Source organism: Salmo trutta, chromosome 24 (assembly GCF_901001165.1).
Source record: "Salmo trutta chromosome 24, fSalTru1.1, whole genome shotgun sequence".
Taxonomy (NCBI): Eukaryota; Metazoa; Chordata; class Actinopteri; order Salmoniformes; family Salmonidae; genus Salmo; species Salmo trutta.
Genome location: NC_042980.1, coordinates 13712011 through 13953518, shown reverse-complemented (window position 1 = coordinate 13953518; position 241508 = coordinate 13712011). Strand labels below are relative to the sequence as shown.

The 241508-nt window shown below is 41.7% G+C and overlaps 4 protein-coding genes and 1 long non-coding RNA gene across 9 annotated transcripts; 1 reads left to right on the top strand and 4 right to left on the bottom strand.

The window, feature by feature from the left end:
* Positions 1-6407: 6407 nt before the first annotated feature.
* LOC115160734 (uncharacterized) lies at positions 6408-12000 on the bottom strand. Its single transcript, XR_003869109.1, has 8 exons — positions 11935-12000; positions 11660-11742; positions 11277-11360; positions 11095-11157; positions 10919-10997; positions 9206-9262; positions 6743-7089; positions 6408-6667 (listed from the first exon to the last, which is right to left on the bottom strand). It is a non-coding gene; the product is annotated as an uncharacterized LOC115160734 (long non-coding RNA).
* A 3100-nt stretch (positions 12001-15100) lies between these two features.
* LOC115160733 (ceramide synthase 6-like) lies at positions 15101-37045 on the bottom strand. Its single transcript, XM_029711080.1, has 11 exons — positions 36707-37045; positions 32099-32204; positions 31469-31599; positions 26789-26846; positions 23887-23937; positions 23658-23750; positions 18964-19092; positions 18497-18603; positions 16264-16420; positions 15709-15732; positions 15101-15478 (listed from the first exon to the last, which is right to left on the bottom strand). Exons 1-11 carry the CDS (start codon positions 36874-36876, stop codon positions 15311-15313), a joined length of 1194 nt encoding a protein of 397 aa, XP_029566940.1. The 5' UTR covers positions 36877-37045; the 3' UTR covers positions 15101-15310.
* Positions 37046-38856: 1811 nt separating this feature from the next.
* LOC115160731 (STE20/SPS1-related proline-alanine-rich protein kinase-like) lies at positions 38857-72109 on the top strand. 3 transcript variants are annotated; one of them, XM_029711079.1, is made up of 19 exons: positions 38857-39349; positions 41095-41207; positions 41585-41693; positions 43656-43797; positions 45886-45941; positions 46452-46561; positions 46654-46755; positions 47358-47491; positions 47791-47839; positions 47936-48001; positions 50989-51060; positions 51481-51603; positions 52444-52485; positions 53039-53095; positions 54544-54611; positions 65618-65670; positions 67371-67435; positions 67917-67981; positions 70111-70194. In XM_029711079.1, the coding sequence occupies exons 1-18, from the start codon at positions 39244-39246 to the stop codon at positions 67968-67970; spliced, it is 1521 nt and encodes a 506-aa protein (XP_029566939.1). In that variant the 5' UTR covers positions 38857-39243; the 3' UTR covers positions 67971-67981; positions 70111-70194. The 3 variants fall into 3 exon arrangements, with proteins under 3 accessions (XP_029566939.1, XP_029566937.1, XP_029566938.1); XM_029711077.1 differs by having other exon boundaries at positions 38858-39349; positions 67371-67439; positions 70111-72109; XM_029711078.1 differs by lacking the exon at positions 50989-51060 and having other exon boundaries at positions 38859-39349; positions 67371-67439; positions 70111-72109.
* A 3198-nt stretch (positions 72110-75307) lies between these two features.
* On the bottom strand, positions 75308-187048 carry LOC115160730 (beta-1,3-galactosyltransferase 1-like). The gene is made up of 3 exons (XM_029711076.1): positions 186885-187048; positions 153661-153768; positions 75308-77750 (listed from the first exon to the last, which is right to left on the bottom strand). The coding sequence occupies exon 3, from the start codon at positions 77508-77510 to the stop codon at positions 76521-76523; it is 990 nt and encodes a 329-aa protein (XP_029566936.1). The 5' UTR covers positions 77511-77750; positions 153661-153768; positions 186885-187048; the 3' UTR covers positions 75308-76520.
* A 4879-nt stretch (positions 187049-191927) lies between these two features.
* xirp2b (xin actin binding repeat containing 2b) lies at positions 191928-214146 on the bottom strand. Of its 3 annotated transcripts, none has more exons than XM_029711072.1 (9): positions 213992-214146; positions 209801-210768; positions 208684-208812; positions 207735-207827; positions 207372-207429; positions 205556-205644; positions 195210-205149; positions 193437-193567; positions 191928-193217 (listed from the first exon to the last, which is right to left on the bottom strand). In XM_029711072.1, the coding sequence occupies exons 2-8, from the start codon at positions 209858-209860 to the stop codon at positions 193476-193478; spliced, it is 10461 nt and encodes a 3486-aa protein (XP_029566932.1). In that variant the 5' UTR covers positions 209861-210768; positions 213992-214146; the 3' UTR covers positions 191928-193217; positions 193437-193475. The 3 variants fall into 3 exon arrangements, with proteins under 3 accessions (XP_029566932.1, XP_029566933.1, XP_029566935.1); XM_029711073.1 differs by having other exon boundaries at positions 214085-214100; XM_029711075.1 differs by lacking the exon at positions 209801-210768 and having other exon boundaries at positions 213992-214131.
* Positions 214147-241508: the final 27362 nt, after the last annotated feature.

Genomic DNA, 241508 nt, shown 5'->3' with positions numbered 1-241508 from the left:
AACTCTTTGGCCTGAATACCAAGCATCACGTCTGGAGGAAACCAGGCACCATCACTACGGTGAAGCATGGTGGTGGTAGCATCATGCTGTGGGGATGTTTTTCAGTGGCAGGGATTGGGAGACTAGTTAGGATCGAGGGAAAGGTGAACAGAGCAAAGTACAGAGAGATCGTTGATGAAAACCTGCTCCAGAGCATTCAGGACCTCCGACGGGTGAAGGTTCACCTTCCAACAGGACAACAACCCTAAGCACACAGCCAAGACAATGCAGGAGTGGCTTCGGGACAAGTCTCTCATTGTCCTTTAGTGGCCTAGCCAGAGCCCGGACTTGAACCCGATCGAACATTTCTAGAGATCCAAAAATAGCTATGCAGCAAAGCGGCCGCAGGTAGCCTAGTGGTTAATAATCGAGTGGCTACTGTTAGCTAACGCCTCTGTCCCGAAGCAAGCACCAGTTAGCCTTGAGCTAGGCCCATATACCAGCTAACTTCTTGGGCTACAATACCTCTTTTGCCAATTGACCTGGACCCTTTTGTCGACATGGAGCCCCGCCGATCCATCACGACTGGTCTGCCGACGTAATCGTCCGATGTGGTTTCAACAGGCTTTTCCGTTGCGATGTTGCTGAAAACCCACCCGCCATCCCCGGCCCGCTAGCTTGCTGAACGCCGTTGTCTCCCGCTCGCCTAGCGTAGTAGCGACTATCGAATGGCTCCCTGACTCTACCTATTGCTGCTCTTTGGACCCTATGATCACTCGGCTACACAGTTGATGCCTGCTGGACTGTTCACTAACGCAGTACCTCTTTTTGTTTATCTGTCGGCCCCAGTCTCGAACTCAGGTCATGTGCGTACCTCTGCCCATTCATCGCCATTTACCCATTGTCTTAGCTCTCCCGATCAACACCCGTGATTGCTTTATGCCTCTCTTTAATGTCAATATGCCTTGTCTACTGCTGTCTCGGTAAGTACTTATTGTTTTATTTCACTGTAGAGCCCCCAGTCCCGCTCAACATGCCTTAGATAGGTCTTTTGTCCCACCCCCACACGTGGAGACCTCACCTAGTTTAACTGGTGCCTCCAGAGATACAATCTCTCTCGTCAATCAACGCCTAGATTTACCTCCACTGTACTCACATCCTACCATACCCTTGGCTGTACATTATGCCCTGAATCTTTTCTACCAAGCCCAGAAATCTTATTCTCTGATCCCAGCGCACTAGACGACCAGTTCTTATAGCTTTTAGCCATACCCTTATCCTGTTCCTATGGTGATGTAGAGGTTAACCCAGGCCCTGTAGCCCCCAGTACCACACCTGTTCCCCAGGTGCTCTCATTTGTTGACTTCTGTAACCGTCAAAGCCTTGGTTTCATGCATGTTAACTTCAGAAGCCTCCTCCCTAAGTTTGTTTTATTCACTGCTTTAGCACACTCCGCCAACCCCGATGTCCTAGCCATGTCTGAATCCTGGCTTAGGAAGGCTACCAGAAATTCTGATATTTCCATCCCCAACTACAACATATTCCGTCAAGATAGAACTACCAAAGGGGGCGGAGTTAGCCTGCAGAGTTCTGTCATGTTATCCAGGTCTGTGCCCAAACAGTTCATGCTTCTACTTTTAAAAATCCACCTTTCCAGAAATGTCTCCCACTGTTGCTGCCTGTTATAGACCCCCCTCAGCCCCCAGCTGTGCCCTGGACACCATACGTGAATTGATTGTCCCCCATTCATCTTCAGAGTTCGTACTGTTAGGTGACCTAAACTGGGATATGCTTAACACCCCGGCCGTCCTACAATCTAAGCTAGATGCCCTCAACCTCACACAAATTATCAAGAAACCTACCAGGTACAATCCTAAATCCGTAAACACGGGCGCCCTCATAGATATCATCCTGACCAACTTGCCCTCTAAATACACCTCTGCTGTCTTCAACCAAGATCTCAGCGATTACTGCCTCATTGCCTGCGTCCGTAATGGGTCCACGGTCAAACGCTCCCTAAAACACTTCAGCGAGCAGGCCTTTCTAATCGACCTGGCCCGGGTATCCTGGAAGGATATTGACCTCATACCGTCAGAGTATGCCTGGTTATTCTTTAAAAGTGCTTTCCTCACCATCTTAAATAAGCATGCCCCATCCAAAAAATGTAGAACAAAGAAATGATATAGCCCTTGATTCACTCCAGATTTGACTGCCCTTGACCAGCACAAAAACATCCTGTGGCGTACTGCATTAGCATCGAATAGCTCCCGCGATATGCAACTTTTCAGGGAAGTTAGGAACCAATATACAATCAGTTAAGAAAGCAAAGGCTAGCTTTTTCAAACAGAAATTTGCATCCTGTAGCACAAATTCCCAAAAGTTCTGGGACACTGTAAAGTCCATGGAGAATAAAAGCACCTCCTCCCAGCTGCCCACTGCACTGAGGCTAGGAAACACTGTCACCACCAATAAATCTACAATAATCGAGAATTTCAATAAGCATTTTTCTATGGCTGGCCATGCTTTCCACCTGGCTACTCCGGCCAACAGCTCTGCACCCCCTGCAGCAACTTGCCCAAATCCCCCCGCTTCTCCTTCACCTAAATCCAGATAGCTGATGTTTTGAAAGAGCTACAAAATCTGGACCCCTACAAATCATCTGGGCTAGACAATCTGGACCCTCTCTTTCTAAAATTATCCGCCGCAATTGTTCAACCTCTCTTTCGTATCGTCTGAGATCCCTAAAGATTGGAAAGCTGCCGCGGTCATCCCCCTCTTCAAAGGGAGAGACATTCTAGACCCAAACTGTTACAGACATATATCTATCCGACCCTGCCTTTCTAAAGTCTTCGAAAGCCAAGTTAACAAACAGATCACCGACCATTCCGAATCCCACCGTACCTTGTCCGCTATGCAATCTAGTTTCCGAGCTGGTCATTGGTGCACCTCAGCCACGCTCAAGGTCCTAAACGATATCATAACCGCCATCGATAAAAGACAATACTGTGCAGCCGTCTTCATCGACCTGGCCAAGGCTTTCGACTCTGTCAATCACCGCATTCTTATCGGCAGACTCAACAGCCTTGGTTTCTCAAATGACTGCCTCGCCTGGTTCACCAACTACTTCTCAGAATTCAGCATGTCAAATCGGAGGGCCTGTTGTCTGGACCTCTGGCAGTCTCTATGGGGGTGCCACAGGGTTCAATTCTCGGGCCGACTCTTTTTCTCTGTATATATATCAATGATGTCACTGCTGGTGATTCTCTGATTCACCTCTATGCAGGCGACACCATACTGTATACTTCTGGCACTTCTTTGGACACTGTGTTAATAACAAACCTCCAAACAAGCTTCAATGCCATACAACTCTCCTTCTCTGGCATCCAACTGCTCTTAAATGCTAGTAAAACTAAATGCATGCTCTTCAACCCATCGCCGCCCGCCTGCCTAGCATCACTACTCTGGACGGTTCTGACTTAGAATATGTGGACAACTTCAAATACCTAGGTGTCTGGCTAGACTGAACTCTACTTCCAGCCTCGCATTAAGCATCTCTAATCCAAAATTAAATCTAGAATCGGCTTCCTATTTCGCAACAAAGACACCTTCACTCATGCTGCTAAACATACCCTCGTAAAACTGACTATCCTACCGATCCTCGACTTCGGCGATGTCATTTACAAAATAGTCTCCAACACTCAGACTGCATCCAATTTGCTGAGTAATCACAGTGCCATCCGTTTTGTCATCAAAGCCCCATATACTACCCACCACTGCGACCTGGTATGCTGTCGTTGGCTGGCCCTCGCTTCATATTCGTCACCAAACCCACTGGCTCCAGGTCATCTATAAATCTTTGCTAGGTAAAGCCCCGCCTTATCTCAGCTCACTGGTCACCATAGCAACACCCGCACGTAGCACATGCTCCAGCAGGTATATTTCACTGGTCATCCCCAAAGCCAACTCCTAATTGGCTGCCTTTCATTCCAGTTCTCTGCTGCCAATGACTGGAACGAATTGCAAAAATCACTGAAGCTGGAGACTCATATCTCCCTCACTAACTTTAAGCATCAGCTGTCAGAGCAGCTTACCGATCACTGCACCTGTACACAGCCCATTTGTAAATAGCCCACCAATATTGTTATTTATTTTTTTGTTCATTTGCACCCCTGTATCTCTACTTGCACAATCACCTTCTGCACATCTATCACTCCAGTGTTTATTTGCTAATTTGTAATTATTTCGCCACTATGGCCTATTTATTGCCTTACCTCCTTAATCTTACTACATTTGCACACACTGTATATAGATTTTTCGATTGTGTTATTGACTGTACATTTATTTTATCCAATGTGAAAGTGTTGTTTTTGTCGAGCTGCTTTGCTTTATCTTGGCCAGGTCGCAGTTGTAAATAAGAACTTGTTCACAACTGGCCTACCTGGATAAATATAAAGAAGCACAAGCATTTCGCTACACTCACATTATCTGCTAACCATGTGTATGTGACCAATAAAATTTGATTTGAAGTGGATTATTAGATTTTGTCGTTCATACACTTTTTTTTTTGTAGATGAGTATTCAGAAAAAACAGGACGTGTTTACTTTTTCCTTTCTTTAAAGTGATTGTGTCCCAAAACAAAGCCAACAAAGACATACTATATCAACAAAGCCAAACAGGGGTTTTGGGATTGGAAATTAGAGCAATTTATGGTAAATTGGGAATAAATCTGTTGGCAATGTTGTACCGTTTGAATGTTTTAGTGTTGACCATGTGTTAAACCACAAAAGTCAAATGATTTGTTTTTCTTTTATTCAAGGTGAGATATTGCATTTCATTTTCTGAGACATCAACCAAAGTGACTGACTGTGCATACAGTTGAAGTCGGAAGTTTATATACACTTAAGTTGGAGTCATTAAAACTCGTTTTTCAACCATTCCACAAATTTCTTGTTCACAAACTATAGTTTTTGCAAGTCGGTTAGGACATCTACTTTGTGCATGACACAAGTAATTTTTTCAACAATTGTTTACAGACAGATTATTTCACTGTATCACAATTCCAGTGGGTCAGAAGTTTACATACATTAAGTTGACTGTGCCTTTAAACAGCTTGGAAAATTCCAGAAAATGATGTCATGGCTTTAGAAGCTTCTGATAGGCTAATTGACATCATTTGAGTCAATTGGAGGTGTGCCTGTGGATTTATTTCAAGGCCTACCTTCAAACTCAGTGCCTCTGCTTGACATCATGGGAAAATCAAAAGAAATCAGCCAAAAGATTGTAGACCTCCACAAGTCTGGTTCACCCTTGGGAGCAATTTCCAAATGCCTGAAGGTACCACGTTCATCTGTACAAACAATAGTACACAAGTATAAACACCATGGGACCACGCAGCCATCATACCGATCAGGAAGGAGACGCGTTCTGTCTCCTAGAGATGAACGTACTTTGGTGCGAAAAGTGCAAATCAATCCCAGAACAACAGCAAAGGACCTTGTGAAGATGCTGGAGGAAACAGGTACAAAAGTATCTATAGCCACAGTAAAACGAGTCCTATATCGTTTTAGGAAGAAGCCACTGCTCCAAAACAGCCAGAAAACGGTTTGCCACTGCACATGGGGACAAAAATCGTACATTTTGGAGAAAAATCCTCTGGTCTGATGAAACAAAAATAGAACTGTTTGGCCATAATGACCATCGTTATGTTTGGAGGAAAAAGGGGAATGCTTGCAAGCCGAACAACACCATCCCACCCGCGAAGCATGGGGGTGGCAGCATCATGTTGTTGGGGTGCTTTTCTGCAGGTGAAATAAATGCCGAAATTAAAGAATATTCTCTCTACTATTATTCTGACATTTCACATTCTTAAAATAAAGGGGTGATCTTAACTGACCTAAGACAGGGAATTTTTACTAGGATTCAATTTCAAGAATTGTGAAAAACTGAGTTAATGTATTTGGCTAAGGTGTATGTAAACTTCCGACTTCAACTGTAAATACACCTTCATGCTGAGGATCAACGAAGGAGGATCTTACCAGAGTGAGTACAGTAAATGGTAGAGTACAGTAACAAGTGGTTTGGGCAACTTGTAGTGTTATCATGAAGGGCTGGGAACTGTGATAATAGAAAACATTTTTGTCCACAGTTGTGTCGAGTGACCCACCGCTCTAGTGCGTGACCCACTCGGAGCAGGGACTTCAGGAGATTTACAACTTCTATGCCTTCCTTGCTAATGTTCGGAGAGAATTTGTCACTATCTAAAACCTGAAAAGTAAAGACACTTAATCTGTTCAATATCTTCTAACATATTTTAGAAATATCCTGTGTATTTGTCTCAAATATACACTGTCACTTAAAATGTGTATGTAATACATGATAATGTGTGTTTATGATGTAAATGTTAAATAGATGCAAGTTGGTGCGGTTCTTCAGAGGCTCCCACATTTCATCGGTCATTTGGGAATTAGTTTATTTATACAATCTGTACACCTGCCACATTGAAGGTTTTTCTTTGATATTTTACCATGTATGACATTCTGTATTGGAGCAAATGTACATCTGCGGTTCCTACAACACTTAACATGGGCAGCTCCTCCACGTAGGCTATTTCCCATCAACCTATCTGTCCATTCAGTATCCCATACCACCAACCACTGTCTTCCTTTTGATAGATGTCAAGAAGGTCTCCTGTAACAAATGATTTTGTTAGTATATAATGAGGTTTTTCGTCCATCTCTACAGTCTATTTTTAACATTCCTTACCTTCTTTCATTATCAACTCATCTCTGTCTGATGTGAAATTGTGAAGTGATTTGCATTTCCCAATGCTACACCACTCTGCACCTGAAGGAGACATTATTGTGTATGTGTTTCTTGTTTATTCAGAGGCAAGATCAGAATGATAAATCTTTGTGATCGTACATGTGTATGGGTGTTACTTTCCTCGTCATCAGTCTTGGCTGTGGCTCTTATCTTGAACGAAAGCTGTGAAGACAGTTTGCTTTCACTGGGGCCTCTGTTGATCTCACACTCTGAGAGGGTTCTTGGTAAACGATGGAGCTCCTGATTTTGACTGGATGAGCCAATTTAATAATACTGTGCTCACAATCCTTTTGAAAACAGAACATAACCTATTTAGGATGTATATTAACATACTTGTTGAATTGCATATAGTGTTGTGTCATCAAAGGTTATGTATGCTATGGTGTTTGTGCTGTCTAAATCTGAATGAACATGCACAATATGGAATGAACTGTATAAATTGTAAATTATATAATCTAGGCTAGAACGAATTTGTTCAATGCCCTGACAAATGCACTTTGGTTATGAACCTACACTATGTAATCAAAAGTATGTGGACACCCCTTCAAATTAGTTGATTCGGCTATTTCAGCCACAATTGTTGCTGACAGGTGTATAAAATCAAGCACACAGCCATGCAATCTCCATAAATTAACATTTAAAGTCACTGAGGCCATTCTACCAATGTGGCACTGTCATAGGATGCCACCTTTCCAACAAGTCAGTTTGTCAAATTTCTGCCCTCCTAGAGCTGCCCTGGTCAACTGTTCAGTAAGTACTGTTATTGTGAAGTGGAAATGTCTAGGAGCAACAACGGCTAAGCCGTGAAGTGGGAGGCCACACAAGTTCACAGAACGGGACAGCCGAGTGCTGAAGCTTGTAGTGCGTAAAAATCATCTGTCCTCTGTTTCAACACTCACGAGTTCCAAACTGCCACTGGAAGCAACGTCAACATAAGAACTGTTCGTCAGGAGCTTCTTGAAATGTGTTTACATGGCCGAACAGCTGCACACAAGACAAAGATTACCATGCACATCTGGCAGTCCAACGGACGAATCTGGGTTTGGCAGATGCCAGGAGAACGCTACCTGCCCGAATACATAGTGCCAACTAAAGTCTGGTGGAGGAGGAATAAGGGTCTGGGACTGTTTTTCCATGGTTCAGGCTAGGCCCCATAGTTCCAGTGAAGGGAAAACTTAACGCTACAGCATACAATGACATTCTAGACAATTCTGTGCTTCCAACTTTGTGGCAACAAAGGCCCTTTCCTGTTTCAGCATGACAATGCCCCCGTGCAAAAAGTGAGGCCCACCCCAGCGGCCAAACTAACCCTGATTCAGATTATCTTGATTCCTACCCATGCTAGATTACGGAGACATAATTTATAGATCGACAGGTAAGGGTGCTCTCGAGCGGCAAGATGTTCTTTACCATTCGGCCATCAGATTTGCCACCAATGCTCCTTATAGGTGTAATGACGTATGCTGAGAGTCAGGAAGCAAGTTCAGGGAGTGAATACGTTTAATAAATAAACAACACAAGAAACGCACAGCGCACCGACATGAAACAGAAACAATGACGACTGGGGAAGAAACTAAAGGGAGTGACATATATAGGGCAGGTAATCAAGGAGGTGATGGAGTCAAGGTGAGTGTCATTATGCACAAATGCGCGAAACGCTGGTGACAGGTGTGCGCCATAAACGAGCAGCCTGGTGACCTAGAGGCCAGAGAGGGAGCACACGTGACACTAGGACATCACTGTACTCTATACTCCTCTGTAAACTGTTCATCTCCGTATACCCATTGCGATTATTTATAAAACCTTCTTAGGCCTCACTCCGCCCTATCTGAGATAACTACTGCAGCCCTCATCCTCCACATACAACACCCGTTCTGCCAGTCACATTCTCTTAAAGGTCCCCAAAGCACACACATCCCTGGGTCGCTCTTTTAAGTTCGCTGCAGCTAGCAACTGGAACAAGCTGCAAAAACCACTCAAACACTCTTCATTCAAAGACTCAATCATGGACACTCTTACTGACAGTTGTGGCTGCTTCGCGTGATGTATTGTTGTCTCTACCTTCTTGCCTTTGCTGTTGTCTGTGCCCAATAATGTTTGTACCATGTTGTGCTTCTGCCATGTGTTGCCACTATACCATGCTGTGTTGTCATGTGTTGCTGCCATGCTATGTTGTTGTCTTGGGTCTCTCTTTATGTAGTGTTGTGGTGTCAATATTTGTCATGAATTGTGTTTTGTCCAATATTTCAATTTTTAATCCCAGCCCCTGTCCCCACAGGAGGCCTTCTGCCTTTTTGTAGGCCAGCATTGCAAATAAGAATTTGTTCTTAACTGACTTGCCTAGTTTAAATAAAGGTTAAATCAATTCTTTGCAAACATTTTATTTTTTTAAGGAAGGCTTACCTTGATTTGTTCACTCCAGTTAGTCACAAGTTTTCCGGTTTCCTCAACATTATCAAGCTATTCAAGAAAGGGATACGAATAATATACTGCTCAAAAAAATAAAGGGAACACTTAAACAACACAATGTAACTCCAAGTCAATCACACTTCTGTGAAATCAAACTGTCCACTTAGGAAGCAACACTGATTGACAATACATTTCACATGCTGTTGTGCAAATGGAATAGACAACAGGTGGAAATTATAGGCAATAAGCAAGACACCCCCAATAAAGGAGTGGTTCTGCAGGTGGTGACCACAGACCACTTCTCAGTTCCTATGCTTCCTGGCTGATGTTTTGGTCACTTTTGAATGCTGGCGGTGCTTTCACTCTTGTGGTAGCATGAGACGGAGTCTACAACCCACACAAGTGGCTCAGGTAGTGTAGCTCATCCAGGATGGCACATCAATGCGAGCTGTGGCAAGAAGGTTTGCTGTGTCTGTCAGCGTAGTGTCCAGAGCATGGAGGTGCTACCAGGAGACAGGCCAGTACATCAGGAGACGTGGAGGAGGCCGTAGGAGGGCAACAACCCAGCAGCAGGACCGCTACCTCCGCCTTTGTGCAAGGAGGAGCAGGAGGAGCACTGCCAGAGCCCTGCAAAATGACCTCCAGCAGGCCACAAATGTGCATGTGTCTGCTCAAACGGTCAGAAACCGACTCCATGAGGGTGGTATGAGGGCCCGACGTCCACAGGTGGGGGTTGTGCTTACAGCCCAACACCGTGCAGGACGTTTGGCATTTGCCAGAGAACACCAAGATTGGCAAATTCGCCACTGGCGCCCTGTGCTCTTCACAGATGAAAGCAGGTTCACACTGAGCACATGTGACAGACGTGACAGAGTCTGGAGACGCCGTGGAGAATGTTCTGCTGCCTGCAACATCCTCCAGCATGACCGGTTTGGTGGTGGGTCAGTCATGGTGTGGGGTGGCATTTCTTTGGGGGGCCGCACAGCCCTCCATGTGCTTGCCAGAGGTAGCCTGACTGCCATTAGGTACCGAGATGAGATCCTCAGACCCCTTGTGAGACCATATGCTGGTGCGGTTGGCCCTGGGTTCCTCCTAATGCAAGACAATGCTAGACCTCATGTGGCTGGAGTGTGTCAGCAGTTCCTGCAAGAGGAAGGCATTGATGCTATGGACTGGCCCGCCCGTTCCCCAGACCTGAATCCAATTGAGCACATCTGGGACATCATGTCTCGCTCCATCCACCAACGCCACGTTGCACCACAGACTGTCCAGGAGTTGGCGGATGCTTTAGTCCAGGTCTGGGAGGAGATCCCTCAGGAGACCATCCGCCACCTCATCAGGAACATGCCCAGGCGTTGTAGGGAGGTCATACAGGCACGTGGAGGCCACACACACTACTGAGCCTCATTTTGACTTGTTTTAAGGACATTACATCAAAGTTGGATCATCCTGTAGTGTGTTTTTCAACTTTAATTCTGAGTGTGACTCCAAATCCAGACCTCCATGGGTTGATAAATTGAATTTCCATTGATTATTTTTGTGTGATTTTGTTGTCAGCACATTCAACTATGTAAAGAAAAAAGTATTTAATAAGATTATTTCATTCATTCAGATCTAGGATGTGTTATAGTAGTGTATAGTAGTGTATGTCTCAATGTAGAATGACGTAGAGTGATGTGTTGGAGGAGGAATAAGGTCTCTACTTACAGGTCTCTTCCTCTTGTGCTCCTCTATGACTTGTCAAATTTCTAAAATGGCTTCTGCCTGAAAAGCACTTCCTAGTGCTCTAAAACCAAAACATAATCTCAGAATACAACATATCCAACAACATCTTTACTACAGGAAAGGCTCATCATAAGGTCATAAGGTCATGCGTATAATACCTGTGTGTGTCCGCTGTATAGTACATTTCAATAGATACATGGCACCATGCTCGGTAGGTGGAACTTAATGGAAATGAAAACAACATGCAGAGTGTTTTTACAGCACTATTATACATTTTATAAACATTTGCACATGACTTACACTTACAGTAGATATTTTATAGAAAAGGTACCCTACTCACTTGTCATTCATCAACTTGGATGCCTTGATGAGTTTCCCAGCAAACTTCTGCAGTCCCTTGGCATAACTGATCTCCAGCTCAGCCCTAGTCACAGAGAAATGTCATCAAGGCACGTTACTTTTGTCACACTCAGGTGAAACAGTAACTACAGGTAATGCAAATCCAATCCGGAAGTTAGGACTTCAGCATGCAATTCTGAATGGATGTTGGTACGTAACAAAAAAAGAATGGAAATGTCATGAAATATGTGCAGTCCAGCTTCAAAAGTGTTTAACTTTTCCAATCTGAGATAGCATACTATGCTCAAATAAATTACTTCGCTAAAGGATATTCTCAAGGAGTTGTGTATGCAAATAGGGTACATAACATCACATTGACCATACCTTTGCTGAAATACTGTCATGACCTTGCAGAAATGCTCCCCATTGTTGGAAAACCTCTTCAGATCTTGGTACAACAGGTTGCACTATAACACATTCACCAAGTCATGGTGTTGTCAAGCTGTGGCTATCTTGAGTAACCACTAATACAAACAGCTATGAAGAAAATCCATTACATTTTGAATTATGGTACACACATCTAAAGGAGAAATAAGCTACATTTCTCTTTGCCATTTGACTAAAAGTTGTCTTTGAAAAGAGGTAGAGTGAGTCCTCACCGTACAGTTGCTCACAGGGTCCGGCGTTTTCAGTCTAAGGTGGTTTATTGACTTTGCACTTTGAACACACTCCTCCTAAAGCCATTTATGTGGAAATCACCTGAGCATATACACTGAGCATACAAAGCATTAAGAACATGTTTTGTGTCCTCAGTGTATATGTTCAGGTGTTTTCCGCATGATTTACTTTAGGAAAGGTGAATCCAGGTGAAAGCTACGATCCCTTATTGATGTCACTTGTTAAATCCACTTCAATCAGTGTAGATGAAGGGGAGGAGACGTTAAAAAAATACTTTTAAGCCTTAAGACAATTGAGACATGGATTGCGTATGTGTGCCATTCAGAGGTTGAATGGGGCAGACAAACGATTTAAGTGCTTTTGAATGGGGAATGGTAGTAGGTGCCAGACGCACCCGTTTGAGTGTGTCAAGAACTGCAACGCTGCTGGGTTTTTCACACGCAACAGTTTCCTGTGTATCAAGAATGGTCCACCACCCAAAGGAGATCCAGCCAACTTGACAACTGTGGGAAGCATTGGAGTCAACATGGACCAGCATCCCTGTGGAATGCTTGACACCTTGGTGTTCCTAATGTTTTGTACACTCAGTATATAGCCAGTGCACAAAGGAAAATTCCATTGGAAGATTCAACCATTTATGTCCTCACCCATCCACTGTCACTTTGTGCACATGAAAATTAATGTCAATAATTACTTAATTCATGAAAACCCTTTTCACAACAACAGGGATGATCGATACTGCATTAGAGACCTACACAATACACATACTATTCAATCCATGTGTTCTTGGATGATTCATATATGCCAATACAAGTTAAAAGAGAAATTACATGGGTTCCTGGAGAGCTATTATTTTTCTCTGAAACACAAACGCTACTTGAAGTTGAATATGCAATACATCTAGTTATATTTCAATGAGAATGGATTAGCGAGATGAATGTCCCGAAAGCATTGTTGAATGAATATGAATGACAAGAATTCATAGTCATAATTATGCAATCACATTAATTATTCACTTAGCCTTGGAACCAAAAAAATAACAATCCTTCATAGTCAACTTGCCATGCCACAAAAATTCTAATTCTGTAATCTACCAATATTACTTTGTTGCTTGTCACAAGAACAAGTATGTACAGTACCTGCCAATTTCAATTAATCAGATCGACAAACATACTTTCTTACTTGCAATCTTTAATATTGTCAAGGGTTTTAAATGCATCATTGCTTAATAATACCTTCCTCTGTTTTCCAAGAGGGCCATGAACAATTAACGAAATACTTACCAGAAATGTTGTAGAATACTTATAACAAAATGTTATTGGAAATATAGCATGGCCCTATTTTTACACACACACACACACATACATACTGCTGTTACTGATATCTCTTTTACAGCTTATGGATGGATAATGTGTGTTTGTATTTCCCATAATAATGCATTGTTGTAAGACCACATTACTATTCATTGTGAGCAAAACAAATGCAATCAGTTTTAGCAAGTGAAGGGGGGGGGGGAAATCACTGAAAACAAATCCATTTGTTTGGCATTTTGCCAATGACAAGACTCATGCTATAATGTGTGCACCTGTTGATGGAATAGTGAAATGATATGCATTATGGATTGGTTCACAATTAGCCAATCTTAACACTGACAAAGTCATTGAGACATGTTGACAATAATTTGCAAATTTACAGTACCAGTCAAAAGTTTGGACACATCTACTCATTCCAGGGTTTTTCTTAATTGTTTTACATTGTAGAATAATAGTGAAGACATCAAAACTATTAAATAACACATATGAAATCATGAGATTCTTCAAAGTAGCCACTCTGCCTTGAGAGCTTTGCACTCTTGGCTTTCTCTCAACCAGTTTCATGACCTGGAATGCAATTCAATTAACATGTGTGCCTTGTTAAAAGTTAATTTGTGGAAATTCTTTCCTTCTTAATGTGTTTGAGCCAATCAGTTGTGTTTTAACAAGGTAGGGGTGGTATACAGAAGACAGCCCTATTTGGTAATAGATGAAGTCCATATTATGCCAAGAACTGCTCAAATAAGCAAAGAGAAACAACAGTCCATCATTACTTTAAGGTCAGTCAATGCAGAACATTTCGGGAACTTTGAGTTACCAGCCTCAGAAATTGCAGCCCAAAACAATGCTTCACAGAGTTCAAGTAACAGACATTTCAACATCAACTGTTCAGAGCAGACTGCATGAATCAGTCCTTCATGGTCAAAATTGCTGCAAAGAAACCACTACTAAAGGACACCAATGAGAAGAAGAGACTTGCTTGGGCCAAGAAACACGAGCAATGGACATTAGACCAGTGGAAATCTGTCCTTTGATCTGATGAGGCCAAATTTGACATTTTTGGTTCCAACCGCCGTATCTTTATGAGACGCAGAGTAGGTGAATGGATGATTTGCGCATGTGTGGTTCCCACCGCGAAGCATGGAGGAGGAGGTGCGATGGTGCTTTGCTGGTGACACTGTCAGTGATTTATTTAGAATTCAAGGGACACTTAACCAGCATGCCTACCACCTGGTTTGCGCTTAGTGGGACTATCATTTGTTTTTCAACCAGACAATGACCCAACAAACCTCCCGGCTGTGTAAGGGCTATTTGACCAAGAAGGAGAATGATGGAGTGCTGCATCAGATTACCTTGCCTCGACAAATCACCCGACCTCAACCCAATTGAGATGGTTTGGGATGAATTACACCGCAGAGTGAAGGAAAAGCAGCCAACAAATGCTCAGCATATGTGGGAACTCCTTCAAAACTGTTGGAAATGTGCTCCAGGTGAAGCTGGTTGAGAGTGCCAACAGTGTGCAAAGCTATCATCAAGGCAAAAGGTGGCTACTTTGAAGAATCTAAAATATATTTAATGTGTTATTTCATAGTTTTGATGTCTTCACTGCTATTCTACAATGTAGAAAATAGTGGAAATTAAAAAAAAATCCTGGAATGAGTAGGTGTGTCCAAACTTTTGACTGGTACTGTATATCTATCCAAAATAAATAACATAAAGACACATAACATAATTAACTACCCCCAGTATGCCAGTCAGACTATGTTTAAACAGCATGCTTTCGCCATAATAGTGGAATGCGTTCATTCGTTGGCTAAACAGAGAGACTGGTCTGTACCGACAGGAGTGCTTTGATATTTCATTGAATGCAGTTTGATGCAAATATAGAGAAAGATAATAAAATGGAGGGGAAACATGGAAATAATCAAACTGAAACTAAGAACTTCCAGTACCAGACAGGCAATGTTGTTCATGTCCGCACACGCACACATGTAGTATCTATGAATGGTGTCTGCAGCTTTGCTCCAGTGCTCATCTGCAGTGGTCAGTGTTCATCTGGACAAGGGGCCCCTGCTGACTGGTACCCATTCGTCCCGTGGACTTTATTGGTCCCGTTGGTGGTGCTGTTGTGGTGCTTCTGAACAGGAGTGGGCGGAGGACCGTTGTCCTCGTCCGAGCTGGACTCAATGTCACTGCGGTCGTCTTTCGACACCTGTGGAGAGGTGCAGATGCTGTCAGAACAGCTCATATACCATCTGATGTCATGACAGAGGAAGTAAAAGCAGTTGGCCATCGCTATTGGTTTCCTCATTTTACAAATAAGATAATGTAAAAAAAAGAAAGGGATGTCGTGTCAGAACATTCTGTGATTGTGACTTGATAGTGAGATGACATGTGACAATACACAAAGAAGTTTCTTTTCCTTCTGTTCCAACTACTTACATGTAAAGGATTCCACTTCCCTGCCTTGAAGGTTGAAAGGTTAGCGTGAGGGATAGAAAAAGTAAAATCAATGAAGGTTATTGACAACAAAATAGGCCCTTTAGTGAATAGTTTCTGTAGTACAGTACATGTACAGTGAGCTTGACTGCTAAGATTCCCCAATGCTTTGCAATTACAAAAAGTAACATGGTAGTACTAAATTCTAACTACATACATAATGAGAATGGCTTTCTAACTACATAAAGATGGTCCTCTTGAGTGCACTGTATGAAATGATGACAATGTCTGCTTCCCAAATGGCACCCTATTCCCTATGGGCCCTGGTCAAAAGTAGTGCACTACATAGGGTGCCATTTAGGACCCTGAAATGCGAACTGGGGGAGAATCTCAATAACGTTTCCTTGACTACTCGCATTCTCTTCTCACCTCCTTTTCAAAACCCATTGGAGGAGAAGCTCAGAGAGGGACCTCTGACTTTCTCAACCAATGAGTTCTGAGAAGCGGGCGAGAGGACGCGAGGAGTCAAGGAAACGTAATTGAGACTTTGTCTCCCACCTTTCCTCTGGAGATGGCTCGACAGGCTATCTTCACTATGAGGTAGGACCAGAAGGAGTGCAGGAACTGCAGCAGGATCAGCAGCAGGTTGAACACCCACCAGGAGGGGTACGGCCCCACGATCTCCCAGCTCTCAAACAAGGTAGTGTTTAAAATCCTACGAGAGAGCGAGAGAGCGAGAGAGAAATAATTAGTCAACTCATTTGATAAGTAAACCACACTACACACACATTCAGTGCAGCTCATAACGACAGGATGTAGTAATGAGACAACAACAACATCTCGATTGGGAATTGGGTAACAGACTGGAAATACTTATTGGTTTTAATACGCGTGTCTCTCTGAAATTAACAAAAAACCTGTGAACTAAAGTACACGCCAGAAAACCCAATCTGAGGCAGCTGTCACCAAATAAGCTACTTGTTATTGTCCCTGTGTAAAGAGACACGCCTTAGAATTCTAGGTGAACAGAAGAGAAGACAGTAAATATTCCTGGTGCTCTAAGGTAGAGTGGAGGAATACACATGGCCAGGTGGTTGAGAGAGACCCTCAGGGACAACATAAGAGGCTAACGTCCAGAGCCTTCAGCCCCTAGCGAACGGTTTCCCAAACTCGGTCCTCAGGACCCCAAGGGGTGCACGTTTTGGTTTTTGCCTTAGCACTACACAGCTGATTCAAATAAATCAACAAGCTTTGATAATTTCAATCAGCTGTGTAGTGTTAGGGCAAAAACCAAAACGTGGGGTCTTCTAAAACCCTTGGGGTCCTGAGGACCGAGTTTGGGAAACGCTGCCCTAGCTTGCTCTCCATCCTCCACGACAGACAGACAGAGACAGACTCACTCTTAACAGCCAAGAATAATTATCACCCAGGAGACAGACAAATAACTTTATCCCTTCGCCCCGCTGTAACGTGCTGTGTGGGAAAGCTCATGCAGCACTTTACTGTATGAAGTCAATCTGTTATATAATGTACACACTACTAGAACCACTTTAAAAGAACATGTTAAATCCTTCATTCACTTCTCTGATGAATGGCTTGATAGCTATTTCAGTGAAGGTAGAGATATAGTTGGATAATTGTACATGATATGGAACCCTGCTGATACCGAAGCCATGGCAATAGTTGTACAGTCTGTGGTGCACTCTGCCTGCACTGTGATATACTGTATAACTCACGACGGTACACTAACAAGAGGAAATCTCTGAATGAGACTTTTCTAAAGCATTTGTATTTCTTTAGAGACAGTGCACTGTACTGTCGTGGTTCATGGTTCAATATCTTTCGAATAAAGAGTCGTTTGTCATTTTGATCTGGTAATTAACAGCGCTGTCCTCGAGTGTGGGCTCAAAATTGGGGTGACGTCTCAGAGCGGGATAGTAAATCACGTCGCTTTTTCTCTTCGTACAGTGACGGTACTGCTGAGTGTGCCAAGGACATGACACAGTAAGATGGTGCGCACATATTCCCGGACTATCACTGATTTGCTACGGCTTCTCTCTCTCATATCAAAAAGGTAGGATGCCTCGCTGATGACACATCAAAAACATTCCGGTGCAATCCAAATTCTTCATCTAATTGGAAGTCCAATATGTAAAAAAGACAACATTCTGGCATTGATACCAACTGACACAGGCACTGTGATAACATAAAGAATTAGTTAATTGAGGTTTTCAAAGTGTAAATTGAATGTGTCATTTTAGATTCCAGTCTCAAATTGACCCTGGTTTATATAATTAAATGATCTCAAAATAAAGGTCCGTCTTTCATTTTATTTCCCCCTCCCTCTTTACTGGAGAAGATGCGTATGTCCATATTGTTGCTGTAGTATCCATAGTAACTATTACTAAGCAACAAAACTCACCAAGACCTGTATAAAATGAAAACCTTCCTGGAAAAATTGCTAAGCCCATTTGGAAAGTGTCAATATTCTGAGATCTACAGTACATTCATGTCTCCTGTATTCGGAGACAGATTATACACAGGAACAAACATTCTCCGAAATACAGAATCATCATGATCTGTCTCAACTGGCAGCATACAAGTGCATCTAAAAGACACTCGAGCCCATTGTTTCAATTGAGCTGTAGTCTTTCACAGAGAAGACATTGGCTGCGGCCCAAATGCCGATCTATTCCCAACATAGTGCACTACTTTTGACCAGTGGCCGTGGGGAATAGGGTGCCATTTGGGACGCCGTCATTCTATCTAGAGACAAAGAGAGCCTCCTTACCAGACAGGATAGACACCCAGCCTGGAGCTGATGAAGACCATTGCAAACATGACAAAGAGGAGGTTGCAAAGTCTCTGAAACTTGGCATAGTTGGCCATTTTGGCAACCTGCAACAGATGACACAGACACACAAAATGGTTACAAGAACAAAACGTGGATGTTGTATCTATCTTTTTCATACACTGAAATTGGTTTTGGCAGTACATAATTGAAATCTACAGATGGCCGATTTTCCCTCTGATAGCTACTGTGCTTGCTTGTGATTCTAAAAACAACCACAAAAGAACACAGGACCCTCCCACATGTCCGTGGGGTGTGAAGAACACACATCAGGGCCACGATCAGCAGGCAAACGTTGTGGAACATTGCAGAGAGAAATGTAATTCGTAGAAATAACAAAAATCTTTTTTCTACATGCCAGACACCTGAACATGCCTCGCTGAACGTGTCCCCGTGTCTCTACTCACCTCCACCAGAACGTCGGCGGAGTCGTGGAGACACATGACCAGCGTGCCCACTCTAGCCATGTTGTTGACGTAGGCGAAGGTGATGAGGGAGATTGTCGCCAGGTGGTGCAGGAACATGACCAGGAAGCCCTGGGGGGGGACGACACAGGCGTCATGTCACACAATGGCAGAGGGAGACAGCATTCACAGCTCTCTATCACGTGACTCACATCAAGGGGACATGTACAGCATGTGGGTTTTATGAAAGCTTCGGCGTCATGCAGAGAACATGACCGCTGCTGTATTCTTTGTGCTCACAGTAGATAAGTGGACTCCTCTGCACCTTGTACACTTGCTGGCTGCGCACTATGCAGGACATCTACGGTGACAAGATGCGGGTGACATTCTGACAAGGACATTGCCTCTTTGTAAACATTACACTCCGTAAATGACGGGATAAGCTGTGCAATTCAACTTCCCTCCTCATCTGCTTTTGCTTTGTGCTGACAATTCTATTGTTTCCCTGAATGCAGGACTCAAGTGCAGCTAACGCCTTCATTTCGCATCTACTTTGGTGGCTAGACAGTTATTATTTTCGCAAATGAATGAATGAATGAATGAATGAATGTGTAAACTAAGTTAAAAATGTACTAAAAGAGAGGCGAGTCTACATGTACTACAGCTAAAGTGGTCTCTAGTCAGGCTAGAAGGTTAATATCCCCTGATGAGTGAGGCTGTGGCTGAATAAGGATGACCAGCGAGAGCCCTCCTGTGCCCCACAGGGTTGAGAAGGCTCAGTACAGCAGGACAGCAGCAGAGCAGCCAGCCCAGAGCTGGAGGAGAAGGAAGAGCACTGGTGCAAATACAGAAGGGAAGCATGGCAATAGAGTGCAGGAAACATACTGGGATTGACAGAGGGTGCAGAGGACCTCCTCAATGCGTGGCTTTGTGCATGGAAAAAAACAAAGAAGAAACAACAAAAAAACTGAAAACATGCCAACAGTCAACACGGAGATGAGAGGTGAGGGCATAAACACCACGGCATCATGGGACAGCTGTGAGTGATTGAGTGAGTGTTAGGTGTTCAGTGGTGTGGACAGTGTGGGGCAGAAAGAGAAGGAAGAGATGGGAGGCATGTCAATTGACATTCTCTGAACTCAACTAGGGAGCTGGTATAAAAGAAAAGAAAATGCCATGTCCAAGGAGGGCCCTCTATAGACATTACACCCCCCCCCCCCCTATATTCTACCCTTTGTTCTTGATGCCGCTTAACAGTGCTAAAGAAGATTGAAAAGCACAGAAGCAAAAGAGCTATGCTGAGGCAATATTTACAGCTCAAACATGGAGATGCCCTGCCCTGGAAAAGCTATCTGGCAACCCGACTATGGGATGTATTAGAAAGAGTGTACGCGCGTGTGTATCAAATGTGTGAACAGACATCTGTCTGCAGATGAGCAGTTCTGCAGAGGTCTTTTCCATAGCGGCTGTGCGTGTAACGTTCCATTGATTATTTATCTTTCGTCTAGGGATTAAGTGTGAGTGGGTCACAAAACCGGGCCTGATGTCATCACAGCTGTTTGTTTGACCCTCAGTTGCTGTGTTTAAACATCATTCAGGATGAAGTGGAGTGAGAGGCTCGGTTAGGAAATATATAAAAACATGTGCTACTGACAAAATCACCTCAGATAAACCAGGTCTAAAACACACTCACAGATATCAAAACTAACTTGAAACCATTTACTCTCAATTCATTTTCAATATGAGATATTTCAATTCATCTTTTTAATTCTTAAATAATAGTTTTCATCAGCGGGGACAAGGAATGACATGACGCTGAAATGTATGAAAAATGATGGAGAAATGTAATAATCTTCAGACTCTAGGAACTGAATAATGATATGAGACTCAATTGAAAACAAATATGAGGGGAAAACGGTTTACAATGTCTGCCAGAAAATTCCACTAATCCATCTCCTCCTCTCAGAGGCCTGTGATTTCACAGAGCAGAGATTAGACTAAAACACCACACCAAGGCAAAGACCAAAAAATAAAACTAAATCATGGAACAGACAATAGGAGGCCTGAATGCAGACAAACAATAATTAAGGCTTTCTTGAGATTACCACTGCAAAATGGAACTGACTACAAAGAAAAAAAAGGAAAGTAAAAAAGAACACATTTGGTTTCAGAATGTATTAAAACCAGTTATGAGGCATTTCCCTTTGATTTAAAAGGGATAATCCACCCCAGAAATAAAAATCATGACACTCCTGTCAATTTGGTGAAATCTTCTGTTCTATCAGTGGTGAAATGAAACATTTTCCCCATGTTTTAACTTCTACGTTATCTGTGAAATCATGTAGGAACATGTCATAGTTACATGGTTCTCGTCACTGGTGATATGGTATAGTGTGTTATCCCCTTTCAAAACAATTACCTGCACTCCAGATTGCCAAAATCAGCTAATAGATGGTATGGGCATACTCGTCTAGAACACATCCGTTGATATTGTTGTGACAATGTTGATTTTTCGCTTTTTTGCTCAAGCTTAACAGTGTACCAAATTATTCAACTCCGTTTTTCCTTCAAGTACCATCTCGCAATGCGCCCTGTGTGTCTGTGGGAAACGTCTGTTGTTGCCATAGCAACGTACTCTGCACTTGCTCTGGTCAGAGAATTGCTAATTGAACTCGGTGAGAGAGACTCCTAAATTGATAGTGCAGTTTGTTTAGCTACTTCACATGCTAATATTGACATTGGTATTATTGGTTGCAGCCGGCCAGCCCAGAGAGCTTTGCATTGTGGGTTTAATAGTTGACTTGAGCTGCAACAGATCTCCACAACGATTTTTACATGTTGCTACCAACCTTGTTATAAACACAAAATGAAACATTTGTTTATCCAAAAAGTATTGTTCACATACAGTTGAAGTCGGAAGTTTACATACACCTTAGCCAAATACATTTCAACTCAGTTTTTCCACAATTCCTGACATTTAATCCTAGTAACAATTCCCTGTCTTAGGTCAGTTAGGATCACGACTTTATTTTAAGATGTGAAATGTCAGAATAATAGTAGAGAAAATGATTTATTTCAGCTTTTATTTCTTTCATCACATTCCCAGTGGGTCAGAAGTTTACATACACTCAATTAGTATTTGGTAGCATTGCCTTTAAATTGTTTAACTTGGGTCAAACGTTTTGGGTAGCCTTCCACAATAAGTTGGGTGAATTTTAGCCCATTCCTCCTGACAGAGCTGGTGTTACTGAGTCAGGTTTGTAGGCCTCCTTGCTTGCACACGCTTTTTCAGTTCTGCCCACAAATTGGATTGAGGTCAGGGCTTTGTGATGGCCACTCCAATACATGGACTTTGTTGTCCTTAAGCCAATTTGCCACAACTTTGGAAGTATGCTTGGGGTTATTGTCCATTTGAAAGACCCATTTGCGACCAAGCTTTAACTTCCTGACTGATGTCTTGAGATGTTGCTTCAATATATCCACATCATTTTCTTTCCTCATGATGCCATCTATTTTGTGAAGTGCACCAGTCCCTCCTGCAGCAAAGCACCCCAAACACAAGATGCTGCCACCCCCGTGCTTCACGGTTGGGATGGTGTTCTTCGGCTTGCAAGCCTCCCCCTTTTTCCTCCAAACATAACAATGGTCATTATGGCCAAACAGTTCTATTTTTGTTTCATCAGACCAGAGGACATTTCTCCAAAAAGTACCATCTTTGTCCCCATGTGCAGTTGCAAACCGTTGTCTGGCTTTTTTATGGCGGTTTTGGAGCAGTAGCTTCTTCCTTACTGAGTGGCCTTTCAGGTTGTGTTGATATAGGACTCGTTTTGCTGTGGATATAGATAATTTTGTACCTGTTTCCTCCAGCATCTTCACAAGGTCCTTTGCTGTTGTTCTGGGATTGAGTTGCACTTTTCGCACCAAAGTACGTTCATCTCTAGGAGACAGAATGCATCTGTGTTTATACGTGCGTACTATTGTTTGTACAGATGAACGTGGTACCTTCAGGCGTTTGGAAATTGCTCCCAAGGATGAACCAGACTTCTGGAGGTCTACAATTTGGGGTCTTGGCTGATTTTATTTGATTTTCCCATGATGTCAAGCAAAGAGGCACTGAGTTTGAAGGTAGGCCTTGAAATACATCCACAGGTACACCTCCAATTGACTCAAATGATGTCAATTAGCCTATCAGAAGCTTCTAAAGTCATGACATCATTTTCTGGAATTGTCCAAGCTGTTTGAAGGCACAGTCAACTTAGTGTATGTAAACTACTGACCCACTGGAATTGTGATACAGTGAATTATAAGTGAAATAATCTGTCTGTAAACAATTGGTGGAAAAATTACTTGTGTCATGCACAAAGTAGATGTCCTAACCGACTTGCCAAAACTATAGTTAGTTAACAAGAAATTTGTGGAGTGATTGAAAAACTAGTTTTAATGACTCCATCCTAAGTGTATGTAAACTTCCGACTTCAACTGTATGTGTTATTTAACACTGTTAATTATAGGAATTAGTGATTTGGAGTGAATTATCCCTTTAATAATGGCTTTATTATTTTGTATTATTATTAACAGAATTACCTTGAAATGGGTGTTTAATCATATGCAAACAAATATCTATGGAGCAAGCAAGGTGATAAACAAACATTGATTAACTATATTATATTAATTAATTGACTAAATTGGTATCCTACCTTCCTTCTGATATCTGTGAACTGGGAGAAGAGTAGGGACAGGTAGAACGACAACTCCAGTATATAGTAATAGTGGATGTCCACCGTCAGTGGCTGTGAAAACACACACACAAATCAATAAAGTTGGATCAAAACTATGTCCTTTCAAATACAATAACTGTTGTCGCTAGGTGAAAAGAATTAATAACAGAGAAAACATTGGAGGCTTTTCTCATGATCAAAACATTACCTGATAAGGATAGTCGTACCAGCACTCTCTTGTGTTCCATAACCATGGTGTCTGCAGGCACAAAAAAAAATGAACAGAATATTAATGTATTGTTATGCTGTTTCCAAAAATGTATTACATTCATAAAGTGCATTGATCGCCACACCTGTACGCTATGCTGCCTCTGGCTCAATACTAAATGTTTGCTTAACATCCAGCACATCAATAACCTTGCAACCGTAACCATGTCAGATTGTATTTCCATTAAGGGAAACTTAATTTAATCAAAGCAAACTTTTGCTGTACGCTAGTAGTGCAAATTAAGAACGAACGTGTCAGCCTGGGGAGAAAACTGCGAATACTCATTCTGGTCGAAGGCTACATGATGAATGCTGTAGTGAACTGGGGGATGTGGTTAAGACTGTCTTATGTCTTGACACAAGAGGGATTTAGACTACAAAGGCATGGTAATGAATTGCTTATCATCATCATCATCTCTCACAGGGTGTTTGCCTTCAATGACAGATGATTCTGGACCAAACCAAATATAACCTACTTAAAACGGCAAACTCTGCTTAAATTGACATGGAAACACAGACTCTTACATTAGGGAGTTGAATGTATTTTGTAGGTCTATAGTGTATAGATTTGTAATAGATACAGGGCCCTTTTTCTACCAGCAAGCATGTTGGGCCTAGTGAGTCTCAACACACCCGGGAGACTCACTAGGCCCAACTGTAGGAAATGAACTCATTCCACAAAGTGCATCGTCATGCAAGTTGTTGCAATGAGAAATGATCCTCACCGCAATGTCTCCTATTCACCCCCTAATCATGATTCCTGATCAACGGCATCATCAGCAGCATTCAATTACTACAGGCACAAAAAGCTTTTGGCCTCAGTACATTACACAATATCAGTGAGCAGAGTCAAACACATAAAAAACTAAAGATAACTGAAAATACTTTGAGGGTATTTCCTCACACGTGTGTGTGTGTGTGTGTGTGTATATATATATATATATATCCTGTAAGTAAGCATTTCACTGTAAGGTCTACACCTGTTGTATTCGGCGCACGTGACAAATAAACGTTGAGATATATATATACACACACACACACACACACACACACAGTGCCTTCGGAAAGTATTCAGATCCCTTGACTTTTTACACATTTTGTTACGGTACAGCCTTATTATAAAATAGTCCCCCCCCCCCATCAATCTACACACAATACACCATAATGACGAAGCAATTTTCTGGGGCTAATTTGTTTGAGGTCAGGGGATTTTGGAGGCCAGGTCATCTGATGCAGCACTCCATCACTCTCCTTCTTGGTAAAATAGCCCTTACACAGCCTGGAGGTGCGTTGGGTCATTGTCCTGTTGCAAAACAAATGATATCCCATCTGGTTTGCGCTTAGTGGGACTGGTGTATCGCTGCAAAATGCTGTGGTAGCCATGCTGGTTAAGTGTGCCTTGATTTCCAAATAAATCACTGACAGTGTCCACAGCAAAGCACCCCCACACCATAACACCTCCATGCTTTACGGTGCAAAATACACACGCAGAGATCATCTGTTCACCCACACCGCGTCTCACAAAGACATGGCGGTTGGAACCAAAAATCTCATATTGGGACTCATCAGACCAAAGGACAGATTTCCACCGGTCTAATGTCCATTGTTCGTGTTTCTTGGCCCAAGCAAGTCTCTTCTTCTTATTGGTGTCCTTTAGTAGTGGTTTCTTTGCAGCAAATCGACCATGAAGGCCTGATTCACACAGTCTCCTCTGAACAGTTGATGTTGAGATGTGTCTGTTACTTGAACTCTGTGAAGCATTTATTTGGGCTGCAATTTCTGAGGCTGGTAACTCAAACTTATCCTCTGCAGCAGAAGTAACTCTGGGTCTTCCATTCCTGTGGCGGTCCTCATGAGAGCCAGTTTCATCATAGCGCTTGATGGTTTTTGCGACGGCACTTGAAGAAACTTTGACTGACCTTCATGTCTTACAGTAATGATGGACTGTCATTTCTCTTTGCTTTTTTGAGCTGTTCTTGACATAAAATGGACTTGGTCTTTAACCAAATATGTCACGCCTGCTCCCACTCCCCGGCGCTCGAAGGCGCCAGGCTCACCAGCATTACGCACTCCTGCCACCATCATTACACACATCTGCCTTCCACTGTCTGTTCCTGAATAAATGTTGACTCCCCGTACCTGCTTCTCATCTCCAGCGTTGGTCATTACAAAATAGGTTTATCTCCTGTATACCCCCCCCTACCTTGTCACAACAACTGATTGGCTCAAACGCATTAAGAAGAAAATAATTGAAATACATTCCAGGTGACTACCTCATGAAGCTGGCTGAGAGAATGCCAAGTGTGCAAAGCTGTCATCAAGGCAAAGGGTGGCTACTTTGAAGAATCTTAAATATAAAATCTATTTTGATTTGTTTAATACTTTTTTTGGTTACTACATGAATCTATATGTGTTATTTCATAGTTGATGTCTTCACTATTATTCTACAATGTAAAAAATTAAGAAAAACCCTGGAATGAGTAGGTGTGTCCAAACTTTTGACTGGTACTGTATAGAGTGACAATAGTGTTAGACTGAAGGTGATAGTTGACAGGGAACTAGTTTCTCAACTGTGCATGTGCTCGAAGACAGTAATATCTGCATAATGGATGCTGTGCTGAGAGCAAATTTATCCATTATTTATCAGTGAGCACTGGTTGGCGTGTTTGAGAAGTGCATTATTTGTCACTTGGTCCCCCTTTCATAGCAAGATCCACCTCCTCCGGATATCCTCGAGTGCAAGCCTCTGTTACAGCTCCTCCTTGAATAACGTGTCTTCAATACAAAAAAGTGCTCTAATAACTTTTCATCAACAAAAAGATTTTGGAAAGTAGCACACTCACCTTTTTAAGGAAACGCACTCCGTAGGTAAATATATAGAGGTAAAATGTAAATCTCCACCTGTGAAAAAAACCCCAAAGAGAACAGAACATCAGTCAGTAACACAGTATTGGGGTTTGGATGCATCCTCTGCGGAATGTCAAAAGAGAGGCCATGTCTAAGCTGCTGTAAGGGAGGCCAATCCAAGGACAGCCAAGTAAGCCACGGGCTAGTTCCGATTACCCATACTTGCGTTCTAAATAGTAGGCTTTTTGGGTATGCGAAAATAGAACAGACATTTTGGATTATGCTTTAAATGCCAGGATGTCATACTAATTTTGGCTGTTCATCAGGTAGAATTTGCTGCACAGTATTGAGGAAGTGTGTTTGACAACAGCTGATAATCAGAATAGGGCACGCACTCTACAAGCATTAACAAAATGGCCACCTCCGTATTGCTTAGGAACCTTCTCTTTGTTTTGTTTTTTTTCCTATTTTTCTCTAACAACACTTATTTTTATTTTAAGCACTGAATCCCTGGTGGTAATAACATACAGAGCTTTTACTTCTTAGGCCAATTAGTGGTGAACACAACAGAAGTATCATATTCCAAATGATTTTCAAAAGTCACAGAATCAAATGAAAATAGCTCATGAAAAAGTCATTAGTCACGTTGATCAGCTACTAAGTTTTCAACCTAAGAGAACAGTGCCAATGTTATATTTCCAGACAGGATTTACCCCAGCGTTTTATCCAAAAGGCTCAGACTTTTGTTTCCACCTACACTGGCTCCGGCGGACCTGCTCCCACTTCGGGCCAAAGCCAGGCCACTGGTGCTTTTCAGCTTACATAACAACGGCTAACCGTGAACTTTAAATAGATTTTCTGATCGTAACCAGTGTCCAGGTAAAACCTCCTTCTGTATTGTGATCACTGACATTTGATACCCCTAGGACTTTACATGGATTTACTGTAGTGTATTCATCATTGCATATTGTGGTGTGTTTTCTGTCTACGGCTGTCAAAAATACTTCATTCTTGTAAGCCCAGCTAAAGCTACCCACACTAAAACCACCTGAGATGTATGCAAAACTCCCAATGTCACACAGCATGATCACCATTTGTCAAGTTCCCCCTCGGAGGCCAGTCAGTAACTATTAGGTTCATACAACATCCCTGTCACATTGTGCTATTCAGAGTTGGAACTTCTTGTCTGTGATTTGTAGCCTGATACATGATGGGTATGCCTGTGTGCTGCTGTGACTGTGTGAAACAGAGTACACCTGCAGTTGACAGGCAGCTCCACCTATAAGAGGCCATATTAACGGAAAGACTTCTGGCTCGTAGTGATGCATTTTGGCATCACTACAAGCCAGAAGAAGGAATCTGTCTGTCAAGTGTTTCCATTAAATAATGTATTTAAGTAAAAAAAATTAAAATAACTACTAAACAAAAATATAAATGCAACATGTAAAGTGTTGGTCCCATGTTTCATGAGCTGAAATAAAAGATCCCAGAAATGTTCCATAAGCACAAAAAGCAGATTTTTCAAACATATCCCTGTTAGTGAGCATTTCTCCTTTGCCAAAATAATCCATCCACCTGACAGGTGTGGCATATCAAGAAGCTGATTAAAACAGCATGATCATTACACAGGTGCACCTTGTGCTTGGGACAATAAAAGGCCACTCTAAAATGTGCAATTCTGTCACAACACAATGCCACAGATGCCTCAAGTTGAGGGAGCATCCAACTGGCATGACTGCTGGAATATCCACCAGAGCTGTTGCCAGATAATTTCATGTTAATTTCTCTACCATAAGTTGCCTTGAACGTCGTTTTACAGAATTTGGTAGTACGTCCAACCGGCCTCAGTCGCAGACCACGTGTAACCACGCCAGCCCAGGACCTCAACACACAGCTTCTTTACTGTGGGATCGTCTGAGACCAGCCACCCAGACAGCTGATGAAACTGTGGGTTTGCACAACCGAAGAATTTCTGTACAAACTGTCAGAAACTGTCTCAGGGAAGCGCATCTGTGTGCTCGTCGTCCTCACAAGGGTCTTGACTTGACTGCAGGTTGGCGTTGTAACCCACTTCAGTGGGAAAATGCTCACCTTGGCCACTGGCACGCTGGAGAAGTGTGCACTTCACACATTAATCCCAGTTTCAACTGTACTGGGTAGATGGCAGACAGCATGTATAGTGTTGTGTGGGTGACCGGTTTGCTGAAGTCAACGTTGTGAAAAGAGTGCCCCAAGTTGGTGGTGGGGTAATGGTATGGGCAGGCATAAGCTGCGGACAACGAACTCAATGTATTTTTTTGAAATGGCAATTTGAATGCACAGAGATACCGTGACGAGATCTTGAGGCCCATTGTTGTGCCATTCATCTGCCGCCATCACATGTTTCAGCATGATAATGCACTGCCCCATGTCGCATGGATCAGTACACAATTCCTGGAAGCTGAAAATGTCCCAGTTCTTCCATAACCTGCATACTCACCAGACATGTCACCCATTGAGCATGTTTGGGATGCTCTGGATCGACATCTACGACAGCGTGCTCCAGTTCCCGCCAATAACCAGCAACTTCACACAGCCATTGAAGATGAGTGGGACAACATTCCACAGGCCACAATCAACAGCCTGATCAACTCTATGTGAAGGAGATGTGTCATGTCGCATGAGGCAAATGGTGGTCACACCACATACTGACTGTTTTTTGTTGTTGTTGCATGTTGCGTTTATATTTTTGTCCAGTGTAATTTCATTATGTAACCCCCCTTGTAATGTCTGAGAAGGACGTGTGTTAGTTATTGTCTCTCATTCCTTCTCTCAGTGCGGTCGTTTGTTGATTGTTATGGCCTGTGCAGCAGCATCTCCCTGCTCAGTGTGGCTTTGATCTCTGAACTATCAACTGGAACAGCTCTGCCTGAGAGCTAGAAAAGTCCATGATCACAGGAGAAACTTTCCCATCCAATCAATGTGCAGTAGTTATGGGTATGTGCTGGGTTATGTAAGCCCAGAGCAGAGCAGAGATTGGGACTGGGCGTGCCTGCCTCCCTCCCTCTCTGCCACGAGGTAGTGCAGTGCAATGGCGTCCAGGCTCCAGTAGCAGTGACACACCCTGGAATGCAGACGCTGTGATGTGAGAGCCCTGGCACTCCGGCCACATCTCTGACAGGCTAGCAGGCCTCAGGGCAGACTAGCGTACCGTAGCATTGGTCTAGTATACCCAGGTCTCTGCCACTGGTTGAATTCACACTTGTGCTGCTTTTCGACTGGAATAGCAGCGTATACACCCTTATGTTATTTTAGGGAAATTGGGTTGAGGGAAATTGTGATCATGCAGAATGTGCATAATCAAAAACAGTTGCATTGTGAGGTGTTAAACATCTGAATGAAAAGAAAGGCCATCGTTCATGGAATTCAAATAATCAAGCCACAAGTAATAGCGCTCTGTGCTTGATTCATTTAAAAAACAAATGAGCTGCATGCATTGACCTAACGATAGGTCAAGGAGACGGTTACTTGGCAACTGGTTAGTCAAACACTATCAAACATTGTGCTTCAAGTGCTGCTGAATCAGTGCTATTTATGTACAATTACTATGACTCACAATTACTTTCACTGAAAATACTTTTGCTGGTGACTGTGTACCAAATACATGGTCCTGTTAAATACCATGTTGTTGCATTCAAAAGCCATGAAAGCATGATACTGAAGTAATTACTCTTCATACAGTTCTGTGGTGTTCTATGGTCATCATTGAGCAGAAAGCAGCAGAAACAGAGTTGAAATAATGTTCAGACAACCAGCACTGTGGTAGAAAACAAAGCATGTGCCCCACTGGGGACTGGGGACCAGACTGTCCCGTTAAAACTAGCTGCAAAATAAATAACTGCGTGAAGCTTCTTCGGGATCTGCTGTCTCCAGTCTAAATGTGTCTCTCTTTCTCAGAATGATGAAAAAGGGAACAGTGGCCCTCAGCTTCGCCATCCTGAAGTGTCGGAGACAACAGCGTCCTCTCAAACCCAAACACTAATTACGGCAGGATTACTGCTGAGACGAGAGTGCCTGGCTCGGTTTACAAAATGACATTTTAAGCAAATGATACAACAAAGAAACCAAATCAGGCATCCAATCCATTCGGAGTCTGTCAACTCCATTCTGCCTACGGACGCGACACTGCGTATATTTCGAATGTAGGGACGTCCTCTATTAAATGTGAGCTCAGAATATTGAGAAAACAGCCAGAGATTTGCTCTAGTTACACGGAGGCTATGCTTTTGTGAGACGTTTTTATTTTATTATTCCACTATAGTAACTGAATCCAGTTCCTGAACCATGGCACATTTCACACCGACAAACTCAATCTGGCATTTCTCTTTGAAGATCAAATAATGACCACGACAGTCATCTAAGCAGCGAATCCCTTCAACAGTGAGCCCCGGCGTGAGCAGCCCCAGGGCATCAGAGACCCGCTCTGTGCCTCACTGCATCTCCCACTGCCAGCCTGGCTCCAATGGAGTCAGACATGAGCCCACTCTTGACAGGCCCGCTCCAGTAAAGGCAATGACTGGAAAGCCTATGTATCCACACCTAAAAAAAAACTAATCGGTTTCCACCGAACAAATGCGCACATACATGTTAATATTAGTAATAATATGTAGCATTTTCAAGCTGTCGAGACCTCTTACATGCTCTCACAAAAGCGAGCCAACGTGCTGGGCTTCTCCTGGTTCCTGCGCTGTCGGAACCAGCGCTGGATGGTCCGCACATCCCAGTCCAGCTGTTTGGACAGGCCCTCCAACCTCTTCTCATCTGGATGCTAGGAAACACACGAGCCAGACACCTGACTGTTAACAAGGCTGCCATTATTGAGGGGGAAGGTGTGACGTGTCAGAAGTGAAAACAGTCTTGATATTCGCAGAGGTCAAAGGCAATCAACGTCTGAACGTTTCATCGGCGTCATGTACTAAGGGGGTAGTAAAACTGTTGCAATTGTCCATCAATTGAACCAGTTTACGGCCCCCTGAAAAGAAGAAGCCCTAAAGTGCCTTTGTTTCCACCTCAGAATGTCTACCCAGTGTGGAGGTAGTTTGCTAAATTGCTCAGTAGGTGAATCTGAGCATTTGTTGAAGAATCTCACTTCCTTTCTGAGTGAATAATAACAATGGTGCAAATATTTTCAAAACATGAAGTCTTGCTTTCTGGACTCAAACTGAATCCAATGCCTTTTTGCAAAGAAATTGCTTTTAATCTCAGTTATCAATAGTAAAATGCAAAACAAAGACACGACATAGTGGAAACACAGGCACTACTTTTACCTTGGTGATAGCAGTGAACACCTTCTCCAAAATGGCATTGGGCTGGGCTTTCTGTGGTCCATTGGCTTGTATCTTGAGACCCAAGGCACATGGTCTGGCAATAAACCTACAAAAGAATAACACAACAATGTCAGAATATTCTCACAGTGGGTACTGTATAATCACCATCTAATTGTTGTTCATCAGAAAAAAGTGTTTTTGTTTGTGGTAAATGGGAACAATCGTGGCAGAAACATTGACAAAACTGACAACCAGTTGTTAAAAATACATCTCAAAGCGTCAAAATCTTATCCAACTAGAAGTACAATGTGTGAATGTCTGAATCAGTATTTCTGTATACATCGTCAGCAATTCGCAATGTCAGAATCTGGCGAAATTTCACAACCGTATAAACGAAAGATGGTATCATGACGTTATATGATTGAGTAACAGTCACATTCATGGACAAAGGGTTATGGGAGATTCAACTGCTGGAAGTGTACGCCAAGCTCAAGATGAAATGTCCATGTGCAGACAGCTGTGAGAGAGAGACAGCTGTGAGAGAGAGAGAGAGACAGCTGAGAGAGACAGCTGAGAGAGACAGCTGAGAGAGAGAGAGAGAGAGAGAGAGAGAGAGAGAGAGAGAGAGAGAGAGAGAGAGAGAGAGACAGCTGAGAGAGAGAGACAGCTGAGAGAGACAGCTGAGAGAGAGAGAGACAGCTGAGAGAGAGAGACAGCTGAGAGAGAGAGAGATTAGCGGTCTAGTAGTCTATTCACAAAAAAGTCCTTACTCTGCAAATGAAGTGTGTCGTCAGCAATCAGAAAATCTAATCTGGAGGGACCAGCCTAAACAGACCTTTCAGTTGTATCTATAAAAACCTAATGTGTTAAAACGCTGCCTTAGAAGTGAATTGTGAACACTTACTCAGTATTTCGAATTCTTGCTGTCTAGCTGCCATTGACAGAGTTACTGTGCTCAGTGAGAGGCAACATAAGGGCAACAGCAGTTGTTGGCAGGTTCAATGGATACTAATCCAGTACTACGATATGTCATAGTAAATAGTATCATAGATGCCCTTGAACAATAAAAGTACATGTGAGGCTTGTGTATGCATAAGCAAGCTGTGTGTATGATCTACATTTAAAAAGCAAACATCTTGGTCTTGGCACACTTCACAGCAGGAACCACAGTCTTCACTCCTTTGTTTGGCCTACATAGTTTATACAGTACCAGTCAAAAGTTTGGACACACCTACTCATTCCAGGGTTTTTCTTTATTTGTACTATTTTCTACATTGTAGAATAATAGTGAAGACATAAAAAAATATGAAATAACACATATAGAATCATGTAGTAACCAAAAAAAAAGTGTTCAACAAATCAAAATATATTTTAGATTTTAGATTCTTCAAAGTAGCCACCCTTTGCCTTGACAGCTTTGCAGACTGTTGGCACTCTCAACCAGCTTCACCTGGAACACTTTTCCAACAGTCTTGAAGGAGTTCTCACATATGCTGAGCACTTGTTGGCTGCTTTTCCTTCACTCTGCGGTCCAACTCATCCCAAACTGGGTCAAGAGTTTCAAGTTCCTTGCTGTCCACATCACCAAAGAACTATCATGGTCCAAACATACCAAGACAGTCGTGAAGAGTGCACGACAAAACCTTTTCCCCCTCAGGAGACTGAAAAGATTTGGCATGAGCCTCCAGATCCTCAAAAGGTTCTACAGCTGCACCATCGAGAGCATCCTGACCGGTTGCATCAACGCCTGGTATGGCAACTGCTCGGCATCTGACCTTAAGGTGCCACAGAGGGTAGTGCGAACGGCCCAGTACAACACTGGGACCAAGCTTGCTGCCATCCAGGACCTATATAATAGGCGTGTCAGAAGAAAGCCCATAAAATTGTCAGAGACTCCAGTCACACAAGTTAGACTGTTTTCTCTGCTACCACACGGCAAGCGGTACCCGAGCGCCAAGTCTATGACCAAAAGGCTCCTCAACAGCCCCCAAGCCATTAGACTGCTGAACAATTCATAAAAATTGCCACCGGACAATTTACATTAACACCCCCCCCGTACACTGCTACTACTCGATGTGTGTTTGTTACCTATGCAGTCACTTCGCCCCCACCTACAAGTACAGATTACCTCAACTAGCCTGTACCCCTGCACATTGACTCGGTACCGGTGCCTCCTGTATATAGCCTCATTATTGTTATTCTTATTGTGCTACTTTTTATTATTACTTTTTATTTTAGCCTACTTGGTAAATATTTTCTTCTTCTTGAACTGCACTGTTGGTTAAGGGCTTGTAAGTAAGCATTTCACATTAAAGTCTACACTTGTTGTATTCGGCACATGTGGCAAATAAAGTTTCATTTTTTTCCCGATTTGGAACTTGTCAATTGGGTTGAGGTCGGGTGATTGTGGAGGCCAGGTCATCTGAGGCAGCACTCCATCACTTTCCTTCTAGGTCAAATAGCCCTTACACAGCCTGGATGTGTGTTGGGTCATTGTCCTCTTGTAAAACAAATGATAGTCCCACTAAGCCCAAACCAGGTGTTAGCCACGCTGGTTAAGTCTGCCTTGAATTCTAAATAAATCACTGACAGTGTCACCAGCAAAGCACCCCCACACCATCACACCTCCTCCTCCATGCTTCACAGTGGGAACCACACATGCGGAGATCATCCGTTCACCTACTCTGCGTCTCACAAAGACACGGCGGTTGGAAACAAAAACCTCAAATTTGGACTGAGACAGATTTCCACCGGTCTAATGTCCATTGTTCGTGTTTCTTGGGCCAAGCAAGACTCTTCTTCTTATTGGTGTCCTTTAGTAGTAGTTTCTTTGCAGCAATTCGACCATGAAGGCCTGATTCACACAGTCTCCTCTGAACAGTTGCTGTTGAGATGTGTCTGTTACTTGAACTCTGAAGCATTTATTTGGGCTGCAATTTCTGAGGCTGGTAACTAATAAACTCTGGGTCTTCCTTTCCTGTGGTGGTCCTCATGAGATCCAGTTTGATCATAGCGCTTGATGTTTTTTGTGACTGCACTTGAATAAACTTTCAAAGTTCTTGAAATGTTCCGGATTGACTGAGATTCATGTCTAAAAGTAATGATGGACTGTCGCTTCTCTTTGCTTATTTGAGCTGCTCTTGCCATAATATGGACTTGGTCTTTTACCAAATAGGGCTATCTTCTTTATACCACCCCTACCTTGTTTTCACAACACAACTGATTGGCTCAAACGCATTAACAAGGAAAGACATTTCACAAATGTACGTTTAACAAGGCACACCTGTTAATTGAAATGCATTCCAGTTGACTACCTCATGAAGCTGGTTGTGAGAATACCAAGAGTGTGCAAAGCTGTCATCAAGGCAAAGGGTGGCTACTTTGGAGAATCTTAAATATAAAATATATTTTGATTTCTTTAACACTTTTTTGGTTACTACATGATTCCATAGGTGTTGTTTCATAGTTTTGATGTCTTCACTATTATTCTACAATGTAGAAAATAGTACAAATAAAGAAAAACCCTGGATTTTTTTTGTATTTAACTAGGCAAGTCAGTTAAGAACAAATTCTTATTTAAAATGACAGCCAACGAACAGTGGGTTAACTTCCTTGTTCAGGGGCAGAATGACAGATTATACCTTGTCAGCTCAGGGAATCGATCTAGCAACCTTTCGGTTACTGGCCCAACGCTCTAACCACTAGGCTACCTGCCGCCCCAATGGAATGTGTAGGTGTGTCCAAACATTTGACTGGTATTACAGGTCATATCATCAGTAATCAAGAAAATGTACATTGAACAACAAGCCTCTCAGCTGTCCAATGAAGACTGACACAGCACACATACTTCAATGAAAAGTCCAATTCCCATTGTGACTGTTTTCAGTATTAGAGGTGGGTTGGCCTCAGCAGAATGACCTTATGACAGGCATCCAATCAGTGACATCATGTACAGTATGTAGCCTACAGTAAGACATATTTCAACTGTAGCCTACTGATGCATGAACACCTATATGCCACATCATGAGCCTTTATAAAAAAAAGTGTGGTATTAGGAAATATTGAGAAACTGCTGTGGGTTCCTGGTTCCTGTGTTTCCCGATTGATGTACCAGGCAAGCGTCAACACTTAGCTTGGTAGGCTATGTACAATTGGGATAGGCAGGCTTACAACAAATAGGCTACATGAAGCTAAACACAATGATCACCATTAAGACATAGGCAGCACAGACCCTTGCGAGGTCAACAGAAGCCTAGGCTAAATGAGACGAGCATGACTCGAATAATGCTCTCGACTACTGACAGCTGCAACTTGGATGCGAAGTCAGCATGTATCTCATTATGGAAAATAATTCAGGTCTATTGATCCGACACATATCTCGAAAAAAGCTTTGTGACAATACAGACAGGCATATAGAGAAACGTTAACTTCACTATTGGATAAATCGCATCACCATGTGGATGTCATTGTCTAGAAATTCGGTGTGAGCTAAACATGCTTCAATACCCGACATACTATTCTTTAAAATAGGCTTTCTTTAGGCTACATGTAAATGAAACGAACCCAACATGATCTTCAGTTATACCAATCACTCATACATGCACCCACCTTTCGAAAACCAGTCGAATCATAAATATGCAGAAGGCTAAAGGACAAGCCAGATACAAATCCTCAACTTGCGGGAAGGTTGCCTCATCTGTGTTTTTTAGGTCAGCCCAGGTTACATTGTGAGGGAGCCAAAATCTCTCGTTCCAAAACCATGCCAAAATACCTGCCATTTCCTTGTATTATGGACACTTTGTCCCCCTTACCAATTGACCAGAAATGAACGCGATATCAATGGCCTATAGCGTAGTTGCAGCAGTCTCACAGGCGATCTTTGCAGGTTTTTAGTGTGATGGATCAGTGTACGGCGCGCACCGCCAGTCTATTTACCCCCTCGCTTTTTCCAGTGTAGGGAAGTAGGCATCTGCTCCTCAGCAAGTGATTGGTGCATTGAAATGTCAAACATGCAGTCGCAATCCAGAAGTATCATGTTTAAAGGTCTATGGTTTAATGTGTTGTAGGTTATGGCACTAGCAAGGTATTTTGTTTCGTTTATGGAGTAGGCTGGCTGTCCATTGATTGTGGATTAGGTCATTATTTCCTCAATGCCATGCAGAATAATACGGTTAGGTTGTTGTTGATAGGCTAGCCAACTCATAATATAATCGTGTCCTGACTGTTCCTACCACGTTTTGGTTAGGCAAATGTCCCATTTATGAAATATCAGGCAAACGAACAGTGTCATCATGAATACTTGGTAAATCATGCCACCTACCGACCAGCACACTCATAGCAAAAGACACGTTATATTTTATTTATTTTATTTTTTATTTCACCTTTATTTAACCAGGTAGGCCAGTTGAGAACAAGTTCTCATTTACAACTGCGACCTGACCAAGATAAAGCAAAGCAGTGCGACACATACAACAACGAGTTACACATAAACAAACGTACAGTCAATAACACAATAGAAAAGTCTATATACAGTGTGTGCAAATTAAGTAAGATTAGGGAGGAAGGCAATAAATAGGACATAATGGCGAAATAATTACAATTTACCAAAAACACTGGAGTGATAGATGTGCAGAAGATGAATGTGCAAGTAGAGATACTGGGGTGCAAAGGAGCAAAAAACAAAACAATATGGGGATGAGGTAGTTGGGTGGGCTATTTACAGATGGGCTGTGTATAGGTGCAATGATCTATCTGTAAGCTGTTCTGACATCTGATGCTTAAAGCTAGTGAGGGAGATATGAGTCTCCAGCTTCAGTGATTTTTGCAATTCGTTCCAGTCATTGGCAGCAGAGGACTGAAAGGAAAGGCGGCCAAAGGGGGAGTTGGCTTTGGGGGTGACCAGTGAAATATACCTGCTGGAGCGCGTGCTATGGGTGGGTGCTGCTATGGTGACCAGTGAGATAAGGCGGGGATTTACCTAGCAAAGATTTATAGATGACCTGGAGCCAGTGGGTTTGGCTACAGATATGAAGTGAGGGCCAGACAACGAGAGCATACAGGTCACAGTGGTGGGTAGTATATGTGGCTTTGGTGACTAAACGGATGGCACTGTAATAGACTGCATCCAATTTGCTGAGTAGAGTGTTGGAGGCTATTTTGTAAATGACATCGCCGAAGTCGAGGATTGGTAGGATGGTCAGTTTTACTAGGGTATGTTTGGCAGCATGAGTGAAGGATGCTTTGTTGCGAAATGGAAGACAATTCTAGATTTAACTTTGGATTGGAGATGCTTAATGTGAGTCTGGAAGGAGAGTTTACAGTCTAACCAGACACCTAGGTATTTGTAGTTGTCCACATATTCTAAGTCAGAACCGTCCAGAGTAGTGATGCTAGACGGGCTACGCCGGCCAAACCCTAACCCGGACAACGCTGGGCCAATTGTCAATGTCGATGTTATTATAGGATACATGAATAGATAAGTGTAAATACATAGGCTAATTCACATTTAATAATTATGTTCATTTCATTTATATTCATTAAAAGGCAAACATTATTTTATTAGTGTAAGCAGCTTTCTCAAGAGTACATAAGTCTATATGGCCATGGTATGTGATTGAAGGTATAATATTGCCATCTAGTGGACATATTTGATTAGTGGTCACTGATCCTTTGTAGCAACTTTCATGATCCAGGATAGAATGTCACATCTTCATCACTGCGTGATCCAAAATAGATCTGCAACAAATCTAACATCCAGGCTAAACTGTAACCAAAGCTGAAATGCCGTAGGCTTAAAACAACTGAATTGGTTCAAATTAAGTTATTATCAAGTTATTAACAAATATTAGGCCATTTATTTTATTGATTAATTATTTTATTTGGCGACTACAAAAACAAAACGTTCTAAATTGTTCTAAAACGACCACATTTTATAGGCCTATCACAAATTCAAGTGCACGTTTCTGGACATGATTTTGCGTTCTAATTTAATTCCGCCTTTTTTGTGGTGAAAGTTGCACGGTTATTTCCGGACATTTTCATCGCAGGCCGTAGTAATTCACCGCAGCAGCTGACACTTCTGTAGTCGGAGGTGAAGGTCTGAGGTCGCTAAGCAGCTCAGTAGCAGCAGCAGCAGCAGCAGCATCATGGCGGAGCAAGGCGGATCTCCTGCTCCTGCCCAGAATCCGCAACCAGTGCTGACCATGAGCTGGCCAATTACCAGGGAGTCTTACGAGTTACAGGAAGTCATAGGTTAGTAGGCTACCTCTTGATATGATTATATTGTTTATATGTCATGTTTTGTCATGGATATGGCTTGGGCGGTTATCAGTGGTGAATGACGACGAGGGCCTACCGGCTTTTCCATATTCAATAGCGTCTCTGTAATGCTTTGCAATGCGGATGTTAACAACCGCAATTTGCTTGTTCTTGTAAGAGGAAACCACTTTTTTCATCACAGAGAGATATTTATAGTCACGGTAAATGTGTATGTATATGGGTAGAAATGCCATTTCACGTAAATGCGTTTTTAATGCAGTCGATTTCTTCTATGCCGAACGATGCTCAATTATGGCACGTGTCCACTAGGCTATATTGTAATAGATGTATATATGTATACATATGGATCATCTGAACGAAAATCTCATGTCATGTCTTGATCATGCACCTGCAGTCCTCACGGGAATGGCATGGTGTCGTTGAGTAGAGCTGGGATATTCAATTGCATGCCAACTCTGAAGTTAGACAGAGGGTCTACTCTTACATCAAAAGTCACATTTTATTATTAATAATATTATTATTATTATAGGCCTTTTGTGATGATTTATGATGAGTATTGTTATTTGGTTATGCCATATTTCTGCCTACTTATAAGAAAAAATAGTTGTCACAGATTAGTGACTGCTCTGGACAATAAATCACAAACAGCCCATTTGACCTATAGCCTCTCATGTCCATTTTATTATGATAGTTGTACAAATAATTCAATACATTTTAATATATTGCCTTGCCTCACCAAGCACCGTTATAAATGTTAGTGAGCCTATAGGAGAAGGAAGCACTATGATCATTTCTTATTCTATAATCCATAGCTAAATCATTACAGTGGAAAGGAATGTTTCGTTTATTGTTTCAGCACATCAGTCAAGTTTCGTAGGTCATCGAGGTTTATGTGCACTTCTATTAGGTTACATCAAGGAGTTATAGAACCGCTTACATTGTTACAGTACTGAGCTCACTCGCTGCTGGTCAGCATTACTCCCCACACCCTCTCTCTACTGGCGTTAACATCACACTTCATTTGGTAGGCCTATAATGCACTTATTCACGGTCATTTCCCAAATGCTTAAGGTTTTTTTTTGCTCGTTTAAGAATTCGGTCACGTGCAAACTGTGGGAGACATTTGGATCTGTCTAATTAGCTTTCGTCCAGAGGGATGAATATGAATTTTGCATATAGATGAGCTGACACCGACAGCTAAAGAAAACCAAATCAGTGCTGATAAGGGATAGCATTACTACAGCTAAGAGCTGCTGTGGCTAGTTAGTCATCTGTCCTGTGCATATAATCAACTGTTGAGCAGTCCGATCTCCCCTCATCCTTACCTGTCACCAGCAGTTGGCATGGTATGTACTGTGTTACACTCTTAGTACAACATAACTATAGCTTAGCATTGCCTGGTTCTTCACTAAACCCCTCTTCTCAAAGTTGTCTTGGATACACTGACTGTTATGCATAGGAATTGAACATAGGATTGGAAAATAGGTTTGCACATACTGTATTGGTGCAATGGTGCTCAGAATTGTTCTTTCAGTCACATTATTTATCATTTAAATGTCACAAAAAAGGCTAAATATCCCAAACAGACCAACAATGATCCTGCATGTGTCAATGATCCCTTACGCTTTTCACCTTGGTCACTTTTGATGTTACTCTATTGTCCTGTACTGTCTCCTGCCCTGGTTCTTAATTGCACCTCTATTTGTCTGTGATTCCAGGCAGTGGGGCCACAGCCGTGGTGCAGGCTGCCCTCTGCACCCCCAGACAGGAACGCGTGGCCATAAAGAGAATAAACCTGGAGAAATGCCAGACCAGCATGGACGAGCTATTGGTGAGCGTAACAATAAATAAAGGCTATATTTTCATTGTGTCCACAGTGCCTCTGGCCTTCTCTGGCCCACACTTTCCTGATTTGAGCAGTAATTTGACTTTGGTATTCTCTCTTGTGCGCGTGCGTGCGTGCGTGTGTGTGTGTAGGATCTGTGAGGGCTGTGCTACACTAAAGTGTCCATTTGAATAAGAAATTAGTATTTGTTGACATTATTTGGTAAACTATTACTTTGTATATTTGGAAAATCATTCGCAGTCATTTATTTGACATCTTTAGTGAAGTAAATGGCAAATGAACAATCCTCGTTATAAGAAAGGTTGTCAAAAGTTGTTGACTTTATTTTGTCTCATGTGTGCCTCTTTCCTCTTAAACAATAGAAAGAAATTCAAGCCATGAGCCAATGCAACCATCCAAATGTTGTCACCTACTACACCTCGTTTGTGGTAAAGGATGAACTTTGGTTAGTCATGAAACTTCTGAGTGGAGGTAAGCTTTTACCTTCAAAATATAGCTGCCATCTCTTTTTTTACTTCCACACTAAACATTGAAAGTGACCATAATAACATAACACATTAACACGGTTATGGACTACATTGTGAGTCCTTTCATATGTTGTGACATTGATCTCATCAAATGTCAACAAGCAATTGCCCATCCTTTGGACCAGTTTACTGTAGACCTATGTGCAGTGGCATCCCACCATGTAAATGGCTGGGATGAATATCGAAGATGGTACAGTTGAAGTCGGAAGTTTACATACACTTAGGTTGGAGTCATTAAAAGTCGTTTTTCAACCACTCCACAAATTTCTTGTTAACAAACTATAGTTTTGGCAAGTTGGTTAGGACATCTACTTTGTGCATGACACGTAATCTTTCCAACAATTGTTTACAGACAGATTATTTCACTTATAATTCACTGTATCACAATTCCAGTGGGTAAGACGTTTACATACACTAAGTTTACTGTGCACTAAGTTGACTGTGCCATAGCTTTAGAAGCTTCTGATAGGCTAATTGACATCATTTGAGTCAATTGGAGGGGTACCTGTGGATGTATTTCAAGGTCTACCTTCAAAGTGCCTCTTTGCTTGACATCATGGGAAAATCAAAAGAAATCAGCCAAGACCTCAGAAAAAAATTTGTAGACCTCCACAAGTCTGGTTCATCCTTGGGAGCCTGAAGGTACCACGTTCATCTGTACAAACAATAGTACGCAAGTATAAACAATATGGGACCATGCAGCCGTCATACCGCTCAGGAAGGAGACCCGTTCTGTCTCCTAGAGATGAACGTACTTTGGTGCGAGAAATGCAAATCAATCCCAGAACAACAGCAAAGGACCTTGTGAAGATGCTGGAGGAAGCAGGTACAAAAGTATCTATATCCACAGTATAACGAGTCCTGTATCGACATAACCTGAAAGGCTGCTCAGCGAGGAAGAAGCCGCTGCTCCAAAACCGCCATAAAAAAGACAGACTACGGTTTGCAACTGCACATGGGGACAAAGATTGTACTTTTTGGAGAAATGTCCTCTGGTCTGATGATACAAAAATAGAACTGTTTGGCCATAGTGACCATTGTTATGTTTGGAGGAAAAAGGGGGAGGCTTGCAAGCCGAAGAACACCATCCCAACCGTGAAGCACGGGTGGCAGCATCATGTTGGGGGGGGGGGGGGGGGGGGGGGGGGGGGGGTGCTTTGCTGCAGGAGGGACTGGTGCACTTCACAAAATAGATGGCATCATGAGGAGGGAAATTATGGGGATATATTGAAGCAACATCTCAAGACATCAGTCAGGATGTTAAAGCTTGGTCGCAAATGGGTCTTCCAAATGGACAATAACCCCAAGCATACTTCCAAAATTGTGGCAAAATGGCTTAAGGACAACAAAGTCAAGGTATTGGAGTGACCATCACAAAGCCCTGACCTCAATCCCATAGAAAATGTGTGGGCAGAACTGGAAAAGCGTGTGAGAGCAAGGAGGCCTACCAACCTGACTCAGTTACACCAGCTCTGTTAGGAGGAATGGGCCAAAATTTGGCCAACTTATTGTGGGAAGCTTATGGAAAGCTACCCAAAACGTTGACCCAAGTTAAACAATTTAAAGGCAATGCTACTAAATACTAATTGAGTGTATGTAAACTTCTGACACACTGGGAATGTGATGAAAGAAATAAAAGCTGAAATAAATAATTTTCTCTACTATTATTCTGACATTTCACATTGTTAAAATAAAGTGGTGATCCTAAGTGAACTAAGACAGGGACTTTCTACTAGGATTAAATGTCAGGAATTGTGAAAACTGAGTTGAAATGTATGTAAACTTCCAACTTCAACTGTAACAATCTTGCTTAAGGCAGAATGATTAAATGGAATAGTTGACATGTAATGACATATCAGCCTTGGGAATTGTGGGCACTCTGTTTTTCTGTCTGCTTCCTCTTTAGGATCCATGTTGGATATAATAAAGCATACATTTAGCAAAGGAGAGCACAAAAATGGAGTCCTTGATGAGCTCATCATTGCAACCATACTGAAAGAGGTCCTTGAGGGACTGGACTACCTGCACAGAAATGGACAGATTCACAGGTAAGATACCCTGGAGTTTGAAACATTAATATATATATACAGTGAGGGAAAGAAGTATTTGATCCCCTGCTGATTTTGTACGTTTGCCCACTGACAAAGAAATGATCAGTCTATAATTTTAATGGTAGGTTTATTTGAACAGAGACAGAATAACAAAAAAAAAATCAAGAAAAACGCATGTCAAAAATGTTATAAAATGATTTGCATTTTAATGAGGGAATAAGTATTTGACCCCTCTGCAAAACATGACTTAGTACTTGGTGGCAAAACCCTTGTTGGCAATCAGAGGTCAGACGTTGCTTGTCGTTGGCCACCAGGTTTGCACACATCTCAGGAGGGATTTTGTCCCACTCCTCTTTGCAGATCTTCTCCAAGTAATTAAGGTTTCGAGGCTGACGTTTGGCAACTCGAACCTTCAGCTCCCTCCACAGATTTTCTATGGGATTAAGGTCTGGAGACTGGCTAGGCCACTCCAGGACCTTAATGTGCTTCTTCTTGAGCCACTCCTTTGTTGCCTTGGCCGTGTGTTTTGGGTCATTGTCATGCTGGAATACCCATCCACGACCCATTTTCAATGCCCTGGCTGAGGGAAGGAGGTTCTCACCCAAGATTTTATGGTACATGGCCCTGTCCATCGTCCATTTGATGCGGTGAAGTTGTCCTGTCCCCTTAGCAGAAAAACACCCCCAAAGCATAATGTTTCCACCTCCATGTTTGACGGTGGGGATGGTATTCTTGGGGTCATAGGCAGCATTCCTCCTCCTCCAAACACGGTGAGTTGAGTTGATGCCAAGTGCTCCATTTTGGTCTCATCTGACCACAACACTTTCACCCAGTTGTCCTCTGAATCATTCAGATGTTCATTGGCAAACTTCAGACGGGCATGTATATGTGCATTCTTGAGCAGGGGGACCTTGCGGGCGCTGCAGGATTTCAGTCCTTCACCGCGTAGTGTGTTACCAATTGTTTTCTTAGTGACTATGGTCCCAGCTGCCTTGAGATCATTGACAAGATCCTCCCGTGTAGTTCTGGGCTGATTCCTCACCGTTCTCATGATCATTGCAACTCCACGAGGTGAGATCTTGCATGGAGCCCCAGGCCGAGGGAGATTGACAGTTCTTTTGTGTTTCTTCCATTTGCGAATAGTCGCACCAAATGTTGTCACCTTCTCACCAAGCTGCTTGGCGATGGTCTTGTAGCCCATTCCAGCCTTGTGTAGGTCTACAATCTTGTCCCTGACATCCTTGGAGAGCTCTTTGGTCTTGGCCATGGTGGAGAGTTTGGAAACTGATTGATTGATTGCTTCTGTGGACAGGTGTCTTTTATACAGGTAACAAATTGAGATTAGGAGCACTCCCTTTAAGAGTGTGCTCCTAATCTCAGCTCGTTACCTGTATAAAAGACACCTGGGAGCCAGTAATCTTTCTGATTGAGAGGGGGTCAAATACTTATTTCCCTCATTAAAATGCAAATCAATTTATAACATTTTTAACATGTGTTTTTCAGGATTTTTTTGTTGTTATTCTGTCTCTCACTGTTCAAATAAACCTACCATTAAAATTATAGACTGATCATTTCTTTGTCAGTGGGCAAACGTACAAAATCAGCAGGGGATCGAATACTTTTTTCCCTCACTGTATATATATGTATGTGTGTGTGTGTGTGTGTGTGTGTGTGTGTGTGTGTGTGTGTGTGTGTGTGTGTATATTTTTTAAAGTAAGATCGAATACAAAAGTTCCAAAATATGAATCTATAAAATGTAATCTAGGATTTACATAGTGTTAGATAAATTGTGTTGACTATTCTGTTTCAATGTAATTTTTTGACATAAATTGTTTGAACTTGTGTTGTTTGAACTTCCCTTTGATCACACATAGGTTGTGTTTTTTTTTTTTTTTACTTGCCTGGATGTCAAGGTCATAAAAAACGAAACCACTATTACCCCCTTGGTCTGTGTTCCAAAGGACAGCAGGCTGCAAAACAAATGTACACACATGGATGCAATCGATGCTGCCCCACTTACATAGGTAGATACTGTTTGGGCATGACCGGGGTGTTTTTGCTGTGTGTGTTTGTGTGTGACTTCAGGGATGTGAAGGCTGGGAACATCCTGTTGGGAGAGGACGGCTCTGTTCAGATTGCAGGTGTGTGAGTAATGTCACTATTTCACCCCTTCTTCACCTGTCACATTCTGTTCTCACAGCTCGCTCACTGCCACAATTATATATATATATATATATATAACAGCATAATAGACAAAACACCAGACTTCACCAATTAAAAGTAGGCGTAGACTTGTAAAATGGCAAAGATGAATATAGTTTTTTAAGCTAGCGAAATCACGGTCGTTTAGAATATTTACTGAATAACATTAACATAAAAGGAGTCAAACAGGATCCCCCATCATAAATCACAAGAGGCCACGGTCTCTGTCATATAGCTGGATGACCTTTAGCCAACAAACACTCGAAAGAAAATCTTTCTAACATGAATGCAACGGAAGATCTTGAGTGTGCACAGTTTGTGTAAGGTGGAGAACATGAAATAGCTGTGAAAATACTGCATAGCATTAATATATTCCTTTCTATAAGATCTTAATTAGGTATAACATTACATCAATGCATTTCATCTGAATTAGAAATTTTTCCCAATAGATTTTGGAGTTAGTGCCTTTTTGGCCACTGGAGGAGATATGACCAGAAACAAAGTACGGAAGACCTTTGTGGGCACACCATGTTGGATGGCTCCTGAAGTAATGGAACAGGTGAGACTGTCTTGTGGCCAGTTTTAGTAACATCTACTAGCTGTTTTCACATAGACTGTACAATACTAACAGTAGTGCTGCTATGCCCACAGGTACGAGGCTATGATTTCAAAGCAGACATTTGGAGTTTTGGAATCACTGCCATAGAGTTGGCCACAGGGTCTGCACCTTACCACCGATACCCACCCATGAAGGTGAGCCTGCTCACTGTATATCACTGTCAGAGCAGCTCACAGATTACTGCACCTGTACACAGCCCATCTATAATTTAGCCCAAACAACTACCTCTTCCCCTACTGTATTTATTTATTTATTTATTTATTTTGCTCCTTTGCACCCCATTATTTCTATTTCTGCTTTGCACTTTCTTCCACTGCAAATCTACCATTCCAGTGTTTTACTTGCTATATTGTATTTACTTTGCCACCATGGCCTTTTTTGCCTTCACCTCCCTTATCTCACCTCTTTTGCTCACATTGTATATGGACTTATTTTCTACTGTGTTATTGACTGTAGGTTTGTTTTACTCCATGTGTAACTCTGTGTTGTTGTATGTGTCAAACTGCTTTGCTTTATCTTGGCCAGGTCGCAATTGTAAATGAGAACTTGTTCTCAACTAGCCTACCTGGTTAAATAAAGGTGAAATAAAATAAATAAATAAAATAAAATATCACTATTGCCAGTGGAATATGCCTACATCTTAACTAATGAGCCACGAAAGGCAGATTTCAACCCTGTGTCTATGTAACTACTGAGACCACATGCATGCTTTTGACCCATCCCCTTCTCTTCCCAGGTCTTAATGCTGACCTTACAGAACGATCCCCCCACCCTAGACACGGGTGTGGAGGATAAAGAGATGCTGAAAAAATATGGGAAATCGTTTAGGAAGCTAATAACCCTGTGCCTTCAGAAGGAGCCCGCCAAGAGGTTTGTACCTGTCTGCCATTTTGTGAACTGCATTAGACCTACACTGTATATCTGTAGATTCTGTTGCTGGTTGATGATACAGTAACTCTGATGGCCTTGGGTGGTGATCGAGTCTCTGTAGAGCTTCATCCACTTCTACAAGAGAGTCCTGAAATACAGTTGTCATGTTTAGTGGTCTCACCCATACCCACACAATAAGATATATTCTCACACAGACAGATTGTAGGAATGGTACATTCAGTTCCCGGCCAATGATTTGAATGTGTTCTTATATCTCCGTATATTTTGCTTCTCTTTAGGCCTACAGCAACAGAACTTTTGAAATGTAAATTTTTCCAGAAGGCCAAGGTATGCTTTTACCACCAGAATTGTACCTGTTCTATTGGTGGCATAAAGAATTGGTAGGTTGATGTTTTTAACGCGGGTTGTGATTTTCATTTTCAGAACAGAGAGTATCTGATTGAAAAGCTGCTATGCAGAGCACCGAACATAACCCAGAGAGCCAAAAGGGTAATGTCTAAACAAACATAATTCCCATTAAAGCAATCCCAATATTGACTAAACATTATGAACAAAGTATGCTAACATTTTATGGTTTGGCAGGACACTCTCCTCTCCCCCAGTCAACACACATCGAGTGTCCTCTCTCTCTCTCTCTCTCTCTTTGTCTCTCTCTCTCTCTCTCTCTCTCTCTCTCTCTCTCTCTCTCTCTCTCTCTCTCTCTCTGTTCAACACTTCATTCACTTTGTGCTCAAACTGTTCTGTGGGGGTGGCTGCAAATATGGGCCACTGCTGGAACAATATCAGTCATGCAGAATGGATGTGCTGACAACTCATGCATTAGTGGTTTGTAATGTCGCTCAGACGCTCACTGCAAGTGGCAGACAAAGACAAATGGGATTTAACGTGAGTGGTTAGGTAACGGAGAGGTGCACTTAAACACATCATTTGCATGCTCAGTTGCCTTGCGGTCACAGCTAACTGGGATGCGGCAGTGTGGCCGGCAAGGCTGATATTGGGTACGCCATCATCCTCCTATTCCCAGAAGGCAAAAAGATCAGGGTGAACGGATTGGATGGAAATTCACTGACGGGGCATGGGGTGGCTGGGGGACATGGAGGACTGTGGAGGTGTCGCGCGAAACAATAATTTAGCAGAGCATAACGTCAGTCGAGAGGGAAGTGACTCGTGGCGGAGTTGTCAGATGGAGGGGTTGGACAGTTGCTGGTCAGAACAACGGTCCCAATCATTCAGATCGTGTGGGTTGATTTCATTTGGGAACACAGTTTAATGTGAGATTATGGTTGATCGTAGCGTGACAGTACAATGATTAGTATTCTATTCTGAGGCTGTAATGTAATCATGATGCCCTCTTCAGCCAATCCTGATCCTGCGAACACATCACAGTTTTGTCTTCTGGCGTAAATGCGCAGCTCGTACGTTCCAGTAATGGAGCTGTGTTGAGTCTGTCTCACTTGATTGCAGATGAGGAGTGCGAGTCATAGAGTGGTGTCCTCTGTGTTGCCTCTGTGATAATAGAATGGTTTGTTTGTGTGCTGTTCTGACCTATGGAGAGTCACCCACATTGTCCGCTCAGCAGACACAGGCCAGCCTGCACAGAGAAGAAACCTAGCGGAAACATTGTCATCTCAGGACACTGTGACCTGTTGTCCACGTCATGGTCCAGATCAGACTCGCTCCCTGTTTGCCCCCCTCCTTCTGTCTTGTCTCTCACTGAGGTATAATAAGAACTGGAGACTGCGTCCAAGATGTCCGACCATTGTTTTCAAGATAATCTACTCACGTTTGCATATGCCGATACATGGACCGCCTATATCCGAGTTGCATCCAGTTTATACGGACCACCATCACATGCGCACTAGCACTCAGTGAGCACAGGGTGCAGAGCGAGCAGCGATCACGTCATCCAAAAACATGGCAGACGTTGGATGTATATATAATGTTAATATCTTCGGCTGTGAGTTATGGAAAAAAATTGGCCTCAGCGACAATTATTTCAGTAATTCAATGGATGTTTTGTGCACAAAGGTGATAACTAAAGTGTTATTTTCAAATCTGACTTCTCTATGTGGCCGTGCATGGAAATTGTCCGTCTGGGCCGGGAGACAGTTATGCTGCGGTACCGAAGCAAAACTGTAGAAGTCAAAACTGTAGGAGGAGTCAAAACTGTAGGAGTAGTCACAACTGTAGGAGTAGTCAAAACTGTAGGAGTAGTCACAACTGTAGGAGTAGTCAAAACTGTAGGAGTAGTCACTACTGTAGGAGTAGTCAAAACTGTAGGAGTAGTCACAACTGTGCTACTAGACCAAGGGTTCCAGTCTATCTCCTGCCCCCTTCTGCAGACTCCCTTCCTCCCCTTCCCCCTCCCTTAGCCTCCCTCCTCCCCTGCCCCCTCTCTTACCGTACCTCTGATTCAGAGGGGTTGGGTTAAATGCGGAAGACACATTTCGGTTGAATGCATTCAGTTGTGCAACTGACTAGGTATCCCCCTCTCCCTTCTCACTGCCTCTCCCTGAGTCTCCCTCCATTCTTTCCCTCCTGCCTCAGCCTCTCCCCCTGCCCCTCCCTCAGTATTTCTCCACTGCGCCTCCTTGAGTATCTCTTCCCCTTGCCCGTCCCTCATTCTCTCTCCTCTCCTGCCCTCTCTCTCTCTCTCTCCCCCTGCCCCTTCACTGAGCCTCCCCTCTCTCCTGTCTTCCTTTTTCTGCTCTAAGAATCTGCTCCCACGAGCTATAGGCTTGTTAAACATTGGAGTCGCTCCCCAGGGGAGCAAGGAAAGGTAGATTTGCAATAGAAATGCAAGGAGTTTATTGTGTAGGGTACCTATTTTTACATCAGTAGGGAAGTTCTAAACATGGGTAGACTGTGATATAGCAATCATAGAGAAGTACATATTGGACCATGGGTAGTGCAGGCGTATTAATTAAACCAGAGTTCAATACAAAATAGTAATATTCAAGACATGCATCTCTAGGCAAAGGACAGGATTTCAGCAGTTGTTCATTGGCCAGCAGAGGGCACCCCTGCTCCTTAGTTGATCTCCTAATAGGGAGATCTGCAGGAGGTATTGATCAAAGATTATTTCTAGAGGCTGACACCAAGGGTGGTCGGCTGCAGCAGTCACTGATGTGTTACGCAATTGAAAGTTGGAAAATAATACTGATCTAATACTGAGTGATTTTCCACAATAGTACACAGATGATACAGTTTAGAGTCATTGCATCTGTAGATGGCTCTTGTCATTTGCCTGTATGTACACCTTAATCCCATATATTCTGTTTGTGTGTTTCTCTAAATGTGCATGCTCATAAATATTGAAATTCCTGTTCCTATAGAACTAAATGTAGTTGTACACATGCTTTGGCATAGACAGCTTGATGGTACCGTATATGTGTGTGTGTAGAGAGACATACAGGCCACTGAACTGTCACATGCATCCACACACAGTGGACTGATGCTTTTTTGTTTTGCTCAAGGAGCCAGAGCAGAATTCCAGGAGCATGGGCTCTGTGTCAGGTTCGGAGAAAGAACTTGATGCCGTCAGAAGGGTACATGTTCTTTGACTTAGCCCTAGAATGCTGGGTGCTTCCGCTTAGATTAATCCAGACTTAGCTTCTTATTAAGGAGTTTATGTGTTTTGTTTTCTCTGTGTTTCGTTTTGGTGTTCTCTGTTCTTTTGTTTTCTGCTAGCTCATAGCAGCCGTTTTGTAGACCTTAAAAACTCTCAGAGAGGAATCCAAGCCCAAGCTAGTGTTTGTGCAATGTTTGATCAATTCAAACGCACTCTCATATAATACGAGTGTATATTTCTAAAATACTACAAACTCATATAAGACAGATTAATAACATTTGATGTTGTGTTGACTTAGTGAGAGAACCTCAGAAGGGGGTATGCTACTAAATGTGTTTTGTCTCTCCGCCCTACAGTTTGATGGTGTGTGTTAACAGTTGTGCTGTGTTTGGCCCAGGTGAGGAGAGTTCCAGGGTCCAGCGGCCATCTGCACAAGACGGAAGACGGAGACTGGGAGTGGAGCGATGATGAGCTGGACGAGGGGAGCGAGGAGGGCAAGGCTGCTGTCAATCAAGGCAGGGTAGGTGAGACCATGACAAGAGATGTGCATCCAAACTAAAGCCACAGGCTGGAGAAAAATGGGACAACTACACTCGTAGGGGAAAAAAAGGTGCTATCTAGAACCTTAAAGGGTTCTTCAGCTGTCCCCGTAGGAGAATCCTTTGAAGAACCCTTTTTGTTTGCAGGTAGAACCCTTTTTGTTTGCAGGTAGAACCCTTTTGGTTCCAGATAGAACCCTTTTGGGTTCCATGTAGTGTAGAACCCTTTTGGGTTCCGTGTAGAACCCTTTTCGGTTCCGCGTAGAACCCTTTGTATAAAGGGTTCTACATGGAACCCAAAAGGGTTCTCCTATGGGGACAGCCGAAGAACCCTTTTGGAACCATTTTTTCAAAGAGTGTAATGTTGAGGACATGAAATTCTCCTGTTTTAGCCTTTGTACAGTCCTAGATCCTGCATGGATCTCTGTGAGAGCAGTGAGCTAGCTGTCACTGGAGTCACATGTCACTAGCGTCACAAGTCACTATAGGTAGTTGGTAAGGGTTTGAAGATGGCTGTAGGGGGCTGGGGAGGGAGAGGGGAAGACAGCCATGATCAAAGATCAAACGTTTATTTGATATAGATGCATAACCTGAATGGCTCTTACAGGGAATAATTACACAAGCAATTATGTGACAAATGAAATGCTGATAATGATGTTCTGTCTGCTTCAGCTTTGAATGTTCAGTTGCCTCTCCTACATTATGCTAATTATTCGGCAGGGATTGAGTTCTAAGGTGATTGCGCTCTACACCTGGCAGTCATATTTAGATTTGTCAAGACTGAGAAGATCATTTTGTTTGTGTTTGATATTGCCTTCCAGTCGCGAAGGGTCAGAGAGGAGAACGAAGATGAAAACGAAGACGTAAGTTAGCTCTTGTCTGTTCTATAAACAAATATGCAGTACATGGTTTATCATCGTTAGTGCCTTTTTGATATCATTGAGACAGATCCTCAGGTGAAACGTGGGGGAAGATTGATTTCTATAAGTATCTAAACCTGCACATTGACAAGGTTAATAGACTTACTTTGTCCCTGTTTCTTCCTGTATAATTTGATTACCTTACAAAGGGCATCATTGGAAAATCCAATTGCCGGCCTTAACAGGGAGCAGGTTGTGTATAAATGATTAAATCTGAAATTAACCTAGTACGTCTCACCCGCCACAATCTCTCGGACCCATTGATTTTAGCAAGGGTGAAGGTGTGTGCATGCTTGCTCTATTTGATTGATTGTTCAAAAACAACAAAATGTTTTACATATTGATTGTTTTGTATTGACTTCTCTGTTTGCTGACTGAGATGAGCGATGTCTAATCCTGTGCAAAGATTTGTCATTGCTAACGATGCTCCTCTATAGCACAGAAAAGGACTAATATATGTTATATCTTACTATATGCCTTTCGTTTTGTGCCACAGGATGAGCAGAATGCCAACATTGTTCCCATTGAAGGGCTATCCATTCAGCATCCACAGGTGAGGCTTTCAGGAGCAGCAGCAGAGGCAGATGTTATTTGTCATGATTCAGTGACCTTGATGCACCACTGAGTGTGTGTGTGTGTGTGTGTGTGTGTGTGTGTGTGTGTGTGTGTGTGTGTGTGTGTGTGTGTGTGTTTTGAGTGAGTATGTGCCAGTATCCCTGAGGCTCATGGAGAGGCCCTTTCAGCAGTAATAAGTCAGAGTAAATGGCCGTCCTGCTGACACTGCCAGCTCAGGGCTTAGCTGTTAAGGTTACTACAAGCTCCACTGCGTGCGCGTGGGTGGAGTGGGATTTTTGGAGTAGCGGACACCTTTTGGTAATGTGATATCCTCGCCGGTCCCACTCCCGTTCACAAGGGGGGATAGCAAAATATTTTATTTTTGTCTTTTCGTTTTGTGAAAACGAAAAGACAGCTGGCAGCCTGGCGGGTTTAGCCTGGCTAAAAACATAGCAAGCTAGCTAGACTTTTAACGTCCCACATCTCCATGTGAAATAATCAGATTTATAATTTTAAAAAATAACCTCAAACATAACCTAAAACATTATCTCAGTTTGATATGCTGCTTTTGTAATCTTTCCCATATCAACTAAAAATAAAACGTAATGTTTTGGTCATTGAGAAAAAAGCACATGGTTAGCTAGTTGGCAAGTTCTATATTTTCACAACAGCCTGTAAAAATGTGTTATTAATTCTTAACAAAATACCTTTTTGGGTGAATTCTTGTGTTGTTGTGAAAGCAAAAAAGAGTCTTGTCTTGCTGTCTTCTCTTTTTAGCAAGTTCGCTAAACACTGCAAGCTAGATAACCTTTTAGCTTCCCACATCTTCATGTAAAATAATCCGATTTATAATGAAATAATATGCCCTGGCAAATATTCCTATACTTGCCGGTGTAACCTACAACGTTATCCTAATTTGATATGCTGCTTGAATGTATTCACACAAATTTTGGTCCACTAGCCTGGAATCAATAATTAGTAATTCTAAACAAAATACATTTTTTGGGGGGGATTGATAAGGCTACATTGTTGTTTGAACAGTCACTGAGATTTTATGTGCTTATCAATACAAAATAGACTACTTTGATGCATAGCCTGTAGATCAGATCAAGGAACCAAGCAAGCTTCATTGCCTACACAACACTGCCCCCCATGGCTACAGAAAGTGTGATACGGCTCGAGGCCATAAGTGCTACTGTGGTTCTTACTTTGTTGAGTCAGGGCCTAGTCAAAGGATTGTGCCTCCTCAAAAACAGAACTCAATGATCTTGTCAGAATACATCAATACAATACACTGTATATATTGAATGTATTTTGTGTGATATAACTGATTTATTCTTCTGTTGCTTTTGTAGTTTAATCAGTGTATATTCAGTTATCTTTTTTTTTATGCTCCAGGAGATATTGAGTACTTTCTGGCTTTATTGACTCACTCTTTACTTACAGGTTCAACCATTTGAAAAGAACACAGGGCCCTATATTCAAGGTGCTCTAAATATGGTCCTAAGGCTAAGGTAAGCAGAGTCTCAATTTGGCCTCATCCTCCTTACATCCGTTACACCCAAACAGAGGTCTGAGAATCACTCAACATGTACCCTGCTGCTAATAGACCTAATGATGACATAATGATGTCTTGGCTCTCTAAAGAGATGATCTGACTTAACCAAGGATCTGGTCTCTCTAATCTGGCTGCGAGGTTGGGTTGGAAGAGGGAGAGCGTTACACTCGATTGACTTTCCATTGGCCCCGTTCCACATTACTGTGTTCTCAGGGACTGAATGAGAGGGCTGTTAATGACCTGCGCTGCCACCAGACTTAACAACACTGACCTGATCTGACTTCACCTTCATTTCAGCTAGTCCAGACACTTTCAGCCACTGGGACGTATCTGCCAGGTTAAAGACCTATTGCTAAAAGACAATTCAAGGCTGTAGCAAGACTTGTGACCAGTATGGAATAGGTTTAGGATTAGATTTAGGCTTAGATTTATCACTCTTTATATATTTTGTCCTTTTATCATACATGTATGAAAACTAGTGTCATTTAGGCTTCAGACTTCTCTAAGCAGTCAAATCCTTTCCCAAGAGGATGGCAGTTTATATTTATTACAATGAATTTAAATCCGTTTTACTTCCCCCACAGCAAAATGGAAGCAGGTTTGAACACCATGTCTGGAGGCAGGTTATGCAAGGCAAATGTGCAAAACTGTGACGCACGTACACACACACACACACACACACACACACACACACACACACACACACACACACACACACACACACACACACACACATACACACACACACACACACAGATGTCTGCCACAGACATAGACAATGGAGTATTTCTGGACAGTTTGAAGTCTGCCTGCTGCCCCTTGAAGAGCAAAATGCAGTACTGGGTGCAGTGTAGCATAGTAGGCTCTGGGTCGATGAGATAGCAGGCAGCATCTGAAGGGCCCTCCCCAGGCCCACTGCGCAACACACAAAACCATCCCCTCCACTGGCTACTGGAGAAGTGTAATTATTCTAACCTTTACATGTAAATAAATGGACTGTTCTGTGAGCAGTGGGGCTGTAGTTATTTGTCAGTGGCCGTGGTTCTATTCATTGCAGCCATTTCAGGCTGTTTTCCTTGGCAGTGTATGGGGGGGCGATGTATCATTTGCTAATAAGTGGCTTGCTGTATGTGCTATGTATTAAACCAATCCTGCTCTGCTCTGAGGGCAGTCTCGCCACAGCAAAAGGATTGCAGTGACGTGTGTCTTGGTAGATTAAGTCAAAAGTAAACTGACAAGATCCACACCTCTGATCTGTGCTGAAACAGTCAGTCCCTGTCATGCAGCAGCCAAAGGAGAGCAACACATTTATCAGGACTCTCAGTTTACAAGCCCTCCTTTGGCTGAAGGACTTGTTCAGATAAACTCAAATGGCTTTAGCTTAGCCTCTTCAACTCCCAATCTCCCATAGAGCAATAATGGGGCTTTGTTGCAAACGGTTTTGACACATTATGTAGAATTATGATGTAGATATATTTGCAGAGAGATTTCTATATAACCCCATTTAGCCCATGAACTGTAAAAGCAGTTCTGGGAGCACTTGAAATAGCATTACATTACATTTGATTCGCTGGGCTGAATTACATTGGTGACATTGCACAGCTTTTGAATATGTCGTAAACTGGTTTAATGCCATACTGTCTTTTCTCCACAGTCCTGAGTCCGTATACTAAAACAAGTGTTCCATTATAACACCATCATCTACACTCACCATCGCTTTTCGCATGACAGAAAATATGTTTGCCACCACAGTTTGTAATGCATCAGCCTAAAGACGTCTAGTGTACCCAGTCCCCAGAGGATCAGGAGATGACATGGTCACTGGTCAGACTATGAGTGACAAACAGGTCCTTAAGCAGATACAGTAAAAAGGGGGAATACTTTTGAAGCGTGCCTTTTGGATGCAGCCATACTTTCAAGGACAGATGCAGAGAACGACAGACCTCTTTGTCTGAGAGGACGGGTGGAACAGATGTTAGAAATTCAGCAACGTGACTTTAAATCTGGATTGTCAACCAATGGGGTGACATGTCTTTAGTGAGAGTTTGACAACAGGATTAAGGCTTAATAAAAGTCAGAGTTGGAGAGAGGGAAAAAATACAGAGGGCTAGGAGGTCCCCGTAGAAAAATGTACTGAGGGTACCGAGGATGCATGTTAGGTGAAAGGAATCACAGAAAGGAATGTTATTTTGAATAATTCATAGGGCATCCCCGGGGAGCTTAGGAAATGTTTTCATACAATTCTTACATTGTTTCTTGGCTGACTATCTAGTTAACATAATAGTAGGACAAGTGAGATAACTGTCGTTTATTTCCATTCAAAGTGAATTGATGTTGTGGAAAAGAGATGGGGATATTGTTGGAGCTATCTAACCTGATTCAACCTGAAACCTATAGCATTATTAAAGCCCATGTGGAATAGTGCCAGCTTTGTCTCTTTCCAGTCACAATGGCATTACAGTAATCACTCTCTTCTAGACACATCTTTATATTTTAATCGGCGACTGATCGGCAGTCAGATGGGACACACCACATCCCACCAAACATAATATTACGTTATACTCTTCCATACAATAGTAGCTAGATGTATCTAGTTGTTTTTACAAAAGATTTGCGTTGACACGTTTCTTAGGTTTCAGTTTTGTAATCATAATAATCAATGCAGATTCAAATGTAATTATAGTTTTAATCCAACAATTGCTTCGCTAAGAGTAAACCATGAACAGAGCTCTGGTGATATAAGTGCTGCATCGTGTGGTGGTGGGGTTCTCTTGGGTAAAAATACAAAACTAATTTGAAAAACTTAATTGCATCTGAAAGAACAAACACAAGACTATATAAATTCTCCTCCCAAAACTGATAAGGATGTTAAGGCTGATTAGAAAGGGATTTATGCTAGCGTGAACCCATAAATGAAGGTTCTTTCGAGAATTGTATTCAGATGGGATGCTTTGGTTAGTTGACCATGGTTAGGGTTGCAAAGGCAGGGTATGTTACTGGAAACGTTCTAAATTTACATGGAAACTATCAGAATTTTGATATCTTTCGAGGATTTCATGTAATCTATCACAAGATCTAGTGGCCGTTATGGGTACTTCAGATTATCTAAGGCGTCTGTAATTATGTCTGGCTCTCTGTGTGGCCTTATCACATGTAAAATATATGACATCATAAAATAAGATGATTTAAAAATAAAGCAGAATGACAAAGCTGTAAAACATCCTAAATATAAACCATCAATTTAGTGAATACCATTGGTGCTTAATATGAGGGTTTCAGCATAATATCCTTTAAAACAATTTTTACACTTGTATTTATTTGACTAAGTCTAGGTATTTGTTGTCAATATTTTGGCGGCAAACTGGTGGGCACTTGTGAAGTCAATAGTTTAGTTGGGGGACTTGGAACCGGCAGGAAACTTCAATTAAAAGACAATAAGAACGACAGGAAAAGTTTGAATGACCTGGGAGTTTAAATGTTTTATTTTGTACAGAAGAAATTGAACATTTGATCTGCTCCATGAAAGAAAGACTACTTTGGCACAGATGTTGACGTTTCATCCTCACTGGCAATTGATTGCTGATTTAATAGGGGATGTAATCATGGGAGGAAAGAAGTCAGACAACCAATAGAGCTCACGGCAGATGTGGCATATTTATTCCGTCTGTCCCATGGGCTGGTGTTATCATGCCCATGCAGCCCACCCTGCCTTGTGTAGACAAAAAGTTTTGATTATTGTGTACTGCCGTGTGTAAACTCATTCATTAAAACCCATGAGGAAGTCAAATTACTCTCCTTTATTTTGACAGCCCGTTCATGTAGTGGGGCCGTTCATGTAGGCTTTTCCAAGGCCGGAGCGCTGAAGTACTTTCCCTCTGACTCCAAACACTCCCCAGTTTACCTTCAGATGTGTGTATTGATTGTTTGTTGGTGTTTTAAGAAATTACCTCCCTGTCAATGCCACACGGGATTTAGAGTTCTCCTGTGTAGTCAGGGGCGGACTGACCATCTGACATTTCGGGCAAATGCCAGATAGGCTAGTCCATTTTTAGCCTGGTGGGCCTGTCTAACTTTATTTGTTTTTGGGGGGGGGGGATTATAATTAACTGGCTAATAATGAGGGCCTCAACAAATAAAATGGGCAGGTGTGTGGTCATCGAGGGGGGAAAAAATTTCAGTTGTGGGGGCCCAAGGAAAAAAATGGGCCGGTGTGTTAGAAATGTCAAAGCCGATTTCTGGTCACTGTCAGTCCCTGTGTGTAGTCTATACACAACAGACCATCTATTTACCTGGCCTCGGTCTTGAACTGCAGTGAACGCTCTCAGTGCTAGAGAGCTTAACAGCTAACTTTCCCCAACATACCAATCATATGTCTGGACAGGACACATTGCAAACAGCTTAGGTGGCAGAGTGCAGTTCAGAAGTATTAAATTGTTCTATAGACAAACATTACTTGAGTTACTCAGGGGACCTGGGAGTGATGACATTCTGTCATGTTCTACAGTGGAGATTCTCCCCTCCATGAATGGCACTCTCTCTGTGTTTGCCAGTCAAGTGTTTGCCTGAGTCCCCATTGCCTACCAGGGGAAATCTATTTTAGTAGATAGAAGACCTCTCTATACTAATTATTTCAGCTCATACTTTACCTGGTAAACACTCCAATCGCCCCAATGCTTGTTAGTGCCCACTGACGTCTCTGGTGATTCATTTGGAAGGTGTGGGATGCTGGGATTTGAAGCTGACTGAGCAAAATCATGGTTTATTCTGTCTGTTTATTCATGGCTTATTCTGTCCCTGTGCTGATGGGTTGATAATAACAGTTATTTAAGAAAATCTTAACACTCCTAGTAAGACTCTGGAAGATTAACTTTTTTAAAAGAAGCAGATAAAATCCCTCAAACTTCTAAACGGTTTCTCAATCTGTGTGTGCGGCTTAGCTCCGACTGTCCTCTGCGATCTATCTACCTCCCACAATGTAATCTGACAGGGACTTTCCAGGAATCTGCTGCCGATCTCTCTGGAGGAGGACTTAGTTGGTAGTTGGAGACGCAGGGCTCAGGCCCTCTGCCACAGATGTGGCCGCAGAAACACTTTCAGCACGCTCTCCCACTGTCCGTGGATGAACTGGAGAGATCTTACTCATTCTAAACTCAAGTTTCACCCCTGACTTCTCTCTAGCTGTGAATCTGCAGAATTGGACCAGTAAAGTTGACTCACAGGCAGCTGATGGAAATCCACTCCTACTTCTCTTCCTACTGCCTCTCTCTCTCTATCTCGCAGAACTAAGTTAGCCCTCACAGATGTGTCGGAGCATGTTCCTTACATGCAAAATCTCCTGTAAAATGTAGGTCTAGGGCTAGCAGGCGGGCTTAGATGGATGTGATTTATGCATCTTAATTACAGCCCAATTTAATCCCACTCCTACAACGCTGTGTACAGTAGCCTGCCCAGCCACTCCCCTCCTTTTGAAGCTATCAGTCATTGTGCTGTTGTTATAATGACACCATGTACTGTATTAATGCCAATGTTAGAGAGCATTTAGATGGGGTAGTACAGTGTAAAATTGACATAGGATAGACATGCAGATGGACTTTTATGCATCATGTCGGTTTTAGGAGGGGCATCCTCTTGTCTTGCTGGTTTTAAGTTGCTGTATAAGAAAGCTGTATGAATTAGTAGGCTGCTTTAGTTCTTAGCCAGATGGGAGCTCGGAGCCAAGAGAACTCACAGACAGATGTTACCTTCACACGGTATGGAACTACTAAAACTACAAGTCCCTTTTTACATCATTATCCTTAGCCAACCTTCTGCTACTGTAATACTTCTATCACCCTCTGAAAGATTCAAATATTCTACCTGTTTTACATTAAATCAATGATACAACGCATTTGAGCTGCTATATTCCGTGTTTCAGCTGCATTTCAACACTTCATTTGACCTTAGGAAAGGATCGGGCATGTGACAAATATGGAAATTCACTGGATGGCCTTCATGGAGTAATTTATCTCTTTTATTCTCCTAAACCAAATTTAAAAAATATATATTTAACCTTTATTTAACTAGGCAAGTCAGTTAAGAACAAATTCTTATTTACAATGATGGCCTACCAAAAGGCAAAAGGCCTCCTGCAGGGACGGGGGCCTGGGATTAAAATAAATAAATACAATATAAATATAGGACACAACACACATCACAACAAGAGAGACAACACAACACTACATAAAGAGAGACCTAAGACGACGACATAGCAAGGCAGAAACACATGACAACACGGCATGGTAGCTGCTAATGCTCATGCTAATGTCTGAGCAGAGATGAAATGATGACTTTAATAAGGAAGTCATCAAAACTAAGTAATATACACAACTAAAATATTTTATTATTTCTTAGTCATGTTCTTTTTTTTCCATTGATGTCTATCCAATGTGGACCTGACACAGACAATGGAATATTTTCAATGTTTTGGCAATTGAATGTTCACTATTTTGGGATTTGGAATTTCCGTGTATAAAGCTGTAAAATCATTGTAATGTCATTACTTCATAATGCATTAAATGTTGAAAAAAAATATCGACATTGAAAACCGTGATTTTTTTTAAATAATTGAACTGAAACCTAACCAACCTCAAAAAGCATTAATCAGCACTAACGAACAACGACAATTACACTGTTTGAGTGATTTTAAACATTGTACATTATTCTGGTCATTCCACTGCAAGGACACTTCAAATCCAAATCAAACCTCCAAATATGTCAGACTTACACAGCCACAAGTACAAGATTGCATTAGCACAGTTTCCATATCAACTTCTTGGAACCCATTGAGATTTGTCTTTAATGGACTCTATTCCTGCTGACACATGGTGTCAACAGTTTCTTAACATAGTCATGATAGCCTACTTCTAGAATAATTTCCTGAAAGTGTTATTTTCCCATTTACATTTCTGGCATTCGTGATATTCCAAGGAGTAGGACAATCCAATCACGATCAGTTCTCTGTTGTTGATTTGGTTCAGTAATTTTACCTGCTGTCTTGATCACGTCACGATCACGTCATAATAAATTCAGGTATGTTTATCCCTGTTTCGTTACGTTTGCTTACATTTAAGAAATGTTTTTCAACAGAATCGGCGGAATGAATACATCCCTGGTCACACACCAACACAGTTCACTTTTATAGCAGGCACATACTGTCACGTCCTGACCAGTATAGGGGTTATTTGTTATTGTAGTTTGGTCAGGGCGTGGCAGAGGGTATTTGTTTTATGTGGTTCGGGGTGGTGGTTTGTTTAGAAGGGTGTTTGATTTATTATTTCCGGGTTTTGGGTTATGTTCTATGTTTTTGTATTTTCTACGTTCTGTCTAGTTTAGTTTTTCTATGTTTAGGATTGGGTGTTGGACTCTCAATTGGAGGCAGGTGTTTCTAGTTGCCTCTGATTGAGAGTCCTATATATAGGTGTGTGTTTGGTTTGGTATTTTGTGGGTAGTTGTCTTTAGCACTGCTGTTATGTGTATAGCCTGCTAAACTGTCGGTCTGTCGTTCACTTTATTTAAAATAAATATTCAAGATGAGCATCCACATTCCTGTTGCGTTTTGGTCCTCTCTACCCGAAGACAGCCGTTACACATACAAACAGCATGATAATTCTGCCCATTGTAGAATTTATTCTCAAATCTCCGCGCTCTCCTCTTCATCTTTTTCCTTAGCTTGTGGACTTCAGTGCACAACACATCAGCTATCTGTGACCAGGTGAAAAAACCTTTCCAAGCCAAACATTCATATCATAACTGCTACACACAGCCTACATCGTTGTCACCATATTAGCTACTGTCATAGCTAGTCAAACATAGCTACTAGAACTAACTTGTTAGTAAACCCGCTTCAATCATGCAGTACAGTGGTCAGCAAGCAGTTTAGCAGTTACACAAGTGGGCCCCAGTGGCAATAAATTCATAAAACCAAAAGCTTACCTTGACTTGGAGGAGTTCCAGTGTTGGATAGCATTAGCCAGCTAGATGGCATAGCATCCCTCTCTGTTTGAGCCAGGTGTTTGAGTAGGCTAAACTTGCTAGCTGCAGTCGCTAGCTAAGTGAAAGTGGAAAAAATACAATGAAATATAGCTAGCACTCTCTCTCTTTCTCTCTCTCGTGTCTCCTTCATTTTGAAAGAAATTAATTTGTTCAAAACTGTTCAAATGTTGTCTTCCTCTCTTTTGTAGTCAACAACTCACCACATTTTATGCACTGCAGTGCTAGCTAGCTGTAGCTTATGCTTTCAGTATTAGATAAATTATTTTGATAGGGTGGACAACATGTCAGTCCATGCTGCAAGAGCTCTGATAGGTTGGAGGACATCCTCTGGAAGTTTTGTATTGAAGTCAATGTACCCAGAGGAGGACGGAAACTAGCCATAGTGCTACCTTACAGAGTGTTGTTGAGGCTACTGTGAACCATTATTGCAAATCAGTGTGTTTTAATCAATTATTTGGTGACATTAGTATAGTTTTATCTAAAAAGGATGACTTTTTTAATGTTTCAATGTTGTTGTTTTTTAATTCACTGAGGATGGTCCTCCCCTTCCTCCTCTGATGAGCCTCCACTGCTATACATATACAGTATCAGTCAAAGGTTTGGACACACCTACTCATTCCAGGGTTTTTCTTTATTTTTATTATTTTCTACATTTTAGAATAATATTGAAGACATCAAAACTATGAAATAACACATATGGAATCATGTAGTAACCAAAAAAGTGTTAAACAAATCAAAATATATTTTATATTTAACATTCTTCAAAGTAGCCACCCTTTGCCTTGATGACAGCTTTTGGCATTCAACCAGCTTCATGAGGTAATCACCTGGAATGCATTTCAATTAACAGGTGTGCCTTGTTAATTTGTGGAATTTCTTTCCTTCTTAATGTGTTTGAGCCAATCAGTTGTGTTGTGACAAAGTAGGGGTGGTATATAGCAGATAGAACTATTTGGTAAAAGACCAAGTCCATATTATGGCAAGAACAGCTAAGAGAAACAACAATCCATCATTACTTTAAGACATGAAGGTCAGTGAATACGGAACATTTCAAGAAAGTTTCTTCAAGTGCAGTCGCAAAAACCATCAAGCGCTGATGGTTGAAACTGGCTGTCATGAGTACCACCACAATAAAGGAAGACCCAAAGTCACCTCTGCTGCAAAGGATAAGTTCATTAGAGTTACCAGCCTCAGAAATTGCAGCCCAAATAAATTATTCACAGAGTTCAAGTAGCAGACACATATCAACATCAACTGTTCAGAGGATAATTACTGCAAAGAAACCACTACTAAAGAACACTAATAAGAAGAGACTTGCTTTGGCCAAGAAACACGAGCAATCGACATTGGACTGGTGGAAATCTGTCCTTAGGTCTGATGAGTCCAGATTTGCGATTTCTGGTTCCAACCGTTGTCTCTTTGTGAGACGCAGAGTAGGTGAACGGATGATCTCCGCATGTGTGGTTCCCACCGTGAAGCATAGAGGAGGAGGTGTGATGGTGTGGGGGGGCTTTGCTGGTGACACTGTCTGTGATTTATTTAGAATTCAAGGCACACTTAACCAGCATGGCTACCACAGTATTCTGCAGCGATACGCCACCATCCCATCTGGTTTGCGCTTAGTGGGACTATAATTTGTTTTTCAACTGGACAATGACCCAACACACCTCCCGGCTGTGTAAGGGCTATTTGACCCAGAAGGAGAGTGATGGAGTGCTGCATCAGATGACCTGGCCTCCACAATCACCCGACCTCAACCCAATTGAGATGGTTTGGGACGAGTTGGACCGCAGTGTGAAGGAAAAGCAGCCAACAAATGCTCAGCATATGTGGGAACTCCTTCAAAGCATTCCAGGTGAAGCTGGTTAAGAGAATGCAAAGAGTGCAAAGCTGTCATCAAGGCAAAGGGTGGCTACTTAAGAATCTTAAACAAATCCAAATATATTTTACATTTAACACTTTTTGGGTTACTATATGATTCAATATGTGTTATTTCATAGTTTTGATGTCTTCAGTATTATTATACTATGTAGAAAATAGTACAAATAAAGAAAAACCCTTGAATGAGTAGGTGTCCAAACTTTTCACTGGGACTTTATATTTATATTCCTGACTCGGAAATTGCTCGTTTTGTGTGTATTGTTTTGTATTGTTAGTTATTGCTGCACTGTTGGAGCTAGAAACATAATTTTGCTGCATCTGCGATAACATCTGCAAAATATGTGTATGCAACCAATAACATTTGATTTGATGACGTTGTAGTCACCACAATAGACTAGATACAGTACGTAGAGGAGTTTTGCCCAACCTGTACAGTATGCATGTTCACCACTGGTACACAGACCACAGTCAGGGTTTGGTCAATGCACAGAGAGGCTGCTGTTTACTATAAACATCAGTCAGCTGTTCTTTGGCACTCTTCATGAGGCTTACCCCCATCATGGCAACTCAAAATAATCACATTTATTGGGCTATTTAGTATACATGAGTCACATGCGAGGATAAACATTTTAGCACTAATGCTACACCAACTGTGTCGTCCTTAAATAAATACAGGTGGATATTACAGTAGCTAGAAGTAACACTGACTTAAGCAGTTGGTTAGGAAAACGATGTGCTTAACATGGCCCAGTGTGTGAAGCCTAGAGACACGTAGAGTTAAAGTGTCGATGTGGCAGACGGGCTGTCTCTTTCCACTCCTCCATTCCTGGGGGTCTGCTTGCAAGGATCCTTTTCAGACAGTCTGAATCAAATAGAACACACAGGGACTCTTGGCCTGGTCCCAGATCTGTATTGTAGCCAACTCCTCTGACTATTGTTGTCATGCCATGGAGTTGTAAACCACAAACAGGCTAACCAGGTCCTGGACCCACTGTCTGTTCACATGTGACACATCTTAAATACTTATCACCTTCCCATCTTTCTCGCCAGGAACTCCAGGAAGGAGCTGAATGACATCCGGTTTGAGTTCACCCCTGGACGAGGTAAGAGGTGCACACAATGAAGAAGCTAATGTTAGAATGTGGTTGTTAGCACCATTTGATACTGTATTGAAGTGTACACTCGTGGCCAAAAGTTTTGAGAATGACACAAATATTTATTTCCACAAATTTTGCTGCTTCAGTGTCTTTAGATATTTTTGTCAGATGTTACTATGGAATAATACTGAAGTATAATTGCAAGCATTTCATAAGTGTCAAAGGCTATTATTGACAATTACATGAAGTTTATGCAAAGAGTCAATATTTGCAGTGTTGACCCTTCTTTTTCAAGACCTCTGCAATCCGCCCTGGCATGCTGTCAATTAACTTCTGGGCCACATCCTGACTGATGGTAGCCCATTCTTGCATAATCAATGCTTGGAGTTTGTCAGAATTTGTGGGTTTCTGTTTGTCCACCCGCCTCTTGAGGATTGACCAGAAGTTCTCAATGGGATTAAGGTCTGGGGAGTTTCCTGGCCATGGACCCAAAATATCGATGGTTTGTTCCCCGAGCCACTTAGTTATCACTTTTGCCTTATGGCGAGGTGCTCCATCATGCTGGAAATGGCATTGTTCACCACCAAACTGTTCCTGGATGGTTGGGAGAAGTTGCTCTCGGAGGATGTGTTGGTACCATTCTTTATTCATGGCTGTGTTCTTAGGCAAAATTGTAAGTGAGCCCACTCCCTTGGCTGAGAAGCAACCCCACACATGAATGGTCTCAGGATGCTTTACTGTTGGCATGACACAGGACTGATGGTAGCGCTCACCTTGTCTTCTCCGGACAAGCTTTTTTCTGGATGCCCCAAACAATCGGAAAGGGTATTCATCAGAGAAAATGACTTTAGCCCAGTCCTCAGCAGTCCAATCCCTGTACCTTTTGCAGAATATCAGTCTGTCCCTGATGTTTTTCCTGGAGAGAAGTGGCTTCTTTGCTGCCCTTCTTGACACCAGGCCATCCTCCAAAAGTCTTCACCTCACTGTGCTTGCAGATGCACTCACACCTGCCTGCTGCCATTCCTGAGCAAGCTCTATACTGGTGGTGCCCCGATCCCGCAGCTGAATCAACTTTAGGAGACGGTCCTGGTGCTTGCTGGACTTTCTTGGACGCCCTGAAGCCTTCTTCACAAGAATAGAACCGCTCTCCTTGAAGTTCTTGATGATCCGATAAATGGTTGATTTAGGTGCAATCTTACTGGCAGCAATATCCTTGCCTGTGAAGCCCTCAATGATGACGGCACGTGTTTCCTTGCAGGTAACCATGGTTGACAGAGGAAGAACAATGATTCCAAGTACCACCCTCCTTTTGAAGCTTCCAGTCTGTCATTCGAACTCAATCAGCATGACAGCGTGATCTCCAGCTTTGTCCTCATCAACACTCACACCTGTGTTAACGAGAGAATCACTGACATGATGTCAGCTGGTCCTTTTGTGGCAGGGCTGAAATGCAGTGGAAATGTTTTTTGGGGGATTCAGTTCATTTGCATGGCAAAGAGGGACTTTGCAATTAATTGCAATTCATCTGATCACTCTTCATAACATTCTGTAGTATATGCAAATTGCCATCATACAAACTGAGGCAGCAGACTTAGTGAAAATTAATATTTGTGTCATTCTAAAAACCTTTGGCCACGACTGTAGTACTGTATGTCACATGTTAACTTTTCACCTGGTTCTAATGTTGTATGTTATTCTCTCCATAGACACTGCCGATGGGGTTTCCCAGGAACTATTCTCAGCTGGCCTTGTCAATGGACACGATGTTGTTGTCGGTAAACGTTTCATCCTTGTTTTCTGATGTAATGCAGGGCTTATTTAAACCCACATGCTTAGCATGTATCCTCCATACATAGGTCAAACACGTGTAAAACATTTACATTTACATTTAAGTCATTTAGCAGACGCTCTTATCCAGAGCAACTTACAAATTGGTGCATTCACCTTATGATATCAAATACTTGAAAGTATTTGAGGTGAGCTTGATTTAACTCAGAGTTGGTACATTTGGGACTATTTTACCGGGCAAACTAAATCAAGTGCGGTTCAAGTATTTAAACGTATTTGACAAATGTATTTGACCTAGGACTGGTGTTTTCAAAAGAATCATATCCCTCTCAAAGTCAATGAGAGGTATAAGAGCAGCGATGTACAGTGTTGATTTATTCATCTTATGATCTATGGTAGATAATCTGATGTGACTGTGCAATAACATTAGTAACACATACTCTATATATGACATTACCTTTCAGTTGCTGCTAACCTTCAGAAAATTGTGGATGACCCGACTACCTACAAAGTGTTGACCTTTAAACTGGTGAGTGCCCAGATGATAAATGTCACACCACCTCATGTCTCAAGCTAGCTACGGTACATGAAGTAAAAGGGACGCTTCCAAAAAACCAGAACGTCACATCACACAGATTGATTGACTTCCGTAACTCTCAACATACAAAGAAAATATGTCTCACTAACACCAATTAAGTCACAATGCTTTAGGGTGGTGGTGTCTGGAAATACTGACACATTCAAATCCCAAATGAGCAGTGGCGCTAGAGAATGGGAGAAATCTGTGATGACAGTGTCGCGGCACTGACTTTGTCCTCTAAGTGAAATAACTGATGGTTGACATTCCTAATCTGCACATATGCTTCCCTCTGTGCACACCACTATGTGATTGATCGACACCGAGCGGAACAATGCAAATTCTCTACAGAGAGGAATTAAGGGAGCAATTAATGCCACTCCCGGTGGGTTTGCTGTAATATTAGGGCTATTCTTTAGCACCCTTTTGGAAGGTGTGGATGAGGTAAACAACATCTGTGCGGTTGGTCACAGTGCATCACTCTTTGACCTTTCTGCCATGTACGTCTTATCAGCAGCTGGTGAATGCCGCTGGAGATACTCCCTGGTGTGCAGAACTGCATCAGAGGGGTTAGTGCGGCAGCATCCAGACTGTGCTGCTGGCTGGGGCATGGCTGGTTAAATATATTGGCCAGAGCACTTTCCCATTTCAATTTGTTAACACAGTGTTCCAGTTCCAGACGGCACGAAATCACACACAGCCGCTCAACTCCAAATATCGACTAAAAACACTGAACTATGTTTGTGGTTTCACTACACATGCCGACAGTGAGAATAATTATCTTCGCTCAGAGAACAATTCCCGAACGTTTTACCAAGAGGGTTTATACCACAGGATAGACCCACCAGTCTATCCGGGGAGTGACAGAACCTCTCTCCATTCTCCGCTCTAAATTGCTGGTGGCGGGCAGACATCAGGCCACTGACTCATGCTGTACCACTTCCAGGGGGATAGCGATGTGAAAAATATACATCAATTGCCTCTCAGAGACTGCACTCAAACCAATCTGAATGCGTCTGGCCAGTAATAAGGCATCCGTGTGGGTCAGCATAGGAGCATAACTAGTTTAGAATTTAGCCATATTTAGCCGCACTCACTCGCTAATGAACTATCAATAAAATACCACTTATATTTCAGCAAAAGCTCCTCTAGTTCTGAAAGGGCTTTTGTGGAGTTAGCCATGCCAATAATTGAAGTGCAGACAAAATAGTTCTCTGTTTGTTGTATTCTCTTTTTTCAAACGGCGCTTCTTATTTACAAAAAGCCTTGAACGTGATAGGGAGCTTTGTGAGACTTCTGGATCACTTTTAGCTTTTCCTGCCAGTGAAACCCCCCAGGTCTCAGGATGCCTATATCATCCTGATTAAATGCAACACAGACCTGTGCAACATAGTCATAGAGCTTTCAACAAGGAACATATCCAATCTTTCTCAGTGCAAAGCAGAGCACGGTAGATTGCACTGCAACCCTCCACAGTAGAAGCTGTTGCATCAGAATATTATTAGTTATTAGATGAAATGAATACCTGAAGGGAAATTACAGTTGTCTTTGTGCATGTTGCATTGCTTTGTGTCACATGATTTCTAGTAACAACAGTAATGAACGATACCTTGATGTAGTAATTAATAGAGCTGTTAAAGACGTCGTCACGGGTGAAACGAAGCATTTTCTATTATCAAATGGAGGAATTACATTGTTCTACCACCTTGACTGTAGGTGAAATGGTGTAGATACTTTTCAAAGCTCTTGCCGTAAATGTTTCATTTGGCAAATTATCTTTTGAAGGACTGTAATTCCTCCACTCTGCTCTCATGTCTTCGTGGCCCTGTAACAAGGAGACAAATCTCCTGTACTTCAAGTTGTCTTGGTTTATAGGATTTTAAGAGCAAAAGAGGTCAAAATAATATTAATCCGTTAAATAGTGGCTTACTACTTAAAGTAGCTTCAGTGCCAAAACCAATCCTTAGTGTTGGGGTACAGCTGTTCATTGGGTGTTGGATTATGTCTGGTAATGTTGTTGTGCACGCAAGTGTTAGGATTTCATGGCCCCCACCAACCCTGTTGATCTGTTCCTCCACCAGGTCTCTGGCTGTGATGACACTGAGATCCCAGACAACGTGAAGTTGATTGGCTTCGCCCAGCTGAGTGTTAGCTGATGCTCTCCTCATCGTGGCCATAGCAGGTGAGATGGAGGAGTCAGGTCAGAGCAGACAGTCAGACAGACGCCCCTTCCTTTCTTCCATTCCCCCCTTGCCCCGATGCCCAGCTCTGTCACAGATCCACTCCGCTAGCTCCTCCCGCCCCGCCCTGCCACTGGCTCACTGCCCCCTCCGCCCCCCAGGCTAGGTCATGTGCACGGAACAGGATTCAGCCAAGAAAACTAAAGATGTTCTCAGGTGGTAATAGCTGGGGATAAAACAAAGTGGCTTAGAGGTTGTGTTTTTTTTATTATGTTACCTCTGCTTTCAGCGAAGCTCTTACTATTATTTATTGAAATTATAAACTTTTATTTGTTTCTCACCGTTATGTTGTCACGGTGACAAATACTTGCTTCTTCAACTTCCATTTCACAGACTACTCATTTGAGATCAAGAAATGTTTCCCTTAGCTCTGTGTTGTGGTCCCTCTTCAGAATGTAAGATTTCATTTGATGGAAGAAGCACATTTTCATGATAACATTATGAACGTTGTAAAAGGAATGAACTGTACTGTGTATAGATGAACGTAAACCAATACATTGAAGGGACCCGTTTTCGTTGAAAGTGAAGGATAGGTGAAACTTGAATGCTGCTGTGTGTAATGTGCTGCTTATTCATATGACAGTGTTGATGCCTAAAAATGATAGAGGTGCCTTGTTCATTGATCTGTGCCTAACAACGTAGGTAATGTGTGAGGCCGCGAAAAGAAGAACTTGTTTATGTTGGTTGATTTAAGACCATTTCACAAACATACATCTGTATATTCCAGCAGTGATACAACTCAATGGTAGTATTTTCTCAAGTCAATAGTTATCCTCTTAAGGACAAGCTACAATGCACTTTTGGGGCAGAGTATATGCACCTGACAAAACAATGCTTAGCCCTGGGAGACTCACGTTATGAATTGTAATGAGAATTTAACCTGTATGCTTTGTCGTCAGACAACAATGGTCATTTGAAACATGACACAAACCATAATCCTGTAATATGCTTCAGCTGATGTGTTTTCGGAAGCCAAATGAATTGATAAAGGGCTCTATTCGATCAGATCCGCTTTAGCCAGCATCCGCATAGCCGTTGCTTTGTTGGTGTCGGAGGTGGAACTGCGGTAGAGCTGTCACATCCACAAGTGGCTCCTGGCATTAAACCTAAAGCCGACATTGCCATTGGTGGCACCAAGTCACATTAAGAGAAATGCCATGCAGCCTCGTTTACAATTTCGAACACTGGAATGTGAGATGTCATCTACACCTCGATTAGACTGGTAGAAATTAATCGTTTAATGATTTTCTATTTGAGCGTCGTCATATCTATATAGCCTACACTTTCTCATTCTGAACTTCTAATGCGAGTGGGACGGGTGTGGCTTCGTGACAATGATCAAGAGCAGCTGCTCACCGATTTGACAGCACCAACTTAGTTACACTTACGACACCTCCAGATACATCAGCTATGCGGGTGTGGGCTACCGACGGTTAAGGCTTGATCTGATTAAATCTAGGCCAAAATCTTGGAAAATGTAGTTTCTTGCTCTCTTACTACACTACAAGATGTTTTTTCCTAAATATATTAGTCTGAAATGTACTGTATAACAATGCATCTGCAAACGAAACCCAAAGGCAACTATTGAAAGGTTGATGAGCCATTTGTTTGTCCAAACAAGTACAGTAGCTCTAAATTAGAATTATTTTCTAAATTGAAGTGGAAAATAAATATTAACTTGTACTAAATACGTTATTTGAATAGGTAAATGATTGTGTTTTTTATGTACAGTATGTGTACCATTTCTGCATATTATCTTTGTTCCCTTTCTGTAACCGGCCGATTAAACATTTCTGCAGAGGAGCAACAAATAAAAATGAATTGCAATTATTAAAACTAATGTTGTGTTGAGTTGGTTTTCATTTTCACTGCAATAGATGTTGATTTTCTTAAAAGTTAACTGACTGAAGAAATCCTGTCCAGATTGGAAAACATTACAATGTTCTAATGCAGTTCCCAAACTTTTTATAGTACTGTACCCCTTCAAACATTCAACCTCCAGCTGCGTACCCCCTCTAGCACCATGGTCAGCGCACTCTCAAATGTTTTTTTGACATCATTGTAAGCCTGCCACACACACACTATACGAAACATTTATTAAACATAAGAATGAGTGTGAGTTTTTGTAATAAATAATAATAATCAATAATTTTGCTCTTTATTTAACCATCTTACATATAAAACCTTATTTGTTCATCGAAAATTGTGAATAACTCACCACAGGTTAATGAGAAGGGTGTGAAGGAAGCACATAACTCTGCAATGTTGGGTTGTATTGGAGAGAGTCTCAGTCTTAAATCATTTTCCACACACAGTCTGTGCCTGATTTTAGTTTTCATGTTAGTGAGGGCCGAGAATCCACTCACATAGGTACGTGGTTGCAAATGGCATCAGTGTCTTAACAGTGCAATTTACCAAGGCAGGATACTCTGAGCGCAATCCAGAAATCTGTCAGTGGCTTCTGATTAAATTCAATTTTCACAGAACCACTTGTTGCAACTTTGAGGCTCTCTTGTTCAGATATCGGTAAGTGGACTGGAGGCAGGGCATGAAAGGGATAACGAATCCAGTTGTTTGTGTAATTGCTCACCCAGCTCACTCAGGTGCTTCGCTATATCACATTTGACATTGTCTGTAAGCTTGAGTTCATTTGCACACAACAAAATCATACAATGATGGAAAGACCTGTATGTTGTCCTTGTTAATGCAGACAGAGAAGAGCTCCAACTTCTTATTCATAGCCTCAATTCTGTCCCACACATTGAATATAGTTGTGGAGAGTCCCTGTAATCCTAGATTCAGATCATTCAGGTGAGAAAAAACATCACCCAGATAGGCCAGTCGTGTGAGAAACTCGTCATCATGCAAGCGGTCAGACAAGTGAAAATGATGGTCAGTAAAGAAAACTTTAAGCTCGTCTCTCAATTAAAATAAACGTGTCAATACTTTACCCCTTGATAACCAGCACACTTCTGTATGTTGTAAAAGTGTTACATGGTCGCTGCCCATATCATTGCATAGTGCAGAAAATACACAAGAGTTCAGCAGTCTTGCTTTAACAAAGTTAACCATTTTCACTGTGGTGCCCAAAACGTATTTCAAGCTGTCAGGCAATCCCTTGGCAGCAAGAGCCTCTCGGTGGATGCTGCACTGTACCCAAGTGTCGCAGGGAAACAACAGCTTGCACGTGCGTTACCACTCCACTATGTCTCCCTGTCATGGCTTTTGCGCCATCAGTACAGATACCAACATGAGCAGCAGCTACGTTTGGCTACATACGGACCGAGAGAGTAACGATTAATGTGTCTGGATGTTAATTATTTGACTAGGCTACCTGTATTTGACATTGTGTTGTTATTTCGCTGAACACTAGATTGTTTTAATTTTTAATACAAAAAAAAAATGTGAATCACATTTTTATTTGGCGTACCCCCGACGGCATTGCGGGTACCCCTGGGATACCTGTCCTAATGGGAATACCTGTCCTAATCGAAATGAATTAGAACAGTTTGGACAACTTTGTGAAGGACACTCCTCCCACATCCCAAGTACATACGGAAGAGGCAATGAAACAGTGAGGAATCCTTTCAGCCAAATAGTGCCTCCATTTATTATAAACAAGTTACAGAATTTGGCAATGTCACCATCTGGCAGATACACTGCTGTCGGGAACAGTCTGCCAAGTGACACTATGTGGCATGTGGATGTTTGGCAGATCCCCAAGGGGAGTTAAACTGGCTAGAGCCACAGAAAATTTAAAATGTTACAAATGCACACATTTACATGGAAATATAAAAACTAATATTTGTTGCTGGGAGTAATTTGTGGATGGTACTCGAGTATGTTGACAAATACAAAACATTTGATGAACATGAAAATCCATACAAGTAGCTGTAATTCAACAAATCTAAACACCAAAAACAAATGTCATCGACATGAATGCATGATTAGGGTCAACAAGTATACAAGGCATTGAATAGGTTTTATTATTTATAAGTATCTATATTTTTTTATGTAAATAAAACATACTGTATATCACAACAACCTCTTCAGGATGGATCTTTAAACTTTCACAGTCAAATGTCACAATAACTTATACACTGAACAAAAATATAAACGCGAAAGGTGTTGGTCCCATGGTTCCATACGCACAAAAAGCGTATTTCTCTAAATTATTTTGCACAAATTGGTTTTACATCCCTGTTAGTGAGCATTTCTCCTTTGCCAGGATAAACCATCCACCTGACAGGTGTGGGACATCAAGAAACTGATTAAACAGCATGATCATTACACAGGTGCACCTTCTGCTGGGGACAATAAAAAATAGAATTTAATGTTTATTTCTCTACCATAAGTCGCCTCAAACGTTGTTTTAGAGAATTTGGCAGGATGTCCAAATGGCCTCACAACCGCAGACCACGTGTATGGCGTCGTGTGGGCAAGCGTGTGCCAATGTCAGCTTTGTGAACAGAGTACCCTATGGTGGCGTGGGGTTATGATATGGGCAGGCATAAGCTACGGACAACGAACACAATCACATTTTATCGATGGCAATTTGAATACACAGAATTCCCTTGACGAGATCCTGAGGCCTATTGTTGTACCATTCATCCACTGCCATCCCCTCATGTTTCAGTATGATAATGCATAGCCCCATGTCGCAAGGACCTGTACACAATTCCTGGAAGCTGAAAATGTCCAGTTCTTCCACATGGCCGGCATACTGTATTCACCAGACGTGTCAGTCATTGAGCATGTTTGGGATGCTCTGAATCGACTTGTATGACCGCGTGTTCTAGTTCCCACCAATATCCAGCAACTTCACACAGCCATTGAAGAGTGGGACAACATTACACAGGCCACAGTCAACAGCCTGATCATATCTATGCAAAGGAGATGTGTCGCGCTGCATGAGGCAAATGGTGGTCACACCAGATACTGACTGGTTTTCTGATCTACGCCCCTACCTTTTTTTTTAAAGTCTCTGTGATCAACAGATGCATATCTGTATTCCCAGTCGTGAAATCCGTAGATTAGGGCCTAATTTATTTATTTAAATTGACTGACTTCCTTATATGAACTGTAACTCAGAATAATCTTCTAAATTGTTGCATCTTGCGTTTATATTTTTGTTCAGTATAATACTAGACTTTAAAAAAATACTTGAATTACATTTGGACCATAACAGCCATCCAAGTTGTAGAAAACATAATTATTTCCCATTGCTTCAATAGCAGTGCTTCAGTAAAGATATTCCAAATACACATGATAATACATTCATTTGTGAATGTAGATAGTTGTTACTATGTAAATTGTCACTTGCACAAGATGATATTTATGCCTGTTGAGACTTGGTAGCGGTAATGAATTGTTAATGAATCAGCTCTCTACGTACAGTATAAAGTAATAGAAGCCAGTTTTATCAGAAGCCTGTAGCATGACACCATTGATTACTTAAAGTACACCGTAAGAAAAATAATAGAGTAAAAAAATATATAAATTACATCGAAATGTTTCTTTCCCGAAGAAGTGGCAGTTAGCCTACATTTACACCAATATTTAAACAAAAAATAACCAGGCAAATTAAAATGTATAGCATCTGTTTACCCACACATGTAGTTTAGAACACTGCAGTAGTGAACATCACTTCCAATAGTGTTGAAGTACATCCAGCAGAGATGTCTTCATTTCTTAATAAATGGCAACAATATGAAAACAACCAACAACATCCACACTTGGTCTACGTTTGTTGTCATTGTTGCAGCGTTCTTTGCCATCTCAAATTGTATGTATTGTTGTGTGTACAGTAGCTGACCAGCAATAAGATTGGTAGGAGGGATGAGACATGATGTGGGTGAGGCTTTGTCCCGCTGTAAGGAAATACCGGCATCCCCTAAAACAGCACGAGGACTTGGCATAAAGTAGATAGATTTACACTGACAAATAAATCGTTTTTTCTTTCAATAATAACTCTCTGGTTTCACTTGTAAATGTTACTTTAAAAAATGTACATTAGAGAGTAAATGTTCATCAAAATGAGTTTGTGAAGTCTATAGTTGGAATTCTAGACAGATTACAAAATGACTAGCAACAAGACTATTTTAGTGTGTGTTTGAATGAGAACATGCGCTTTACAAGCTTCATGCACCCAACAGCTACAGAGTGGATTCAGTAGTATGCTAGTAGCCTACAGAGAACTAATGCTGTCAGAAAATGAAGAAGAGTCCAAGTTGAGTTGTCCTCAGGTGCCACTAGCATCTGAGGTGTTTCTTGCTAGACATGTCGTTCCAGATTCGGTGCATTTCCTCCGGTGAGATCTGATGGACAGTGATAACACGACGGTACCTGCACAGGCTGTAGGCCATTTTCCAGTGATTGAAGCCACTGTTCTGATAGGGGTGGATGCCCAGCTTCCTCAGACACAGTCCCACGTACACATCCTCCAGGTGGAGCAGTCTGGTGTGCAGAGAGGTCTTATAGATCAGCTCAGCCACGTCCACTGAGAACACGTACCCAGTGCCCGAGCAGAACGGGGGGTACTTAGCCTCGGGGTACAGGTCTCTGGGCATGTACCACTTACTGCGCATGTCTCTGATGGGACCGCCGTTAATGACGTAGCCCGTGAAGTACCTCCTCTTGGGCTTGGTGGTGGGCTTCAGAAGCTTGTAGACCAAATTGTCCATGTTGACGAAGATGTCACTGTCTGTCTTCATGACGTACTGGGCCTGGGAGCAGAAGGTGGCCACCCAGCGCATGCCCATCAGGGTCTTAAGAGTGAGGTTGTGGTACGAGTCTATGAAGTCCTCCACCACAATGTCGTGGAAGATCTGGCTCTCCTGCTCCACCATCTGGTTGAGGACGGCGTCCGTGTTGCGGCCCAGCAGGAAGAGGGTGATAATGCGGATGTCGCTGTAGGTGCTCTCATCGCCCCAGGTCTCCCGGATGGCCTGACGAGCATCAAAGTCTTTGTGTGTGGTGCTGATCAGGATGACCAGGAAGGGTGTGTTGGTCTCACATTTCTTAGGCTCGTTGATGACAAAGTCGAAGGCGTGTGGGTTCAGCGTTCGCGTCCGGATGTTGCTGAACGTAGTGTTCTTAAGGGTTTTCACAGTCTTCCGGATCGGCAAAGACATCTGCCCACTGACATAGGAGGATGTCGGCCGGGATATACCCAAGTACCAAAGAGCACTTGCCCAGCAAACGACTGTCAACACGTACAAGCATGAGACTTTTGAAGGCATTCTGCTGCATTTATATGTATTTAATGCATTGAATCTTATAAGGTTCTCTTTCCATTAGCAGTGTTTCTTCCAGCAAGGCAGCATAATGCTGCACCGATGTGCTGCTTGACATTAATTGTCAGTTATGGATTGCATTAGAGGAAAGTGATGGGATGTTGTTTGCCTTTTAACGCAAATCCGGTTTGCAACCGTGCAGATGTCCTGTTTTTCTTCTTGACACTTCTGCTTCTCCATTTACATCTGAAAAATAGAGAAAGAACATGTCAACGCCAGAACAAACAGATAGGTCTTAATAGAATCAGAAAGTACACCCTTCTGCTAAAGAAAATAATACAACGTTTTAGCAAAAGGCAGTGTTAGAGTTTCTCTAAAACCAGTACTCAGCAGTTATAACCAACAGCATTTGATAAGAGTTATGTCTTTGTACTGGATCTAGACTACATTTTGCTTTAACACAGGAGTGTGCACTTTATAAGAAAATGCTTATACAGAATTCTAGGAGTTCTAAGCTGCTCAAAAAACAACTCGGTGACATTGAACAAGTCTATTGATCATTTGGATGGCTAATTGAATTGAAGTCTATACATTTCAGTTTCTAGAATGAAGTTCCTGTATCAGAAGTCCTGAGAGAGAATCTACTCTGAGGTTAAAAGAATGAAGTCTGATTGAATCACTATCTCTCACACAAGGCCTTACACTAACGCAGTAAGGAAATGGTTAAATGCTGCCAACTGCAAAGTGTCATAATCCTCCCGAGGTCCTGGAAAGAGTGCATCCCCATTCAGTGTATTTCAATAACTCTGACACCAAACCTATAATATCTTCACTAAACACAGATCAACTGACACTGCATATTGATTTGGTGCAGTCATATAGCTTACATTCTTATTAATAAGTGGTTGTGATGGAGCAAGTTTAGAAATATCTGCAGTTGGCATAATTGGGCAATTACTGTCTTAGCCACAACAGACTAAAACAAAGTGCATGTTGCTAGTGCTTTGGCTACACTCGGGATACTTGGCATAGAACTACCCACTTTATAGGCATGCCCTTATGCTTTACAAAACACTTTAATGATGGGTCAGAGGTAGTAAATGGTTATAAGACTCTACTGCACACATTTCCAATTTCAACCTTGCCCTTACAAAAAAAGATTGCCGTTTTGAAACTGCAGTAAAAGTGCATTAACTGCAGTCGACTGTGGTAATTTGGACGCAGTTAATTACAGAAGAACTGCAGTGTACTGCAGTTGAACTGCAGTTTCACTGCATAATTACTGCAGTAAAAATAACAGTGTTATTATGGACGCAGTATTTGTAGCATACTGCAATTATACTGCTCTCTAACTGTAGTTATACTGCAGTGCACTGCAGTTATACTGCACTCTGGCTGCAATCTTCTTTCGTAAGGGTATTAACAGAATGGACCTAATTTATTAAACAAGACCACATAAAAATACTGCATGTTCAATATTTAACTGAGATGCTCATTTTGACACGAAATCTGTAGTACAAAAACGTATTAAAGTAGTGACATTGAAAGTGGCCCATGAAAGGACTTTCAGATTTCCACCTTATGAAACCCATATCATTATTAGAACACTGCACTATACTGAGAGCGCGCAGGCAACAAGCGAGAACACAAAATCAACATGATTGATCTGACTTGATCTTTTTGTCCATCTGTCACTAAAAAGCATTTTACAAGCAACATTTTTCCAATCCAGTAGGCATATATTTTAAATGATTGACTTTTAATCCATCAAAAAGAGAGGGAGAGAGAGAGAGAGAAAAGAACCAGGACAAATATCTTCTGACCTACACTGAGGCAGTATAATTTATTTTCTATTTAACTAGGCAAGTCAGTTAAGAACAAATTCTTATTTTCAATGACAGCCTAGGAACAGTGGGTTAACTGCCTTGTTCAGGGGCAGAATGACAAACTTGTACCTTATCAGCTCAGGGATTTGAACTTGCAACCTTACAGTTACTAGCCCAATGCTTTAACCACTAGGCTACTCTGCCGCCCATAAGGAAGGTGTTCATTTCAAAATGCTTGTCTGTTTAATTCTTGCTTTAAATCTTTGCCTCAGACAGAGACATTACAGGCACTTTGTTATGCTCCTGCATATGACAAGCGACCTTGGCAAGCACCTGTTTAATGACACTACAGTGAGCTGAGGACACATCCCTGCATGCTATTTATGAGAGCAAATGCTCCAGAATGAGCCCCTGGTGATTTGCATCTTGGGCTATTCTCCATGGAAACAAATCATGTGGTTAAAGAGCCCCCTTGGTATCAAACTGATTAAATGACTACAGTGTAAGTCAACAGTATTGTATGTGTGCGTCTCAAATGGCACCATATTCTCTATATAGCACACTGATTTTAAACAGGGCCCATAAGGACTCCGGTCAAAAGTAGTGCACTATATAGGGTGCCTCTGATTAAAAGTAGTGCACTATATAGGGAATAGGGTGCCATTTGGTGTCTACAGCTGTATGCAAATAAGAATCAATTTAGATGTCTAGCCTATATTTTAGGTTTAAGAACAGATTTCTCTCAGTCGACTCATGTGTTTGCAGTTATGTATTATCCTCGGCATTAAACTTGCATGGACAAATGTCCCTTTAAAGCTAAAACAGGAAGAAATAATATTACTAGTAGAATAGAGGTAGTGATGGTGTGAGCTCTCTGTCTCCCTGGCCCAGGGCAGCTCTGGCTTTGGCAATGCTCTGTCCGCCTGCTCTCTATGACAGAGTGATATGCTGGTGAAGGGAACATAGCTCCCTGGAGTGAAAATGGTAGCATCTATGGGGAAAATAATGAACTGCTGTCATGGTGCTATTACTGAGTCAACTGAAATCTCACACTCATATACTGTATAACGTCCTCATATTTTCAGACATTCAAAGATGTCAGACAGTATGGAGGTAATAGACTGTGGTGTGCTTTTGCATCTATGCATTAGAAAAGGTGGTTGGTACTGAAGTGTACAGTGGCTTGCGAAAGTATTCACCCCCTTGGCATTTTTCCTATTTTGTTGCCTTACAACCTGGAATTAAAATTGTTTTTTGGGGGGTTTGTATCATTTGATTTACACAACATGCCTACCACTTTGAAGATGCTAAATATTTTTTATTGTGAAACAAACAAGAAATAAGACAAAAAAACTGAAAACTTGAGCGTGAATAACTATTCACCCCCCACAAAGTCAATACTTTGTAGAGCCACCTTTTGCAGCAATTACAGCTGCAAGTCTCTTGGGGTATGTCTCTATAAGCTTTGCACATCTAGCCACTGGGATTTTTGCCCATTCTTCAATGCAAAACTGCTCCAGCTCCTTCAAGTTGGATGGGTTCCGCTGGTGTACAGCAATCTTTAAGTCATATGACAGATTTTCAATTGGATTGAGGTCTGGGCTTTGACTAGGCCATTCCAAGACATTTAAATGTTTCCCCTTAAACCACTCAAGTGTAGCTTTAGCAGAATGCTCAGGGTCATTGTCCTGCAGGAAGGTGAACCTCCGTCCCAGTCTCACATCTCTGGAAGACAGAAACAGGTTTCCCTCAAGAATTTCCCTGTATTTAGCGCCATCCATCATTCCTTCAATTCTGACCAATTTCCCAGTCCCTGCCGATTAAAAACATCCCCACAGCATGATGCTGCCACCACCATGCTTCACTGTGGGGATGGTGTTCTCGGGGTGATGAGAGGTGTTGAGTTTGCGCCAGATGGCCAAAAGCTCAGTTTTAGTCTCATCTGACCAGAGTACCTTCTTCCATATGTTTGGGAGTCTCCCATTTTTTTCTTTAAGCAATGGCTTTTTTTCTGGCCACTCTTCTGTAAAGCCCAGCTCTGTGGCTCCTTCAGGGTTATCTTTGGTCTCTTTGTTGCTTCTCTGATTAATGCCCTCCTTGCCTGGTCCTTGAGTTTTGGTGGGCGGCCCTCTCTTGGCAAGTTTGTTGTGGTGCCATATTCTTAACATTTTTTAATTATGGATTTAATGGTGCTCCGTGGGATGATCAAAGTATCAGATATTTTTTTATAACTCAACCCTGATCTGTACTTCTCCACAACTTTGTCCCTGACCTGTTTGGAAAGCTCCTTGGTCTTCGTAGTGCACCTTGCTTAGGGGTGTTGCAGACTCTGGGGCCTTTCAGAACAGGTGTATATATACTGAGATCATGTGACACTTAGATTGCACACAGGTGGACTTTATTTAACTAATTATGTGACTTCTGAAGGTAATTGGTTGCACCAGATCTTATTTAGGGGCTTCATAGCAAAGGGGGTGAATACATATGCATGCACCACTTTAACGTTTTTAATTCATTTATTTTTTATTTTTTACATGAAATCCAAATAAAAATCAATTTCAATTACAGGTTGTAATGCAACAAAATAGGGAAAATGGCAAGGGTGATGAATACTTTTGCAAGGCACTGTATAATGGATTTTTTTAGGTTATCATTGCTCTTACATTTGTGATATATTTACCCACCCACACAGGACGTGATAGCATACAGTATCAAGGCATAATCAATGCTTTACAAATCCGGGTTGGTCACAGGTTGGTTTCATTCTGGCAAGTACGGGTGATGGGTGAAAACCTGTTCTCAACATATATATCCGCCTTTAAACAGACTGACAGAGTCCCGCCACCAGACAGACACATTAACCTGACTAAATTAAGGTCTCAGATACTACCTGGATAAAATCAGTCTGTAGGCCTCATGATATATAGCTAAAACCAGTAGTGGAAGATGGTGAGATTGTGGTGTGTTCCCTTACAATAGTTGGTGTGCTGCACAGCAGCGCAGTATTCTAGCATAGGCACTGGAATCGACAGCTTATCACACATTGAAAAACATGTTTTCTATTAAAGCTGGTCTGGGATTCGAAAACTGGTTTAAACTGGCGTCAACTGTAAGAGAACCGATTCCATGTAGAAAGTACAAAAGTTTTAGAACAACTAGTACTATAGAAACTTATTTTAGAATTAGCATCAAAATGATGGTAAACTTCTGCGCCTTGTAAAAATAAAACTGATTCATATCAGTAGATAGAGTGTTCACATATAGTGTCCTGTTCATGCTGAACTCTTCAATATCCTACAGTACCTGTCCCCCATGTCTGTTTAAAAGACAAATTGTTTTTAATCTGCTAGAATCTCAGACAATTTATATTGTTCCTTTTTGGCATCGATTACCATCAGAACCCCCTCTCAATCTTTCTATTCTATACCTGCCTTATCCTCACTTTCCCTTCATCAAACAGTCATTACTGTACTTCCATTCTCTCCCTAAATCCTTCCCTTATTCTCTCCTTTCGCTGTGAATAATGCAGTCTGCTCTCCCTCTGGCCCCCTGTTTTCCTATTGTCTAGTTGTCTTTTGTCACGATTTTCTTGACATTGAGAACGCTAGCAGTAGCAAAGCATCAATCTAAGACGCTCTCAGTGTGTTGTACAGTTGAAGTCGGAAGTTTACATACACCTTTGCCAAATACATATCAACTCAGGTTTTCACAATTCCTGACATTTAATCCTAGTAAATATTCACAGTTTTAGGTCAGTTAGGATCACCACTTTATTTTAACAATGTGAAATATCAGAATAATAGTAGAGAGAATGATTTCTTTCAGCTTTTATTTCTTTCATCACATTCCCAGTGGGTCAAAAATGTACATACACTCAATTAGTATTTAGTAGCATTGCCTTTAAATTGTTTAACTTGGGTCAAACATTTCAGGTAGCCTTCCACAAGCTTCCCACAATAAGTTGGGGGAATTTTGCCCCATTCCTCCTGACAGAGCTGGTGTAACTGAGTCAGGTTCCTCCTTGCTCGTACATACTTGTTCAGTTCTGCCCACAAATGTTCTATAGTATTGAGGTCAGGACTTCGTGATGGCCACTCCAATACCTTGACTTTGTTGTCCTTAAGCCATTTTGCCACAACATTGGAAGTATGCTTGGGGTCATTGTCCATTTGGAAGACCTATTTGCGACCAAGCTTTAACTTCCTGACTGATGTCTTGAGATGTTGCTTCAATATATCCGCATAATTTTCTTTCCTCCTGATGCCATCTATTTTGTGAAGTGCACCAGTCCCTCCTGCAGCAAAGCACCCCCACAACATGATGCTGCCACCCCAGTGCTTCACAGTTGGGATGTTGTTCTTCGGCTTGCAAGCTTCCCCCTTTTTCCTCCAAACATAATAATGGCCATTATGGCCAAACAGTTCTATTTTTGTTTCATCAGACCAGATGACATTTCTCCAAAAAGTACGATCTTTGTCCCCATGTGCAATTGCAAACCGTTGTCTGGCTTTATTATAGCGGTTTTGGAGCAGTGGCATCTTCCTTGCTGAGCAGCCTTTCAGGCTATGTCGATACAGGACTTGTTTTACTGTGGATATAGATACTTTTGTACCTGTTTCCTCCAGCATCTTCACAAGGTCCTTTGCTGTTGTTTTGGGACTGATTTGCACTTTTTGCACCAAAGTACGTTAATCTCTAGGAGACAGAACGCGTCTCCTTCCTGAGCGGTATGACGGCTGCGTGGTCCCATGGTGTTTATTTATACTTGCGTACTATTGTTTGTACAGATGAACGTGGTAACTTCAGATGTTTTGAAATTGCTCCCAAGGATGAACCAGACTTGTGGAGGTCTACAATTTGTTTCTGAGGTCTTGGCTGATTTCTTTTGATTTTCCCATGATGTCAAGCAAAGAGGCACTGAGTTTGAAGGTAGGCCTTGAAATACATCCACAGGTTCACCTCCAATTGACTCAAATGATGTCAATTAACCTATCAGAAGCTTCTAAAGCCATGACATCATTTTCTGGAATTTTCCAAGCTGTTTAAAGGCACAGTCAACTTAGTGTATGTAAACTTCTGACCCACTGGAATTGTGATACAGTGAATTATAAGTGAAATCATCTGTCTGTTAACAATTGTTGGAAATATTACTTGTGTCATGCTCAAAGTAGATGTCCTAACCGACTTGCCAAAACTATAGTTTGTTAACAAGAAATTTGTGGAGTGGTTGAAAAACGAGATTTAATGACTCCAACCTAAGTGTATGTAAACTTCCAACTTCAACTGTAAATGTCTTATTTCTCTGTGGAGCCACACTATATTCCATTCACTGAGTTATTCAGCCTGTTTGCATTCCATATACAGCATCTCCTCTATTGAATAAACTGACCTAAGAATGTATTTGAGACGAAAGGTTATTATTGCTCTCTGTTGTAACTTTCCACTCAAAACCCCACAAGTTAACCTGGAAAGCCCATTCTTTCTTGTATAAAACATAGCGCAAGTACACCTCATCTCTCGTCAACTTGAAAAGTTAACACTAAAGAGGGGCTTTCTTTCAGCAGTGGAGGACAAATACATCACAGTAGCACAAGGTCTGCCAGCAATGCTGCCACACACACACACACACACACACACATACAGACACTGATTGGTGAAAAAAACCATGCGGTTGGTCACTTTCCAATCCATTTCTTTCCTGACTTCAGCACTAATTTTACTTGGGAGGACTTCATTATGTGACATCACATTCAGCTGGCAATTTGTAAAACAATAAAGTCCTCTAGTGGCTATTTAGACTGAACCATTTCTAAGCTTATGTCTCATGAATTCCCAGCTACATTATGCCCCAGTGCATTAAAATCTTACATTACATTTGTCCCTGATTCTGCAGTCAGTGACAGAAAATGTGCCTTATTTTTTTCTACAATGTGCAGTGCTAGACCTAATTCAATGAGAATAATATCCAATGCATCTAAGCCTTAACTGTACAGAGTAGCATTAGTAGTCCAGCCATGAAAGAGTTAATTGCCAGCAGATGTAGTGAGCCTGAGTGACTACAACCAAAACTCAGGCCAAAATCCAAGCAACATGCAGGTGACTCAACAGCCAAATTACATTGTGTTAATAATATTTCTCATTATAGTGTTTTTTGAATACAAACGTAATTGCTGCAATTGAAGGCATCTAAAATGTCCAAAATGAAATTCAACTTGATTGAGAGACAGGGGCTTTTAGTTGCCATGGAAGCGGGCTGAAGTCAACAGCAAAAAGTGGGGTGAGCTAGGGAGCATGAAGCTGAGAGAGAGAGAGAGAGAGAGAAAAACAGAGAGGGAGAGAGTGAGAGAGCGAGAGAAACAGATAGAGAGAGAGAGAAACAGAGAGAGAGAGAGTACACAGCAGCAGTCAGGAAGTATGGTCTGAACTGCTCTTACAGACTCACTTTAACAGTCCTACAGTGTAATTATGTGTCCCAATGCCACTGAATTTCACTAAGCAATGCCTACAGGTGACACATTGCAATTTTAAGTTGATTAAGTAAAATGGCAATAAAAGGTTACTCTTTTAAATTCATAGCTAAGTGATTGACTCGTCTAAGTGTTTGGAGACTGGGGGCCATAATGGAACAAAGAACAGAATGTGCCTTAATTCTTAAAAGTCTAAGCCGTTGGAATTAGAATTGTTTTAAGTTGGTTAATACTATGGATCATTTAGCTATTTGATTTAGAATTTTAGGATCCCTTTAGGTATAAAAAAAAGATATAATATTTAGTTTTGGATAAAATATTGAATTTGACTTGTGCTACTATAGCCCAGAGAAACACATTGAATAACACATTCATAATGGCAAAAAATACAGTCAAAAAATAAATAATTTCGAAAAACAAGATTTTGAAGTATTTGTCCTATATCTATGAGATATAAAAAAGCTCAGGAAATATTTGTGTTTTTTTTACACATATTTACCCTCTTTTTTGGGTAGGCACAAAACTACCTTCATACTGTACTTCATTTTCTAAAACCGGTGACACTTGTCAGGGTTGTAGAGCAAAACAGAGAAAACCAGCATGTTTGTGAGAATCTCCCCTTTCCACAGTTGGGTCACATTAGTTTGTAGCCTAAACGGTTTGGATGCTACAAACAGAAATTGGCACATTGACAGTTTCGACTTCAGACGAGTCCCCTGACACTTGTGGGGTCAAATCAAATCAAATCAAAGTGTATTTGTCACGTGCGCCGAATACAACATGTGTAGACCTTACAGTGAAATGCTTACTTATAGGCTCCAACCAATAGTGCAAAAAAGGTGTTAGGTGAACAATAGGTAAGAAAATAAATAAAACAATAGTAAAAAGACAGGCTATATACAGTAGCGAGGCTATAAACGTAGCAAGGCTACATACAGACACCGGTTAGTCAGGCTGATTGAGGTAGTATGTACATGTAGATATGGTTAAAGTGACTATGCATATATGATGAACAGAGAGTAGCAGTAGCATAAAAGAGGGGTTGGCGGATTGTGGTAGGCGGGACCCAATGCAGATAGCCCGGTTAGCCAATGTACGGAAGCACTGGTTGGTCAGCCCAATTGAGGTAGTATGTACATGAATGTATAGTTAAAGTGACTATGCATATATGATAAACAGAGAGTAGCAGCAGCATAAAAAGAGGGTTTGGGTGGGGCACACAATGCAAATAGTCTGGGTAGCCATTTGATTACCTGTTCAGGAGTCTTATGGCTTGGGGGTATAAACTGTTGAGAAGCCTTTTTGTCCTAGACTTGGCACTCCGGTACCGCTTGCCATGCGGTAGTAGAGAGAACAGTCTATGACTGGGGTGGCTGGGGTCTTTGACAATTTTTAGGGCCTTCCTCTGACACCGCCTGGTGTAGAGGTCCTGGATGGCAGGCAGCTTAGCCCCAGTGATGTACTGGGCCGTATGCACTACCCTCTGTAGAGGCCAAGCAATTGCTGTACCAGGCAGTGATGCAACCAGTCAGGATGCTCTCGATGTTGCAGCTATAGAACGTTTTGAGGATCTCAGGAGCCATGCCAAATCTTTTTAGTTTCCTGAGGGGGAATTGGCATTGTCGTGCCCTCTTCACGACTGTCATGGTGCGTTTGGATCATGTTAGTTTGTTGGTGATGTGGACACCAAGGAACTTGAAGCTCTCAACCTGCTCCACTACAGCCTCGTCGATGAGAATTGGGGCATGCTCTGTTCTCCTTTTCCTGTAGTCCACAATCATCTCCTTTGTCTTGGATCACATTGAGGGAGAGGGTGTTATGCTTGCACCACACTGCCAGGTCTCTGACCTCCTCCCTATAGGCCTACAACTGTTGTGTCTTCTGCAAACTTAATGATGGTATTGAAGTTGTGCTTGGCCATGCTGTCATGGGTGAACAGGGAGTACAGGAGGGGACTGAGCACGCACCGCTGAGGGCCCCCCGTGTTGAGGATCAGCATGGCATATGTGTTGTTACCTACCCTTCCACCTAGGGGTGGCCCGTCAACACACCTCCAGGCTGTGTAAGGGCTATCTGACCCAGAAGGAGAGTGATGGAGTGCTGCATCAGATGACCTGGCCTCCACAATCACCCGACCTCAACCAAATTAGGATGGTTTGGAAGGAGTTGGACCGCAGAGTGAAGGAAAAGCAGCAACAATTGCTCATCATATGTGGGAACTCCTTCAAGAGTGTTGGAAAAGCATTCCAAATGAAGCTGATTGAGAGAATGCCAAGAGTGTGCAAAGCTGTCATCAAGGCAAAGGGTGGCTACTTTGAAGAATATAAAATATATTTTGATTTGTTTAACACTTTTTTGGATCCTACATGATTCCATATGCGTTATTTCACTATTATTCTACAATGTAGAAAATAGTTTAAAAAAAATAAAAATTTAAAACCTTCAATGAGTAGGTGGGTTCAAACTTTTGACTGGTAGTGTGTATTTAGAAAAAAATATATGGGGGATTGGAAATTATGTGGACATTTACATTGATGGAAGCCACAATATATATGAAATATTAAAGCTGACCCAAAAAAGACCATACAACATTGAACATCAGGGGGAATGTATAATGTTTTGAAAATGTAAGGCAACAACCAGGCTCACAGAGAATTATTAAACACAATATTAGAATAGGGAATAGTTGAATAGCTGAAAAATACACTCATGAAAACAGGTCCTTTATATAATTGACAGTCTTGTTCAATCGACTAAGTACTTGGACTGGTCTTTCAGGTTAAGGAAAAATTGTTTCTGTAGGTCCATTGAAAAAAGTGATTGTGAAAAGAAAGGTATGATGGGTGTAACCTTTCCCTGTAATGTGTGGATCTGTTAATAGAATCTGGCACCTATTAGACATGGTTATTGGAAACACATTTGAAAGTTGTGTCCATAGATCAGCATGGGGCTATAAATCAAGTCATTTCTTGTTGTGTAGAGGACTGTATAATAGCCCTTTTTACAAACCAGTGTTCAAAACGCTCCACTTTCAGCCAGGGAGAAAGGCATGTCACTTTGTGATGAATGTTTGTCTTTGTATTGCGCTCCTAACACAGGTTTGCCCCTTGCCATACAATCCATCATGACAAATTGGGTCTCTTTTCGTTGCTTTGAATAATTATTTGACCATTTCTCGACAGTCCCCAAGGTTTGTTGGGTTGCTTTCCCTCAGTTTTTATACGAGGCTGTGAGATGACGCCTACCATGTGCATTTCAAACCAAAGTTCAGTTCAATATATTAAAGCACCTGCAGCAATGTGTGTGTCTGAGTCTAAACAGGAGAGAGATAAGGTCAGTGGTCTTTTTGTTATAGTGTCCTCTCTGACAGACAGTCAGCAGCCTGGTCCAGTCATATAGCAGACATTATGATTGGCTCTCTGCATGACATCCAACAATAGCCCTGCAAAGGTCTGGCTAGCTGCCCAGGGGCTGCAACACGCTACAGTAATCTAAACAGAGGCTTATACACCGACACAGACCTGACCTACAGCAGCAGAAACATACAAATGCATACAAACAGGAAAATATACCATGCCAGAGAATCTACTATACAATCTACTATACTCCCTGCACAGTCGTATTGATACCTTAAATGGTGATGGAAGTCAAATTGTCCAGGCTTTATTCGATGACTTGAAACGCTATGATGAAAAAACCCTGTTAAGAAATCTAGAATGAGATGACACAGACTCCGATCCACCAGTAGATCTGTCTGGTCCAGGTTTGGTTGAAAAACTACTATTGCCACTGGAATTGGCACAAGTCTTGCTATGTTTTCCCAGTACAGTAAGTTCTTCCATGGTCAATTCCAAAAATACTGTTAATCTAAGTAACATAATACAAAAATCCTCATCACAATCCGTACATTTAAGCTAGAGATATCTGTTTTGCATTGGACTGCGTCTCAATCCACAGTATCCGCCGTTGTCGCACTTCCACATTTGCGGTGGCAGAGCTAGCACGGTGTTTGTTAGACCGTGAGACATCCCGAGAATGTGTCTTCTCACAAAAACATCTGTAGCGTCCAAATGTTTTGACCTAGAAACTATTATGACCACTCTATGGAAAGGGGAGACTCTCACGTTTTGCCCATCATTAAGTTTGCAGACGACTCAAAAGTGGTAGGTCTGTTCACAGACAATGACGAGACAGCCTATAGGTAGGAGGTCAGAGACCTGGCCGTGTGGTGCCAGAATAACAACCTATCTCTCAACGTAACCAAGACTAAGGAGATGATTGTGGACTACAGGAAAAGGAGGACCGAGTATGCCCCCATTCTCATCGACGGGGCTGTAGTGGAGCAGGTTGAGAGCTTCAAGTTCCTCAGTGTCCACATCAACAACAAACTAGAATGGTCCTAACACACCAAGACAGTCGTGAAGAGGGCACGACAAAGCCTAATCGCCCTCAGGAGACTGAAAATATTTGGCATGGGTCCTCAGATCCTCAAAAGTTTATACAGCTGTACCATCGAGAGCATCCTGACTGGTTACATCACCACCTGGTATGGCAACTGCTCGGCATCTGACAGCAAGGCACTACAGAGGGTAGTGTGTACGCCCCAGTGATGTACTGGGCCGTACACACTACCCTCTGTAATGCCTTGCGGTCGGACAGTACCAAAACAATCTGATGATGATCTAATGATCTAATGATTCTGTCACCAGCAAACCACCCACACACAATCACACCTCCTCCTCCATGCTTCGCACTGGGAACTACACATGCAGAGATCATCCGTTCACCTACTCTGCATCTCACAAAGACACAGCGGTTGGAACCAAAAATGTCACATTTGGACCAAATCAGACCAAATGACAGATTTCCACCGGTCTAATGTCCATTGCTTGTGTTTCTTGGCCCAAGCAAGTCTCTTATTTTATTGGTGTCCTTTAGTAGTGGTTTCTTTGCAGCAATTTGACCATGAAGGCCTGATTCACAAAGTCTCCTGAACAGTTGATGTTGAGATGTGTCTGCAACTTGAACTCTGCGAAGCATTTATTTGGGCTGCAATTTCTGAGGCTGGTAACTCTAATGAACTTATCCTCTGCAGCAGAGGTAACTCTGAGTCTTCCTTTCCTGTGACTGTTCTCATGAGACTACACTTGAAACTTTCAAAGTTCTTGAAATGTTCCGTTATTGACTGACCTTCATGTCTTAAAATAATGATGGACTGTTGTTTGTCTTTGCTTATTTGAGCAGTTCTTGCCATAATATGGACTTGGTCTTTTACCAAATAGGGCTATTCTCTGTATACCACCCTACCTTGTCACAACACAACTGATTGGCTCAAATGCATTAAGAAGGTAAGAAATTCCACAAATTAACTTTTAACAAGGTACACTTGTTAATTGAAATGCTGGTTGAAAGAATGCCAAGAGTGTGCAAAGCTGTCATCAAGGAAAGGGTGGCTACTTTGAAGAATCTCAAATATAAAATATATTTTCATTTTAATTACTACATGATTCCATGTGTGCTTTAATAGTTTGTATGTCTTCAACTATTATTCTACAATGTAGAATAATAGAAAAAACAAAACTTTTTACAAGTACTGTATATATATAAAATATATATTAAAAAAATATATACAGCGCCTTGCGAAAGTATTCACCCCCTTGGCATTTTTCCTAATTTGTTGCCTTACAACCTGGAATTAAAATTGGGTTTGTATAATTTGATTTACACAACATGCCTACCACTTTGAAGATTCAAAATATTTTTTATTGTGAAACAAACAAGAAATAAGACAAAAAAACGGAAAACTTGAGCGTGTATAACTATTCACCCCCCCCCAAAGTCAATACTTTGTAGAGCCACCTTTTGTAGCAATTACAGCTGCAAGTCTCTATAAGCTTGGCACATCTAGCCACTAGGATTTTGCCTATTCTTCAAGGCAAAACTGCTCCAGCTCCTTCAAGTTGGATGGGTTCCGCTGGTGTACAGCAATCTTTAAGTCATAGGACAGATTCTCATTTGGATTGATGTCTGGGCTTTGACTAGGCCATTCCAAGACATTTAAATGTTTCCCCTTAAACCACTCGAGTGTTGCTTTAGCAGTATGCTTAGGGTCATTGTCCTGCTGGAATGTGTACCCCCGTCCCAGTCTCAAATCTCTGGAAGACAGAAACAGGTTTCCCTCAAGAATTTCCCTGTATTTAGCGCCATCCATCATTCCTTCAATTCTGACCCGTTTATCAGTCCCTGCCGATGAAAAACATCCCCACATCATGATGCTGCCCCCACAATGCTTCACTGTGGGGATGAGATTCTCGGGGTGATGAGAGGTGTTGGGTTTGTGCCAGACATAGCGTTTCCTTGATGGCCAAAAAGCTCATTTGTAGTCTCATCTGACCAGAGTACCTTCTTCCATATGTTTGGGGATTCTCCCACATGCCTTTTGGTGAACACCAAACATGTTTGCTTATTTTTTCCTGGACACTCTTCTGTAAAGCCCAGCTCTGTGGAGTGTACAGCCTAAAGTGGTCCTATGGACAGATACTCCAATCTCCGCTGTGGAGCTTTGCAGCTCCTTCAGGGTTACCTTTGGTCTCTTTGTTGCCTCTCTTGGCAGGTTTGTTATGGTGCCATATTCTTTCCATTTTTTAATAATGGATTTAATGGTGCTCTGTGGGATGTTCAAAGTTTCAGATATTTTTTTATAACCCAACCCTGATCTGTACTCCACAACTTTGTCCCTGACCTGTTTGGAGAGCTCCTTGGTATTCATAGTGCCGCTTGCTTGGTGGAGCCCCTTGTTTACTGGTATTGCAGGCTCTGGGGCCTTTCAGAACAGGTGTATATATACTGAGATCATGTGACAGATAGCGTGACACTTAGATTGCACACAGGTAGACTTTATTTAACTAATTATGTGACTTTTGAAGGTAATTGGTTACACCAGATCTTATTTAGGGGCTTCATAGCAAAGGGGGTGAAAACTTTTCCATTGTTTTGTTGTTGAATTCTTTGAAACAAGTTCTTTTTTTCATTTCACTTCACGAATTTGGAATATTTTGTGTATGTCCATTACCTTTGCCTTCCCTGTAGCTCAGCTGGTAGAGCATGGTGTTTGCAACACCAGGGTTGTGGGTTCGATTCCCACGGGGGGCCAGCACAGAAAAATAATGTATTAAATGAAATGAAATGTATGCATTCACTACTGTAAGTCGCTCTGGATAAGGGTGTCTGCTAAATGACTAAAATGTAAATGTAAAATGTAAATCCAAATAAAAATCAATTTAAATTGCAGGTTGTAATGCAACAAAATAGGAAAAATGCCAAGGAGGGTGAATACTTTTGCAAGGCACTGTATATTTTCCTTTCTTATTTTCCCCTAACCCTACCATCCCTTCCCTAATTGGAGTAAACTAATGAACACTTATGCTTCTACTTCCAGCTTATACATACTATATTTGTTTTATGGACACAGTATATTTTACAATAATTATATTTTGTTTGTTTTTAGTCCCATCCTTCAGCTCCACACAAACCCTCTCATCCATCTTTGAACATCATCCAGTTTTGATTTCTATTTGTCATATATTTTTCAACTGTGCTGTGATGTTTCACAAAAGTTCTGAACCTTTCTATTCTCATAGATTCTACATATTGTAAATTAAAGATTTTTGCTAAGAGTATTATTATATTATTAATCGATTGACTATGACTTTTTGAATAAACCAGCAGAGTTAGCTCCAGGTAAATGTTGCAATTCTTCAGCCATTCCTGAACCTGCGACCAAAAACAAGCTACATATGGACATTACCCAAACAAATTATCTAATGATTCTGTCTCTTCACAGCAAAATCTGCAGAGCTGGGAAGGTTGTATCCCTCATATATACAGTTGAAGTTGGAAGTTTACATACACCTTAGCCAAATACATTTAAACTCAGTTTTTCACAATTCCTGACATTTAATCCTAGTAAAAAGTCCCTGTCTTAGTTCACTTAGGATCACCACTTTATTTTAACAATGTGAAATGTCAGAATAATAGTAGAGAGAATTATTTCTTTCAGCTTTTATTTCTTTCATCACATTCCCAGTGGGTCAGAAGTTTACATACACTCAATTAGTATTTAGTAGCATTGCCTTTAAATTGTTTAACTTGGGTCAAACATTTCGGGTAGCCTTCCACAAGCTTTCCACAATAAGTTGGGTGAATCTTGGCCCATTCTTCCTGACAGAGCTGGTGTAACTTAGCCAGGTATGAAGGCCTCCTTGCTCACACACACTTTTTCAGTTCTGCCCACAAATTTTCTATAGGATTGAGGTCAGGGCTTTGTGATGGCCACTCCAATACCTTGAATTTGTTGTCCTTAAGCCATTTTTCCACAACTTTGGAAGTATGCTTGGGGTCATTGTCCATTTGGAAGACCCATTTGCGACCAAGCTTTAACTTCCAGACTGATGTCTTGAGATGTTGCTTCAGTGTATCCACATAATTTCCCTCCTCCTGATGCCATCTATTTTGTGAAGTGCACCAGTCCCTCCTGCAGCAAAGCACCCCCACAAGATGATGCTGCCACCCCCGTGCTTCATGGTTTGGATGGTGTTCTTCGGCTTGCAAGCATCACCGTTTTTCCTCCAAACATAACGATGGTCATTTTGGCAAAACAGTTCTATTTTTGTTTCATCAGACCAGAGGACATTTCTACAAAAAGTACGATCTTTGTCACCATGTGCAGTTGCAAATCGTAGTCTGGCTTTTTTACGGCGGTTTTGGAGCAGTGGCTTCTTCCTTACTGAGCGGCCTTTCAGGTTATGTCGATATAGGACTCGTTTTACTGTGGATATAGATACTTTTGTACCTGTTTCCTCCAGCATCTTCACAAGGTCCTTTGCTGTTGTTCTGGGATTGATTTGCACTTTTCGTACCAAAGTACATTCATCTCTAGGAGACAGAACGCGTCTCCTTCCTGAGCGGTATGACGGCCGCGTGGTCCCATCGTGGTTATACTTGCATACTATTGTTTGTACAGATGAACGCGGTACCTTCAGGCATTTGGAAATTACTCCCAAGGATGAACCAGACTTGTGGAGGCCTACAATTTTTTTCCTGAGGTCTTGGCTGATTTCTTTTGATTTTCCCATGATGTCAAGCAAAGAGGCACTGAGTTTGAAGGTAGGCATTGAAATACATCCACAGGTACACCTTCAATTGACTCAAATGATGTCAATTAGCCTAAGAGAAGCTTCTAAAGCCATTACATCATTTTCTGGAATTTTCCAAGCTGTTTAAAGGCACAGTCAACTTAGTGTATGTAAACTTCTGACCCACTGGAATTGTGATACAGTGAATTACAAGTGAAATAATCTGTCTGTAAACAATTGTTGGAAAAATTACTTGTGTCATGCACAAAGTAGATGTTCTAACCGACTTGCCAAAACTATAGTTTGTTCACAAGAAATTTGTGGAGTGGTTGAAAAATGAGTTTTAATGACTCCAACCTTAGTATATGTAAACTTCCGACTTCAACTGTATATATATATATAAAGTTACATTGGTTGCAAGAATTTTGTATAATAATTTAAATGGAAAAACTCTGTTTTGAATCCAGCATTGTTTTGTGTATCAGTTCATAAACCATGTGCCAGGAACTTTATTTATCACAATTTTCTTTCGTCAATTTTGGTCTTTAATGCAGGGCCAAAAGACAAGTTCCTTACTTTCTCCCCCTTCCACTTGCCTCTTCCATTTTTGCGGTAATGCTGCAATTAGTTGGTTGTAAATTTGAGTAGAGCAGACATTTCCATTTATATTTGTTAGCTGCATGTGTGAAATAACTCTTCTGGCCCTATTTATGATATAATTTACAAAGATTATACCTTAAAAAATTACAAAATATTTTAAAAAGTATTTTTTTTATCAATTAGTATATGTGAACGACCGCCTTGATTTGGTGTTATGTAGCAAAATTGGAAATTGTGTTTTTTACATTGATTAAAAGCAGAGACACAGAGCAACAAAATAGTATATCATACATTGCATTTGAGGAACAATGGGAAAGTAATTCCGCTCTGAAAGTTGATAAACTTGTAAACTCACTTTTGAGAAAATGGCACTTGAATATTTTGGTACACCTACTGGAGCGCTCTTCTTTGTCTACACCATTCAGCATCGTTCACACCCTCTTAAGACTTAGCCCTACCCATCTCTTTAAGGATTCACATGTGAGGCTATGTGCTAAACTGTGAGTAGTCTAGTAAAGATTAAGACTAAAATTGGTAAAAGTAGTAGCCTACAACAAGGAGAAATTCCAGGTAAACAGAAAGTGTCCAGTTAAAAATATTTTATAAATATTAGATGACGCTTACCCAGACACACTTGTCTAAATTGATGGTCATGTGAAAGAAACGCTATAACCCCCAGCCACATCTTGCTAAGTGGATGGGTATCTACAGAAAGTGTAAACGGTACAGGGAAATGGTTACTTGCATAGTAGCAATATCAAAAATATATAGTGTCATATAAAGAAAACAATATACAGTGTGTACAAGAACAATATCAATAAAGATTTCAGTGGTGGATGAGGTAGTTATATGCATACAATCAGGGGTAAAAGTGGCTGAGCAGCAGGATAAAAAATAATAATAGTGGCAGCAACGTATGGCGTATGTGTTAGGAGAGAGAAGTTTGAATAGAGGAACTGCAGATAGTGCTGATGACTGGGAACTCGCCCCCAGTGATGAACTGGTCCGTCCGAACCACATGAAGAAGGGAATCTATATTTGGAGAGCTTGTTTCTGTCCTGCCCTTGACTTTGGTGCAGGGTTTAACCATAATATTTGCTGTAATATTTGTCCTGTCTTTTCTGGTGGATTAAACTGAAATTGCAACCAACTTTCTATGGCTTGTTTAAAAAATAGCTATATTTTGGATATGATTTCATTTTCAAATAACCACAACTGAGAGGTTGTAATCTGCATAAAGGGAAAAGGGACATTCTTGAACATGGGGTGAGACAATGGTGCATGGTCTTTCTCAAGGTTAGATTCCTACTCTGTGTTTTCTCATGATATCACATAATTGAATGATTACTGCTATGAAATACTGATGGCAAGACAGCCTGGCAGAGAAGAGATGTGTGAAAAATAATATGGAAGTTGACAGGATGCAGCGCAGAATGTGGTGTGTTTTAACTTAGATTTAAAGTCCCCCGTTTAGGTGACCTGCGTGGTTCTGGTACTGGTTCAGACTGACATTTTTCCTTATAAATCGATCCGTGGACACCATAGATTGAAATGGCTTGCATTGAGGATAGCATGGGTTCCCACAGACACATCAGTATATTTTCTGAGCCTGTGTGACATAGGATGTGAAATGGGAGCATGCAATTGGCATGCTGACTGCAGGAATGTCCATTAGAGATGCTGCCAGAGAATTGAATGTTCATTTTTCTACCATGAGCCACCTCCAAATTCGTATTAGAGAATGTGGCAGTACATCCAACCGGGCTCACAACCACAGAACATGTGTAACCACACCAGCCCAGAATCTCCACAGCCAGCTTTTTACCTGCGGGATCGTCTGAGCCCAGCCACCCGGACAGCTGATGAAACTGTGGGTTTGCACAACCAAAGAATTTCTGCACAAACTTTCAGAAACCATCTCAGGGAAGCTCATCTGCATAATCCTCTTCCTCACCAGGGTCTTGACCTGCCTACAGTTTGGCGTCGTAACTGACTTCAGTGTACAATTGCTCCCTTTCGATGGCCACTGGCATGCTCTTCACGGATGAATACCAATTTCAACTGTACCGGGCAGATGGCTGACAGAGTGTATGGCGTGGTATGGGCGAGCAGTTTGCTGATGTCAACGTTGTGAACAGAGTGCCCCATGGTGGAGTTGGAGTTATGGTATGGGCAGGCATAAGCTACGGACAACGAACACAATAGCATTTTATTGATGGCAATTTGAATGCACAGAGATACCATGACGAGATCCTGAGGCCCATTGTCGGGCCATTCATTCACCGTCATCACCTCATGTTCTCATGTGTCAGCATGATAATGCACGGCCCCAGGTCACAAAGATCTGTACACAATTCCTGGAAGCTGAAAATGTCCAAGTTCTTCCATTGCCTGCATACTCACCAGACATGTCATCCGTTGAGTATGTTTGGGATGCTCTGGATCAACGTGTACGACAGCGTGTTCCAGTTCCCGCCAATATCCAGCAAGTTCACAGAGCCATTGAAGATGAGTGGGACAACATTCCTGCAGGGAGTCAACACTCATCTCAAGTGAACAATTTCCAACAGATGAGAACTGTTTTCTACGAGAGGACTGCACATCCTTCATCTCAACGTTAGAAGCCTTCTTCCCAAGAAATGTGTCTACTTTCCAGTAACTGTAAGGTGGCAGTGCTTTGCTTTACCGAGATTAAAGTGGAAAGTTATGCAGTAATTTAGAAGAGACCACAATCGCAAAGGCGTGGGAGTTTGTATTTATGTAAGATCAGATATTGGGTTCAACTGTAGAACAAATTTAAGCCATGATTAGATTGAAGCTGTGTGGTTGGACATTCTATTACCAAAATGCAAACCCATGATAGTCGGAACCTGTTACAGACCATCAGACAGTACAAGTGTTATGAATTGTTAGAGGAGACTTGCTCCAACTGTACAGATTTTGGTAAATCGTTCTCAAAAAGGATAATGCTACTTTTAAAGCTCTTAAGAATTTTTGTAATCTGTTTTCCTTACACCTGCTGATTAATGAGCCCACCAGGGTCTGTCCTTCTACCCAAACCGTCATTGACTTTGTGTTGGTATCAGATAGATCAAGGATGTCAAACAATGGGGTTGTAAACTATGGATTTTTAAAAATGTTAAATGTATTTATTTCACCTTTATTTAACCAGGTAGGCTAGTTGAGAACAAGTTCTCATTTACAACTGCGACCTGGCCAAGATAAAGCAAAGCAGTGTGACACAAACAACAACACAGAGTTACACATGGAATAAACAAACATACAGTCAATAATACAATAGAGAAAGTCTATATACAGTGTGTGCAAATGAGGTAGGATAAGGGGAGTGAGGCAATAAATAGGCCATAGTGGCGAAATAATTACAGTATGGCAAATTAAACACTGGGGTGATAGATTTGCAGAAGATGAGTGTGCAAGTAGCGATACTGGGGTGCAAAGGAGCAAAATAAATAACAATATGGTGATGAGGTAGTTGGATGGTCTATTTACAGATTGGCTATGTACAGGTGCAGTGATCTGTGAGCTGCTCTGACAGCTGGTGCTTAAAGCAGAGAACTGGAAGGAAAGGCGGCCAAAGGAGGAATTGGCTTTGGGGGTGACCAGTGAAATATACCTGCTGGAGTGCGTGCTGTGGGTGGGTGCTGCTATGGTGACCAGTGAGCTGAGATAAGGCAGGGATTTACCTAGCAACGACTTGGGTTTGGCAACGGATATGAAGCGAGGGCCAGCCAACGAGAGCATACAGGTCGCAGTGGTGGGTAGTATATGGGGTTTTGGTGACAAAACGGATGGCACTGTGATAGACTGCATCCAATTTGCTGAGTAGAGTGTTGGAGGCTATTTTGAAAATGACATCACCGAAGTCAAGGATCGGTAGGATAGTCAGTTTTACTAGGGTATGTTTAGCAGCATGAGTGAAGGATGCTTTGTTGTGAAATAGGAAGCCGATTCTAGATTTAATTTTGGATTGGAGATGCTTAATGTGAGTCTGGAAGGAGAGTTTACAGTCTAACCAGACACGTAGGTATTTGTAGTTGTCCACATATTCTAAGTCAGAACTGTCCAGAGTAGTGATGCTGGACGGGTGGGTAGGTAGGTGTGGGCAGCAATCGGTTGAAGACCATGCATTTAGTTTTACTTGCATTTAAGAGCAGTTGGAGGCCACGGAAGGAGAGGTGTATGGCATTGAAGCTCGTCTGGAGGTTAGTTAACACAGTGTCCAAAGAAGGGCCAGAAGTATACAGAATGGTGTCATCTGCGTAGAGGTGGATCAGAGAAACACCAGCAGCAAGAGCGACATCATTGATGTATACAGAGAAAAGAGTCGGCTCTAGGATTGAACCCTGTGGCACCCCCATAGAGACTGCCAGAGATCCGGACATCAGGCCCTCCGATTTGACACACTGAACTCTGTCTGAGAAGTAGTTGGTGAACCAGGCGAGGCAGTCATTTGAGAAACCAAGGCTGTTGAGTCTGCTGATTAGAATGTGGTAATTGGCAGGCTTTCGAAGACCTTAGAAAGGCAGGGTAGGATAGATATAGGTCTGTAGCGGTTTGAGTCTAGAGTGTCTCCCCCTTTGAAGAGGCGGATGACAGTGGCAGCGTTCCAATCTTTGGGGATCTCAGACAATATGAAAGAGAGGTTGAACAAGCTAGTAATAGGGATTGCAACAATTTCGGCAGATCATTTTAGAAAGAGAGGGTCCAGATTGTCTAGCCCTGCTGATTTGTAGAGGTCCAGATTTTACATCTCTTTCAGAACATCAGCTATCTGGATTTGGGTGAAGGAGAAATGGGGGAGGCTTGGGCAAGTTGCAGTGAGGTGTGCAGGGCTGTTGACCGGGGTAGGGGTTGCCAGGTGGAAAGCATGGCCAGCCGTAGAAAAATGCTTATTGAAATTCTCAATTATCGAGGATTTATCGGTGGAGACAGTGTTTCCTAGCCTCAGTGCAGTGGGCAGCTGGGAGGAGGTGCTCTTTTTCTCCATGGACTTTACAGTGTCCCAGAACTTTTTGGACTTTGTGCTACAGGACGCAAATTTCTGTTTGAAAAAGCTAGCCTTTGCTTACCTAACTGCCTTTCCTAACTGCCTGTGTATATTGGTTCCTAACTTCTCTGAAAAGTTTTATATCGCGGGGGCTATTCGATGCTAATGCAGTACGCCACAGAATGTTTTTGTTCTGGTCAAGGGCAGTCAGGTCTGGAGTGAACCAAGGGCTATATCTGTTCCTGTTTCTACATTTTTTGAATGGGGCATGCTTATTTAAGATGGTGAGATAAGAACTTTTAACAAATAACCAGGCATCCTCTACTGATGGAATGAGGCCAATATCCTTCCAGGACACCTGGGCCAGGTCGATTAGAAAGGCCTGCTCACAGAAGTGTTTTAGGGAGCGTTTGACAGTGATGGGGGTGGTCGCTTGACCGCAGACCAATTACGGACACAGGCAATGAGGCAGTGATCGCTGAGATCCTGGTTGAAGACAGCAGAGGTGTCTTCTATCATTCTATCATTGTCTGTAGTAGGAAGGTTTAATTGTCATAACTAATTACAAATGAGGTCTATGAAGAACTCTAGTGCAGATATTTTTGTTAATTGTTTGAGCAAATTGGACTGGTCTGCTGTATTTAAATGCAATGAGGTGGAAAATGCCTGGGGCCATTTCAAAACACTGTTTTTAGATGCTGTAGACAAGGTTAGAATTAAGCAAAGAACAGAACCATGGAAATTAACACTTTCTGGAGTTCAGGAAATGCAGGGCAGATGATGTTTTTATAGACTATAAGAAATTAAGAAATTAGGTTAACAGGATGATAGAGAAGGCCAAAACATATACTTTTTTTATGACAAAATAGTTGAAAATAGGAACAATCCGAGTAAAAATTCTGGAAGTTTCTGAAGACCAAAGCTAGAAATTTTAGCTTGGACATTAGAGGAATGGTTGCATCAGACAAGACCATGGTTGCAGACAGTCTGAATATCTATTTTACAACTATAGCTAATACATTAGTTAGTAAGTTACCTTGTCAATCAGGTTGCTATGGGGAGAGTCAAATCCAGCAGTTTTACTCACAGGAGGGGATTCAAGTAGATGCTTTATCATTTGAAGAAGTGTCTGAGTCAAATGTGCTAAAGAAGCTGAAAGAACTTAAGCCTTCCAAGCAACTGGCCTTGTCAACATTCCTGCCAGATTTGTAAGGGACGCTCCGGTAATTATCACCTTCTGTGAAACTCACATTGTAAATCTGTCTATTGAGATAGGTTTTTTCCCCCAGTGAACTAAAACTTGCAAGGGCCATTCCTCTATATAAAAAAGGGAATAAATTAGATCATGGAAACTATCGGCCTGTCTCAATCCTGTGTATTTTATCGAAGGTCATGGAATAATTATGTTAGAGCAGATTGACAGTTATATTTCCTTACATAACCTACTATATGAGCTCCAATCTGGCTTTAGGAAATCCCATTCCACCGGCACTTGCCTACTATATCTAACTGACCACATCAGGAAGGAAGTAGATGGAGGTAAATGTTGCGGTATGGTTAGATCTCCAAAAGGCATTTGATACAGTGGATCATGAGATTCTCTTAATCAAACTAAGAGCAACTTAGCCGTAAAATGGGTTCGCTCTTATCTGCAAGGAAGAAAACAGATGGTGGATATGGATAGGACCCTGTCTAAACCCCAAATCTTGAACTGCGTGGTACCCCAAGGGAGTGTGCTGGGTCCACTTTTCTTTCTGTTGTATGTAAATGATCTGAAATCTGCCTGTACATGTGACCTTTTCCTCTATGCAGATGATTCTGCACTGTTGGTTTCCCACAAAGACAAAAATGTGGTTGAGAAAGCCCTCAGTCCTGAACGTCTGAATGTCAGTAAATGACTATTTGACAATAAACTGTCACTTCACCTTGGAAAAACAGAATCCATCTTGTTCGGGTCCAAAGTGGAACTGATGAGTAGGTGACAGTAGTAGGCTGTTAATTATCTTGGATGTGTGCTAGATAGCCATCTGACAGGGGAGAGCATGGCACAAAAAGTTATCTCCAAAGTGAACTATAAAATTAGATTTCTGGCAAGAACCTCCAAATATTTGGATAAGAATGCAATGGTGTCATTGGCAGGGGCTCTTGTTCAGTGCCACTTTGACTATGCATGATCTTGCTGGTACAATAGTGCCCCCAAGATAATAAAAACTAAATTGCAGATATCGCAGAACAAATTAGTCAGGATTATTCTTAAACTTCCAGCACTTACACATCTTGACCATTCCCATTTTGAAAGCCTCAGATGGTTCAAAGTGGAGGAGAGAGTCTCTCAGATTAAATTGTGTCTTGTACATAAGATTGTCCACAGTATGGTCCCAAGGTACCTATGTAACTACTTTAACTTGGTAAGGGATAACCATAACTATTCCACTAGAATGAGTGAAACTGACGTTGTTCCTCTTAGATTTAAAAGTGGTATGGGGAAAGAAACTTTTTTGTACTTCCAAAGAATTTTAAGTTCTCATTGAAAAAATTGCTAAATAGTAGCATGTCTCAAAAGTGAGTCGTTAGATTGTAGTACGTGGCTGAGGAGAAAATTCCTGGGATAACATAGCCTTTTGGTGTCTATTGCGTATCACATTGTGATTGTCTTGTATTTATTAGGAATTTATTATTTTATATAGTAAGGGTATGTGAGACAAGGAAGATGTGCCTGTCCATAGTTGTTTATCAGGAAATGGAACTGTACTAATTAGCTCATTTTATGAATCAAACAACAATTTTGTCTGTCATTGTTTGTTGGCACTACAATTGTTGCCTAACCTTGCGGCATCCCCCCTTCCCCCTAAAAAAGGATCACAATAGAAATAAGCTTTTAAGCTTTATTGTGTTGTCCTTGATGATTTTCTTAAATTGTATGTGGAGGGATCACCGGCTGGAGCAACCTTATGTACGTATTTAAAAAATGGTCTAATAAATTCAATCAAATTCAATCATGTGTCACGCTGGATGAGGCAAATGGTGGTCACACCAGATACTGACTGGTTTTCTGATCCACGCCCCTACCTTTTTTTAAAGGCATCTGTGACCAACAGATGCATATCTGTATTCTCAGGCATGTGAAAACCATAGATTAGGGCCTAATTCATTTATTTCAAATCGGCTGATTTGAACTGTATCTTTGAAAATGCTGCATGTTGCGTTTATATGTTTGTTCAGTGTATAGTTAGAAAGCATATCAGTCCTTTCAAGCCTTATTCATACAGTTTTGTTGAATAGGATATACATCATATCAAATATGTCATATTTGTACTGCGTACTTCAGCTTGTGTCCTCAAAAGTGACTACACCTCAGCAATTTATTTAAAAAATTTGCCAGAAAGGTGAGATTTTAACCTTTATTGAAGTATGCAGCATTACAAGTTATTGTTTTTGGCCTTTGCATGATAAATAATTACTTTGGGGGATTACGTAGATTAGACTTTCGATCACATTGAGTTACATTTAACTGGTTTTAAGTGTGCTTTCCCCCACAATGGTGCCGTCATTTGTTATCTTAGTCAAGATTCTACCATTGAAGACTATCCCAGATTACAGGCAATAACAAAGTTTTCATGCAACTGTCATTAAAAACTAATTCCACTGCCTATTTCATCAATATAGACAGACCTTGTAAAATCTATTGTTCCTGGTGAGATAAATGGCTTTGTAGTTTTGGCAATGTCAGTGAGGAGGAAAGTGACATAGCTGACAGTGCTGGTAAGCTATTTGTGGTGCTTTGAGCTGCAATTTGAATTTGAGCCGAGCCTTGAAACGACGACAGTATTGTAGCTTTATCTTTGTCTATCTGGCAGTTTACTGTACGTTCTGACAATGGACTGGTGCGTTATAATTCTGTCATCATAACACTTCTGAAACATGAAGATTATTAAGGGGATCAATAGAGCATGTAGTGGTTAATGTTTTCTTGAGTGTAGATGGAGAAAAAAAAACATGCATAATAAATTACATCTAGCTCCATATTCCACTGATTCATATTCCACTACACCTCTGGGTAACATTCTCTCTCTGTTTACCACCTGCATGCACTCAGAGGAAGAGAGTAATGACATGCAGATATTGTGTGAATCAAGTAATCAATATCACTGCCTTCCAAAAATGAAGCCTCCTATCTTATTTGTTGCTCGATCACTGAAACATTAGGGAAATGTTGTCATTTACATATTTTACGCTTAGGAGTTGATTTACATTTTGTTCCTCTACCAAAGCAAGGGAAACAAGATAGAACATCTATTAGATAATTAAATGAGCGAAGCCACATTAAGCTGAATGAAAACTTAAGAAAAGACAGAAAAAGACAAACAAGCTCATAAAATTGGCATCACTGTTACATTATTCCATACATAGAGAGTTCAAGTCTCAGAGGCAATATTATATTATATGCACAGTGCCTTCAGAAAGTATTCATACTTCTTGACTTATTCCACATTTTGTTGTGTTACAGCCTGAATTCAAAATGCATTAAATATGTGTTTTGTCTCACCTATCTACAGTACACACAATACCCCATAATGACAAAGTAAAAACATGTTTTTAGAATTTTTTGCACATTTAATGAAAATGAAATACAGAAATATCTTATTTATATCAGTATTCACACCCTTGAGTCAATACATTTTAGAATCACCATTGGCAGTGCTTACAGCAGTGAGTCTTTATGGGTAAGTCTCTAAGAGCTTTGCACAACTGGATTGTTCAATATTCGCCCATTATTCTTTTAAATATTCTTCAAGCTCTGTCAAATTGGTTGTTGATAATTGTTAGACAACCATTTTCAAGTATTGTCATAGATTCTCAAGCAGATTTAAGTCAAAACTGTAACTCTGTCTTCACTGTATTCTTTGTAAGCAACTCCAGTGTAGATTTGGCCTTGTGTTTTAGGTTATTGTCCTGCTGAAAGGTGAATAGATGTCCCAGTGTCTGGTGGAAAGCAGACTGAACCAGGTTTTCCTCTAGGATTTTGTCTGTGCTTAGCTCCATTCCATTTCTTTTTATCAAGAGTAACCCCCCACCCCTTAACGACTACAAGCATACCTGTAGCATGATGCAGCCACTACCATGCTTGAAAATATGGAGAGTGGTATTCAGTAATGTATTGTATTGGATTTGCCCCAAACATAACACTTTGTATTCAGGACAAAAAGTTAATTGCTTTGCTACATTTTTTGCAATATTACCAAAGTGCCTTGTTGCAAACAGAGTGCATGTTTTGGAATAGTTTTATTCTGTATAGGCTTCCTTCTTTTCACTATATGTTGTTGATCCATCCTCAGTTTTCTCCCATCACATCCATTACACAGTTTTAAAGTCACCATTGGGCTCATGGTGAAATCCCTGAGCGGTTTCGTTCCTCTCCAGCAACTGAGGTAGGAAGGACACCTGAATCTTTGTAGTGACTGGGTGTATTGATACACCATCCAAAGTGTGATTAATATCTTCACCATACTCAAAGGGATATTCAATTTCATATGTGTTTGTATATTTACCCAACTACCAATAGGTGCCCCTCTATTTACCCAACTACCAATAGGTGCCCCTCAATAGGTGCCCCTCTGTGTTCGAAATTCACTGCTCGACTGAGGGACCTTACAGATAATTGTTTGTGTGGTGTACATAGATGAGGTAGTCATTCAAAAATCATGTTAAACACTATTATTGCACACAGAGTGAGTCCATACAACTTATTATTGTAACGGCTGTCGGAAGAAGTAGACCTAGGCGCAGCGTGTTGAGTGCTCATATTTAATCGAGACAGCCAAACAGTTTTGTCAGGTATAACAAAACACTAAACAGAAATGAACTACCCACAAACCCCAAAAGAAAACAGGCTGCCTAAGTATGACTCCCAATCAGCGACAACGATGTACTGCTGTCCCTGATTGAGAGCCGTACCAGGCCAAAAAAAAGAAATACAAAGCATAGAAAAAAGGACATAGAATGCCCACCCAAATCACACCCTGACCAAACCTAAATAGAGACATAAAAAAGGCTCTCTCAGGTCAGGGCGTGACAATTATGTGACACATTAAGCAAATGTTTATTCCTGAACTTATTTAGGCTTGCCATAAAAAAGGGGTTGAATACTTATTGACTCAAGAAAACGTCAGCTTTTCATTTTTTATTAATTTGTAAACATTTCTAAAAACATAATTCCACTTTGACATAATGGGGTATTGTAATTCTAAATGTAATCCATTTGAAATTCATGCTATAACTCAAAATATGGAAAAGTCAAGGGATGAGAATGCATCTCTATCACACCTAAAGCCCTGAGGTAAATTAGTCAGCAGTGTTTCAGTTGAGGCTGCTAGACTTTCTGTTTCTAGTTTGAACCTAAATTATTTCCATATTTTTTTCTGTTCCGTTCCACTGTTCTTACCAGCAAAATAAAGTAACAGTTTATATAACTCCTTTCTACTCCTTTTTAAACCTCTAAAATAAATTACTTTTTACATTTAGCGCGATATTAAATTACTTCACCAATCAGTGTGGATAGAGCAGCTTGCTATGGAGCAGGCAAGCGATAGTTGTTTACACATGCATTGGACCGACGTCAGAAAAGTGTAGGACATGTCACGACTGAAGTTTTGTGGGTGGGGAGAGAGCGAGAGAGGGTGGAAGCGGGGAGGCTTGGCTTTAAGGCTGGGCATCTTGTTATGACATGCATTATCTGAATTAGGCCCACACAAATATAACTAAGGAGGAGCAGCTTCTATGAAGGAACTTTGAAGGTCTTTGACCTTAACATTGGACCAAAGCTAGCTAGATAGCTAGCTAACAAGCTTGAAATAAAAACACGTGTTACCTTTTTGTAGTTAATAAATTCAATGTGAAACATGACAACTATAGTATCCTGAACTAGCACTGAAAAAGTTAATCCATTCTTCTCAAATGTTTCCCTAATTTCTGAATCACGCTTGTAATGTCAGCAGCCGGTGCTTTGGAGTGGGAGGGGCAGGTAGCTTACACACACTGACAAAAAAAACAAGATTTTCTTAGTGACAGAGTGAAAGCTTTGCATTGGCGCTTTGTTGCGTTTCTTTTGTGGGACTGGACATGCCCGGAACGTAAAACAATGTTATTAACTGGTTCCCATGCTTTGAAAATAACAGTTCACTTGCGTTCCTGGTTCTGATTCTGTTCCTAAAATGTTTTCGAGATTTTCCGATTTTAGATTATTTACCCTGAACCGGTTCCAACCCTTGCCAGAATCTTTATGGTGCAATATTCATGCTAAAAGGCCTGTCATAACAAGGGATATTAGTCTGAACTAATAGGAAACATATCAACATGCTTGTAATTTTTCAAATTTCAAGTTTTATTATTCGTATGTACGTACGGGATACACATGGTATACTCTGCCCAAAGAAATGCTTACTGGGACTTGTAAGCAGTGATTGAAGTATTCTATAAAAAGTGAAAATATTAGAGCCACTATAGTAAGTTTCTGTATAACGTAAGTACAAAAAGTGGAAGGTTAACCTTGCTAGAATCTCTGAATTGAAAAGGAAACTATGTGTGGAAATGTCCTGGTTTCAAATATCTCCACAACACTTCCACTCCTGTCAGTGACCTTCTCCCCCTGCAGATACCCCAGCTGCTGATACACACCAACCTAACAGTCTGCAATGACTCAAGACCAGGTTATCCCACTGAGCTAAAGCCTATGTCACAGGCAAGGTTACTGATCTTCAGGTCTCAGAATACTCAAACAGAACCACCTCCTCTACACAAGCTGCCAAGCAGCTGGAGGCTGAACCCACCCACACAAAGGAATACCATATGTCCACTTGAGAGCCCTGTACAGCAGCCAATTCACAGCCTAACCAATGCAATAGTTGGACGTAACATCTGGAGAGGATTTAATTAGCTGACCATGCCCACAAACACACTTATCAGAAGGGCTTTTCTTTAGAAGCACCTTGTGAGGTCAGTACAGGTGCAGGCGAGGTCAGTACAGGTGCATCAAAGCTGGGATCGAGAGACTGAAGAACAGCCTCCATCTCAAGGACATCAAACTGCTAAACAGCAATCACTAACTCAGAGAGGCTGCTGCCTACATGGAGATCCAATCACTGGCCACTTTAACAAATGGATCACTAGTCACTTTAAACAACGCCACTTGAAATAATGCCACTTTAATAATGTTTAAATATCTTACGTTACTCATATCATATGTACAGTTGAAGTCAGAAGTTTACATACACCTTAGCCAAATACATTTAAACTCAGTTTTTCACAATTCCTGACATTTAATCCTAGTCAAATTTCCCTGTCTTAGGTCAGTTAGGATCACCACTTTATTTTAAGAATGTGAAATGTCAGAATAATAGTAGAGAGAATGATAATGATTTATTTCAGCTTTTATTTCTTTCATCACGTTCACAGTGGGTCAGAAATGTACATACACTCAACTAGTATTTGGTAGCATTGCCTTTAAATTGTTTAACTTGGATAAAACGTTTCGGGTATCCTTCCACAAGCTTCCCACAATAAGTTAGGTGAATTTTGGCCCATTCCTCCTGACAGAGCTGGTGTAGCTGAGTCAGGTTTGTAGGCCTCCTTGCTCGCACACACCTTTTCAGTTCTGCCCACAAATTTTCTAAAGTATTGAGGTCAGGGCTTTGTGATGGCCACTCCAATACCTTGACTTTGTTGTCCTTAAGCCATTTTGCCACAACTTTGGAAGTATGCTTGGGGTCATTGTCCATTTGGAAGACCCATTTGCGACCAAGCTTTAACTTCCAGACTGATGTCTTGAGATGTTGCTTCAATATATCCACATAAGTTTCCTGCCTCATGATGCCATCTATTTTGTGAAGTGCACCAGTCCCTCCTGCAGCAAAGCACCCCCACAAAATGATGCTGCCACCCCTGTGCTTCACGGTTGGGTTGGTGTTCTTCGGCTTGCAAGCCTCCTCCTTTTTCCTCCAAACATAACGATGGTCATTATGGCCAAACAGTTCTATTTTTGTTTCAAAAGTACGATCTTTGTCCCCATGTGCAGTTGCAAACCGTAGAATGGCTTTTTTATGGCGGTTTTGGTGCAGTGGCTTCTTCATTGCCGAGCGGCCTTTCAGGTTATGTCGATATAGGACTCGTTTTACTGTGGATATAGATACTTTTGTACCTGTTTCCTCCAGCATCTTAACAAGGTCCTTTGCTGTTGTTCTGGGATTGATTTGCACTTTTCGTACCAAAGTACGTTCATCTCTAGGAGACAGAACGCGTCTCCTACCTGAGCGGTATGACGGCTGCGTGGTCCCATGGTGTTTATACTTGCGTACTATTGTTTGTACAGATGAACGCAGTACCTTCAGGCGTTTGTAAATTGCTCCCAAGGATGAACCAGACTTGTGGAGGTCTACAATTTTTTTTCTGAGGTCTTGGCTGATTTCTTTTGATTTTCCAATGATGTCAAGCAAAGAGGCACAAATAATGTCAATTAGCCTATCAGAAGCTTCTAAAGCCATGACATCATTTTCTGGAATTTTCCAAGCTGTTTAAAGGCACAGTCAACTTAGTGTATTTTAACTTCTGACCCACTGGAATTGTGATACAGTGAATTATAAGTGAAATGATATATCTGTAAATAATTGTTGAAAAAATTATTTGTGTCATGCACATAGTAGATGTCCTAACCGAGTTGCCAAAAATATAATTTGTTAACAAGAAATTTGTGGAGTGGTTGAAAAACGAGTTTTAATGACTCCAACCTAAGTGTATGTAAACTTCCGACTTCAACTGTCCTTATTCGTACTTGCCATATTTATTAATGTATACCAAAGTACACACAGAGCAGGGGCATGGCTTGGCTTAATTCACAAAGTTAGTCAGTTCGTTCTTTGATGCCACACTGGGAATAAATCTTAATCCTCTTAAATAAGCCTCTACAAACAACTACAAAGGACCGAGATATAGAATCCTCTTTAAGTTGAATGAGTAGGGCAATTACATTCCCTCCCCAGTAGAATCACTGATTTATCCCAGATGCCAGGCAGAAAATGCAGCTTTCTATGAGATCCTATATAGACCCACTTGGTGGGAAAGCTGTTGTTGCTAATTTTAAGCATGACACAGCAGAGGCTGTAAATAAATCATTAGGCATGTCTGAAACAATAAGGCTCATCTCTCAGGCTGCACTGTTAGACGGCAGGTGGTGTCGAGCTGTGGGCTGGGGGAGTAATGATGAGGACAGGAGAGAGGCGGGAGAGGGGGGGGATCTATCTGTCTGGAGAGATGAGTCAAAGATCCTAGCTCCCAGTCCTGCGGGGAACCTATCAACCCCTTATAAACCCCCTAAACCCTCTGGTAACAGATGCCTGAGACGTACTGTATCTCCACCAGTATTGAGCTACTCTGTGCAGAGCTGCTCTCAAACACAGAGCTGGATCCCTGCTGGGTTGAGGCCAACAGCACTCTGCACAGATGATGCTGCCCACTGATCTTTGCTCTCTTCCCCAGGGCCTGCCATACAGTGTCCAAAAATGCACCAATCCAAAGGACATGTCATGGACTTCCTATTTATCAAAAGTAGAGCACACCTTGACAGTCCAGTGTGCCGTTGTCTTACAAAAAACATCTCCACTCCATCCCTCTCTCTTCTGAATGGTCACAACAAGGGAAGATTTTTGTGGCAAAAATATTACTGTATTTTGACTTTACTTTCTAACTACAGGGTTCAAGTGAAGGCTGTGTGTAGCTGTGTAGGCCAATATACAGTAATGTGTCAGTGTTATTCACCGCTGGTCTGAAAAGAGGGAGCCCAGACCACTGCAGGGAGCTAAGACATTACTGCAGAGGAAATTAAGAGCTAACTTTTACATCATTACTAGTGCCCTGTGCAATTACCCACCATGCACTGCTCAACCTAATGAAGAGACAAGTATAATAACTATGGACACCGTAATACCTACATTTTTATCATCACAACAGGACGATGGCAGATGGTTATGCACTACATGGCCAAAAGTATGTGAACAACCCTTCAAATTAGTGAATTCGGCTATTTCAGCCACACCCGTTGCTGACAGGTGTATAAAATCGAGCCCACCACAGTGGTCTAAGGCACTGCATCGCAGTGCTAGCTGTGCTACCAGAGACTCTGGGTTCGAGCCCAGGCTCTGCCGCAGCCGGCCGCGACCGGGAGGCTCATGGGGCGACGCATAATTGGCCCAGCGTCGTCCGGGTTAGGGAGGGTTTGGCCGGCAGGGATATGTTTGTCTCATCGCGCACTAGCGACTTCTGTGGTGTGCCGGGCGCAGTGCACGCTGACCAGGTCGCTAGGTGTACGGTGTTTCCTCCGACACATTGGTGCGGCTGGCTTCTGGGTTGGATGTGCATTGTGTCAAGAAGCAGTGCGGCTTGGCTGGGTTGTGTTTCGGAGGACGCATGACTCTCGACCTTCGCCTCTCCCGAATCCGTACGGGAGTTGCAGCGATGAGACAAGACAGTAACAACTACCAATTGGATACCACGAATTCCAACTACCAATTGGATACCGAGTTCCAAACTGCTCCTGGAAACAATGTCAGCACGAACTGTTTGTCGAGAGCTTCATGAAATGGGTTTCCATGTCCGAGTAGCCGCACACAAGCCTGTGATCACCATGCTCAATGCCAAGCGTCGGCTGGAGTGGTGTAAAGCTCGCCTTCATTGAACTCTGGAGCAGTGGAAACGCGTTCTTTGGAGTGAAGAATCATGCTTCACCATCTGGCAGTCCATGGGAGGAATAATGGTCTGGGGCTGTTTTTCATGGTTCGGGCTAGACCCCTTAGTTCCAGTGATTGAAATCTTAACGCTTCAGCATACAATGACATTCTAGACAATTCTGTGCTTACAACTTTGTGGCAACAGTTTGGGGAAGGCCCTTTCCTGTTTCAGCATGACAATGCCCCCATGCATGAAGCAAGGTCCATACAGAAATGGTTTATCGAGATTGGTGTGGAAGAACTAGACTGGCCTGCACGGAGCCCTGACCTCTACCCCATCAAATACCTTTGGCATGAATTGGAACGGCGACTGCGAGCCAGGCCTAATCGCCCAACATCAGTGCCCGACCTCACTAATGCTCTTGTGGCTGAATGTAAGCAAGTCTCTTCAGCAATGTTCCAACATCTAGTGGAAGTATTCCCCACCGTAAAGCATGAAGGAGGTGTTATGGTGTGGGGCTGATTTGCTAGTGACACTGTCTGTGATTTATTTAGAATTCAAGCCACACTTAATCAGCATGGCTACCACAGCATTCTGCAGCGATACGCCATCCCATCTGGTTTGGGACAATGACCCAACACACCTCCAGGCTGTGTAAGGGCTATTTTACCAAGAATTACAGTGATGGAGTGTTGCATCAGATGACCTGGCCTCCACAATCCCCCAACCTCAACCAAATTGAGATGGTATGGGATGAGTCGGACCGCAGAGTGAAGGAAAAGCAGCCAACAAGCGCTCAGCATATGTGGGAACTCCTTCAAGACTGTTGGAAAAGCATTCCAGGTAAAGCTGGTTGAGAGAATGCCAAGAGTGTGCAAAGCTGTCATCAAGGCAAAGGGTGGCTACTTTGAAAAATCTCAAATATATTTTGATTTGTTTAACACTTTTTGGGTTACTACGTGATTCTATATGTGTTATTTCATAGATTTGATGTCTTCACTATTATTCTACAATGTAGAAAATAGTAAAAATAAAGAAAAACCCTTGAATGAGTAGGTATTCTAAAACATTTGACCGGTAGTGTATGTGAAGACATTATGCTATTTAAAGCACTTTCTTGAATATATTCATAGAAATAATAAATCTCAGATCTAAATAAGATGGCTAAGATAAGCAATATGTCAACTGCTCTTGAAAAAGTATTCTAAAGTCATATCAACATGAATTAATTGATATGACTTTTAAAGAGCAATCTTTTCCAAGCCCAGCACCTACTAGGGCTACTACAGTTGTACTTTTAACAGAAACTTTAAATTTCACTTTATGGAACAATTTACTTTACCACCCTGCCTCTAGCCCCATGGTGAAACCAATACCTCTATAGGAAAAGTATCCAATTTGGGAAATGGAAGGTATATCCCATACACACATGATGGATGTCTAAATGAGGCAAGACTGACATCTTCTTTGTGGTGGAGGCAAAGTTATTCACATCTCTCTAGCCAAGCCTTTCAAAATCTGAGCCATGCTGATAAAATGGTAATCAATGGTTAGGAGGTGTTAGTTTTACATAGAAGACTGTGTAGTTCCTTATGAATCACTTTTATAGAGACTTTCCATTCTACTTTCAGTGAATCTGCTCTCAGGTTCTCCGGCTGTCCCCATAATTGCTATTTCTGAAAGGAGGGAACGGATCACATTTAAATAAAGATAGGGGAGTTTTCTGCAAGCATAGCCACCAGCTTCGCAAATGATTCCTTAAACACAGTTATGCCACGCCAAGTTAATTGGCTCTGATGTGTCATCCCAGGTGACGCCGGCCAAACTTGCTTTACTTGTTCATCTAAAATATGGAAAATCATATGAGACAAACGCTGGTTTCAGAATTCTATCAAACTATGCTAATCAGTCAAACTTCTGGAGTGAACATACCATGACAGGAATTTATTGACCCTGGTGAGACGGAAGCTGCTGTGATAAATGCTGATGAACCACGTCTTAGAACAGTGACGGTTCATGAAAAACAACCGTATTCTGAGGAGGGGAAATACATCCCACTGTAAACAAACAACTACAGATGCCGTTGCAAATGAGCGCAATAAATTCTCTTTTGAAATGTAATTGGCGTAAAAGACATCTGCCAGAAGCTGACAGCTTTCGGATGAGGAGAGAACGAAATCCCTGGTTCTCTCTCTTCCAGCACATTGATTGCTCTGTTAGCCACAGGGACAGTACTGCCAAAGTGAAACTAAATTCATTATTGGTATTCTATTACAGATGGCTGGCTCACTAGGGGAGAAGACGAGTGTTGGACATGAGTAAAAGCAGGGACAGAACATCTTAAAGGGCATTGGACACTACATGCTTCTGCTGTCTGAATACAGGGAAGTGAACATAACCTATTCTAGACACATAAGACGTTCACAGAAGGTTTATAGAAATACAGTACATTCCATTTATTCTCCAGGTTTGTGGTGTGTCATTGGGATTCACGAGTGGCATTTTATAGAACCCTTTGTTCATTGTCTTTTCAAGCTCAATTTCCCTCATTTGGATTATCCTACCCACGGACCCAAGTCAAAATATCATGAGCTGGATGTTTGTCTAAATCATCATGGCTAATATGTGAGCAGTGAAATGTACATCTTGGCCATACTATTTTCTGTGCAATAACACATCACAGCTTGAATGTTGTTGACAAATGTACACTATCATAATATTATGCAAATATTCATCTTTGTGGAAATGTCAACGGGAATCAGTCCTGAAATGCCAAGCAAACACACTGCTCTGAGTGATATTACAACCTATTCTGAAGAAATCATGCAAAAATCACTCTTTACTAAAATTCCAGATTTTAGTACGCAAGCCTTGACTTCAGGGCAAAAACACAAAAACATACCTATTTCATGTACTTAAAATAGTAAAATGTTTGCCTTCAATTGGAAATCCATTTAAGTGTTTGACAGTTAAAACAATTAGCCATTATCACAAAACATAGCAATGATGGAGAGATTTACATATTGCTGCACACTATAAACACAGTGCAAAGTAAAACCAACTTGTCTCTTCAGTGAGAGGTCAACGAGTTCAATGAGGCAGGTGCTGTTGAAGCCGTGTTTCTGTGTGTGCTTTAAATCAGACCGCCCTGATCATCTGCTCCTCACTCCTAGCAGCAGGTTGAGATTCCTATGTGAGCCTGAGCACATGTAATGAGTGGATGTTTGTTTCAGAAGAGATCTCTCCAACCAAAGATGCCAGAGCACTGAGCAGGTAGGTAGTCATTAACGTGGCAGATGGGGTGCTTCTGCTGATTGGTCTCTATGCTGGTTTTTCTTTCCTCATCCCATACAGCACTGGAGCTCTGCCGCAGCTAAGAGGAATACACACTCCAATCAAGTGAAAGGGTGTGTGGACTACTGTAATCTACTGTAACATAGAAACAGCTCTAGAGGCTTCATTGTGCTTGTGCAACACTACCATGCAATCAATCAGTAAATCAATCAATCAAACTGAGAAGATGGGTAGCAATAGATCAAAAGTGGGGAAAATCGTATGAGTGAAAATTTGAGAAAATGTTAGCTTCTCCCTACTTCCTGTTATCTCATCAATAACTTGACTTCAACGTGTATGGACAGAGAGTCCCTCTGTGCCAAATTGGTTACATTTTCACAGTAAGGTTATCATGCCCTGCATTCATTCATAATGTCTTCCACCAGAAAGCAGAGCAGAGGGAGGCCTAAGGGCTTCCACAGCATGCAATGATCTTCTAAGCAGTTGGTTAAAACCACTATTGGATTTATCAAAAATGCTCAATGATGTGTTAACATAATTATGAAAGCAAGAACACATCCTGGAAGGACATCTCTATTATGTAAATGCATTTATACTGCTTGCCATTAATAAATACAATATTCTTAACATGCGTCGGTCCATCCATGTACAGCTTATCAGAGCAACCTTTTCATTCAAAGAAATGACTTGTTATTTTCAATAAAAAAACATGTACTGACCCTTTAAAGGCACTAGTCCTGAATTGAGATGAACATTAAGATGTTAGCCGCTACTGCTAACATCTAAGCAGTGCAACAATGGTGGTTCTACTTTCATTCTTCCTACTCTAACATAGAAAGCATTACTCTGTATTAGAATTACATTAATATCTCCATTCTGCCTCCAATTAGGCTTGATTTATGATTAGTTCTCTGAGAAACAGCACTGAGAGGAATTACTGCACCGACACGACGGTGGTCGGCCTGATCACTGACGACGACAAGACAGCCTACAGGAAGGAGGTAAGAGACCTGGCAGTGTGGTCCCAGTACATCAACCTCTCACACACACACACACACACACACACACACACACACACACACACACACACGTATATATTGACGCCACATTCACACACACACACACACACACACACACACACACACACACGTATATATTGACGCCACATTCTCACACACACACACACACACACACACACACACACACACACACACACACACACACACACACACACACACACACACACACACACACACACACACACACTTTCATGCTCTTTCACACTCTTCACACCTGCTGCTACTCTGTTTATTATCTATCCTGATTGCCTAGTCACTTTTACCCCTACCTACATGTACAGAGTACCTCAATCACCTCAACTAACTTGTGCCCCAGCACATTGACTCGGTAGCGGAACTTTGTCTCTTTGTATATTGTTATTTTATTATGTTACTATTTCCTTATTTGTAATTTTTTTGTGCACATTTTTGTACTTGTTAACTCTGCATTGTTGGGAAAGGGCTCGTAAGTAAGCATTTCACGGTATAGTCTACACCTGTTGTATTCGGCGCATGTGACAAATAACATGGGAAAAACAGATGATTTCTGATAGGGCTATAATTTGAGACTGGGACAATAGGTTATGTGAGGGCACTTTGCCCACAGCGAGGTCCCACTCAATTCCCTCAGCTCCTTACAATCATAACAGCTTTAATCAATGAGTCAAAAACCTCTAATGCATTTCATGGACATTGTTACCTTGAGGCAAGATCATGTAAAAAAAATGAAAAGAGCAAGTCAGGAACGGTTCGCTGCACACTGTGCTGGCTTGTGTGAAAACAATGGTTTTACTTAATCACGTAACTCTTTTTTGAGCTGATTACAATGGCTTTAATCCATAATTTTGGAATAATTAAGGATACTTTCATAGAAAATCTACAGAAGAGGCAAATAATTTTTCTACTTTCCACGTTAACCTCAGGGGGCACATAATTGAACCCTGATGAAGGACAATTTCAGCTGAATATAAAGAAGTTGCATTTGTTCTTCTTTCTGAATTAAAATAACTGCCCGGTGTTTCCTGTCACAGATCTCTCTGGAACTTTCATTGCGCACACCTGGCCCCTATTCCCAATGATTGTATTTCCTCATATATGTGCCCTTTGTTCACCATGGTGGTGTTGATTATTGTTACAATGTATTTTGGTGTGTGTGAGTACCTGTGCTGTGTGTATTGGGCTTTTGTGCCCTTGTGGATTGCGCAGATGATTACGGGTCTCGTGCCGTGTGTTAATCATTGTGCTTGTGTGTTATTTATTCGAGGTACTCCTCGCTCTTTTGTTTTGTGATTCTACCCTGTGTTTTGTTACGTGTTTGTTTGGTCTTCGTCCCCGTGACTTTACACGGCACGCCGTAATTTGGGGCTTAATAAAAATAAATATTACGCCTTCTTGCGTCAGTCTCCCGAATTATTCATACCAACGTGACATTTCCAAGTTTATATGAATTTTTTTAATGTATTTTTTATTTAATTTTACCGTTATTTTACCAGATAAGCTGACTGAGAACACATTCTCATTTACAGAAACAACCTGGGGAATAGTTACAGGGGAGAGGAGGGGGATGAATGAGCCAATTGTAAGCTGGTGATGGTTAGGTGACCTTGATGGTATGAGGGACAGCTTGTGGGTTAACACCCCTACTCTTACGATAAGTGCCATGGGATCTTTAGTGACCACAGAGAGTCAGGACACACATTTAACGTCCCATCCGAAAGACAGCACCTTGCACAGGGCACTGTCCCCAATCCCTGCCCTGGGGTATTGGGATATTTTTTTTAGACCTGAGCAAAGAGCGCTTCCAACACCACTTCCAGCAGCATCTGGTCTCCCATCTAGGGACCGTCCAGGACCAACCCTGCTTAGCTTCAGAAGCAAACCAGCAGTGGGATGCAGGGTGGTGTGCTGCTGGCTTACTGTATATACTGTATGATATTGAAATACTGTATGACATATAATTACTTACAATATGAGTGAAATTTGGTATTATTGTTTATTTATTAAGTATGTAAAAATCTGCTTTTCTGTGTTGGAATGGTGTGGGCGTATACCGGTCATTAAAAATATTCATGCAAGTAGACCACTGATTGGCCAATTCAGCCTCAGGGAGGTGACATCATGTTCTATGAAGAAATAGGAAGCAGTTTTGAAACGGCCTGTTTGACATACAAGTTTGAGGTGGGTTTATTTAAGTGTTTTTCCTGCAATTTATGCTCTGGCCACACATAAAAAGATGATGACGTGTCTTTGGCATCATTAAAACTGAAGACCTATTTATCAAATAACTCTCTGTAATTATTATTACGCGATTAACCTGATTAATCATGTAACTGTAATTAACTAGGAAGTCGGGGCACCAAGGAAAATATTCAGATTACAAAGTTATAATTTTCCTAATATAACTTTCAGATATTTTAATATCTGATCAATTAGTCTTCAAATTAATGAATTATTATTTATCTCACGTTAGTCTCATTCCAAACGTCGTAAATTGTTGGTTATCTGCACAAACCCAGTCTTCACTATGAGTCATCCATACATCAATTGTCTTAAAATCATTTATTTACTAACTAGGTTATTCACAGAAATGCATAACAAACAGTAGATATGGTTACAAGGAAATGATAGGAGAATGTGCCCTAGTGGGCTAAACCGGCATGGCGGCTTGTTAGACAAAAGGGGAGTGGGGGGGTCAGCTGAGGAGACACTACAGAGTTGAATATTATAACAATTGAAATGCTAATCCTTTGCACATGAACGCTCACTCATTCGGGGACAATTGCAATCAATATATGTCGTCGGGATCTCTGTTGAAAAGTTTGTTTCTGTTGGAGAGTCTGTCCGCCCTCTCTCTCTCTCTCTCTCTCGCTCTCTCTCTGTCGTGGTTAGAATGGATAGTTCAGAGTGACATTCATTCATGTCGTTATAGGATAGATGTTTCGGCGGTTGTCGGTCTTCGCGTTCAATGATACCGAATTCCTAGCTGCAGACTAGTAATTAATATCAAAGACTTGTTCTTATTCTGTCGGTATCGATAGTCTAAGAGTTTAACTACGTGGTATGGTTAAAAGTTCAGCAAGAAAAATGCATGGTCTACAACCTTTAGCCATCTCGTAATAGAGGTAAGCTTGGTCTCCTCTCAAACCTTGGCCCTCTTGTTATCGAGGTAAGCTGGTCTGGTGATAGAAAACCTAGGTGGGGGTTTTATTCGGGACATAGAAAAAGGCTGTTTCATGATGCCAGGAGCTGTCTGTGCCCCTGGGGGCGTGCCAATGACTTAGTGAAACTTTAAACAGAAATACAGTTCTCTCACATTAACATCCTTACATAGCATCCCATCATCTCACAAATAGCTTCATCCTTATTCATTCATTTTATACAACCATTAGATGTAAGTCTCATACCTGAGACTCTTCTATAAACATGGTTATGGTAATGTGGCGGTATTGTCTCTCATGAGTTTCACAAAATTGTACCAAACGGACCAGTTCGTAGCTGGATTCTTCACCGATCTTTTATACCTTCTCCAGAACATAAATGTCATTCGGTTCTCCAGTTCTGTGAGGTGGAAGAAATTCCTTTGTTCTCTCTATGAAAACTCACTCTCTCTCTCTCTCTCTCTCTATACTGTGGCCATGAGGAGATAGTCTCCTCCAGGAATTTACGACCTCTCTGACCACAGCAGCCTGGGTGTACGAGACAGAGGGAGATGGTGCAGAGGTAGGGGGATAGTGCTCGCTGTGTCCAAAGAGGGAAACGTCATGACAATGAGGATGAGTCAACAACATTATTTGGATATGAGTTAACAGAATATTAACTTTTAAAAGTGAGATTTTAACTGGGCAGTTACTTTAAGCTCCCTCAATTATTTTCAGAAAACTCCCAGTTAATTGTCTCGTATACAGAGCCCTTTAATTGTACTGTGACTATGATAGTGTGACTTTTAAATTACATTACTTAAGACATGTCTTAACCAAAGATTTCTTAAACATCCCTCTTGATTTTCTGCCCCATTAAAAACTAGGCAACAGCATATACTGTATCTTGAAAACCAAAATCAGTCCCTCCAGGATTCGCAAAGGTTTCTGTAAAATCAACAATTCCCTGCATATTATGTGTGGGCTTGCAAATTTGACCAATTACAACACTATTTCCTCATAAAACAGTCAAATTAGCATAATATAACTTTACTTTTGGTTTATATTTTCATTTGTTGTGCTACTAGTACTGCCTATGATGTTCAGGAGGCAGCTACAGTAGCTGGAAGATATTAACATCGACAACATTGTTATAAGGGAGTGGGAGACTATTGAAACATGTCACTTTCAGGGTTTTATCATTGTTATTTATCAAAATTAATGAACGCGTTAAATTATTATGTGACGTGGAGTCATAGTCAGGTCCTGATTGGTCAACAAGCTTATTTGACATGTAAAATAGTGTTAAAAAGTATATTTTTTGACACGCAAAGACCCAAACGGCGTTCCATAGCAAAGACCCAAACGGCGTTCCATAGAAATCCTGGTCGAGAATGAAATGACTAAACAAATGAACAACGAAACAGCGCAGCAAGTAAGTGAAAGTAATACGTTTTGATTATGTTTTACTGGCAATGGGGACATACGTAAATGCCAACAAAATTACTTTTTGGTCAGTGTGGTATGTGTGTAACCTTTATTTAACTAGGCAAGTCAGTTAAGAACAAATTCTTATTTACAATGACAGCCTACCCCAGCCAAACCCGGATGACGCCAACTGAGCGCCGCCCTATGGGACTCCCAATCCCAGCCTAATATAATACAGCCTGGATTCGAACCAGGGACCATAGTGATGCCTCTTGCACTGAGATGCAGTGTGTCACATGGATGACGCTGGAGAGACGAAGCAGGTACGGGGAGTAAAACATTTAATATAGAACGGACATGGAACGAGACTGTAACAGCGTCAGCAAACAGGTAACACAGACAAAAAACAGTCACTGCAGAAGCGGGGAACAGAGCAGGGGAACTGACAAATATAGGGGAGGTAATAACAGGTGATGAGTGAATCCAATATCATATCGCTGATGCGCGTGACGAGGGAAGGCAGGTGTGCGTAATGTATGAAAGGAGTGCGTGATGCAGGGCAGCCTGGTGCCCTCAAGCGCCACGGGGGGGGGGGGGGGGGGGGGGTTGTGGGAGCAGACGTGACATAGTGCCTTAGGCCGCTGCGTCCGTGTGTGTATTAACTATTTAACTGTACTATAATGCTTAAAAGGCCGCTAAAATTGTAAATATCGGTTATCGGTATCGTTTTTTTTGGGCAAGGAAAATATCAGGTATCGGACAGTTAGCATGTCTTTCTGTGCTGCCGATGCCTAGCTGTGCCGCCAACGTATGCCAGCGCGGCATTATGGGAATTTTTCTCTCTAAAATCTGAACGGAATAAATGCAATTTCACATTGTAGCTTGTTTGTAATACAATGATTTTGTACATTAGTTGTATTATTTGAATACTGTCAAGACTGAAAGCACCTAGCAATGTATTAGAGATGGTCGGCAGGTTATGTATGTTTTTTTTCATGCTCCTCCATAGAACAACTTGTCAGATTGTGCATTGAAGACTGATGCGTTGATGTCCTGTCTTTTCATAATTTCATTGCAGGTATGGTTTTATTGTCTAAGAATTACTACCTTACGGTCTTTGTATTGGAGATTGTTTATTATTTTATTCCATACCTAATGGCTTTATGTATGAATGTGATAGTGTGAGTCCGTGAAAACAATGAGAGAGGATGGACAACTTGTCCGATGGTGCATTGAAGACGTGTTCCTGACCTGTCTTTTCATAATATCATTGCAGATCTACATAAAAGCCCTAAAAGATAGCTGTGGTGTCGCTCTTCATTTCTTGGTGGTTCTGTGATACATGTAAAGACCGCTACATTGTCATTAGCTAGATAGGCAGAATGTCAGACAAAGCTTTGAAATTGTGGAATTGTGCACTTGTCTGACTCTGGTTCTCCCATTCGAATCATCAAAGGGAATATTTGAGAGGGGGAGAACACAATAAAACCAGAAGATGATAGGTATGAGAAGATGTAGCCATTACCATCTCATCAAAGTGAATGTCAGTATGACACAACTTCCTCTGCAAAAAGACTGTGTGACTAAAACATGGCACCAAAGCCACAGCGTGTTGTTAATACAGCTACCATATTGCCTTAAAGCAATATTTGCCATCATTATAATATCAACTCCAATTGATGATCACAGAAAAGTACACACAAAAACTCACAAGGGCAGGGTAAAGCTGATCACATGCAGACAAACAGAGAACAGATGATCACATCTGAACACTAAACTACCAACTTAATCCATTTAAAAGCACATGTCGGACAAAGGCAGAAATCCAAGCAGATCTATTGATGTGATTGGGCAATCTTAGTTAACCAGTGGCCTAAAGGGCTGCTCATAAACAGGTTAATAGGAGTCAGCTAATGTAGTTGTGATGAATCCAGGCAGTGATGCATTGATAGATAGACACAATAAAAGATGGGAGAAGGGGAGGTAATTAAGGTTCCATTATCCAAATGTCCTTATCTCTGCACACTGTTAAAGGCTTACAACGTCTCCCCTTGTATCCTCTAAATGCATGACCTCAGTCAATGCAAACAGTCAGGCATGGCTCTGCTCTGTTGTCACATCTGTCCCCATCGGGATAGGATCACCATTAATTGACATATTATTTTGCAGGAGATTCCACAGTTTTCATCTCATTATCTGACAGTTTGCAGTTCCCCTGTCAACCTTGGAGAACCTCTGTCACCGTGAGATTATCCCTCTTCTTCAGCCTGATGGCACAAGACATTTCATTCCACTTTGGTATCGTTCAACAGCAAACACTGAACCGGCATCAGCCAGGCCTATATGCTTGAGGATTAAGCTGTATAAGGTGTAGTGACATTTTTTAACTGTATTATGCCCATGACGTTATCAAATGAACGACCCATATCAAAATGAATTATACCTGACTCATGTTTGAAAAATATGAAACAGCACATAATAATAGGTTGAAATGCCTTTAAGAAACATTTATTCAGTATTGATGAAATTGTAGTATACTGTAATACATGTGTGAAATCCATATTACCATGACAATATGATTTCCCCTTAATTTCCATACACAAAACACATTGATTACGTGTGAAGTAGAAGGGTCCATATGTTTCAAAAACATATCATTCTACATTTCTTAAAATGTTTGTGTCTGTCACGTCCTGACCAGTAAGGGGTCATTTTGTTATGATAGTTTGGTCAGGGCGTGGCAGGGGGTGTTTGTTTTGTGTGTTTTGGGTTTTTTGGGTTGATCTATGTTATTCTATTTCTATGTTTAAATAGCTAGTTTTTCTGTTTCTATGTTGGAATTGTTTGGGGTAGGTCTCTAATTGGAGGCAGCTGAATCTCATTGCCTCTGATTAGAGACCATATTTATGTAGGGGTTTTCTCATTGTGTTTTGTGGGTGGTTTATTTCTGTTTAGTATATCTTACATGACAGAACTGCTTGGCTGTCATCTTTTGTTTCTCTGTTTATTGTGTTCTCAGTATAATAAATTCATGATGAGCACTAACTACGCTGCGCCTTGGTCTACTCCATTTGACAGCCGTTACAGTGTCATAGAAACCGATTATTGTTTTGTATGTTGCATGCTGAAGCTCAAATTCAGTTTACAGTTAAGGTTACTCTAGATTAGAATGATTTTAGAATGAAAAGGCTTATATTTTTTTCAGAACGTATATATATTATTCAATCAATGTTTTTCTGTTAAGATACAGTTCCCCTGGCAATGGGGTAATAGCTGCCATTCACAAAGAATATTCCATTACAGAACCTTTTAGTTTTGTTTATGGCAGAGGGATATTATACCGAACAGTAGCTAGCATGCGACAACAAGCAGTAGACATATGAAGTACATGCCAGCACTTAATGGGCAACAATAATTAGAGTTGCATTACAAAAAAAGTTGAAAAGACTACAGGCACTAAATTACCCTGTTCACATTCAATAAAGGTTTGACTCACATAAAGCTACCTGGCCTAATCTATTAAACTCACCAACTCGCAAGCACAACTGCCACATTTCACGTGCTAGTCAGAACTAGGAAACCCAGACATTTCCAACTTGCTAGCTGGTTGTAGTTACGTGCTGTGTTCAACCAGTAAGCAAGTGGGACATTTCAGAGTTCCGACTAGCACGTGAACGCGGCATCATTCCTATTGGTGAGCAACTGTTATATTTGACATGTAATTAAAGTAGGTAATTCTTTGGTAACTGAGATCATAAATCAACAGGTGTGATTAATACACTTTTCTTAGACAAATAGAGTATCACTCTCAGAAAGAACGTGTATGGTTAGGGTACAGTATTGTTCCCAGGGGTTCAAAAATATAAAAACACACATCATGTACCTTCAGAGGTGCACATATAATTTCACATGGTACTGTTCGTGTGGATAATCTAGTATGGTATATTTTTATACCCAATATTTTGAATATAAAGGTACAATCATCACACACTCTCATAAACCATGCCTTTCATTATCATATTTCCCAGCATGCTCTATTGCAGGTAGATTTTTTTGAATTGTATGTTTAAATGTGTGTTTTTCAATGCACATTGATTGATTGACTGATCTTATGCTACACAAACACATTTTTTTCTAAACTAATTCAATCTATTAGTAGTAGGATTTATTGCACCACTTACTGAGATGGTTGTTCCTGTTTAGATGTTTTAAGTAGTCTCACTTGTGCATTTTCTCATTCTAAATGCAGGTTGCAGCTGATAAAAAAAATTACAAAAATTATATCCTAAATCTGTCTGGATTCTAATAGGAATTACATATCACTTTGCAAACCAGCATAATGTGACTTGCCCAATTTGGCCTGCAAACCAGGAGTTTCAGACCACTGTGATGGGGTAAAACTAGGCTGTCAAAGTATGGTCTTACGATACATGTAATGTATTGTCATAAAGAGTTTAATTTCAATTATAAAATAATAACTTACACACTACGGTTGTATATTTTCCCGGTATTTTACAAATAATCTATCCCGACAATAAATCACTTTTCTCCTGGGTTATTACCCGGTATTTCCCGGCAAAACCGTAAGTGTCATTTTAAGGCATATAAAGCATATACAGTGCATTTGGAAAGTATTCAGACCCCTTGACTTTTTCCACATTTTCTTACATTACAGTCTTATTCTAAAATTGATTAAATAAAATATTTTCCTCATCAATCTACACTCAATACCCCATAATAACAAAGCGAAAACAGGTTTTTATTTTTTTGTGCAATTTTAAATAAAAAACAAACAGAAATACCTTATTTACATAACTATTCAGACCTTTTGCTATGAGTCTCAAAATGTTGCTCAGGTACATCCTGTTTCCATTGATGATCCTTGAGATGTTTCTATAATTTGATCCACCTGTGGTAAATTCAATTGATTGGACATGATTTGGAAAGGCACATACTTGTCTATATAAAGTCCCACAGTTGACAGTGCATGTCAGAGCAAAAACCAAGCCATGAGGTTGAAGGAATTGTCCGTAGAGCTCCGAGACAGGATTGTGTTGAGGCACAGATCTGGGGAAGGGTACCAAAACATTTCTGCAGCATTGAAGGTCCCCAAGAACAGAGTGGCCTCCATCATTCTTTAATGGAAGAAGTTTGGAATCACCAAGACTCGTCCTAGAGCTGGCCGCCCGGCCAAAATGAGCAATTGGGGGAGAAGGGCCTTGGTCAGGGAGGTGACCAAGAACCCGACGGTCACTCTGACAGAGCTCTAGAGTTCCTCTGTGGAGATTGAAGAACCTTCCAGAAGGACAACCATCTCTGCAGCACTTCACCAATAGGCCTTTATGGTAGAGTGGCCAGACAGAAGTCACTCCTCAGTAAAAAGCACATAACAGCCCGATTGGAGTTTGCCAAAAGGCACCTAAAGACTCTCAGACCATGAGAAAGAATATTGTCTGGTCTGATGAAACCAAGATTGAACTCTTTGGCCTGAATGCCAAGCGTCACGTCTGGAGGAAACCTGGCACCATCCCTACGGTGACGCATGGGGCTGTTGTGGGGATGTTTTTCAGCGGCAGGGACTGGGAGAGTAGTCAGGATCGAGGGAAAGATGAACGGAGCAAAGTACAGAGAGATCCTTGATGAAATCCTGCTCCAGAGCACTCAGGACCTCAGACTGGGGCAAAGGTTCACCTTCCAACCCTAAGCACACAGCCAAGACAACGCAGGAGTGGCTTCGGGACAAGTCTCTGAATGTCCTTGAGTGACCCAGCCAGAGCCCGGACTTGAACCTCATCGAACATCTCTGGAGAGACCTGAAAATAGCTGTTCAGAGAAGAATGGGAGAAACTCCAAAGATTACAGGTGTGCCAAGCTTGTAGTGTCATACCCAAGAAGACTCAAGGCTGTAATCGCTGCCAAAAGTGCTTCAACAAAGTACTGAGTAAGGGTCTGAATTCTTATGTAAATGTGAAATTTCCGGGGTTTAAATTCTTTTTTATTTGCATACAATTTTAAAACACGGTTTCGCTTTGTCATTATCGGGTATTGTGTGTAGATTAATGAGGGGGAAAAAACAATTTAATCCAATTTAGAATATGGCTGTAACATAACAAAATGTGGAAAAGTCAAGGGGGCTGAATACTTTCCAAATGCACTGTACATATGTCTGGATTTGATTAGAAATTTCATCAACATGAAAATTCAAGCCTAATGCTACATGAGCCTGATGAGCCATACATTAAATACATTTTATAAGCCCAAGCCCAAAACAGGCCAAATGATTGTGCCATTAACCATTACAGCATATTTAATATACTGTATATGCTACTGCACATTACAAATGACAGAAAAACATTAAAGCCCATATACTACAGTATAGTACAGTATGCTCTCTTGGGTAAATAAACAAAACAAGATCCAGTAGGCTAATCTTTTTGAGTGTGGACTGTATTACTGTACTGTATTTAATTATACTGTATTTTATGATTGGAGTTACGCACCTCGTTGAAACCATGAAGCTGGGAGAGAACATGGGATGCTGGTGCAGGACATGTGTCCTACAAAGTTACAATTATAGGCTAGCAAATGTGATTTTTAGAAGGATTACTTTATCCTATCCCAGGTATTCCTTAAAGAGGTGGGGTTTCAGGTGTCTCCGAATCATGTAGTAACCAAAAAAGTGTTAACAAATCAAAATATATTTTAGCATTTGAGACATTTCAAAGTAGCCACCCTTTACCTTGATGGCAGCTTTGCACTATCATCTTTTTTGGTTACTACATGATTCCATATGTGTTATTTCATAGTTTTTATGTCTTCAGTATTATTCTACAATGTAGAAAATAGTAAAAATAAAGAAAAACCCTTGAATGATTAGGTGTGTCCAAACTTTTGACTGGTACTGTATATAGGATACCTTTCATAATATTTCCCCTAATGTTGTGCGGAATGCATATTAGCCTACCTTCTCTTTCGCTCTCTATTGTTGCTTAATTTCTTCCTTGCTTTCAACAGTTAAATGAAATAAGTTTGTTGTCCTTATCTTCATCATTGTCGTGACATGCTTGAATACTATAGGACTAGAATAAGATGTAGACGGCTTTCCCTTGTCTTCACAAAGATTGAATGCTTAACTTCAATTGGCTGCTGTATTTAACATTCAGCAAACAATAGCTTGCATCCCTCTTCGAAAAGTCTATTAGTATAAGAAATGCAAAAAAAGCAAGCTTTTCTAGTCTAGCTTTTCTTGGACTCGGTTTTTCAGGAGAGGCCAGAGACCATAAGTTAGAAGCTTATGCATAACCCTTAATTCATTAGCTAAATAAATACAGGCTACGGCTAATACGGCATTGAATTTATTACCTGAAGGAGGTAGGCTAGGACATAAAAAAATCATCTTTGCAATAAAAACACAAGGTGACCCCTGAAAGCCAGATGGAGATGTGTAAATTAGACGCGCATTCAGTCCTTATATTAGTGTAGCATAGACTATGCTGCAGCAAATGCAGGCATACCTGTCACAGGAAAATAAGTTACCATGATGAGATGATACATGCATTGTGAACTGCGCTCCATACTGAGACGCGCTGTCAGTCCCAACCCTGAGTGTTGATGATTGATCACGCAGATAGCAGAGAGAAGGCCATAGAGAAGCCAGATTTAGACATCACATATAATTGAACAGTTCCATTTCACGTCATGCTGTTGATAGAAATCATTTAGAATAATTTACCAGTTTCTCGCAGTTATTTGTCTCGGGAAAAGGGAGTGGGTTTGGTCCGGAAATCTTGGGAAATCTCGGTAACCCGTTTCCCGGTATTCAACCATATTAGACACTCACTTGGAGAAGGCTACAAGACTGGAAGCCATTGAATGCAACAACCATGTCTCTGTCATTGGTGGTACTGGTAACGCTAAAATTAACTTGAAAGGCACCCTGGGAAATATGCAAATAAGGCTTTACCACCTATAGTGTTAAAACAACACCCAAAAACCTTTTTAGAAGTAATTTTTGGCATTTAATAGGAACATACGGCTTTGTCACTGTAGTGGTACCTTAAAAAGGCAAATGTTTACCTTTTCTAAAGGTTTGCTTTGTATCTGTGGACTACATATACATTGCCTTCAGAGGGTGTTCACACCCCTTGACTTTTTCCAGATTTCAATTCAGATTTGTGTCAGTGGCGTACACACAATTACTCATAATATCAAATTGGAATTATGTTTTCAGATATTTTTACACATTTAAAAAAAATGAAAAGCTGAAATGTCTTGAGTCAATAAGTGTTCAAACCCTTTGTTATGGCAAGCATAAATAAGTTGCATGGACTCACTCTATGCACAGTAATAGTGTTTACCAGTTTTTATAATACCTCATCTCTGTACCCCACACATACAATTATCTGTAAGGTCCCTCAGTCAAGCAGTGAATTTCAAACTCAGATTCAACCATAAAGACCAGGGAGGTTTTCCAATGCCTCGCAAAGAAGGGCACCTATTGGTAGATGGGTAAAAAAAAGCAGACATTGAATATTCCTTTGAGTATGGTGAAGTTATTCATTACACTTTGGATGGTGTATCAATACACCCAGTCACTACAAAGATACAGGCGTCCTTCCTAACTCAGTTGCCGGAGAGGAAGGAAACAGCTCAGAGATTTCCCCATGAGACCAATGGTGACTTTAAAACAGTTACAGAGATTAATGGCTGTTATAGGAGAAAACTGAGGATGGATCAACAACATTGCAGTTACTCCACAATACTAATCTAAATGACAGAGTGAAAAGAAGGAAGCCTGTACAGAATAAAATTATTCCAAAACATGCATCCAATTTTCAATAAGGCACTAAAGTAAAACTGCACAAAATGTGGCAAAGAAATGAACTTTATATCCTGAGTACAAAGCAACACATCACTGAGTACGACTCTTCATATTTTCAAGCATGGTGGTGGCTGCATCATGTTATGGGTATGCTTGTCATCGGCAAGGACTAAGGAGTTTTTTAGGATAAAAATAAATGCAATAGAGCTAAGCACAGGCAAAATCCTAGAGGAAACCTGGTTCAGTCTGCTTTCCAACAGAAAAATTCACCTTTCAGCTGGACAATAACCTAAAACACAAGGCCAAATATACACTAGAGTTGCTTACCAAGATGACATTGAATCTTCCTGAGTGGCCTAGTTACAGTTTTGACTTAAATTGGCTTGAAAATCTATGGCAATACTTGAAAATGGCTGTCTAGCAATGATCAACAACCAACTTGACAGAATTTTTTTTAAAGAATAATGTGCACATATTGTAAAATTCAGGTGTGCAAAGCTCTTAGAGACTTACCCAGACAGATTCAGAGCTGTATTTGCTGCCAAAGGTAATTCTAACATGTATTGATTCAGGGGTCTGAATTCTTATGTAAATTAGATATTTCTGTATTATATCTTCAATAGATTTGCAAACATTTCTAAAAACATGTTTTTACTTTATGATTATAGGGTACTGTGTGCAGATAGGTGGAAAAAAACATGTAATTCATTTTGAAACAAGGCTCTAACAAATCAAAATGTGGAATAAGTCAAGGGGTATGAATACTTTCTGAAGGCACTTGTCATGAAGTTGGCCTGTTGGGGAGGTTTATGACCCCCACAAATACCTTTCCCCTTTTCTCTCTCTCTACTTTATAGAGTTGACTCTTGTAAAGCCTTTGTAACATAGAGAGTCTGATAACATCGAAAGGTGGGAAACGGAACCATATTTCGGTAATCCAACCAGTTGAAAATATGCGTTGGTACTTAATGAATATGATCTCAGATCAGTTGTTGTCTGAGACATTACTACTAATGACAGGATGACATAAACTGTATCTTGGAAAGTCGACACATTCTAGTTATCAGATTCACATGGAATTGTTGTGCAATTTAAATGTTTAAATATGAAACTATTTGTGAAAAGATTAAATGTAATTTTAGCTTCTTAAATGAGAGAACGGTTTGTCATAGAGAAACTCTGCTCACTCAGAGGCCCAAGTGAACAGACTTTGGTTGTAAACTATGAAACACGTCCTTCTTTCACCACTATATAAACCCGTTAACGAAAATTCAACTTGCTGTTCCGAGGACGTGAGGACGACGGTCCTACGTTAAAAGGGCTCAGATAATAACCTAACGAAATTAGCATCGTGTTCAATGTGAAGGTGACGATCGACACGCCGAAAGGATGAATTTCGACTCTACCAGCCAGAATATAGCACAAGCTTAAAAATATGGCAACTTGCTATGAACTTTGAACTCTTATTCACTCCAGAAGTGATACCTCCTAGCCGTTGAGTTAGCAGCAGCCGCTGTAAACGTGGGCTAGGAAAGGACAGACGACGTATCCAGTCTAACACACACAACGATACTACAACGTAGCCAATTTACCACCAGAGACATTCTTCAGAGGACAAGAGATCCCTGCTGGGCAACCAGGCCTTCCATCTACGACCAGTCTATTGAAGCGCAGCTCAGAGTAAATATTTTGTGTATTTTCCTTTTTCCAAATGGGCGGTTATTTAGAATGCATAACATTCTGTATTTACGATAGCATAGCTTCTCCCTTTGTTCCTCAGTCTTCCCGCTCTTTCATTCAAAACCCAACCCCCTTTCTTTGTGTAACCAGCCGTCATATCTGTTCCGTCCGCTAGGGATGTTTTGACATAATTTCTAATCAATGTATGATCCATTCTGCGTAGATGTAATTCTGTGTGATTATTTAGGTATTTAGTAAATAAATAATTAAACAAAATTTTGTATTGCTGATTCAATTTGTTAGCCAGGGTTCGTGAAGATAACCATGAATTTACAACTTTCAGATGAAACTGAATAAAGTGACGATTAAATATTGACTGCTACTGATGTAAAAGATTACTAGGTCTTTAAGAGTTTATTCGGAAGATAACAGCTCTATAAACATTCTTTCGTGGTGCCCCGACTTTCTAGTTAATTACATTTACCTGATTAGCTGAATCAGGTAATATTAATTACAGAGAAATTATTTTATAGAATAGCATGTCATTTCACTTAATCCGGCATAGCCAAAGACACGATACACTGTAAGAAAGGTACTATTTTATTCCTTAAGGTACACTATTGGCTCTTTTATGGTACGAACTGCAGGGGTACAATTATGTACCTATAACTAAAGGTACAATGGGCCTACCTTAGGGTACACAGTAAAAACGCAAGAGTTAATTAAAATCCTATGGAGTAAAATCTAACACTATTTTGGGGTTTATATGGTCTTGACATGTTTTTTTTTGTTTGTTAAAACAACACTAAATGGAGTAAATATCTAACTCTCAGAAAGTTGCTTAAATGTATGTATATCCAATTGACATTTTACTATTTTCAGTGTAATTTTTGATCATCTCCATTAGCATTAAAAAACTATTCTGTGTTGTTTTGAATTAACAACCATCTACAGCAGAGTACTTTTCTCTTTCAGTTCACTTCCTTTGAGCTATACGGGGCCTTATTTGAATAGTTCTTCATGTGTTATCAAATCTCTGTAGGAAGCCAACTTGCAAGAAGATATTCAGGATTTTTACATCACTCACAACTTGCATTTAGAATGCCTGTCAGAGTAGGGAAGCTGGAACAACTATCTCACCAACGGTTGCTATAAATCCAACCACTTGCAGACTGGATTAGTTTGAAAAATGTACTTTTCTTATCTTTGTGTAGCATAAGATCAAAAACAATCAATGTACATGCAAAAACACAGATATTGAAACAAACAATCTTTAAAATAACCTGCAACAGAGGATGCCCGAAAATATGACAATGAGGCCTCTCCCACATCCGTGGATAACGCCATAGATTTAACATTCTGTCTCTGGTTACTCTTAATGGCGTTAAAAGTACTCCGTCCCAATGAACTCCAGCTATCAACACTAACTCTCTTGAGGGTTAAGATAACTCCCAGTAGAGTCAATTTAACCCTAACTTTTTAACACTGTGATTTCAACTATCCTTGATTTACGGTGTACCACTTCAGTGACAAGTGTTTTTAACCCTTTAAGTACAAACCTTTTTTCTGAGAGTGTACTGTATATGCTACAGGACACAGAGAGAAAAAAATGACCAATCACATGACTGCACTATCCTGTTTCTACACACTTGTGTTTGCCTGTAGCCTTCTGGAAGTGCTTCTCTCCTTGACCTTTTAAGTTCTCACTCTCTCCCAAACGCTGTGTTGAAATATGCATTCGGATTCAATATGTTGTAAGAGCTAGGGATCAAAAACAGAATGGCAGAAGAAGGTCTTTTCCCTCTGCCACTTGCATGTGATAAAACTTGCTTTATTTTCCTTTACCCTTTTCATGCAAACAGCATTCCTTCTATAATTTATGATTCCAGACACAGCTGTGAAGCAAACACAATTACAGTCGGTCACTTGCTCAGACCTTTTGTCTCCATTAGTCACCAGCCTATAAAGATGGAACACTTTTACTGTTAGATGGCTTCCCCACTTCCCTTCACCTCCCCTGTCCATTCCCCTCCTCTCTCAAATCAACACCTCTCATTCCAACCTCGCTCTGCTATGGTATGTTTTTGCATGAAATAATATTCATGTTGTACTTCCTTACAATATTGTACTTTTCAAAGCATGGACTGACTATCCTTTCGCTACACTCGCAATAACATCTGCTAACCACGTGTATGTGACCAATAACATTTGATTTGATTTATCATTAGAGATAATTTAAGGACATTATCATAGAATGTTGGAGGCTGACAATGAGACAGTATGACACATTTTATTGTCTCTGTTTTAGACAACACATTTCCAAACGCTCAATTTGCCCTCTTATAACTTTGTCTGTGTGTGTGTATGGTGTGTGTGTGTGTGTGTGTGGTGGCAGAGAGGTGATAGATCAGCGGTGAGAGCTCAGAGGCCCCAGCAGAGGCATTTCAGGAGCCAGAGGGGCTGCAGGGAAGAGGATGGTGAGTCTGCAGCTCAGTGGCCGTTCCTCACTGTCACATCGCAGGACAGAGGTCACATCGCTGACAGAGGACAAGTTTCTCTCTAGAGGTACCGGAGCTCCAACTAAGTTTGGGCTGCAGTGGGATGATGTAAGGAGCCAGGTCCAAAAGCCTTACAGGGTAAAATGAGGTGATGCAGGCTGAAATGTAGCCCTGCTTAAATTCAATGCACTCTTGGTGAAACTTCACTTACAGCCCAATCACTGTACCGAGACATAATGTGTGAATTAGGGGACAGGAAATGGGGCCTAAAGTTTGCTTAGAGGTGAAAAGGTGGACACTTTTAGCCAGAGTTTCAAGGTTCACAACCAGAGTTACATAATTATGCAAGTGGTTGTACAATATATGTTAATGAACACATACATGCAAATATGGTATTTCCCCAATACACTGTACACAGCCATTAATGGCAAGATACAGTATGAAATACATGAAGCATACTAATCCTGTTCTTTCACTGGTCTTGATTGGTATGGCCACTCTTTATGAGCAGATGGCCCAAGCAACCATGGCAGAGCTCCAATAGATCCAACTCCTATGACAGAGATAGAGAGATGGGCTGGAGCATTTGGGCCATGTGATGAGGCATGTGCCCCAAGGATGGGAAAAATATTGTCCCTCCAACAGTCCAACTACTTTAGCGCCACAGGCATACATAATCCCTTTAAAGAGTGCATGGCCTTGAAAACAGCCTGACTTTAATATTTTTCCAGAGATCATTTGAAAGCTATTCACTCCATTCATGGAGAGAAACACTGCTAGCTAAAATGTTTACTGTAAAATCAATACCATCTTTATTTTCGGTGGTACTACAACAAAGTGACTTATGTTCACCGCATCACAGGGAGCTCATAACTTCTCAAGCTTTGTTCAGCCCTCATTCTCAGTTCAATGGACTCACATTCTCAAGTGATGAATGGAAAGGGAAGTGAAGGAGGACACGGTAAATGCTGCGTCCAAATCCATGTGTTTCACTCAATTTTCTCTTAGATGAGGTATCAAAGTATAACCCTAGCATTCCTTCAGCAACAAAATGGAAAATACAGTGCCTGAGGTGTTCAACAGACTTGAATAGATGTTGTTGATGTAAAATATCTTTGTTTGTTTATTCTTTCACTTAAGTTTTAGACTATTCATCTAGTCGTGGTTTATAGTCTTTATGCTGCTCCTCTTCAGTATTGCCCTCAGCTGTGAGACACTAAAAAACGAAGAAAGTAGCAGATGCTGTCGATGATAATTATCTTTAATGTAACACAAGCAACTCCAACAGTAAGGATATGGTACACATCAAACCCCAGCCATTTCCTATAAACAATCTGCAAAATACCAACTGCACTGCTCTGAGCCAGCAGCAATCCCCTTTAACTATAAGCATTACATCATGTGAGACGTGGTAGCCGTTATTGCTTTTTTATTGATTTTCTTTTTAACTATTAACCTCAGCAATGGGCTTGACCCTTAGTTGACCTTATTGCGGTTTGACCCTTAGTTGACCTTATTGCGGTTACTACCATTTAACACTACTGCCTATAATGGTGATAGAAACCTGTAATAGAAATGTGTACTAGGTATGAATTATAATTGGGATGTCAGGATGAATCTCCATTCATTATCACAGTACTCGTTTGCAAATATATGAATCGATTTTTAGCCGCATTTGGTATTGATTTGTAAAGTAAACATACAACAGGTGCTACTAGCACAATGTTCTCGCTACTAGCGTAGCCTAGTGGTTAGAGCGTTGGACTAGTAACCGCAAGGTTGCAAGATCAAATCCCTGAGCTGACAAGGTAAACATCTGTCATTCTGACCCTGAACAAGGCAGTTAACCCACTGTTCCTCAGGCCATCATTGAAAATAAGAATTTGTTCATAACTGACCTGCCTAGTTAAATAAAGGTAAAAAAAAAAATAATAACTACCCATAATATTTCGAATTAATTTAATGCTCCAAATTTGCTTAAAGCGCCAATAGCTTAGCTAAGGTTTTTCTCCACCCTTATACCTCAGTGATTTTAAGAGACTGTGCATGTTGGCATTGTACTTGGCACAGTAAATGCAAAAGCAGCATCATACAGTAGCCGAGTGAAAAACAATTTCTCTCTCACATCTACATGAAGAGCCTTTAGCTACTGCCAAAATGAATGAGCTCCAATAAACATACGAGTCTGTCAATCACAAAATGTCTGGCTGCCAGTGCCTCATAAAAAACATTGACTTCTCATAGGAATATAAGACAGATGTTTCATTTTGCTTAGAGTAGAGAGAAGTAGAGAGATATTTTTCACATAGTAGTAGAGCAGTCGTCACCAACCGGTCTATCTTAAAGACATTCCTAGTCGATCACCTAATAGACCTACAGCGTCATTGCTTTCGGTACACCAGAAGTACATTCATTTCTACTGGAACGCTGTGTTTGCCTTGCAGCATTGCGTTGCAGAGGCAGTTTTATTGCATTCTCTGTGGTGCATACGTTGGACAAATCAAACATTTGAATCAAATTGTATGCGTAGAAGGCTTGACAGAAATGGTAGCAGAGGTAAATGTTGAACTTCTGTTGCACACATATCCAGATGACGCTGTAGGTGTGTTCAAAAGGCATAAAGGCTTGCACTCCTTTTTTGTTTTTGGTTGTTTTTGGTTAGGCAAAGTGTTCCCATTTTGAGCCATTTCATTTGTCTGAAAAGATAAACTCTGCCTATCTAGCGGACTGGGAGATCTGTGGCTAAATCTAGTGTGTTTACTGCACTGGCCAATTGGATAGGTCAAATCACTGTGCCTACAGCTTCCACGACCCCAGCCATAGCAAAGTTTTAAACTAGCCTAAGTGAGATTTCAGAACTTTTAAAACACAGCAAATAGCTGCTCTTTTTATGAATGAGTTCATGTGTAAGTTTGTATTCAGCACTGTCAACACTGTTTTTATTCAACACTATTACAAAACATAAAATGTGTTTCTCCCGACTTACATACGAGCTGCAATGAATGAGCAGCCAAGTGTATCGATAGCCATGCGTTTTTATTATTATTAGCAGGCTGTCGTGTCTATTTTAATATTGAGGAATATTTCACTTTCTCTGGTCATAGGAACAACATTAATTTGTGCATGCGGCAGGTGGGATACTACTCGAGTTTCACTATCAGGTTGAAGACGATGTCCTCTCTCTCTGGTCATTATCACTGGATAAATGGAAGGAGAGAGCAGAGACCGTGAGAGGGGGACCCTCTGCTGCTCTCTCCCTCCAGCCACTGATACTAATGCCGTGTTCAAAACAACTGGGAACTCGGAAATTTCCAACTTCAAGACAACTAGGAAAAATCGTCAGGGAAGAATCAATTTGAACAGTCATTTAACTCGGAATTCCATGTCGGAAACTCTCTTTCTTGAGCTCCAACATTCCGAACTGAAGATCACTGACATCATGATTTGACTTTGTTTTTTTCCCAGAGTTCTCAGTTAGATACAGGTACCATCAGTCCAGTAAAATAAAAAAGCAAATTATTTGCAAATTATTTAAATTTAAATTTATGCTCAGCTGTGCCTCACCAACTGAACAATTTTTTTTAATCAAAGCTTGAGTTTTGAAGTATAATATGTTCTGAGAAAAACAATATTGTCAGACCAGGCATATACTGTAACCAATATGTGATCCTGTTGATCGAGTACTGTATTAGGCTTACTCCACAAACCTCATTCCTACAGAACTGCTTTATTAGGTTAATGTAAAAATAACAATTATTAAGTTATGTTTTTAAACTAATCTGAGCGGTAGATCTCGGCTTGCTTTTTGACTGCGAAAGTGATCTTGACTCAGAAAAGGTTGGTGACCACTGTCGTAGGGGGTTAGAAACAGGAATCTGTTTTACATGGGTATCTTCTCTGCACAGCTTGCCCGGCCAGTCACTTCCGAGAGGTACAGAGACTGAGAGAATTTAAGACACTCTGGAGACACTGTGCCTCTGAGAACTTGCATATGGTGAATTATTTATAGTGTATTCAACTGATGATTATTTATAAAATGCTGCCGTCTGTAGTTTTTCAGAACCTGTTTAATGAAATCATACTTCAAGGACAGTGACTCTGCAAAACGAGGACAGCAGCACCAGACTCATATCAGCTATGGTCAATAGCTAATACATACTGAACAGTATCAGTCAAAAGTTTGGACACACCTACTCATTCAAGGGTTTTTCTTTATTTTTACTATTTTCTACATTGTAGAATAATAGTGAAGACATCAAAACCATGAAGTAACACATAAGGAATCATGTAATAACCAAAAAAATATTAAATAAATCAGAATGTATTTTAGGTTTTAGATTCTTCAAAGTAGCCACGATTTGCCTTGAGTTCCCACATATGCTGAGCACTTGGCTGCTTTTCCTGCTGTCCAACTCATCCCAAACCACCTCAATTGGGTTCAGGTCGGGTGATTGTGGAGGCCAGGTCATGTGATGCAGCACTCCATCACTCTCCTTCTTGGTCAAGTAGCCCTTACGCAGCCTGAAGGTGTGTTGGGTCATTGTCCTGTTGAAAAACAAATGATTGTCCCACTAAGCGCAAACCAGATGGGATGGAGTATCACTGCAGAATGCTGTGGTAGCCATGCTGGTTAAGTGTGCCTTGAATTCTAAATAAATCACAGGCAGTGTCACCAGCAAAGCACCCCCACACCATCACACCTCCTCCTCCATGCTTCATGGTGGGAACCACACATGCAGAGATCATCCGTTCACCTGCTCTGCGTCTCACAAAGACATGGCGGTTGGAACCAAAAATCTCAAATTTGGAGGACAGATTTCCACCGGTCTAATGTCCATTGCTTGTGTTGCTTGGCCAAAGCAAGTCTCTTCTTCTTATTTGTGTCCTTTAGTACTGATTGCTTTGCAGCAATTCGACCATGAAGGCCTGTTTCACATAGTCTCCTCTGAACAGTTGATGTTGAGATTTGTCTGTTAACTGAACTCTGTGCAGCATTTATTTGGATTGCAATTTATGAGGCTGGTAACTTTAATGAACAGCAGAGGCAACTCTGGGTCTTACTTTCCTGTGGCGGTCCTCATGAGAGCCAGTGTCATCATAGAGCTTGATGGTTTTTGCAACTGCACTTGTAGAAACTTTCCAAGTTGTTGACATTTTCTGTATTGACTGACCTTAGAGTAATGATGGACTGTTGTGTCTCTTTGCTTATTTGAGCTGTTCTTGCCATAATATAGACTTGGTCTTTCACCAGATAGGGCTATCTTCTGTATACTACCCCTACCAAAACAACGGATTGGCTCAAACGCATTAAGGAAAGAAATTCCACAAATTAACTTTTAACAAGGCACACCTGTTAATTGAAATTCATTCCAGGTGACTACCTAATGAAGTTGATTGAGAGAATGCCAAGAGTGTGCAAAGCTGTCATCAAGGCAAAGGGTGGCTTCTTTGAAGAGTCTCAAATATCAAATATATTTTTATTTGTTTAACACTTTCTTGGTTACTACAGTACATGATTCCATATGCGCTATTTCATAGTTTCGATATCTTCACTATTATTCTTGTCACACCCTGATCTGTTTCGCCTGTCTTTGTGCTTGTCTCCACCCCCCACCAGGTGTCTCCCATCTCCCCTCATTATCCCCTGTGTATTTTTACCTGTGTTCTCTGTTTGTCTGTTGCCAGTTTGTTTTGTTCGTCAAGCCTACCAGCGGTTTTCCCTTTGCGCCTGTCTTTTCTATAGCTCCTGTTTTCTAGTTTTCCCGGTTTTGACCATTTTTCCTGCCCTGACCTTGAGCCTGCCTGCCGTCCTGTACCTTTCCCCACTACACTGGATTATTGACCTCTGCCTGCCCTGACCCTGAGACTGCCTGCCGTTCTGTACCTTTTGGACTCGGATCTGGATTACTGACGTCTGCCTGCCCTTGACCTGTCGTTTTGCCTGCCCCATGTTCTAGTAATAAACTTTTGTTACTTCGACACTGTCTGCACCTGGATCTTCCCTAAAATGTGATAGTACGAACTGGCCATGACCGACCCAGCAGACAGACCAGCTCCACAAATCTGTCTCCCTGCAAGGAGCCACAATTGGATGACACGAGGAGTTACTGCAATGTCTTATGGAGGGACTCCATACCCTGGCAGAACGCCATGACCAGGGATTCGAGACTTTGCTGGAGCAATTCTGCGGATTCCCCACTGGGCAACGGGTCACACCCATAATCTCCCAGCCAACCCCAGTGTCCCGAGAACCCTGCTTACCACCTCCGGAGTGCTACGCTGGAGATTCCAGAACCTTTCGGGTTTTTCTCTCCCAGTACACCCTCATTTTCGAGCTGCAGCCTTTTTCGTTCCCCTTGGACCACTCGAGGATAGCGTACATCATAACGCTGATGTCCGGGAGGGCACTCGCCTGGGCTATGGCGGTGTGGGAGCAACAGTCCGCCATCTGCCTCAGTCTAGAGAAGTTTGTGGCGGAAGTTCGGAAGGTGTTTGATTCTCCATTTTCCGGGAGAGAAGCTGCTCGTAAGCTGCTCCAGCTACGTCAAGACTCCCGTAGTGTGGCAGACTACGAAGTGGATTTTCACACATTGGCAATTGAGAGTGCCTGGAACCCGGAAGCATTGTTCGACATGTTCCTTCACGGATTATTGGAGGTGGTCAAAGATGAGCTTGCAGCACGGGAGCTGCCCATGGACCTTGACTCACTCATAGCCTTGACCATCCGGATCGATGGGCGGCTTCGAGAACGTAGGTAGGGAGAGGGAATCTGTGCCCTGTCGCCCTCGTTCGCCCTTGATTCCCACCTCGCCTCTGAAGAATCCCGGAGACCCCCAAAGTCTACATGTCCGAGTGAACCCAACGTCACCCAAGTTATATATATATTGTCCAGGCACCTGGGCAGGGCTAGATTGACTCCGGCGCCGACAGAGATGGTCGCCTCGCTTCGAGTCCTTAGGAAACTATGCAGTATTTTTTTTTCTGTATTATTTCTTATGTTGTTGCCCAGAAAATCTTAAGTGTTATTACATACAGCCGGGAAGAACTATTGGATATAAGAGTGACGTCAACTTACCAACATTACGACCAGGAAAATGACTTTCCTGAAGCGGATCCTTTCTTCGGACCACCACCCAGGACATTGGATCTAATCCCAGAGGCTGACCCAAAACAACGTCGCCGCAAAAGAGGTAGATGGAGCAGCCTCCTGGTCAGACTTCAAAGGTGTGCACACCACCCACCGCTTCCGAGTATATTACTCGCCAATGTCCAGTCTCTAGACAACAAGGTGGACTAAATTAGGGCAAGGGTTGCCTTCCAGAGAGACATCAAAGATTGTAACATTCTCTGTTTCACGGAAACATGGCTCTCTCGGGATATGTTGACGGAGTCGGTACAGCCACAGGGTTTCTTCATGCGTCACACCGACAGAAATAAACATCTCTCTGGGAAGAAGGGCGGGGGTATATGCTTCATGATTAATGACCCATGGTGTAATCATATCAACATACAGACACTCAAGTCCTTCTGTTCACCTGACCTAGAATTCCTTACAAGCATATGCCGACCATATTATCTCCCATGAGAATTCTCGTCGGTTATTGTCACAGCTGTGTATATCCCCAAGAAGCAGATACCACGACGGCCCTCAAGGAACTTCACTGGAGTCTATGTAAACTGGAAACCATATACCCTGAGGCTGTATTTATTGTAGCTGGGCATTTTAACAAAGCAAATTTGAGAACAAGGCTACCTAAGTTCTATAAGAATTTTGATTGTAGCACTCGCGAGGGCAATAAACTGGACTACTGCTACTCTAACTTTCACGATGCATACAAGGCCCTCCCCCGCCCTACCTTCAGCAAATCCGAACACGACTGCATTCTGCTCCTACCGTCCTACAGGCAGAAACTCAAACAGGATGTACCTGTGACTAGAACCATTCAACGCTGGTCTGGCCAATCAGAATCCACACTTGTTTTGATCACGTGGACTGGGAAATATTCCGGGAAGACTCAGAGAATAACATTGATTTATACGCTGACTCTAAGGAATTGCATTGGAGAAGTTCTACCCATTGTAACAATTAAAACCTACCCTAACCAGAAACCATGGATTGATAGTGGCATTAACCACCGCATTTAACCATGGAAAGAAGACTGGGAATATGGCCGAATATAAACAGTGTAGTTATTCCCTTTGCAAGGCAATCAAACAAGTGAAATGTCAGTATAGGGCCAAAGTGGAGTTGCAATTCAATAGCTCAGTCACTAGACGTATGTGGCAGTTACGGGCAATTACGGACAACAAAAAGAAAACCAGCTACGTCACGGACACCATCGTCTTGCTTCCAGACAAACTAAACACCTTCTTTGCTTGCTTTGAGGACAATAGTGTACCACCGACGTGGCCAAAGACTGCGGGCCCCCCCTCTCCTTCTCCGTGGCTGACGTGAGTTAGACATTTAAACATGTTAACCCTCGCAAGGCTGCTGGACCAGACGGCATCCCTAGCCGTGTCCTCAGAGCATGCACAGACCAGCTGGCTGGTGTGTTTACGGACATATTCAATCGCTCCCTATCCCAGTCTGCTGTCCCTACATGCTTCAAGATGACCACCATTGTTCCTGTACCCAAGAAGGCAAAGATAAGTGAACTAAATGACTATCGACCCGTAGCACTCCCTTCTGTCATCATGAAGTGCTTTGGGAGACAAGTTAAGGATCATTTCACCTGCACCTTATCTGCCACCCTAGACCCACTTCAGTTGCATACCACCCCAACACGTCCACAAACGATGCAATCGCCATCACACTGCACACTGCCCTATCCCATTTGGACAAGAGGAATACCTATGTAAGAATGCTGTTCATAGACTACCACACAGCATTCAACACCATAGTACCCTCCAAGCTCCTCATGAAGCTTGAGGCCCTGCATCTCAACCCCGCCCTATGCAAATGGGTCCTGCACTTTCTGATGGGCCGCCCCCAGGTGGTGAAGGTAGGAAACAACATCTCTACTTCGCTGATCCTCAACACTGGGGCCCCACAAGGATGCGTGCTCAGCCCCTGCTGTACTCCCTGTTCACCCATGACTGCATGGCCATAAACGCCTCCAACTCAATCATCAACTTTGCAGACAACACATCAGTAGTGGGCTTGATTACCAACAACGACAAGACAGCCTACAGGGAGGAGGTGAGGGCACTCGGAGTGTGGTGTCAGGAAAACAACCTTTCACTCAACATCAACAAAACAAAAGGAGATGATGGTGGACTTCAGGAAACAGCAGAGGGAGCACCCCCCTATCCACATCGACGGGACCGCAGTGGAGAACGGGGAAAGTTTTAAGTTTCTCGGCATACACATCACAGACAAACTTAAATGGTCCACCCACACAGACAGTGTGGTGAAGAAGGTGCAACAGTGCCTCTTCAACCTAAGGAGGCTGAAAAAAATTGACTTGGCACCTAAAACCCACAAACTTTTACAGATGCACAATTGAGAGCATCCTGTCGGGCTGTATCACCGCCTGGTATGGCAACTGCACTGCCCTCAACCGCAAGGCTCTCCAGAGGGTGGTGTGGTCTGCACAACGCATCATCTGGGGCAAACTACCTGCCCTCCAGGACACTTACAGCACCCAATGTCACAGGAAGGCCAAAAAGATCATCAAGGACAACAACCACCCGAGCCTCTGCGTGTTCACCCTGCTATCATCCCAAAGGCGAGGTCAGTACAGGTGCATCAAAGCTGGGACCGAGAGACTGAGTTTATATCTAATGGCCATCAAACTGATAAACAGCCAACCTTAACACAGAGAGGCTGCTGCCTACATACAGACTCAAATCATTTGGCCTGTAAAGTGGGCCACTTTAAATAATGTTTACATATCTGACATTACTCATCTCATATGTATATACTGCATCTTATACCATCAATTGTAGTCTTTTGTCTGTAATTTTGTTATGTGTCGGCTAATGGGGATCCTAATAAATCAAATCAGTAATCCACATCCCACCCTTGAACTAGAGTCATTCTTGAAGCCTTAGTCTAAAGGACACATTTGTGGGAAACCAAGCTTTGTCCACCCTCTAGCTACAAGGAGTCCCTGAGGCCTGTGTTAATGGTGCATCTTCTTAATTACCCTCTATAATTCAGACCCGATTGATTGGTGATATTGATTGATTAATTAAAATGAGGAGGGCTGTGGTAAAAATATCATTCATTTAGCAGCTCCAATAGCTCCATTAGCTGAGCTTTACTGGGGCTTGAGGCAAACCACTGCCACACAAAACCCACCCCTTGCTGATTGGACCACCTGTCAGTTGTCTTGGCACCATTGTCCAGACAATAGACACAGAGGGAATATGGCCATTTGTATACTGTAGGGCTCATCCTAAATTGACTTGAATAACAGATGTAAATCATGCACTGGTAGGAGATTTCCAAGCAACATTAGACACTAGGATTCAACTCGTAACTAAACACAACGTGGATAATCAACATTTCTTCTGAGGAAATATTCCATTAATGACAATAATTAGACGCCGTAATTGCCCGTGGAATTTGAATATTGCTTTGAATGTTCTTCAAAATCCCTTTGCAAATATTGAATGTGGTGACCTTTTATCATCCTCTCTAGGATGAATTGATTACACTGAATTAAAATATTCATACCTTAAAGGTCAAAGTTATTCATCAAAGTGTCATTGCTAGGCTTGAGTGACACACTAAGTGAGGCACTGGGGTTGATTTGTACTGAGACTTACAAACAGGCCTCAGGGAGAAACAAAATATAAAGAGGTATCAATTTAAAATTATTTATATTTGTAGGACTACTGTGTATCATTTTGAAAAGTTACCACACATAAATATAAAACCTCATCTGTAGTCTTTGAAAAAAAACAAGCGGTCAGTGAGGGGTCAAACAAAGATTATGATTTGATTATGATTTGTTCCAGGAGATTCACAGTATTTCGCTGAAAACTAATGCATATCAATTCTTCCTTTTCCAGTGGACTAAAGAGCTACTTGCAGAAACAGGACAATCAGAGCTCATTGCAGGTAGAATAGATCACAAGCTAAAAAGTATTTGATGTTGTGATTAATGCTAATAGTTCCTCATTTGAAAAAACTCCAACATGATCCTCAGGCAGAATTTTTATTCAGACTTGAGAGAATGATCAGACCAGGGCTAATTCATCACAGACTAATTAGTCAGACTCTTCAACACAAACACTGAGCATGATTATGTGGTTCTTTTTTTCCCAATACAAATAATGAATGTGCTATCACTTAATTGCTAAATAGTCACAAATTAATTGTCAAAGACCTTAAGGCTTAGGCAGACCATTGGTATATGAATTAGCAATGTAATTTATTATTATTGACACTAGGACTAACTACATTAACTCAGCATGTTAATTAAAGACCATTGCACATTTTAAGGAATTTCAAAGACCCCTAGTAGAAAACGCTCACCAAATAGCCTTTAACTCAATAATATGGATTAAATGTTTCAAGATGGTATAATTGTGTGCAATGGGAGCAGGTCTGGTCAATGCCTAGTGGTAATTGCATTGCACTACCAAGTGAAGGGGAATAATGCATCTTGAATTTACACTGATGCCAGCATTATGAGAAACCTTTCCACTCTGTTGCATGGGTGCAATAGTGTCACGATTTGAAGGTCATCTCTGCATAAGCATCTGTTCTTGGCCCATACTATACACTGTTCATCATCAGGCGATACTAAATCCTATTAGAAGGTAGATAACCCAAAGTCTAAGGTTGACTTAATAAATTAATAATTAAGAATAGATACAGCCGATATTGTCCTCTCGTCCAAATCTTTAATTGACACTGATTACAGACATGCTCTGTAATTGCTATACATGGTTTCATTTCCAACCCATGACAGCATCTCACTCGTCTTTTACCAAATGTAAAATCTCAATGTATTGATGCATGCGTCTCTATGGGATATTAGTAATCTAAACCCCTTATATGTAGGAGAAAAGAACACATGGAATATTCTGTAACAAAACAGTGTTTCTGACCTGATTAAGATGTTTCCATGGTTGACAGCATTGACATGCAATGCACAACAGCATTCACAGATACAGTTGAAGTCGGAAATGTACATACACTTAGGTTGGGACATAATTTGAGTCAATTGAAGGTGTACCTGTGGATGTATTTCAAGGCCTACCTTCAAATTCAGTGCCTCTTTGTTTGACATCATTGGAAAATCAAAAGAAATCAGCCAAATTGTAGACCTCCACAAGTCTGGTTCATCCTTGGGAGCAATTTCCAAATGCCTGAAGGTACACGTTCATCTGTACAAACAATAGTACGCAAGTATAAACACCATGGGACCACGCAGCCGTCATACCGCTCAGGAAGGAGACGCGTTCTGTCTCCTACAGATGACTGTACTTTGGTGCGAAAAGTGCAAATCAATCCCAGAACAACAGCAAAGGACCTTGTGAAGATGCTGGAGGAAACAGGTACAAAAGTATCTATATCCACAGTAAAACGAGTCCTAAATCGACATAACCTCAAAGGGCGCTCAGCAAGGAAGAAGCCACTGCTCCAAAACTGCCATAAAAAAGCCAGACTACGGTTTGCAAATGCACATGGGGACAAAGATTGTACTTTTTGGAGCAATGTCCTCTGGTCTGATGAAACAAAAATAGAACTGTTTGGCCATAATGACCATCGTTATGTTTGGAGGAAAAAGGGGGAGGCTTGCAAGCCGAAGAACACCATGCCAACCATGAAGCACGGGGGTGGCAGCATCATGTTGTGGGGGTGCTTTGCTGCAGGAGGGACTGGTGCACTTCACAAAATAGATGGCATCATGAGGAGAGGGAAATTATGTGGATATATTGAAGCAACATCTCAAGACATCAGTCAGGAAGTTAAAGCTTGGTCGGAAATGGGTCTTCCAAATGGACAATGACCCCAAGCATACTTCCAAAGTTGTGGCAAAATAGCTTAAGGACAACAAAGTCAAGGTATTGGAGTGGCCATCGCAAAGCCCTGACCTCAATCCTATAGAAAATTTGTGGGCAGAACTGAAAAAGCGTGTGCGAGCAAGGAGGCCTACAAACCTGACTCAGTTACACCAGCTCTGTTAGGAGGAATGGGCCAAAATTCACACAACTTATTGTGGGAAGCTTGTGGAAGGCTTGCTTAACTTGACCCAATTTAAAGGCAATGCCACCAAATACCAATTGAGTGTATGTAAACTTCTGACCCACTGGGAATGTGATGAAAGAAATTAAAGCTGAAATAAATCACTCTACTATTATTCTGACATTTCACATTCTTAAAATAAAGTGGTGATCCTAACTGAACTAAAACAGGGAATTTTTACTCTGATTAAATGTCAGGAATTGTGAAAAACTGAGTTTAAATGTATTTGGCTAAGGTGTATGTAAACTTCCGACTTCAACTGTATGTACATCAAATCCACTCATCAGTGTTTATATTTATTCACTTATCAATGGATTTGACAATCCAGCTCAAGAGAATTCTAACGACTTAAAATGGATCTGTCAAAGGTTATGTGTTTACTCATGTCCTCATGAGGCCTGTCATCAATCTGTCCTCCCACATAAAAAATATAATCATCAAGAGTTCCTGTGATGTTGTGCATTTCAACATACATGCATTCGGGAAAGTATTCAGACCCCTTGATTCTTTCCTTATTTAGTTACGTTGATTCAATTGTTTTTTCCCCTCATCAATCTACACACAATACCCCATAATGACAAAGCAAAAACAGTTTTTGTAAAAGTTTTTGCAAATTACAACATTTAAAAAGATAAATGTCACATTTACATATGTATTCAGACTCTACTCAGTACTTTGTTGAAGCACCTTTGGCAGCGATTACAGCTTTGCGTCTTCTTGGCTATGACGCTAAATACTTGGCACACCTGTACTTGGGGAGTTTCTCCCATTATTCTCTGCAGATCCTCTCAAGCTCTGTCAGGTTTACACAGCTATTTTGTTGTCATGTTGGAAGGTAAACCTTCGCCCCAGTCTGAGGTCCTGAGCACTCTGGAGCAGGTTTTCATCAAGGATCTCTCTGTACTTTGCTCCATTCATCTTTCCCTCGATCCTGACTAATCTCCCAGTCCCTGCCGCTGAAAAACATCCCCACAGTATGATGTTGCCAACACCATGCTTCACCTTAGGGATGGTGCCCGGTTTCCACCAGACGTGACGCTTGGCATTCAGAACAAAAAAGTTCAATCATGGTTTCATCAGACCAGAGAATCTTCCTTTTAGGTGCCTTTTGGAAAACTCCAAGCTGGCAGTCATGTGCCTTTTACTGAGGAGTGGCTTCTGTCTGGCCACCACTATAGAGGCCTGATTGGTGGAGTGCTGCAGAGATGGTTGTCCACACTGTGCCTTCAGGCCCTACTGCACCACTACCACATATCTACAGTACTAAACCCATGTGTATGTATAGTGTATAGTGTATGTATATGTATCGTGTGTGTGTGTGTGTGTGTGTGTGTATGCATGTGTCTGTGCCAATGTTTGTGTTGCTTCACAGTCCCCGCTGTTCCATAAGGTATTTTTTTAATCTGTTTTTTTTTAAATCTAATCTTAGTTACTTGATGTGGAATAGAGTTCCATGTAGTCATGGCTCTATGTAGTACTGTGTGCCTCACATAGTCTGTTTTGGACTTGGGGACTGTGAAGAGACCTCTTGTGGCATGCCTTGTGGGGTATGCATGGGTGTCTGAGCTGTGTGTCAGTAGTTTAGACAGACAGACAGCTCGGTGCATTCAACATGTCAATACCTCTCATAAAAAGTAGAGATGAAGTCAATCTCTCCTCCACTTTAAGCCAGGAGAGATTGACATGCATATTATTAATATTAGCTCTCAGTGTACATCCAAGGGCCAGCCGTGCCGCCCTGTTCTGAGCCAATTGCAATTTTCCTAAGTCCTTTTTTTGTGGCACCTGACCACACAACTGAACAGTAGTCAAGGTGCGACAAAACTCAGGCCTGTAGGACCTTCCTTGTTGATAGTGTTGTTAAGAAGGCAGAGCATCGCTTTATTATAGACAGACTTCTCCCCATCTTAGCTACTACTGCACCAATATGTTTTGACCATGACAGTTTACAATTTAGGGTTACTCCAAGCAGTTTAGTCATCTCAACTTTCTCAATTTCCACATTATTTATTACAAGATTTAGTTAAGGTTTAGGGTTTAGTGAGTGTTTTGTTCCAAATACAATGCTTTTAGTTGTAGAAATATTTAGGGCTAACTTATTCCTTGCCACCCACTCTGAAACTAACTGTAGCTCTTTGAGTGTTGCAGTCATTTCAGTCGCTGTAGTAGGTGACGTGTAAAGTGTTGAGTCATCTGCATACATAGACACTCTGGCTTTACTCAAAGTTAGTGGCATGTCGTTAGTAAAAATTGAAAAAGGTAAGGGGCTTAAACAGCTACCCTGGGGAATTCCTGATTCTAACTGTATTATATTGGAGAGGCTTCCATTAAAGAACACCCTCTGTATCAGAAACTCTTTATCCACATCATAGCAGGGGGTGTAAAGCCATAACACACAAGTGTTTCCAGCAGCAGACTATGATCGATAATGTCAAAAGCTGCACTGAAGTCTAACACGACAACCCCCACAATAATTTTATCATCAATTTCTCTCAGCCGATCATCAGTCAGTTGTGTAAGTGCTGCGCTTGTTGAGTGTTGTTCCCTATAAGCATGCTGAAATTCTGTTGTCAATTGGTTTACTGTGAAATAGCATTGTATCTGGTCAAACACAATTTTTTACAGAAGTTTACTAAGGGTTGGTAACAGGCTGATTGGTCGGCTATTTGAGCCAGTAAAAGGGGGCTTTACCATTCTTGGGTAGCGGAATGACTTTAGCTTCCCTCCAGGCCTGAGGACACACACTTTCTAGTTGGCTTAAATTGAAGATGTGGCAATATCGTCTGCTATTATCCTCAGTAATTTTCTATCCAGATTGTCAGACCCTGGTGGCTTGTCATTGTTGATAGACAACAATCATTTTTTCACCTCTTCCACACGGACTTTACAGAATTCAAAAGTACAATTCTTGTCTTTCATAATTTGGTCCGATATACTTGGATGTGTAGTGCCAGTGTTTGTTGCTGTCATGTCATCCCTAAGTTTGCTTATCTTGCCAATGAAAAAGTCATTAAAGTAGTTTTCAATATCAGAGGGCTTTGTGATGAATGAGCCATCTGATTCAATAAATAAAGGAGCCGAGTTGACTTTTTTTCCCAAAATGTCATTTAAAGTGCCCCAAAGCTTTTTACTATCATTCTTTATATCATTTATCTTTGTTTCATAGTGTAGTTTTTTTTATTTTTTTATTTAGTTTAGTCACATGATTTGTTAATTTGCAGTTCGTTTGCCAATCAGTTGGGCTGACAATTTTTCAATTCCTCATCAATCCAAGGGGATTTAACAGTTTTTACAGAACCTGTTGCCATATTACTTCAACAGTATTTAACATTAGATCGTCTCTAAGCTTTACAGGAATGTGGTTCTGAATATAGGCCACAACACCGCCTCTGTTGGCATTTCTGTCTTTTCGGTAGATGTTATAACCATGTATTGCTACCACTGTATCATCAAAGGTATTATCTAAGTGAGTTTCAGAGATAGTCAGAATATGAATGTCATCTGTTACAAGCAAGTTATTGACTTCATGGACCTTGTTTCTTAGGCTACATATGTTAATATGGGCTATTTTTAGCACTTTTCTGGGTAGCTTGATTGTTTTTAATGCTTTACTGGGAAGTTTATCAGAGGTAGACTTACTCATGTTATTTACATTGGAGCTGATAGTGCACCGTGAGCTGCATAAAGTGGTCTTCCTACTATTGCAGACCGCCTCAGTGCTAACAGTGTAACTCTGGTTTATAGGCTCATGATTACTGCTTACAATAGCTGTAGGATAAACAGATGTATTCGGTGCAATTAGGGTACATACATTTAATTATTTACATTGTGTTTGCCAATGCCCCTAAGATCATGTACATTTGATGCAGCATTATGACGTCTCATTGTCACAATGGTAAGGATTAACTGAGCTGGTATTGGATCATTTACCAGTCTTTGTTTCAACGTAGCCTTGAAATGCGTGGACAGAGTTCAGGAGCCAAGATGATTTGGATGTACTCCGTCATTCCTGTAGAGTATCTTCTGTTTCCAGAAGGTGTCAAAGTTATCAATAAAAGTGACTCCAGCAGAGCTACAGTAGTCTTTTAGCCAGATGTGTAATGCCAGCAGTCTGCTGAATCTTTCACACCCGCGGCCCAACGATGGTACTGGACCCGAAATTATTGGCAATTTTTTTGTCTTTTAATGCTAAAATCAGTTCTTTAAAATCGATTTTCAAATGTTCCGAGCTAGCCCTCCTGATGTCGTTTGACCCCACATGGGTCAACTGTGTGTCAGCTGGTAGAACAGTCGGAAGCAGCCTTGTTATGTACTGTACTCGTGCTCCTGGGTAGCACAGGGTTTTTGCCTTGGGGACCGAGATGTTTCTCACTATGCCTATGATGACAGCTGGTGATGCTGAATGGGCCGGTCTCTCAGGCAGCCTCACGGTCTGGTGAGGCTGGGAGCTCAGAGGATCTGAACCCGAGGTAGAAGCCACCGGAGAGGGAGACAGAGCCGAGGACGAAGATGCAGGTACCTCCGGATCCAATCTTGATTGGGAAGCCACCAAGGACGAAGGCGCTGGAACCTCTGGATCCAGGGCGGCAAAGCTGTTTCTGGTCTGTGTCAGTTCCGGGTTCAACATCTCCATGGAGACCCCTGTTGCCAGAGGATGCCTTCTTTGACTTCCACGGCAAATGACGTACCTCCATGGCTGGTTGGTTGGTTCGAAAACAGCTCCATTTTCTAGGGAAGGGGGAGACCCCTTCGGGGATGGAACCCTGCCTAGCACCGGCCAGTCGGCTATGGAGAGCCGACAGGCAGCGAAACTTCCACCAGACCAGAGCGGCGTCTGGCTACTGGGGTGGAAGAACGAATAGGTGGGAGTGGGTTCCCCAGTAGCTTGTGTAGGTTTCCTATTTGCTTGCTAAGAGTAGCTACTTCGCTCCTGTAGTCCTCTGCAAGCAAGCAGTTGTTACATTGAAAGTCAGCACATTCCACATTGTCCCAGAACAAAGCAAAGTAAACACAGCTCCTGCAACGTTGGAAACGTTTAATAGCGGCCTCCATTTGAGACCGCTGAGCCAGCTAGGCTAGCTGGGCTTTTGCGTCTCTCCCCCTATACGGAATCTGGCAGGATCCTGGGACAGATAGCAGCGCTCACAGTAATTTAGCTCAACAGAGCCGCAGGATTCAAAATAAAATAAAAGTATATAAAAATACTGCCATATAAAAAAACTGTCAGACCGAGGTCTTTAGTCCAGGTTTCGGCGTTCGACAGTGTTCAACAACGACAAACATTTTGGCCGGGTGGCCAGCTGTAGGAAGAGTCTTGGTGGTTCCAAAATTCTTCCATTTAAGAATGATGAAGGCCACTGTGTTCTTAGGGACTGTCAATGCTGCAGACATGTTTTGGTACCCTTCCCCAGATCTGTGACTCAACACAATCCTGTCTCGGAGCTCTACGGGCAATTCCTTCGACCTCATGGCTTAGTTTTTGCTCTGACATGCACTGTCAACTGTGGGACTTCATATAGACAGGTGTGTGCCTTTCCAAATCATGTCTAATCAATTGAATTTACAACAGGTGGACTCCAATCAAGTTGAAGAAACATCTCAAGAGTGATCAATGGAAACAGGTTGCACCTGAGCTCAATTTCGAGTCTCATAGCAAAGGGTCTGAATACTTATGTAAATAAGGTATTTCTGTTAAAATTTTTATGGAAAAAAATGTGGAAAAAGTAACGGGGTCTGAATACTTTCCGAATGTCATCTGATTGCCATGAGACTGAGCTGTTTGTATGAATAAAAGGAAAATACATGCTTTGACCATATGAGACAATCCTGATCGTTTTTGTTAGTTGTAAGACATCAGCTGTAAATTATGTTGTTATCCAACAACTCGGCATTTGCACCAGGACACATTTCAGTATTTAACTTTGCCAAAAGCATGACTTATTCTGCAGATATGCAGATTCTGCTTATAGTTAATGACTACTGAAATGGAACTGCAGTTTAATTACAGTGGGATATTCCTCATATTTACTGTCCACACTTGTGTCAGTGATGAGTCCAATTGAGTGTAAGCTTCCTCTAAACCGCTGATTGGAGAACGTGCAAGAGAAGAGGTTGCAGAAGTCCATAAATAAAGCCCCCCAAAAATCATATTCAACCAGCACTGTGGTATTAAGCAAAAGCACATTTCCCTTGAATTCCCTTGAAGCAGTAAACCATTGAATTCACAAATGGAGATCACACACAATTAACAGTGTTGGCACTTTTCTTAAAAATGATAATTTGGTACCTTGTGTGCATTCTTTTGATGTCAGGTTCCTGGCTGGTTTGCTCTAAGACCTCTCAGATACAGAACAGGATTGCGGTCAGACGCAACGCATTTTTCTCAGCTCCAGATCTAGATTGAGAGAGGGTGGCAATGTGAAAACAGCACCGCTTTTCTCTCAGCATCACATCACTAAGTAAATAGCAAGCTGCTAGATCATTCACCAGGGTGGATGTTTACACCAAGCCTACTCAAGGACCTGTCAGAGTTGAGGAGAGGACTTGTTGGAGACCAAACAGCAGCAGCACAAGAATGCTGTAGAGTAGGTACAGAGGCCTACAATCATCCTGTCAAACAGAGGGGGAGAGAGAGCGAGAGAGACGGAAAGAGAACGAGAAAGAGAAAAAGAAAGAGAGAGCAGAGCATTGGTAATCCTGGTGAGCAGTTTGTTGGGTGAGCCCAGAGAGCTGCTATGTCATTGCAGCCCTGGCTGTCACCAGTGGGTGAAAAGGTGTAGGAGGACAATGTCTGTGTTAACTGAGAGGAATTATTCTATTCACACTCCAAGGCAGCAGCAGAGCATAATCAGTCTGAGCCCTGCCGAATCACAGTCCCCTTTAGCCCTGTTAAAATAGCTGATGGTGTTTGATTTGCAAATCCCCAAAAGGCCAATAGCAATCTAAGGCCTATAGCCATAGGTGGCCTATCACACTCAAACCCTCAGTGCGAATGTGACAGCTGGCTAATAGTCGTATATATCTTCAATGAACCATACGCCCCAGGTCAGGGGTAAATTGACCAATCACGCAGTGATCACCTCTCACTTTTCAGAAGTGTACACCCCGGACCATTTGTGAAACTAAATCCATATTACTCAATTCCAGTGGTGACACAGTGGTGCTTACTGCTTAGTGCTAACCAGTAAATTTCCCCCAGTTTAACAAAACTTTGTATTTGTATTTGTGGGGTTCAATGTTACTAATAACCTGACACCTTATTATTTCTCTGCTAAGAGGCTAGTCTTCATTCACTGAACTCTCCCTTCCTATACACACTGCTGGACAAGGCTTAAATGGAAATAAGTCAACAGGTTCTTTAGCCAATTAGGTACTCAAGTCCAAATCAGCTTCTCTTTAGTGTTCCAGCAATTATTTGCTGAACACTAAATTAGATTTGGTATTCAGGAAACTCTTAATTGCACTTAGGCTAAGCTGATAGCCAGGGTTTGATCAGCACCATCAGGTCACCTGTCCTCGACACGCCACACCCCTAACCCAATGACCCCCCTGACCTCCAGTGACCCTGGATGACCTGGTGTCTCAGGAGCAGGAATGACTCTCTAGTTTCCTGCACTAATAAGATAACTGCAGTAGTACATAAGCACTGGGGCATTGATGCCACTCACCCCAACACTGACTGGCCTGCACAGACTGTCGTATCTGAGTGCTCATTAAGCCTGGATAGATAGAGAGAGAGAGCTTCAGGGAACCTGGCATGGTATTCCTTCTCCAGTGTGATAAAACAACACAGTGGAGATAGCAAATCCCCTCAGAGATAAACACCTTAACACTCACTCAACATTAGATGTGAACGCACATCACCAGTTCTACCCATCACAGACGTGCCCCTATGCACACATGCTTCCATACAACGTTATGAATATTCCAAGTATGTGAAGATGGATGGATGGACCATGCCCTGGACCCAGTTTCAGTTCGCCTCTGCTTTGGAGCGACTCCCCCTCTGAATCTTCCCTGCAGTGCACCGGAGCGTGTTTTGGCATGATACACCTCAACATCAACCATGAAATGAAAAAGGGGCCCCTTTTTTGCTAGAGATGTGACCCTACATTTCCATGTGATGTATTTCCCTACCAGGATAATATCTCACCACAGAAGTTCCTTGATTGAAAGTGCATTTTTAACCTACACAGCAAATTTGTGATTATATGTGACCATATCAAAGTGTTAAACTAACACTTTTCAAAGTGTTGATGAACTAACACCCCAAGAGTGTTGGGTCCTTAACACCATCCCACTGAGCACAAACTGGTTCAATCAAGGTTGCTTCAACGTCATTTGTCAACGTATTGTAACATGGAATCTACGTGGAAAATACATTGAATTTTTAAAAAGTAATTAACTGTTGTTTTGAGGGTACAGTGCATTCGGAAAGTATTCACCCTTTCACTTTCCCACATTTTCTTACGTTAGTCTTATTCTAAAATGGATTAAATCATGTTTTCCCATCAATCAACACACAATACCCCATAATGACAAAGCAAAACAGGTTTAAGACATTTTTGCAAATGTATAAAAGGAAATATCACATTTACAGAAGCATTCAGACACTTTACTCAGTACTTTGTTGAAGCACCTTTGGCAGCAATTACAGCCACAAGTTTTCTTGGGTATGACGCTACAAGCTTGGCACACCTGTACTTGAGGTTTTCCTCTCATTCTTCTCTGCAGATCCTCTCAAGCTCTGTCAGGTTGGATAGGGAGCATCGCTGCACAGCTATTTTCAGGTATCTCCAGAGATGTTCAATCAAGTCTGGGCTCTGGCTGGACCAATCAAGGACATTCAGAGACTTGATATTTATTGATATTTATTAAACAATCCAAAAGGGGTAGGCAAGAGAATGGTAGTGGACAGGCAATACGAGGAATACGAGAAAAACGCTGGTTGACTTGAAAAACATACAAGACGAACTGGCACAGAGAGACAGGAAACACATACTAGAGGTCGACCGATTAATCGGAATGGCCGATTAATTAGGGCCGATTTCTGATTTTCATAACAATCGGTAATCGGTATTTTTGGCCACCGATTTGACGATTTAAAAAATATATTTTTTTTTACACCTTTATTTAACTAGGACCACAGAGTGAAGGAAAAACAGCCAACAAGTGCTCAGTGTATGTGGGAACTCCTTTAATTTTTTTTACATTTTACACTTTAAGACTGTTGGAAAAGCATTCCTCATGAAGCTGGTTGAGAGAATGCCAAGAGTCAAGGCAAAGGGTGGCTACATGATTCCATATATGTTATTTCATAGTTTTGATGTCTTCACTATTATTGTACAATGTAGAAAATACTAAAAATAAAGAAAAACCCTTGAATGAGTAGGTGTTTCCAAACTTTTGACTGGTACTGTATATGAAACCTTTTTTGATCTACTCAAAGATCATCTATTAGCATGTTTTAACCACTTCAATCAGGTAAACTATCAGGTACTCAGAAAGAAGGTTTGATTTCACTATTACTGAAGCATTACCCAGCTGGTAAGTACAAAGATCCAGTCTATCTAAAAGTTTTTGTTTTACATGGACGATACTTTGGAGATAATATAAGACAACTATTTGAAACAATAGAACATTAGGAAACAAGGTGTGGTATTCATAGCAGATTTTGAAACGTTTTTTGATAAAGTATGACAAGAATTTATATATAAATTCCTGGACTATTTTAATTGAGGAGAATCTCTTATACAATGTGTTAAAGTTATGTATAGTAACCCTAGGTGTAAAATAGTAAATAATGGCTACTTAGAAAGTATTAAACTGTCAAGAGGAGGAAACAAGGTTTTCCACTGTCAGCATATCTATTTATTATGGCCATCGAAATGTTAGTTATTAAAATCAGATCCAACAATAATATAGAGGGGCTAGAAATCAATTTCCTCTTAAATCCGCAATCTGAATCCCTGTACAACCTAAGAGAGGATCTAGATCATTTTTCTAACCTCTCTGGATTACACAGAGAAACATAAAGCACAGGCACACAGGCAAAGTTTATGTTAAGTGGCAGGCCACAGCACAAAGAGACCCAAGTATGACTGTGTATCAGTACTTTTGTGTTCATTTAATGCAACGTCCATTGGGTATAATGATCACATGAAACACTGAGCTGCGATATACAGAAAGAAGCAAATCAATTTACGTGGGCTACTCTCCGCTCGCCTGCTGCCAAATCAAATGGGATTATTGAAATGTAAGGTACAATCTGCAGAGTCTCTCTGAGTATGATTAGATTCAAGACATATTTCTGAAGTTTCAAGATCAAATGTTGCTGCCTGTGAGTAATATCTGCAACATTTACTGTATAATGTGCTATACAACACCGAGTAAAGCGGATGAAAATATTATTCTTTGCAAAAAGCATTTAATCTATCCTACAGTCGGCATAACATGTGAGTCTTATGCGCCATACAGAACTATCAAACCATCCACTTCCGTACCCATTTGGAGTACCCACCCAGCCTCAGTAGAACCCAGACAGGGAACACCCATTGACATAGTCACATGGAGCTTCTATGAAGAACACTAAACCCCGAGGAGGAAATCTGACTTTCATCTGAACAGAACAAAAAAAGAGAATCTGCAAAAACAAATTATTGCTGCTGTACGTCTTTTTCCAATTGGAACCCAGCGTGCATACATCGAATAAAGGCCTATTGGCTGAATTGAATTGCTCTGACTAATGACACCTCAGGCAGACACCAGAGGGATAAATATTCCCTTTGTTTCCAATAGATTCACACCCTGCTCGTTCTCCCATTACCTGTTTCTACAGGGGCCTTCTTCCACTTCCATTAGCACCATACCTTGTCATAGTTAAGAGAAGAAAATACCATTTTTTCCTTGATGAAAACTCATTTGATCTCCCAAAACAAGTTATTTTCTGCTACTGCCAATTTGATTGCCCTGTGGTGCGGCCTCTTCGCCCCAATCTTCATCACTTTCCACCACTGCAGGACTGCCTTGCTCTCTGAGTCTCTCCCTCACCCTCCATCTCTTTCTCTCTCTCTGACTCTCTCTCCCTCTGATCCTTTCATCCACCCCCTGTCCAATATTGCCCTGGTCCAGGCATCAAGGCCTTCCACAAGACGCTCTTTAATTTTGGCCTGAAATGGGGGCTAATGGCGCTGGAAGATCCAGTGCATTTATCTCCGTCTCCGTCTTTGAAAATGCCTCGATGATCTATTGTTAAGGGGCCTGTGCTTTGTTTCGTTATCACCACTAATTGATGCAATTACTGGCCTACCTTGAGAGAATAGCTAAAATAGGTAAGTGTTATGGTGAGGGATAAACATTACACCACGGGGGCAGATAAACAACGTACACAAGCTGTTTACACATGCACACACATGGCTTTCTGATCTTCGGGTGAGTAGCTATGCTCTCGTGTGGTTAACACTGTGCAGTGATTGCATTCCACATGTTTTAGATTAGAAAATTCCAGCCTCACATGTGCCTTAAGATATTCCGTGGCCAGACTTGAAACGACACACCATTATTCTCCACTACATTCTTCCGACTACAAGTCTACAGTCTACCAAAACAAATCAATAGCAACTCCAGGTCCCAGCTAATACCAATCACGTTTTCTCATTAAACTAGTCTAACTGGAGAGCCGTTTACTCTTGCAGCCTGACAGGACTGATAGAGGTCTTTGTCTGAGTGTGGTCTAGCCAGCCACCCATCAATGAACACAAAGCAAAAGGTGCTGACGAGTTGAGCTTTTCTTCTCTTCTGTGTGAAATTGTCTCCGTAAAGCAGAGATATTGCAACACATATTCCGTGGACATAAATCATTCTGTTTCCTAATAATGTAAAAAGCTCAAGTAAAATTGGACAAATGATATACATTCCATTTAAATTCAACACAATTGCAATGCCACTATGGGGCTTTAAATAAACAACTGGAGGATGGCTTTTACTAGACACCTCACAAAACATGTCAAGACACAGCCACGGTTGACAAGTGGAAAATAAATGATTGACGAACACTGGAGAGGAGTGATCATGTGGTTCAGGGACATCTTTTCTTCAGTAACACCCCCGCTGGTCCTCATAGCAGCAATGAGTCTCTCCCTCATGCCTTTATTTAGGGCTCCCGAGTGGCGCAGCGGTCTAAGGCACTGCATCTCAGTGCAAGAGGCGTCACTACAGTCCATGGTTTGATTCCAGGTTGTATCACATCCAGTCGTGATTGGGAGTCCCATAGGGCGGCGCACAATTGGCCCAGCGTTGTCCGGGTTTGGCCTGGGTAGGCCGTCATTGTAAATAAGAATTTGTTCTTAACTGACTTGCCTAGTTAAATAAAGGTTACATTTAAAAATATATATACATATAAATTATACGTTTCAAGCAACGCTGACTGTGACAGCTCCCAGGCTGTAGGATATACATTCTGTATAGGTAACCACTTGAACAACTGATGTTGGCCTTAAAGCACATCATATGTTCCCCAACCAAAACCCCTTTCATCCCCTCTGAGCCATGCCCAGTGGATTTTCTGCAAAGTCAGTCATAAGTCTCTGTATCGGCTACTTGCTGTAGCTGACTGCTACAGTGTCACCTTCAGAGGCCATTCAGCTGTGCCTGCTGTAGTGGTGATAAAGGTGGGCTCAGTGTAATCTGAAGGTGCTCTGTGTGATCACTGTCATATATCAACTGATGGAGATTGGCAGTGTTTTAGACCTCATCTCAGAGTAAAGAAAATGGCCCAATGCAATAGCTTGGTTGAAGTACTGTGTTGATGGGCTGACGGTCTACAAAGGGAACAAACAAGTTTACCAATAGGAATAGAGAGTAAACAATGAGTGAACCTGTGATTATAGAGTGCTCTTTAATGCTATTTGACAACGTGATTACATTCTCAGAGTGTCTTCATTTTCAGATGACCAATTTCGTTTTTGGAAAATTGTTCATTTTGTATTCTATGGAAGCGGTGTGTACACAGTGCCTGATAAACTAAAGGGTTTGTAGCACCCTCAAGCCTGCTGTTTGCACCCAAGTAGAGGTTAGGTGTCTGTTTTCAAATGTTTCAAACAAAGCCAACTGTCTCAAGCCTGCGTCATACAAATGCTGGTAGTTGGTAGAGAAATGTGGCAAGCCAAACGTAAGTTTGTAGTCAAAACATACTTTAGCTTAGTACAAGGCAAGAAAAGGAGGGACAAAGGAGACAGAGATTCCAAATGTCATAGAGAGAACCAGTCCTGATCCCCTGTTCCTCATTGTGATTGGAGACGTATCTCTTGTGTGTGTCGTGCCTCTCGTCTCATCTCTCCTGGGTCCTGGACCTGGACTTGGTAGCTGCTTACTGATCTGTTGTGAATCACTAGTTGTGTTACCCCAACACTTCCCAACTGCAACCCGCTGCAACCACAATTTGCTTTCTACAAAGACATACAATCAGAAACTGTGTTCAAACTGTTCAATGTCAAACTGGGTTCAACTGCCTAACTTCACAAAGACCACTAATCCCTTGTTGGGAACAGCGAGCAGGGAACCTATCTCATCTCAGCTGCCTAAGTCGGGCTCACAGAGCATCCAGAACAACAACAACTACAGCTTATGAATTTAAGTGATGCCTAACCTCACAAAGAAGAATTGAGAAGAGCAGCACAAAACGTCATGAGATGAGCAGAAGAAAAACTGTCCAAAAGAGGTAAAAATTGCATTATGGACGTTTCAAGGATATAATCGGCTTCAGTATTGAGTCAAAATACTAGGTTGATATGATGATGATTAATGAGTGAAGTTCATTGGTGCGTGCTGAGGCATGCTGTATAAAATATTTTGCTAAGGTCTGTGTAATATCCTCCGAGTTTTTCCTCGGCTGGAAATATAGTGGCATGCCCGTTTAAATTAAGGGACCAAACTCCACTGGGACCCCCCCCCCTCCTCTCAGATAGAGAGCTAATTTACTCTGTGACTTCACAAATTGCTCTTCTGCACTAGATGAGATTTTGCTTCTAAACTAATGGCAGCTTAATGATGTATGTTTCATTTATAAACATACACATCAATTCAGCCCAGATTTCATGAGGAGGTCAGAGAGAAGGGGCAGGAAATAGAATCTGCCATCCTAGAAGTTGTTTGTGTGAGGTCAAAATTAGATGCGTTGTACAAAACAAATTTATCAGCGATTTGGTCGTCTCTAACAAATCTATCCAATCAAAGAGCTCTTAATAATCTTAGGCATGAACGCCGGATTAGGACGCAACACTGTCCTGCTCAGATCATCGTTGATGGCGAGACAGTGGGGTCAGGGCAAGTAAAAATACAGCATTCTTCAAAGACAGCATTCTCAAAGAGTTCTGGGCCAGAGGTTCAAACAGTGTTTCACTATGGGAGCAGAAAGTGTTTCACCAGTGGGTGGCTAAAAACAGACACAATGACAAAACCCTCATGACAGAAATAGCCAAGGCATACAGCTTGATAGTGGACGGCGCACGTTGCATGTCAAACAATGATGTCGCTCTTGCTGCTGGTGATTCTCTGATCCACCTCTACGCAGACGACACCATTCTGTATACTTCTGGCCCTTCTTTGGACACTATGTTAACTAACCTCCAGACGAGCTTCAATGCCATACAACTCTCCTTCCGTGACCTCCAACTGCTCTTCAATGCAAGTAAAACTAAATCCATGCTCTTCAGCCGATCGCTGCCCGCACCTGCCCACCCGTCCAGCATCACTACTCTGGACGGTTCTGACTTAGAATATGTGGACAACTACAAATACCTAGGTGTCTGGTTAGACTGTAAACTCTCCTTCCAGACTCACATTAAGCATCGCCAATCCAAAGTTAAATCTAGAATTGGCTTCCTATTTCGCAACAAAGCATCCTTCACTCATGCTGCCAAACATACCCTCGTAAAACTGACCATCCCACCGATCCTCGATTTCGGTGATGTCATTTAACAATTAGCCTCCAACACTCTACTCAACAAATTGGATGCAGTCTATCACAGTGCCATCTGTTTTGTCACCAAAGCACAATATACTACCCACCACTGTGACCTGTATGCTCTCGTTGGCTGGCCCTCGCTTCATACTCATCGCCAAACCCACTGGCTCTAGGTCATCTACAAGTCTTTGCTAGGTAAAGCCCCGCCTTATCTCAGCTCACTGGTCACCATAGCAGCACCCACCCGTAGCACGTGCTCCAGCAGGTATATTTCACTGGTCACCCCCAAAGCCAATTCCTCCTTTGGCTGCCTTTCCTTACAGTTCTCTGCTGCAAATGACTGGAACTAACTGCAAAAATCACTGAAGCTGGAGACTCATATCTCCCTCACTAACTTTAAGCACCAGCTGTCAGAGCAGCTCACAGATCACTGCACCTGTACATAGCCCATCGGTAAATAGCTAATCCAACTACCTCATCCCCATACTGTATTTATTTATTTATCTTGCTCCGTCTGTGAATCTCTGACAAAGCACGTTCTTTTCCCAGTTCACTGCAAAGCCCATACGCATGAGAAGAGTCACCAGTCTGGTCGTGTGTGTGATCGCCAGCTCTACTGGTGGGGAGAGAAACAGCAGGTTGTCCAAGTATGCCAGAACCCCAACTCCCTGGCACATTAGGAAAAGGTGAGAGGAGCTAGAGCATACCCAAAAGGCACCCTCGTGTACTCGTAGGCCACTCCTTGGAAAGCAAAGCGCAGAAACCTCCTGTGACGCTAAAGCACTGGCAGGTTGATGGTCATGAGCATGCTGAAAGGTCATTTGGCTCTGGACTTGTTTAAAGCCCGCAAATCCAGAATCGTCCTTCTTCTTTTGCACGAGAAAATAGGACGAGTAGAGCCCATTGTTTCCTTGTTCAGATCTGTAACCTTCTCTGGTGACGCCATCACCATTTTTATGAGGTGGGTAACAAAATTAAATGGTGCAACCCCGCCTCAGCGTCCGGTCTAACCAGGTGGGCAGAGTACAGCTTCAATGCCACTCCCAATAATGCTCTGATAGCGAGGAACACAGTGTGTGTGGGCCCTATGCCTATACTCGAAATGGTTGCAACGTGTAGTACAGGGGCCAAAGAACATATGGCAAGAGGGCGCTTGCGGGAAGGCCTTGTGTGGTAACGCAGACGCCGAGGGTGGTCGTGGTGAGTGAGGGGCGAACGCGCTCTACCCCTGCGTCTGTGTGCATGAGAGGACAAGCTCCAGCACTTATACTAGAAGCAGAGTGAGGAAAGGAAACGGGCGGTGGCTCTGCCACCACTTCCCTAACAGCCGAGGTGGCGGGTGCCGCCGGACTGGGAGTGGAGATCATCGCACGTGTGATGTCAGTGGTTGCCTGCCGGTGGGCCCGACGACGGGCTGACACTTTGGGTCAGGCCCACGCTTTCACAACTGTCTCTTCTCTTCTTCTTGAAGCTCTCCATTGCCTCCACAACGGCAACTCCAAAAAGTCCATCATTTGAAATTGGAGCATTCAAACGGGGTGTTCTGTCAGCCTCTTTTATGACTGTCACAGAAAGCCAAAGCCTCTGTGCAACTACAGAGGTGGCCATAACTCATCCCACACACACAGCCAGTGCCTGGGTAAGGTGGAGTACGGCGCCAGACAGATGTGACACCTCCTTGACTTTGGCCTCGGAAAAGGTCGTCTGACCCGTTGACATTCGGGACAGGGCCGTAGTGAGCAAGGCGACGTTGTTAGCTGCTGCCGAAGCTTGCGCGCAGAGAGCATAGCTCTTGTCTGCCAGTTCCACAGTGAAGCAGTCTTTGAAGGAGGGCAGAGAGGGCTTCTTCGCGTTCCATTGGCATCCAACTTTTCTGGAATTATGTGGGAAAACAGTGTCCTATCCAGCCTGGGGATACCCCTGGTTATGGGTTGTTGCCATTAGTGGTTCATCCCAGGCGCCCCCTGCGTACTTATCCAGCGAGGGCATTACGGGAGCTATAGGTTTCGCCACTTTGCGTCACTGAGCTCAAGGCCCTTCCACCATCATGTCAATATCTCTAGCTAGGGGAAGGGGGAGGTGATCCCATGGTCCCCTCGATAAGCCCCAAGAAGTCGGAGTGTAGGGAAGATGGCTGACAGAGTGGACGATTGTTCCGAGGAGAGGTAGAACTCTTCCCTCTCCCCGATGTCACTGTCACACTCACCTTCCCCAGGGGGTCAGTGGAGTCGGCTCTCTCAGTGGAGTCGGCTCTTTGGAAAAAGCATCCCCAATGTCGTCCCTGTCGGCGTCATCATCTCCAGACGAGCCCTCAGAACCTGAGAGTGGGGGGGGGGGGGGGGGGGTCCTGGATGCCATGCAGAGAGGAACAGCAGCACTGAGCTCTTAAAATAGCTTTTGGTGGTGGCAACGCTGTGACCGGATCAACGGTGGCAAGATCATCTTGAGACTTGTCTTATTGTGCAATTCTTCAGACCAATCTCCAGTCTCGCTGAAGAAAATGGGAGGCTGACTGTCAGGCTATTGGCTGCCAGGCAGCGGGGTAAACCACTAGGAGCGAAGCCCCCCTATGAGGCGGAGCTCCGTGATATAGGAAGTTAGTGGGTGTGCTATTTGGTCGGAGCGATGTGGATGGGTAGCCAGGCAAAGGGTTAACAGCATGTCATTGAACTTTACTGTACCTTTATATACCTGTAAACTGGAGGACTAGGTGCCAGGTAGCCTAGTTGTTAAGAGCATTGGGCCAGTAACTGAAAAGTTGCTAGTTCGAATCCCCAAGCAGACTAGGTGAGAAATCTGTCGATGTTCCCTCGAGCAAGGCACTTAACCCTAATTACTCCTGTATGTCACTCTGGATAAGTGTCTGCTAAAATTAGTACTGTAATCCCCAGCACAATATGGTCAATTGAACCTTTCCACCAAAGAAACATACATCTCCATGTTGATGATATGGAACAGTATATTTCCAGTTGTATAGTTGATATGAATCTTCCAGTCTTGATTTACATACAGCCTTAAAATAAACAACATGTACAATACATTTCAGTGTCAATTGAGAACTCAGTAACATTACAGTGAATGTATACTACAAAAGATATTAAGATACAAAATCAGTAATCATCTGAAAATAAAAAATGCACATACAGTGCCTTCAGAAAGTATTCGGCCTGAATTCAAAATGGATTAAATATATATTTTTATCACCCATCTACACACAATACCCCATAATGAAAAAGTGAAAACTTGTTTTTAGAACATTTTGCAAATGTATTGAAAATGAAATACAAAAATATATAATTTACATAAGTATTCACAACTCTGAGTCAATATATGTTAGAATCACCTTTGGCAGTGATTACAGCTGTGACTCTTTCTGGGTAAGTCTCTAAGAGCTAGCACACCTCAATTGTAGAATATTTGCCCATTATTATTTTCAAAATTCTTCAAGCTCTTTCAAATTGGTTTTTGATGATTGCCAGAAAACACTTTTCATGTCTTGACATATATTTTCAGCAGATTTAAAGCTGCAATTTGTTACTTTCTCTGTGACCAGAACGAATTCACATTGAAATGTTAGTTATAGATATTTAATTCTCATTGAAAGCAAGTCTAAGAAAGGTTAGATCTGTTCTATGTGCATTATTTCTATGCTTCCCTTTCTTAAGTTTCGTTTTTGCATCTTTTACTTTCAGTTTCGTACCAGCTTCAAACGGGCCGGGCGCATGCATGCTGACAAGGTTGCCAGTTGTAGTGTTTCCTCTGACACATTGGCTTGGCTGGGTTAAGCAAGCAGTGCAGCTTGGCAGGGTTGTGTTTCGGAGGACGCATGGCTCTTGACCTTCGCCTTTCCCGAGTCCGTACGGGAGTTGCAATGAAGGGACAAGACCATAACTACCAATTGGATATCATGAAAACTGGGTAAAAGAACTCCAATGTAGATTTGCCCTTGTGTTTTAGGTTGTCCTGCTGAAAGGTGAATTCATCTCCCCGTGTCTGGTGGAAAGCAGACTGAACCAGGTTTGCTTATGCTTAGCTCCATTCTGTTTAATTTTTATCCTTAAAATTATACCCATAACATGATGCAGCCACCACCATGCTTGAAAATATGAAGAGTCATACTCAGTGATGTGTTGCTTTGTACTCAGGATATAAAGTTAATTTCTTTGGCACATTTTGTGCAATTTTACTTTAGTGCCTTATTGAAAATTGGATGCATGTTTTGGAATAATTTTATTCTGTCCAGGCTTCCTTCTTTTCACTCTGTCATTTAGATTAGTATTGTGGAGTAACTGCAATGTTGTTGATCCATCCTCAGTTTTCTCCTATCACAGCCATTAATCTCTGTAACTGTTTTAAAGTCACCATTGGCCTCATGGTGAAATCCTTGAGCGGTTTCTTTCCTCACCGGCAACCGAGTTAGGAAGGACGCTTGTATCTTTGTAGCGACTGGGTGTATTGATACACCATCCTAAGTGCAATTAATAACTTCACCTTGCTCAAAGGGATATTCAATGTCTGCTTTTTAATTTTTACCAATAGGTGCCCTTCTTTGCAAGGTATTGGAAAACCTCCCTGGTCTTTGTCGTTGAACCTGTGTTTGAAATTCACTGCGTGACTGAGAGACCTTACAGTATGTGTGGGGTACAGAGATTAGGTAGTCCATACAACTTATTATGTGACTTGTTAAGCACATTTTTATTCCTGAACTTCTTTAGGCTTGCCATAATTGGGTAATTTCAAAAAACATAATTCCACTTTGACATTATGGGGTATTGTGTGTAGGCCAATGACAAAAAAAACTCAATTGAATCCACAACAAAATGTGGAAAAAGTCAAGGTGTGTGAATACTTTCTGAAGGTACTGTATGGTTCTTCTGTTGAATGGTTCAATTATTCTGGGGAAAAGGGTTCAAGAAAATGTTGAATAGCCTCGATACCAGTCTGACTATGAGCAATAACTTATGTGATTAATACATGGAACTAAACAAGATCTATCTCTGCCCCCAAAAATTCTATACTTCTAGATGTGGATACAGTTGGACTTTGAAAACGCCAACCCAGTCCCCTGCGGTGATAGGTTCGTCCTGTGCACAGTTATGCAATGGAAGATCAACATGAACTGTGTTGTTTTGTTCATTCAGAGGCGTTGTTTCCATACGGCTGCCTCAAACATAATTTTGTACTAATGATTAAGCAAAACATAAACCAGGATAAGAGGAAGAATGCTATCAATAGAGATACTTGTGTTCTTTCAATCCCACATTGACGTGAAGATGGTAAACCATTACCATCAGTGTACTGGCATAACACTAGACAATTATTTAAAAACCAAGTTCATGTTATTCGATCTCTTTAAACTGTAGAGAATGCACATTTATTTTGTATTTTTTTACAGGGGAACTAAACAAATATAATATTGACAGTATAATATTTTAAATAGATTTTTCAGTGAGCATATTTCTTCTCTTGAGATGCCTGGACTTAGTAAGGTTTGGGTGAATTGACTTTTGAGGCATTTGAATATGGGAGCACTGGGAGGAGATTGAAATTCAGCTTTCAGATACTGAGGGCTGGGAAGTTGCCCGTCTGACTGAGACAGATTGTCAGCGAGAGAAAGTTGAGTCTAGAGAGGATTACAACCTCTCTAGACTCTCGAGACAATTCTTAGTAAGTCTAAAGGCACAATGCATTGCTATATCAATAACATCCATACACAGCAGAATCTTAAAAGCAAGGCCAGTAGCATATTAAAATTAAAATTATTATTATCATCATCGCCTGGCCGATCAGTCATAGATTAAAGCGACATGATTGCATAATTAAACCAGATCTTTAAATTAATTGACGAAATACTGTTTGTTATCATTCTATTCAAGTGTGGTAAAGAATTGTGAAGGTAGTTGATAGCTGAGGTTGCTCTCGTCCAAGCTCCTACAATGGAAACAAAGGATGCAAATAAGATAAGGCCTATTCAGCTGTTACTCAAAGGAAAATACTAGTTCACTGATTGTTTTCCAATATCAGACCTTAAAACGGCATCAATTGTTTTATATCGAATGACTGAATAAATGATCTACAATTCTCAAAAGTAATTAAAAAAGCTAGTGTCAAGCATCTTAATTCAACACATATGTTATTGTGAGAACCGTGTGGTATAAACCATAACATTTTCACACCTCTTCTTTTCATGACACACATCCCTGAAGTTCATCAAATTGTCATCAACACCTAGACAATCAAACACAGACTGCAAAATGCAATTTTTGGTAACACTTTATTTGGATAGTCCACCTGTAGACGCTCTACAGACTATCAGCAACATTTCAACTAACTATCTACTAACCCCAGCTCTAACCCTAACCTTAACCCAGATCGTAACACTAAACTTAACCCTTACCCTATTCTGACCCTAACCGGAACCTTAGCAACAGATAGCTTGTTGATAGTATGACCATCTGTAGAGCATCTACAGATGAACTATCTGGACTATCCAAATAAAGTGTGACCCAATTTTCTTTTAGATCCAGATTTTTATTGATTTTTGTCCGTTTTCAATTTGAGAATTTCCATCTTTCCCACTGGGATCCTCTAGTGACACTCCACTTCTATTCTGGGCTCCATCCTTAATGAGGTAGCTGCTCCGTTCAGACGTGTATACAAACAGACCGATTGGAAGCTCACCTTTAATATTCTACACAGGAATACCAACTGAATCCGGAAACCTTTACATTTTAGCAATGTTTTAGCAAATTATATCGGCATATTTTGGTATATGACTAAGATCCTTGATAGAGTAAAATAACTTTAATATTAAAAGGCAGGGGTTTTTTTTAAAAGGGAAAAATGTAATGATTCATATGTGGTAACTTTAGAGTCTGGTTCTTAAAAGCAGAAGAGTTGAAAAGTCACAAACTTCTCCAGTTCGATTCCTCAGCTTAATCCTAAACAGCCAGAGAGTGAGTGTCGGACAGAGATTCACATGAATACTTGTATGTGTGCAGTGCGCAGCAAAAAAAAAGCTAATCCCATCTTTCACAGCCCATTATTCCACACACAGGGCTCTAGCAGTATGTCTAAAATGCCAACAGAAAGAACGGAGCCTCAACAACATCTGCGTTTCTTTCATCAACCCCCTAAAACAGGGCTATAACAATTGTTCACTTGCTGTGCTTTTCTTACGGAAAATAATGCCTTTTTGTTGCATTGCTTTGTTTATTAATGTATTACAATGACAACACCTGAAGTCCTTTTGTCTTTTCATGGTTGCTTTTAGACTTCCCGTCATCACAAGGTCATGGGGTTCAGATGACTACATAAAAGGGAAAGCTTTGTGAAATCACTAAAAACATGCCCTGGTCACAAGGGAAATCAAGTCAATCATCAAAAGCCCTCAGACCCACTCTTCTCCTATCAGGCAGCTGGGACAGGGAAAGAGGCAGACCAATATTCTGCAAGTGCTCCATTCCCATATCGTTTTCCTTCAAATTCAGCATTTCCTCCATTCCTTATGAACATTTGCATATTTGTTACTGAATGGAGACAGAACGAAATGAACATACACAATTCTGTGGAAAATGTGATTACTAAATAAAAGGGCTGCAAGTTATTCTAATGTGCAGTGAATCACTCAAATCAAAGGAAAACAAAGCAAGGTAAATAACGATCAATGATTTAAGCCTCTCTACATAATATAACATTTTTATCAGAGAGGACACACATTTCAATTATTATGTTTTGCATGTTGTGGCTTCCTATTACATATTAACGATACATCTAAACTTGGATGCCATTCAATCATAAGGACCAGGAAAATAGCGTCTGCTCCAAGCTATGTTTACCGACTTTGAGTGCTGATGTAAACAACCAGCCAAACGTTTCCACAGATGCATCTCCGATACAACACTTACTGGTAACAACATAAAGTTAATTTACATTTTAGCAGACGCTCTTATCCAGAGCAATTTACAGTAGTAAGTGCATACATGTTTGGGAATCGAACCCACAACCCTGGCATTGCAAGCACCAACTGAGCCACAATCAACACCGTATCTTTGTCTATTGCCTTTTGAATAGCAGTATACAAGTGCAGCGTTTCAGTCAGTTGGCAGCTCATTAGTATGCACCGAGAGGAACACCTGCTGCGGGGGTGTGTGTTTCCTTCAGAGAAGTAATGAGACCTGTGCAGGGATGATGAGCACAAAACCAGGATGCAGCAGCTAGCTAGTTGCAGCCACACAAACAGCTGAGAGAGGGCCTGAGATGTTGTTTAGAGGCTGGGACGTATTCTGAGCCCGTTTCTGCTGTGCACAGTGAGTTATTGCTTTGATTTTAAGACCACTCTTGCCACCACACCTCCCAATAAATTGCGTTGCCCAATAGTGTAGCAGGGAGGTGTCAGAAATGGAACGGAAGTTGGCACAAGGTTTGTTTTCTATCTATTAAGCCCTATGCAGCTCTCTGAGCATTGATTGCACTCTCCTTGTGACAAGATATTAGGGCTGCTAAAGAGATACATACAGTAAGGAAATAAAGTAAAGGCAGGACACTAAACCTACAAATTCAAGCACATTAAATTGCCTGTAAGTAGCAAGGCATGGAACATTTCAACATTGTAAACCTGCATACTCTGCATAATGAAAATCAGAATTCCTAGACTAATCTTAAAGTCCCATGTCCTTGGATGGCTTAGTAAATGTGTATATTATTTGAACATGATCCAAGCACCGTGATGGATGCTTACAGCACAACTTTTAAAATGCATTCTAACCATATTCTAGATAAGGCATCTTCTCTGAATAATTGCACTTCACCATTTTCATTTTTAAAAACATGTGTGCAAAGTAAAAATAGTAAAATAACATTTTTGAAATAAAAATAACTTAACAGTGCAGTGATTCAAAGTACCACACAAGGCTTAACTGGGATTATACTTAAAATGAAATCACCATAAAATTCTAGATTGCGCAAAATAGATGAAACACTGAAAATGCAAAATACTATCTTGCATACAAGATAAAAACTAAGCAGATTATGTTATCAGAAGATGCATACTTCCTAATCGAGTTTTGGGACCAACTATGGAATCAAGATTTGAGACCAGAGCTAATAATCAGTATAGTGAACATAAGCTCAGAGAGTTTGTTCACAACGAGTGCCATCAAATTTAGTTAATGATACAATCAAAATGACAATATCAGGAAAAGGAGTGGCGTCAAATTTAGTTAATGATACATTCAAACCAACAATATCAGGAAAATGAGTGCCATCAAATTTAGTGAATGATACAATCAAAATGACAAAATCATGAAAATGAGTGCCATCAAATTTATTGAATGATACAATCAAAATGACAATATAAAAAAACATTTGCCAAAATGTGTAATTATGTCTGGATACCAAAAACATGAAAGAACTTAAGATGTGTTTATGAAACAGTACTCAGTAAAGACACAAATGATGTGTACGACATCCAAGCATAGCAAACCAGTTTGAAACGTGCTGAGATGCCTAAAAGGAGACTGGAATTTTAATAACAATGATTCTGTGATCCACTTGACCAAGAGCTGTGGAACACCACATTCCACAATGACCATGCCAGTGTGGTAGAGAGAGCAAGCAAATCCCCTCAGAGAAACCCCAATTATAGCTCCAGTGCCTCCACAGGAACGGGCTTAAATATATACTGCACCACCCAAAGGGAACAGGGGAAGGCAACTCCTAAAGTTCAGCGAAAGCTCTGCAGAAATACCCCGTCCTATCTTTCATCAAATACTAGCCTTAGTTTGGGGAAAAAAAGAACATCATGAAAAGGCAAGGGAGGATTAAACAAATATCCAACAGAATTACCCTGCTCAAACCTACTTCCTCTATATTGAATCTGATAAACCAAGGTTCTAAATGTGTTTTTGAATTCATAGGGCTGCAGATTTTCATATTGACAAACTAAAAATGAGTTCCTTGGCATTTTATTTTCCACTAGAAATTCTGCAGGAGTAGTGAACCCTTGGAATTAATTTCACAAGTCACATTCATTCATATTAAAGGTTGTGCGGTACCCTGTTTGGCCTGCTGGTGCAGCAAATGCCACAGTATGTCAACGCAACCAGAGGAATCAATTAGCTACCACTATTACTGAAGTTACAATCAATACATCAATGTCAAGGAACTGGATTCAAAGCTGTAATTAAAACAGGTGTAAACTCCATAAGGTAGAAATGGGAATACGTTAGTGTGTGTGTGCACACCAGGATTTGTTCACACACCTGTGTCTATATGTCCCACAGATGTGCAGGTTTTGTCAGTGCATGTGTGGCAAGAATGAGCAAGAGTTGTGACTTGTATTGATGTCATGGCTAAAGGGATGATGTAATCCATTCAATTGAGCGCAAATGGCAATGACAACGATTATTACAGCGGAGCTCTAAGGAAGATGGATGAGGTGCACAGTAGAATTTGTTAGATATCAAACCAATCCATTCCCTGGAGGGAATTGGACACCACAAACTCCACATCAAGGTTAAGGCATAACATACAGCACATGACTGACAGGGATGAAAAGCCAAAGGGAGAAAATGTATCTTTTGAAATATGCATTCCCCCTCTGTTGCAGACTTCAACAGGAATCTAGAATAAAATCATAGATTTTATTTATAGCAGAGTGTCAAAACACAGGTTTAAATGACCAATTAATATGCTGAAATAAGTAGTGATATTTTGAAGATAATTAGTATTTTGCTAAATTAGTACCTTATAAACTGCTCACCCACCAATACTTACCAGGGGGTCACTCTAGACTGGAATTGATTGGCTTGTTCTTCTGTAATCAATAGGGAGCTAATGAATCACACACATCGATATTTGTATTGAAATCAATGAAACTGGGACAATAACTGGGGCGACAAGTACCGTTGGCGCTCTTCTAAGAGACAAACTTCAATGAAGTTGGGTATACTACATACAGTATACCAGTCGATAGATGAGAACGTGTAGTAGCCATTTAACAACTCACATGTCTGTGAGAAAATGTTTACGACAGACAGACAAAATAAAAAGAAGGCAACACAACACTTTTTTTGACTGGATAATTTCAACAAATCACCACTTCACATCAGTTTCTAAAAAGCGACAGGGGTTGGCCTTCATTTGGGTGATAGCTTAATCCTCAAATCTGCAAATTCATGTGAGGCCTGAGACATCCCCCACTATAGACAGGCGTAAATGACAAAAACACTGGTATTAAACCAAAGATACTGATCTGTTTCAAGCAATCAAATTCGTAAGATCGTGATGAATATACATTTTTATACTAACACCACCAATTTGAGATAAAAATTGAATTAAATGGAACAGTATCAACCACATCAAACAAATACAAACCACATGTTTGACTCCATTACATTTATTCCATTCAGCCATTACAATGAGGCTGTCCTCCTATAGCTCCACCCACCAGCCTCCACTGGTTGACACTGATGTCATGTACAGGTAACAACAGTATGCAACGAATGAGGTCGAGAAGGTCAGTGTGCAAAATCCAGACATGAAAGGTTGCTGTGAAAGAAACAACGTTTTGTAGGTCAAAAACGTCAACAAAGGAGAGAGTTTTCCATGCAATTTGTTAACCTTTTTTTGATTCATGAAATCTGCTGGAGGATTTAGCATAGGTAGTTCGATAGTGTTTGGTAGCTAACTAGCTTAGTGTTGGCTAGCTAGCTAACTTTTGTTGAGCCTATCTAGGCTAGCTAGTTAGCTAAGTACCATCTACAAAATAGACTTTCCATGCAATCTGTTTAGTTTTTTTGGATTAGCTAACATGCTAGCCAGGATGCTAGTTTTCTAACCTTGACTAGCTAGCTAGCTAGCTAGCTAGCTAAAGCTGGCAAATATGCTATGGTTGCTATTCACTAACTAGCTAGCTAACATAAGCTGGGCTCAATGGTCTTATATTCCCTGAACCTTGTTCTTAGGGTATCCACTACTCAAGGGTAATACATGAGACACACCCAGCATGTTAACGTTAGCTAGCTACTTGCGTAAACACACTTTGAGTAACGTAAGTTCCTTTTTAATGTAGCTAAACACTAGAAAGTACTATTATAGCTAGCTAGATAAGACAGAAACTAGCTAGGCCTAGCTAGCTATATGCCTAAGCTATAGAAATTATAATGATGATAACTAGGGGTAATGTAGCCCTTGATCATGACTCTCAGTTCCATTGGACAAAGGCCTCTTCTGTAGGTAGGCATTTTGTTTACAGACGTGAACCCTGGTCTGAACATTAACAAGCATCGCTTGCGGTACGGTTTTGGTCGCATAAGGACATTATCCTTCATATCGGCGAGAAATCATTTTCAAAAACCAAAGGTTAAATTGATACACACCTTTATAGGGTTAGGGGTTCCACAAGGCCCTAATAATTCCGTGTTACAGTGCTTGTTTACGGAAAACAGACAGAAGACAGAGTGGAATAATTAGCTATCTGCGTCTCCGAACATCTGTGTGTAAACAGAAGACAGACGCCTCAAACGTGTTGACACTGAAAAATACTGTCGGCTGCAACTGTGTTAAAACCGGTTAAAACAGTGTACAGTAACTGTATATTTTGCATTTGGGAAATGATTTTGATGTCATGTGAAAGTAAAGGGATTTATGTTTCTAGAACCGTACCGCAATTGAGAAGCAATTCACAGATGGAGTATTTGGCTGTTTTGGCATCCAGGGCCAATTCGCCCTTTAAACAGAACATGTCAATTCCTTGGACTAAGGAGTAATTTAGGCTCCTTGATTCCAATATTGGACTAGGGGTAATGTAAAGTGTCTATGTTAGATTGTTATACATTCATTGTCTCTACCACATATTAACAATGGCACCGGAGAAGAAGGCTGACGTTTTACGCGTCCACAACGGATTGTGTTGTTTGTAACTTATCTCTTTACTTATTTTGTACATAACGTTGTTGCTACCGTCTCTTATAACCAAAAACAACTTCTGAACACCTAGACTGCGATTACTCACCACGGACTGATTGAATCCTTTTTTTTCTTTAACGAGTCTGACGCGAATGATATACTACTTTCTCGGGAACAGGCCCAGATCCCTGTGATTTGCGTGAAGAGGAGGCAGAGAAAAAGGGGCCAGAGGGCGGGCTGCCTTCTGAGAATTCGTAGGCGATCGAATAAACCTCCACTTCCTTCCATTCTGCTAGCAAACGTGAAATCTTTGGAGAATAAAATAGATGACCTACGCGGAAGATTAAACTACCAATCGGACATTCAAAACTGTAATATCTTATGCTTCACGGAGTTGTGGCTGAACGACGACACTATGAACATACAGCTGGCTGGTTATACGCTATACCGGCAGGATAGAACAGCGGCGTTTGGTAAGACAAGGGGTGGCGGACTATGTATTTTTGTAAATAACAGCTGGTGCATGATATAGAAGGAAGTCTCGAGCTATTGCTCGCCTGAGGTAGAGTATCTCATGATAAGCTGTAGACCACACTATCTCTACCTCGAGAGTTTTCATCTGTATTTTTCGTAGATGTTAAAATACAAACACAGACTGTGGCTGGCACTAAGACAATATTGAATGAGCTGTATTCCGCCATAAGCAAACAAGAAAATGCTCATCCAGAGTGCAGCGCTCCTAGGAGCCGGGGACTATAATTCAGGGAAACTTAAATCCATTTGACCAAATTTCTATCAGCATGTTAAATGTGCAACCAGAGGGAAAAAAACTCTGGACCACCTTTACTCCACACACAGAGACGCATACAAAGCTCTCCCTCGCCATCCATTTGGCAAATCTTACCATAATTCTATCCTCCTGATTCCTGCTTACAAGCTAAAATTAAAGCTGGAAGCACCAGTGACTAGATCAATAAAAAGTGGTCAGATGAAGCAGATGCTAAGCTACAGGACTGTTTTGCTAGCACAGACTGGAATATGTTCCGGGATTCCTCTGATGGTATTGAGGAGTACACCACATCAGTCATTGGCTTCATCAATAAGTGCAACGATGACGTCGTCCCCACAGTGACAGTGCGTCATACCCCAACCAGAAACCATGGATTAAAGGCAACATATGCACTGAGCTAAAGGCTAGAGCTGCCGCTTTCAAGGAGTGGGACTCTTAACTCGGAAGCGTATAAGAAATCCCGCTATGCCCTCTGACGAACCATCAAACAGACAAAGCATCAATACAGGACTAAGATCGAATCGTACTACACCGGCTCTGATGCTCGTCGGGTGTGGCAGGGCTTGCAAACCATTACAGACTACAAAGGGAAGCACAGCTGATAGCAGCCCAGTGACACGAGCCTGCCAGACGAGCTAAACTACTTCTATTCTCGCTTCGAGGCAAAAAACACTGAAATATGCACGAGAGCACCAGCTGTTCCGGAAGACTGCATGATCACACTCTCCGCAGCCGATGTGAGTAAGACCTTTAAACAGGTCAACATTCACAAGGCAGCGGGGCCAGACGGATTACCAGGACATGTACTGCGAGCATGCGCTGACCAACTGGCAAGTGTCTTCACTGATATTTTTAAGCAGACCACCATAGTGCCTGTGCCCAAGAACACTAAGGTAACCTGCCACATCACCAACAAACTAACGTGGTCCAAGCACACCAAGACAGTCGTGAAGAGGGCATGACAAAACCTATTCCACCTCAGGAGACTGAAAAGATTTGGCATGTGTCCTCAGATCCTCAAAAGGTTCTACAGCTGCACCATCGAGAGCATCCTGACTGGTTGCATCACTGCCTGGTATGGCAACTGCTCGGCCTCTTTATTTTTTACTATTTTCTACATTGTAGAATAATAGTGAAGACATCAAAACTATGAAATAATACATATGGAATCATGTAGTAGCCAAAAAAGTGTTAAACAAATCCAAACCTATTTTTTGAGATTCTTCAAAGTAGGCACCCTTTTCTCTTGATGACAGCTTTCAACACTCTTGGCATTCTCTCAACCTGCTTCAAGAGATAGTTGTCATAAACTGCGCGTCGTCTGAAGAGGAGAAATCATCAGACCAATATGCAGCGGGTATATTGCTCATCTTCGTATTTATTGAAGGTAATCACACTTAAACAAAATAACGACGAAAACAGTCCAGTAAGGTGCACAGACTAAACCGGAAACAACCACCCACAAACACAAGTGAAAACACACACAACTAAATATGGCCTCCAATCAGAGATAACAAGAAACAGCTGCCTATGATTGGAGGTCATTGACAAAACTAACATAGACATAGAAAAACTAGAAAAACCACATAGAAATAGAAAACATAGAACATAAACCAAAAACCCCGAAACACACTAAACAAACACCCCCTGCCACGCCCTGACCAAACTACAATAACAAACAACCCCTTTTACTGGTCAGGACGTGACAATAGTCACCTGGAATTCATTTCAATTAACAAGTGTGCCTTCTTAAAAGTTAATTTGTGTAACGATCGTCGTAAGGAGGAGACCAAGGTGCAGCGTGGTAAGTGCTCATGTTTACTTTTATTTAACTCAGAACACTAAACAAAATAACGAAAAGGAAAACAAACATTACGTTCTGCAGGCTTACACAGAGCTGTGCAAAAAGAAGATCCCACAACTGAAGGTGGGAAAAAGGGCTGCCTAAGTATGATTCCAAATCAGAGACAACGATAGACAGCTGCCTCTGATTAGGAACCATACTCGGCCAAACATAAAGAAATATATGACATAGAATGCCCACCCCATATCACACCCTGACCTAACCAAACAGAGAAAAACGTCTCTCTCAGGTCATGGCGTGACAATTTGTGGAATTTCTTTCCTTCTTAATGCATTTGAGCCAATCAGTTGTGTTGTGACAAGGTATGTGTGGTATACAGAAGATAGCCCTATTTGGTAAAAGACCCAAGTCCATATTATGACAAGAACAGCTCAAATAAGCATAGACAAACAACAGTCCATCATTACTTTAAGACATGAAGGTCAGTCAGTACAGAAAATGTCAAGAACTTTGAACATTTCTTCAAGTGCAGTCGCAAAAACCATCAAGCGCTATGATGAATCTGGCTCTCATGAGGACTGCCACAGGAAATGAAGAACCAGAGTTACCTCTGCTGCAGAGGATAAGTTCATTAGAGTTACCAGCCTCAGAAATTGCAGCCCAAATAAATGCTTCACAGAGTTCAAGAAACAGACACATCTCAACATCAACTGTTCAGAGGAGACTGTGTGAATCAGGCCTTCATGGTCAAATTGCTGCAAAGAAACCACTACTAAAGGATACCAATAAGAAGAAGAGACTTGCTTGGCCAAGAAACACAAGCAATGGACCGACGGAAATCTGTTCTTTAGTCTGATGAGTCCAAATGTGAGATTTTTGGATCCAACCGGCGTGTGTTTTTGAGACACAGAGTAGGTGAACGGATGATCTCCACATGTGTGGTTCCCACCGTGAAGCATGGAGGAGGAGGTGCAATGGTGTGGGGGTGCTTTGCTGGTGACACTGTCTGTGATTTATTTACAATTCAAGGCACACAGAACCAGCATGGCTACCACAGCATTCTGCAGCGATACGCCATCCCATCTGGTTTGCGCTTAGTGGGACTATCATTTGTTTTTCAACAGGACAATGACCCAACACACCTCCAGGCTGTGTAAGGGCTATTTGACCAAGATGGAGAGTGATGTATCAGATGACCTGGCCTACACAATCACCAGACCTCAATCCATTTGAGAATGTTTGGGATGAGTTGGACCGCAGAGTGAAGGAAAAGCAGCCAACAAGTCCTCAGCTTATGTGGGAACTCCTTCAAGACTGTTGGAAAAGCATACCAGGTGAAGCTGATTGAGAGAATGCCAAGAATGTGCAAAGCTGTCATCAAGCAAAGGGTGGCTACTTTGAAGAATCTCAAATAGAAAATATATTTTGATTTGTTTAACACTTTTTTGGTTACTACATGATTCCATATGTATTATTTCATAGTTTTGATGTCTTCACTATTATTCTACAATGTAGAAAATAGTAAAAAATAAAGAAACGCTGGTACTGTAAGTACTGTTTTATATATAATCTGAGATGACACACGTATGGTAGACCCCAGTCAGTGAGACCTGTCTATATTTGATCTGTTTTTGTAAACTCAACCAAGTTATCCCAAATGGTACACTTTTTGAGTGGAGATTTTGAAGATTGCGCAGTCACGGGTAGGTAATTAGAGCCTATTGAGCCTCCAACCTTTGTAATCTCAGACGCCCAGCGCATCTGCCAACAAGAGATTACAACCTTGTGACAGTTATACTGAATCGGATGCAGCTGAGAAGAAAATAAACACTAAATTGAGGAATTTAGTGGAAACTTTCCCAAAGTATTTGTTGTTACACCTGTGTAATTACATGCTGCAATTACCACCAGTTACATGTTATTACAGTGTAACTATGAGATATTACAATTATCTACAATACTTGTTAGTGTAATTACACATGTTTTAAACTGTAATAAGGACACCTTACAATGAATTTATACCAAATAATTCAATATTTAGATTTAGCATGATAATAAATGAAGCACACTCACCTTACTTTTACAACAATGACATCTATATCTTGCTAATTTAACCATGGAGAGAGTTGCTCCTAAACACAATTTAACTGAACGCTCTAGACTACACCTTCCATTGCCACTGTGCAGCAGGCTGAACGTTGCACGTCTCTACTGAACGCATAATCATATGCATGGCCATATGGGATTCATCTGGGCACGATTTGTTTAATAAACACACTATAAATATGACTCAACTGCAACGTAATATCATTTTGCCAAATTGCCATGATGTACACAGAGTATGTAAGGGACAGTTTGAAAATGTGGACATCGACTGCCACTTCAGCACGCTTTTGTAGCACAGTCGACCAACCATAAGGTTGAGGGTTCGCCGACCACCACGGGCGAGCCCACTCTCCCTGTCTGTTTCATTAGGCCTACACTACGATCAGAGCCGGCTGCAGACAATAATCAGCTTGGGGGAAATAAGATTTTTACCATTTTGTGCCATATTTATAATTATATAAAATATATTCAACAAATGTTCCACCACACAACCAATAAACAAAGCATACTGACTTGGGCACTTCAATATCATAGTTTGCTGTGGTAGTTTGTTCCACTCAACAGCGCCGGTGTACAAAAATGTGTTCTTACCAGATAGACTCTTATATTTAAAACAGTGAATATGAGAGTCTCTGGCTCTGGTATTATGCTGGTGGACATCTCTAACAAATGAAAAATTGCTGAATAGGTACCTGGGGGCTGAGTCCATGATCATTCTGTGGACCAGAACAGGTTGAAGTAATACTACTCTTTTTTTCCACAGATAGCCAGCGTAGCGGCTTAAAAAGCTTGACCTCCAGATGAGTATGAGGGGGGAGTGTAAGTACAATTCTTACGAGCTTGTTTTGGCTGGTCTGTATCTTATTCTTTAGGTGTTTGGGGCTGCTGGTGAACCATGATGTGCAGGCATAATCAAATTGACACTGGACTAGTGCATTTGCTAGGGTCTTTAGGGTGTCTATAGCTAGGCTTCCATCCAATTGGCGACAGATTATAAAAAAATCTGCCCATTTTCCCATCAGAGTTGTATTTCCAACAAATTGACTAGTGCACATAAAAATTACTTTTGCAGATAAATTCCCATGTACCGAATAAAAAATACAAGTTAAATGGGTTTTCATCTCATTTTCAACTCTAAACCTACTGATGATTTTGTCACAAAAAAATGTTGTGCAGGTATAGCCAATGTGCACACTCTGGTATTGGCACGTGAGCTCTAGCCAGCAGCTCGCAGATACAATGTGGGTATAGCCTACATGATGAGATTATTATGGACAAAAGTGCAAGATTATTTTGATTTGTCAAATGGCAGCCAAGCATCAATCATCATGTCACCAGAATAAGACCCTCAATATTTATAAAAGGAGCATCAAGCTCACCACCTTGCACTTTCCCCACCCTGTGACGTTTATCATGTCATCTAGCCTAATAAACTGTATGCTTCCCATGATGTCGTGACATTTTTTATACAACATGTGCTTTACTCCCATAAAAAGGTTGGATGTAAAGCCATTTTGAGGATGCAGGAATTACATATTGGACGGACGACAGTTTTGAAGTTGTCTTTGTGACTGGTTTGGTTATGCTACATTTAAAAGGTAATACATTTAAAAAGTTAAATGACAAATATACTGATAACAATATAAATGCAACATGTAAAGTGTTGGTCCCATGTTTCATGAGCTGAAATAAAAGATCCCAGAAATGTTCCATACACACAAAATGCTTATTTCTGTCATATTTTGTGCACAAATTTGTTTACATCCCTGTTAGTGAGCATTTCACCTTTGCCAAGATAATCCATCCACCTGAAAGGTGTGGCATATCAAGAAGCTGATTAATTAAACTGCATGATCAATACACAGGTGCACCTTGTGCTGGGGACAATAACAGGCCAATCTAAATGTACAGTTATATCACACAACACAATGCCACAGATGTCACAAGTTTTGAGGGAGCATGCAATTGGCATGCTGACTGCAGGAACGTTGACCAGAGCTGTTGCCAGAGAATTCAATGTTAATTTCTCTACAATAAGCCAAACATCGCTTTAGAGAATTTGGCAGTATGTCCAACCGGCCTCACAACCGCAGACCACATGTAACCATGCCAGCCTAGGACCTCCACATTCGGCTTTTCACCTGTGGGATCGTCTGCGACAGCCACCTGTACAGCCACCTGGACAGCTGATGAAACTGTCTAATAAAGCCATTTTGTGGGGAAAAACTAATTCTGATTGACTGCGCACCTGCCCAGTCATTTGAAATCCATAGATTAGGGCCTAATTCATTTATTTCAATGGACTGATTTTGTTTTATACGAACAAAAATCAATACAATCGTTGAAATTGTTGCATGTTGCATTTATATTTTTGTTCAGTATATTTAGATTATAATATACACTGCTCAAAAAATAAAGGGAACACTTAAACAACACAATGTAACTCCAAGTCAATCACACTTCTGTGAAATCAAACTGTCCACTTAGGAAGCAACACTGATTGACAATACATTTCACATGCTGTTGTGCAAATGGAATAGACAACAGGTGGAAATTATAGGCAATTAGCAAGACACCCCCAATAAAGGAGTGGTTCTGCAGGTGGGGACCACAGACCACTTCTCAGTTCCTATGCTTCCTGGCTGATGTTTTGGTCACTTTTGAATGCTGGCGGTGCTTTCACTCTAGTGGTAGCATGAGACGGAGTCTACAACCCACACAAGTGGCTCAGGTAGTGCAGCTCATCCAGGATGGCACATCAATGCGAGCTGTTGCAAGAAGGTTTGCTGTGTCTGTCAGCGTAGTGTCCAGAGCATGGAGGCGCTACCAGGAGACAGGCCAGTACATCAGGAGACGTGGAGGAGGCCGTAGGAGGGCAACAACCCAGCAGCAGGACCGCTACCTCCGCCTTTGTGCAAGGAGGAGCAGGAGAAGCACTGCCAGAGCCATGCAAAATGACCTCCAGCAAGCCACAAATGTGCATGTGTCTGCTCAAACGGTCAGAAACAGTCTCCATGAGGGTGGTATGAGGGCCCGACGTCCACAGGTGGGGGTTGTGCTTACAGCCCAACACCATGCAGGACGTTCGGCATTTGCCAGAGAACACCAAGATTGGCAAATTCGCCACTGGCGCCCTGTGCTCTTCACAGATGAAAGCAGGTTCACACTGAGCACGTGACAGACGTGACAGAGTCTGGAGACGCCATGGAGAACGTTCTGCTGCCTGCAACATCCTCCAGCATGACCGGTTTGGCGGTGGGTCAGTCATGGTGTGGGGTGGCATTTCTTTGGGGGGCCGCACAGCCCTCCATGTGCTCGCCAGAGGTAGCCTGACTGCCATTAGGTACCGAGATGAGATCCTCAGACCCCCTGTGAGACCATATGCTGGTGCAGTTGGCCCTGGGTTCCTCCTAATGCAAGACAATGCTAGACCTCATGTGGCTGGAGTGTGTCAGCAGTTCCTGCAAGAGGAAGGCATTGATGCTATGGACTGGCCCGCCCGTTCCCCAGACCTGAATCCAATTGAGCACATCTGGGACATCATGTCTCGCTCCATCCACCAACGCCACGTTGCACCACAGACTGTCCAGGAGTTGGCGGATGCTTTAGTCCAGGTCTGGGAGGAGATCCCTCAGGAGACCATCCGCCACCTCATCAGGAACATGCCCAGGCGTTGTAGGGAGGTCATACAGGCACGTGGAGGCCACACACACTACTGAGCCTCATTTTGACTTGTTTTAAGGACATTACATCAAAGTTGGATCAGCCTGTAGTGTGGTTTTCCACTTTAATTTTGAGTGTGACTCCAAATCCAGACCTCCATGGGTTGATAAATTGGATTTCCATTGATTATTTTTGTGTGATTTTGTTGTCAGCACATTCAACTATGTAAAGAAAAAAGTATTTAATAAGATTATTTCTTTCATTCAGATCTAGGATGTGTTGTTTAAGTGTTCCCTTTATTTTTTTGAGCAGTATATATATTGAAGCGTTAGGTTCTAGGTGGGCGAGGATTGGAAAGGAGGCCGAGCGAGCGTTAAGCTTTACTGGGCCTGCCAGTAGCATATGTGGTCACATTATTATAGGACGACTTGGGAGAATGATCATCTGCAACAGACGCCGCATCTCAGTATCAGAAGTAAAAATACAGCCAGACTGGCCTGCTACTGTGCCTTTCTAGACCTTATAAACTGTCAAGAGTACACCCACAATTGATCCAAATGGAATTAAACATTCAATTCACAGGGCTTTTGCGCCGGTATTCAAATGACATTATCACTGCAGCCTAGAGTAGAATTTTGTACTCACTTGAAAACAATAATGCAATTATTCATTGCATTGTGGTGTTGTAGGCTAGTCTAGGATAATTGTATTGTCCCTAAACAAGATCAATAGGGGAGCTTTTTGAGCTGCGTGTCTCATATCTTCACTGTTATTTCACGCACAATGATGCATCTGGCTTCTCCGCTGCCTATGAGCTATTCCTATTTGTTCTTGTGGCTTCATATTGAAAATGTATGCAGGTTTGAATGCTTGTATGTGTTGTATGATTGCCAGTTAAACATATGTCTTCTGTAACCATACCAAATGTAACATATCATACTCATTTGAGTGTCCCGGATTTACGTTGACTATATTACATCTAGGCTGATATACATATACACAGCATAGACACTGAGTGTTCAAAACATTAAGAATAATGAGTTGCACCCCACCCTTTTGCCCTCAGAACAGCCTCAATTTGTCTGGGCATGTCCAAGTTGTCGAAAGCGTTCCACAAGGATGCTGGACTATGTTGACTCCAATGCTTCCCACAGTTGTGTCAAGTTGGCTGGATGTCCTTTGGGTGGTGGACCACTCTGGATACACACAGGAAATTGTTGAACGTGAAAACCACAGCAGCATTGTAGTTCTTGACATAAATCAGTGCGCCTGGCTTCTACTATCATACCCTGTTCAAAGGCACTTGAATCTTTTGTCTTACCCATTCACCATCTGAATGGCGCACACATACACAATCCGTGTCTCAATTGTCTCAAGGCTTAAAAGCCCTTATTTAACCTGTCTTCCCTTCATCTACACTGATTGAAGTTTATTTAACACGTGACATTAATAAGGTATCATCGTTTTCACTTGGATTCACCTGGTCAGTCTATGTTATGGAAAGAGCAGGTGTTCCTTAATGTTTTGTACACTCAGTGTATATTGACCTGTGGTATAGTAGAAGTTAGCGCACAGAAAAGCATAGTGCAAAAGGGAAGTACCAAAACATCTTGATATAGGGGAGGTGCGTGCAAGCATATGAGGACATTTGGCTAGGATGGAATAAATTATATAGTACAACCTGCAAAAGAGCAAATGTAAACCGAGGGAAAAAGACACTACCCTCCCCTGTGCCCAATAAAAAAACACAAAACCCTCCCCAAAACCAAAAAAAGGTATACAACCCTTCCCTATTTTGGACCACCTCCCCCACCACAGTAAATTTCGAACTGCCTCTAACATTATGGTAACACTTTACATGAAGTTGCTCCAATACCTGTGTATAGGCTAACATTGCAATAACTTAACAACCTAAAATGGGGCCCATAGGCATTCCTGTCTTTCAGTCTTCTTATCTTTGTGTATGTTGTATATAGGGAGGGAGATATAAGAGACATGACGGTATGAGATGAAAATGCCTCTGTATAACCAGGAGTAAAGAGTTCTAGAGCTCCAGTAGTTCTTGAGCTGTCAGAATAAAGCAAAATAAGCAACCGCTAGGTGGCCCCCAACCAAAAATAATAATAAAAACACGGTTGTGCATCAGCAGTTTTTTTCTTGTTACGACAGTCACTCAATTAGTCCAGCAAAACATTTTGATAGATAAAATAGTCTAGCCAGCTGGGCACGTGCCCAGAATTGCATGAAATTAGCTTCAAAACTGCAAAAAAAAATCTACACCATATGGCAAAATTTGTAGAATTGCATGAAATTAGTTATTAACTTGCTTAGGATCCCCAAAAGGCCAGGGCCCGCCCTGTACACAGCACATAGATAGATAACAATACCTAGACAGGATGTCAATTAAACATGTCATGTGGCTGACAGGACCAGATAGACTAGCAGATTCAATTTTTTAACGACATAACGATGTTTGTAATGGTTTTTCACAGGAGGCATGAGTGCACCAACAGCCAGAGAAAATAACGTTCAGTCTAAAGTCCCCTCCTACATCTTGACCTTAACATCTAAGGCAACAGACATTTGTTAGGCTCCTATCTAGGGGGAAAAAACGTGGAATACAAAATGAAAGCCTGTGTGTCAAGGTCATAATTACCATAACATGTTCAAATGTGTCCCAACATCTTAAAGTGTTCATGTAAGTATGGTGGATGTTGTCAACTCAAGCTCATTTCAGTATTTCGGATATTGCGAAATAAAGTTAAACGCTTCTTCATAGCAACTTTCTAGTCTAGACTAGCCAAACGAAGTGTAGTATGAGGGGACATTTGCGGTAATAAAACTCATCCAAAAACTGTTAGGCACATTTTTTTTTTTACCATGGGCTGTTCATTTTGAAGCAGGCTAATCCATTATTATTATCAAAATACCCCCCATAATATAATAAGAGATGTAACCAGTGCTGCACAGCTGAGCAGAAATCCTATCGATGGGCTCGCATTCATCGTAGGACACAGGAACACGCGGATCCTAAAGCTATTTAATGAGTCAATGAACGAAATACCCCGAGATCGAATAAAAACAATTTGAACAGTAGCCTATGAGGTGGTTGGGATTGTGAACGCAATCGTGTACCCTAAACATTAGGTTACGGTAAACTCATGGACATGTCATAATAAATGAGAGTGAAATCCCCGGGATAGGCTAGTAAACAGCTGATTTAAAAAGCCTCTAAAACAATATAACAGACGGCAGAAACAAGCAAGCTGAGCTTACCTCTTTTATCGTCCCCATCCCATTCAGACTTCTGGTCCTGATGCGACAGCAGTGCCTTGTTCAGCATCCTAAAGCGATGCTATTTGTCTCGAGGAAACGTGATCGTGGAGCATGGAGCTGGAGCTCATGCGTTGGTTGACAAGAGACCGCTCCAATCAGAGTAATCCGATGGGGTTGTAGCCAATCCACTTGAAAGAAAGAAAGCTACTTTACATTCTGTAGCAAGGTGGATTGACGTTATAAGAGTATTTCCAGGCAACTCTATTTATTTATTTATTTGTACACATTTAGCAGAATTAGGCTACTGGCTATATAGCCCAGTTCTTTCTAAAGGTAACACCAGATGCCTAGCCTACTTGATTATGGCAGAAATTGTGGGATATTTTTGATGTATAGAATATGTATAGCTTTACAAAGACTGAAGACTAAAAACAAAAACCACAAAAAGAATGGAAAAGTAATATCCACATTGATTTCTTAACTTTACAAATTTGGTGAGAAAACCCCCATATATTTATTCTCCGTAGCTACCCCAGTGGCAGCTCCCTTACGAAAAAAGATTGCAGTCAGAGTGCAGTATAACTGCAGTATGCTGCAAATACTGCTTCCAAAATAACACCGATTTTTTTTTGCTGCAGTAATTTTGCAGTGTAACTGCAGTTAGAGTGCAGTATATTCTGCAATTACTGCTCCAAAATTCCACAGTCGACTGCAGTTACTGCAATTTTACTGCAGTTTCAAAACGCAATGTTTTTTTTGTAAGGGCCGGCATTACAGAAGTCTCAGATCGCACTGTGCTCATACCTATACAGGATTAATGGCATGAATACAGCCTGCCATAAAAAGGTCAGGCATGCTAGAAAATGCTCGAAAAGCAAACAATAGCCTTCTTGGGGAAAATTCTGGGGGGGAGAAAAAGTAGGGAATAGTCTATACTAGAGAGAGTTTAAAACTCTGTAAAAAATAACAAATAAATTACTAGGCTATTACACGAGTTCGTTCGTACCACCACATCAAAGGTGTGGGGGTGTTCAAAAAGCAGGTTGACGTTTATTGTCCCGAGTCTTGTCCTGGAGGCAGAACTGAGCGTGATATGCCGTCTGCAATGTCAAAATTGTGTAGTTTGTAAAGATTCATGAAAAAAATAGCTTTTTTTCCTTATTTTAAGGTTAGGGTCAGGCATTGGGTTTAGCAGTATGGTTGACGTTAGGGTTAAGGTTTTTAGGACTTTGTGGCTTTGACAGCTAATGACCACTCTGCAGAGCTGCTTCCAGAACAAGATTCATGACGAAAAACGCTAACCTGCGTTGAAAGATCGAAAAGGATTTGCACATTGACAGGAGTGGATGGAATAGCTCGACAGGGTGGAGTAGCAAGCCTATTTTAAATCGGTAGTTGCATGCATTTTAAGACAGGGATGTGACGAGCTATCCACATGCTTGTCTCACGAATATCTTGCCTCTCTTGATTCCTCAAAATACTTTTAAAAAGTCAATTTGAGTGTGAGTGGGATCTTAACTTGAGCTTGTTTCTGGCACACCTGGGGATTGAGTTAAGTTTCTTGTTCCACTTAATCACATAGGTTAACTGCCAAAATGGATAAGGATTAAGTTAAATTACATTACATGCCTTTATTTAAAGCCTGTGTTGTCTGGAGTGGATTGAACCATAGGTTCAACATAGTGTGTGTAAATATTTTATTATAGTAGGCTAGTTATCAATCAGTTTATCAATCGATGTGATTATAAGCATTATAGGGAATTTAAAAGATGCAAAACAAGCACTTCACCACAGCAAACATTTCACCTGTCCGTAACAGCTAACCTACATGAGAGTTTCTTTGCAGCAGAGAACATGTTATTTGGGCTCTTTGGGAGTTACAGTGCAGTATCAATGTGTTTGTAGGCAGGTTCTTCAGCAGTTACAGCTTGATTACACCAAAATGGCAAAATGTATGTCATATGTGCAGTCAAAAAGGCCCAGTGCAGTCAAAAACGTGATTTACCTGTGTGTTATATGTATTACCACACTGTGAGGTTGGAATAATACTGTGAAATGGTGAAAATTATAATAATGCCATTTTTTATTTAACCTTTATTTAACTAGGCAAGTCAGTAAAGAACAAATTCTTAATTACAGTGACGGCCTACCACGGCAAAACCCAGACGACACTGGGCCAATTATACACCGCCCTATGGGGCTCCCAATCATGGCTGAATGTGATGCAGCCTGGATTTGAACCAGGGACTGCAGTAACGACCTCTTGCATTGAGATGCAGTGCCTTAGACCAGCGGTCCCCAACCACAGCACATTCGCTTCCGGGCCGCACAGAAAGGATTTTTTATTTTTTACCATTTTTTATCGGTAAAATTAAATAATAATTATATACAGGTATAGGCTATTTGTGCAGTAATTACATTGAACTTGGTGCAGTCTGTTGGTCCTTTTCTCACCACTCTAATGTCTCTGTCACACCCACAACAGTTTACAGATTTTGAACCTGAGTAATGCGAGTTCATCACGGTCTGCCTGAGCTGTGTTGCCCGCCAACTTTGTACTAGCTAGCTATGTTAACTGACATGAATAAAAACAAACAAACGTCGCTGGAGAGCTTCTTCAGAAGGAGTAAGGGAGATAAAAGGCCCAACGATGATGTCGATAATGCAGAGACAGCAGAGCCCGAGACTACAAAAAAAATGAAAGCCTCATTCAATAGAAAACCTGATGAGTCCTACCTAAAATATGGCTTTATTGCGACAGGTGACTCGCATGCTCCAAGCTCCCTGTGCGAAGTATGTGGAGATAGGCTATCTAACGAGACAATGAATCCCTAAAAACTGCTTCGGGCAACATCGAAGTCAAGCACTCTGCACTTAAAGACAAACCTGTTGAATTCTTTGAACGAAGAAAATGTGAAGCAGAAGGACAGAAGCAAGTCTTGAAAGCCACCGCATCAACAAGCGTGGCTGCACTGAGAGCGTCATACTTAGTGGCTAGCCGTATTGCTAAGGTCAAGAAGCCTTTCACTATTGGCAAGGAGTTGATTCTACCTGCTGCTAAGGACATTTGCCGTGAACTCTTAGGAGAGGCTGCAGCTAAAAAGATAGCACAGGTTCCTCTTTCGGCTGCCACCGTCACTAGGCGAATTGATGAAAGAGCGGAGGACGTTGACGCACAATTGTTAGAGAGGCTTAACGAGTCACAGTGGTATGTAATCCAGGTTGACAAATCTACCAATGTTGACAACAAGGCAATACTGCTTGTTTATGTGCGATATGTATTTCAGGATGATGTGCATGAGGATATGTTGTGTGTGCTGTCCCTCCCGACTAACACAACAGCCTCAGAACTATTCAAATCTTTGGATGATTACATGTCAGGAAAATTTGATTGGTCATTCTGTGTTGGCGTATGCACAGATGGGGTTGCTGCCATGACTGGACGGCTGTCTGGTTTCACTACCTGGTTAAAGAGATTGTGCCTGAATGTGAATCTACGCACTGTGTCATTCACAGAGAAATGCTGGCTAGCCGAAAAATGTCACCTGAATTGAACGTTGTATTGAATGATGTTATTAAAGTTAACAATCACATCAAAGCACACGCCCTTAACTCACGTCTGTTTGGGCAGCTTTGTGAGGAAATGGACGCAGAGCACAAACGCCTTCTCTTATACATAGAAGTCAGATGGCTATCCAGGGGGAGATCGCTTGCCAGAGTGTTTGAGTTACAAGAGCCGCTGCAGAGATTTCGTTAAAAAGAAAAAGTCACCACTGGCAGCACATTTAAATGACGAGGAATGGCTCGCAAAACTCGCTCACCTGTGCGACATATTCAACCTGCTCAATGAACTCAATCTGTCACTTCAGGGGAGAAGGACAACTATCTTTAAGTTGGCAGATAAAGTTGCTGCAGTCAAAGCTAAACTGGAACTGTGGGGACGGCGAGTGGACAGGAGCATATTTGACATGTACCTAACATTAGCATGGATTTTTGGAGAGACTGAAACTGGGCCGTTTCTCCCAGCTGGTGCGCGATCCCCTAGCTTCGCTGTCAACGGAGTTTGAGCATTACTTCCCAACCGCCAAAGACCCACGAAGTGCAAAGGAATGGATCCGCGACCCATTTGTGAATGTCCCAGGTGGATCGTCCATGTCCGTGCAGGAAGAAGATCAAACCTTGAGGTTGCAAATGACGGTGGCCTTAAAAGTATGTTTGAGATAACTTCATCTCTGCCGACCTTCTGGATTAAAATCAAGGCTGAATATCCTGAGATAGCCACAAAAGCACTGAAAACGTTGCTTCCACTTCCATCTCTGCGAAGCGGGGTTTTCCGCAATGACGGCAACAAAAACTAAATTACGGAGTAGACTGGACCTAAGGAACACGCTTCGGGTGTCACTGTCTCCCATCACCCCTAGATGGGACCATCTTGTTGCCGGGAGACAAGCTCAGGGCTCCCACTGATTCAGCGACAGAGTGAGTTGTCATGTTTTTATTATATATATGGTCATTAGAGAGACCTACTTAAACTAAAATGTTATGAAAATCGGCTATACTAAACTTATAGGCCTATATGAGACCGGTCTGTGGTGCAAAAAAGGTTGGGGACCGCTGCCTTAGACTGATGCGCCTCTCGGGAGCCCAAAAGCTGTGTAAGAGCTGAAAAGACCACCTGAAATTTAAGCATGTTTTGGTGGGATGGAGTTTTCGCCTTCCATTCTGACATCACCATGCGATAATTTAGTTAATAGACCAATAAGAAAAAGAGTTCCAGACCTCTCTGCCAATAACAACACATTTTCAGCTTTCCCCTCCCACTCAGACCACTCCCAGACACTTGTAGCAAAATTCTGTCTTGAGAAATAACTCTTTGCTTCAGAAGCTATTTTGTTTCTTTTTGGCCATTTTAATTGAAAACAATCACAGTAAGGTACTTATTAATTGTTACCCAGAAATGATTTGATATTGATATAAAAACGTCTGCATTGGACCTTTAATGTGAACGATGTTGAAATTCATGTGAAAGAAGGCGATTGAGACTGACCAATTCAATGATTTTATTGCCCCTGGATCAGCAATAAATTTGAACGAATTGTTGAGTAACCAGTCTCTTGTACAATTCTCTTGTACAAAGCAAGGAAGTCTAATCTTTAAAAAAATGTGCATTGCAAAATATGATATAAATGTCCAAAACAAACATGATTAATACCAATTAAGAGGATATATATTGTATATATATATATATATTATAAAGAAAGTATTTCCAAGATAATTTTTACTAGGCTGCACACCAGGTGCTAGAAAAAGGTAAATTTAAAAATGTTGATATGTTGAAAGAAAAAGCCAAGACAAAATTATGACTGTGTCTTAGATATCTACAATACTCTCTCCATGGAGTTAAACTAATTGATAGATGACTGAACAAGGTAAATTTAACAAATCTAAATATATTACCCCGAAGATATTAGGCAAATATTTTGTGTGAGCCCCGTTGAACATATCAAAATTATATTTTATAGATCAATTAAACGTGAGTAATGTGGGTCAATTCCATGTGAAATACAGAGCTAATGTCTTCAATTATCAAACTTGAAAGACCAATGAGGTAGGCCTCCTGCGCCATTTCTAAGCATAACGTTCCATGTTTCTCTCTGTCATTCTAGTCGTCTTTGCCTCTAACCCTAAGCACTTTCCGAACCATCTTCTTCCACTCTCACACAATATAAATATATACACAATTTCTACCATTCACATCTCCTTTCGTGTCTACTGCACTTGTACTTTTGTCCTTCAGTCTCAGACTTTTCCCAATTCCAACTGTCTCTTTGCCCTCATAGGTTGCCTTACCATCGACTGCTTGAAGTTTCTTCAGTTTTCTCTGGCATACATGATGCCTTTTTCTACCTGCCATGGTGGTGGAAATGCTCTCTTTCAAAGAGAGCTCCTGGAAAAAGCTTTCCTATGTTGTTGTTTGGGTGACTTCGGGGAATTGTCCTGCGGAGGCCATGGTGGCTTAGTTAGTCCTCTTGTACTTTAAAGGCTTTCTGTGGGGAGTGGGCTTGTGGAGGCCACACAACAGGTATCTTATTACTATTTTGTTTGTTCTCGTCATTTGATTTCATAAATTATTTTTCAGTTGAGCCTATGCTGCTCTGGGAATTCCTCCAATCGAGTTGCTCTGAGGTGATGAGTCTGCCACTTTCATTGACATTCTTTTCAGTGGTAAGTGTCTGTCCATATCCATTATCGTAGTTCCCTTTGGACTTGAAGAGTTGTTTGTAGTGTGGTAAACAGCACAGATGTCCACGGAGAGAGACATAGTTGCCAAGGCTGGAGGAGACAGAACAAATTATTATTCAGAACAGTGAAGCTGATTCCACAATCATGTCAAACTTTTTATTGCTTAATTTGCAAACATAGCACAATATAATTGGTGTCTTATGTGCAGACACAAACTGTAGGAGCAAAACCATTCAAGCACTGCTTACCAGTTCACAGCCAAAATCCACTTACTTTGAATTCACCTTGGTTGGGTGATATGTGCTTTACCTTAATTTATTTTGGCAGTGCTCGCAGCAGAAACAGGATTTATGGAATTGTTTTCTGTCCGCTATTAGAGCCTCCATCAGATAGACCCTCCTCTGACACACAGTGCAAAGCTCCGACTTGGGAATTCGAGTCTGCCAGAGAAAAGTTAGCATTCTAGTATTTCTATACAACATACACAATGACTCAATAATATTAAGAAACGTTATCAAGGTATAATTGTCATGATCATGCGTAGTATACGCTGAGTGTACAAAACATTAGGAACACCTGCTCTTTCCGTAACTAGACTGACCAGGTGAATCCAGGTGGAAGCTATGATCGCTTATTGATGTAACCTGTTAAATCCACATCAATCAGTGTAGATGAATGGGAGAAGACAGGTTAAAGAAGGATTTTAAAGATTTGAGACAATTGAGACATGGCTTGTGTATGTGTGCCATTCAGAGGTTGAATGGGCAAGACAAAATATTTAAGTGCCTTTGAACAGGGTATGGTAGTAGGTGCCAGGCGCATCGGTTTGTGTGTGTCAAGAACTGCAACGCTACTGGGTTTTTCATGCTCAACAGTTTCCCATGTGTATCAAGAATGGTCCATCACACAAAGGACATCCAGCCAACTTGACACAACTGTAGGAAGCATTGGAGTCAACATGGGCCAGCATCCCTGTGGAACACTTTCGACACATTGTTGAGTCCATGCCGTGACAAATTTAGGCTGTTCTGAGGGCAAAAGGGGGGGATGCAACTCATTATTCCTAATGTTTTGTACACTCAGTGTATATACTCTGTATATGTATACTAGCCTGGTCTCATAGACTAGATGTAACATAGTCAACGTAAATCCGGAACACTCAAATAAGTATGATATGTTACGATATGTTAAGACCGATGGTTACTAAAAGCAAAAAATGAAAGTAGGGTGGTTGGTCGGGTGGATGGGTAAGTCCAACATCAAGTTCAAATCTCATCACGAACAACTTTAGCATTTTAGCTAATTAGGTATTTTTCAACTACTTACTACTTTTTAGCTTCTTTGCAACTACTTAGCATGTTAGCTAACCCTTCCCCTAACCCTAACCTTAACCCTTTTAGATGACCCTAACCCTAATCTTAACCCTTTAATCTAACTCCTAAACCTAACCATAACCCCTAACCTTAACCCTTAGCCTTGCTAACGTTAGCCAGCTCGCTAGTTTTGCATTAACATTTGTAACATATTATACATTTTGCACATTTGTAACATATACTACAAAATGTAATTCGTAATATATCATATGAAATCGGTGATGGACATCCACAAATGAATACATATTGTGTCCTCGGATTTACATACAGAATAATACAAAATGCTCTGAGACTAGGTTGTGTACATACATCATCAAACAAGTGCAATCACATTAAAGGTGAAATCAAAAAACAATTTTCAGAAATCTCAAACATTCTTTGCTGATGGCAAACAGTATTGACCCAAACTTGTACTTTGTGTTGATTTTTATGGTCAAACATGAATGCTTGCATTTAAATAGGATGTGTGAGATTCTATTCCATAATGTCCCTCATGTCATCATCATATCATGCTTAGCTCTTGCTCTTTTGCCATGACTCATTCATTGAAGCATTAGTTCTTTGTCCATTCACAATAATCTCTCTCCATTTAAAATCAGACACATGTAAAAATGTTAGGTCTCATTGAATATCGGAGAGGGCATTTTTACATGCCATTATATCCTGTTAGTTTCAAGTCCCATCATGCAGGCAGTACAACTGTCTTTACCAGTAACAACGGTCTTTGTTTGATGTGACACAACATGTGATGTTCTCTCCTCCGAAACACTGTAGCCGAGACTCTTGAAAACACTCTCACTCTCCGTCCATGTTTTGTGGAAATTCCTCAGCAACTCTTCAGTGGAAGCCTCTTCCGGGGATTCAGACGGCGTCACCTCAGAACCCTTCTTTTTTTTTACCACGTCAGCATAAGAGAAGGGGGCATGGTGGGTTATTATGCTCTCTGAGTGCTGGGAAACAGTTGTGCTGCTCAGTGATCCAATTGTCTTGTTGCCGAATTCATCTAAGCTTGAGAAATGCTCTGTGACTGACTTTTCAGAGAAGCCTGTTGGGTCTGCTGACATGATTTGCACTTCTTTCTGGGGAGGCAGGGGCGAGATCTGCCCGAAGCCCCTCTGTGTCTCCTGGGTGTTATCCTGCTTTGAACTATCTCTTGTGTTTTCACTCAGGTTTGACTCCAGCTCCTCCTGTTTATTTTTCTCCCCTTTGAAAGAGGGACTTTGCTCAACCATTTGAAAAACATTTTTAATAGCCTTGATGTCAAAAGTTGGCATCTCCTCTTCTTGAGTAACTGTATTTTCTACGTCAGTCTCTGTATATTCCATCTCACTCCCACGTCTTTCTATCATTAAGATAGGCTTTCTGACATAAACTTTATCTTCCGGTGTTTCAAATTTATTGACTAATCCTGACAAGTCCACCTTTGGAAGGTCCTCCTTCTCGTTCTCTTGGTTTTCTGGTTTGAGCTCCTCCATGTCTGGACCCAAGCGCTCGGGGATATCAATGGGATCCCTTCGAACATACGTCTTATTTACTTTAGCTTTATGAGCCTCTTCAAAAAACTCTCTCTTGTCTCTCACTGATGTAGTTGCTGCTAATGAGTTTGACATTTTTGAAGCTTCCATCAATTCTTTATCAGTTGACTTTGCAGATCCCACTATTTCAGCATTGTTCTCTGTGACCTTCTCAGATGTGCTTTGTGTGTCATCCTTACTCTCTTGGTTTGTTGTTTTGGGCTCCTCCCTGTCTGGGCCCAAGTGCTCTGGGATGTCGATGGGATCTTTTCGCACATTGGTCTTATTTACCTCAGCTTTTTGAGCATCTTCAAAAAACTCCCTCTTGTTTCTCACTGACATAGTCACCATTGACGAGTCTGATATTTCAGAAGCTTCCATGACTTCTTTATCCGTTTGATGGAATGACTCTTTATCTGTGACCTTTACATCAGCCTTTTGAGCCTCTTGAGTGACAATTGTTGTGTCTGACACTTCTGAAGTTCCCTCAGCTTGTGCCTCAATTTTGATCTGCCGATGGAATGATGCAGGGGATTCCACAATCTCAGATTTCTTTTCTGTGACTTGCATAGGAAGTGAAACTGGAGGCGGCGTCACCCCACGGGAAAGCTTGGCTGTAGTATCTTTTAGCCGCGCCAAGTTCTCTGCCCTAGAGAAGGTGGGAGAGGGTGTGGCCCTATTGATGCGTGTTGTAGGAGTTTCCGATTTGCGAGGGGGAGGTGTTGGGGGAGTGGCTGGTCTGTGCGTTAGGATAGGTGATGGGGTTATTCTCTGAGGAGAGTCAGTTCTCCGGGTAGATTCAATGGTAATAAAGGTTGGTGAGGGTGAGCGCATCCTTAGTAAGGGTGAGGGTGAACGCATAGATTTTACACTCAACTCTTGCATTTTGCTTTCATGTGAGGTTGCTTTGCTTTCCACAACTTTCTTTTGACTTTCAACTTTCAAAGAGCCAATACTTATTTTATGTATTCTTTGAGTTGCACCACCAACAATGATCTTTTCAGAAGTAGGTTCACACTCATGCTTCTCCAGATTAGTGTGGATCCCCTCTAAACACATCAACTTTGCCTTTGCTATTTTTTTCACATATGAAACAATTTCTGTAAGCTTTTGTATATTATGCTCAACTGCAGTTCCCTCCAAATAAAGATTTTCCTCAGGACCAATGAGCCACTCTGGAATAGTATTGAGCAGTGTCTTCACAGATTTAGAATCTATTTTTCCTGAAGCTCCCTCTAACTCTGTTATATGTGAGATTAACTTCTGGACGTGTTCTTGTCTTTGAGGATCCTCAGTGCTCCCTGTTGAGGGCTTCGCAGGTTCCTTTTGTGCTGACATGTTTCTCATTTTTCCACTTTCCACTTTGACTGGAACATTTCTGTACTCTTCCTTTGGTTTCTCTTGAATCTGTTGGCTTCCTGTCAACTCTTTCTTCTTTTGAGATGGCTTAACCTGCTTTTCTACTTTAACTGTTCCCTGTTGCTGGACACTTTGATGAACTTTTCTTTCAACTTTGCTTTCAGTGATAACTTCCTTATGTACCTGGATCTGCTCCTCTTGATGGGCTATTTGCATCTCCTGACTTTGAGTGGAACTTTCAGAAAGAGATTTAGTTGATTCTGTGGTGGCAGCTGCATCTTTAGTTTTTGACTTCTTCTTCTTCTTCTTTCTTGCAGAAGTTGGAGTTGCTGGTTGGTTGTCTTTAATAGCAGGAGCTTTCTGACTGTCCTCCTTGACCTTGACGTCAGTCTGGGCATTTGTTTGCTCACTAGGAACCTTCAACTTTGTGACTTCCTTTACTTCCACCTTCACATCCTTCACCTGTGAAATGTTTTCCGTTTTAGTTTCATCTGGCTGTTTTGTTTCTTTTACTTCTACTTGCTTTTCTGGCCCTTTGGCCTTCTTCTTTTTGCCTGATTTGACATTAGTTTCTGGGGTTAACTTTTCTACTTTGATAGGTTGATTAGCAATCTTCTCAGGTGCTTGTGATACAGAGTTGTCATTTTTATTTTTGTCTTCTGAGGGTGATTTCGCTGCTTTGACATTTGTTTCTTGGGTTCCCTTTACTGTTTCGGTAGGCTGGTCAGAAACCTTCTCGGGAAGTTGGGATGCAGAATTATCCTTGCTCTTTTTCTCCTCAGATTTATGGGAACCTTTATTTTTTACTTCCTTCTGGACTTCTGTTTTTGTATCTTGAGAGTAAACTTTGAAATTTTGAACATCTGCTTTTGTATTTTTAACCTTTCTAGCATCACTGGATGAGATCTGGACTTGAGAGCTACTTACAGCAGAGTGTGACTGCTTGGCGGATGCTGAAGTTACCTGTTGTTTAGTTGCAGTAACTGTCTGCTGCTTTGTGGAGGAAATAGATGTGGTCTGGTGCTGAACTGAGACGATTTTGGATGTCTGATCAGAGACAATATGCTGTTTAGTTGCAGAAATAACAGCAGATTCAGGGAGATTTTTCCCATATGCAGCAGAGATCAAAGTCGTGCTTGAAGGAGTATCTGCGATTTGCGCCTGCTTGGATAAATCAGATGATAGTGTGTCTGACTTAACATTGGTCACAGTCTTTTCAGCCACCTCTTGAGTGAAACCAAATGCCATGCTCTTTTTTGATTGCTTCATACCTGCCTCCTCAGAGGAAAGCATTTCAAGGGCAGCAGTGACTGACTCATGCATGAAAATGGGACTCGGTGTAGCAGGTGGTGTACTATCCACTTTCTGTTTTCTGTACATTTCCTCTGCCTGTATTAATGGAGTTTTGAATTTAGTGGATCTCATGAAGGGAGGAGGAGAAGGTGGAGGAGTAAATCTTATAGGGGCGACGTAAACTTTCTTTAATGGTCGTGGTGATTCTGGGGGTTTTGGGATTTCAGACAAAACAGTTAATTCATTTTGAGTTTTGCTGATTTCCAACACAGATTTATTGGCTGTGGTTGTATGTTTCTTCGAGGTTGCCTGTTGAATTTTCTGAATCTGACTGGTTGGCTCAAGTTTCGAGACTTGATGCAATGCAGGACCTTTCACCTTTTTGACCGTCATTTTTGTGGCTTTTGCTGGTGATGGATGAGGTGTCTGGTAGGGCATAGAGTCCAGTTCATGCTGTGAGGGAGGGGGTGGAAGGAAATCCTGTGGTGGCGGAGGGAAATGATCAGGCTCAGAGTCAACAGGTGGTGGGGGAGGAGGAGTTGGGGGAGGAGGAAGGTCCAAGTCCAGCCTATTGATAGAGGATGCTGGGGTTAGGGATGATTGATCGTCACACGGTGGAGGTGGGGGAGGGAGAGAAAGTTCAGACTCAGACAATGTCCGTGTTGGGGTATGAACATTTGTTTTCACTTTGGTTTTATCTAGTCTGATCATACCCTTTCGACTTGAATTGAGGTTACGGAACTTAGTCTCCAAAGAAATAATGCCATGGTTTTGAGTGATGGTCGTGTGTTGCATTACTGTCTTTGATTGTTGACTAGTCTGTGATTCAGATGCATTGGTTGCGGTTTGAGTTGAGAGGGATTGATTCTCTTGTGTTGAGCTCTCAGTTTTGGCCGAATTAGCTGTCTTTATTTTTTGTATGTTTCTCTGTGCTTCAATGCTTTGAGACTTATTTTTAAGTGTCTCACTCTCAGTTTTGATTGCAACAGAACATTCAGGGCTACTTTGCTGTGAACGTGATAGAGGGTTTCCATGCTGTGAGCGCAATGGAGATCTCACAGGGACTTTGACCTTTCTAGCTCCCACTCTGATTTTAGGAGCTGCACGCTGAGCTGATTCCAGCAAGGATTTGATTGTGCCTTTAACATCACCCTTTATCACCTCCTCTTTCTCTGGTTGAGTTTGTTCCTCCCCCATCTCATGCACCTCATGTGTCTCGTAGAGTGACTTAATGGACATTTTCACATCACCCTCAAAGCTGGGCCTCCGTGTCATTCTTGGAGAAGCTGGTGGTTCCAATAAGAGCTCAATAGTGCCTCTCACATTTCCCTGAACATCTATTTCCTGTTGACATGTCCTTCTGTCATTAGAAGCATCTCGTAAACACTGCTTTGCTGTATGAATGTTACCCTTTACAATCTCTTCCTTCTCGATCGCCCTGACTGTTTGCTTTGCCTGCTCCAGGGATTTTAAGGTACCTTTGATGTCTCCCGGAACTAAATCTTCGATGACAACTTCAACTTTGGAGGTTGCAGATTTCTCTAGGGACTTCAGTGCCCCTTTGATGTTGCCGTGGACAATCTCTGTCTTTTCCACCTCTTTGGGCCGTCTTTGGGCACACTCAAGGTGCCTTCTGGTTTCGTGTATGTTACCTCTCACCACCTCCTCTTTCTCTACAACCACTGTCTGATTTACAGACTGAGTCAGTGAGTTCATAGCTGCTTTCAAATCACCCCTCACAATTTCCTCTTTTTGTAAGCCATCCAGTGAGAGTGTGGGTTCGCTCATGAAAACCTTGACTGATTTGCGAACATCTCCACACACTATGTCTTCTTCAACTACTGTACGCTCAATTTGTGCTTGATTACTGCCAAGAATGAGTTTTGTCCCCTTTATATCTCCTCCAATAATCTCCTCTTTTTCTATCTTTTCAGGTGGAGTCTCATCTGGCTCTACCTGGAGTTGTTTGAGATAGTCAAGCGCCCCAGATTCAATGCATGTGGAGTAAAAGTTTACGTTTCCCTTTTCTGTCTCATCCACCTTTATCCTCATCTGCTCTTGGTTTTCTGGGTTGGATAGTCTTTGGAGAGCATTCCTTATATTGCCTTTGATTATATCCTCTTTTTCAACACTGATGTCCTCTTGTTTATTTAGAAGAGAATAAATAGTCATTTGCACATCTCCCTTCTCATCCTCTTGAAGGAGTATACCACGTTTAGCAGATCCTCCCTCCTTGAGAAGATTGTTTACAGCTTCCTGGATGTCACCTCTTAATATTTCCTCCTTTTCCACATTGATGCCCCTCTCTTGGTTGAACAATTGATGCACTGTTGTACTGATATTACCCTTCTCCTCTGACTCTACCACTACTCCCCTCTCAATTGTTTCCCGACGGTTCAAAAGATTCATCATAATGTTGTTCAGATCACCGCTGATGATTTCCTCTCTTTGGATCTCTGGAGAATCCGTATTCATTAGCTGGTATTTTGCCATTCTAACATCCCCAATTTCATCTGCTTCAATGAGTATTCCTTTTGAATTAACAATTTTCTGGCTATATAGTTCCTCAAGGGTTCCCTTGATACTTTTACCCAGGATTTCCGACTTCTCAACACTGTTCTCATTAAAGTCATGGAACGGAGTTGTTTCAAACAGCCATGTTGTTGTCTTTACATCGGCTTTGGGGATCTCCTCTTGAACAACTACTGTATTATCCTCATCTACCTCCTTTATATGGTCAAGGGGATTCTGTTCAAAGAGCCACACTGATTGTCTAACATCTCCCTTTAGGACCTCCTCTTTCATGACTGTTTCTATTAAATTATCTTCGCTCTGGCTACGTATTTTATCCATTGTTTGAGTTTCAAACATCCATTTTGCTGTCCTGACATCACCTTTTTGGATTTCACTCACATTAACTGTTCGCACAGACTTCTGTGACAGCTCATCAGATTCAAAACGCTGTTTATTCATTCTAACATCTCCTCCTTGAATATCTTCAACAGTTTTAACTGACATTTTTATGTCCTCTGCAATCTTATCAAGAGGTTGTGTTTCAAATCTCCACTTAGCTGAAGTAACATCTCCTTTCTGAACATCCTCCTGTGTGACAGATTTGATTATATAGACTTCATCTGTATCCCTGATAGAATCAAGAGGCTTTGTTTCAAACAACCACCGGGACCCGATCACATCACCCTTCAATCTCTCCTCGCTTGTGACAGTGGTGACCTCATGATAATGACCCTGTTTGTCTTGAATGGCATAAAGAGGCTGAGTTTCAAACATCATGGTGTAGTTCCTTACATCTCCTTTCTCTTCCTCTTCACGGGTGATTTTCTGCAACTTTGTGATATCGGTCTCTGTCTCCGAGGACACCTCCTGGATTTTGTCCAAGGAGTAGGTCTCAAAAATGAAACGACCTTTGTCCACATTACCTCCTTGCACATCCATCACAGTGCGGGTCTCCAGAGCCTCTTCTTGGGTTTCATGTATGGCATCTATCGACTGGTTCTCAAAGAGCCATTTGCAGTTCACCACATTTCCTTTCTGGATGTCCTCTGATTGTGTAGTTTTGAGCATTTGCATAACCTCCTCAGATGTTGAGGTCATGATATCAGAGGACTGGTTCTCAAAGATATACTTCATTCTATTCACATCTCCTGACTGAATGTCTATATCAGTAACCCACTTAAAGCTTTCATCCTCCCCTGTGATATTCTCAAGTTTTTCTGTCTCAAATAGAAAACGAGCCATTCGTACATTTTTGCCCTGGACATCTTCTTGATTTACTGTGCATGTTTGTAGAACAGTTTCGGTTTCATCTCGGATAGTGTCAAGTGCCTTTGTCTCAAACAACCATGTGCAGGTTTTTACATCTCCTTTGTGTACCTCCTCACTCTCATTTTCACTCTTCAACTCATCCTTCTCGTATGGGACATTCATTAGTTTAGTCTCGAATAACCACTTACCGGTTTTAACATCACCTTTTACAATCTCAACACTTTCCTTAGTTGTAGTTTCCTCATCTTCAATATTGCTGAAGTATTTAATTGCATCAAGAGGCTGTGTTTCAAACAGCCACTTGGCAGTTTTAACATCACCAGACGCAACTTCTTTGGATATTCCTTTAATAATTTGGTAATTAGTGATACTTTCATCAAACTGGTCAATGGGGCGTGTTTCAAACATCCATTTGCAGCTTGTTACGTCTCCCTTGACAACCTCTTCCCGATGCACTGTTTTCACTTCATGGTAATGGCCAGAGCTGTCTTGCATGGCGTACATTGGTGTAGACTCAAACAGATGTTTGTTAGATTTCACAAAGCCACATGTTACACCCTCCACGAGTATCTTTTGAGATTCATCCCATCTGGTTAAGTCTGTGGTTTCAAACATTTGCTTGTAGTTTGAGACATCCACTTTATCAATTTCCTCCAGGTTAATGGTTCGAACGACTTCCTTCTTTTCCTCTTTAATGTGCTCCAGGGGTTGACTTTCGAAAACCCATTTCTGGTGTCTCACATCCCCCTTCTCTTCATCAAGTCTCACCATTTTTTGTAGTTTCCCAACCTCAGCAAGGTCTTTTAAATTGTCAGCTGGAGCAGTTTCAAAGTAATGTTTAGCTGATCTGACATTGCCTCTGACAATTTCCGTCTTTGAAAAGGCTCTAGCATTTGAATCATCTTTCAAGGTGTCCATTGGCTGAGTCTCAAATACCATGCAATTCTTACGGACATCTGCATTGTAGCTTGTACCTTCCTCTTCAGTCAGATTTTCAAAGTTCACAGTACGAATAATCTCCTTCTTCTCATCTCTTATGTTCTCTAGTCGTTCATTCTCAAACATCCATTTCTGGTGCCTTACATCACCCTTCTCTTCTTCTGCTGCCACTACCTTTTTGAGCCTCCCTACCTCATTGATATCCTTCAAAGCTGCCTTGGGACTAGTCTCAAAGAAGTGTCTTGCAGATCTAACATTACCGCCAATAACTTCTTCGATAGTCGGGGGTCTAGCATTTGAATCATCTTTCAGAGAATCCATTGGCTGAGTTTCAAACACTAAGCAATGTTTTCGGACATCAGCTCCGATTATGTCTTTCTTTTGCAGCACTGAGCTTTCCCATTCATCTTTGTTCATGGAGTCTAAGGTCTTTGTCTCAAACAACCATCTACCCCTGTAAACATCTCCTTTGTAGTTGTCTTCCATGGACAGGCTACACACAAGTTTCACTGGGGCAGGGAGTCTATTAGTCATGTCCAGGGCTTGAGTATCAAAAAGCCAGGTTGATGTTCTAGTTTCCCCCTTCTCAGTCTCCACTTTGCGTATAGATGTTATCTCCAACATCTGGCCTGCCTGTCCCATGAGGACGCACATAAACTGAGTCTCAAATGTGCTTGTGATCGTCTTCACTTCTCCCTTTATATCCTCAAGCGCTGACCTCAGACTCAGGAGGTGACTGTCATCGATGGTCTCAGTATGACCTAAAGTTTCCATGTACTGAGATTCAAGCATGTATATGGTAGAGCTGCCATCTTCCTGGGTAAATACTATCTCTTTGGTTAGCTCTTCATCGCCATGCATTTTGTTCAGGGTCTCCATAGGCTGGTTTTCAAACAACCAGGCTGCAGCACGGACATCTCCTTTGTCCAACTTATTGAATCTGTTTCTATATTTAGTTGAAGCTATGTTGTCTGATCCCAATGTGTCCATGGGCTTGGTCTCAAACATCCATGCTTTGCTTTTTACATCACTCCCAACAATCATCTCCTGTTCCATGTTTTGGTCATCCCCCTCATTTGAGGCGTCGTCTTTGATGGCATCCAGAGGTTTGTTCTCAAACATCCAGCGCATTGATTGCACCTCCCCTCTGAGGATCTCATCCCATTCCAGGTATTCTTCCTCTGGGCTAATGCAGTCGTTGGGGCTGCTACCGTTATCCTCGTATATATACCTGGTCTCCCCTGTGAACTCCTCCCGACTCCCCTGTCGGGTGTTCTCATACTCAGCCGCATCACTATACATCTCTATGTTTTTACGAACCTCAGGATGGATATGCTTGTAAAGGCGCTTCAACTCATACTGGTTTCTCTGCCTGGAGTATTCCTGTCTACTGAGTGGACGTTTAGAGGGGTAAGCTGAATCCGGGGGCTCAGGTGAGTAGTAGCACTCTACTGGCATGTCTGGACTTTCTGATGGGACCTGCAGTAAGTCTGGGGATGGAGGTGGGAAGTACTCTAAATCTTCTGGAGGTGGCGGAGGGAAATGTTCTGTATTCTCGTAGTCAACAGCAGCAGCAGACGTGTCCTCTATTGCTTCAGTAGCAGAATCTTCCCATATCTCACTTGATGAAACATTATGTATCTCACTTGATGAGAAATGCTGTATATTACTTGATGATAAATTGTGTATCTCACTTGTTGAGTCTTGTTTTTGTGATACATTTGAGGCCCACTGAGACCTATTGATGTCAGCTCGGCCAATCTTTTTGGGAAGAAAAGAATGATTGGGGTCATTAGAGGTCCCTGACATGTTTTCAGAAACAAAATTGAATGCAAACAGGACATGTAGAGCATGCCAGCTCTTTGTTTATCACTAATTGTCAATATCCAGTCTCATTGTTATTAACTGAGGGATTGGTGCCTGACATGGTTTAATAGAAGAATCTTGACCATTTTAAAAACAAGGTAAGAAAAAACATCTTACAGTGTTATTAAGGAGCTGTGTTTACACATTAGCTACGCTGCAACAAATTACAATTCAAATAAAGTAAATAACTTGTTCAGCAATGGTGATAAAAAGCAGAATGGTTTGTGTGTAACCGAAGCCAAAATTATGCAGTTTCTGTCCATTTAAGTAAAATGGGTTTAAGACAAGCATGTCCAATTACCTTCATTGGCTTGCTTGGGGCAGCTTCCTCAATGGTTCTCTCAAAATGATCTCTCAATTCCTTGGTTGTAAGTCTAGGACCTTCCTCCTCTAACAATGTAAAGAGGACAAAGCAATATACAGTGCATTCAGAAAGTATTTTGACCCCTAGACTTTTTCCCACATTTTGTTACGTCACAGCCTTATTCTAAAATGGATTACATTGTTTTTTCCCTCATCAATCTACACACAATACCCAATAATGAAAAAGCAAAAACAGGTTTTTAGACATTTTTGCAAATGTATTAAAAATAAAAAACAGATATCACATTTACGTAAGTATTCAGACCCTTTACTCAGTACGTTGCTGAAGCATCTGGCAGCGATTACAGCCTCGAGTCTTCTTGGGTGTGACACTTGGCACACTTGTATTTGGGGAGTTTCTCCCATTCTTCTTTGCAGATCCTCTCAAGCTCTGTCAGGTTGGATGGGAAGTGTCGCTGCACAGCTATTTTCAGGTCTTTCCAGAGATGTTAGATTGGGTTCAAGTCCAGGCTCTGGCTGAGCCACTCAAGGACATTCAGAGACTTGTCCCGAAGCCACTCATGCGCTGTCTTGGCTGTTTGCTTAGGGTCATTGTCCTGTTGGAAGGTGAACCTTCGCCCCAGTCTGAGGTCCTGAGTACTTTGGAGCAGGTTTTCCTCTGTACTTGGCTCTGTTCATCTTTCCCTCGACCCTGACTTGTCTCACAGTCCCTGCCACCGAAAAACATCCCCACAGCATGATGCTGGCACCACCATGCTTCACCGTTGGGATGGTGCCAGGTTTCCTCCAGACATGACTCTTGGCATTCAGGCCAAAGAGTTTAATCTTGGTTTCATCAGACCAGGGAATCTTGTTTCTCATGGTCTGAGAATCTTTTAGGTGCCTTTTGGCAAACTCCAAGTGGGCCGTCATGTGCCTTTTAATGAGGAGTGCCTTCCGTCTGGCCACTCTACAATAAAGGCCTGATTGGTGGAGTGCTGCAGAGATGGTTGTCCTTCTGGAAGTTTCCCCCATCTCCACAGAGGAATTCTGGAGCTCTGTCAGAGTGACCATTTGGTTCTTGGTCACCTCCCTGACTAAGGCCCTTCTCCCCCGATTGCTCAGTTTGGTCAGCTCTAGGAAGAGTCTTGGTGGTTACAAACTTCTTCCATTTAAGAATGATGGAGGCCACTGCGTTCTTGGGGACCTTCAATGCTGCAGACAGTTTTTAGTACCCTTTCCCCAATCTGTACCTCGACACAATCCTGTCTCAGTGCTCTACGGACAGTTCCTTCAACCTCATAGCTTGGTTTTTGCTCTGACATACACTGTCAACTGTGGGACCTTATATAGACAGGTGTGTGTGCCTTTCCAAATCATGTCCAATCAATTTAATTTACCACAGGTGGACTCTAATCAAGTTGTAGAAACATCTCAAGGATGGTCAATGGAAACAGAATGCACCTGAGGTCAATTTCGAATCTCATAGCAAAGGGTCTGAATACTTATGTAAATAAGGTATTTCTGTTTTTTGTTTTTAATACATTTGCAATCATTTCTAAAAACCTGTTATGACTTTGTTTGTGGGGTGTCGTGTGTAGATTGATGAGGAAAACATTTTTTTAATCAATTTTAGAATAAGGCTGTAACGTAACAAAATGTGGACAAACGGAAGGGGTCTGAATACTTTCCGAATGCAAGATTCATCCATCAACTTCATATGATTTCATTTAAAATAATTTGAACAGTGTTACTGATCTTAATGATGCGCACACTGTAAAACATAATGAGCATAAACTGTAGTACCATCCTACCTGCTTCATCGTTATGGTTGTTTTCATAACTGGAAGCCAAGTTTTCTTCATGTGTGACCTGTATCAGAATGGCAGTCTATTAGGACAATTTCCACCTATTAAGAAAACTTATGGGGACATGTAAAGTCAATCTGTGTTATGTAATGGCCATTAACTGAAAAAAATATCAAGCTGTTTAGAGTTAATCCACTCTCTACTAGGTCTATCTTGTTGTCAGCGTACTGACTGTGGTCAGTAAAGAGCTTTTCTCTAATGAAAAAGTTTTTACAATTGTTAACACATATAAGGCATTAATGTCTGGGTTGTCAGCCCAGCTTCACTGTCGTGTGATGAAACAGAGGAATCCAGAAGGTCTACATGTACCTGTTCATCCTGATGGAAAATAGCCTGCTGAGAGGCTGGGATGACTTCCCTGGAACTGCTCCTCATTGTCAACTCAGAGTTCAATTCCACTTCCTGTGAGATCGAAGACATTGGCTGTCACATGCAGGTACACACGCACACACACACACACACACACACACACACACACACACACACACACACACACACACACACACACACACACACACACACACACACACACACACACACACACACACACACACAGCAGGGAATGGCTCCCACTCATTGACAGCCCAGCACAAGCAGCAGCAGCAGTGAGTTTAATTAATGCTCAAACAGTAGCAGATAGAGTGTGCATCACTGAGAACAATATGGGATAGAAGCTTGATAATTAGATGGCCTACTGCAGTTAAATTACACTAATCACTGACAAAGAGAGGATGACAGACGAGAAGGGACGATTCCATGGAACGTTCACCTTAATCAAACACAGTAGCTATCACCATGCATACAGGGACAAAGAATACTTCATTTGTTTCATGCACCTTTGTGTCACTTCAGCTGAGGATTCCAAGCTTTACACATAGTGGCAGTTAAAGCAGTAGCAATGTATGTGGGAAATCCAGGGGTTTTGACAGACACAGGGATCTGTATTCTTCTCCATTGCCAAGTTGGCCTGCACTGTCTAGCAGTGCATCAAATGAAATCTAACATCTGTACTTTAAGCCTTCGGAGAAAAATAATGTAGCAGCAGGCACCTCCCCAGCCTTTTCAATAATTTACTATTCACCCAGATTTGTGGTCGCTCCCTGAGTGAGTGACTTACACTCGGCAGGGGACGTAATGCGGGCAGGGAGACAGTGGTGCGGATGGATGGATAGCTAGATTGTAGGCTGGAGGTCTTAATACATCTGCACGTTCCCCCATGCACCGCATGCCTGAGATTAGCCTGCATTAATTACAGTACCTGCACAGCTCTGTGGTGGAAGAGGAACTGGGTGACGTTGTGCGATGTTGCAGTTTCCTGGGTCTCGAATTGTGCCCTGATGCTGGCGAGCCCCCCAGGCACGGAGCATACCTCAGACTCCTCCATGACCTAATGAAGTAGTGAAACATCATTAGCTGCCTGCATTTCTACATGGCCTGGGATCAGACGTATGCCTAATAGGCCTATTGAGCTTGGGTTTCATTGCAGACTTCTGCAAATTCATAGAAAATACTGGAGCAGCCATTACTGAGACTGCAGAGTGTTTACACACACAGATGCACACACACACACACACATGCCTGCACACATGCCCATTTCAATGTAGGCCTCCTGACAGCATGTGGCATTATGTTTACACAATGGCAGAGCAATCTTTCTAGTTGGTTGCTTTTTGGGTGGTGCATCACAGCATGTTGTCCAGGCAGATAGTTGTTTTGCCCACCCTGCAGAGTGGAGTTGACAGCTTTGAGGTCTAAAACATGACTAATGGGATCCTGCAGGGGGCACAGATTGCCCATTGTGTTGCCTGTCTGTCCTTGTTTCCACTGAGCCCCATGAGAGGAGTCATGTTTCCGTTGGTCTGCAGGGCCACTGACCTCTCCCACTGGTCAGCTGTCATCACTTTCCACTAACATAGCACCACAAAGCCATCAGTGACTATCACAACAATCGCAACACTTTGACTCTTTCTTTGCATGACTGCAACTGCTTTAGAACATGCTCGGAATTACCTACTGTGAATATCAGAATTATGCAACCTCATTCAAAATGAGGAATACATTTCTTCTAGACTGCAAAATCTAACGTCGCAAGGCCGTACAGTCACACATAACATGGCAGGGTTAACAGGGTTGGCATGACGAAACACACAATTAGTCAAAAAATGATGTAGTTGGCTCATTACGATGGACACGCTGGACAAATCCCTGAACATAAAAATATATATTTGTTTTAAATCTTATCACCTACATTGTTAGAAGCTTCTATGGTTAGGTTTGTCAGTAAGTCAGGTAGTACGACCTAAAACTGGTCATTGAAGAATACAAGCATAAATGTATGACCATATCTTTATAATGTATTGTGTGTGTCTGCCTACCCCGCTGGAGAAGATGTTGTCCTGCTGCTTGGAGTCAGCTGCCTGCTGGTACATGGCCATGGTTGCAGTCAGTGAGATCTGGTGTCAGTGGCTACTGGTGTCAGTGGAACCTGGTGTCAGTGGGTACTGGTGGTCAATATATCCTGGTGTCAGTGGGTACTGGTGTCAGTGGGTACTGGTGTCAGTGGGTACTGGTGTCAGTGGGTACTGGTGTCAGTGGATCCTGGTGTCAGTGGGTATTGGTGTCAGTGGGTACTGGTGGTCAATATATCCTGGTGTCAGTGGGTACTGGTGTCAGTGGGTACTGGTGTCAATGGGTACTGGTGTCAGTGGGTACTGGTGTCAGTAGATACTGGTGTCAGTGGATCCTGGTGTCAGTGGGTACTGGTGGTCAATATATCCTGGTGTCAGTGGGTACTGGTGTCAGTGGGTACTGGTGTCAGTGGGTACTGGTGGTCAATATATCCTGGTGTCAGTGGATCCTGGTGTCAGTGGATCCTGGTGTCAGTGGGTACTGGTGCCAGTGGGTACTGGTGCCAGTGGGTACTGGTGGTCAATATATCCTGGTGTCAGTGGATCCTGGTGTCAGTGGATCCTGGTGTCAGTGAATCCTGGTGTCAGTGAATCCTGGTGTCAGTGGGTACTGGTGTCAGTGGGTACTGGTGGTCAATATATCCTGGTGTCAGTGGATCCAGCTGTCAGTGGATCCTGGTGTCAGTGGGTACTGGTGTCAGTGGGTACTGGTGGTCAATATATCCTGGTGTCAGTGGATCCTGGTGTCAGTGGGTACTGGTGCCAGTGGGTACTGGTGGTCAATATATCCTGGTGTGAGTAGATCCTGGTGTCAGTAAATTGTGTCAGTGGGTCCTGTCAATGGGATCTGAGTCTTCAGAGTGAATCCTGTTCCTCTGAGTTCACAGCTTCCTCAGGAAGTCCTAATCTGGTAGTTACACCTGCGCTGCCAGCAGCTATGGGAACAACAGTCATTAATTATAAAATTTACCCAACAGTCTATGCTATACACAATATTATGGTTTGACTACTTCGCTAGTAGAGCATTTAGTGCATAGTGTTGTCTGTGACCAGCGTTGAGTTGCCATGGGGGCGATAATAAGCTAGCTTATAAAAGAGGTGCATTATGGGTCCTGTGTGGCTCAGTTGGTAGAGCATGGTGTTTGCAACACCAGGGTTGTGGGTTTGATTCCCACGGGGGACCAGTACGGAGAAAAAATGTATGCATTCACTACTGTAAGTTGCTCTGGATAAGAGTGTCTGCTAAATGACTAAAATGTAAAAAATGAGTTGCAGAATATCAATGGCCCCACAAGCCACCTGATCTCGCGAGTTTACATGAGTATTCGCGTCGCAAAGTGCGCGAGATCAGGTGGCTTGCAGAGTTACAATACCAATACCTCCCTCACCAGTTCAAATAGGGGACACAGATTTAAGAGGAGATCTATTTTGTAGCTACACAGTACATTTATAACGGGAACAGTGCAATCACATGACATGCTTTCGACTGTTAACATACATTAAGTGAGTGCAAACTGGTGACAATTGTTTTAATACAGCTGAAGACCTTACAACGAATTTACAGTCCATTAGTAAAGCACAGGGATAGACAGTATATTCGCTTTGTGAGCCATTCTGCCATTTGGAATTATTTTAAAAGAAGGGTACACAAACATGGATGGCTGGCAACTGAGCTTTGAAAAGGCTTTCAAACTTTAAATGTAATATTGACAGTAGACTATAATTTTTTCTTCTGTGGTCAACATCGTGACATGGATAGTGGGTGAAGTCATTCTGTGTTGTAACCGTTTCTTATACAGCGACCATACACATCCAGCAGAAAGGGAATTCACAGTGTTTCCCATGAGGGCGCGCAGGTGCTCTAGTGAATGAGATAGTCCCTCTCCAACACAGGAGCATCATTCAAATCAATTACAGCCTTCCCAGTGGATGGTCAATTAAACAGTGGGAGAATAAAGATTTATGTTTGTCGGTGTGCTGTAAAACATGGTTATGGTAATGTTTCCCTGACACCCCAAACTGTTTATAACCCACACAGAGTGCACATTAGCCTTGGTGCTGAGCCAGCATGGACACCTCATGACATGTGATGGGGGCATACTTCAGCTCTGGTGGTCTGGGTTTTGGGAAGCATGAATGCACAGTTTCATGTTGCACTACAGAGGCACTAAAGATAATTTGGGGTTTGTGGAACATACAGCACCGTAAAAGCATCACTTTGGAATCACGTAAGGGACACTCATTAAGAGGAAAGTCCTAATTCATGAGAATTTCCGTTTTTTTTAATTGGCAAGCGGTATGAAGCCTAATCAGCATTAATCAAATTAAAAACAGATTCAACGTGCATTACACAAAGCTGGGTCTCTGAACAGGCGCAAATGGTTACTTTATCAAACTGAATGAAAAATGAAGAATACTGTCAGCAAAAAAGAGTCAGACTGGAGATGATATTTCACTTGCATAATATGAATTATGACAGGAAATTACAGATTGAATCACTTCAAAATCAAACTGTATTTGATAGCTTTAAATGCCGAGAAGAATATTTTTTTTATCTGAAGGATATGCCTACTGCCTTGAAGCCACAAATAGATAAGATTAACAGTGACTAGCCTATTTGTGCTCTAAACATTCTATAAACGTATTTGAGACTATAAACATTTGATCACCCAGGAGGACAATGAAAACCTAATGATAGGCATAAATAGTCCTGCTGGGGATTGATGTTGTTGATAAGTACAGTATCATAGGATTGTGTGGACAAGACAGTGTTGGGGCAAAGCTGTATCTGACCATCTATTTTAGCCTAGAGGCATGATCAGCATGCTAGTGTAAACCTATCAGCCTGTCAAGAGGGATAGGGGGACGAGCATAGCCACATCCCAAAATAAGATACGTTTCACCTTGTCCAAAACTATAAATCCAGGTAGCTTCAACGTACCTGGCGCCATAGGAAATGTTTTCTTATATCAGATATAGGAGAAAGTTCAATCTCTCCCATTGCCTTTGGCAACTGGAGGCCATGCAGCTATAATGTTAATTAAAGATTTCATAAACTTTAAGGCCCAGAAATGTGTCAACAATCTTTGGATATCTTGTGACATGCTATGTTCAGTTGAGAGCTCACATAACAGGAAAGTGAAGTAATCTAGGCGCCAACTACCTGCAAAAATAAATCCACCCTATTTTAAACTTTGGAGTCCTGCAGAGTCGTATTTCTCAGTAAGAGCTGGAGACAAACTGTGAGGACAAGATTTTTAAAGCTTGGAAGACCCATTTCCAGAATCCTGACACTGTCCTGTTTTGGGCTTACAGTAATATGTAAATATATTTTTTTGTGTGTCTGAGGTCATACCTTAATGTTCTTACATCCATACATCAAGTGAGTTGAATTGTATTTGCCATTCAAAACTCTCAGTAGTCTATGGCAGTAATATCCTTCTGAGGAACTGTTTTCAGACAGACAGGAGCCTTGCTTTTGGTATGCAGAGCTCAAAAGCTATATTGAACTAAGATGTGGTCTATGACATCAGCACTTCTGCTATCTGCGATTATGAGACAAGGAATGGCAGTCTGTCTACTTAGGCAATAAGGCTACAGAAACGAATCCAGTATTTTCCAGACAAAAATGCAGTTCACATTACTCAAGGTTAGCTTACTGTCCGAATCCAAAATATTTAATTACAGTACTACTGGCCCTTGGGAAGTTCTGATTTGCCTGTTACTTCGCAAGAAAGGACCTCCAAGACAATGTCTGCGCTGTGAGGAAAATAATAAGGCTTTCAAACAGCACAAGAACAAAACCTTGGCCCTCAGCTCTCCTTCTAACTACTAGTTATGTCCATGCATTAAATAACATAATCAAATACTGACACATAATGAAAACACGGGAAAGGAGAACTAAAGCACATTTTTATTTCTCCACTGCGAATATGAATTCAACTGTTTTGCTTCCTAACATCATATTGATGACTGCAATCAATGAATACTACATGACTCAGAAAGCCTATGATGTACAAAAGTAGCAAACGGAGCCATTTATGCATGCATCAATGAATCGTTTTTGAATGGTTTATGAACAACAACATTAGCTATGTAGAAGTCAGAGACCACCCAACCAACACAGACAAAGTTGCTCCAAGACGCTTCTCCACCTACCAGGTTTGTGAAGAATAGAAAAATACAACTCAGTCGATAGAATCCCACAGGTAGGACACTGAAACCCCTGGCCCCCAGGCCGTCTTTCCTCACCACAAGTCAAATCCCTTTTGGCGTTGGAGTCCAGCTCCAGCAGTACGTGATTACCTCTGTCCAACGAGCAGACAGTGACAGCTGATTTTATTTTAGACCCCCCCCGCCCTGTAAGATGGGCCAGAGGTGCTTTTTTTAGAGGGTGAGGCCTTGGTGCCTTCCATGTTGAGTCCGGGAAATCTACATGTGAATACTTCCTAGGCCACCCTATTTTACAGGCCACTCCACTAGTAAATCAGACCACTGCAGTTTCATCATCACAGATTCCATCATAGCTCACTGTTCACTCTGCAACTACAGCTGTCATCAGGACCTATTTATACACGCCAAAAGCATACACATTCAGTCATATATCTAATGCTTTAGGTATCTCTACCGTTCTACAGTCTTCAATTACCCCTCACAGCGTGAGCTGCTGGATCCCAGGAAAGTGCTGCTCATTTGAATGATAACACTTACAGTTAGAGAGAAAACGGACCCATGTGATGCGTCATCCAGGGGTTTGGAATGGGGTCAGCGGTGATGTAATGCAAAAGGCAGACACTGCAAGAGACACCTGAGGTTCGGAGAGCTCTCGCTCCTCTCACTCCTCTCATTCGTCCTCTTTAGCCCAGCTGGAGAGAAGCGGCGCAAGGCTGGCTCTGCTATCCCCTGGAGGCCGGGTATGTGTGGAGGCCAGACGTGGCAGCCATGCATCACCGCAGGGCCCGTCTACCCCATGTGTAACCCACACCCGCCTCTCTATATGTCACCTGCCCTAAAGAACCCCGTCTGACGCATTCCTACCGCTGCCACTCTACATGGAAGCCTGAAACCTAAGATCTTTCGAACACAACACTCTCCAATGATTCTTGATCATGGAGACAGCCTCAATTCATTTGATACAGGACTCTTCCCGTGGCTTGAGTAAATGTCCAAGCAACAAGTCACATTACTCTTAAAGGGTAGGGAGGTGCCGAAGTTAGTTCTCCATTCAATCTCAGTGAGTGAAAGAAACTGTCAATGTGAATACAATCAGCCAACTTTCAGGGAATTTATTAAGCCTCGTCTTATTTTCATTGCGACTCTTTTTATTCTGCTTGGAGTTAGTTCTCTGATCCATAACAGAGGGGTAAGTCATGCAGAGCGGTGGAGAGGAGGCAGCAGCAGTCTCCCCACCAGCAGAGCCAGTCAGGTGGACCCATTCCCATCCCCAGCTCCTCACTGGAGATACGCAGTGACTTCCATCAGACACTAAAGCCTCGTTCACATTGGTTTGAAGTGACTCAAATCCTATTTCTTTGCATATCCTGAACAGCCAAAAAGCACATGGAATTGGATATTTCAAGCCACAGATGCAAATCTGATTCCTGGCCATGTGACATGTCTTAACGGTCAAATCGGATTTATTTGCCCTCAAGTGGTTTTTAGACTGTGATTTGGCATATCTTGCTGCTCGCTAGCTACTCTGTTGACAGTTTGACAAGAACATGTGGTAGATAACTAGATGTTAATTGTTTACAAACACATTAGTGAACGTGCTAGAAAGCTAAACAGCTACCTGGCTAGCTAGTTGACTGGTGTGGCTAGACAAAAAGGACTCGTTTTAAAAGTTGGATAATTTTTTCCTTTGAGGCTTTAAAAGTGTATTTACACTGTGATTTTGAACATTCAAATCTGGGTAACATCCATCGCAGGCATTGTTGTTACGTTAGCTTGCTACACAACTTTTGAGTGATAGGAAACACGAGCACCACCACAAATCAGCCTTCACCACTGGGCACACACCCGTCATTACAACTAGCATAGCCATGTCAGCAAATTACTGCTGTCAGAACACACACAAATCCAATTTGGTCACATGTAACTTGATGTTTGGATAATCAATAATCCAAAAACGTATTTGAAAAACAAAACTGATTTGAGCATTAAGACATGCAGTGTGAACAAGGCTTTAGAGCCTTTGCATATCACTGAACACATGTCAAGTGTGCCAGGAAAGGAATAATGAGCTAACTGTTTCAGAGACAGTATCTTTCACTACCTCTGCTCCATGGGAGAAGCGCCATGCTGTCTTTCATACTGTCCCCAGATACATGCTACTATGAGTTACTGTTTCTCTACAGACAGCTTTAGAATACAGTAGTTCAGAACCCTGTACATACTGTAGGTAACAATACAGTCTGAGATTATGTAAGCGTACAGTATGTTTATATTAGCCTACCAGCAAGGACAGACAAGCACACTATGCATAATATCTTACATATGAAACATCAGCAAACAATCGAAACTGGTCTCTAGAGAAACTGCAGCGTGAGCTCATTCATTGCCCTTTACTTAATCAACAGACAATGTTTCCCATAAAGGAAAACGTTGAAATTCATATATTTGTCACGGCCTACTGCAGAGAACACAATGTACAGTATCAAAATGCATTTACATCTTCTATAAAGGGACATTTTCTCTTCTTGAACGGCTCTTTTTGTTGAGTGTTGGGGACCGCATCGCATCGGTGAAAGAGACGTTCATTTGGCTCCTTGATTTGCATGCTGCTACTGCTTTTTGAGCTTCAAACAAAGATTATCTGCAAAATGTAAAAAAAGAATTATCTGAAGACGGTGAATCGTCACTGCAGAAACAATAAATAGTGGGGAGAGCACGTCATTCTGGTCCACGCTCATTTTTGCACTACTGTTCAAAAGTTTATGGTCACTTAGAAATGTCCTTGTTTTCGAAAGAAAAGCTAATTTTTTGTCCATTAAATTAACATCAAATTGATCAGAAATACAGTCTAGACATTGTTAATATTGTAAATGGCTATTGTATCTGGAAAAGGCAGATTTTTTATGGAATATCTACATAGGCGTACAGAGGACCATTATCAGCAACCATCACTCCTGTGTTCCAACGGTACGTTGTTTTAGCTAATCCAAGTTGATCATTTTAAAAGGCTAATTGATCATTAGAAAACCCTTTTCAATTATGTTAGCACAGCTGAAAACTTTTGTTCTGATTAAAGAAGCAATAAAACTGGCCTTCTTTAGACTAGTTGAGTATCTGGAGCATTAGCATTTGTGGGTTCGATTACAGGCTCAAAATGTCTACAAACAAAGAACTTTCTTCTGAAACTCATCAGTCTATTCTTGTTCTGAGAAATTAAGGTTATTCCATGCGAGAAATTGCCAAGAAACTGAAGATCTCGTACAACGCTGTGTACTACTCCCTTCACAGAACAGGGCAAACTGGCTCTAACCAGAATAGAAAGAGGAGTGGGAGGCCTGGTGCACAACTGAGCAAGAGGACAAGTACATTAGAGTGTCTAGTTTGAGAAACAGACGCCTCACAAGTCCTCAACTGGCAGCTTCATTAAATAGTTCCCACAAAACAAGGCTCTGGGATGCTGGCCTTCTTGGCAGAGTTGCAAAGAAAAAACCATATCTCAAAGAAAAGATTAAGATAAAAAGAACACAGACACTGGACAGAGGAACTCTGCCTAGAAGGCCAGCATCCCGGAGTCGTCTCTTCACTGTTGACGTTAAAATACTATTTAATGAAGCTGCCAGTTGAGGACTTGTGAGGATTTTTTCCACAGTTTGTTACTTTACAGCCTTCTAAAATGTATTAAATAATTTTTGTTCCTCATCAATCTAGACACAATACCCCATAATGACAAAGCGAAAACAGATTTTTAGATTTATTTGCAAATTTATTGACCTGAAAATAGCTGTGCAGTAACACTCTCCATCTAGCCTGACAGAGCTTGAGAGTATTCTGCAAAGAAGAATGGGAGAAACTCCCCAAATACAGGGGTGCCAAGCTTGTAGTGTCATACCTAAGAAGACTTTAGGCTGTAATCGCTGCCAAAGGTGCTTCAACAAATGACTGACTACATGGTCTGAATACTTAAGTAAATGTAATATTTCAGTTTTTTATTTTTAATAAATTTGCAAACATTTCTAAAAAACTGTTTTTATGGGGTATCGTGTGTAGATTGATGAGGGGGAAAAAAACTATTTAATACGTTTTAGAATAAGGCTGTAACGTAACAATGTGGAAAAAGTCAAGGGGTCTGAATATTTTCCAAATGCACTGTATATATTTTGAAGGCCAGCTAAAAAATGTATTTGAAGGTGCATATCACCATCTGACATAATGCTAGCCTCATTTTTGGGCTTTACATTAGAGATTTGCACATTTTACATGGTCCTACAGTAGGTCGATTTTCAAGCATTTTGAATGTAGAGCCATTTGGGAGCCAAATGATGCGGCTCTTTTACGTGAACAGAGCCAAATGATGCGGCTCACTGGAAAGACTCAGAATGCACATCACTATTTTCTATGTGACATAAAAATGACATTTGCAAGGGAGACAAGAAAGGTCCAGGACTGCTTCGTGCAACAATCTACAGTACACAGGGATGCCAAATAGGCCTACAGTACACATCCTGTACCTTTCAAGAGAGACTAGTGAAACATGTCTTCAAGCTATATTTATATAAACAGACGCTCTGTGAAAGCACATGTTCTCTACTACTGAGCGGGTTAAGAGAGTTCAGACAGAGTTAAGTCACAAAAGCCATCATATTGTTGTCTGATGTATTTCTGGCACAATCTCCATTGCCTGAGAGAAGCACTTTATTTCTTTTCCTTTTGTAATGAATTCTTTAATGTATAGTAAGTCCTCCTTTGAGTCATCAAATAAAGTGTACACGATTTAACTCAACATTAAATTGTATTATTGGCTTTCTATTCTTATTGTTGTACAGTAGGCTTACAGTTAGATGCAGACCAAATTATAAATGCAAGAAAATGTGCATTGAGCAGCATTTTTTCAACGTAATGGTCATGTTCTAGCTGCGAAACATAATCATATTCCAGCTAATAAAAAATCCATTTGTTTGTTTAATGTTTGTCTACAAATAGTTATTTTTTCCTATTGAATGCTAATGTACTCCTGACATTCTAAAATTACAATGAGAAATGTAATCTACCTTTCCCCTGCTGTGCTTTTAATACAACAGTTTAATCATTGGAGAATCACGCTGAATGTTGCCAGTGTTAATTAAATAGCCCTGCCGTCAGACACATCAACTGAAAGGACTATTATACCGTCACAAATTCGAACTGTACAGTAATAACCAAGTGCTATTACTGTTACCTGAATGTCACCTCTTTCCATTCTCTGGTTTATGTGAAGTGAGTGATGATCCTGCACACTGCAGATAATGTCTGAGCAGGGAATTAGTCATTCCAGGGTTTCAGCGATAACACCATCTGGTGGTCTACAACTGACCCTCATGTCAGGAATCAGCATGCCCATCACTAAGTGCCTAAAGCAGTCACTTCAGAGAAAAACGTCACTGTCCGTGTCCGGCCTTGGCCTCTCTCCCAGACTGGTTGTCACATAGTGCTATTTTACTAGACTCCTCACAGCATCTGTACAGTAAAGTACATCGCTTCTGCTTTAGAACTGCTTTGATTCTGGCTCTAGATGTGAGAGAGCCTTACTGTCGTTGGCATTACTCCTGAGCTCATTGAGCACTGCAGGGCAGGCAGGCGAAAGGCAGATAGATTCCACGGTGGGGTGCATCAGAATGAGGTGAGATGCTATTAGATATGGAACAATAAATTACAAGGCGTCTTGGATTTTATCACACTCTTTTATCATCCGATAATACGACTGTGATTGACAGCGCACTATCTGTAATAACATTTGAAAATGATTGACACCTCTGTTTTCAATACCTCACCTTGCGAGGATAACGGCACTGAGCCTTTTTCTAAAAAGCTTTATGAGTTGGAGAAAACAGAACCATTCCTCCGTACAGAATCCTTCCAGATCCTTGATATCCTTCGTCTGCGCTTATACAATGCCCTTTTCAATTCAAACCACAGGTTTTCAATGGGTTTCAAGTCCGGACACCATTGCAAAATGTTGATTTTTGTGGTCAACTGAAGACATGCTCCTTAACTTTGGTATTTTGTAAACCTCCCACTTTGGGCTGGATGTGTCAATGTGTAGTTCATACATGCATAATCTATGAGCATAATTACTGTCTTACCTAAATTATCCACGAAATCCCTAGTTTTAAAGTGACTGTTTTCTAGAAGTTGTGCTGTGCCATTTTCCCAAATCTTTGGGCCAGCCGCCTAGCAATTCGGATTTAAGCCAATGAGCATCAGCCCCTCGCCATTTGAGTGACAACTAGCAAGAAGCACACACAGCAGAGCGAGAGAGAGAGAGCAATGACGTGGTGCACATACTGTATCTGTACATATGTGATGTAGTACGCAATTTTCCGGGACCACTTTTGTCTCGTGAGCACTACTTTCAGAACAACTGGCTAAAAAGTGTACAAAACTACAGAAAAATCACTTTAACCATTTCTTTGTGAATTCTGATGTGTGCTTCGGTTATTGTCTTGATATGAAAATATAGCTTGAGCAGAAAATAACCTCTGTAAAATATGGTGGTGGATTTTCAATGTCACGGGGCTATTTTGCTTCCACTGGTCCTGGGGTTCTTGTTAAAGTCAATGGCATCATGAACTTTATCCAGTACCAGGATATTTTAGCAAAAAACCTGGTTGCCTCTGCCAGGAGGCTGAAAATTGATTGGATGGAAGTAGATCTTCCAGGAAGACAATAACCCCAAGCACAATTATTTATTTCATAGAGTCATTTTGGACACCACTGTATATGCTGTATTCCTGCGATAGTGCATCGTCTAAGTACCGTCTATTTGAGGATGATAGCTACGGACTGTATGGTCATAGTGTAATTGGCTAGTGCAGTGTCTAAGTACCGTTAACACACACAGTCAGCTGTGAGGACTGAAGGTAGCTCTACTGTATACAGTAGCTCTGAGTGGATGGCTGGATGAGAACTCTGTTATTCTGTATGCCACTAGGTCAGCTGTGTGCACACAACCTCACAGACAGATTGGAATCTGTCGACATTCATCATTTCCAAATCCCACAACGCTGATACCTTAACCTTCACACCCAGTTCCTAGAGGGTCAAGGTGACTATAAAATACTGTATACAGGACTTTCACCACTACAGGATTTACTAAGCTTTTGCACCGCTGCTAAATGTACAACTTCAGCAGAGGGAGAGGGGTTGATCTTACTGTGAATAAATGCGTCCTTGGGTTTAGTTCTCCCCCTTGTATAACAGGTGGAATATTACAGCGGTGGAAACATTTAACAACTCTGGCTCATAGTGTTATGTAAATAGTTCAACTAAAGAACTTTATTATATGAGCACAATGTTCTGTGGTCTACTGAAATATTTTCAGACAAGGGTATAAAAGAGTAATTACAGGGCCTTTAGCTAAATTTTTAATTTGACCTACAGGATTACATTTTAATGGCAAACATAATAAGATGGATATTGTGCTCTCCGCTTCGAGCCAAAAATAACCAGCATATACATACATGTGTATCACATGACACCAATAAGGAAATGTGTTGTCATTCATTTTTAATCAATCCCTGGATACTTTATGCCCACACTTCCTTGTTTTTCCTTTCCTGACATACTTTCATGGTAGCTCCTCATCATTTCCTTAGATTACAGGATATAAACAACAGTAAAAACACTAGAAATATTGCAAATGTCACACTCATAAAGAAAATATATGCACTATTTACTTTCTGTGATATGTATCTATATTATCTGTTTTTGTGGTGAATGACTTGAAAGCTTTCTAAACATAGTGCAGTTTCGTTTTGTTGACCAAGCAAGCTCTGGCACTGAACTCTCCTCACTAGAGTGTACTAACTGGTGGCATCCTATTTCCTATTTAGTTCAGTACTTTGGAACAAAAGTAGTGCACAATGAAGGGTATAGGGTTCCATTTGGGAAACACTTCTCTCTCACACTGGTGGTCTGTTCCTCTGACCTACCTGTGTTCTACTGGATAGGCCATCCAGGCACGTCTCCCCAGAGAGATGTCTGTGATGTGCTATGTGATGTACTGGCAGACATTTCTGTCCCAGAGAGAGATTGGGGCGAGGACAACCAAGGAGTAATGATGACAGTGCTATTCATGCTCCCTGCCTTAACAGCATACCCCTAAAAATAATAAAAATCCCACTGCAAGATGGGTCTTTTTTGTATTCATATAAATTCCCAACACATTCCATACATAATTTGCAGTGAGTTTTGTGCGGTATGCCATCCTCACTGTCCGAAACGGGATAGAAACATTTCACTGGCAGCTGTATCCTAATTGCCACGGAGGAGAAGATAAGTGACATCACGCACAAAATATGCTTACCTCTTGTGTTTTTGTATAAAAGCTCTTAGGGGAGCGAGAAGCTAAAGCTGTGAGTATATATTCCTAGCTGCTAATCAACCCTACAGGGCACAGAAATACCTCTCTTTTGTTTTCAAAATTGTTTGCAAATCAAAATGCGCCCCTGACTACACTTCCCAAAAGGCTCTCTGGGGGATTAGGTAGAGAAGGGGGAGGTAGATAGAGACAAACCTCTCTAACAACCAGCAAAGCACAAGCAACTCAAACCTCATTCTTAAAGCTTTGTGTGATGCCTGCCTGGAATCCAAGCCCGGGAAGATCAGTAATACTAAACAGTCAGAGGAGAGAAGAAAAAAATAATTGAAAGCCTCCCCCTGGATCAAATTATTGCCTTCCTTAGTTTCCTCAGAACGTCTGCTTTCCCTCTTTAACATATCTGAAAAATACACCGTGATCTTTTGTACCCCACACTGCAGCTCATAGCAAATAACACAGATTGTTCCCCACTAATGCATTCTGTTGTCTAGCGGCGAGGTAAATTAAATATTTATGCTGAGCAAAAAACAGTTAGATTTTTTATCTTCTTACTGACATATCAATACTGATACATATAGACGTGCTGCGTTCGAGGGCTGGATTAATCGTGCCGGGTTTAAAGTTCAGAGTTCCGAGTCTGGCTTTCAGGAACATATCCATATCTATGTTTGTCTCAGACATATTTAGGTCGCAGACGGTGTTGGATTACTGTACAAAGTAATTGACTAACACCTCATCTGTCTACTGCATGCTTACAAAGGAAAACATCTATATTTCCAAAAGTAAATAGCAATATTATTTGCAGTAATTGCAACAACATTCCATTTGGCACTAAAACCAATTAGTCCTCAAATAACTCTAATACAAGATTCTGTTCAAATATAATGTACACAGACAATACACATACACATCTGAACTATCAGCAGCACAATTCATCATTCTAAATTCATGGTGCAGCCACTATGGTTTCATTCACCAAACCCTGCCAATCACTTATGGGGAAAAGCATTCCCGGCCACCACCACGCATCAAACAGTGTGGATCTGTCTGTCAGTTGTTCGGGTGTGCCAACAGATTTCCAATTGTGATTACCCAGATCAGCGAGACAGATTGAGATGTAACCTGTGCTGCTGTAGACTGTTGAGCACCACCGATGATAGGAAGACCAGGGATTTGTGTGAAAAGCAGCGCTATCTCTCCCTCCCAGCTTGGCAAAGCCGGCCTTTTGGGGAAGCCTTATTTGAAAAAGCTGACGGACAGAGGCAGCTCATTTGTGACTGTTCAGAAGGAGTGTTCAATTCAAATTCCAGATCTCTCTCTCTCTCTCTTTCTCCCGGGCTCATCGTTTTGTGCATAACTGCCTTGCATGATCGCTTTCTGGATTGGGGCGTTTTCTGTTGCAATCTCTGTCAAGTCTTTGCTGCTGATAGCGTCAACTTTCTGCCTAAAAAGGTATATATTCAACAGGCCTATTATAACAGGCCTATCAGTTGGTAACAGTAAAACACAGACAGAAAAATGATGTCTTATGAATATCAAAGCTGAGTATTATCCTCAAGTATTATCAATATTGATTCTGAGCGAAAACTGTCAATGTACATAAGTCTCTTTTTTGCTTCTACATAAGCATGAACACTGGAAGAATACATTAGCCTGTTTTGGCCTTTCTAGGGAGTTTTTCCTAGCCACCGTGCTTCTACACCTGCATTGCTTGCTGTTTGGGGTTTGTGGCGGAGGAATCCGAATTAGTTGGGTAACATAGATAATTAAGATGTCTTATCTGTATAATATGCTGATGTGATATACTTGTTATTAGAATGTATCCCTTTGGACTCTGGTGTTGGCAGTTGCACTTCTTCCCTCAGCTGGGGCTCAGTCACTTGGGGCCCAGAGAGGGGAGAGGTCAGGCGTGTCTTTTACATGTCCCTGGTGCTATGCAGAATATCAGAAAGGGAAGAGGACACGATGGAACATTGTCTTCATATGTGAATGTGTCTTTACCTATTCTTAAACCATGTGAAGGGATGGCTTGATTAATGGGGAACCAATTACTTGTCTCCACAATGTCTGTGCGCCAGTCACTCCCTCCTTTGGCATTGGGGGGAGGTGTAATGGCAGTGTCTGGAACCATTGTATGTCCTCTCTGATGTTGCACTTATCCTGGGATAGTGTATTACCTAGAGGCTCACTCTCCTCAGTGAGCTTGTCCATGAGTGGGGTCAAGAAGGGGTTTTGCTTGAGATGGGAGTATCTAGAGTTGACAATTGAGTTATGCCATTGGATGAGTTGGTGTTTTTGTGCTATACCGTACCAGGGTGAGATGGTTCCAGTTTGGAGTAGGAGGACCAGACACTGGTCTTTACAATGAAAACTGTTGACACAGCAGTTGCTGTCTGCTATGTATTATAGATATCTTTCATACAAATCTTAACCTTGTGACCATTCTATGTATCTGTTGTTCGTCATGTAGGTTGAGAGGGGTGTATCTTGGCTATAAAAGATCTTTGTACTTTTGTGTTGTCACTTTCAATGGTTCATTAGAGATAGCGCATCATTGAAAGTCAGTGCTATTGCAAAGCTCTTATTATTAAAGATGTACTTTAAGTATAACTCTGACTGCTGTGTGAAGTTTGTCTCTCTCCACATTTGGTAATACAGAAATTAACCACCACAGGTTTTAGGCTGGGTTTCTGTACAGCACTTTGATATATCAGCTGATGTAAGAAGGGCTATATAAATAAAACAATTATTTAAAAAAAGTGATTATTTTATATTTTTTTGCATTCACAACACAGCCCCAATATCAAATCAAATCAAATTGTTATGATGCTCTATGTCTGTAATGTGATCATCCACTGCACACTGTATACCCTCACTTCCCCCATTAGGCTTAGGGCCTTTGATGATCAGGAGGAGGTGGTGTCCTCTAGAACAAATCACCAGAACCTCCTGGAGCAGCCAGTCAGTCAGCCCATGCAGGCACGGCAGCCAGGCATGCTCGTGTGTCAAACTCCACAAAGCCAGACTCACAACTCTCCTTCCTGTGCGAGGGAGAGGGAGACAGAGACCGAGGCAGCAGTTCTTTGTTTCTGTTGTGAGAGGACAAGTGCGATGGTAGGGGACCGTGGATGAGCAGAGGACCGTGGATGAGACCTGCTTCCTCACCAGGCACAGTATGTGTGTGTGTGTGTGTTTGTGAGATGGTAATTGGAGACCAAGTGCACTGTCCGTCCGCCCTGATGACTGGATAGATGTGTAGCCAACACTGTAGGCTTTATCAAGAGGTATTTTCCTACATGGACCAGCCATGGAGCTGCAGACACAGCTCTGCCACTGTCTCAGACACAACAGGGTGCTGAACGCTGCATTGAACTGGCTTCTAGGGGTTTACCACCGTTCAAGCATGGGAGAGGGTAGGCTAACCTGGCTTATGGGATTGTCAGAGTGGATGTCCGAGGACTGTTTGGGGCTTTTAGTGCTACAGTACATACAGTATATAAAGATAATGTGTTTGTTGCTATATCAGTGCCAATACATTATGAAGTTGATGACACCTAAGAGGGAATATGTGTGCTATACAACTAGCAATGGTCATCAACATTGTTAAAAGGTTTTAAAAGCAATTCTAATAAATGCAACAGTTGGACAATAGATGACGATACTCCAAACATTTTGCATTTTTATAAAACACCAGATATTGACTTAAATTTAGCACATACAACATTTTACTCTTGTTCAGTGATTTTGATGGCAATTCAGATATTGCATTTATTGTTAAATGTATTTTTTTCTTAGATATATTCATATACACTGAGTGTACAAAACATTAAGAATACCTTCCTAATATTGAGTAGCACCCCACCTTTTGTCCTCAGAACAGCCTCAATTTGTCGAGGCATGGACTCCACAAGGTGTCGAAAGCGTTCCATAGGGATGTTGGCCCATGTTGACTCAAATGTTTCCCACAGTTGTGTCAAGTTGGCTTGATGTTCTTTTGTTGGTGTGAAACACCCAACAGCATTGCAGTTCTTGACACAAGCCGGTGCTCCTGGCATCTACAACCATACCCTGTTCAAAGGCACTTAAATAGTTTGTCTTGCCAATTCCCTGTGCAACTGGGTCCTGGTGAAGGTAGAAAACAACACCTCCACTTCGCTGATCCTCAAAACTGGAGCCCCGCAAGGGTGCGTGCTCAGCCTGTACTCCTTGTTCACCCATGACTGTGTGGCCACGCACGCCTCCAACTCAATGATCAAGTTTGCAGACAACACAACAGTAGTAGGCTTGATTACCAACAATGACGAGACAGCCTACAGGGAGGAGGTGAGGGCTCTGGGAGTGTGGTGCCAGGAAATAACCTCTCACTCGATGTCAACAAAACAAACGAGATGATCGTGGACTTCAGGAAACAGCAGAGGGAGCACCTCCCTATCCAGATCGACGGAACCGCAGTGGAGAAGGTGGAAACCTTCAAGTTCCTCGACGTACACATCACTGACAAACTGAAATGGTCCACCCACACAGACAGTGTGGTGAAGAAGACACAACAGTGCATCTTCAAACTCAGGAGGCTGAAGTAATGTGGCTTGGCACCTAAAACCCTCACTAACTTTTACAGATGCACAATTGAGAGCATCCTGTTATAGCTGTATCACCACCTGGTATGGTAACTGCACCGCCCGCAACCACAGGGCTCTCCAGAGGGTGGTGCGGTTTGCCCAATGCATCACCAGGGGCAAACTACCTGCCCTCCAGGACACTTACAAAACCCAATGTCACAGGAAGGCCAAAAAGATCATCAGGGACAACAATCAACCGAGCCACTGCCTGTTCACCCCACTATCATCCAGAAGGTGAGGTCAGTACATGTGCATCAAAGCTGGGACCAAGAGACTGAAAAACAGCTTCCATCTCAAGGCCATCAGACTGTTAAATAGTTATCACTAGCACGTAAGAGGCTGCTGCTTATATACATAGACTTGAAATCACTGGCCACTTTAATAAATGGAGCACTAGTCACTTTAATATTGTTTTGCATTACTCATCTCATATGTATATACTGTATTCTATTCTATTCTACTCTATCTTAGTCTATGCCGCTCTGACATTGCTCGTCCATATATTTATCTATTCTTAATTCCATTTCTTTACTAAGATTGGTGTGTGTTGGGTATATGTTTTGAAATTGTTAGATATTACTTGTTAGCTATTACTGCACTGTCAGAGCTAGAAACGCAAGCATTTCGCTACACCCGCAATAACATCTGCTAAGCACGTGTATGTGACTAATACAATTTGATTTGATTTGATTTTCACCATGTCTCAATTATCTCAAGGCTTAAAAACCCTTCATTACCTTGTCTCCTCCCCTTCATCTACCCTGATTGAAGTGGATTTAACAGGTGACAATAATAAGGGATCATAGCTTTCACCTGGGCTCAAGACATGCTATGGGGAAATGTTTAGACCCTTGTGACAGTCGCAATGGGAACCGTGCTAACTTACTTACTGGCTAGGGGGAGGCCGCATAACGAAACAGCCCGTGAATTTGGCAATGCTCTATTTTGGTCAATGGAGAAAGCGTACCCAACTGCAGATGCCACAACCCTGGATCTGTTTACACATGATTGTTTTATTGCATATGTATGTAGTGGGGACTCGCGAGTCAGTCTCCGGTCTGCTAGGCCCGCTACGCTGGAGTAGGCCATAAGTACTGCTTCCGATATGGAAGTCATCAGAAGTTTGGAACGTAGTCACATAAACCCGATGCCAAGGTTCCGGGCGTGTCAACTAGTGATGCTCAAATGGAGGTTTTGCTTGGTGTAGTAGAAGGGTTTCGACAAGAGGTAAAATCCTTGCACGCAGAGGCAAAAAAGGGGCCAAGCCCCTCCCTCCAATAGACCAGCCAACCCGGTACACGTGACAAGCGCCCCCGACGCTCTGGGATAAAGTGGGCTTGCTTTTGACCAAGGGAACAGAGGCTGGGGCGAAGTCTGCTGGGAATGTGTATGTAACAGTCATATGCGGCGAAACTGCCCCTACCTGCCGGGAAACTAGAGGGGGCATGCATGGCAGGCAAAATGCTCGTCCCCCTTCCTCCTTCTTCTAGACTGGCTTCTCCATGTGACAAGAACACTTCCGAGGTCTACATCAATGCTAAACTAAGTTGGTGGGACACTCGTCTACTAGTTGATACCGGGGCTCAAGTTTCCATTGTCCCCAAGCATTTACAGTATGGCTAAAAAAAACTAATGGAGATACTGAGTTAATGGGTTACCAGGTCAGTTTTGTGTAGCTAATGAGGGGATGGAGGGGGAGGGGGATTATTGGCTGTTGGTAGACTGTCTCTTAGAGATGAACGTATTTTGGTGCGAAAAGTGCAAATCAATCCCAGAACAACAGCAAAGGACCTTGTGAAGATGCTGGAGGAAACAGGTACAAAAGTATCTATATCAACAGTAGAACGAGTTCTATATCAACATTACCTGAAAAGGCGCTCAGCAAGGAAGAAGCCACTGCTCCAAAACCACCATAAAAATGCCAGACTACGGTTTGCCACTGCACATGGGGACAAAGATGGTACTTTTTGGAGAAATGTCCTCTGGTCTGATGAAACAAAAATAGAACTTGTTGGCCATAATGACCATCGTTATGTTTGGAGGAAAAAGGGGGAGGCTTGCAAGCCGAAGAACACCATCCCAACCGTGAAGCACGGGGGGGCAGCATCATATTGTGGGGGTGCTTTGCTGCAGGAGTGACTGGTGCACTTCACAAAATAGATGGCATCACGAGGAAGGATATTTATGTGGATATATTGAAGCAACATCTCAAGACATCAGTCAGGAAGTTAAAGCTTGGTTGCAAATGGGTCTTCCAACTGGACAATGACCCCAAGCATACATCCAAAGTTGTGGCAAAATGGCTTAAGGACAACAAAGTCAAGGTATTGGAGTGGCCATCACAAAGCCCTGACCTCAATCCTATAGAAAATTTGTGTGCAGAACTGAAAAAGCGTGTGCAAGCAAGGAGGCCTACAAACCACCAGCTCTGTTAGGAGGAATGGTCCAAAATTCACCCAACTTATTGTGGGAAGCTTGTGGAAGGCTACCCGAAATGTTTGAACCAAGTTAAACAATTTAATGGCAATGCTACCAAATACTAATTGAGTGTTTGTAAACTTCTGACTCACTGGGAATGTGATGAAATAAATACAAGCTGAATTAAATAATTCTCTCTACCATTATTTAGACATTTCACATTCTTAAAATAAAGTGGTGATCCTTACTGACCTAAGACAGGGAATTTTAACTAGGATTAAATGTCAGGAATTGTGAAAACTGAGTTTAAATGTATTTGGCTTCAGTGTATGTAAACTTCCGACTTCAACTGTAATTAATGTGACTGATGAGGCCCAAACTCTAAAACTGGGCATGAAAATTGGCACACTGTTCACTGAGGTGGAGGTACACAGTGATGCAGGAGTTTCCGAAAAGTGGAATGAAGAGGGTGTCACGCCGCCCTGGTCTGTTAACACCCTTGTGGTACAATTTGGTTTGGAAGATAGGTTTCAAACCCGGCGAACTTCCTTTCATTTGTGAACTGCTCCATCGGCACACTTCTGATTTTAGTTCAGTAGATACAGATCTAGGGCGAACTCGCCTTACGATGGATCAGTTAGATACCAGTAACACAAAACCCATTAAGATGGCCCCGCTCAGAATCCCCCTTCAACTGAAATAGGAAGCCACAGACCACATTGAGCAGATGTTCATGGCATCCTCCTCCCGTCATTTAGCCCATGGGCAGCCCGTCGTTCTGGTAAAATAAAAAAGACGGAACTTTACGCTTCTGTGCTGATTATCGGAGACTCAATGATGTCACTGAGGAGATGCTTACAATGCTCCTGAGAATTAACAATGCTTTTGACAGTTTGAGCAATGCTCGCTGGTTCTCCACCCTCGACCTTGCAAGTGGCTACAAGCAGGTCGAGGTGGACCCCAAAGACAGACCAAAAACTATATTTTCTACCAGAAAGGGCTTGTTTAAATTTGTTTTAAGTTTTGGTTTATGCAACGCACCAAGAACCTTCCAGAGGTTGATGGACGTAGTCCTAGCAGATTCACAGTGGACCACCGGTTTAGTTTATTTGGATGACATTATCGTGTTCGGTTGTACCTTTCACGAAAATCTCCTCCATTTGTATGACGTTCTATCCAAGCTGTGCAAGGTTAATCTCAAGGTCAAGCCCTCCAAGTGCAATCTCTTTGTCTCTCAAGTACAGTATCTGGGCCAAATGTCAGCCGAAAGGGTGATGGCAGATCCGGCCAAGGTAGAAACTGGGCATTCCTAAGAACCAGACCGAAGTAAAGAGGTTTGTGGGGCTGGCGTCTTGTTATAGGCGGTTTGTGAAAAGGTTAGCCCTTTGCACCAGCTTACTGAAAAAGGAAGACGGTTTCAACGGGGGGAAACTGCCAGTGGACATTCACACAGTTGAACGTTAACCTCACTACTGCACCAGTCTTGTCCTACCAAGACCCTCACAATACGTTTATCTTAGATACTGATGCTAGCAAAGAAGGTATAGGAGCTGTACTATCCCAAGAGGAGGGAGGATTGGAGCATGTGGTAAAGCAAGACACCTGTTGCGTGTTGTAGCATGTTCTTTGACATGCAAATGAATTAGCTAAGCTTGATCAGTGTTTGCAAACAGAGCGTGCGTGTAGTGTGCTCCTCTATTCTATGTAATTAATCAGGCTAAAATCACCCCTGCGTCAATCTTTGGAACACAATAAAAAAATCACCATCAAAATCCGTTAGCTTAAGCATGGGCTGCATCATGGGCTGCGTCTCAATCCACAGTTTCCTCCTATGTCGTTCGTCCGCATCTGGAAGGTGGAAGGTGGCCGAGCTACAGCGGTGTTTGTCAGACCATGAGACGCAAACGAAAATGTCTGAACGGTTTGGCCTACAAATGAATATGACCACCCTATGGAAAGGGGGAGACTCTCACGAACAAGTGTCACAGGACTCGTCTGAAGGTAACCCATACAAACAAATGGAAGTATGGTAGTTTTGTGCCAACAAAAACAACAGGTTAAATAATATTTAACCCCTTATTATGTGTCCAAAAAAACATTGTTTAATGTGTTTCTATGGGCTAAAGTAGTAAAGGCCAAATTAAATATTTTTTTGATACCTAAAGGGGTCCTAAAATTCTAATTCAAATAGCGAAATGATCCATGGTATGACCTATTCAGTGCACCATGGATACTTATCCACTGCCGTATTGCCATTAGCCACACCAACCGGCCCAAAGGTTGGTGCAAACGCCAAAACCCCATGTGGGAGGGGGGGCTTTAAATGTTTTTAGAATGTTTTTTTTTAATACAGCATGGGTTATGTAGGCCGAAGAGAACGAGGAGTGCAGACTGCGTAGCTCAAAGGGGGGGGGGTCTATGACTTTATTATCCTGTGTGGGTCTCTGGACCGTGTGTAGGTTATTATGCCTCTGTGTGCAGTGAATTTGAAATGGTTGTTCGATTGCGTTTCATTGGGCTAGGCCCGGTTTGCAGTCCAAGCAGAACCTTGGATGTTCAGTTCTCCTTAACTGTATACCTCACTAGTGTGTGTAGTGTCACTTTTAAGCACGTTATCACACTTAATAGCCTGTGTGTCTTACACCTTCTTCAGGTCATTGCTGCACTTCTGATTGGGTTACAGAAACTGCAGGAATTAAGTAGGTCGCCCAGCATTTCATGCACGCCGTCTTATGAAAATGTGTAGTTAATAAAGATTGTTTGCTATATCTGTGTTGAGTTTTGGTGTCCTACCCTCTGACCCCGGACCATACCGGTCAAACAAATGTGGTGGCAGCATCACGCTACTCTGCTCAATCCAGTACTTGCCCCACCTCTCGGGTTTTCTAGTGAGCTTTATTACAATATGTTCCACAAAGAAAACAATGCACCATATACTGTATAAAACCCCTGATTGTATTTGGCTAAGAAGCTGTATTGTGGTGGTCTGTGACAGGGTGTGCCTGAAGATAACACTTTTTGTTGGAATAATTCATGCTGAGCCAGAGAGCATATTGCTTCCTCTCACCAAGGATGCCTGGGTCTCACGAGGATGTGGGTGGATTAAAAATTCTAATTTGTGTGAAGCTTAGTGGCAGCACAGAAAACTCCTCACTGGAAAGAACCAAATGGCAGTTTGACAATGTGAGGAATGACCAATTTGGATTCATGCAGGCAGGCAGGCAGAATGGGAAAGGCTGGAATTATGTATGGGCTGGATGTTTAATTCAGAGTAGAGACGCAAGGCTGGGTTGTAGAGGGTCAGTGCTGAAGGACAGAGTAGAGACGTATGGCTAGGTGCTGGAGGGTCAGTGCTGAAGGACAGAGTAGAGACGTATGGCTAGGTGCTGGAGGGTCAGTGCTGAAGGACAGAGTAGAGACGTATGGCTAGGTGCTGGAGGGTCAGTGCTGAAGGACAGAGTAGAGACGTATGGCTAGGTGCTGGAGGGTCAGTGCTGAAGGACAGAGTAGAGACGTATGGCTAGGTGCTGGAGGGTCAGTGCTGAAGGACAGAGTAGAGACGTATGGCTGGGTGCTGTAGGGTCAGTGCTGAAACACAGAGCAGAGACGTAAGGCTGGGTGCTGGAGGCTCAGTGCTGAAGGACAGAGTAGAGATGTAAGGCTGGGTGCTGAAGGATCAATGCTGAAGGACAGAGTAGAGATGTAAGGCTGGGTGCTGAAGGATCAGTGCTGAAGGACAGAGTAGAGACACAAGGCTGGGTGCTGGAGGGTCAGTGCTGAAACACAGAGCAGAGACGTAAGGCTGGGTGCTGGAGGGTCAGTGCTGAAACACAGAGCAGAGACGTAAGGCTGGGTGCTGGAGGCTCAGTGCTGAAGGACAGAGTAGAGATGCAAGGCTGGGTGCTGGAGGGTCAATGCTGAAGGACAGAGTAGAGATGTAAGGCTGGGTGCTGAAGGATCAATGCTGAAGGACAGAGTAGAGATGTAAGGCTGGGTGCTGAAGGATCAGTGCTGAAGGACAGAGTAGAGACACAAGGCTAGGTGCTGGAGGGTCAGTGCTGAAGGACAGAGTAGAGACACAAGGCTAGGTGCTGGAGGGTCAGTGCTGAAGGACAGAGTAGAGACACAAGGCTAGGTGCTGTAGGGTCAGTGCTGAAACACAGAGCAGAGACGTAAGGCTGGGTGCTGAAGGATCAGTGCTGAAGGACAGAGTAGAGATGTAAGTCTGGGTGCTGGAGGCTCAGTGATGAAGGACAGAATAGAGATGTAAGGCTGGGTGCTGGAGGGTCAGTGCTGAAGGACAGAGTATAGCATTAGCTTGGTCTACCTGTGTTCTTCATGGTCACCACACCACACTGCAGGCCCTAGTTTTGTCGCACCTAGACTACTGTTCAGTCTTGTGGTCAGGTGCCACAAAGAGGGACTTAGGGAAATTTAAATTGTCTCAGAACAGGGCAACATGGCTGGCCCTTGGATGTATACAGAGAGCTAAAATTAATAATAAGCCTTTCCTGGCTCAAAGTGGAAGAGAGATCTACTTCATCACTACTTGTATTTGTGAGAGGTACACCCATGCATACCCCACAAGACATGCCACCAGAGGTCTCTTCACAGTCCCCAAGTCCAGAGCAGACTATGGGAGGCTCACAGCACTACATAGAGCCATGACTACATGGTACTCTATTCCTCATAAGTAACTCATGCAAGCAGTAAAATTAGATTTAAAAAACAGATAAAAATATACCTTATGGAACAGCGGGGATTGTGAAGCAACACAAACATAGACACATGAATACAAACACATGATAACACTATACACACACGTACCCATGTATTTAGTGTTATAGATATGTGGTAGTAGAGTAGGGGCCTGAGGACACACAGATAATATGTTGTGAAATCTGTTAGGAATGTATTGTAATGTTTTAAAATGTATAACTGCCTTTATTTTGCTGGACCCCAGGAAGAGTAGCTGCTCATGGGGATCCATAATAAACACAAATACAAATAGGAGGGATTCAGCACACGTGAGAGAGAGGCTCTAGACCAGTCAGAGAGCTTTCCTCACCTCAATTAGATCCGTGGCCAAGTTTTGAAATATAATTCAAAAATTATATTGACAGATTTTTGGGAGGAGGATTACTACTTAGCATGATTAAAATGACAAATCCAATATTCCAATCTGACTCACATATTGTGATTCAAATGGTTTACCCTCTTACTTTACTCTGTCACACCACTGGAGATATAGAGCCATTAAAAAAAGATTTTGCGAATTAGTATCACTTCTTTTGCTCGATGTCTGACATGACTTGTAATAGGAAGATTGCACAGAGGTTGATGAAATATTTGGGTGGATATTCTACCTGAGCAGGCACATCATTCAAATGTAATGTCAGGTATGGCCTTCCCCGCAAGTCATTATGTGGAACAGGAACAGGACAGACATATGGCTAATCTGCCTACTCACACTTACACCCTCAGGTCTCTGTAAAATAATCCCCCGTGACTTCACCCTCATCTACCAGAAGTTTGTCCATCTCTTAACTTTACCACAACATGATGCCTAGCTGCCCTGAGGAGCAGTATAAAGATAATGGTGAGGCTAGGAACAAGACCATAAACAGACAAATGTGTTAAATCCAGCTAAACGAGACACCTAAAAAAGGATGCAGTCACACAGAGAAAACAAGTTGACGTGTGGGCTGAGAGATGACAAATGTCCCAATGTTAACCATGTACCCAACTCGGCTTCAAAGACCTGTGACGGAACATATCTTAAGGTGTGAAATACACAGCAAACACAGCGGCTGTCAAACAGACAGCAGGACATGTTAGGATGAAGCACAACGTCCACATTGATGGTAACAGAACATATATTTAGCCTGTGCTTGTCCTATGACACACAGTCAAGCCTGACACCCAATCTCAGACCCTCCAAAGCCACGACGGAAACTAAAAAAAATGGTCTAAAAATAACTGTCTCAAGTGAAAAAAGAGCCATGACACAAGCGGAGATCATCCGTTCATCCGTTAAACATATTTTACCCATGGGAATGTGTGCAAAGCTGTCACCAAGGTTACTTTGGCTACTTTGAAGAATCTCAAACAAATCAAAATATATTTTCTATTTAACACTTTTATGGTTACTACATGGTTCCATATGTATTGTTTCATAGTTTTGATGTCTTCGCTATTATTCTACAATGTAGAAAATAGTTTTAAAAAATTAAAAAATAAATGGAATTAGTAGGTGTGTCCAAACTTTTGACTGATACTGTAGCTGTGTGTCTCGTTGGAGTGTTGCCTGAAATGACTGCGTATGTATAGGTACAGTACATGAAGCAACATGTTCTCAGGAGGCCATGACGACATGGGTATGATACTTACTGTATCTGACAAAACCAAAACGCTCTGTGCACTGCAGCCAGAGACTCACGAGGCCATCTCAGACAGAAATAACATGAGACTGATATGTAACATTAAAAGGCCTGTCAAATCCTGCTATGATAAACATATTGGCACAGGGCGACATTTTTTTGATGTTATACTTTTTTTTTTTTTACAGATATTTGGTATTGGCAAAAGATTGGCAAACTTATTGATAAACAACCAGTACATCAACTGCCACAGAACCTCTCTGTCACATTGTGACGTCATTTGCAAGAGCTCAATTTAAGCAGTCTTTCAAGAAGGGGGCCCAAACCTCAAAGAGCCAGTCCATGATATATAATAGAAAAGGTTGAAGAACACAGGATTTGCTGGTGTCTAGACTCTTGGCTGCCACTCTGTGGTAGAGTCAAGTCATTACACTATACTGAAGACCGCCTGCAACGCATTGCAGAGAGCCTGTACAAAATTCTCAATGATGAACCGAACATAACATAACATAATCACACAACACCTTACAGTGTTCAGCTATGGTAGGGATCGTTCAAAGTCATGTTCAAGCACAAATCTTTTACGTGCACTGCCATACAGCTGCTAGCTAGACAATGGAGAGCCTGCCTTGGATCACACGGCTGTCATTTACTCACTAATGTCCTGTCACTCTGATCCATCAGCCATACACAGGCCTGACAAGCAACAAGATTGGCTTCCATTAGCAGAATAAGAAGCTAGTAATCATGCATGTCTTGCTATAGGACTGCCTTTCCAACTAAAATATATTCATATTAGTGTAAGAAGTCCATCTGCTTATTGTCTCTTGCACAGTATAACCATCCAATAAAACAAAGTTAAATCTGAAACATTAGAGAAACATTCATTACCCGATTGACTTGGCTAAGGCTTTGTTGTATTTAATGTAAAAACAATGAGGTCTATCGCCCTGCATTGTGTTAACAGCCGTAGCCTATATTACGTTACAAAGTCCAGCCGTGACTTTGTCAGGGGGGAGGTACACAAATGACAGTGACGAAGAACATACTGACAATTTGATTGGCTTTTGAATCCCCTAATCTACAGAATTAAATGTCATGAGTTCAGTCACAATGCCACAACTTCCTCGAGTGTAATTACCATCAGCGTGAGACATGCTCATTATTTATATCAGGTCACCTTGTTGCAAACAAGACCACAGCAATAATCTGATTCAGGATGAAAGTGAATTAAACAATCCCCACAGACAGAGGGGGACAAGATGGTGGCAGTAAAGAAAATGACAAGAGGGCATGTGTCATTAAAACTCATTATTTATAATACAGGGAAGGTCAAAACTCAAGCAAATTAGACACAGACAGAAGTGACAGACATTCATCACAGACATATCAACCAGGTCACTCCTGGATAGAGAGAGTGTGGGAATGCACTGGGCATTCTAATCGGTGGTCACCGTGAGCCTTGCCATCTCACACAGTACGAGGATTGGCTTTTTCCTACAGAGGAGCAAAACTTGGTGCACGTTTTGGTCAGGGCAACATTAGACTAGCAATTAGGGTTGCTGTTAGGTCTGTCCTAATCCTGCTCTTCTATCCCAGAGTTAGACAAATCAAGACAAGTCTAGTCCTCTCATAGCCACACGCTCACAATCCACAAAGTTAGTCAAAGCCTGACCTAAACATTCCCTTCCCCTCAGTAGCCCCCATATCACACCGTGCTATCAGATAATAGTAATGAGAGTTAAGGGTCACCCAATTCTGGAACAAAGTGGATGTCATGTTTAGTGTTTTTAAATGGTCATATTACTATCAAGACGGTGAGTCATCCATAGATCCCTATTCTTATACATTTTAACGGAATCAAATGTCTTTGACTTGCAGGAATAATTGGAGGCGGCTTATGGTAGAAAAATAAACAAATGCTTTGGCAACAGCCCTGGTGGACACTCCTGCAGTCAGCATGCCAACTGAACGCTCCCTCAAAACTTGAGACATCTGTGGCATTGTGTTGTGTGACAAAACTCCACATTCTAAAGTGGCCTTTTATTGTCCCCCAGCACAAGATACACCTGTGGAATGATCATTCTGTTTAATCAGCTTCTTGATATGCCACACCTGTCAGGCGGATGGATTATCTTGGCAATTGATAAATACTCACTAACAGAGATGTAAAGAAATGTGCGCACAACATTTTAGAGAAATAAGCTTTTTGTGCGTAACATTTCTGGGATCTTTTATTTCAGCTCATGAAACATGGGACCAACACTTTACATGTTGCATTTATATTTTTGTTCAGCGTATATCGTAAGAGTAGCACCCAAGGATTTCAGACTGCTTGAATTGCTTCTAACATGACAGAAAGCACATGATTCTAACAAGGTATTATATCAGGATGCGGGGAAGGGAAGAAAATCACCTAAATCAATGAACCAGAGACACAGCCTGCCACTGGTTAGACACCAAGAGCATGTTGCCTAATCATCACAAATAGACTACAGTGGAATCATAATCATATAAATGAGTGAGAAAAATCTAGGCGGATGGGTCCTCAGTTACCTTGGATCATCTCATAGTTGTCATCATAAACCCCACAGAGACGCGGAGTGCTTTTGGCTGTTTATCTCCTCACTCACTGAAACTGTTTTCAGTTTTTAACATTATCCAAACCTACTTGTGATGCGAAGGTGAAACAGTCCTTGAATGTTGAATGAAGATTTTGTGCGGTAATGTACTACTCGTGTACTTAAAACGGCACCCAGGCCATGTTTTGTTGAGGTAACGTCATCACTTGCTCAGGGTTGGACACTATCCCTAGTGCTTTTATGTCGAGCACTTATGATTGTAAAAGGTGGGATGGATGAAACATGAAAGAGGATATCATGTTTGCTGGTGTATAGCCTCTGCCGAGTCCCCAACATCCGGATGTTCCGGTTTTCAGCTGAAATGGAAAGAAAACTTCTGATTTTGAATACACTCCTTCTTAACTCCTCCTCCACATCCACTGGATTGGTTGAACAGTGCAGAAGAGAACCTCCCTTGACAGTTTTTTTTCTTCTAGTCAAGACCAGTTTGCAGGGGATCTAGTTTCAGGCATTACTTTTATGCCTACTACATTAGGTTAGCTATAATGATGGCTTATAGAACAAAAAAGAGATGGACTGTATCACTCGGCAACAGTAGGCCTGCTGCTTTTATGCATATAAATTACACACTTCCAGAAATGTTTATGGTATCACAGAAAGAAATGGTGCACTTGTATTGAGACAAATTCATTCAGAACTCCACTTTGTCTCTATATTTTATGAGTGCATTTCAATTTAGACCTGCTCTAGAGACACACAATCCATACAGCATATCTCAAGTTACATAAAGCTTTTTTACAAAATGATCCAAATGCCATATCTCCATCGACATAAATTGAATAAATAAAAATACAAGTATTTTGATAACATGAGAGAACAACATACTCACAGTTTGCTGTGCTGAGGGATTCTTCAGTCTTACCTCTGAAATGCTGAACCTCCCTTATCTTCTTGACTTGGAGTTCTCCCTTAACCGGTCTATTATAGGCAGTAGTGATGTGGGGGAAAAAACTATACAGTTACATTTCGGGATATTACTTTTGACGATATATTGTATAGTTGTGATAGTATTTTTGAACTAGTTGGCTGTACCTGCACCAAAACAAACTATCCTGTGCCTCTGCAGCAGACATATGGTGAGCAATATGTTTGGAACATTGAATCGCAATAAAATCACAATATCGAATCGCAATACATATAGAATCGTGAGAATTGCAATACATATCATATCGGCACTGAAGTATCATGATAATATGGTATCATGAGGTCCCTGGCAATTCCCAGCCCTAATAGGCAGTGGCCACTTGTGGTTTGGAGAGAGACGAGAGCGTTTGTGGTCGGGGCTCCTCTCACTTATGCAGGTTGATACGCAGGTTGATTGAATTTCCATTGTTGGGAAACTATCGGTCTGGTCCAGGTATACAGATTAAATGCATGGGGAGGGAAGACACAGGTCAGTACACTCCACAGGGTTCCACTTTCTAGAAAGTCTGAGAGGTCTCTTTCAACAGACAGAGGTAACTGACTGGCTTTGAACAGAAGACCTCTGAAGAGCACACACACACACAGACACACACACTGACACTCTACTGTGTTCAACACTCATTTTTACACCACATTTCATACTTCAATGTTAAAGTTTCAACTTGACCATACTGTAACTCTCAGCATGACTTTAAAACCCAAACTTTGAAATGTTCCCTAAACGTAGACATCGCTTGCTGTGACTGAAAAGAGGTTTCATCCTTATGCACGACCATGACATATGTCTCCAAAATACAACGGTGATGGAAGGACACCAGATATCCTCAGTTCACTTGAGATGATTGCATAATTCAGGACAGGCCAGAGCAGGGTGTCACATTGAGCTGGATCTTCAATCTATTCAGAATACACACCACGGAGGCAGCTAGACCAAAGACAATTAAGATACTACTGCACACGGCATTAACAGGCAAATACAGACTTTTCACCATTAGTCAGAATAGCACAGCTGTCATTATTGTCTCAAACTTTGAAATGAATGAAGTCAATAATGAGCACATTGTTTCTCATAGAATATAAACACATTGGTTATAATTATACGATTTCGTAATGTGCCAGAGGCTAATAAGCACTACAGAGGAAATACTTCAGATAAATTCTAATGGAGATGCCAAAACAAATAGCCACCCTGAGTAAAACAAGGATGAGGGAATTACAAAACATAACATGAATTTAAAACATTTAGTTCACTTCATAAACCTAAGTAGTAGAGTAAATCGTTTTTTTTTCTGGTAGTACTAATAAAACACAATATAATATAATGGTAGATCTTCACACAAGTCATACTGTAGTCACTACAATGTATCACAAAAAGTATTTTTAACAATTGTTGCAGACTCGCTTGAGTGCCAATGTAAATGAGCTATGGGAGCTATGGAGGCTGAATGATTAGATGTTTGTTTATTTGGTTTGTTTATTTGGTGTGTGTGGGGGGGGTCTCTTTTAGTCCAATGACAATGCTGGGAGAATGCAGTGACAGTGAAATGGCCAATAGCATGTTAGTTACAGTAATAACCCAATCCTCTTCTACAATATAATCTACTACCCAGACACTGTTTCATCTGTGTCAGAGAATTACACATTACATCTGAGTAGTGTGATGACACTCGTTCCCTTATGGTTTCCCCTCATTTAAACCATTTATGACTACAGTATTCATCCAATTGAAACAATGAACTAGAGTAGTGTGATGACACTCGTTCCCTTATGGCTTCCCCTCATTTAAACCATTTATGACTACAGTATTCATCCAATTGAAACAATGAACTTACATAATGTAATAATTTTGTTCATAATACACAAATAGTCCAAACCAATTGGATGTTAACTGGTAATTTACAGTGAATGATACGCGTAATCTCTATTCAGGCCTCTTGTAGATGAATTGCTCTTTTATACAATAGTACAGGAAACAGCACTGAAAATGTAACTATTCCCCAGGTCTTTGCTGTAAATGAGAATGTGTAAAATAAGGAAAACATTTCAAAAAGAATGATCACTGCATAATGAATGAGTACCATAACATATTGTGTATTTCTACACAGCCCTGCTGTAAGTGAACTACTAGCATCATCTACTGTTCTTTCAGAGAAGCACATCCTC

Coding starts and splice junctions, on each gene's coding strand:
- LOC115160733 (XM_029711080.1), bottom strand. CDS start 36,876: ATGGCAGGTATTTTGGCATGGTTTTGGAACGAGAGATTTTGGCTCCCT. Junction 23,751..23,886: donor GGTACGACTATCCTTATCAG/GTAATGTTTTGA, acceptor GTGTTTTCACAG/CCACTGACGGTGGACATCCA. Junction 15,479..15,708: donor GGAAGTGGAATCCTTTACAT/GTAAGTAGTTGG, acceptor ACCTCTCCACAG/GTGTCGAAAGACGACCGCAG.
- LOC115160731 (XM_029711077.1), top strand. CDS start 39,244: ATGGCGGAGCAAGGCGGATCTCCTGCTCCTGCCCAGAATCCGCAACCA. Junction 43,798..45,885: donor AGAAATGGACAGATTCACAG/GTAAGATACCCT, acceptor GTGTGACTTCAG/GGATGTGAAGGCTGGGAACA. Junction 54,612..65,617: donor AATATGGTCCTAAGGCTAAG/GTAAGCAGAGTC, acceptor CTTTCTCGCCAG/GAACTCCAGGAAGGAGCTGA.
- LOC115160730 (XM_029711076.1), bottom strand. CDS start 77,510: ATGCCTTCAAAAGTCTCATGCTTGTACGTGTTGACAGTCGTTTGCTGG.
- xirp2b (XM_029711072.1), bottom strand. CDS start 209,860: ATGGCCATGTACCAGCAGGCAGCTGACTCCAAGCAGCAGGACAACATC. Junction 207,430..207,734: donor TTTTCCATCAGGATGAACAG/GTACATGTAGAC, acceptor ATTCTGATACAG/GTCACACATGAAGAAAACTT. Junction 193,568..195,209: donor AACAAAGACCGTTGTTACTG/GTAAAGACAGTT, acceptor TTTCTCTGGCAG/ACTCGAATTCCCAAGTCGGA.